The sequence below is a fragment of the Cuculus canorus genome, chromosome 5, assembly GCF_017976375.1.
Source record: "Cuculus canorus isolate bCucCan1 chromosome 5, bCucCan1.pri, whole genome shotgun sequence".
Taxonomy (NCBI): domain Eukaryota; kingdom Metazoa; phylum Chordata; class Aves; order Cuculiformes; family Cuculidae; genus Cuculus; species Cuculus canorus.
The window spans coordinates 44,556,131-44,809,242 of record NC_071405.1 but is presented as its reverse complement, the minus strand read 5'-3'; the positions used below and the strand labels follow the sequence as shown (position 1 = coordinate 44,809,242).

Here is a 253,112-nt window from a genome sequence, read left to right as displayed (position 1 = left end):
TCCTGGAGAGAAGGGTTAGTCCAGTTGGGAAAGGTCCTAGTTCAGTGGGAAGAGACAGGTGGGAGAGATATTTTATTTTATTTTATTTTATTTTATTTTATTTTATTTTATTTTATTTTATTTTATCCTGTCCAGGGTGGAAGATGCTTGTTGAGAAGAAAGAGTAGCAGAAATGCAGGCTCCCAGCAGCTGTTGAGCATTGTTACAGAATCACAGAATGGTCAAGGCTGAAAGGAACCTCTGGAGATCATCCAGTCCAAATCCCCTGTTAAAGCAGGTTCACCTGCAGCTGGTTGCACAAAAACATGTCCAGGTGGCTTTCGAATATCTCCAGAGAAGGAGTTCTAGTGCTCTGTCACCCTCACAGGAATGAAGTTTTTCCTCACGATAAGGTGGAACTTCCTGTGCTCCAATTTGTGCCCATTACCCCTTGTCCTGTTGCTGGGCACCATTGAAAAGAGTCTGATTCTATCCTCTTTGCATTTGCCTTTTAGGTATTTATAAGCATTGATCCCTCCTCAGTCTTCTCTGCTCCAGGCTAAACAGACAAAGACTGCTCAGCCTCCCCTCACAAGAGAAATGCTCCAGTCCCCTGATGATCTTTGTGGCCCTCTGCTGGATTCTCTCTAGTGGTTCCTTGTCTTTCTTGAGCTGGGGAGAGCAGAACTGGACACAGTACTCCAGAACTGGCCTACCTAGGACAGAGTAGAGAGGAAGGATAACCTCCCTTGACGTATTGGACACATTCTTCTCAATGCACCCCAGGATACCACTGAATTTCTTGACCATAAGGGCACATTTCTGGCTCATGGTTAACTTGTTATCCACTAGGACTCCCACGTCTTTCTCCACAGAGCTGCTTTCCAGCAGGTCAAGCCCCAACCTGTACTGGTACTTAGAGTTGTTTTTCCCAGGGTGCAGGACTCTACACTTGCCTTTGTTGAACTTCATTAGGTTCCAGCTTTCCAGCCTGTCCATGTCTCGCTGAATGGCCACACAGCGTTCTTGTGTATCAGTCACTTCTCCCAGTTTTGTGTCATCTGCAGACTTGCTGAGGGTACACTTTGTCTCCTCATCCAGGTCATTACTGAATATGTTGAACAAGACTGGCCAGTACTGACACCTGGGGAACACCAGTGGCCACAGGCTTCCAACTAGACTCTGTGCCGCTGATCACAACCCTCTGAGCTGTTCCATTCAGCCAGTTCCCAATCCACTTCGCTGTCCACTGATCTAACCCACACTTCCAAAGCTTACCTATGAGGATGTTTTGTAAGACAGTGTCAAAAGACTTGCTGAAGTTAGGGCGGGCACATCCACTGCTCTCCCCTCATCTAACCAGCTAGTTATGCCATCATAGAAGGCTAGCAGATATAGCCTGGATTCCCCTTGGTGAATCCTTGTTAACCACTCCCAATAACTTTCTTTTACTCCAGGTACTTAGAGATGACGTCTTGGATGCGCTGCCCTATTACCTTTCCAGGGATGGAAGTGAGGCTGATTAGCCTGTAGTTTTTGCGTCCTTCTTCTTGCCCTTTTTGAAGACTGGAGTGACACTGGCTGTTCTCCAGTCCTCAGGCACCTCTCCTGCTCTCCATGATCTTTCAAAAGATGATGGAGGGCAGCTTAGCAACATCTGCCAGCTCCCTTAGCATTTGTGGGTGCATCCCATCAGGGCCCATGGATTTGTAGTTGTCCAGTTTGCCAGATCTTCCTCGACCAAGGGACAAGCTTCCTTTCTTCAGGCTTTCTTTCTCTCTTCCAACACCTGCGATTCCTCAGAATCATCTGTAAAGATGATTACAGTCATCTGTAAAGACTAAAGCAAAGAAGGCATTCAGTAGCTCTGCCTTCCATGTATCCTCTGTCACCAGGGCACCCACCTCATTCAGCAGCAGGACCACATTTTCCCTGGTCTTCCTTTCATTACTGATGTACTTCTCATTGTCCCTGATGTCCCCTACCGGATTTAATTCCAAGTGGGCTTTAGCCTTCTTTGTTGTATCGCTGCATACTCTGACAGTGTTCCTGTATTCCTCCCTAGTGGCCAGCCCCTTTTCCCACATTCTGTAAACTTGCTTCTTCCATTTGAGTTTTTCCAGAAGCTCCTTGCTCATCCATGCAGGTCTCCTGCCTCCTTTGCTTGATTTCTTACTCCTAGGAATGCATGGATCTTGAGGTTGGAGGAGGAAGTGCTTGAGTCACTTCCAGTTCTCTCAACCCCCCATACCTTCTAGAGCCAGCCTTCCAGGCTGGTCCTTGAAGAAGCTAAAGCTAGCTCTCCTGAAGCCCAGGGCTCCCTGGAAGTCAGCTTCCCCTTACAGTAGCTCTGGTATAAAGACAGCTGCTGCCTCAGAATCACTAAGTGAGCTGGACCACACTAATGTGAACAACTTTTCTGCTGTTATGCAATAGGGGCAGAGCATGCTTGACACTACCTGTGCATCTCCTTGCCCTCCCCATGGCCCCATCACCTAAAGCAAGCTGTCACTTGTACCTCTCCTGTGAATGACAGCCTACAAGCAGACCAGACTCTAGTGCATGTATACATTTGAAACTCTGCCAGTAAGAGAAAACATCTTACCCTTCCTTTCTTTTCCCAAGCCCCTCAAAAGTGCAACCCCAGAAGGAGCTCGGCTTCCCTACTAGGGCAGCAACAGCAAGCTGGGGACATCATTGTATTTCCCTGAAAAAAAAGAAAGGATCCCCATCCCAGTTCCTCACAGGTGTCTAGCTCAACAATGGGCAACATAAACAAAAATCACAATCATGGATAAATCAGGTCCTTGGGAGCCCTGTAAGAGCATATGCATGCCAAACTGCCACCAACGTGGTTAGAGATTGTTCTGCTGTACTAGAAAAGCAAGTTACCCCCCTGCTCAGCATGACAGGAACCCATATAGAATCATAAAATCATAGAATAGTTTAGGTTTGAAGGGATCTTAAAGATCATATAGTTCCAACCCTTCTGCCATGGGCAGGGACATGTCCCACTAGATCAGGCTGCCCAAGATCTAACCTGGCCTCGAACACCTCCAGGGATGTGGCATTCGCAGCTTCCCTGAGCAGCCTGTTTCAGTGCCTCACCAGTCTCGTGGTGAAGAAATTCTTCCTTACGTTTAGCCTAAGTCTGCCCCTCTTCAGTTTATAGCCATTGCCCCTAGTCCTATCACTACAAGCCTTTTGAGAACAGTCCCTTCCCAGCTTTCTTGTAGGCCCCTTTCAGATCCTGGAAGATTGCTATAAGATCTCCTCTGAGCCTTTACTTCTCCAGAATGAACAAGCCCAACTCTCTCAGCCTGTCCTCATATGGGAGATTCTCCAGCCCTTTGATCGTCTTCGTAGCCCTCCTCTGGACCTGTTCTAACAGTTTCTTATTCTTCTTTTGTTCAGGATTCAGGAACCGGAAAAGTATTCCAGATGAGGTCTCACAAGAGAGGAACAGAGGTGCAGAATCTACTCCCTTGACCTGCTGGCCACACTTCTTTTCATGCAGCCCAGGACACGGTTGGCCTTCTGGGCTGCAAGCACGCATTGCTGGCTCATGTCACACTTCTCATCGACCAGCACCCCCAGATCCTTCTCTGCAGGGCTGCTCTCAAGCATGTAATCCCTCATCATATACTGAAATCGGGGATTGCCCTGACCCAAGTGTAGGATCTTGCACTTGGCCTTGTTGAACCTCATGAGGTTCTCAGAGGCCCACTTCTCCAGTCTGTCCAGGTCCCTCTGGATGACATCCTGTTCTTCTAATGTGGCAACTGCACCACTCAGCTTGGTGTCATCTGCAGACTTGCTGAGGGTGCAATGTTTATCTCACTATCTATATCATTGTTGAAGCTATTAAACGGCACTGGCCCTAATACAGACCCCTGATCACTTGTCACGAATCTCCATCTGGACTTGGAGCCATTGACTACTACCCTCTGAATACAATCATCCAACCAGTTTCTTATCCACCAAACAGCCCACCCATCAAATCCATATCTCTCCAATTTAGAAAGAAGGATGTTGTTGGGGACTGTGTCAAAGGCTTTACAGAATTCCAGATAGATCACATCTGTTGGTTTACCCGTGTCTACTGCTGCAGTTACCCCATCACAGAAAGCCACCAAGTTGGTCATACAGGACTTGCCCCGGTGAAGCCATGCTGGCTGCCATTAAATCACCTCCCTGACCTCTATGTGCTTTAGCATAGCTTCTAGGAGGATCTGTTCCGTGACCTTCTCAGGCACAGAGGTGAGGCTGACAGGTCGGGATGCATCTCATCAGGTCCCATAGATTTATATATGTTCAAGTTCCTCAGGTGGTCACAAACCTGATCCTCCTCTACTGTGGGAGGGGTTTACCCCCCTGGTCACCATCTTATTGTCCCATGACCCAGGAGGGATGAGGAGAGTGGTTGTCAGTGAAGACTGAAGCAAAAAAGTTGTTGAGTACCTCAGCCTTCTCCTCGTATGTTGATATGAAGTCACCATTTTCAACTGTCAGTGGATGTACATTGTCACCACAAGAAGGATGTTGAGGCTCTGGGGCATGTCCAGGGAAGAGCAACGAAGCTGGTGAAGGGGCTGGAGAACAAGTCTTAAGAGAAGCAGCTGAGAGAGCTGGGGTTGTTTAGCCTGGAGAAGAGGAGGCTGAAGGGAGACCTTATTACTCTCTACAACTACTTGAAAAGAGGTTGTGGAGAGGAGGGAGCTGACCTCTTCTCCCAAGTGTCAGAGGACAGGACAAGGGGGAATGGCCTGAAGCTCTGCCAGGGGAGGTTCAGGCTGGATATCAGAAAAAAATTCTTCACAGAAAGAGTCGTCGGGCACTGGAACAGGCTGCCCAGGTTGGTGGTCGAGTCACCTTCCCTGGAGGTGTTTAAGGAACAGGTGGATGAAGTGCTTAGGAACATGGTTTAAGGGACCACAAGAAGGATGTTGAGGCTCTGGAGCGTGTCCAGAGAAGAGCAACGAAGCTGGTGAAGGGTCTGGAGAACAAGTCTTAAGAGAAGCAGCTGAGAGAGCTGGGGTTGTTTAGCCTGGAGAAGAGGAGGCTGAAGGGAGACCTTATTACTCTCTACAACTACCTGAAAGGAGGTTGTGGAGAGGAGGGAGCTGGCCTCTTCTCCCAAGTGACAGAGGACAGGACAAGAGGGAACGGCCTGAAGCTCCGTCCGGGGAGGTTCAGGTTGGATATCAGAAAAAAATTCTTCACAGTAAGAGTCATTGGGCACTGGAACAGGCTGCCTGGGGAGGTGGTCGAGTCATCTTCCCTGGAGGTGTTTAAGGAACGGGTGGATGAAGTGCTGAGGGACATGGTTTAGGGAGTGTTAGGAATGGTTGGACTCGATGATCCAATGGGTCCTTTCCAACCTTGTGATTCTGTGTGATTCTGTGTGTGTGAATGGTTGGACTCAATGACCCAGTGGGTCCTTTCCAACCTGGTGATTCTATGATTCTATTAGTCTTCACTTCTCTTGCCAAGTTTAGCTCCAGCTGCACCTTGGCCTTCCTGGCCTCATTCCTACACAACTGGGCATCATCTCTTTACACACCCCACGTTACTTCTCCCAGTTTGCACTGCCTGTGCAGCTCCCTCTTGTTCTTCATTTTGACCAGCAGGTCTCAACTCAGCCCTGCTGGTCTCTTCCCTTCCCTGCCCGATTTCCTGTATCTGGGAACAGACTGCTCTTGTGCTTCATGGAAAGCATTCTTAAATATTTGCCAGCTCTGTTCTGCTCCGTTGTCCCCAAGGACCATATCCTAGGGGGGTTCTACTCTGTAACTCCTTGAATTGCTGTAAGTCTCCTTTCCTGAAATTTAGGGCCCTGACTATATTCCTTGTCTGTCCCATATCCCTCAGGACATTAAACTCCACCAGTGCATGATCACTGCAGCCCAGGCTACCTCCAATCCTAACGTCACTTATGAGTTCACTTGTATTAGTGACGATCAGGTCCAGTATTGCATCCCCTCGGGTGGGGGTCTCTATTAGCTGGGTTAAGAAATTATCTTCAATGCACTCTAGGAATCTCTTGGATTCCCTACAGCTTGCCATGCTACTTTTCAAGCATATGCCAGGGTGGCTGAAGTCCCCAAGTAGGATGAGAGCTTGCTAGTGTGAAGCCTCCTGTAGCTGAAGAAGACTTCATCGGTTGGCTCTCCTTTATCAGGTGGCCTGTAGTATACACCAACCACAAGCTTCCTGTTGGTTCCTCAGTCTTTTATTCTGACCCACTAGCTTTCAACCTGTTCGTGCCTACTCTTCAATGACATTCTATCCCTCTTCTGACATAGAGGGCAATGCCTCCACCCCTCCTTCCTGGTCTGTCCCTTCTGAACAGCCTGTAGCCATCAATAGCCGCACTCCAGTCATAGGATTCATCCCACCAAGTTTCAGTGATCATAGCCTTCTAGCAGCACAGTAGCTTCAATCTCCTCCTGCTTGTTGCCTACAACTATGACTATTCTTTCCATCCTCGTGACAGTTGTGGTAATACAGCTTATGTGCCGTTGCAGTCTCTGCCCTTGCTCTTATGTGGGTGCATCACACCCTACATTTTCCCCTGGTCCATCCTCCATATCAACAGCCTTGAATCTGTTGTGGAGAGACACCTGGGGAGTGTTGACAAAGAGGGGGTTGGTTTTCTGCCCTGTCAGTGGACTCGCTTCCACTCACTACTTCCTTTTGAGCCTCTGCCAGCATCCTGGGGGGGGGAAGATACCTGATCCCTTTGATCATGGGCTTTTTCCTGCAGCTGGTTCTGCTCCTGTATCCTGGATATTGATGAAACCAGCTAATAACAGGGTGTACGTGGGGAACAATGTGGTGGAGAGGTTGCTGCTTAATTAACTCCAGCAAAATTGTGGAGGGCTCTTGTTTTGGATGTCCACTTGGAAAAGCTAGCTCTCAGGGTCACAGTGAGAGCTGCTTCACACCAGCATCCCTTGCAGCTCTCAAGAGAGGCCCAGTAGGCACTGGGCAGGACACGAAGGAGAAAGACTGAGCTTCTAGTCGCTTGTAGGAGAGCATTTATAACCCCTTGCTGCTCTTTTTTTTTTTTGCAAGTATGTCCTGTGTATGTTGCTGGGGCTGTTGTAGCTGGATGCCAGTAGTGAATAGGAAATCTTTGCACACAGTACTAGAGCTAGGTCCATAGTCTTAGCTGTGGCAGTATGTGCCATCCTAAACCCTTCCATGGCTGCCAGGCACAAAATCTGGGAGTCTAAAGATGCTTTAAACACTTAAAAACAATGAGACGTGAAAAACAGGAGTGGTTCTTTCTGTTAGAAGATGGTGCTAAGTTACATGGAGAATACAGGGCCAAGAACCATGAGGGAGGCAAGAAAGGAGGTAGACCAGTGCTTTCTTTCCTCCCTGACCCGATTTTCACTCCTTACCCTACCTGGGCTTCAGTGATGTTCCCTGAGAAGCCTTGGATCAGTCCCATTCTGTGTCTCCAGCTTTGGGACCTCCACCTGCTTTCTATCAAGCTATCCAAAACCGGCTGGATTTCTTCTGGGGCATTCATTAGCTGACTCTAACCCACCTCACTGGGATTATAGCTATCTTTGATCCTGCTGTAGTTAGGAGATGTGTTGTACAACATGTCTTGTTAAGATTTGATTTGCATGTTGTGGCACAGAAGGGAGAATGGATCCTCTGGGACCCTGCTGTGAAGAAAGTAGCTTGTCCCCACTGCAGTCAGGGATGAACAAAACAGTCCTTTTTCCCCCTCTCTGTGGAAGGTGTCATGGAGAAAACGCTTTGGTGCTTTATTCCAATTATTTCCAAGTGCAGCCTCTCCACTTGATTTGTGGATACCGCACATTAGAGATGAAATGATGCATCTAACCCATATATATAAGGAGATCAATTAACTAAGCTACACCTAGAAGTCACGGCAGGCAATGCTTCCTAGATAATTACAATATGGCCTGGAGAGTATTTCTGTACCCAGAAGCAGAGGTACTTTAATCATCTGCAAAGCATAATTGCGATCTGAACTAGGCATCTAGGTGAATTGTGAAACAAGGCAAACCCAATACATACAGTGTAAAGAAGCTAGGGTGGAAAGTGTTGGATTTGCAGGATACTTTGGGTCTGTGCGCTGTCTTGATGACACATTGTGGTTTTTGGGAGGTGATAATTACCAGTGAGGTAGGAAACTGCGAGCAGTACTGGAGGATTTGCATGAGTTGCTTGTAGGGTGCACATGCAAACACCAGCTATGCTGGTGCTTTATTTCCCTCTGGAGAAACAGCAGAGCAGCCTGATTTAGGACTCTCACTTTGAGTGTTTGCTTTGGAACATCTTCAACAGCTTGAGGTACTGCCAGTAATTCACCTCTTTCACTGCATACCTGCCTTTAACTGCAAATGAGGTAGGCCGTGACACATCTTGTTAAAAGTTTCCATCCACTCAGCTAGACAGTTCCAAATCCCACATGACACTGATTTGCCATCTAGCTTGGAAAGGCTTACATCATCCATGTAGGCATCTGACCCAGTGCTTTTCTACCTCCTGCCAGGAGCTGCATTTCTTCCCTTGGTGGTGGTAGCTGGCTGTAGCTGAAAGGGGCAAGTCTAACCTCATGTACTTATAAAGCTGTCAGTTTGTAAGTCCTTGCCAACTGTGTTTGAGCGGCTAGCATTTATGTGGGTGCCAGACAAGTGGGAGAAGTGAGGAAGGAGGAGGCTGTGATACTGTGCGCCAGGAGGAGAAATGCAAGATGTCTTTCCTTCACAGCTGTAACAGATGAATAAAAACAGATGAGTTTTTAGGAATACAAATTCTTGCTTGAGTCTTGTTTACGAGCACAAGTGTCTCTTGCTACAGTGGCTTGCCCCTGGTTTCACAAGGTTATATCTGGTTTTTAGAGCCAAGCACAAGACTTCATGTAGTCCTAAAGCACATCCCATGGTCTGAGTGCACTCCATCCTGGGTGGCTCTGCCAGGCTGGCCTGGCCCTAGATGCTCTGAGCCCATTGAGATGACAGAATGCATCTCCTATGAATTTTTCTTGCTTAAGCTGGTAACTGGATAAGTGAAATGTGCTGCAGAGACCTTTCCCAATCCTGTCCATGTTTTTGCAGGGAATGCAAAATAACTCTAGGGATCACAGCAGGTGTGGGGTTTATGCTCAGGTAGGAGCATACCATCAGAGGCTGAACGCCTGCAGTGGAGCAGACCCACCTCAGTGCTCTTCTGCCTGCAATGGAGGAAGAAAAGGCATGGCAGCAGAGGCCAACAGCAGTGCTGTCCTGCGCTGCAGTGTGGGGGGAGAGTGCCACACCTTGGGTGTCCAATACATGGAACACTGCAGGGAATACATCTTGCTGATGTGCAGCTACCGGCTGAGGGCTAGTTCGGGCCAGGTTTAACTTTGGATGCAGTCCTCAGCCCATCCTACCAGCTAGATGGGGCCAAGAGAGGATTTCCCTGCTAACTATCTCACTTTCAACCTGCCTGACCACAGGCTGCTTTGGCTGCAGCCACCAGCACGACTGCTTCCCTCTCAGACATCCTTTTATATTCATCACACCAGATACTCACCAAAATTCACCTCTAATTTTGCTTATTTATTTTAGGCTTCTGTATTTACCTGCCAGATGCCTGATTTTTGTGGCTCCCCTACAAATTCCCTCTCCAGCCCTGTTTTCTTCTTCAGCTTGAAATGAGCCCATGCACAACAAGTCCAGGAGACCATAGATGTGATAACCCTATTTAAGAGCCACACAGGATGGGTAGGTTTCTGAATACAAAACCTGCTCCTGCCCTCAATAGAGCAGACCAAACAGCTCCTGAAAAGCAAAAAAGAATGCACTATTTGAGATTTGTGAAAGCTACTGTAGAAATTATGCTTAGGTCAAAGTTTTCCTTAAGCCAAAGAAAAGCCAGTTACAGCCTCTACAGTACAAACATGTAAGCATCAGAAGCTAAAGCCTGGAGGACACCTTTAACTTGGGTGCCCAGGTAGGATTCGCTAGTGAATGAAAACCACCAAGTGACTGCACTAGGAAGACAGATGTTGGGGAATGGGGCATTCCTCCTGCAAGGCCACCCACGGGCAACGCCAGGTTTATCTCCTACATTTTTAAGCTACATTTATTATTTCGTGTTTTAGGTGTGCAACAGCTACATTTTCCCACTGAATAGGTTTATTAAAACTCTAACTGGGCAGGGAAACCTGGTCAGTGTCCCCTGAAACCAGGGTAATGTCTTCTAAGCCTGCTGTTCAGCTTAACTAAGATCAGCTCCTGATGTGCTTCAGCCAGGAATTTACCCAGAGGAAACATGTGAAAGAAGGTAGTAGTAGGCTTGTAGTTCAGGAGTGATGGATTGGTCTTAAAGGAGAAATACACAGATGTATCTTCTTGTTCTTTTCATAAGTAGAAAAATGAAGCATTTAATTATTTGCAAACAGACGTTCATAAAAGTTCCTGTAGAACCACTCTTGCCAGAGCAAACGTATCAAATCATTAAATCATCTCCTGTACTAGAAAAAATGTACACAGCATCTTTCGTTTGTAGGAAAATCAGTTTCTAAGGGACACCATTTTTGAAGTCACACAGTTGAACTGCTGCTTATTTCTTTCCTCTCTAGTGCCTTGGCTACCACTGCTTTTCCAAGAATTCTTCTAGAGAAAGACTAGACTTCTCTTCTAGGGGAGAGCTCCATTTGGTTTTTTGGAGAGCCTTCCCCACAGATCTGGCAAAAGCACCACCCAGTAATACAGCAGGTAGTTCTCTTTAAAGCCTGACAAAGTTGTTAGACAGGATTATAGGATTAAAGAGCTCCTAAAGAGAAGAGACCCACTTTTAGAAGATGACCAATAATTTTTTATTACAAGGATAGTCACACAGCAGTGAAAATGTACAATGCTTCCATGGGTCTCAGAGTTAGTACCATCCAGAGATGCACAGAAGGTTGATCAGCTCCCTGAACACCGACTCAGAGAATCCACAAACATTTTTGGTACAAGCAAATTCTCTATTAAGTTAATTAGCTTTATGTATTAAAAAGTTCAGATTAAGAAAAGGACGTTGTTTTGACATTGCTCTGCAGGCAGTCACCACTCATGAAACGATCTTCAGTTCAGGCTTGGACTCTTCCAGGGCTCTCAGTTCATCATCCACTTCAGAACTCCAGAAAATGTCATACAAACTATACCCAAACAAAAAGGCAAGCTGGTTTAGTGAGCATCCTCCCATTAAGGAAAGGAAAGACATGCAAGAATCACTAGATTGGGAAAATTATATAACAGGAAGGGCCCTGTCTAGGTTGGAGAGTCTGGCCCAACAGCTACAAACATGTCCTACAACACAGGACCTTATCATTCTCTCCCCAGCCCACCACCTCTTTGCTCTAGTGCCATATTGACTAAAGCAGATTAATGCACTGTGGACACATCACTTGGAAGGGACAAGGAGTGTTTTGCAACATGCAGATGGTCACCAGTTGCCATCAGGTGCAATTTCCAGAGAGCCAGTGCTTGCAGCCCCCTCCCCACAGCCTCTCAGCTTCCTGGAGCTCGCCACCTCCCCAAGGGAATACAAGCAGAACCAGAAACATCTCTCACATTAACTGCTGCACATTGCAGCTTGGATTCCTCAAGGCTTCACAGATCTTCCTGATGCCTTCATCATCCAAAGAGTTGTAGCTTAGGTCTAGCTCAGTAAGGCATTGCTTGGTAGCCATGATGGTGGCAAGGGTTGCACAGCAGGCCGCTGTGAGATCGCAGTTACCTAGCCTACCGGGAGAGGATGGAGAGGCCAGTGAAGTAAATGACAGCTTGAGAGACCAGCCCACCAGCATGCACTTGGGCAGCAGGTGCAGACATCCCTAGCATGGACCAGAGATCCCCATTGGGGTGGCATCACCAGGGACTGGTCTGTGGTCTTCCCACAGAGACAGTTGTCCTCGTGGCAACTGTGGAACACCTAAAAGTCCTCCCTGAAGCTTGACAGCGTGTGGCTACAGGGGGAGAAGGAATCCTAAAATGAGATTTCCAACTTAAACATCATGGATAATCTTCTTTGGTTTAAACTCATAAGTCATCTCTAAAGTTTATTCCTTGAGACTTGCGACCATCTGTCTATAAAAGGGCAACCAAGGCCTCTCAGCTGAAAGCCAAATAGCTTTAACTGGTCAGCAAACAGCTTTCTGGGCAGAGACTTCAAGTCTTACTGATGTCTCCCACAACTCATCTGCTCAAGTCGATCACTGAGACTCTCAGATATTGGAGCACAGCTCCAGCTTCTGTCAAATAATGTGGAGGAGACAAGCACCATGCCCCAAGCATCACGCAGGCCACAGCCACACCAGTCCAGAGCTTGTTGTCCACCTGGGAAGGGAACAGGCAGATGGGGAGTGTGAGTCCCACCACAGGGACAGAGGTGATGCTCCATCTAGCCTCCTGTTCTACTGGTGAAGCTGGACCCTCACTTGCACTGTAGAAGGAGGAGGCAACTGGTGAATACAGGTAGGCTTTGCGCTGCAACTAGCAGGTATGGGAATTAACACACCAGACCAGGAGCAGCTGTTCCACTATCAGTGTTCCACCTGAAAAAGACCCTGCGAGTGAGTTCAGAGAAGGGCACAGGAAGCTCTACAAGAGCTGCTTGCAAAACAAAGTCCATCCAGCTTCCCCACACTTTGCTTTAGATCCTGAAGGTACACTGTACCATGAACTTTCAGTTCTGCACCCGGGAGAGTGCCTATGGATGGCTTTGAATGCACCGTCGCACGGGTCACAGCCTGTACTTTGCAAGAGACCACAAGTGACAGGGTTCATGGAAGCACTTGTGGCTTCCATCTGCTTGCTAGTGGACTAGTTAAACTATCAGTTTGTGGTGCGAGTTGTTTCACATGAGCAAAATAATATCATGTTACCATCTAGTGCTATCTTAACCTCTCTGCATGTCATTCTTGGAAGGGTAACAAAGAGAGGGGTTGACTTCTGAGGTTGTACCTTACCATAGGGACTGGATGTTGCAGTTGGGGTGCAGCAGCCCTTCACACATGAGTTCAACACCTGCATCTCCCAACTTATTCTCACCAATGTGCAGCACTTTCAAGTACTTGTTCATACTGAGAGCAGAGCTGATGGCCTTGCAGCAAGCAGTCGTGAGCCCACACTCCCTAATCCTGCAAGGCAAAGGTGACATAAGATGAGAGGAGATGAGATAGGGGATCTAGACAGTATCACACACTGTTCACTTCTTCACATTTGCTTCACAGGAGCCTGAATAGAGGAACCAAAGCCTTCTCACAATCACTACTCCTCTCAATCCCCTGCCTGCTCCTTCGATTTTAAGCAGCACCTCCCCAACTCTTTATATTTGCGATGTCTGTCTCAGAGTGCGTACCTAGGAAAGGCACCTGCCCATAAAGCATAGGAATGATCAGAGATGAAGTGTGCTGTTCTCACAGTAACTCTCAGTTCCATTGTGCACTCCTGAGGCACCTCATCAACTCCTAGGACATCAGGGCAGAGAAAGAACTCACCTGGGGGCAGAAGCTGAACTTGCAATGTAAGAAGTACTGCTTGTTCACGTTCTATGTGAAAGCAAAATTGTCCTTTCTTGGCCACATGAGACCAGACCATTCCAGCCTAAAACATTGCACTGATAGGATGCTGTGAACAGTTTATGTCATTAGAGCCTTCTCTTGGCTCATCAATGAGAGAGCTCGGATACAGAGGAGAACTTGCGATATCTGATCACAACACTCATTTTGCTATTACATGAGACCTTTCAAACTTCAAAAGCCATTTGTTGTACAATGCAATAGATTAGACAGAAGCTCTGCAAGCAATGCTTAGTCTTCTATCATTTATAACAGGATAACTATAGGGCAGATCTTCAAAGTCTATACGAGTTTAGAAATATAAATCCCTTTAGCTCTGTAAATCTAAATCCTTTCATTAATAACTAGCACTAGTTGTTCATGGAAACACTGGAACTGAAGATCTAACTGGTAGGCATTACTTCACTGACATCCTTCTCTAAAGCGGTCTCCAAAGGCGGCAGTGGGTATGTGAAACTTGACAGCAGCTCACCACAGCTCCTGGAGCTTAGATTTGGGATCCTTGAGTGCCTGACACAGCATTTCCATTCCCGGGTCTCTCAGGTTATTGTCTATCAGACTGATCTCTGTGAGCGTCTCTTTTGTACGGATGAGTCTGGAGAGATCTTTACAGCTAGCACTTGTGAGATCACAGTCCCATAACCTGCAGGGATGAATAAAACATTATTTCCCCCACAAGAATGGCTTTGATTAGAAAACAGAGTCCTATTTTAGTATTCTGAATTTCTGTTTACATGATCCGATTTTCTTCTGTCCTTTCCAAAACCCATTCATGCATCATACTACACAGCTTGCTCCTTACTTTACATCCATTGCACCAAAAGTTCTGCTTGTAACACAAAAAAGAAATAGGAACATGCAATTCTAGTAGATAGATAACTCAACAGGAAGCCAAGACAATATCATCACATATTTCCATTCACCCTCTCCCCCGAATTTGATCAAAACAATTTCAGTGCTCATTCATGGTTTCCTCCGACCAGTTTTGACAAGTAACTAATTTGCAGTAGAGACATTCTTCACCAGGGGGTGTAACTGAGAAACCTTCCACTTACGGGCACAATGTAGATAAATGTCTCTTACAGGGTCCAACACAAGAACCTCTGCCTACCCTTACCATAGCTTCTGAATTTTGCAGTTAGGATGCATCAGTCCTTGGCACAGCAGAGCCAGACCAGAGTCTCCAATCTTGTTATCCCCCACGGAGAGATCTACCAGTGACGACTTGTTACTGAGAACAGCACTAATTTCCCGACAGCTATCACTGGTTATGCCACAGTTCTCCAGGCTGCAGAAAAAACACAGTTGCTGCTTCAGTCTGGCTGTGCTAGATACACCCCAAACCACCAGTTCAGACTGTGAAGGAGCTATGGTCTGGTTCCTTGTGCAAACCAGTGCAGCTCAGCTGGGCATTGCTACACCCTGTATGGCTCAGAGAAGATACAGCTTAGACAGGCTTTGGGCAAGACAACATATCGCTCCTGCACTCCACAAGGCTGGAGGGTACTTTTACTCTGACCCATCCATGTACACCCACTAATGCAAGGATCATTTTTGCCAAACTCACCCTTAATATCAACTGCCCTTTTTAAGAGGAACTTTTAGCTGTATGACACAGTGAGTCACTGGCAGACAACAGCTGCTGAAGCACGAAGGCAAGATAAAATGAATCATGCTTCTCACCTAAACTGCTTCAGGGGCTTTGCCCCAGATATGAAGCCAAATCCAACATCTCTGTTTTGAAGCAAAAAAACAATTTGAATAAATACATTAAGTTGGCTGGTAATTTAGGAACAAGAACTGGAGCCACTGAGGGCAATTGCTCCTCTGCTCTCAGATACTGGTAAGCAGTCACGCCTTGTAAGTGCAGGCTTAAGCTGGGGTGCATGCTCACTCTGTATCAGAGGCCTAAGAGTGAGCTCAGAATCACATGTTAAAGGTCAAAAAAGCCCCAAAACTGAAAGTCCCAGACATTTGCTTGCAGTTTCCAATTACGTGCATCTGAGCCAGCAAAATATTTGGCCTAAATTTCGAGCATTCCTGACTATTTTTCCCATCTTATGGATGGTATGACTAGTAGCAGGACTAGTTGCAGTTAGAGACAACCAGCTCTTCCTTACTGTAGTAACTCTAGGTTGCAGCTTGCCTCCACCAGTCCCCGGCACAGCTGCTTTACAGCTGTATCTCCCAGCGTGTTGTTACTCAGGCTGAGCTCCTTCAGGGTGGGCTTGCTTTGCAAAGCTGCATTCAGTGCTTCCACAATATCAGCTGTGAGTTCGCAATAATCCAGCCTGAGAGAAGAAAAAAAGCACAGAGGAAAAACAACTGTCTTCACCACACCCTGCTACCCACAAGACATGAGTTGGGCAAGTGTGTGTTAGCAAGCACAAAAACCAGGCCAACATGAGTTGAGACCAGGCAATGCATTAGAGATAACTGTAACATTTTGAACAGCACCTCCCTGCTCATTTCAGGGAGCATTACTTCTTAAACTAGATCTGAGGGGACCCTAGCAAGACTAATTACCCACCCCATTTTTACACTAGTTCTCCATTAAACCAAAGCACACGCAAACCAAAGCCTTGGAACACGCAACTGAGTTTTCCCTGGGCATAAGAGAGATCCTGCAGCTAACAGCCACCACGGCCAGAAGGGTTAAACAAAGCCTGTGGGAAGAGAGATCCAAATAGACACTCTTGCAAACCCATGAGACCAACCAGCACAAATATACATGACACAATTTCAGACAAGTGGAAGGAATCCACATCTGGCAACAAAATCCCTGTTTGTCTCAAAGGAAAGGCAAGTGTGACTTGTCCCATGACCAAAAAGGCCCAGTGACTACTTACTGCAGCTTCTGCAGCTTACAGTTGGGGTTCATCATGCCTTGACACAGCACCTTCACTCCAGCAGTTCCTAGTTTGTTATCACCTACATGCAGCTCTGTCAGGGATGGCTGTGCGCTGAGGAGGGAGCGGAGAGTCCCACAGCTGGCACTGGTCAAATTGCAGTTTTGCAGCCTGAAGGAAAGAAGCAACTGGGGTGAGGGAAGGCTTGGCTCAGAGAGGTGCATCTGCTAAGTTTTGAAAGGACACCTTGGCACTGACAGTGCATAACTCTCTATAAAGCATTATGTCCAGGTTAATACTACTATTTTACAAGCATGCCATAATATTTTGTCAGCTAGTATTATACCTGTAGCACAAGGACTAGCCCCCACACTTCCTTCAGTGTAATCGCTCATATAGCACCTCTAGCAGAAGAAGGATCCACCCTACATAAACTAGCACCATAACTGCTTTACAGAAGCGTTTTAATTATCGTTTAGGCTTACCCCAGAGATAAAGTAATGATATCCTATAATTTCTTGCCTCCTCTGGAAATGTGATCCAGAGTACCTAGCAGTAAAACTCTCACCCAACTGGGATTAAATTCCTGGATATCACTTATAAGTTTAATGGTACACTACAAGAAGGATCTATGAAGCTGAACATTCAGCACGCAGGCTGGAAGAAGTAGTGCAGGAGCCATCCTGGTATCGCGATGGAGCGTTTAGAGTTTTTGGACAAGACTTTCTGGCAACGGAGAGGTGTTGTGCGTGGTACTACTAAGTTTGAATTGGGTTTGGTTGCTTTTTTTATTCCCTAAGGCACCTTATCAGAACCCCAAAACCAGACAGTTACCTTTCCACAGAACTGAAATAGTCTAATCCAGGCTGTTACTTGAGTATCTAAAGAAGTATGAAGCTTAGGACAAACTATCTGAAAAACTAAGTGTTAGCCTTCCAGTACAGAGGGACATAGTTATTTCTTGAGGCCCATGACAGAGTTGCAGTTCGATTAGACTCACAGTCCCCCACGACATCCTTCTCTCTAAATCGGAGAGATATGGATTTGATGGGTGGATGGCTCAGTGCACAAGAAATTGGCTGGACAGTCGTATTCAGAGAGTAGTGGTCAATGGCTCCAAGTCCAGATGGAGATCCGTGACAAGCAGTGTTCTTCAGGGGTCTGTACTGGGACCAGTGCTGTTTAATAGCTTCATCAATGATATAGACAGTGAGATTGAGTGCACCCTCAGCAAGTTTGCAGATGACAACAAGCTGAGTAGTGCAGTTGCCACACCAGAAGGATGGGATGTCATCCAGAAGGACCTGGAGAAGTGGGCCTGTGAGAACAAGAGGGTCAACAAGGCCAAGTGCAAGGTCCTACACTTGGGTCGGGGCAATCCCCGATTTCAGCACATGATGGGGGATGACATGATTGAGTGCAGCCCTGCAGAAAAGGACTTGGGGATGCTGGTCGATGAGAAGCTCAACATGAGCCGGCAATGTGCGCTCACAGCCCAGGAGGCCAACCGTATCCTGGGCTTCATCAAAAGAAGTGTGGCCAGCGGGTCAAGGGGGGTGATTCTGCCCCTTTATTCTTCTCTTATGAGACTTCATCTGGAGTATTGTGTCCAGTTCTGGAATCCTCAACATATGAAGGATACGGAACTGTTGGAACAGGTCCAGAGGAGGACTACAGAGATCCTCAGAGGGCTGGAGCACCTCCCTTATGAGGACAGGCTGAGAGAGTTGGGCTTGTTCCACCTGGAGAACAGAAGGCTCCGAAGAGACCCCCGGTCTCAAGGGGGCCTACAAGAAAGCTCGGGAGGGACTGTTCACAAAGACTTATAGTGATAGGACTAGAGGAAATGGCTATAAATTGGAGAGGGGAAGATTTAAACTAGACCTAAGGAGGAAATCCTTCACAATGAGAGTGGTGAGGCACTGGAACAAGTTGCCAAGGGAAGTTGTGGATACCACATCCCTGGAGGTGTTCAAGGCCAGGCTGGATGGGGCCTTGGGCAGCTTGATCTAGTGGGACATGTTCCTGCCCATGGCAGGAAGGTTGTAATGTCCCTTCCAACACAAACAGTATATACTATGATTCTATGATAGTCAACTTTCCCTCTATTTGTCAGTCTCATTGCAGGGGGCACAAAAACTTTGAAGCTGGCATATCTGATCTAAAAGGGAAATTATTTTTACAAGGTAATGTGAGAAAGATCCTAGACCCTCCTCTGGAGCCAGAGGACTCCAGTACCCCACAGAAGAGATGCTGGACAGAGAAGGCAGCATCTCTTTGAGGGTCACTGAGGACCAGGAGCAGTAGCCACTGGCTCTAACTAAAGCTTATGCACCATTGTTGCTGAGTGAAGCCCACTAATGCTATAATATAGTGCTGGTGCTGTCCTGAACCAAGCTGGCCCTGCCAAACTGAGAAGACAAGGCCCGAAGCAGAGTAGATCTGGTAGAGTGCAGAAAGACTGACAGCTCTTGAAACACCAAGGCTCATAAGAACACCTAGAGAAAGGAGTGAGCAAAACGGACCGGATGCTAAACACTGTGCTTACAACTGGCAGAAAATGCATCTATGTCAGGTATGTGCTAATGGCAGGGCGGGGCCCTCTGTGGTCATCTTTTTGTTTAAACCAGTCTAAAGAGATAATCTAGCTCCCTAGGCCAGGGGAAGATCTGCTACCTCTCCTAAAGAAAGTCTCCAGAAAGCCTTCACTTGGCTGGGAAAACTCTACCTGTTCTTCCCTCTGTGCTCAAAGACAAAGGAAGACAGACTGATGATCTGGAGTCTTCCAATGAAAATACGATTTAGGTAAAAACCTCTGGGCTTCTCCAACCATCTGAACTAGGTAACTGCCGAGATGCATTTTACTACCAGTACATAGTGTTTTGCCTCATGACTTCACCTGCAGCACACTGCAAGCATAATATTAGAGCAAGACATATCAATGGGGCTTTACCATAACTTTTGTAGGCTGCAGCTTGGCATCAGCAACCCTTTGCACAGGTATTCAATGCCTTCATCTCCCAGTTCGTTGTTGTTCAGCTTCAGCTCTGTGAGGGATGGATTCGTATTGATGATGGAGGAGATATCCTTACAGTTACTACTGGAGAGATTGCAGTCATCCAGTCTGAAAGAGAATAAGAGAATGAGCACTTTAGTCCCCAGGGTTGCTCTGCTCTCCCTGGCTGGAGCATTCCTTGTGAAATCAAAGAGGGTGATCTACTCCTCTGCAGTCTCCAAGATGACTGCGTGTGGCCTGTTGGGCAATGCATGGCCCAAGTCAAGACATGCTTTCTCTGCAGGGCTGCAGTACAGGAGGGGGTGGATAGCAATTCCCCAGGCCATGGACCTCCTCCGTGCTGCACAGAAGAAGGCACATGACTCAAGTCATCCTCCCTTGGCAGGGCTTCAGCTGGAGAATGCATCTTCACTTAATCATGGATAGCAACAATCTACCTAGTGTTTGAAGCCAAATCTAACCAGAGGCCAGCTTACAGGCTATCAGACTGGACCTGGTCCGCACTGAGACCAGCCAAGCTGGGTCTTCAGCTGGTCACAGAGACACTCATCAGCAGTTCAGTCTCATGTAGGTGAGTCATGTCAGTCTGCACAGTTTCTCTCGGGCTTGACCCTTAGTACACAAACTCTGAGTTTGCAGTGTAGCAGTGGCTTCTCCCATTGGACGTGAGCATTTTTTTAGCTGTTGCTACACTGATGTGGGGAGTTTAATTGGAAGGAGAGCCAAGGAAAGGATCAGGACCCCGGGAAAGGCAGGGAGGTTTACAGGGAGGCAGAAGAGATATGGGACAAAAGGAAGGTGTCATGAGGAACCCTACAGCTTCAGGCCCAGTATGGCCAGGACTGCCAAAGTTGCCTAGTCATTTTTCCTTAGATAACATGATGAAAACTGAAACTCTAGGAGGCTTCTCCTTCCCCTTCTCTGCCAAGGAGATTTGGGATAGTGTTCAACACCAATTAACAATCCCTGCTTGAGCCACTTTCATCCACTACGTCTTGAGCAGCCCAGCCTCTGCCCAGGAAACAACCATCCCATTGTCTTCTGCCACCCAAGACAGACCTTGGGAAGTCAAGGTCAGGTCCATGAAGCTTGCCTGGAAAAACCTCCTTCACAAAACAAAAGCAAGTCACCTTCAACCTGCCTGACCTTCTCCAAGCCATTGCTGGCTTGGTGCAGCCCATCTTCTCCAGCCCAAGCATGACAGTGCCAGCCTGTGGAGTATGAATTCCCAACCAGAAGAAGGGAAAGATTGCAGAAGCAACTCTTCTGAGGCCTACCCTACAGTCGATGCTTCAGGAGATGATTCCCTCACACTGGTTTCCTCAACACACAAGATGGGTACTTCTGAAGGCCAAGTGAAGAATTAAAAGCTGATGGCAGGTGGCTTGTGCGTGACTATTAAGTAACAGCTACTTGACTGCACCTGACCTGCAGCCCAGAGAGCATGTAACCATAATGAGCACAGAGAGACCTTCCGTCTCAAGAAGCAAACAAAGAATTACCAAACCAGTGGTCAAATGTTTAGATAACCACATTACCTAGCTGAGTTCTACAGCACGACATAGAACAAGGGCAGCATTACTTCATACTAAATGATGCTAATTTGTAGGTTAAAAAAACTTCAGAAGAAGGTGCTTTTTCCCCTCCCTTTAAATTGACTTTCTGGATAAAAATAGGTAGAAACATTCCTGTTACTGTGCAATTTCTAAGTCAACAGTTTTGCAGCTGAAAAACACAAGAAAGAAATGCAGCATTCTTACTTAGAAAAGGTGATACACAACTAGTTACTACCTGATGACTTTGCAGGATTTCATTGTGGACAGAAGTTCAGCCCATCTAGATGGGCTCATCTCCTCACACTGGACATCAAGTTCCATTTTGACAGTTGAGATAAGACCTGAAAAAAAAAAAAAACAACAAAAACCAAAACATGAACTTTTTCTTTTCATTGACTGAGAAGCAACAATCATCAAAGAAGCAAAAATCATCTGTGCAAAGAGCACAGATTGTGTTTTTCCAACATGGCCTGCTGCAAGCACCAATAAAAGACAGTAGCGTTGGAGTGGTTTTATCTGGGACTTAGCAAGGCCTTCCTCCCAGAGGCCTGAAGAGATCCTGAAGAGATATGGCAACAGCTTATTATGTGAAGGCTGCTTGTGCGAGAGTAAGATGCTCTCCTTCCATCTCCAAGGGAGCTTAACCAGAAGGAGCTTTTTTTAGGCACTGGTGCTACTCTTTAACTATCACACTATTGAGCCACACAGCTGGTGACTATTACCAGTGCAGCATCCCTCACCATCCCTTAAAATTAGGGCACTTTTGAGAGAATGAGAGTGAATGAGGAAGGTGAGCAGGAGAACTGTATGGGCTTAGATAAAAAGTGCTGCCTGCCAGGCATCTGTATGTCAGAGATGGAACCTAGGCAGACGGGAGAAGTGTTCCTCCACAATTTGATATTCAGGTTTTGAAAGGTAAGTCCAAGCAAGGACTTCTCTTTGGGCAAGTCCAAGCACAGAGAAGCTGGTGAGCAGGAATTTATTTAGCTCTGCAGTCAAACTGCATTTCTGAACTGATTTAAACACAGCACCTTGCAGACTAGCTCAAGATAAATTACACAAAAAAACATGGCAACGCAGATAGCTGAGTCTACAACAGATAATATTACAGGCAGTGCTCCGGTAGATGACAAAATGCAGTCCTGGTGTTTTGGCTTTGCTAGCATGACTCAGACTACAGCATATTTGTACAAAAAGTACCTCCTGAGCTATCACATTGGAATGCAAAGAATAAAAAAACCCCACCAGGCATTACTGACTGTTCATCTCCGTCTGCCCCATCTCAGTCACCTCCTGCTACCATCAAATCAAGCGTATCCCAATCCAGGCTTCTCACAGAGGCGAGCTCAGCACCAGACCACACAACAGGTTTCACCCACAACCAATGCCCCATCGGCTTGGGGAGAGGCCCCACCACAGAGGAGCCGAGCCCACGCTCCCGAAACGCGCCGGGAAGCAGCACGGAGTGCAGTGCCAGCAGAGCCCACGGGCGTACTCGTCCTCAGCCCTCTCCAACCAGAGCAAAGCACTGCTGGGCGCAAAGGGCCACGTCCTCGGCGGGTTCCCCTCACAGCCCCACAGGAGCCCTGCACCCCCCTGGCGGCTGAGGAGGATCCCGTTTCGGGTTCCGAGTCCCGGGAAGCGGCTGGGTCCTGCCTGACAGCTGCCCTCTCCGCTCGCAGACGCTCCCCTCCCCTCTCCTCCCCTCTCCTCTCCTCTCCTGCCTCCGCGGCCGCCGCTCCCCCAGCTCCTCTCCTACCGCCGCGCCGCCCGCCGCGCCGCGCAGCCGCACCGCCCCACGAGGAGGAGCCGGCCCGGGGCCGGATCTGCTCCTGCTTCCCACTTCCTCTCCCTATTTTCAGTGTGGTGGCATTTTTCTTCTTTTTCTCTCATATTTTCCCCTCTTTTCCTTCCCTTTTCGGCCTCTCTCCCTTTTTTCCCCCACCCTGCCACGTCTCCCGTTTCCCTTCTCTTCCACCCTTCTCACCTTTCACTTTCTTCCTTTTTTTCCTGACTTCTCCCTGCATCACCCTCTCCCCTCCTTTTTCCTCTCATCTTTCTCCTTCCCCTCTTCTTCACGTCTGTTCCCTACACGTCGTCTTCCTTCCATCATTTTTGTGTGCTTTCCTCACTTCCCTTTTTCCTTTTCCCCTTCTCACCTTCCCCTTGGTTCTTTTTCCTGTGCTTTCCCACTTCCCTCTTTTTCCTCCATTCTTTGCCCCTCTTTCCACTCTGTGTTTTCCCTCCCCTACTTCCTTCTTTCCTCTTTTTCTTTCCTTCCTCCACTCTTTCTACTTTCCTTCTCTTTTTCCTGTGCTGTCCTCATTTCCCTTGTCTCTCCCTTTCCTCCTTCTCCCTTCTTTCCCTTTCCCTCTTTTGTTCAGTTTTCACCCTTCTGCCCTCCTTTCCCCCCTTTCTTCCTCTTTCTCTGTTTCTTCCCTCTTAATTGTCTCCCCCACTTACCTCTTTCAATTCTCCTTTTTCTCCCCTTTCTCTCCCCCCCCCTTCCCCTGTTGCCTCTTTTCCCCATCCACCCCTCTCTCCCCCCAAAGCAGGAGCACTGGGATACGAAGGAAACAAAACAGGAGAGGGCGAAATCCCCGTGGTGAGGGGATGCACAAGGGATGGGAGGATTGCATGTTAAATGGGAAGATATCCCATCTGAAGTGAGAGGGTAACCTCTGCCCTGTGCTTGGACACACAGCACAATGGGGATACAGGCAAGTTACCCAGTAGAGAGGCAACATGGCGGACCTTGGCCAGGGAAGACAGGATGCTCCTTGTTCTTCCCCTGGGAAGCTGGAGCTGGGAATTGTTTGAGCTGGCAACAACAACAAAAATATCTATTCCTCAGTAGTCTCTCTGACTTCCAGCTTGCAAGGCAGCTGTGTCGGGGGGCCAGCCTGGAAGGCCTGAGATGTGCTCCATCTCTTTCACCAGTCCCATCCTTGATGGATCATATTCTGTCTCCCTCATTAGCACAACACGCTAATTAGAAGAGCTTCCCCTCACTGGCACAAAGGCTGTTTGAAATGGAGCCATGAGAGCAATGGAGGACGGGTGCATCTGAGTTTTGCTGCTCTGATGGCTGTTGCCCTCCCTGTTGCCATCCCCATGCCCCTGCACCCACCTGATCCCAGTGATCAGCAGCTTGCCCACACATCCATCCTGCAGCGGGAGCAACAGTGCCAGCGCTTGGCTGGGGCTGGAAGGTATTTGTCATCACTCGGCTTGCTTCCTCCTCTAGCTGCCAGCTACTCCCTGTCTCCCTATTGTTTCCTAGTACTTTTAGCCCCAGTAAAAGCTCATTCAGACTTTCACAAAATGGAGCAAAGAAAAGTTTTGAAGTGCTGAGGGCTTTTTTGGTGGCATACTGAGTCATCTCCCTCACCCCCAAAATCTTAGCATCTCCCACAATTTATTTTTCGTACAAACACCCCATCCCCATTCCTGCAGCACACACAACAATTGTTCAATTAAGCAAAATCAGCCATTCTCTACAAAGCAGCCTCTGTGACACTGCTTTAAAATCACTACGTGCTTCTCCCTGGTAAGGAGAAGGGAAAGTTTAGGGAGTTTAAGAGCCCATTTTTGCTGCTGATACATACCTCAATCTTCTCGGCGCTCTGCGGGAGCAAGGAGGGCAGAGCTGACGCCTTCCTGCTGTGGTTACTACGCAACCTCTGCTGTTGTACACATGGTGTCTGCTAGAGGGAGAAAAGCAGTTTTGGATTGTGATGACTTTTTTCTTTCTAGGGCAGCTCTTCATGGGCTGTACACAGTACACAATTACACCTAGCTCAGTGATGATGCAAACATCCCACAGAACCTGATAATGATAGAGGCAGCTTTAACTTCTTTCCCCTGATCATGTAGCCACTTGCCAGGGTTTAGCCCTGAGCAAGTGAGTAGTTGCCATTGAAGGATCCATCCAAAGATCAGGCCGCTACAGTGCTAAAGTATGAATAGAGACGCAGGAGTTTGCAAATAGTTCGCGAAGAGTTGCATCAGGGAGTGATACTGAGCACATTACTATCTCCCTGCTCTCTGTCCTAGGAGTTAACTCCCCTTGAAGGGGCTAGTGCAGGGGCAGCCCCCTGCTCACATACAAGCTAGATGCCTACAAAGCTTAGCAGGTTTCCCTGTCCATGCCACCCTAAAACTGCCTCTCTGCAGCAAGCAGGATCTCTGGTCCTACACCTCTTCCCAAATTCTTGCTGGCTCTTCCCCTCCCCGAGGATTACCTTGACATCACTCAAGCTTCATCGTGTGCTAACTTCAGGTTGAGATAATCTACTTTCTCCTCCTACCCTCAGTAGTGTGAAGATTAATCATAGAATCATAGAACTCCTAGGTTGGAAAAGACCTTTGAGATCATCAAGTCCAACTGTATCTGTCTACTACTAAATCATGTCCCTAACCACTTCCTCTACTCATCTTTTAAATACCTCCAGGGATGGTGACTCAACCATTTCCCTGGGCAGCCTGCTCCAGTGCTTGATAAACCTTTCAGTGAAGAAGTTATCGCTTGGGTTAAGAGACCAAAACCCACCTCTCTACAGCCTCCTTTCAGGTAGTCGTAGACAGTGATAAGGTCTCAACCCCCTCAACCTTTAGGCTAAATGACCCCAGTTCACTCAGTCATTCCTTGTAGGACTTGTTCTCCAGCCCCTTCACCAGCTTCATTGCTCTCCTCTGGACACGCTGCAGGACCTCAATGTCCTTCTTGTAGTGAGGGGACCAAAACTGAGCACAGGATTCAAGGTGCAGCCTCACCAATGCTGAGTACAGAGGCAGAATCACTTTCCTGGTGCTGCTGGCCATGCTGTTTCTGATAAAAAACAAGATGCTATTGGCCTTATTGGCCACCCGGGCACACTTTCACAGAATTGGCCAATATAAGTTTTAGTTGGGCTTTAGCCCTGCTGATTTTCTCTCTGCATAATCTCACTTCATCCTTGTAGTCCTCCAGAGATGCCTGGCCCTTCTTCCAAAGCTCCTATACTTTCCTCTCTTTGCTGATATCGACCCAGATCTCTCTGCTCAGCCAAGCTGGTTTTCTCTCCTGCTGGCTCATTTTCCGGACAGCCTGCTCTTGTGCCTCCAGGATTTCCTTCTTAAAGAGCATCCAGCCCTCTCGGGCTCCTTTGAACTTAAGAACTGTCTCCCACAGAACTTTATCAACCAGCCTTCTGAACAGTCCAAAGTCTGTCCTCTGGAAGTCCAAGGTGACAGTTCTGTTGACACCCCTCCTTACTTCTCCTAGTACTGAGAATTTTATCATCTCGTGATTGCTGTACCTGAGATGTTCTCCAACTGTCACATCTCCCACAAGGCCTCCTCTGTTTACAAACAGCAGGTCCAGCAGGGCACCTTCTCTAGTTGGCTCTCTCACCAGTTGTGTCAGGAAGTTGTCTTGTACACACTCCAGGAATCTCTTAGACTCGTTCCTCCCAGCTGTGTTATACTTCCAGTGGATATCTGGCAAGTTGAAGTCCCCACAAGGATAAGGGCTAGTGATCATGAGATTTCTTCCAGTTGCTTGTAGAATAACTTGTCAGCCTCTAATATCTCAATAGACTGCAAATGAACTGGAGGCAGAAGGCCAGCTCTGTTTTTCCCTCCCATGGCTGTTGACGCTGGTAGGGGATGCAGCTACACAGGTTGGGAAGCACAACTTTTGTTGTACCCCAGGCAGTGTACTAGTGGTTCCCTCCCAGTGGCCTCTACTATCCTTCTTCTAGACAAGATGAGAACCAGCCACCAGAAGAGCTCTAAAATTCACCTTCCTTAGTACCCAGAAAAGAGTTGAATGCCAGAGGGTGCACCTCTTCCCTATTCCCTCCCAAGGAGGACAGGGTCACCCACATGACAGTCTTGCTAGAACAGTCCTTGTGCTCCTATATCTTACCTGAAATCTGCTGAATGCCAGCCGAGAGCTTGAGGATGGTAAGAGATTCTGGCTTCAGTGCTTGCCAGGACACTCTCCCCGGCACATGGATGAGTAGGGTGCTGCTGCCAGTGAAAGACGTCTCTGCCCTCCTTGCTTAACATGATGTTCTCAGGAAGACTATTAGTGTTAGGATGTAAGTGAGTGTGGGCAAGAAGTCCACCAGGTAAATTGAAAACAGACGCCTGTCATTCAGCCCAACAACAGTCCTGTCCAGCCACTGCCGGCACCTCACAGCTTTCAGTTCCTGCTCTACCACCCATCTCAGGAGTCTCTGAAGGACAAAGCCTAATGTTTGTTAGAGGTTTCAGAGCAGATTATGTCTTGTGGACCTTCTGTATACCTCTTGACATGGACAAAGCACACACCACACACTGGTCTGTGCTAGTGAAAAACTAGGTTTACAAGCCAGGTACCCATGCCAAGATGTTATCAGCTTCTATCTCCCTCTCATCACTTTGGCTGCCCTCACTATTAGGACAACAAAAGGCGTCTCCTGAAAAATCTATTGCCCTGTTCCCCAGCAAGCAGGACCGGGCTGACCTGATCACTGAGATATAGACAAGTCCAGAGTGAAATGGGGCTGAGAAAGCCAACAGCAAACGCTGGTGAGAAATGCATGTGCACATGTCCCATGGAAACGGTGGAAGACTCCCGGTGTGGAAGATTTGGCATTTGGAAAGACCCAAGTCTGACTCCCTGAGAAGTCTGATGATAACATCTGTCATGTACTCCCTTCTTCTTTACCACTATTTCCCCATGTCTTTTTCTAGGTAACTCCCTTCTCCCTTCCTTTGTGTCTGGGATGGAGAGTGAGGTGGTGCCCTCCTATCCCCTGCTGCTTGTGGGCATGACTGGCATGGACCCAGTAAGGGCAGGATCTATGGAAATTGAGATGTGCCTCTGCATTTAAGAAAACTTAATTTAAAAAATAAATTTATGCAGATAAACCTGGAGTAAACTTACAAAAGGATACTTAAATTAAGCTCATTAGCATAAGCTGAAAGCTTTGCCTTCTCCCCCTCTAGCAGTTTCCCTTTCTGTCCTCTCTGCTCTCACAATGTCTCTGTGCATATACTTGATTGCAATAAAGACAATAAAATTTTCAGGGTAGTGACAGGGCTTTTGCTAACTTGACCATGAGATGCCTACCAGCAAATTTGCTACATAAATTCAATGATGGCAATCAAAACCGTGAGTTGTAAGCATGTACCCAACTTAATTTGTTGCACTGAGACTCTTGTTTTAACACCTACTTGATCCATTGCTGGAAACCATTTGTTACTCGAGCTTGTGTGTGACTTGAAGTAAGGCTTCATAGGAGGAGGAAATGCAAAACTTGGGTCATTCCTGAAGAGCCAGCAGGCTGATAAAGCAAAAGCATCTTGGAGCCAGAGTGGAGAAACCGACTTTGTGGCTTAGGTGATGCCTCGGGAGGAAAAAATGAAAGGGAAGTCAATAAACAGATGCTGCTAGCATGGGGCTGGGAGCTGCGAGGTAGCTTGGCAAGCTTTGTGCTCCTCAGCAAATAGAGGCAAATGCTCACCCCAACTTGCATGAGTGCATGCACACATATGGATGCTTCATACTGTGGCAACTCATTGTAGATTCCCACGAGAAAGCCATTATGGCGTAATTTTTAGCTGTCCTGATGTGGCCATCTTGTTATTGAAAAACAAAAGCTGGTGTCTTTGTTTCGCTGGGTTTTTTTTTTTTTCAGAGAGTGGAAATCATTACAATGAAATAGTGCTGTGAGTATCTGCATCACATCTCTGTGTATCCAGTCTTTCACCGTGGCCCCAGTGAAAACAGGGCTCCAAGAAAATGAGTCTTTCTAGATGTTTGCAGCAACCACTGCACAGCATTGATCTGCAGGAAAAAAATATGGTATGAGGAATTTTTCGCTCAACCCTGCTTTTCTTCTGTATCTCCTGCCTCCTCATGGCATTGGTTGCCTGCCAGCTGCAGAGGGCGATGCAGCATTAGTTTGACCAGATTTCCGGTCGTTCTTGAGTTTTCCGTCATCCCGTGCTTGTCCGTTGTCTCCAAGATATTGCAGGCCTTGAGGGCTGAAACGAAGCCAAAGCTAGAGGGGAAAATGAGAGCACCGGACCACAGACACAAATGTAATTCAAAATAAGGTCTCTTCATTCTGGCTGCATAGCCAGAAAGAAGGCTGCAATGAGATTTCACTTTCCTTATAAACCCTGCTGCATAGGAAGACTTGAATCATTTGTTGAAGCTTTGAAGACCATTGTAGCAACAGCTGGTAATTTAATGAGTTTGTTTGAGACTCAGAAGACTAAATCAGCTTTAAAAGGCAAGAATTAAATCTTCAAGATGAAAAAAACCCCCGACAACCGTACACTCATCTGTTTTCAGACTTCAGTTTGCATATTACCATTGCCATTTTCTGGAAAGGACTGGTAGATGTCCACTGCCAGTGCAGGCATCTCTCTCTAGTCCCCAGGAGACTACTCATGAGAATTCATGTGTATTTGTGCCAAATAAACACTTTGAAAAGCCACTGCATCCTCTCTTCAATCCAGTTCTTTTTGGGCTATTGGGAATTAATTGGGAATTGCCTTATTTAAACATCTGCACCTCCTGTAAAGAAAACCAGCGGGGTTAGAAGGAGTTTCAAAGACCTACAGGGGTTAAAGAGTATTATGGACAGGACTTGAACCTGGGGTACAGCATGGCTATAGATGTGCAAAACGACCATAGCTAAGTGGCATTACTGTGCAAAAATCTCTGCATGTGAGATTTATTCAGACAGAAAGAGTTCCCTCAGGAATTTTTTAAAATGAGACCCAGTAATATTAATGCTTCTTACTCTTTCTGAGGATGTGTTTTAATGGAAGGATGTTGCAGAAGAATTTGGGAGGCATCTGCTGATGTTTTCCACCATGCCCCAGGTCTTGCTTGGGGATCTCATGAGTGTTCATGAGTTCCCTGGGATTTAAGACCGTGGGCTCTGAGCCAAATACCTTCCCATGCCAGGGCTCTGGCATATGCTCAGCAGAGAGGGGATCCTACTCCAGGCCTATTGTGAAGCTTGGGGGATGGGATGTTTTGCAGTTTGTTCAGGTATAGGCCGAGGGCTGAAAGCAGCTTGAAAGCTGAATTCCACTCTTTACCACTGAAATTTGTCAGAACAGTCATTCCCTCATGCATGTAACCAGAGAAAGGGTACAGAATTGTTTTCCACGTTCGATTTCCAGTTCAGTTTGTGACTGGAATGGAAATGCCAACTGAAGGTATTCCTGTGGGGTTGGATTTTTTTATGACAGACCTTCAGTTTTTAAAATTCACTCTCTTTTTCTTTAAAGCATTTGATTATTCCTTGTCGCTTGTCACAGTAGAATAATAGCAGAATGTGAAGAATTTGAATATTTGCCTGAACTTTGCACCTGGGTAAAGTCACTGGGCAAAATCTTGCCATTTTTTTTGACTATATGGCATGTACTTCAATGCATCTTTGAGGTATCTTGATTCCTTCTCAAATTTACTAAAGGCAAATGAGTGTTTTGGCTCTATTGGAAGCTCCCGGGAGAGGGGATCTCTGAGGCTCCTGGATGAGCAGATGATGGCTGGAGGTGCTGTGGGGAACACTGGCGGGAGTGGGTGCTGCTCCCTGTTGTGGGTCTTGTCCAATATAGAATGAGAAAGCAAAGGGCCCTCTTGCATGGTGGCACATACAGCAGACAGTGCTCTGCTGGCCTTCACCACGAGTTAAACAAATGTGTCATAAAACCATAGAATCACAGAATGTTTTAGGTTGGAAAGGACCTTAAAGACCATCCAGTTCCAACCCCCTTGCCATGGGCAGGGACACCTCCCACTAGATCAGGCTGCCCAAGGCCCCATCCAAACCCCTTGAACACCTCCAGGGGTGGGGCACCCACAGCCTCCCTGGGCAACCCGTGCCAGTGCCTCACTACCCTCATCATGAAGAATTTCCTCCTACTGCCTAGTCTAGGTCTTCCCCTCTCTAACTTACAGTCATTCCCCCTTGTCCCATCACTACATGATATTTAGGAATTGTAAAGAATATTATAAGAATTTAAGGAATTTTGATGACAAAAAGAAAAATGCATTGGGGGCTCATAAAGACAGAACAGTATAGCTTGGCAGCCACGAGGAGGGAGGAAAACAAAAACATCAGAATTAAAAAAACTTGGAGGGAAACAAAAAAATCAGAATTAAAAAAATTTGGAGAATGCGGGCATCGATCCCGCTACCTCTCGCATGCTAAGCGAGCGCTCTACCATTTGAGCTAATTCCCCTGCGGTAAACGTGTCTTCGCAGAATTCTATTCTCTTCTCGCGAGATGCCGCACAGCGCCAGCACTGGAGCGGCGAACTCCCGTCCGGGGCTGCCGCTGCGCCTGCGCGGGAGCGCTCCGGCCGGGGGCTCGGCGGCGCGCGGCGGAGGATCCGCGGCGGGGCCGGGAGGTCGCGCGGAGCCAAGCGGTGAGCAGAGGGGGCGGCGGTGGGGAGAGCGGCCGAGCGCGCCGCGGGGGCCGCCGAGGGCACGGCTCCGGGAGCGAGGGTTTGCAGAGGGCCCCGCGGGCATCGCGGGGTGCGGTGCGCGGAGCCGAGAGCCCAGAGGCGCGGGGAGCGCACGAGGCTGCGCGGCGCGGCCACGGCGGGGGGGAGCCTGGAGCATCCTCGGCGAGAAAGCGTGAGCTGCGGGTTGCCCGGAGGCTGCAGGGATGGGGCCGCAGGAACCTCGGGATGTGCGTGAGGGCGTTTCGCGGGGCTCGGGGGCTGCGCGGGCTGTGGCGCGTGGCGGGGGTGCAGGATTTGTGTGCCAAGGGGGGGCTGCGTGCAAGGGGAGAGCATTGGGCTGTGCTGAAGGCACAGCCGCTGCCAGGGGCTGGGGGGGCTGCCTTGAGGTCAAAACCAAAAAACCCCAAATACTGTCCCCCCCCGCTGGATAAAGCAGCGCAGGAGCTGCCGCGATCACCTCTTGTTGCTGTTAGTGAAGGCTTCACTTTCCTGGCAGCCAGGCACGCTCCTGAGGGAGACAAGGTGATGAGCCTTTGTCCGCCCTCCCAGCCCTGCCGCTCTCTGGGGGTGGACGAGGCGACACAGGTAAAGCCCGGGTGGCCAGTGAGCCCCTAAAATACCTGTTGGCTGGGACAGAGCTGGCGGTGCTGGTGGGACAGCTGCGTTTGGTCCCTGTGGGTGGCAGAGGCAGCTGGAGATGAGGCAGCTCAAGTGCCTGAATTAGCAAACCCACTACTTGCAGTTGGTTCCCCCTTGCCTTGTGATATGTCCCTTAAAACCTATACCCAAAACAGTGAAATTTGGCACTATTGGTGAATCGTGAGGTCTTTTCCCTTAGGAAGTGGTCCCGGTTGCTCTTGTGCTTGAGTTGAAGTACAGTTAAGGTCAGGATCTTCCTGCTGGACAAGGAAGAAGATGCTGGATCTGTGAAGCAGGGATCTTCGAGGCCCTGTCAAAATAGCAGTTGAGGACATGTGCTGGGGCCTTCTGGGGAGCTGCATTGACCTGCGTGGGTTTGGTGCCCTGTTTTTGGCAGGAAAAAGGGATGCGTTCGATCAGGGTGTTTATGGCAAAGCAGCTGAGGGCGTTGGGACCTTTCTCTGCCAGTGCCACGCTCAGGAAGAGGAGGCTATTTGTGGGTTTGACACTTCAATTTAAAGCTGTGTTCAGTGGCAGTGATATCCAGAGTTTAGTTAAAAACCTGTAATTCTAGTAAATGGCTTGCCTTTTGCTTGGTCACTTTCCTCCCCCATCGATGTTTTTGAATAAGAAAAGGCACAACCAAACAGCAGTGAAGGCCGGTGCAAAATGCTTTCTAAACTGAAGGGATTACAAAATCGCTTCTGTTCTGTAACCTTGGTGGTGGCTGCTTAACACCTTGTTGTTTGCAGCAAAGTATTGGGTGTATGACAAGGCTGCAGGCAGCGATGCCTGTCCCCAAGGTATTGCAGTTTACTTAGCAGTGGGAGAAGTTGGAGAGAGTGACGGGATCTGCCACAGCTCTGTTGAGGTCCTGGTTGCTTTACACTGCTTTCGTGCAGCATTTTTGTACTTGTACCTCAGCTGACATCAAGCCATGGTTCTGTTGGATTCAGAATGACTCTGCTCAATTTTACATCCTTTCTAAGGGATTTGCCTCAGTTCTTCCTCTGATATACAAATTACTTTTTTTCCTGGATGCATTTGCTGAGTTAGCCTCCACTGGATTGTGAATGTCTGATTAAATACTCCTGTATATCAACAAGTTTACAGTTGAAAAATAGACAATTTGTTTTTATTTTCCTTGACAGGTTCAGGTTTGTGAATGGGCTCTGCCTCTTGCAGAGTTGCTTCTCTGAATACTTTGTTGAACTACTTGGAATTTTAAATTTAGTCCTCTTTAGTCCTTTTCAACATACCAGTACATTACATCTTACTTTAAAGGGCACGTGAAGCATGATCTCAGCCCTTTGGAAACTGTGCTGCTTTTCATTTATCATTTTCATGGTTGTGAGCTTCTTTCTTGGTTATTTATTTTTTCAGCAGAGGGAAAACTGGACAACAAACATGTTCTGAAAGACATGTTTATCTTTTTAAAAAACTGCAACAGCAACCAAACAGGCAGGCAGCCGCACCCATCCAGCAGTGTGATATCTTATCGTGGAGCTTGACTCATAATTCTGACAGCTCCTTACCTTTATCGTTATTTTAAAAAGAAGGTAGTTTTCTTAACTAAGCTACTCCCCTGGGTGACAGACTGAAGAGTGTTGCACGGGTGGAATTTCTTTTTCTGATGTCCTCCTGTCTCTTTTACATCACCCTGAGCTTCGGAGCCCCATCATCTTGCCCATAGGCTTCATTTTTCTCTTTTTTTTTTTTTTTTCCTCTGATATGCAGAAAATAGGGACACGCTTGAGAGTATCTCCTGCTGGTGAACCTTTGATGCAAGCGATAGCGTTTCAGCAGCTTGGTTTTGTGAAACATCACATCAATCCTGTGGAGTTGGAAATAATCTTTCAGGCTGCATTTTGCATAGATGCTCTCAGATGTGAGGTATCACTGCCTGGGTGTTACATGTGTTTTTCCTGTCACCAAGCACTGCCTCGCTGAATCGTTAAGTTGCTGAGAGCAACTGGCAGAGCAAATGCACGGGGAAGACTGCCTTCAGTCTTGCCTTTCTTTTTAGAAACACTGAAGAGTGTGTGTTAATATCAACTTTGAAGCTTAAAGCCTCTTAGTCCTTCACAGTCATGTTGGAGTAATTCCTGTTCTTTCCTTTCCTGCATTTTAATTACGAGAGAGAGTAGTTGAGCTCCCACAGCTCAAGCCGTTGTAAGGACATGTCTGTACTCTGCAAATAAGCTTTGCCCTTGCTGTCTTTTACTTGCTTTTGCAGTGCTGTGCACCTGGGTCTCCGTACCTGGGGCAAACAACATTCATGTGGTCGTGAATCTCCACTTTATCCTTGCAATCTCTCCCTACCAAGGACAGAGAAGTTCCTTTGGAGGCGACTGGAAAAAAACCCTACCCAAACAAACCTACAGCTGCTATGTGCAAAGGACAGCTCCAAGAGATGCTGAAGTTGCAGTGCTATCGGTGGAACTTTGTGGTAGGGTTGCATGGTGCATCTCCTTTACCTTTTGGTAGCCTGTGGCACTTCCAATTGCCCATTTTGTTGGGTAGTGCAGGAGAGGTTTAAGGGACTGGTCAATGCCAGTCACTCAGCATGGCAGTGCAATAGCTGCTGTGTGATGGAAAGCAGTTTTTTCACACATGCAAGATAATCTCCCATGCTGAGACTATCAATCTTGGCTATTTTGCTGTGATTCACCTCCCTATTTTATGTAGCAGTGGGTATTTCTGAAACAACTATTCAGACTCAAGTGCTTGCTCCGTGACTTTTGAGGTGGATGGGTGCTCTCCTTAGCTGAAGGAGAGCTTTGATACCTTCAGCATCAGATATTTGTGGAGGTACTGGTGCTTTGATACCTTCAGCATCAGATATTTGTGGAGGTACTGGTGCAGATTCATCTCCCTAAGCATCTACTTAAGCACTGGCCACACTTCCCAGCTCGGCATCTCACTGGACTGCTCCAGTTTGTGCCAGCACCCTCTTTGTTGCAGGAGAGCTAAATTGGAGTTGTAAGAGAGCTAGCAAGAGGCTTGGGTGTTCCTAGGAAGTTATTGATTGCCCTGCCTGATTCAGGTTTGGTTTTTCTGTTCCCCTGGCTTTTCTCACAGGGTCAGGCCCATTAGGGTAGCAGCTTGCTAGAGGATGAAGAAACAGTGCAGGCTTTGTGGGTTGAGGCTGGAGTGTGCCATCCCAGCCCACCTCTCTCAAGTGTTAAGTCTGAAGCAGCATGCCTGGTAATTCTATTAATGGGAGCCTAGTGCTGGAGAGATAAATGTAATTCTAGGGTAAAGCCAGAGAGATAAATGTAATTCCAGGGTAAAGCCGATGCTTGGGCTCAAATGGAGAGGATTTACTAGTTCTCCTGGGTGCACTGCTGTGAGTAATGTACTCCTGTATTACCCACAGACGATATTTGAAGTCAAGATGTCAGCATAAAGAACAGGCAGTGATAAAAAAATTGCTGCTAAATACGCATGTGAAGAAATCCTTAGCTCCAGAGCCTAGATGTCTGTTTGCAATGGATTTTACCAGGAATAAAAGTGTTCTGTTTAAATCCCAGCATGAAGGATGACACAGAACTAAGCAGCCATCCGATTTCAGGGTACAGTTTGCATGGGGCATAACAAGAACAAGCTTTCCGTGTATAATCAATAAAGAGCAAAAATGATAACCTGTGTATAATCACACCAGAAAGCTTGCAAGCACATCACAGCTAGGCACCACAATTGCAATTAGCACAAGCTCCTCCACGTTCTTACGTGTTGTGGTCCATGCTTGAATTCACCTATTACTGTCCTGGCAGCTGTTTCCCCAGTTAGTTTTCTTTTTTTTGCAGACCACGTCTTCCTGTTTGCAGTTGTATAATCATAGACTCATAGAATAGTTTGAGTTGGAAGGCACCTTAAAGATCAGCTAGTTCCAACTCGTCTGCCATGGGCAGGGGACATGTCCCACGAGATCAGGCTGCCCAAGGCCTTATCCAGCCCCACAATACCCTTGTGGCAAGATCAACAAGTCTTGCGTTGAAAAAGAATAGGTAGTAGGGATATTTTTAGCTCTTCTTGTGGCTCACATCCTGGAAATCCAAGACAGGAGCCAGCACCATTCAGCTCTACCCAGAGGAGCATCTTGTGCCAAGCAGTTGAGTCTGGCAGGGTGGGAACTCACAGTGCTGATGATCCCTGGTACTGTGGTACCCCAGAAATCGAGCAAACCAGGCACTTTCCCTCCAACTTTTGGAGCACAGTGCAGGATTTTCCTTGTGGGAAACTACTTGTCATCAGTCTAGGGGCTGAAAAAGGGTCTGTGAAGAGGAAGCAGGTGCTGGGGACATTCAGCCCCCCATGTGACCCCATCTGGCCAGCTTTGAGCAAATGTCCATCATAACAAATCTGATCTCCATAGGACTTGGGGCCCTGCTGGCATCCTGACAGCAGAATTAAAGCCAGTTTGCTCAGAAATGCTTGTTTGTAGGTGTATTCAGCAGCTTGCTGACATCTCTGCAGAGAGGTGTGTGGGAGATTTACTTATTCAGCAAAGTGGGATGCACACTTTGGTGGTGACCTAGCACCAGCTGGGACAGCTGTCCAAAGTCTGAAACCTGCTCATGCATCTCTTGGTTATCTTTGCATAGCTTTGCATACATGGGTAGCTTCTTTACACACATGCTTTGGGCCAGCTTGCTCATCAGGAATTACTGGGCTCTCATTGAGATTTGCCATTTGGCTCTAGTTTTTAAATATCCCGCCTTCCTTCCCCTTCATTTCTGTTCCCTCATCAGTGAGGGTCATACTTTGCATGCCTTTCCCCAGCTGCAAAAGCTGCTGCCTGCCAAGCGTGTGGTGAGTGTGCTGTGAAATCTCATCCGGTAGTTGCCTCGACCAAGCATGTGAGAGCCACATTGGCTGCTCAGTGCTGTGGTGGCAGGATGTGGGGGGATGCAGGTATTGGTCTGAACTAGTGCAGTTGATTTTATTTTTTTTTAACTTTTCTCCATTTGTGTTGAGCTGACTACTCAAGGTCTATTTCAGTAGCATGTTTTTCTCTTCGCAAAATAAAATTTTTGAGTGTCTTCCGACTTTGATAGCTCTGACTTCTGATTTGGGCTTGAGTGGAGCAAAGTTGCGCTGATAGTGAATTGTGTATCTTGGCAAACATTTCAATACAGACTAGGCAGGGAGGGAGCATGTAAGAAAATGATCTGCACATTTAGAAATTCAGTTTCTTGAAAAATTTTGTGTGTATGGTGTCTTGTTCTTACTGTTTCTCCCCTCCTCCCTTGGTTCTGTTAGTCAAAACTGATGGTGAGAGCATCGTTGTCTGAATGGGGGGACTTACAGAGGGAATGTAGTATGTTCGTTTTCTCTGGATGGTAATAAAGTGGGTCACAAGCATTGGATGTGCTGTTGCCGCTGATTACAATGCCAACCTGATAAAGGTACTGAAATTAAACCATCACTATTTTCTTTGCTCTGTAACTTGCTGCATGAGTTTCACAGGGAAACCTGTTGTATGTGTTCTGCAAGGCATCGACCTGCTTGATGGATTTTCTCGCCTAGATGCACAATTGAGTCACCTTTTCAGCCTTGGTACAGCAGTTTGGGTGGCTCAGCACTAAATTTGTTCTTTTTTAAAGTATTTTTGAGTCATGTCTGCATATAGCTGGTTTGCTGCATAACTAACCAGGCAGATGTGAACTGATGCCCATCTGCTCCCCAGGAGAAAGGGCTGTTAGGACCATTGCATGGCCTCCTGGAGACTCCAAACCTGTGTTCTCAGGGTGTCTAGAGGCTGAGCAAAGAGAGCCTGATAGCATTGTCTTTCTGACTGTCTTTAGCTTGTGGTGTAAGTCCCACAGCAGGCTCTGCAGGTCATGAACTGAGGATGCTAAGCAGTGCTAGAGATACCATGAACAGCACGTTTTCTAAGTGCTGTTGCCTCAGTGCTGGGCTCTAACAAGTTACCTGTTGAAAAGCCCACAGGCAACTGGACTTGATGTTAATTGATGTTGCAGTATCAGGGAGTCAGCTCCTCTGGGTGCTCTCTGAGTTTTTGAGGCTTGAGTCCTTCTGGTGCTGTACTTGCTCAACTTCGGGGCATTTGAGGGGTGACCTGATAGCTGTGCTTTGGTACCTCTGTGGTGAAAGATCTGAATGGGGACTGCTCAGGGTCTCCCATACTGCGAGAGAAAGATGCCATGAGATACAGTGGGTTGAATTTGAAGTTGAATTGGGAGTGGGAAAGGAGGATATATAACACATTGCTGAGAAAAACAGTTAAGCGTCAGAAGACCTTAACCATTGAAGTGGTTGAACGTGATTCCACCTGACATGTTAAAAATGTGATTAGCTGCCTCTTAAAGTGGGGTACTGTAATCCAGTTTCCATTGAAAAAATTGCATGTTGCTTGTGTCAAGACCGGGGGTGGACTCGGCTTGGCAGGTGTGTGTTGCTTCCAGACTCAGTCTGTAAATCTCCTCATTTATTCTGGCCTTTTGCATACTGATGGGAGCTTTTTTTTCCTGCAGCATTGCCCTTACCATGCCTTTAATGTCTGAGGGTCCAGGTGGAAATCGCCATTGTCCAGCCCTCTTGTGCACCAATGCTTGGTTCAATGGTAGGCTTGGTGGCAGCCAGAACTCTTCCTTCCAGCACAGACTGGAGGGAACTGAAGGGAGACAAGGTGGTCTCTGCCCCTCTTTGGCAGTGGTGGACTGTTGTCAGCGCCGTGTGTCTAAGGAAATGGTTTTCCAAGTAATCTGTTGGGATTTTACAGGGATCTCTTCCGTTACGGCTTTCCTGCTTTGGGCGTGGATGCTGGCTGGATCTCTACTGACCTCTTCTTCAGTATGTCAAAGTGGTTCATTCCTTAGGGGATTAAGCAGTTATATCATGCAGGGTGCTGGATCTGGCATAAGGGCAGCTGGATGAAAAGAGAGGTCCATTCCCAGAGAGACTGGGCAGGGGGATGATTGCCCTTCTAGCCGTTTGCTAAGAAACACATCCCTGGTATTTAGTTTGTAGCTCAAACAGTGCTGCTAGTCCATATTCTCTGACTACTGGAAGTGGCAGGCTTCAGTTAGACTGTATCCTTCTTGAGCTGACAGAGCGTGAATTTAACTCTTGTTTTGTTTTGAGACATTATTTTAAGAAATAAGCACAAGAGACTGTGCACCAGGGGCTGCTTCTGCTGCAGATATTGCTTGGAAAGTTGTGCGTCAGAGTTACTCCTTCTGGTGCTGCAAAGACAGCAAAGGAAGCAGAGCTGCAGCACAGGCCAGGAGACCTCTGGGGAGATGCAGTCGAAGGACTGGCTTGCTTGCTTGGACAGCTCAACTTTTGAGGCAGGCGTGGTCATTGCTTCCATCGGTTACCAGTGGTCACCTGTGTCTCTGAGTGCCGAGGAGCTGTGCTCTGCCCCAAGTCCCTGCTACCAAGAGGTGGCATGCAGATAACTGAAAGGTCCCCAGCATAAATGTCGCATGCATGATGGCTTTTGTGTCCTGCCTAGGGTCAGCTATATGGTTACAGCCAGTTGCAGCTGACTTTGAAGTGTGGTCTGTAAAAATTGGCCTGAATTAATCTGTTGTGATAAGGGTAAGATGAATTTCTGCAAAGGTGAAAGCTTGAGTTTTGTAACACAGTTCATGATTTTCTTAAGGATGCTTTGAAACATCTGGGATGTGCATGTGCTCTGCACAGTTAACAGTTACCAGGAAAGCAGAATGGGGCAGTTGGAGATTCATAGCTGGTTAATTGATTTTAATGCCATGGAAACTCAGTTTGAGTAGTTTTGTGCTTTTTTGGGGATGGGGGGTGGAAAGCTGCATTAAGTGGAAGAGCAGCTCTGGGTATTTCTCTGAAGAGCATTCAAAGGAAGCTTGAATGCATAGTTTTAACTATGCTTGTCTGTTTGTGTGGGAGCTGGCAGAGTTTGTGGTTTTGGTGCAAGCACAGCAGCGATCAATGCCAAGGCTTGCCATGAGGGCCCTGCAACAGCATAGTCAGGAGTCTCTGTGACTAATGCTGCATAAACTTAGAAAAGCAAGAGAGGATTAGCTCTGCCTTCCTCACCTTTGTAAGGAGCTAGGGTTTGCAGGAGTTCTGTTGGTCTGCTGCTGGGATGTTTGCATGGTACCTCTGGAGATGTTGGTTTTCACAGTTTAGCCCCTCTCCCATCTTGGTCAGCAGCTAAACTGGAGCAGTTGTGGTCCAGTCCTCCTTGTCCATCCTCATCCTCCCTCCCCCTGCCCCTGGCAAGTCGGAAATGGAAATGAGAGAGATACTTGTGGGCTGGAAACTAAAACTGAAATAGCTTTAATGAAATAATAATAATTAAAAGGAAAATAATAATAAGAAAATAATGAAATATATACAAATATAGAGAAATATACAAAACTGACCCCCCCAATGACTATATGTTACTGCTGATGCTGCAGAGCAACCCTTTTTCCCCTCTTTGACTTAGTGTTCCACCTACTCAAGAGCAACTTTGGTATCCATAGAAATAAGTATAAGTAGTGGCCTTTATGCACACCAATGCCCCGTTACTTTGGTGATAATCATTAATTTTAAGTGTTGTCACTTCTAGAGACTCACACTGTCTGAAAAACACATAGTTAGTTTTCAGAAAATGAAGTTACTTAGACAAGGCCTAGCTCAAAAGTTAGAAAATAAATTCTGCTTTAGCTCAATCCAGAACACCCGTGCATTGACCCCCTCCACTCAGCTTTGTGGCATGTACTATTTTTTACTATTTGTGGTTTTGCTGGTTTTGGAGGTGAGGTGACTGGCCAGGCTGTGAAGGCTTGTGCTGGCAGCCACTCCAGTACCCTGAGCTACACCTGGATCCATGGGAACCCCTCCATCCATCCCTATGCTGGAGCAGAAGCAGGGTGGAGACTGGAGGGGGCTTGGGCCACCTTGTGCTGGGAACTTGTCAGCCTGTGGGTACTACCCAGGGCTGTGCCATGCTCTCCCTCTGTGCTCCTGGTGGTGTTGAAGGAGGTCACATCTTGGGATGAAGGGTTTGCTTAGAGTTTAAGCCTCTGCTGATGTCCTTTCATCGTTATTTTCCAGGGTTTCTCTGCAAGAATTGGAGAATCCTTTCTGTGGGCTGCTGTGACAGCCTCATGAATGTCCAGATAGATTTAAACTTTGGTGTTGCAAAGGGCTTTGCATATTTATTTGCAGCATCCTGCTATCTGCTTTGCTTAAGAGTTTTTAGATCCTTTACATATGCTTGTCATTACTCCTCTTCTGAAAAACATTTGGGAACACCCTTCAGCTGTGGCAAAACACATGCACAAAAAAAAGTTGGCCAGACATCTTGAAGAGATTTTTTTTGTCTTACCACTATTCCTTGGTAAGCTGAGAGGCTCGCGTAGCTGTGGTGTGTTGCTGTTTGGATGCATCAGCATAGTTTGGAGATCTCGGGTAGCACTTCATGAGGCTGTTTTGGATGGGTCTTCAGAAAAGCGAGCAGCTGGATGCATTCAGCAGTGAATGAAACTGTTAGTGTGGTTTTTAAGTGACTTACCCCTGTGCAAAGACAAAGCTATGATGAGTTGAAGGAGCTTGAAAGCACAATTTAGGTTTCCCAGTGTACCACTGTGCATCTTTCTGGGGTCATGCTTCCCTTCAGCTGTTGCTGAATTCAGATTGTTCTCCTGCTGGAAATCCTTCCCCTTTATGTTCTTCTTTCTGGATTGCCTTTCAGTTAGATCAAGCAAATGGTGGTTGCTACCGCAAGTGTAGAGATGACTGGTATGTGTAGGAGGGAGAGGAGGGAAAAGTCAAGACTGTTTTGACAGCAAAGGAGAGTTTTGGATCAGTTAAGTTGATGAGCGTGTGGGAGTGGGCACAGGTTGCTGAAGGGCAGCCATGCATATAGCATATTCTGCTTCTACCCCTTTCCCACCCTGTAAAGGGGAGGGGTAAGGATTGCAAAATATGTTGAATTTTCTGGGAGGCTACAATGTTGGTAGAGCCTTTTGAGGTGCATTGCTGACTGATGGCTTCATGTGCCTGCTGAAAATATTGAGCTTCCCAGTTAACCCAGGGAGATATCCCTCCAGAACTTTGACCACAGCATTTAAATTAAACTTTCTGCTGAACACATCAAGGAGAACATCGGATTGAATATAAGGGACAAATTTAGGACAACGAGGGCGGTGATGCACTGGAACAGGTTCCCCAGAGAAGTTGTGGATGCCCCATCACTGGAAGCATTCAAGGTCTGGTTGAATGAGGCTTTAAGCAACCTGATCCAGTGCAAGATGTACTTTCCCATGACAGGGGGTTGGTTCTTTAAAAGATCTCTTCCAACAAAAAACAGCCTGTGATTTTATGATTTCTCTGCTTAAATACACTACAGAACAATGCCTCTATGGGAGGGGGAGGGACAAATCCTGCTGTCTTGTTCTCCTCTGGCCAGAGGCTGTGGGTAGGTTTGTCTTCCTGCCTGACTTGTTATAAACATTTATCTGACCCATCTCAGGCTGAAAAGCTGTTGTATTAGGTGTCTTGACAATGACTTCTCAAGGTCTGTTGACTGGGTAGCGGGCATGTCTTTGGTAGCTCTCTCAATGTGGTAGCTGTATATGAGTTCATCTTTCGTGCTTGTGTCAAAGGGGTTTATCCATCTTTCTGTTAAAAGCAGTGCAGACACTCAGCCTTGCCGTTGGTTAGGGGTTGGCAGAGCTCTCTGCTTGAGCTTGAAATTGCTGGTGTTGCAAGATCATCACAGGACAGGGGGAGAAAATTAGTATAAGCCTCTTAAAGAAAACTTAATTATGTCTCGAAGCTGGTAGGAAACACCCCTTTCTCTTATTTAGGCTTCAAAGTAGGGTTTCTTTCGTGGTGGGTGTGTCTGCTTGTGACAAGGGCATTAGTAAAACTACACAGTCAGGCTTGGGCTCTGGCAGGTCCCCTAAGGTCATGCTGTCTTGGCCAGTGCCACCCTTCTCTTTTACTGCCTGCGGTGTGGGGGACTTCTCTGGTCACTCCTGCTATACAAAGCCCTCCTGTTTCTCTGCCCCATCATTTTGCTTACAACTTTCATTCCTGATCTGTTGATGCTTCCTTCTGCCTTTGTAGGTCACCCAGTTCAGTCCTCTGCCCCTACACTCCATAACTTTTTTTTTTTTTAAAACTGTGGTGAATCTTTATTTGATGCATTAGATGAAATAAAACATTATCTTGTCTTTACAGCACTGATTCGGTCTGCGAACAAGCCCGTATCATGATGTCAGGTCCAGGATAGAAAGAGTTGCTGGGGTGGTGACACTGATAAATACATATTTTGGTGGACAAGTTGGAGCTGCAGGAAGGCAGCAGAGGAGCTTTGCTAGCCTAGGTGTGTTGTCCATGCTCTGGACTGCCCAAAGTATGGTTGTGTCTCTGGGCAAGCGGTGTCACTGGGCGCTGTGTGAAGCAAGACTGGGAACAGGGGGCTGATTCATAGAATCATAGAATAGTTAGGGTTGGAAGGGACCTTAAAGATCATCTAGTTCCAAGCTCCCTGCCATGGGCAGGGGCATCCCACTAAATCAGGCTGCCCAAGGCCTCATCCAGCCTGGCCTTGAACACCTCCAGGAATGGGGCATCCACGACTTCCCTGGGCAACGTGTTCCAGTGTCTCACCACTCTCATGGTGAAGAAATTCTTCCTAATGTCTAGTCTAAATCTGCCCCTCTCCAGCTTATACCCATTCCCCCTGGTCCTATACGCACAAGCCTTTATGAATAGCTCCTCTCCAGCTTTCCTATAGGCCCCTTCAGGTACTGGAGGGTTGCTGTAAGATCTCCTCTGAGCCTTCTCCAGGCTGAACAAGCCCAACTCTCTCAGCCTGTCCTCACAGGGAAGGTGCTCCAGCCCTCTGATCATCTTTGTAGCCCTGCTCTGGACCCGTTCCAACAGTTCCATATCTTTCTTTTGTTGAGGATTCCAGAACTGGACACAGTAATCCAGATGAGGTCTCACAAGAGAGAAATAGAGGGGCAGAATCACTTCTCTCTACCAGCTGGCCATGCATCTTTTGATGCAGCCCAGGATACGGTTGGCCTTCTTGGCTGTGAGCACACATTGCCGGCTCATGTTGAGCTTCTCATTGACCAGCACCTCCAAGTCCTTCTCTGCAGGGCTGCTCTCAAGCATGTCATCCCGCATCGTGTACTGAAAATGGGGATTGCCTTAACCCATGTGCAGGACCATACACGTGGCCTTGTTGAACCTCATGAGGTTCTCAGAGGTCCACTTCTCCAGTCTGTCCAGGTCTCTCTAGATGACATCCCGTTCTTCCAGTGTGGCAACTGCACCACTCAGCTTGGTGTCATCTGCAGACTTGCTGAGGGTGCACTCAATCTCACTGTCAATATCATTGGTAAAGATATTGAACAGCACTTGTCCCAGTACAGACCCCTGAGGTACACCAGTTGTCACGGATCTCTATCTGGACTTTGAGCCATTGACCACCACTCTTTGAATACGACTATCCAGCCGGTTTCTTATGCACCTTACCGTCCACCCATCAAATCCGTATATCTCCAATTTAGAGGGAAGGATGTAGTATGGGACTGTGTCAAAGGCTTTACAGAAATCTATATAGATCACATCCGTCGGTTTACCCGTGTCTACTGCTGCAATTACCGCATCATAGAAATCCACCAAGTTGGTCATACAGGACTTGCCCCTGGTGAAGCCATGCTGGCTGCCATTAATCACCTCCCTGACTTTAGCATAGCTTCTAGGAGGATCTGTTCCCTGACCTTCTCAGGCACAGAGGTGGGGCTGACAGGTCAGTAGTTCTCAGGGTCGTCTTTTCTACCCTTTTTAATAATGGGCACAACATTACCCTTCTTCCAGTCACCAGGGACTTTTCCTGACTGCCATGACCTTTCAAATATCATGGAGAGTGGCTTGGCAACCACATCTACCAACTCCCTCAGGACTCTGGGATGCGTTCCTTGGCACTTAGCTGTGTTTCCAGTATGTCTGGCTGCTTTGGGACAAAATGCTTTGTCTGAGAGCTGCAGTTGCTTTGGGAAGACAGTCCAGGCCATCTTCATGTGGATTTGATTAAAGCCAGCAGCACTTAGAGAAGCTACAAGCACCTCTGTTTGCCTTGCTTAGCAGTACCAGCAGGCAAGGAGTTTGAACTTAGATGATATTGCAGAAACATCACTGGCAAATAGTAGCAATCACATTGAGGAAGTTGTTAGAGGAAAAAGGAGGAGGGAGGAAGAAAAGGTTGTCTGCACAGCAGCTGTACTGTTCTCCCCAGCGTGCTGAGTCCTGGTGCAGGAGTGGGTTGATGCCAATGCAGGTGAAGTCCTACAAAGTGAATGCAGCTTCTTTAGATGTAAGCCATATGAAGCTAAGGTATGAATTTCCTTGCTGTTTCTTTCTGTACCTCTCTAAAGCTGTCACTGAAGATTATTGGCCAGTTTGGTTTTGTCATGTTATTTCTGCCTTTGTAGAGAATTTATGTTCCATTGCAGAATGGTGTTCAGTTACTGACTTCAAAAGGAAAACAGAAGTCCCTCCTCAAGGTACATAACATGAGTAAATAACACTTGTGTTTTGACTAGTGGTAATGTAAAGCAACAGGGAGAGCAGTTCTAAATGGTGATGGAAAAATTGTGCTTGAGGCTGGAGTCCAAGGCCTGTGCTGTGGTATTGTGGTCTTCAGCATTGTTTTCATCCTTAGAAATGCCTTCGCCCCTTCCGTAATGGGAAAGGAGAAAATGGGGGCCTGAATGCATTATGGTTTTTCTCAGTTCTTTAAATACCGACCGGCAATAGCTGATGTCTGTGAATCACCCAGAGAGACTAGGGAAAACAAACAAGTCTCTCAAGTCTCTTTTTCTCAGTCCAAGGTAAACCAGTGTGCTGCATGAGTAGATTTTCTTGCAGTTCATAACAAGGTCCAGTAGGCAGGAAATAGGTGAGATGTTGTTATGCTGATCCCATAGCTTTCCCTTGTTGATTTAGTCCTTTGACTGGAGAAGTTGTGTCACCTTGTTTCCTTACCTCCTCTCGCTTCCCAAGCCTCCCTCCATTACAACATGCTTGAGGATTGTTGTTCGTCCACCGTGTTCATTGCTGTCCCTGAACTGTTGCATGGATACAGTGGGAAAAGTAAAAGTCTGTTAGATGCGGTGACCTATGCTCCAGTTGCATCATCAGAAAAATATCTCCTTACATCATTTTTTTTGGTACCTCTTCTTCATCATGCAGCAGGCAGTTTGCATGCCCACAGCGAGGTGTTTGTAGCCTGTGGAGGCACCTTCTCCAACAGCTTTTGCTCAGTTGCTGTTAGATAGGTTTTGTGTGACTAATGTGCAAAAGCTTTATAAAGCAATCAGTGGGAAATATGAAACCATTTATATTATGAAACCATAGTGATGAATTATTAATAATAATGACAAAATGGAAGCAGCTTGGCTCTGACATCAGATGGAATTCATCAGCTCTGCAAACTAGAAGAAACTGCACAATTGCTGTGGAGCAGATCTTTAGCATCTCAGGGAAGGGAATAGAGGAGTTCCACAGGCGACAAATTCTGTCCCATTTATTAGTCTCTTTTCTGCCTCTACTTAGACGTTAACTTCAGTGCAGCAACTGTTCAGGAGGCTTTGCTTGGCCTTGGTTTGGGAATCCTTGTTTTGCCTTTTACTTTGGTTTTCTTCTGTGATTTTTGGAGAAATCCCTTGATAGCCTTATACTGGGTACATGGTTGTGGTGCCATGGCTAGGCAGAAGTGTGTTCAGGGAGGGATCTAACACCCTCATATCTCTTATGAATTTGCCTTGGCACCTCTCCATTTCTCCAGCCAGTTCTTACAAATGTCACTAATTACTATTCTCTCTAATGCTTACAGGATTTGCCAGTTCCCATATGCCTGTGGGGATCGGGTTCTGGCTCCTTGTCAGTGCTCAAGAGGAGCCAATGCGCCTAGCAGGTACGTTTGCCATGTTTCTGGTGAGGGAAGAGTTCTGCTGTATGTGTCCAGGAGTAAAATGTGCGCAAGGTTTGCCTTATGGTTGTTGGTTGACAGATACCATGGGAGAGACCACTCTGCAGTGTATATTTTTTTTCCATTTAGATGTGTTGTGAAAACACCCAGTCAAAAGGTAGGGTTTGCACTTAGCCTTGCTGACAGCCCTTTGTGGGAAGCATTGGAAAACACAGCATTGTTGCATTGTAGCTCCTGAGACGTCACACTCCTTGCTAATGCAGGCACAGCCTTTTCTTTCCCCTAACACCAGGTGGGGAATCCCGGTTAAGCTCACAGCTACATGTGCTGCTACTGCGCCCTCTTGCTTTGCTGGCCCTTAGTAGCTCCCATGTAGCATGTCTGCCCACGGTCCTGAGTGGTGGTAGGTGGCAGCTGTTTTCGTGTTTGTATCCAAACATGAACAAATCTGCTGTTTTCTTAATGTACAGCAAGAAGAGCCCGTAGCAGCTTATTCCTCCCTGGATAATTACTGCCTGGTGCATCCTTTTGCCCAAGTTATTTGATATATTTATTGCTGTAAAGCATCGGTGCTCAACTGAAAAATCTAGTATGTGTTCTCTGCAGCTGTTTGGCACTGCAGGAACATTGCTTGAGTTGGTTGTAGTCACTGAGATGCCAAACATACTTTCAGTGATGCCTCTTGCAGTGGTACCAGCAGGTCTGCTTGCGCCTTGATTTCAATTCCTGCTTTACTTTGAGGAGAAAATATAGGGCTAGGTAGCAGACTACTTTACTAACTGGAATTGTGTTCCCAGCTGCCTAGAAGTGTAAGACAGCTTGCTGTAAGAGCCTGCAGAGCAAAAAAAGCTGCTTCTGCATGTCTCATCCCAAAATGGCATGGCCTTGCATTTGGCCTGCCTGCATGGTCTGTTTGATTGTAGGAAGACGTAACTGTAAACTCACTGCATGAAGGTTTCTTAATACCTAAAAGAGTGAAATGGATTAATTCTGGAAAGTGGTCTTTCTTGAAAACCTGGTTCATCTGGGACTGTATGGGTGGTGCAGAGAACATGCTGAAGGAGTAGAAATCAGGGCGGATCTCTTTCCACCTAATTCCCATGTATTTCCTGGGATTTATTGTATGATGTAAGCAGGCGTGCTCTCCATTTCAGAGTTTAAAGCAGAACTGGTTAGTTGAGCACTGCCGGTGCTTTCCACACTAGCCCTCTTGTGTACTTTCCTTTTCTTAAATTAATTTTTTAGTTTGAAAGGCCCTTTAAAGGGACAACCACAAAGAGAAGGGGAACAGCAAAGGTAGGATTGCCTCCATTTGCTAGCAAGCTGTGACAGGTGCATCTGAGTCAGAGGGACACAGCACTGAGTCAGTGCCCCACACTACTGGTGACTCAGGTGGCAGAAGCCCAAGTCTCTCTCTTACATGCCTGAATTGCAAGTGCATTTCCTGTAATAGGGTTTTGCCTCCTGCAGGGGCCATGTAGGGAATGGTGTGTCATCCTCTTCCTTCTGTATGGGTTATGAGCGGCTCGGTTCACAGGGGATACAGACAAATTATGGTGGTGGTGGCACTTCTCTTCCTGCCAAAACAGATGGAAACTTGATTTACCCCAGCAGCCTCAACCTATCTCTTCCTCAACCCTACCCCTCTCCCTTTTTAAGATGGAACAAGTCACAGCAGTTGCAGCTGCCTGTCCATTCAGTTTGATGAGATACTTATGCAAATCTGAAGGTTGTGTTCTCCTGGCAGATCTGCTTGCATGCATTATTCGCTACTTCATTGTACTGGGAAGGGATCTGCTTTCTGAAATGTAGTTTATTTTTAGACAAGGATTTCCCTGTCTTAACTGGCAATTTGTAGAAAAAGTGATTTCATCAAATACTTGGGCTGGGGGAAGGGAGAGGAAATGTTGTATTAGCTAGCGAAAAAGCTAAATGCTGACTTGAAAAAATGTTGAAAGAACATACGGACGGGTAATGCAAGTTGAGAACAGAATCACAGAATCACCAGGTTGGAAAGGACCCACTGGATCATCGAGTCCAACCATTCCTAACACTCCCTAAACCATGTCCCTCAGCACTTCATCCACCCGTTCCTTAAACACCTCCAGGGAAGATGACTCGACCACCTCCCCAGGCAGCCTGTTCCAGTGCCCAATGACTCTTTCTGTGAAGAATTTTTTTCTGATATCCAACCTGAACGTCCCCTGGCAGAGCTTCAGGCCATTCCCTCTTGTCCTGTCCCCTGTCACTTGGGAGAACAGCCCAGCTCCCTCCTCTCCACAACCTCCTTTTAGGTAGTTGTAGAGAGTAATAAGGTCTCCCCTCAGCCTCCTCTTCTCCAGGCTAAACAACCCCAGCTCTCTCAGCCGCTCCTCGTAAGACTTGTTCTCCAGCCCCTTCACCAGCTTCGTTGCTCTTCTCTGGACACGCTCCAGAGCCTCAACATCCTTCTTGTGGTGAGGGGTCCAGAACTGAACACAGTATTCGAGGTGCGGTATCACCAGTGCCAAGTACAGAGGGAGAAAAACCTCCCTGGACCTGCTGGTGACCCCATTTCTGATACAAGCCAAGATGCCGTTGGCCTTCTTGGCCACCTGGGCACACTGCTGGCTCATGTTCAGTTGGCTGTCAACCATTACCCCCAGGTCCTTCTCTTCCGTGCAGCTCTCCAGCCACTCTTCCCCCAGTCTGTAGCACTGCATAGGGTTGTTGTGCCCCAAGTGCAGGACTCGGTACTTGGCCTTGTTGAACCTCATGCCATTGGTCTCGGCCCAGTGGTCCAGCCTGTTCAGATCCCTTTGCAGAGCCTCCCTACCCTCCAGCAGATCCACACTTCCTCCCAGCTTAGTGTCATCTGCAAACTTGCTGAGGGTGCACTCAATGCCTTCATCCAGGTCATTGATAAAGACATTGAACAGAGCTGGACCCAGTACTGAGCCCTGAGGAACTCCACTTGTAACTGGCCTCCAGCTGGCCTGCAGCATTACGTTTGCTGCAGTGGATGATTCAGTGTGGTTTGATCTTCTTTTTCCTCATGATGACTGCCAACAATGGATGGATAGGAACTGCTGTTCAGGTTTGGGTGATCACTGTAGCCAACCTATTGGTCTGACCCATGAGTTAGCAAACTCACCAGAACAACAGCATCCGTGGAAGGAGTATGTCCATGCAGTGCATTGCACTGTCCTGTTGCGCCCATGCTTGGGCTGAGGATCAGGCTTTGTGATGATATGGCATTATCATCTCCATGTGTTGAGTACCCTTGTCAGATACCCTGAAAAAAATAGGATGGCACATGGGATGTCCTGGGCCATTGCTGCAGCTGTTTCCTCCTCTCATCCTCACCTGCTGCTCCAGGGACAAGCTGTCTTCATATGCCTCATTGCTTTCACCAAGTGCTCCTAACCGTTCTAGGAGTAGAAACTGGCTTCTCCTGTGAGCAACTGCCTATCAGAGATGCAAAGATCTTTTCTTTTTGTTCTGGCATCTCCTCTGACATTCCTACCACTCCTTTTACAGAGGCATCTTTTTAACCTTAGCTGTTAATGCTGCAAACAGAAGACGTCTGAGGATGACACCAGGGAGTGTATGACTGTGTTGAAAGCCTTTGATACTTACTCCTCTGACAAAAGACGCTCCAAGTGTGAGAACATAAATTTGTAGGTTAACTCCTGCAGCTTGCTTTATCCTGTTCCCACTGCCCCATCCCCATATCAGACAATTGCACAGCAGCTTTGTCATAGTTTGTTTAAGAAAACTAGGAGAAATTGTTAAATTTCAAGTTTCTTCTAAATGTTTGGAAACCAGGAGAAAGAGGGGAAGTAGCACTGGGATTTTAGGTGTATTCTACAGTCGATTTGAGTACATGTATGTTGTCTGCAGGTAATGGAGCCGTATCTTCATGAAATAACAGGGGATGAAACTTTTATGTGCTGTCTTATCCACTGGGGTAGAAGCACCCTGAGAATCAAGGTGAGAGTACCTACCTATCAGCTGTCTGGAGCAGTAATCTTCCCCAGGGGAATTAATCTAATTTAACCTGTTAAAAGAATTTATGCGATGGGGGAAGTCTCTGCCATTTCCTGCTTAGCTTCCCGGGGAGAAAAATAAGTGCTGAAATGACCCTCTTCTCTCTGGGGGTAGGGGATGGGGTGCTTATGTTTTCCTATGACCTGTTACTATCTTCCTGTTAAAAAAACATCTGTATCACCTGGCAAATTAGGATTGGTTTAACTACTCAGTTTTCCCTGTTCTGTGGGGACTTGCTCATTGCAAACCTATGTGCAGATCCCCTGTCTGTGTGGGATACAAAACATTTTGCCTGTGTCCCTGTATTACTGCAGTGGTTGGCTCCATGCTTGCCATGTCTCATGTTGTGTCATGAGTTTGAAGCTTTTCCTTAGGTAAAGTTTGTGAGTGGTTCTTGTAGGGCTTTTTTTCACTTGCTTTACCTCCACCCCTGGCTTTTCCTTTCCTTCCCCCCTTTTCTTCGCCCTCTCCTGTTTCCTCCAGCCCAGGTAGCCTGGCAGGTGAGTAGTGGCCACATCTGTGGCTGAAGGCTGAAACCAAGGTCTGCACGTGTGGCTGCAGTGGTGGGGAGGCTGTCACTGGGTTGTCAGCACGGAAGGGCAGGGCTGAATTCACAGTTCAGATCACCATTTTTAATATCTTTGTTTAGAGTGGATGAGCAGTTGTGACATGCAGATCTGTTCCTTGGGCACTTCACAGTTTGTGCTTACCCAATCCTCTGAGCATGACAGAGCAAATTTACATGTCCTTCTGTTTGCTTTCACATGCAGAGATCTCAAGTAGCCCTCATAGAGTATAGGCATTTGGTTCCTGTTTAAATTGCTACTTATGCCTTGAGGTTGTTCTGCTCTGTAATTGCGCACTATGAATTTCATGCTTCCCAGCAGCTTTCACCGTAGTTTTCAACAGCGAAGATAAGGAACAGTGAACAGACAGGCATCTGGGAGGCCTGCTGGTAGTGCACAGGGGGAATAGTCTTAGCCCTGATATGAAGCATACTCTTGAGGCAGATCCCACTGTGACTTTTGATGAAGTTTCCCTTCTCTCCTTTCCTTGGCTGACGTGTTGGAAAATGCTTTTCACTCCAACTTTGGTTTGGAAAGAGAAACAACCACACAGGTGGCTGCTCTTCAGTTGTCATTCATGGTGGGACTTTTCTGTGTTGCTTTTTGCTTTACCCTCAAGTGAAACCCAGGTTTGGTGCCAAAAACCATATCCCAGAATTAGAAAGAGACTAAACACTCAGGATATTATGTTTTTCCTCTCCAAGCTAGAAATGTAAGAAGCTATCAAATATTTTATCAGTTCAGAAGGGATTGTGTTGCTTTTTCTTTTTGAGTGAATTTCCACGTAGTTCACTTGTTTGTTTTTCTGAGATAAAAGGTACAGCTTTCATTAAGACTTATTGTGGCTATGTTTTTCCTCCTTACTTGAGACTGTCTGAATGGTGCCACTTTTTCTGGACAAATGCCGGTGCTCTGCTTTGAAGGCCTGTTAGTCTCATATGATAAGGAGTTTTTTTTTTCATTCCTGGAAGACTTGGGTTCAGTGTGCTGGCGATTTATGAAACTGAAATTATGGCTTCTTGCTTGGATCGTTTATTGGGATCCAGGATGGTATGGATGGTGCAATCCATGTGAACTCCATCTTTCTGGCCATACAGTGTCTTCTTAAGTCACGGCTGGCTGGCACACAGCTGTGGTTGGACTTCACTCACTAAGTGCCCTTGAAAGGATGCTGGAGGGTCCTGCACTGGGGTGCCGCTGTGCAAGAAGATGAGGCTGAGGAAGAAAGTGAAAATGGCAACCTGAAGGCAAATGTTTCTGGTAGATTTCTAGAGTTGCAGCTTGCTGTCCACTCCTCTGTTTATGTTCTCTAGCCCTGCAAAACTGCTGTGGCAGGGTGCATGGAAGGCTTTGGTAGACTGGAAAGATGCCAGCACCAAGGAGACAGCTGGTATTTCCAGGTGTATTAACTTATCACTGAAATACCCCTTTAAAAAAAATTGTTTTGTCTAGGGTAGCTGGTTTTGGGGCCCTGCCAGCCATACCTTGAATAGAAATAGGAATGTGCGAAGGCTGCTTTAGGAGGACAGAGAGTGGTATGTGCCTGTTGTGCTGTGATGCTGATAGTACTGCTGTCGGCCTCCACGTGTTTCCATACATCTGTGTGCATGGTGAGGACCACACAGAAGAGAAGCATAGTCTCCCAGTGATTTAGCAGTTTACATTTAAATATGCTGAGATCTATTGCTGCAAGATAGGTGATGGCTTGAAAGATGTCCCTACTGTCTCTCTTCTGCAATGAGGATTTTTTAAAGGAGGGATTTGTGGAAGAAGGAGACAAAGCAGCATACACAAATGTTCTTTAAGCAATGGGAGGGTGAGTGAGACATTTGCTGCTGTTCCTGTCTGCAGCCCTCTATTTATTCCACATGTGTCTTGTTCCATCTTTGTTGGGGGGGGGGGCTGACCCTTTACATTAGGAGCTGTTGGAGGACTGGGATAGGGAGGACTGCGGGCTGCTTCCCTGCGTGCTGAGAGTTCTAGGAGCTGCTGAAACCCCCATGCCAGCTTTCTGTTAATCGTACTCCCGGGTTAAACAGGGTGAAAAACAGGCTTGTGGGAGCTGGAATAAATGGCTCAGCCACAGTGGTTATCTTTTTGGTCCTTATTTCCTAGTGTGCAACTGTTGTAATTCTTCTATGTTACTTCTTTCATCTGCGATTTCTGAGAGTATGTTTTTCCTTTTCTTTCTTTCCTGAGGGTTTTGGGCAGTGTTTTCCATATCTATTGTGGCGGGCATTTCCCCTTCCCTCCCAGCAGAAGCTTTCATTTTTGAATGAATAGCTCAGCATTGTTCACATTGTCTTCCAATTTTATGGTTTTGTTTTTTTTTTATTTGACTTCAAGTAAAGCAGTCTCCTAAGTGCTTCTGGAGTCCTTCAGGTCACTTGGCAGAAAATATTTTTTTCCTGTTACACAAGGTCTCATATTCAAAGCTCCAGGCAAGAAAACTGCTTTTGTAGTGCTCACATTTGATAGTGGGATTCTTGTGGGCTTTTTGTTTATTTTTTGAACAGGTTTCAGTTAAGATCGTGCTGTATTCATCTTTAAGCAGAACTTCGTAAGCTTGATGGAACTGACTTTTGTTGAAACATTTCTAATGACGTGACAAACTGTGCTACTTCTGGTTCCTATATAGCATCCCACGTGTTAAATCTGTTCTACTCTTCCAACCCAATGCCCATTTCCCCCCCACCCTGCCATTTCCTCCAGAAATAACAGCTTATTATTAGGATCTGTATGCATATGTGTTTACCAGGCTTGACATAGCTTTGTACTGAAGATCTTTATCTCCTTACCTGCAGTGAACTTGGAAGCTGAACACTATGGTCAGCATGATGTACATCTGCAAACCTCCTTTGGATTGTTCAGAGTTTGAGCTGGCAGAGACTTAGGTTTGCTTCCCTAATTTAAAATAAGCTGCAATAATGAATGTCTCCACTCTGATTTTTTTTTTTTTTTAACTATGTGTCTTTTAAGTGTGAGGTGGGCTTTATTTGTATTTATTGGGTTTTCCTCCTCCCCTTTGCGCACTGAGTACCAGTGAAAGGCTTAGGGTTTTATGAGTCCAGGTACATGGTATCTGTAGCATAGCAGTGGTGTCTCCTAGGATGTGTCTAACAACTTCTCTCTGCTAATGAACATTCATCTTGTCAAGGAGGATGAGAGCTCCTCACCCACAGGGTACCAGGCATCTACTGATCAGGCTGTGGGAGGACTGCAATGACCAGCTGAGCTGGATGCTCTCTAACAAACAACATGCTCCTTAACTATCTTGTCCCTTCAGACCCTTAAGACAGAAAGAAAAAAAGGGTGGAGGAGGAGATTGGGACCTTAATATATATATTGTACAGTGGTACGTCTTCTAGTCAAAACACAGCCTCCATGCCATCTGATACTTAAATGGTCATAGAGAAATATATGGATTTGCCAACCAGAGGCCAAATGCATATTGAATGAAGAGTTCCTCCCTTTTGTACTAATGGTGATGACGTTAGAGAAACCATGAGAAGAACATTTCTCACACCATCTCTTCTGAGTTCATGTGTTTAAAACTGTTTGCTCTGATACTTGTAAAAACACTAAACCTTTCTGTTCTTTTGAGGGGGTTGCTTTTCCTTGGTTAGATTTTGGTGATGATGATGGCTTGGTCTCGGAGCAGAGAAGGTTATGTCCTTCTGTTTCAGCCATTGACCTCTTTTCGGGTCATACCTCGCTGTTTCAGCCCCTCTGAGGAGCTGGTGTTGGATGTGGAGGGATATTAATTATTTTTCTTCAAAATTATGCAGTGCTTGCTTATATTGATCTGGAGTAATACTCCAAGCGTGGTAATGACTTTTGTTTTTATAGGAAAAGATGTACTTTCTTTCCTTCTTTTACCTCATTACACTTGAGGTTGTTCTAAGCAGTTAGTTTTTTGGCTATTTTCTGTTACTGGCAAAAAACACTGGTGTTCAGCCTTCAGAAGTATTCATGTATAAGCTAAATGAAGGAATAATTTAATGAAGGACATAACTGTGTCACTGCAACATCCCTTAGGTAGTTTTAGTCATGATTACCTGAAAATGTCAAAGGTATAAGAAGTTGATGCTCCTTGAAAAACCTGGTTAGAATTAGAGATCAATTCAAGAAAAGTAATTTTCAGAAGATATTTTAATTAACAGTTGCCTGAATCCTGAATGCAGACAATTGTCTAAATATTTCTGAGTAAAACATTATTTCCTTCTTTCTGCCACCAGAACTGGAGATGGCCTTCAGGCCTCCAAGATGAGATGAATAGTAGTCATCTCCATGCTGCAGCAGTTTCTTTCTTTGTCTTTTCTATCCTGGTGTATTAAAAGCCCTCCAGATAGGCTGTGTTGTGTTTATGTTAGGTGGTCATCTACCTCAATTAAGAGGTTCTTTTGAATGAATGTTTAGTGTTAGTGTTGAGAGAGAATGTTTCTATTAGTAGCCTGGTGCCAAGGCTGTTGGTATGCTACTTGGGGAAAAATATTGGAAAAAAAAAAAAAAAAAAAAAAAGGAAAAAAAATATCCTTGGACTACACAGCTCACTTGAGCTTTCTAGCCTTAGAAGTTTGACAGGTATATTGTGAAACAGACTTCTGCTTTCCTGATGGAAACCCTTTGGATTCAACTTTTTTTGAGTCGAGGGACTTAGTATGTCTGATACGGAAAAGCCTGCAAGCGTACTCAGCTCACAGCATCTGTGGAAAAAACAGCCAGTGTCTCCTTGTGAGTGGTTGTCCTCGGGATCTGCTTGTAAGTCTGTTTTTTCCATTGTTCAAACACAGTATTGGGCTTGACACGCTTTGTCACACAAAATGATACAGACAAGCTTTGCAGCTGGCACGTCTTTTAAAGAGCCTATTATTGTAGCCTTGCCATAACACATTAATCATGCTGTTGAGGTAATGATAGTGGTATACTAGGAGCCACTTTAGCTATACTATACCTATACTACCAAGGATTGCTTTGGTTCTGTCCTTCCAAGTTGGCATGCTGCACGGGTACAAGGTAGTTTTGTTCTGCTGCACTTACTCCCTCATTATGTTTCTATTGATATGGTAAAATAATCCTCTGCTGTCCCTAATAAGATTGCAAAAGCTGCAGGGATGAGGTGTGAGAAAACAGACTTGTTGCTAATAATTTCAAAGCTAGATGCCTAATGCTTTTTTAATAGTTGCAGTCACACACGTGAAAATATGATTTCTGTATTCGCGATACACTTTGCAAAATGCATACAGTGTGATTATTTTTACCAATGTAAAACTGTACTTGTAGAAAGAACTATTCATGTTATGCTTAAGTACTAATGGTTCTACTGAAGCATTGCCCTGGATATTGGACTGAACCTGATAAGCTGTGACAGTTGTGCTTATTGAGTACTTCATAAGCCATATTGTTCTGCAGACTGGGCAATCACCTCCTTTTTGGTGGGAAATGTGCCTCTAATGAACAGATTAATTTCAGTTATGTTATTTTCCTTACAGATCTAGAATTACAATTTATGAAAGTAGCAGGGAGATGGATGCTTATTGGATGCTCTTGAGTTCTTGAGATGATTGTTGGGACACTCTGAAGCAAAGACAGGAGATGCCGTCAGCCTTCTTATTTTGGTAAGCTTGTCCCTAGGTGTGCTCTGTCTACAAGCAGATGCTGGAGGGCACCAACTCATTGTGTGTTTTGCAAGCTCTGCACTGAAGTACTCTGCTTTGTTTGAGGTATAGGAAATTGCTGTATCTGTTCCCTGGAGGCTGAGCTATTTGCTTGCCCTGGAATTGAAGAGGAAAAAAACCCAGCTGTTATTAGGAGATTAAAAAGAGCAGTCTGCTAGCCTGACTGATGCATGAGTTATGCTGCAGCCTGGAGCTGGGCTTTTTGTTAAGAGCAACTTGTATAAGAAAAGCAAGCAAACCTCTGAGCAGAAAAAACCAAAACTAACAAAGGAAGCATCTGCTATTCAGATGAACTGGTGTAGGTGAAGAGGGAAAGAAACAAGTCACAAAGAGACCTCCAAAGGCTTGCTACTTTGGCCAGAAACATGCAGTTTAGAGATGGTGGGAATTTTGTAGTCCAATGATGGTGATGCAGATATTCCCATTGTGAAATCCTAGGCAAAAGCGGGCTGGGTGGTGATGAGTGATGGAAGATGCTGAGCTAGGATGGAGGAAAGCCATGTTTCAGATCTTGCTCTGTTTAGAAAAGTTGAAATGCTCTTCCCCAGTTCTGTTCTTCACCATGGTTTTGATGCAATGAGAAGTACAGTGTGGAGGAACTGTACTTTCTCCATTTTTGGCTTGTGTGGTAAAGTAGAGCACAGCACCTGTGTGTGACAGCATAGAGGGATTTGCTTTGCAGCTCTGCACAAGCATCTCCTCGTGGCAGTATGGTAGGAGTCCAGGTCTGCAGGAAACTTCATACCGAGGTGGGTTGGTCTACTTGAAAGTCCAGCACAAGGCAGAGATGCTTAGGTTACTCTTTTTATTACTATAGAACATGGACTGTACTGGAAACCAGGACTGTTTTGATGACAGGGGTTGGTTTGGGCCTCTTTCTTCTGACAACATTACTATCAGAAGGGGGAGAACAATTTGATCTTAATGTGATAGCGTTCTGTTAGCCATTGCATAGTGAAGTGCTGTAGGTGTGAAGCCTGTTTAAAGAGCGCTGGTGACTGACTGGTGTTGTGCCTGTTGGCTGATGTCCCATGTTACAATCAATCTGTCCCTAAAGGCTAACAAACCTCAAATGCATTAAGAACATGAGAACGGTTGTTCTGGGTCAGCTACAGGTGCTTTCCCTAGTGCTCTCCTTGCCAGTGAGACTTACTTGCTACAGCAAAGAGAAGGGAGCACAGCTTGGTATTGCAGTGTTGGAGCAGAGAGTGTTACATTTTTATAAAGCACTAGCAACTAGACAGCTGCCTGGACAATAGCACCATCTACTCCTGCACCCACATGGTTGTGTGATAGAAGTGCCTGTGGCATCCGTGAGTTTCCTTCCTTATGTGCACTAAGGTCCCTCGATGGCAGAAACCCATTCTGCCTGTCCCTACGCGACCTGCAGAACAGTAGCCTCTGGAACACACATCGTGATTGGGAGCTGCAGAACAAATGCTGACCTGCAGTTCTCACCCGTAGGTGCCGATAAAGGAATGTCAGGGAAACGGTAGGAATGACCTAGCTAAGTTCTTGACACCTGATGTTTCTCCCTTTGGAGTGCATAGGGATTTTCTTTTCCCCAAAAAAAATGCTTTAGAGATGTTATTTCCCCAGTCCTCTTGGTTTTGCTCTGGTGCAGAGCTCCTAGCAGTTGGGCACGTAGTTCCTTAGGCATTGATTGCTGAGGGTATCAAGTGAGCCTTTGCCCATACAGAAGACGTGCATTGCCTCTGTAACACTTGAGATGCCAGCTAGGAGAGTTGTCTCTGCATTACCATGTGCTGGTGACTTGTGCAGGATGATTGCCAGACCTGCAGATCAGCTGTACAATTTCTTTCCCCTGTCCTGGCTGCCTCTTGTGTTTTTCCTTCTGAAAAGAGCTCGACCAGGGCTCAAGCGTCCAAGGAACTGAGGCTGCTGAAGTATTTGGAGTTTTGGGAAAATCTTGTTTCCAGAGCCCTGGTCTGACTCACTGACAGAAAGAGGTGTGTTTGCATCACTCCAGAGAGGGCTGATTTGCAGGAGAAGGAGTAAGAAAGGAATTGTTGATGGATCTGATGTGCTCAAAGAATGGGAAAAGGCTATTTTGTAAATCGCAAGACCACTATGCAAGACTTGTCATTGTGTCGCTATTGGCTGAAGGAGATGAGAGGGAGCTGAGACACTACCTTTGCAGATGATACTGATGAAGCGTATCCAGAAACGTGTAAAGCATCCGCAACGGTTTATTTTTAAAAGATATACAGGATTGTGGGGATTGCAGGGTATGGGCTTATTGGGATATGTGGGCTAGAAGGGAAAAGGGCAGTTTGAAGCATCAACGGGTATCAGCTCTATACACAGTTCCAGTGGATCTGAAGGGAACTTAGGATCAGCTGCTTTTGGTCTCTTTCTTCTGCTTCAGCTCTGCCAGTGGGAAGATGGTTTCACCCCACGGATGGCTGCTGTGATTTCTACAGCACTTCCCTTTAGGCTGCAGTTCAGGGCTGCATTCCCGAGTTTGCCCAGGCTCTGGTGTCACTCCTTGGAGCTCTATTTACAGCCTTCTCCTTTTGGTGCCTGCTTGCCTGTTGCTCCCCTCTTCACGGGCTGCTTTTTGCTTTCTGTTGCCTTGTGAGGAGCCTGGCAGGCTTTACATTCAAGAGTATTGTTAGACAGATAAAGGCACAATCAACATGAACCAGTTCTGCTCTTAATGAAAGCTTGCTCTTGTTATGTTCTCTCCCCAGAGGAGCTCTTTAGGAGTTGGTTCTCCGGAGCAACAGGAAGCACCTGCAATGGAAATGTGGAATTTAACAGGTGGCAAGGGCCTACATGCCCAATCGTTACCTTAGCTCTGAAAGGCAAATCCCTTGGATGGGTTTGCTCAGCTTAGCCGAGCCAGTTCTGCTGAGATGACCGCACAAATTGCGGTGGCCGTTGTGCATCAGCCTTCTCCTGCACTTGTGCCGAGCTGCTGGCCAGTGGATGGCCTTGTTTATCCCTGTGGTAGCAGCAGTCCCACCTTCTGAGGGAGGAGGCTTTTGTTGTCATGCTCTTTGTGGCCCTTGCATACTTCTGCTTTTTCTGCTCTTTCTGCCCCTGGTGTTGGTGAGTCCTTAGATGATGTACTGTTGAGGCCACTCACCTCCTCTGGTACTGGTGACTCCTTGTCTGATGTCCTGTCATGCTGGGCCAGCTGCTCTGGTGTTGACGACTCCTCGTCTGATTCACTGTCAAGGTCAGGCAACTCCTCTGTTGCAGGTGACTCCTCAGACCTTTCACTGTTGAGACCAGTTGACACCTGCAGTGCTAGTGACTTTCCAGATGATGTGCCTTCAAGCCTTTTCACCTCCTCCTCAAAGATTTCCTCCCAGCGTTCAGTGAGGACGTCCACCAGCTGTGTCACCTGCGCAGAATAAACCATTGGTTTCCACCTAGGTGGCTGAGAATGGGTCGACCATCCTTTCCCACTGCTATGCCTGGGGTGGGTGAGAGCGGTGGCCTGGAGGTGAGGGACGTGGGGATGAGCCAGCTTTGTCTCCGAGCCCCACGTGGGCTCTTGTTGCTTGGGACATGGCCACTCTGCAGGGGCCAGTGGGTTGGGGATTTTCTGGCCACACTTGCTTACCTGAATGGGCTAGGGCAGTGTTGTGTCCTGAGTGCAAAGACCTGCCGGTGGTGGGCCAGAGAGAGCCTCCCTACCATCAGAGCATGATGGCCCAGGCCCCTGTGCAGCAGCTGAGATCCCTTGCAGTGCAAAGGGCCAAGGCAGCCATCTCCACCTCTTGCCTGTCCTGATTGCTGCCAAGGCAAAGAGAGCAAAGAGCAATGGAGGAGAAGTCAACACTCCCGAACGCTGTCTGTGTTGTACCCAGCGCTGAGCGCGTGGGAGAGATGTTTTTTGGGAGTGAGGGGGTTTGGGGCTCAGCTCTATCCTGCCGCAGAGTGAGGGGGGTGGACGTGTCCTGTGGCAAAGGCAGCAGCCCCAGTGCACCACAAGCGCTGTGCTGCGATGATAGGAGAGAAAGGACATCCCACAGTCGTCTTCTCCCAACTTACCAGCTGAGTGGCCGCGTCCATCTTTGCTGCCAGAGGAGCCGGGAGGTGGCTGCTACGGAGGACCAGCCTGCAAGAAATGTGTTTCACTCACTGAGCAGTCCAAGAGCAGAAGGGGCCTCCAGCAAGCTGCAGCATGCCCTGGCCATGTGTGAGAGGTGGGAGACTGCCCCCAGCACAACCCTCACCGCTGCCTGGTCCTCAATGAACCTCTGCAGATTCCTGGCGCTCAGTGGTGTTTCCTGGGCAAGGGGAAAAGAACAGAAGGTGAGAAGCGATGTGCAAGATGTTGGGCTGGAGCTGGTTTTCTGAGGGCAAGGGAGGGACACTCACGGCTTTGCGGCCCCTCAGGTCCTGTAGCAGGAGGTTGAAGGAGGACAGCTGCATCACACGGGCTCCCTGCAGTCCCTCTGATGGCCTGTGAGCAGGGAAGGGGCAGAGAAGGAGTTGTGTGAGACCCATGCCACCTTTTCCTTCTCATGCCAGCAACTACAAGCTTCCCTGAAAGAGCCAAGTAGTGCCCAGCAGTTGGGTGGAGAGCAGCAGCGATGTTGGGGACAGGGTTGGTCAGGTGTTGGCTGGACACAGATGAGCAAGTAGCTGGGCTGGTTCTGCCCACTGAAAAGCTACCCGCAGCATGAGGGCACCTCTCCCCGGCTGGGGAGTGGTATTTCCACATCATGCAGTTGTGCATGGAGCATCCCGCCGTGATTTGAGCCCGACCTCCCAGGCTGCAGTGCCAGACAGGGCTTACCCAAGGAGTGCGCTGACCCAGAGCACTGTTCAGCCCTATAACACAGCACCATCTTCTTATTCCATGTGTGTGTGTACCAGTTTTCACAGTCTTCCAGCATCATCCACCAATTAATGGTTTTGGTAAGTTTTTGCTGTGGAAAAGCTTTGCTCTAGAGAGGTGATCTTGGCCTGTCCTCCTGGAAGCTCATCCTGTCTGGTGGCACAAGAGTTTTATAAGCATGATCTGCTCATTGCAAAATCCAAGATTGCGGTGGCTGATGTGGCAGGGATGTCCAGGCAGATGGAGATGCCTTTTGCCCGCAGATTTCTTCTGTCAAGCTTGTGACCTGTTAATTGTGAGAGCAGATGTCTTTTGTAATGGTCTGATGGTTGTGGATGCTAAATAGATTTTGTGCAAATTATTGGGGATCTCTGTCCTGGCATCTGAGGTGCCTTTGGGTTGATGAAGGGTTGCTGTGCTTATTCTTATCCATTCAAACACTTGCAGTTTTTGTTTCAGTTGGAGAAGACAGCACGTGCTGTGTCTCACTGCCTAGGTCTCTGGAGCAGATAATTTTTTTCCTCTCTGAATCCTCTGCACAAGAAAGATCAAGTGGTTGTTGTTCTCTGCAAGGACAGCTAGAAGTACCTGTGATCCTTTCTTGGTCTGTTCATATTGCAGAGCTCTGGCAGAGATGAGCTTTAAGAAGCCAGGACAGAGGGCTTAAATGCTGGAACCCAGACCTCTCCCAGCTTCACTGTAATGCCGATGTATGGTAGCTGAAGAGTGGAAGACCTGCCACATTGGCTCCAGCCGAGTCCAACTATGCCAGTATCCCCTCCCCTAGTGATGACCAGAGTGGATCCTCAGGGAAGGAGAATGAGTCTCTGGGTTTAACAGCTGCAGACAGTTTTGTTCTCCTGCAGTTAGCATGTTACTTTGCAGACACTTTCTGTAATCTGCTTCATGTCACAGAACTTGCTACAGCCCAATTGTGAGTTACTTGGAAGAAGTATTTTGTCATTCTGTTTGACTTCTTAAAATCTGCTGTCTCATGGTCTTTCACTGTATAAACAGTTATTCTTTGTTCCTAGTATGGTTTGCATGACAACAGTGGCTCCTGTAGGTTGTTTTGTTTCTTGCCTTGGTGTCCTTTTTGTGATGCCCAAGACTTAAGATTTCATGGTGATATACTATCTGCCTTCTCTGTGCTGCTCTGGATTCTGCACTTAGGGAAACACTTCGTGAATGCTTTGAAGAGAATTAGAACTGACCTTCTAATTGGAGAGAACATAGGGTAATTGCAGACTTAGTTGAAAAAGCGTTCTGTGTTGCATTTCATTGACTTTCTTGCTGGAGGAGATGTTGAGCATACTGAAGAAAAGGAATTTGAAAACATGCACCCATGACCCCACATCTGTTACTCAGAAGGCATTTTTCTTGCACGTCTTGCGTTTATTCTCTTGCTGTAACATTATGCAATTTATCAGTCTTTCAGTTCTGTAGCTAGACACCCATTTGCACTGTCAGTATTTCCATATATAAATGAAGTGAGGGTGATGCTCACGAACAGCATGATCTCAGTAATTCATCTAGAGGAAGACAGAAGTTGACTGCTCTGTCTGTTTAATCACTCAGTTAAAAGTACTGAAAGCTGCAAACAAACTAGTTTGTTTTCCAAGTGCCGTGCTAAGAAAATCACCAGCCTGTTTTCCTCAAAATTGCTGGAGTTTATGTCCATACATGTGAAAAAACAACAAATCCAAAGCCCACTCACAGGTGCAAGAGCAGTACTGCTTGAGATAGCTTGGTGGAAATAATAAGGCATCTAGTGAACTGATCATCATGCTTCCCAATAAATAGTATTTAGCACTTTCCAGCAGCTTAATGTACTGTGGCGTGTGTGGAGGACAGATCTGTGTTAGCTGCAGGTTTTTCTGGTCTTCACTCTAAAGATTTTTCTTCTCGTGTGTGGATTTCTGCTTTATGCATATGAGGTATTACTTGGTATGGCCTTTGGAGGCAAAGAGGAAGCTATGCCAGTTACCATGAACAGTGAGGGCTCTTGATTGATGTAACTGATGAAAGGAGCAGGCTAGAAGTTAAGCCTACACATCTCTGCTTCCGTGCCAAGCCTTGTGTTTTCTCTGTGCTGGCCCATGTTGAGAGGATTGGCGATCCCTCAACAGCAATAGAGTAGAAAGTGTGTGGTGACTAGCTTTAGTGAAACTTTTCCTGTGTGTCTTGGTTTCTCTTTTGAATGAGGTTTCCTTAAAACTCTCCTCCCTTCCCCATCTTCTGGTGGCTGGTGCTAGATTACACTGAGAAGGGCCTTTGTCCATGGCAAGGGCTCCCAGACACTAGGATGACATTTAATTGATGATGGATCTGTGCAGAGAAAATAGCTGTATGACTGGCTGAGCACTGAGCACTCCTCTTGCTTTTTGAGTCAACCCACAGTACTTGTCATGGTTTCCGTGAGGCTTTTATTCACTATGCATGTGGGATTTATTCTTTGCTTGGGACCAAAACATGACTGATGTTACTTTAGGAATAGCAGCAGCAAAACGAGGCTACTCTTATCTACTCTCCAAAAAGCATTTGGTTGCTGGTTTTCCCCATGCCGTAACAAGAGTACTGCAGACTTCCATCTCTTGCTCTAAATAGAAGTAGCTTTCTTTGGTCTTTTGTGTTTCTGAGGAAATCCGTGGCAACGCAAACCCAAAATTCTGCTGTTCGGGTTGAGGTATGCCATAGATGTGCCCTTCCCCTGAGGGGAGGAGTGTGGACCAACAATGACATGTTATGAATTAAACAATGTGACTTGTCACAGTGTAGTTGGCTTAAGTGGTCGCAGAAGCTAAACTTCTGTGGGCCTTGGTGATGAGAGAGTGATGAGAGAGTGCCCATGTGTCCTTTCTACTGTGAGGTGGAACTCGGCACAGTCTGGCTTTGCAGAGCAGCGTCAAATGCAGTTGGAGAGCTTTCTCTTGACTGTCTGCCTTTCTGCTGGAGCAGAGCTTGTGAAGTGCCAGCCTTTGCCAATCCAAAGTCAAGGAGATGGTGTCCCATGAGGTGCGTGGTGCAGAGCATGGGGAATCCTTGTGGCAGGTTGGGAGTAGTGAGCATCTACAGTTGTGCTGAGCATGTTGTGTACCCACATGCCAGAGAGTGTCTGTCAAGACTTGGGTTTACAAACAGGATCTCATTAGTTAGGGTAATGGGATGGTGTAGCAGGGAGCCCAGGTTTGGATAAGGTTTTGGTCAGCTGCTTGAAGGAGGAGACAGTTGTCAAAGCATCCATGAACTTGACTGAGAGCAGACTTCTGAGTTGCCTCATCCATGATGGAGGTGATGAGAGATCAAGAGCCAAGAGCCTGTATTCATCCCAGGGGAGGCAGCAGGGAGCAGCCTCGGGATCCTGCTGCTCCCTGACGTACTCCTCTGCATTAGTTTTCGTCATTAATCCCCATAATAAATTCCTGCTTTCAGGACCCTAAATGACAGGGGTCTGCCAAAGAAATGCCAGGAGTGGTAGATTTTTCTATTGTTATTTCTTTTTCCTCTTGTAAGGTTCATATGAAGGACAGTGCTCTTATAGTCTTAAGAAAAACAGCAACAAAGCAATGCTAAATAATGGCTGTTAAAAACGTTCTTAATTGCTTCATGTATGTTGCAGTAGCAGTGTTGGCATCTCACTTGTTATTTTAGTTTTTTTTCTTCATTGCTTACATAAGTTTAAGATGCTTTTAGTATTTATTAGTATTATTCTCGTGTCTTTAGAAGTAAGGGTACCATAGTTCAGCCTCTGAACACCTTCAGTCTGTGCGTCTCACAAGATGACTAGGAGGAATGCTGGTACCTGGTTTTGTGGCCACATGTCCCCCATGAACTAGCCTGACCCATCTGTTTGTAACATTTCCCCAAATTGTTCTTGTTGTCTTGTTTTCTTTTATAAGCTTTCTCCTGACAAATAACACAATAGGTGGCACAAGGAGCAGAGTCCTCAGTTCACCCCCTCTTGCCACCTCTCTTGCCACCATAGCCTCCATTAGCGAAGATGACATGTTAGCTGGAAGAAATACATTCTCATTATGTGCCTCAGTTTCCCCACTTAAGTATGTGTTCTTTAAATCTTTTAAACTGTCTATCTTCTCCCAAACTTGCATCTCTGTTGAGCAGGCATGAATTTTAGTGTCAAATCCTCTGCAGCAGTGCCATCATTAATCCAATGCTACTTTCTACAGGCAGGCACAAAGTGTTGTTCTGCACATCATTTGGGAATAGCCTCCGTAACAGCATAGGGATAGGAGTCTCAAGTTTTCCTCTTTTTTTTTTTTTTTCTTTTTTTTTTTTCCCAAGGGGAGGTGTTTTTGCAGGCACTGTGGTTTAAAGGCTTCTGTTCTTAAAATCTTAAGTCTTGGAATGTGGCTCCATAACAGTTTGTAGTGGCATTTGGGAAAAAGTCTGCTAAAATTGTATATAAGGGATAGTACAGCAGTTAAATCAATTTAAAGTAGGTAGACTTTCTGCTGCTGATGCATGTGATTTCTTTTTTTAAAAAAAATTTTGTTTTAATGAATGCAGAGCTATGAATGTTTTTTCTTAAAAAAACCAAAAACAAATAATGGACTTTCCATCTTAGACAAATGTCCCTTTTGTATGATGGTGTTTTTCCTCCCAGCTAATGGCTTTTTTTAGTGGGAGCTGCTCTGTTCTTTCCATCTGATCTCTGTGTACACACCTCTAAATATTTCCATTTTGGAAAGGAGGAGAACTCCAGTGCCAGCAGACAAGCTTCAAAAGCTGCTGTGCAGGAAAGTGTCACAATTCTGAGGCATCACAGATGAGCAAGGGACAAAAAAAAAAATGTTTTACCTGTTGAACCCTGCAGTTGTACCGTCATGTTTCATGACTTAAAATGGGGCTTTTGAGTGCTGCTTCACTGCACCTTAGAACACAAGTAAAGGCTCTCTTTCTCCATAGGCCATCATATTGCTGGTGTTTTTCAGACCATAGACCCAAGTCATGCTACCCAGTAGTCATGCTCGCCTCCATCACTAGTGCCTGACTCCAGCCGTCCTGGTGGAGTAGAGTTTGAATTAGGCAGTGTTTGTCCCAGCCTCCTAAGAGGCTAGTGAAGGGGAAGGAGAATGGCTTTTTTTTTCAAGAGCAGCTGAATGCAATGTCCTAGTACTATGTTTTTTTAAATGAAGTACTTCAAAGCGTGTAAAAAAGCATCTTTAGCACTTGCTGAACAAGGAGAATAAAAGGACCTAGATTATGTCAGCGTTCCAGTGAAGGCTTAAATGAGTGTCATTCATTTATTGTTAGTAGGTGGACAAATTTGTATTGTATTTGTGGAGTGGGAGGGGAGAGTGGACCTATTTCATGTGACACTTGAGCCTTAAACGTACTTATAGGCTTTGTGTAGGGATTGCATTGGCTTGTGCTCAGTAAACAGAGCCTTCTGGAAGGTGTTCGCTGTGTACTGGCATGGTGACATGTCCTGCCCTTCTTGGCTAGACTGCTGCCAAAATGGTTTGAAATGGCTTGATTCATGCCTCGTCTCTCCATGCGGCATCATGGGGAAAAAAATGAGTTGTCAGACACAACCTGCCTAGCTGATTTTTATTTATTTTATTGCATTTTCTTGAAGGCTTTTAAAGACTCCAGTTATTGTACAATTTGCATACTGGTTCCAGTGAAGGAAATGCTTGGCTGAAGGCTATGACCCTGCAAAGGACTGGTGAAGGCAGTAAGTCTAGTCTGCATGCAGTGGGATATTTGTCTTTTTACCTTTTTTCACCCTTCCTGTAAAATGATGACTGGTCTGTTTTAGATATTACCTGTGTCATTGCCTGCTGCCTCCTTTTCTTCTGGCTGAGATGGCAATGGAGAACTTCCTTTTCATCTTAAAGGGCTTTGAGAATTGGGCATTAGGGTCTGTTTCCACTGTCGGGTCTCCTTCTGTAAGGCTCTTACCTGTCTTTTAAACAATTTTGGTCCTGCTCAAAGGAGTACACCATCTGGGGGAATGGCCTCAAGCTCTGCCAGGGGAGGTTCAGGCTGGACATCAGGAAAAAATTTTTCACAGAAAGGGTCATTGGGCACTGGAATAGGCTGCCCAGGGAGGTGATTGAGTCAACTTCCCTGGAGGTGTTTAAGGGACGGGTGGACGAGGTGCTGAGGGGCATGGTTTAGGGAGTGTTAGGAATGGTTGGACTCGATAACCCAGTGAGTCCCTTCCAACCTAGTGATTCTTTGATTCTATGAACTGCAGATCCTGTGAAGGATCTTTTTTTATACCTCACAAGGGTTCATGTAGTTATCACAGCAAGCTCAACCTTGATGATGCAAACTGCTTTGAGAAGTGTCCAGAGCATAAGCTGCCATGGGCTTAAACCTGTCCGGACAGGCCGGATTGATTGGCCAAGGCCAAGCATATGAGGTTTAACAAGGCCAAATGCCAAGTCCTGCACTTGGGTCAATACAGCCCCATGCAACGCTACAGGCTTGGGGAAGAGAGGCTAGAAAGCTGCCTGGTGGAAAAGGACCTCGAGTAGCTGGTTGACAGCTGGGTGAACATGATCCAGCAGTGTGCCCAGGTAGCCAAGAAGGCCAATGGCATCTTGGCTTGTATCGGAAACAGTGTGGCCAGCAGGAGTAGGGAAGCGATCGTCCACCTGTACTTGGTGCTGGTGAGACTGCAGCTCAAATACTGTGTTTGATTTTGGGCCTCTCTGTACAAGAAACACATCGAGGCCTTGGAGCATGCCCAGAGAAGGAGAGCGAGGCTGGTGAAGGGGCTGGAGCACAAGTCTTACAAAGAACATCTGAGGGAACTGGGGTTGTTCCATCTGGAGAAGAGAAGGCTGAGGGGAGACCTTATCCCTGTCTACCACTACCTGAAAAGAGGTTGTGGTGATGCAGGTGTTGGTCTCTTCTCCCAACTAACAAGTGGTGGGACAAGAGGAAATGGCCTCAAGTTGCACCAGGGGAGGTTTATACTGGATATTAGAAAAAATTTCTTTACTGAAAGAGTGGTGAAACATTGGAACAGGCTGCCCAGGGAAGTGGTGGAGTCGCCATCCCTGGAAGTGTTCAAAAAACATGTAGACATGACAGTTGAGGACATGGTTTAGTAGGCATGGTCATGGTAGGCGTGACAGTTGGACTGGGGGAGTCTTAGAGGTCTTTTCCAACCTTAATGACTATGATTCTATGATCTGCAAATTTGAGAGGGGGAAAGAAGACAATAACCAGGGAAAACTTATGAGAAACTGGTGCTCGGTAAAGCTCATCCTTTCCAGCAAGCACTCCTTTCTGGTTCAGGTAGGCCCTATGTGAAGACTAGTGGAAATCCTGAGTTTCATTCCAAGTTCTTCAGCAGCATTCCCATTCATTTAGGTGGAGCCAAGGTTGTGTGCTCCAGCTAACCAGTGCTGTAAGCTCGTGCTTCTTCCTCTGGGGAGGCATGTCTGCCTTTCATCTTCCACAGTCTGCTTTTTTGAAAGGAGCCTTTTCCTCATGAAGAGGAGGAGAAAGGCATCTATGCTTCCCAGTAGCTGTCCCAGCAAACCTCAAGCTGGTCTGCTCCAGGGTGCTGCACTCCAGCTCCAGTGGGGTTCAGCAGAGTGGTCACCGGAGCACTTGGCAGAGTAAGACAAGTCTGCAAGCTCTTGGAGGGACTATCTGGATTTGTTCCATCAACCACAAAGCATCCAAGCCCAGGCTGCGCTGGCACCAGCTAACTTCTGCATTAAGGGAGGTTGTTGCTCTGTAGAAATCGGTATGTGTGTCTTTTAGGTCTGCAGAGAACCTACTGTCTGGGAAAGCTTTCTTGTTCATGGGCGAAAGTATCAAAACTATTTTAAATGCAGGTGTACTGCACAGCTGGAGGTGAGGGTGGGTGGATAATCTTGTCAAGCAGGAGGGTCCTTGGGGTCTTCCAACACACCAAGGTCAGAGCAGCATCAAGTCACCTGCAACAGTTGCATAGTTGAGTGTGTTGGCACAAACTGGCATTTCCTCATTTCCCTGGCTTTCCCTGGGGTATGAATGGCATTTTTTGATAACTAAAGGCTTCATACAGAGAGGTGTCTCTGGCGCAGGAGACGTGAACCTGAGTTCTGGCTTAGATGTGTCTCTTCTGACAGCAGGGGCTTCAGGGTGGTTATTTTGTTGAGTTCATATTTCTACCTGATTTTTAAATCAAATTTGATAATGCTGGTCCAAGTAAAGGATAATTAATGAAGTAACTTGCTCTACCCGTTGCACAGCCACTGCTGTGTGTAGTTACTAGTTTAAAGAGAAATGAGGCAAGGCGGAGATCATTTTGCTTTCCTCTGACCAAACCATCTCTGCACGACTTAGAAGTCAGACGGGATAGTAATCGGGTGTGATATTGTGGTGTTTAGGGCAAGACTACAGGAAATTCATTGTATTCATTTGAACAGGATGGAGCCTTTCACATGATGATTTTTTTTAAAAAACTTTAATCCTTTAATCTCAATCCATCATCTAATAGCAGGAAGACTCCCTAAACTTGGAAACATATTTCATCTGCTCGGGGAGCATAAGACTCCACCTTGGCCTGCCTGGAGAGTTCTGACTGTCCCTCTGGTGTCAGGCACCTTATTTAGCAACCACTGTGTCATTGAATCGCCTTTTAACTTGCCTTAGGGCTATAGAAGTTTTCTTTGTTGCATCCATGTGCTGCTGTTGAGAGACTTCTGCTTCACCTCCAAGGTATGTTCTGGACTACGTAGAGCTTGCTGACATGGACCTCGCCCAAATCTTCTCTCCACTGTGTCTCTTGTACCTGAGAAGTCACTCCAGAGCAGCTTTTATTGCATCTTCCGACTTGCTGAACCTTGTCTGTAGGGTTGGTCTGTCATTCACCTGTCCTGACTGGTAAGCTTACTCCTTCCAGAGCTCACTCGGATTTCAGAAGGAATAAAGAAATATGTCAGTGGCTTTGCATCAGGAGGATTGACAACTACTTTGTTTCCTTCATCCTAATAGCTTTTCTCATAGACATTTTAGGCATGTGCAGACTGTCAGTTATCTTCTTGAATTTAACAGCTTTAAAAGGACTAAAATCAGCAGCTGGTTGTAGTTGTGATTGTGGATGCAGAAACTTTCATGTCTCTTCTTTTCTACAGCAGATAGTGCTTCTGGTGCAAACGAGAGCTGAGAGCTGTCCTGTTTCAAGCTCTATGGAGTAATGTTTTGGGATACTCTTTTAATCTCATGCATAACCCTCAGCTTTTAAAGAGCTGAATCTACGTTGTTACCTTGCCAAGTCACACATGCTGTGGTCTACAAGCCCGAAGAGTGGCTTTTCTGCCACTGTGCTTCCCCCTGATGCTTTTAACCTCTTTTCAGTACAACACCCCTGCCTGCTTTTTCATAATAACCTGTCACCCTGTTTCAGATAGATTTTCATGGAGGAGAAGCCCTACAGAGTTCATTTTCGACTTGATGGAGAGGTGCCATCCTGAATTAACAGCTCACCTTGAGGGAAAACAGATAGGACTGACAGCCCTGCCAGCTTCTCATACACAGCAGCCCATCAAGGGCAGGAACAGTACATCTGGTGGCTCATCAGTGGAGGTGATGGAGATGTGGTTACTTGCCACAGGGTGGTAAGACTCAGGGGATGCAGGGAATGACTCCTTAGAAAGCTCTTTTCTCTGAGACTCCTGCAAGATGAAAGGCGAAGTGCTAGAAACCACAACAGCTTCCACTCCAGAAGTACCATAAAAGGCTGTGTCCTTAAAAACTGGGCATGGGAGCAGTTCTCCCACACGCATTACTGCAGCATTACTCACTAGGCTATTGCAACTGCTCCTACATGTGGATGCAGCAAGGAGCAGAGGGAAGAATGGGAACTGCTTCATAAACCTGTGGAAGTGATGAAGAGTTATGAAGAAGAGGATGACACACAAACACACATGAACTCGACCAAACTGCCAGATGGTTTTGCTTTCATTAGTTTTTTTGAGTTTTGTTGTGGGTTTTTTTGAGCAATTGTTGCTTGCTGCTGATTTGAGCTTTGAGGTGTTTGCAGCCAAGGGTCTTCTGAATATGCAGAAAGCCCGAGCTGCTTTTAGGAAGCACTGTAATTGCCACATGAATAATATGAAGTTGGAAAATCCCTCTGTTGTGGAAGTAGTTTTTTTTTTTTTACTCTCTTTAAGCAAAGTTTTTCTCTCCCTATCCTCACTCCTCGTCTTTATCTTTCTCTTCCCTACCCTGGTGCAGAAATAGGTTGTGTTTTCCTTGTGGCTGGTGCTGTAAAAACATATCTCCCTTACGTTACATGCTGCTCTTATCTGTGCTTTATCCAGCATGCAGGTATTGGGGAACAAATTGGTATTTGTTTTGGTTTCTTTCCTGAGACACCACCCACCTACCCTGGCTGCCCTAGCAGTGTTAGTGTTATTGTTTTCCCTTTTCCTTCCCTTCTGCTTGACAAAGTCTTAGCTATTGGGGTTTACTGGGTTAAGTTTGTCAGTGGGAAATTCTATAAAAAGCTTCCTTTATTTAGACGCCAACCCAGTAATGACATCATGCAGGCATGTCTTCCAAGTTCCTCTGGGCTGAGCGGATGCAGGGAGGTGGTGGCCGTGAAACTGAGCCCTACCTCTTTCCTAGTGCATATCTCTGATCTTCCTTGGTGGCTGTCCTTCAAAATAACCACAGTCCTCTGGGGAGAGCTCAGGGAGGTCCCCCAGCAGACTGGTGAATCTCCTTTAGCAAACTTTTTAACAGTATAGCTGTGGTTGTGGTTGTCTTCCTGCTCATCATTCTCAGGTTAGTCCTTTGAAGTGCTTTTTGGTGCATATTCAGCCTGAGTTATCAGGGGAGCTGGAGGCTTACACACTCCATATCGTCAACGCTTCTAAATTTTGTATTAGGCCAGTTTCAAATAACTTCGACAGTATTAAGGTGCACACTGCATTGCAGAGAGCAGTGGAAATGGGCATATAGGAGATGTGCTGCTTCTTTTGTGGTGGAAGGAAAGGAGCAGCTGGGTGGGACAGCAGGGTCAGAATTAGCCACAATAGTAAGGCACTGGCAAAATTATTTTGTTGGGTGTGGTTTCTTAAAGTATTCATTTGAGTGTTTCTGAATCAGGGAGAAGTGTATGTTTTTTAAGGGCTAGAAAGTAAAGGATATGACCTGGACAAGTTTTATGGCCCTTCTGGTGAAGTTATTCCTGGGTTCATTTACATCTTTAGAAGAAAAAGCATGCCGTGGTGTGATAACCTTCTCCTTATGTCCTGATTTTGTTAAAAATGTAAGCACAGACGTTCCCTTACCTGCCTGCAGTATTCTTAAGTATGTTCTAAGTGATCAATAAACCAGAGTTTATTTAAGCAGTGAAATCGTACAAAACTGTCTACTGGGGGCCATTTAAATTGACTTGCTTTATTCTACTCATCCTGTTGTTGAAGGAAGCCATTAAGTTCCCATACATCATGACTAGTTTTTCTTTCCACTAAACATTGATTACACCCGTTAGATCTGAGTAACCAGTTCAGTCTGTCCATAATGCAGATTCTTCTAGTCCTACCTAGGATTTTGATCAGACGAGAGGTGGTTTCCAGCCCTGCACCAATGTTTGCTTTCACTGCTGCTCCGCCTGTTGACATTATGTCTTTCCACATACTCCACCTCTATACTCTGAGTTATTAAAAATAAATTTATATTCCACAAGCACTCTACAACTTGGTATGGGTGGCGAAAATACATTGTTCTCTTTAGAAAGTTGTTTTGCAAAGTTAGGTTGTGCTAGAAAAAAATACAGATTTGCAGGTGCCAGTTTCAGACAGTATCTCACCATCAAACTGCACAGAAAAGTGGGATCTTTGAGGCAGCAAACAAGGTATTTTCCCAAGGTCTCTAGTTGTGTCCCCTGGCAAGAAAATCCAGTGTTCACCACCATAATTAAAAAACCAAACAAACATGTTTTTACCATTGGGAAGTGACATATGATGTTTTCTCTAAAGAAGAGGTTTGGGTATTGAGTATTTTTAGCTGCAGCTATTCTGAAGTTGTTGTTCTTTTATGACCTTCTCTTAGGAATACATTTCTCTAATACTTTCCTTAAAGTTTTTGTAGTTCCAGAAGCTTTTTCAGCCAAAGGCGTGTTGCTGGAGGGAGAAGAAGAGGGAGGAGCAACTAACAGGCAGGAGAAGCATTGCAACTGCATTTTTCTGTTGGATTTTAGTGCCTAAGAGGGCAAGTTAGTTGGGTGCAGCTTGTGAGGGACCTTTCCTAGGTCAGAGGTGTGGCTTGTGCCTCAGCTTTTCCCCAGCTGCAGCAACTATAAGATTGCCAACACCTGCTTCTTAGAAAGTGTTGAGAATGGGATCAAAAAACTGAATTTGGACAGCAAGTCTAAGACATTGAGAGAGGAACAGAGGAATGACTTGCTTACGGACATGCTGAAGTGCAAAAGTCCCATTGGAGGGCGGGCGTAAAGTTGGCCGCTTGAATTTCAGGTCTTTGTATAGTTATTTAGGCTGTGGCTGACTGTCTGGAGACACTTTGGAATTACCTGCAAATGTTATTGTCTCTGATACAATAAGAGAGCCAACAAATTCCTGTGTAAAACCTGAAGACCATCTTCATTGTTCCACAAGCTGCTAGACTGCTTCTCACCTGGGGTCTGTGAACCGAAAAGCCAGTGTAGATCCTGGGCATCAGGTGGGCTGGTCCTGGGCTTTTGCAAACATCAAAGTGGCCATGAAAAAGCTTCTCAAAGAGCGGTAATATAAAAAGCAAGAGAGTAAAAGCATTTTCAGGTTAGGTTGCTAATACTGTTTGTCTCCTGGTAGTTACCAGCAGAGGCAGTCGGATTTTCCAAAGTGAACAGCACTGTTCGGTGATTCTCCACGCTTGCTTGTAATGAAATTGGGTGAGGAAAGCAATTAAGGTAAATAATTAAGGTAAATAATAAACACATGACACATGAACACAGGTGGGAGGAAGGAAAAGCAAGAGATGTCTGTGCTGCATCTACAGCATGCTGCTGCGTCATGGTGGGCATCAGGGAATCTAAGCCCAGTGGTGTCTTTGGAGAGGTGTCTGGCTTAGGCTGAGCCTGGGGAAGGGGCAAGGAAGGTGTTTAAGTGGCTGTTTACTTGTTTTTATATATATTTTTTTCTCAATACCCAAATCTGTGATGGTGAATTTCTGCTAATGGGCAATAAATGAGATGAAGGAAACAACCCCTGAGCTGAGACTGTTTTTCATACCAACAAGTCCTTTTATGCTGTGGTGCCTTTTTAATACCACAAGCAGAAACAACAGCCCTGCCTGCTGAAGGTGTTGACACTGCATGCAGTCACTGGTACAGCCCTGAGTCAGGAAAAAAAGGGATACTGCTCCTCAAATCACCGAACAGCTGACAGTGGGGGAGAGCAGGGCTGTGGGGGCAAGGGGATGCTTGCAAGCCCTGTGCTACTCCAGGGCTAGGCAGGACTTGCCACGGTAAAGAGGATCTTGTTTTGGAAGAGTTTATGGATCATTTAATACCAGAAATATGCCAAAGTGGTCTTCTTATTTTCCCCTGTGCTCTTGGACTGAAAATTTAATTATTTGTTTATTTGAGGTTCTGTTCAGTTTTCATGAGTTGAGTCTCATGCCGAAATGATTGCCAGAGTTAAGACCTGACCTTTCCACTTCTGGATGAGACCTCGGGCAACTTTCACCAGCAGATAATGCAGGGCTCGTGCTGAGCTCCTGCAGGAGCTTGGGGCATAGAGTTGCTGTCTGGAGTATGCTTTCATTCCAGGGAACTGCCATATGTATTGCAGTGGACAGATTTTGGTTAAGAGTTTGCAATATGTTAGCTTGGGTTACTGTAGTTGGGTAGTCCATATCCTGAATAGTAGTTGGACTTCTGGTGCTGTTATTTGTTTCAAGACCTGGCACTTGATAACTCTTGTTGCTTAAAAAAAAATAAAAATAAAAAGTGACTGAGTGTGCGCGTGCTTTTTGGGGGATCTGTAAGCTTGGCACCATCTTTTTTCATGTGAGATGTGTGTTTAATTCTGCATCACTCTTTGTCAGAAACACTGTAGGCTTAATGCCTTATGCAAGTGTGTTTCCTTTGGTTGCTGAATAAAAGCAGCATCAGCAAGAGTGGAGGTTTCATCTGGGTGATTTTGGGGTGAAACATGGTGATAAGGAATCTATTAATAACGTAGCGCAGTGCGTGGTGAGAAGAGAGAAACAGCAGGTTCTCCAAGTGTGATGCTTAATATGATACAGCAGATATTCAGAGTGGGCAGAGTATCTTCTGGGAATGGTTTGCAGGTACAAAACAGGGGCAGCCACTTGAAGCCAGGTCGGTGGTGCAGAGGCTGGTACTGTCTCTTCAGGCCACGCAGATGGAGCATCATCTGCAGGACCTGTAAGGTGCTGGAGGAGGTGCTGGAGTGTGTGGTCTCCAAGAGGGTTGGGAAGAGCAGCCTGGGTCCAGGCTGGATTTGGAGAGTGGACTATGAAGGGCCTGTGTCCCAAATCACCCCCTGCTACTTTTTATTGGGAGTGAGCCGGTTAGTCTACTGAAAACCCTTCCAAAACAAGGAGGAGAGAAACAGTTTGGGAAACCAAATAATTTTTTATAATGGCAAGCAAAAATACTAGCTTTTGTTTTCTATCAATGAAAGGAAGTGGGAAAAACATGTAGTAGTTTTAGTGCAGCACAGGCCTTACTGCTGCAAATGAGGTATAGTGCTCGCTCTCCAGAGGTGGGTCCTAGGAGAGGGTCCAATGGGAAAATATCCATAAGGAGAGGATGGGCTGCTTGGAGCAGGTGGGAAAAGTGCAGCTTTTGTTTTGCTGCAGCCTTGCATCTGTCTGAAGCAGGTGATAAAGGAAGGTCTGTGACCAGTGAGCTGAGATGGGAATCCATGTCCAGTCTTAGATGGGAAATGGGAACATAGAAGATGAAGTCTTTGATTTGTACTCAACCAGGATAAGACTTAAGCAATCATGCTTTAAATTAAAGGGTGGGCTCATAGAGGCTCCTCTTTACCCAGCTAATGGTGATGAGAAGGAGCGAACCTGCTCTCTGGAAAAATCCTTCCTACTGAAGGACGTAATGTTTTGTTAAAAAATAAAATGCAAAAAACTTCTCTGTGATTGCTCTTCTATTTTGAAGTCTTGTCAGAAGGCCAGCAGGAATGTTCTAGCTCAAGCCTGGAACTTATTCTTCATGTTGGCCTCACTCTTTTCTTTAGGGAAGAATGTGATTTCTTAGTGTCATAGAATCCCTAGGCTGGAAAAGACCTTTGAGATCATTTAGTCCAGACGTACCTGTCCACTACTAAATCATATCCCTAAGCACTGCATCTACCTGTTTTTTAAATACCTCCAGGGATGGTGACTCAATCACCTCCCTGGGCAGCCTGTTCCAGTGCCTTATAACCCTTTCTCTGAAGTTTTTCCTAATGTCCAATCTGAAGCTCCCTGGCACAGCTTGAGACCATTCCCTCTTGTCCTATCACCTGGGAGAAGAGACCAACAACCACCTCTCTACAACCTCCTTTCAGGTAGTTGTAGACAGTGATAAGGACTCCCCTCAGCATCCTCTTCTCTAGGCTAAACAATCCCAGTTCTCTCAGCTACTCCTCATAAGACTTGTTCTCCAAGTTCTTTGTGCTTTTCCTATCAGAACACTCTGCTGCCCTCAGATGCTTATTTATTGACAACTTGAATTTTCCAAGCCTTCTTGCATGCTGCCAAGTCTAGCTGCAATTTAATAGGATGCATTCAGCTCTCCTAGGTTTTGATCTTGGAAGAGGAAGATTCCTATTTCCCAAGCTGCCAAGGAAATCATCATCCTGCTTGCAAATGTCATTTGTAGCAATTAACTGAAATTTTGTGTTTATAAGAGAACTGTTTTAAGTGAAGGTGTTTTAAGTGAACTGTCTAGTTTTTGCTTTGTTGAGTGAATGTTAAAGCATTTTTAAGATAAATGCATCTTTCAAGTTCAAATTATCTTTTTTTTTTTTTTCTTTAGCTGATCATACCTTCAGCTAACAAGACTGCATCTTGAAAGTCAGGTGATAACTTTTGTTCTTTTCTTTCATGGTGAGAACAGTATCTGCTGCTGCTTTTATGGGTGGCTTTGCATGAGTCTCCACCATACCAAACACTTGTCTTTTGCTGCCACAGGCTCTCCAAAACCAGGGTTGGTAATTTTTTTTTAGTTCCTCCATGCATACTGTCACCTTCACCTTCTCCAACTTTCACTGCAAAAACCCTTTTCAAACATTTTCATTAATAGACTTGAGCTTGCTGTGGTCGCCTTTGACTTGCCTTTATCCCACTTCCGTTGCTGTCCATTATTCATGTCAGCAATGCTGAGGACATGGAAAATATTAATTGTAGGTAGTAGATCCACTGCAGTTCTAAGTATTGTTTTTTCTGAAGTTCCCTGTGTTGCTTTCTCAAGCATGTTTGATTGAACGTGCTGCCTGAATGCCTCAAAAAAACTAGAAATGGAAAGATAACATCTAGTTTGATGTCTGCCTGTGTTTCCTGGCTCACTCGGTTGTACATCCCCATGTGTGCTGGGCTCTGTGGTGATGTCTGCAGGTTTGAGTCCCAGCCAGACCTGCTCAGGAGTCTCCATGCATCACGTGTAGCAGGCCTCGAAATGTGAGGCCAGCTCAGGCCATTCATTGTGCCACTCTCCCACCTTTTAGTGTCTCTTTTATGTGGGATAAAATGAGCGATGAACCAGATGATATGCTTGGGCATAGCATTGCTCCCCCAAGAAACCAAGCTGAGTTTGTGCCTCCTTCTAATATTGCAGTCATCACAGGAGGTTTCCAAACCAGGGGTGAGGAAGACGCTGAGTCGGCAAACCTGAATTTCTCGTTCACACTGGTTTGAGGTGGACTAGCGATGCTGGGGCCATATGTCATTACATGGTGGTACATGCCATGAAGTGTGGCAGTTCTCTGGCATCTCCCTGATGGAGAGTTGTGTGCTGAGGGCTCGGCCTGGCTGCTGTAGGTCAGGGGACGGCACTGCCATTGTGGTAAAGCCTGTGAGACAGCAGTGTGGTGACATGAACAATCCTTGCTGAGCCATTGAGAGGACGGTGTTTAGCTAGTTAGGAAACTACCCCAAATGCTGAAATGCAAAAGAGGATGCGCTTGCAAGGAAAAAGGTGTCGTTGGGGACTTTGGGGTTAACATAGGGCGGGTGCAGGCAGGAGAAGGACTCATCCCCCAAGCACATGCGCAAAGTCACCAGCTATTTACCCCCACTGCACTGGGGACTGATGTGGCTTTGCTCTGGGGCTGGGGACTCCCCACTGCAGTGATAGGGAGATGCGCTCCATGGTTGCACAGGTTTATGATTTGCAGGTTGGGCTTGGACCGCAGTTTCAGGAGCACGGATTCAGCTACTGTTGTTGGCTGGGACCTGATGGTGCTTGCCACTGGTCACTGCCTGGTGTGGCATCTCACCAGGTTCCTGCTACCAGCACTAGGGCTTTGCCAGTGATGGGGAGATTTGCATCCTCTTCCACACATAGCTATTACCAGCATCCAGCACCAACCCACCTGGCTGCATTTCCACCACTGCCCTGAGCATCATTTCGTTCCACTTCTATCTAAAGTACAGAAGCTGTTATTGCAGTAATAAGGCTTATTCCGAAACGTTAGTACCATTTCATTTTCCCTGGCTGGAAAGTTGTGTGTTTGTTTTTCAACCTGAGCAGCGTCAGTGGATCCAGTTTTAGTGCCAGGGTTAGTTTTACATTAACCACAGTAAAGTGGTAACAGCCAAATACATGGTGAATTGTAAGATGTATTTTGAAGCCCTGACCAAATGGCACAGATGCTGATGTCAACACTATTACAAAAATTTTTTTTCTAAGCTGGCGAACTGCTTAAAGGGTGTTTTACATGACCATTGCTGTTTCATAAGCTGAAGCATTACATCTGCCTTAAGTCTCTGCCTCTAGCTTGGTTTTATAAACATGTTTTGCATAGAAGTAAGAGGGGAGGACTTCTTGTGTGAACACTTTCCTCTAAGGGAATACAACTATTGAATGTTCTTGTTTATATAAAATGTTGCTTTTGCACAAAAAAATCTCCCGAACTGCGACTGTCCAGTTGGGGTAGAGGAGTTATCAACAACAAAATAGGAAGGGAAAGGTTATGTTGTAATTTACAAGCAGACAGATTTCATACTCCTTAAAAAAATTGCGTATTTTAATGCTGTTCTGCATATGGCTCAAGGCTGTAGAAGAGCTTTAGGAGACATTTTCTCAGTACTGCACAGTATTGAGTCAAATACTGCTTGTTTCCCTGAAGTTTTCTGTTGCTGAATGTGCTTGCCTGGGGCTTTGGTCGAAGAAAAGGAGTTAACAACAGCTCACCCATTATCGTCCAGAGATGCAGTTTGAAGATGCAAGTCCGGGGTACTGGCAGCAAAACGGTCAGGGAGTGTCCTCTGCAGAGGCTGCCAAATACGAATGATTTACTGCGTGGGGTTCTGTATTTGGAGGCAGTGTGAGCTGATTAAACATATAAAAGCAATTGAAGGAATGAGGGTGGTACGCAAAGAACCTTATTTAAAATACTTATTTTCCTAGGGGATGGGCATTAGTCTGGGTCAGGGTCAGGCTAATGGCTCAAGCTGCCTCCCCTGCTGAAAATGGGGAACAGCCAGGAGCTCTGGCAAGTGATGCAAAACCCAAATGGTCAGCGTAGGTCTCACTTTAACTCAACGTATATATCTATAACTTATAAGTCATTTGTCTCAATGATTATTTTGGGCAAGTTTTCCATGGACGTGCTGCTCTGCTTGTTGATAGTGGATTTTTAACTCCCTACCCATTTATTTCATTGGCTGTCCCAGTGACTTTATGTAATGCTGTGTTTGTTATTTCCTTATTTGTGTTTTAAAAAAGATTGTGCCCTTCTGTGCCAAGGAGAGTACAGGCTGCTGGCAGCGTGATAGCTTATTTTTGCATCCTTGTTCCTTTGGTTTTGGCTAGTGATCATCACTAGCTCCACAGTGCCCAGGGTGACGTCTGAAGTATCAGCCAGGTTGCGTGTCTTTACCCTGCTGCTTCAGGCATGTGTTAGATGTGGGTGGCCTCTGGCTGGCACTGGCCACCAAGCTGGAAAGCGCAAGAAGTTTTAAATAGCAAAAGTAGATGCAATAACAGCTTCTAGCTCACCCAAAATTGCAGTGTGTAGATGGAGGCAAGAATGAACATGGGCACGGTAAAAGGGAAAAGTGACATATCCCTTGGTATTGCTACATGGACCGAAATGAATAAAATACAGTATTTTGAGAGGAATGCATGTTCAAGTGAAGAATGACCATCATTGTAGCATCCTTTACTTTATGGTTAGAGAAATGTAAAGTGCTCTTCCAGTCTTAAGCAAACAGAAGACAAGAGTTCCCAAGCTCTGTGTTTGTATAGTTCCTTTCTAGGTCAGTGCATCACCTGAAGAGAGGGGATTTGTCTAGTGGCAAAGTATTATCGATGTTGTGACCATGGCTTGCCATCGTATTTGAACAGCTAGGTGCAAACGGGGAGAACAGAGGGAAATGTGTGTAATCTGTATTATAACTCCCAATCATAAAGTTGTCTTGTAGAAATAGTTGTGTTGCTTTTCTGGGTGAGAATCAAAAACTCGTTTTAAAAAAAGCTGTATGTTGGGCTCTGGTGTCCTTTGAGCTGTGTTAGCTGTTTGGATATGTCAGGTACAATCTGCAAATGCTGTGATGCTGCTCAGGTGGCATTGCTGGTGCAAGCTCTTCCACTGCATGAGTTGGTGATGTTGTATTACTGGTCTTAATCTGACCAAAGTCCCATATGATGCTTCTCCCTTTCCCCCCTGCTTGTTGCTGGAGGAGTGGCCTGGAGCCCCCCATTGCGTTCCTTCTTGGCAGCAATGTGCTCTTAGATAAGCTGAAGTCAGATGTAACACCGTGCCTTTGGCTTCGGCCAGGGGCGTATTCTGCCTGCTGAGTTACCAGCAGCATGTGTGTGCTGGTACGGAGATGTGATGGACTCTGAGATCTGCATGGGAAGTCTTTCCATCCCCTGGCACTCAACCAGGTCAGAAAATGGGCTAATGCAGCCCCCAGCTGCAAACCGGTTGCTGGGTTGTGTCTGTGCTAAGCATCCCTGGATAAACACTCCAGACAAGATGATTTGTGCAGCTGGAGGCATGCAGGCTAGTTTTCCAGTACCTGGCATACGTGGTTGGATAGTTGTAAAATTCCTGCTCAGCCCCAAACAAAATCGCTATAATGATTACTTTCTGTTAGTGCAAGTCAGTGCTGGGCCAGGCTGATGCTTTGAGCTGGGTGGGGAGGAAACTCCTGAATACATCCTGCAAACCCAATTAATCAACAAAGTCTGATCGTAGCCTACACCAGGGGTTTTCTTGCAGCACAGGTGAGTATAATTTACTTTCCATCATTGGCTACCTTCCTGTTACAGCCTGTTCCTTTGCCTCCAGGCTGAGACACTGCCTGATCCAATGGAACTTGCCTTTCCTCTGTGTGCAAAGACCCCCTGCACTGGTAAAGGACAGTGCCTCTGTGGTACCAGAACTGGAAAGCTTACCAATTTCTCATTTCTTTTGCAGTGAGCTGTGGAGAAGAGAGACCCCACCTACGGGATTGCCTTCTGACTTGCCCTTTCTCCCAGCTGTTGGTGGTGAGCATTCCTGTGCCACAGGAGCGGAGGGGAGAGCTGCTGCACAGAGCTGGAGCGGTGCAAATGAGGTCAAAGGGCATTTGACCAACAGCTGAGGGTTCTCCCTTCTCTGCGGAACAGAAAACCAACTCCTGCCAGGTAGATGAACATAGGGGAGAGGACAACTCCAGCTGAACTGATGCATCTTGGCACCTGATATCAGGCTCAGGTAAGGGCTTGGAGCCAGGTTGCACTTCCATGCTCCATTCTTTGAACTGGCAAACTGGCTCTGGAGCAGGTGAGAAGTACCCCGACAGCCGTCATGTACTGTCGATACACAAGCTAATAAATTGTCAGGATTGTGTCAGCGATGATACTCGATGCTCTGGTTTGTTTGGAAATACTGGTGGCATCAAAATGAGTTGCAGTAGGGCTTCTCACATGAGTGTTCCCAGTACCTTTGCTAAGGGAAGTGAGTGTGTTTTTATCCAGCACAGCATCCAGTGCGGTTTCAGATACAAGGCAAGTTTACTGGGTCTTCTGAATTTCTGACATCTCTGCCACTCATATAAAGTGATCTGTGGGTACTCAAAGACCTTGAGACAGTTAAAATATAATTCTCCTTGCAATTTGGCTGGCTTAGTGCTCCTTGTACTTCTTTTTTTTTTAAAAAAAAAAAACAACAAAATCTTTCTTATCTGCTCTTGAGTTTGTGTCATAGTCAAGGAAATAAACATGCAAACAGGATCTCCTGTATTCTTAGCTCATCCTGCTTGAGAGCAGTTTCATCTTTGCGGTCATAATTCACTTTGCAAGTCCAAGTCTGATGTCCTTTTTGGTAGTAGGGTTGTGAATGAATGCTGTATTTGGACTAAGACTGGTGATGTGCAGTCCAGTGAGGTGGTGTTATGAAGCTGGTGCCTGGCCAGGGTGTTTCCAGTCTGGTTTTGTTAATGAGAGAGGAGCTGTGGATGGAGATCAACAGAAGTCCTCAAGTCCCTGATGCGAGTGCATTGAGTGTGTTGTCCATTTTGGAATTGAATTCTGTGTTTCTAGTAAAAATACTGCAGTGGCTGTGATGCCGGAAGTTGCTGGTCTTGTAGCAAGACCTTGCCAGCAGCTTGACTTCCGTGTGGGGAGCCAGATCTCACAAAGCAGAAGCTGTGCCTGCAGCCGGTGGTGTGTGGCCGTCACTTCCTCCTGCAGCCCATCACCTCCTGAACATGCAACCCTGTGTATTGATGCCCTTCTGCAAAAGCCTGCAGCTTCTTCTGGATGTCTTGGGAGTCTTTGAGGTTTCCAGGGAGCGGTGACCATGCCATTGAAGCAAATGCAAAGCTGTGCTTGTTTGGGCTGTGCTCAGTAGGTATGTGCTGTGGTGTAACCCTACGGCTTTGCTTAAGCGCCTGAGAGAAGAGGCTCTGATGACAGCTCCCCTTGGCTCACAGCTGCTGACTGTGCCCCCAGCATGACAACAGGCAACCAGGACAGGGAGTTTGCTGGATTCGAAACATGCTGAGGTGCATATTTCATGCACTTAAGAAAAAACATGATAGATTTTGTTCAACTTTTCACAGCTTGCTTTAGCTGTTTTGTAAGCAGACGCTTGCACTGCTTTGTGTGGTTGGGTTTATTCCAGGGCATGCAAGCACACAAGTTGCTGTTAAAACTTTACAAGAGAGAGCAGTGCTTTACTGAGAAGTGGTGCAGGCTGCCGTTGTGCCTTATGCGAGGTTCTCCCCTCTTAGCAGTTGTTGTATAAGCATTCCCACTTGCATCAGTGTATAAACATTTCCTTTAAGCTTATTCTTCTTAAAGGAAAAATTGTAGGCTTATACCATAGATGGGTAAAGGTACTAAAAGCTTCGTTAATGTGTGCTTTTAAAATAGAATGTGAAACAGGAACAGCAGCTAATTGAGTTTCAGCAGTAGTGGATGTTATTGTAGTAAGTAAGTACCTTTTTGACTTTATTCCACAGCTTAGTTTCAGTTTCAGCTACAGGCCGGCGTGATGTTTATGTGTGTCAAAATTTGTTGTCCCCCTCCTCCTTTTTTTCCCCTCCTGACAGCAGCCTCTATAAGTAGATAGTTGGGCACATTCAGGACTCCAATGCACCTTCACTTAAACTCCTTTCTCCTTTTTCATTGACCTTCTGTTTGCAATAGCATGCTGAAAAAAAAAAAAACAGGTATGTTTCCATCTGCTTGGGTGCAGCTGGACAGAAGAAATTTACAGTGCTGTGAGAGGTCATTGAGGCAAAAGTGCTAAGTTTTGCCCTGGAGATGGATTTGCCTTTGGTTCAGATGGGTTGCTTGGTAAGATCACCACAGCTACTCTGTTCCAAAACTGGGAAACTGCCTTCTTGCCAAGGTCCCAACAGCAAAATCACTTTTGCGAAGAGGGCTTGGAGGAGTCAAATCTAGAATCGAGGTTGCAGTGAATTTCTGGAAGGACGTGTCAAGACATGCTGATGTGCAACCACCTGCAACACTCTGCACCACCTGTCAGCTGAGCCTTTAATGTCTCAGCTCTAGTCCTCAGACCACATTCATTTGCATTTTTGATAGACTAAATTCTTTGTACAGGTCTCACATGCTGGTGAAGTTTAATGGAAGTTTGTCCTGTTTCCTATAAATTGAGCAGTGGGCAGAGGAGGACCTGGTGGTTAGCAAAAGGCTGCAGATGTGGCCTTGGCAAGCAACATCTGTGCAAAGAGATGGCAGTGCCTGTGTCTTCTGCAGGTACCAGCACGGAGTGAGCAAACTAGTCAGGGTTATTGCTAATGGGTTTATAAGTGGGAGACATCACGTTGTGGTTGGGAGCAGCAGGAGATGTGTATGCGGTTCCTCTTCTGGGCAGTGAACAAGGGTTGCAACATGCAGGCTGGGTGACTGGTGGCCAGAGGTTCCCATGCTCTGAGCCAGGCTGGTCCTGGTGGGTACCAGCCTGCATGGGCTGGCAGGAGCTAAGCAGATCTTACTGGAAAAATGTGGGACTTTTGGGGGAAGTTTATAACAGTAAATATGATTTATGGATAACAATTTTGCGCCACATCTTGGATGTTTGACACAAGAACCTTCTTTCCACTTCCAATAATATAGATTCCACCTTGCAAATTAATTTCAGGAATGTTATCCTCATCCAAAATGTGGATATTTTATTTCAGGCTTGCTAATGGCCAGACAGTGCTCAAAGCACATGGGCAGTAGCATGCATTGTCATTAAGCATCTTTAGGCTTACTATTGCTGGGAATAATTTTTACTTCCTTAAATTGTAAACTGGAAGCTTCAAATTCTAGTGTAAGATGACAGATTGTGGAGTTTTTCAACTTGTTCTTTTTGAAAGGAATTAGTTAATAGCTTTGTTTTCCAGTTAGATTTAAATGTGCATGGCTTGGGGGTTTCTGTTGCTTATATAGGAGTAAATGTATCTAATACTGTCCTCATGTTGTTTACATTTTCTTACCATTTTGGTTCATAGCTGCTTCACCTTGTGTGTTTGTCATAAGGAAAAAAAAATCTGTTCGCTGCAAAAATGCAGTACTCACAGGAGAAGATTGCGTGGCAGGTTTGAGAAAGTCATTTGAGTAGGGTATTACAAAAAAAGAAAAAGGTATGTGGAGAAGCGTGGTGGGTACGTGTTGTGCCTATTTATAATAGCCTATTTATGTCATGGCAGAATAATGTGTTTTGTCAAACTCTCCCGAAAATTAATATCTTGGTAGTTTTCACGTACACGAGGTGTCATTTCCCTCCAGCAAATGTTGTAAATTCATGGTGTCCAACTACTCTGGAGTTTGAGTATGCTCAGAATTAAATATTAGAAATACGCATATTCAATATCTATACTTAACATAGGCTTTTACAGAGCAAAACTGTATTCTGTTCCCTCTCCAGAGTACTTTGAAAATCACCTAGTCAAGCACAGCATTGCTTTTATACTCCAAAACACAGCAGCAATGCAGTCAGATGCTGAGGCTGGTGCAGCCGCTTGCCATCTCTACCCCTCTCACTGCCATCAACCTTTTTCTCTGCTTTCAAGATTTTTCCTAAATTTGGTCTTTTGTGCTCTTATAGTAGAAAGAGAAAACATATGTGCACATTCCAGACATGGGAAACAAAACTGGCTGCTTTGCACCAGTTTCTGGCTTTAGAGAGGCTTTCGCAGAGGTGGATGCCAAAATATATGTGGTCTTGCTGCTCTCTTCTGCTATGTAAAACCCCCTGTGTTACCAAGTCACTCTACCTCTGGTTATGCTGTTACAGAGTGTGGTCAGAGATGTTCAGAATAACTTCCACTACATAAATGTCTTGAAAATTTGTCCATTTAATTTGATGTACAGTTTATTTTTTCTCCCCAGTCTGCAGAATATTTTATTTTTAGCAGCATGTAAAGGACCTCATTTGAATTCTTTAGCCCCATAACAACCAAAAAACATCAAAAGTGAGGGAGTGAATTTGCCTTTGAGTTAAACTTCACAGAAGAAAGATGTGGGAAGGAAAAGATGCAGATATATTAAATGACACCATGAAGCAGTCACTCAGATCTTGCTACTTTGAAAAATGAAGCTGCGATTAACGTGTATTGAGCAAAATTAATGGGAACATTTAAAATAGGAGCCACAGCTTATAAAAATTAGAGAACAGAATACACAAAGTATTTCTATCCTTGCTATGTTTTGATTAGGGAGTCAGTAACAGGGAAAGATGCACCCATTCCTGCCATGAGTTTGAAGAGTTTGTTTTTTTCCAGGGCCTGTATAGATGAGCATAAAGCAGTGACATGCCTATGCAGTTGATTGATAACATCTTGGAAGAGCTGCCCTGGTAGCCCTGATTATTGTGTATGGTTTAATGTTTCTGTCACTGGTGGCAACTGTGTGTGTTGGCTGATTTCCCTCATTCTTCATTGCAAAAGATAGGTCTCCCAGCGTCTCCATCCACACCTGAAAGACACCGTGGCAGCAAACAGGTTGCATTAAGGAGTTGATAAGAAGAGGCAAATAATCACTTATAGACATCCAAAGGTGCAGAGAAATGAGCTGAGCCTTGGAAAGTGCTGATGCTCATCAAATCTCTGTTACAGCTTGACAGGGAGGATGCTCCTTGGAGCTTCTATAAGACCACACTCGGGTCATATTTGATGTGGGAAGTTACCTTGCTCATATGTATGTAGGGGGGATAAGCAGAGCAGTGGGCACAGACCTCACAGAGCTGGACTGGGTCTTGTTTAGACCAAGAATGGGCCATCTCAGAGTATATGAGGATCATCTTGCTGCTGCGTTGTTTTTCTTTTGAGGGCATTTGTAGAAGGTAATCATCTGGACAGCAGTTTACTTGTTGCTTGCACACTTCAGTAGGCAAAAACTTGTTTCTCATTTGATGTTAAACCAGCCTTCAGATGGCTCTACAGAGCCTCTCATGGCTTCACATCCATAGCTGAAGGCAAGAGCATGTCAGTTTGCTGTCTTCCACACGAATGCTGTGCAGCATCCAGCTGGTGTGCAACCTGTGCAATACAAAGGCTCTGTATCTAGTTGCCATGTCTTGATTTATAAGCACAGTGTGTTTTGTACCAGCATGTGTGTGCCTAAGAACAAAGGCGTGATGTCTTCCAGCAGACAAGATTCCCCCTTGCTCAATTTCAGTTGTGTCCCCATATAGAGAGTGGAGAGCTGGGAGTCATGCTGTGTGCAGTAATCTCTGTGCACACTTTGTACTGGGACTTTTGAGCCTCAGCCGATTTTAGCTGTGGGATACAGCTGGAAGCTACAGTTGTCAGCAAAGGTTTTTCCTATTAGCACTTTCCTAAAACATTTCCCACATTGTGTGCACATTAACTTTTCTCTTTTCCCTCTCTTTTTTTTTTTTCTCTTTTTTTTTTTTGCCTTACAGCTTTTGACATGAAGAAAGATATAGAGTCTTTAATAGCCCAGGAAAAAGCAGAGATCGTTGCCAAGTATGAGAAGGTACCAACCTCCTGTTTCTCCCCAACATGCTGACTAAGGCCAAAGCTATTTAATTGATTAGGAATGCTTCAAATAAGAGCTTTTGCCTCCTTGCAGGCATTGTCCCAATAACCCCTAAGCCATTAGGCTTGATGCCAGCTCTCCCTGCTTGCTTCTGCCTGCATATCCCCTCTCACCACATCCCCAGAGTTTCTTGTGGATCCTGTGTAGGCTCAGCAGAGATACCAAAAGGCTCTGTTAACACCACGGTGACTTATGCCTTACAGCACTTATTTCTCTGATGTACAGCCCTCCCCAGCCCATGGCAGAGGCACACCAGGGATGTTGGGTAGGCTGAACTTGTGCATTTTTTTCATGCCTGTGATTTTGCCTCTTTAGAACAGGTTTTGGGCTCCTGGTTCTATGCCTTCTAGAATACAGGGAAGGAGGGATGCAGGCACTGGAGGGTGGGCTGTGGGCACTGGGGTATTCCTAATGCTGGGCACTGGGGTATTCCTAATGCTGGGGCTGATGCATGCCCTTTCTGCTTTCAGGGCAGGCAGGAAGGAGCTCAGATTGATCTGTGGGAAGATGCCAATTTCACGCTGTACAAAGTTACAGACCGCTTTGGATTCCTGCAGTAAGTCCTCCTGCCCTCTCCTGTCTTCTATGACCCATGTGTCTGTGCAGACCATACATCTGCTCTGAGCATGGCAGACTCAGTATCTTTCCTATAAGCTGCTCTGTGGCTTGGCTTGATCAGTTCCAAATGCAAGAGGAAATACTAGATGTGTCTCCTCCCTCAACTACACATGTTCGAACACTCTGATGCTTTGAATATGCAGCAAGGTAAGGCTTATAAATGGTTTCCCACCACAAGCCTGGTGTCAGAGGATGCAGGCTGGTGCTCCTGTGCCTCTGTGGAGACCCTCAGTGTGTCACAGAGGGAGAGACGTCTCATGTTGCATTTGCACCTAATGAGTCAGGGAGGAGGAGGAAGAGGTGAGACAAGCTATCTGATTGTTCTTGGTTCCCTTAGGAAATCCCCATCTTAAGCAAGGTGCAGATGAATTAGGTACACACCCTGTGCCTGGGAAGAATACTTAAATATTTTTATTCCAAATCCAAACATAAAGTTATAATATTAGGTGTTTGTGTGCAGGAGCAGGGTTTGAAGCAATTGCTGTCCAGAAATCCCTGATCATTTGTATATTGAAGAGGAACTTTATACCCAGGATTTCCAGCAGTGTCCAGTGCTTGATTACCCCCCAGCAGCTTCCATAGAGTGGTGGGGTTCTGCATGGCACTTCCTCTACCTGTTCCTCATTGGGGACAGCTGTAGGAAAGGCAGGAAGACCCCAAGCCAGATTTCCTCAGCTGCCTGAGGCGGTCCCCGAGCTGCAGCACCCTGCACTCTTCTGCACCCTTTCTTGCCCATAGAGTAACTGGTGACGCCTTGCTTTTCCAGCGAGCAGGAGCTGCCGACCTGCACAGCCTTGGAGGAGAAGGTGAGAGTTGCCAGCTCTGTCATCATGGGTATCGGATCCTTATCACACCAACTGAGAAGGGAACGGTTTTTGAGGAAACAAATGTGCAAGCAAGAGCAAAGCAGGCATCCAGCGCCCACTGGTCACTGCTACTCGTGCAGAGGTGGGAACTCTGCACAATGCCCAGCTGTTGGAGATTTTATTTTGCTGGGTCAGGCACCTCCCCTCTTCCATGCTGCACTGAGATTGCACCTTTTAAAGTGATTTTGGACTTTTCCCTCTGCTTTGACACAGTGTACAGTGGCTGCAGCTTGAAAAGGGGATTGCATGTGCAGGGGAAAGCAGTGGAGCATCTCCATCCTCATCTCCCCTGAGCTGGGAGCATGTCCTCTGTTAGGACCCTGCTTACTGAGGCTACCTAGCATCTCATTTCTGTTAATCTGACGGAACGATATGATTTGAGGCTGACTGAAGATTTTTGTTGTGATGAAATACTTTTTTGAAAATGCTTTCTCTATATTAAGCCTGGGTGTCTCATTGTTTTCACTAATGCTGCTTTAATTACCGTGGGATAAAATTACCAGTTCCTGTAAGCACCCGGGGGTTATTCCGATCCCAAATATGAGGTCTTTGCATAGACATTTAAGTCTAAAAAGGAGGAAGTTTTGTGTTTTCGGGAGTTTTTTTCTTAAAAAGACTGGGGCTTTTATTTTAAATTTGTCTTGTCTTTGTCCCTGTTGCACCAGCAAAAACAGCAGGAAATCGAACGTGTGGACAAGTGGCTAAAGATGCTGAGGAAGTGGAACAAATACAGGAATAGTGACAAGGTAAGGAGGAAAAAAAAGAGTGCGTGTCCAGAGGAATGGGAACAGTATATCTTTCCAATGAGTCAGGCTTTCAAATACTTGGTAGAGAAACTGTAGACCACTGGAAAATATTGCCTAATTCTACATATTAGTCTTTAATATTTTAAATCTTCCCTTGAAGTTGCTGGGTTACCAGATGAGGGATAAATTCTGTTCTGACTAGCATAGTTTGGACTAGAACTGCTAACATAGCAATTCTGACTGTTTCCCTGTGCAAGCAGGAGCACAGCAGAGATATTTGAGTGTCCAGCTGGATCTCTGTTCTGAGAGCAGGGGAGGTTCCATGCCACAGGTCACTTCTGTGTCTCCACCACCTGGGACTGGCATGGGAAATGTCACTGATATGGCCCAGCTATGTTTCTCATAGTTTTTTTTTTGAAGGAGAGTTATTGGTCTAGGACACCACCCAGATTGTATATTTTGCTCCTAGCTGTACCTGTGAGAAGCCCTTCAGGTGCTTAGGCATTATGATTGTATGCACCCATCTGTGGAAATCAGGGATAGAGACACGGACCTTGTGTCTTGCCTTTAGTGTTCAAAATTAACTCTGCACGAAATGCCACTGCAAAACTGAGGTGTTTTTAATAGATAATATTTGTAATGTGTTCCTATTACAAAATTATTTAAACAACCCCCTTTAAACCTAATGACAGGACCATTGCTGGGTAAGCAGAGGAGCATCATGCCTGACCTGCTTTGCTTACAGTACTCTGCACACAAGAGGACTGAAGCCCAACATCACCTTGTTGCCATACACTCTCCAGCCTCCTTATTTGAAGGAGAAGGGTGTTTGGCTGTATTGCTTCTAGTTCCTGCTAACAGACCTTGGGAGAAACTTGAGCTTGGGTTAAAAGGATGGTCAGAGGATATCTGCATAGCTACAGGAGAAGACTGAGCAGAGCATCCCCCCACCTGGCCATCCAGAGTGATGTCAAGTTCACCCAGACAAAAGCCAGCTATAGTCTTCTCTTTAAAATAAAGAACAGAACCAAAATCTTATATTTGTTACAGCGAGGATGGGGTGGAGATGTGCTTGGGGTTTTATAAGCCTTCTATTTTCTTCAGGGTGTTTCTAGTTATTTTGTTCATCAGTGCTGCTCCACGGGCAAAAATGGAGGCTCTCCTGTGGCTTTGGTTTTTCTAATTAGAAGTTAGCACTAATTGGTTAGTGGTCTTCTGGGTAAAACACTAAATTCCAGTATAGTGCAGAGAATTCTTTGAGATCCTGAAGGATGTTTGGGATGGGTAATGATGAATGTTTTTGGCACACCTTGACTTCCCTGGGTCAGCTGGTTGGGACAGACAGGATCCTCGGGGAGGGGTGTGTGGAGTCGTAGTGACTCCCATCTGTCTTGGATTTACCCTGATAATTAGCAGGTGTATTAAGCACACTGCAGACAATGTTGCTTAGGTCTGCTGGATAGCAAGGGGCTAGACTGGCGAGCAGGTTTTGAGGGTCTTTGGGTCAGAAGATCACGGAGCTCTTGTAATGGAATAAATGGTGGTATTCATAGAAGCCTGTAAATGGATGATGACTCTTGAGCACAGACATGGCATTGTCCCTGTATTGAGGGACTAGAAATAGGCATCCCTGCTCCCAGCAAACAGGGGAGCGGGGCTTGGCCCCAAGCAGGAAAAGGAGCAGTCTGGTGACACTGAGGAGTAGAAAGGAACTTTGGTTTCAGTCCCATCCAGCCTAACACCCTGCTGCCTTGTGCTAGTACAAGTGCAGGCAGGAAGGTCTGCACATCAGAGCAGCCACGCAACGTTAAGTGCAAAGACCCTGGGAGGCACAAAAAAGTGCATTTTAAAAACAAAAAATTAGGTTGTATCATTGACCTGGATATGCAACCCCATGCTCTTGTGTTGGGAGTGTGGAAGGTGCTTGGAGATTCCTGCTGCAACAGCTGGGTGCAGCTCAGGTTTCAAGGACCTTATGCTGGGATCAGTCATCCTCTTCAGATGGTTACGATTGTTTTTCTAGCTAAAGCGAATGTGACAAGCCCTTGATCTGATTTTTCTAAAGTGGAGTGGGTTGGTTTTGTTCTCTCTCTGAGCACTCTGGCTGTCACATCTGCATTTGCACTTTTCCTTCAAGTTTCTTTTTGGCCCTTTGCTGATGTGATGGAAGCCTGAGCGTCAAAAGACAGCAGCTCTGTGTTATTTTAATAAAGTCTAGGATGTCATCTTTGAAAAAAAGACTCTTACTGAAGACAGGAGCCTTACCTTTGATGTTCAGTTTGATAGACTCTGCTTTGTTAGAGGGAAAAAAATCTTGTTGCAGGAACCCCAGGCAGTTTTACAGGGAAGCTGCCCTGACTTTGGCTCTGCTGAAGTGATGTAGAAAACCTGTCTTTTTTTCCAGGCTGAGGCTTAATGGACATGAGGGTCAAACTTCTGGGTCCCAGTTTTCATGTGCTGGAGTTGGCAGACAGCTGACCCTATGAAGGGCTTATCAAGTAGGCTGTCATGTTTTGAAGCATCTTAGTACCTGATTGGGGTTGAAGTTCTTGTCCTAGCTTCTGTGTTAGGAAATCTCAGCAGGAGGAGGGAGGTTGTGTACCCATCCAGGGTACTGGCCCTAAAGCAAACACCCATCACCATTCAGTGGGCAAGAAAGCAGCTTTTTCAGACCTTCAGGATGAGCCATTGCTAGAGTGTGGCATGTTTGGCTTTCTGTTCCCTCACCTGCTGCCAGTGTGTATCCATATGTGCTTCTGATTACAGTATGGCTGTTGTGGCTGTCACAAATTATAGGAAATAAGGCTGGAAAAAACCCTCAAGAGGACAGCCTCTTACAGTCCCTAGCCCAGGTCTAGTTATGCCTTAAAACATTCCTAGCACAACCTGTTTCAGGATGAGCAACAAATAGGATTATCTTAATTAAAGTCGTGTCCCTGGGGTTCCTTGTGCTCATCACCACATCAGATCTGCCTCTGTTCTAGACATATTTTTTAGTGATCTGATTTAATTTCAGTAGCAATATCAACGAAAAGTGATACCAGCACAATTCCTGATGGATTAGGTTAGACTGATGCAGTAGTACCTTTTTCTGGCTGTACTCCCACAAGGGAAAGGATATGAAAATAAAGGAGTCCATGTAAGGACCACACTGCTTTGCAGTATTAAGGTATATCAAGCATGCAAAGAAGTGTGATACTGTGTAGTTCAGGGTTCAGCACAGGAAGGCTCAGGTGGTGTCTGTCCTCTTCACTGCCATTTTAAACCCAAGTTTGAATTCCAGTGTGACTCTGCTTGGGAATGTTAGGAAGTGGTTGGTGTCATGTAAGAATATACACAGTTGAGTCAGCACAGTTTTGCAGAGAAAAAAAGAGACTGTTCTGCGTGTACTCTATAGCTGGATAATTTATTAATCATAGCCCTGAAATAAGTGGATTTCAGCCAGAAGTATCAGTCCTTGAAAGAGGACATGACCTCTGCGTCAAGGCTGCTTCTTGCTCCTGACCATGTGGGATGGGACCTTTAGAGAGGGATGTCTTCTGCCAGGGATATGTGTCTTGTAGGCAAAGCCTGTCTTTGTGCACAGGGGTAGCCTTGTCTCTGCTAAGGTCATAGGAGTGCAGGGTGCTTAATCCAGTGCATGCCAACAAAGCAGTTAAGGCTTGAATCAGGGCTCTGTGTGGCCTGACACAGACTTCCAAGAGCAAATAATCTGCTAATGCTGGGGAGAGCCAGGAGATGTTTGTTGTGGCAGGGTCGGCTGAAGTCAGGCCTCCTGCCAACAAATGCCATGGAAAAAAAAGGGAGTTGTGCCTGGGAGATGCAGGGTGACATCTGCTGCTAGATTTTGCCATTTTGGAAAGGCAAGTAGCATTATTTTCTCTTCCAAAAGTCTGCTTTGTTAATAAATGTAAATGCCCACTCACAACTCATCAGCTTTAAATTTTCAATTTGCCTGTGCTTTACTTCTGAAACTGCCGCAGAGCTTCTGGCACCCCATATCGCACCGCCAAGGCTCCAGCTGCAGGGACAACATGCGAGTTTGGAGCAACCATTATCCATACAGAAAGAAAACCATGCACAGCGAAGTCCATCCTACCAAGTGCATTGCACAGCCACATTATCAATCAAAAAGAAGTCCTCTGGGGTGGTGGTGGTCATGGCAGTGGGTTCACCCACCGCTATAGTTGAAGATTTTCACAGCCTAGCTCCCCTGGGTCATCGCTGCTGGAGCAAGTGAAGGATTCCTTCCTCTCCAGAGGGATCACTCTTTGAGCGCTGAAGGAACTGAGGAAGGAGGGCTGCCCCCCAGTTTAGGGTGTTGGAAACATATGTTGAGTATATGGATAGATTTTAAAGTGAAATTGCCATGCACACTCAAAATTTGGGCATTACTCCTGCAGACTCTCCTGAGTTGACCACGTACATGTTTGAGAAGCTAACTTCTTCAAAATGTGAAAGTGGGCCGAAATATGTATATTCTGCTTTACAAACCCAACTCACCCCTCTCAGACCTCTTTTAACTTCAGCATTAAAGAACTTTACAGTTACTGCAAAAAGACTTCCTGTATTTAAAGGCAGTGAGTCCACCCCTCTAATTAAAGACCTGAAACACTTGGTTGTGTACTTCTCAGAGGAGATCTCTGATGCAGGAAGATGGAGCTCAGGTCTGTACTTCTATAGTCTTCCCCATCCTATCTACTGAAAAGAATGTACATGGGAGATCAAAGGTGGGGATGGGGTGACAGTGGCCTCTGTGCCACAGGCTTTATATGTTAAAGCCGAGAGAGGGAAGATGATCCTATGGCAAAAACCGGAGGAAGTTTTAGACACTGTGGGTTCAGTCCTTGGCTTAAACATGACCATTCTTAACAGCACCTTGAGCTGTTGCTTTGACCACCAGCATTGCCACTTGTGAAATGGAATAATGTCTGTTCTTCCTGCTGTGTGTTGTTCTGTCTGTCAGTCTGCATGGTGCATGGTCTAGGTGCTCTCTTCCCGTCCATAAGGGCTGAGTGATTTATAAGAGAGAAAAGGAGATGGTGATCTTGAGGGTTGTTTTTTCTTCTCTCATGGAGCAGGAGTTGCCATCACCTGCTGCCTTCTCTCCATCAGTTCATCCCAGCATAAATGCTGCTCTTAATGATGTTTTCCCTGTTTTCCTTTAAGTTGAAGGAAGCAGTGGAGGAAAATTGCTCATTTTTCCTTCATGTGAGTCACAGTTGGAATCCCACTACTGTCACATCTGGAGGTGGTGGGAGGAGAAGAACCCTTGGTTAAATAACAGGGAGGCATTTCAGTTCAGTTCCACCATGTTTTGTAACTCCTCTGTTCCTGCCACTGTCTTGCAGAGAAAATAATTAGAGATATTTACTATATGCCAGTCAGGGTTGCAGTTATTAAAGTACAATACCAGCTCTGGTAATTCAAAACAAAATCATAGTCTTTGTACGAAGCTGAGCATCATTTCCTACCTCAGCAGCTCTCAGTCTAATCCCTTGGAAATAAATAATTTTTTCTGAACTGGTGATTTTAACTGAACTGGTACATACTCCAGTTTCTTGATCCTATGCCAGCTTTTGCTTCATGAAATCACAGATGCTCACAGGAGCCAAGCTTTTATGGGTACCTTACCAGTACCACTTTGGGGACATGGCTCATCTAAACACATTGCTTTGTGTCTCTTGATGCATTGCACTTTTTTCGTCCTGATTTAATGACTCTTGAGAGATGGGAATCTCTTCTTTGGCTCCTTGGTCTATCAGCCATTGGGATGAAGCTGGTCAGCACGGCGGGAAGGTTTGCTGTCCTCCAGAAGCACTTCCTCATGTGAAGATGGGCAGGAGTGGCTTCCCTGGGGCTGCAGCCAGTGAGTTAGTGGTGTCCCACTTAAAACATAGGGTGCTGTTGAATAGAGTGGTGGCCTTATGTAGGTATATCTCGGTAGTGAGATGCTTTTTAGGGGGCAGCTTTCATTTGGTGTGTACAGTGGGGAGGGCAGGATCTTGGAAAGATTTCTGTGGTGTATGGTCCTGGCTATGCTTTGCACCTTCAGAGCTGGTGCTGAGCAACACCTGGGGCAGAGCAAGTGTTTGTCAAGTGCTGAGAATGTGGTTTTAAGTGTTGAATGTCCATTACACTTAGAGAATCAGGATACGTTACACAGACATTTGTTGTGTCAGCAGAAATACTGAAATATTTAACATAATGTGATGGAAAAGTGTTCTAGCGCACATCTAGCTCTCCTAGTAGTACGTGCATTGGTCTTGGCATTTATTGAATAGCTATTTTATATGCTCATTTTGTCTGGGATAGTGGTATTTCTTTGCTGTCCCGTAGCCTGTCTACTTGTACCCTGTCTCCTGGTACCCTGTCTCCTATCTCATCTCATACAGACTCTTTGGGGCAGGAACCATCGTTGCTGTGTTTTGCACTCAGTTGGCACAGTGCTGCCATTCAGAAGGTGATGAAATGAGGAGCATGGGTCTGTGGTCTTGGTAGCTGCGAGCCCAGGTGGGTTGCCAATGCAGTGCCATGATTTTGTCCTTTATAGCCTTATGCAAAGGCTGGCATTAAAAAGTCAAGCTAGAATAGAAAAAGCTGATGCAAGATGTGTCAGAATAGAAAGGTAACAGGAGCAAATGTTCAGTTTGGTGTAAGGGATACAAGGGCTACGTGGCAGGACGACAACCAGAAAAACTTCTGCTAGGATCTGGATGCTGCTCCGTGAATTGCACTTTTCTCTTGCATCAGTTTGAAATCTGTGAAGCAGAACACCTATGAAAGGAGAGCAGAAATTTTGAAGGAGGTCGGATGCTGGTAGATCCAATTTATTGCGTGGTTGGGCGCTGCCCCGCTCAGGCCCAACTCATTGCCATGACTGGAAATCCAGCACCTTTGTCCCCTCCGAAGGAATTGCACAATGCTTAGGGACCATCATGCCACAATGTAAATCCACGCTGTGGCTGGAGCTTGGACAGGTGCAGCAGATCCTTCAGCATAACCCAGGGTCCTTAGAAACCAGGAGGAGTGCTGTGGTTGGCTTTGTAGTGCAGGTGCAATGCATTTCACAGCTGGGATGAATGAAAGGGAGCAAAATACTCAGAAATGAGGCCTTTTACATTTTAATGAAACTTTTTCTTTAATGAGAGAAGTCAGGGATGGAGCAAAAGCTTCTATGTTATGTTTTGTTTTCCATTTAGTTTCATGGTCTTTTTAGAGAGGGAGGGCTTTATGACAGGAAAAAGGGGAAGAGACACCTGTGAGATTAAGTGAACATGTGAAGGCAGGAGGAAGGACACATGCAGTCTTTGTCCCCTGTCCTCTCCTTGCTTAAGGAGTACCCTGTACGTTCAGGGAAGAGCCCTTAGTGTACCCCCCAGTCTCTTTTGCTGCTTGTCAAGCCGTGAGACTTGCTGTGGACATGTCCCTGTGGCTCTCAGAGTAAGGGTTCTCCTCTCCAAGGTGAAGTGTATTTTTCTCCCAGTCCCTGAGGAACCAGGTGATAGACAGGCTGGCATACATGCTGTGTGACTGCTGGGAAGCATCTGGGATGTCTCCACATACAAAGGGAATGGTCTTTGTTCAGCTCATCCAGTAAGACTTGATTTTGACTGAGTAGGTGTCTTTGATGGATGCAGGTGCTCAACTCATCCATCAGATTGGACATGTCCTCTCTCCACCAGCACAGGCAGATAAATGATCAGTTGAGCTGCTGCTTATATGGCTGGTGGTCTGTAGCAGCAAATCATGGAGCAAATATATTTTGCCACCAGGAGGACCAGCTAACCTTGCACACGGTTCCCTCCCCATAGATGTGCCGGCGAGTGTACAAAGGGATCCCACTTCAGGTGCGAGGCCAGGTCTGGGCGCTTCTGCTGGATGTTGAGAAGATGAAGAAGGAGAATGAAGGAAAATATGAGGTATGTGCTCTTCCTGGCAAAGACAATGGGGGGGGAAAGGTGTTGGGGAGGCTGTTTGATGGGGCTTCATTGACTAGGTCAGGTGTCTCCATCTCCACCCATATGGGCAGAGTTCCTACAGGGATGCCTTAAGAGGAGGTGTGGACACACTCAGCCCTTGCATCCTCCCTTGCAGGGTAATGGTGTACTGAACACACTACAGTGTGTGCTGGTGATGGGGACCAATCCTGTCTCTGAACTGCTGCAGCCTCTAAGAAGGAAAGGCTTAAAATTAGTGAGAACAGAAAATGCAGAGCAGATAAACTCTCTATCTGTGCATATAGACTAGGGGCTTTTAGCAATTAGCCGGCTGATTTCACTAACACAATGCTTCCATTTATTCTGCTGTAAGCCACAAGCAAAGATGCTGTTTCCTTAGGGAAAGATGCAGGGAAGAGGAAATGGAAGCTTAGCAAATGTACCTCTTGCAGTTCCTTGAACTCTCTGGAATGATGCGGAGTAGCCATGAGTACCTGAAGTGGGTAGGTGCTGGATCAGGGTACCTGAAACCTCTCTGTGTGCTTAAAAATGTTGCTTGGGGTATTTTGAAATGTGCAGCAAGGTCAGAAGCCTTAAACCAGCCAACAGTGGGTCCTTAGTTGAAAAACACAATTAAGGGTGGGGTGAAGGCAGGTCTTGAAAGCTTAGGTGGGAAGATTTCTGAGGACGGGATCCTGGCTTACATCTTAGATGTGCAGCTGGAAGTTGTCTAGCAGTGTTGAAAGAGCTTGGATTGAAATAGCTTCTTTTATCTTCCATATTCAATCTTTTTATAACTCTCTTGAAAGTTTGTATTTTTTTTTTCTGTTAAAAATGACTTGGTTTCTCTGCAGATAGGAGAAAAGTGTGCCTTACTTTGCTTTTTATCAAAGCACTGCATGCTGCATGCTTGGATTCCGTAGTATAAAATAAGCAATCTTTGTAGCATGTGTTGAACAAGAACTTGAATTACAGGGCTCGCTGTGTTTTGTTATTTTTTATTTCAGGCAGCTTGGCTCCTTTACACTTCCTCTTCGCATAGGCAGCATGTGGAAGTCCTTAGCTGATAACTAACTTAGTTTCCAAACTTATATTATGATTTAGCTTCTATCACTTACCTAGGCAAGGATCAGGGTGTTGTGGAGTCAGTAGACAGTTATGTTTTGGAGACAGGAGGCTGTGTGCTGCCTTCAGCAGGTGTTTCTAAAAATCCCTGCCTATTAAGCATGATGATGCTACCACTTATTATAGTTAGTCAAGTGTAGATGTTAATAGCGAGATGCCACTGGGGTGGAGTCACATGCAGGAGCTTAGGAAAGGCTGGCTGGGCTCACAGCAATGAACAGAAGTAACAAAGCTCTCCCAGTATGCAGGTTCTTATCACGCTCCCTTCTTTGAGCAGGCAAGGAAGTAATCCAAACAAATGAAAGTCACAAGTTTATCTGTGCTCTAGAGGGGTCTGCAGTAAACAGGAGCTTCAGGGCTAATAGATTTTGCTGGATGCAAACGCTCTAGTAGCTCATCTTAATCCTCCTCTTCTTTGGTGCCACCTGCTGCCAGGAATTAGCTCTCTCCTCATTTCCTTCAAAAGAAGCCCAATACAAGTCCTGGATGAGGGGCTTTGCTTTCAAGAAGGGACCAAGCCTCTGTCCCACCACTGTGTCCTGGAGGAGCTGGTCCCAGAGCCACTCTGTTTCTCCTTGGGGCATGAACCATAGCACAAAAGCCTGGCTTTTGCATGTGCCTTGAGTTTTGAGCATGCCACCTGGAATGTGATAAGTGATTTATCTTTTTTATACCCATTGCACCCTCTGTAGAGGGTTGTCCTCTGTGCTTGGGCTGGCAGAGTTGCTGCTTTTCTAGCCAAGTGTGATACCTTTCTCTCTCTGTCTGTGTCACCTCTGGAGTGATGCAGTTAAAAAGCTTGGTCCAGTTGCCTCCAGAGTGTTTTATCTTATCCTGGCTGTCCTCCACACAGGTCTCCAAGTCTTCCTCGAGGCTGTGGCAGCTCAGTTGCCCCTGATGCTGCAGGAGCCCAGAGGCTACCATGGGACGAGCCACACTTGGTTTCAGTGTGGGTGTGATGCTCCCTAGGCTTTTATAGCTACCACCAAGAGGGTTTCAGGAAAGCTGAGAAGCTGGCGGGAGAAATGTGCTGCCCGTGGAGCATCCTGGCTTTGTAAAAGGACTCTGGGATGGGACCTCCAGCTTTGCAGCCTCTGCTCTGCTGCCAGCTTGCAGGGCTAGCAGAGCTAGTGAGCTTGGCAGAGCATCTGTGGAGCCTCTAGGTAACTTAAGGGAAAAAACACAGAACGACCTGTCCTAGGCATCTTGTTCACCATCTGCAGGATTAATAAAGCCCCCTGGGTGCATGGAAGTGACAAAGTGCTGTGCAACCTACCTACTATTCAGGTGCAGTGATTTTTTTTTAAAAAAAAAGTAGTTTTTTTTTTTTCTCTTACAGTCTTTGGGAGAGTTCTTTGTTGTTCTGGCAAGGAAGATGAGGGTATTTAGCAGGGAAATTTGAACTAAAGTGACTTGGTGCATATGAGTCTTGTCTTGAGTTGTCTATCAAGCAGGCAGAGGAGGGCAAGGATCCATAGCACCCAGACAGCACAGGACTTAGAGCAGGAAAATTATGTTGTTCATCAGATCTTAGTTCTTTTGTCACTTTTATCCTCCCTTGTCTTGTGCAGGCAATAATTCAAAATAACCCCGCACTGTTGTTCTTCTGTTCAGCTGCTTTGAAAGTTAATATTTCCCAGATTCTGTGACTGCCATGAGCATAGGCTGTAATGGACACATTTGGGTGCTACTGATCTTTTGATGTTCCCCAGAGCTGACCTGGCCACCTCAGGAGGTCAACAGCAGCCTGGAGGTGCCTTGTATCAGACTGAGAAGCATTCATAAGATGGCAGTTGCTGGAGCAGATGATTAACTATTTGTACAGATGAGCTATTTTCTGTCTTCTATGTGAGCAAGGAGGGGTCGTGACCCTGAACTCCAGGCAAGCTGGGCTTGCTGCTCATCTCCACTGTCCCTAACCTGCCAGTGGATCTCAGGCTGCCTGAAGACAGTCACAAAATGTTTTGCATTCATGCAGTTAGCCCTGGAGGTATTAAAGAAGGAAGGCAGTTGCATTATCATCAGTGGTATTTAAAGCTTGTGAGGTAAGATGCTTGACTACAGCATTGATCCTTGCCTGCATGCGGAGCTCTAGACAGTGGGTTATGAATGGGGTTGCAATGGGATTCATCCATGGAACATTTTAAGCTTGGCACTTTGAGGGCACTATTTGTTGACATGGGCTTAGCTTTGGTTTGAATTTCCTTTTTCCGCAGTGGACTCAATCCTTTATCTGTGTGATCCTGCCTTAAATGATTAGCCAGCATGGGGGGAACTTGGTTTTGAGTTTAGCTGCTGTTCTGGACTCTGCCAGTTCCTTAAAATTTGCATCAGTCCAAGGGAATACCCCAGAACTGCTTTTCTAGTGGAAACTCCTTAAACCTAAGATGATTCCTTTCTGCAGGGGAAGTAGTAGTTGGAGATCACTTCACAGAGTCCATAGTAACAGTCTGGACTTTATTATGACCAAGTCTCTGAAGAGCTCAGGGACTTGGTAATTTACATCTGCATGTTTGCTGTAGAAGTATTTAATTCCTTAAGCACCAACAGAGGTCTCGGATGTTTTATGACAGCCAGTCTGGGTACCACAAGGAAATCAAAAGAAGTCAGAGTGGAATTTAATTGTAGTGGTTTTAGATGCTGAAAACTCGGAATCAGCATTGGAAGATGGGGGAAGGCTAGGTTGGCAGTTGCCCCTGTTGTAGTGTTTAAGTGTGGGGTCATCTCCTTCTCCCTGGGCCAGCAGCACATAGCCAAGGGGCAGGGGATTCACCTCTGGCCTGCAGATTGTTGCTCACTGCAAGATGGCAGTGTTCCCCAGTTGCTCTGAGATAGCTCCTTGCAGCTCACACACTGCTACTGCTGCTACTCCAGTTGTGTAGGAAGCAGCCTTCTTGCTGTGTGGAGAGCAGTGTGGCTTGAGATGGTGTCTGACTCTTTCCTGTTTGCCCCTCTCCCTTGCAGCAAATGAAAGAACAAGCAAAGAGTTTTTCTACGGAAATCAAGCAGATAGATTTGGACGTTAATCGCACCTTCCGAAACCACATCATGTTTCGGGATCGTTATGGAGTGAAGTGAGTACAGGAGGCTTTGTGTGGCTGTATGGGCATCTGTGACCATAGGTGTGTGTGCGATGAGCTGGATGAAGTGGCCAGCAGCGCCCTGACTTGGAGTGGCCACAAGGCCTCTGGGTCAGAGCAGCTCACAGGAGAGCAAAGCCATCTCTGCCTGCTCCACAAATGCACATGCTACAACCCACAGATGCTGGGCTTCCGATTCTCACTTCGGGCAGGTCCACAGTGGACCAGGTTCAGTTCTTGAGCCAAAATCCTATTGTGATGCCTCGTCCCTTGAGGTTCTAGGGGTTGCAGTTGCAGAGTGCTTGGTTTGGGATGGCTGGGATGATGGGGTGGCTCTGTTGGGAGCTGGGTGGGATGGGGCATATGGGGCCTCCACAACAGACAGAGTTGGAGAGATCTGACAAAGGGGCTTTGTCAGTTTCACACCTGGCTGCCCTACACAGATGTACAGTCTGTTGAGGAAGCCTACACTGCATATCTATATGGATATGCATATCTTTAGCAAGGAGGGAAGGGAGAAAAGAACCTACTAATAAATGGTGGCAGTACTTTCCCCCAGAATGTAGAACACTTGGTGCCTGGATGGTTGCAAGTCTATTAAAAACCCAGCACCACTCCAAACCTGAAGAACACTTTAGCTGAACACAGTGTATGTGCGTACATGAATGTCTCTCCCAGAGACCTGCTGATGGAGCAAGCTAGTTCAGTCCTGCTCCACAGGGCTGCTGGAGACTCGCCCCTGAAGGAAGAGGCCCCATCCCACATGCTCATCAAGATGCTTTCAAGGGTGTGAGCCATGCTCCTTGCAAAAGGCATAAGTAACAGTTGGCTGGGTGTTTGTAGAGCCTTTGCTCTCTTTGCATACCTGTTGGTGTGTACATAAAGCCAGAGACTTCATACACAGGTGTTTTAATATCCTTCTTTCTCCCCAGGCAACAGGCACTCTTCCATGTCCTGTCAGCATACTCTGTTTATAACACCGTAAGTAGTAAGTTAGTCCAGTTAAAGTGAATAGCATTATGCTTCATATATATATTTTAATAGCTTTATATATATTTATATATGTGTATACATATATGTGTGTGTGTATATATATATATACATGCACACATTTAGCCAGTGGTAATTCCAATTCTAAGTAGTAATACTGGTTTGTACAGACAGCTGCAGGATTTGCAGGCAGCACAGACTTTGCAGACTTGTTTCATTGCTTTCTTCATTTTGTCACTTAGTAAATGACATTTGGCAGATGTGGTTTGGGCAAGTGTCAGCAAAGAGCAAGGGACTGCCCTTTGGCTTTCAAGCAAGACTAGCCTCCTGGCTGAAGGTCTGTCATGTTTCTGACTTCTTGTCATACACTGAAAGGCATCCTTGTTGAAAACACTGATTTATTATATTGAGTCAGTCATTTTTAGCTGAAAGGAATGGGCAGAATAAGACTAAATTAGCAGCTGAACCTAGTGCCTCCATCTCCAGGAGGGGACAGTTACCCCAGAAGATGCTGAGGGGGAATAGTTAAGGAAACAAAGACCCTGCCTTCCCTTGCACCAGATAAATGCTTACCAGATTTATTTATTAATTACTTTAGTTCTCACATGACTGAAGGGATTTGAAACAGTATGGAAGGCATGCGCTGTTTATCATCCTATCCTCTATTCCCTGAAGTAACTGCAGGCACCTCTTTTGTCCCCTGCCCTCCAGGCCTGAACAGGGCTGGTGGGGGGAGCAGCATGGTAGGGGGCATTGTCTGTAAGCCACTTACCTCCCACTGGAGGATCTGCTAGAGTGAATCTGGAGGAGAGCCACAAAAATGGTTAGAGGGCCATAAAACCTTTCCCATGAAGAAAGGCTGAGAGTTGGGGACGTTCAGCCTGGATGAGAGAAAGCTCTGGGTAGACATTATTATGACCTTTCAATATATAAAGGGAGCTTATAAGAAAGATGGAAAGTCTTTTTACCAAGGCCTGTACTTGCAGAACAAGGGGCAATGTTTTTAAACTGAAAGAGGGAAGGTTTAGATTGGACATAACAAAGACATTTTTTTACAATGAGGATGTGAAATACTGGAACAGGTTGCCCAGAGAAGTTGTGGTTGCCTCATCACTGGAAGTGTTCACAGTCGGGTTGTATGGATTGTATGGGGCTTTGAGCAACCTGATCTAGTGGAAGGTGTCCCTGCCCATGGCAGGGGGACAGTGGATGAGATAATCTTCAAAGGTGCCTTCCAACCCAAACTACTCTGAGTCATTGACATGGTAGATACTGTAGACATATGAAAGCTGTGAATTTGGGCATAAACAAACAATATAAGAACTTGAAACAGGACAGACCTTGAAAGAAGAGAGGGAAGCATAGACAGTCTGACCTGTTTCTGCACCTCTAGCATCATGGTGGGGGTCTGATGGCATGGCAGCATGTGTGCCCCTCTTGGCTTTTGCAGGAAGTGAGCTACTGCCAAGGGATGAGCCAGATTGCAGCCATCCTCCTGATGTACTTAAATGAAGAGGATGCATTTTGGGCACTGGCACAGCTGCTGACCAACCAGCGGCATGCCATGCATGGTAAGGCTCTGGTGGGATGTGGATGAGGGGCTCTTGCAATGGGACAGAAGGCTGTTTAGGTTGGGTGCTAAAGCCTCATTTTTTTTATGTCACATACTTGTTTAAAGCAGGTAGGGCTTAATTATGTGCTGATGTAACTCAGCTACGGACCTGAACTTTATTGTTGGAGGCAGACAAATTCATCAGAGAAAAATGGGGTTTATCGGCACTGAGCTTTAGCGCTCAGTAATTAATGCTTCCACAGAGGTGCTATCTTCCCTCCGGAGTGCCTTGCCCTTGGCAGTCAATTAACTCAAGGTTATGAGTTTTTAAGAAGTCCTACAGAAGCACATCCAAGAGCATCAATGTAATGTTCCATTTTCATATGTGTGCCTTTGCAGTTTTATGAAGATGTAATCTCACTAAATGTGCTGTATTATTTTACTTAAAACACATTAAAGATCATTTCGTTTTACTTGTGGTTAGCAGTAATCTATGGACAGAGGGGGTTTTTTTATGAGCGGACAGTTAAGCCTTATGGCTTTATAACTGGACAGTCTTAAACATGTGCCTTTCTAGATGATGGAGCTCTGCACAAGCTTTTATGGTGTTTAAACATCTTCAGCTTTTCTCTGTACCTTGGTAAGCACTGAGATGTGTTCGGAGAGGTCTTGGCCAAGCCAAGTCTCAAGTGGGCAAGTGATGAGGAGGGGAGCAGATCTGCTCTGTGGGGCTGGGGTGAGAAGGACCAGCTGGGGTTGGTGCTGAGGGTTCTGTCGTTCATGTAGATGGAGTGAAGGGCAGGCTCTGGGAATGTTGCCAAGGGAGGTAGCTGGGCACACAGTTGTCCAGCTGACTTCAACAGGCAATGCCGGGGATGAGTTTCTAGAAAATCAGGCTGCTTCTGTGACTGCTACAGAGCTTTTCTGCTTATTTTTTATTTCTCTCATCTTTTAAGGTTTTTTCATTCCTGGGTTCCCGAAACTGCAGCGATTTCAAGCTCACCACGAGCAGATTTTAAGCAAGCTGTTTCCCAAACTGAAGAAGCACATGGTATCTCTTTACTCTCGGTCTCCCCGTACTAATGTCACGTTTTAACGCTAAAGCAATTAGTGTAATGTTCTCCAAAATAGATGCACAACTGCACATATTTCTAACCATGTAGGACTGCTTCATCCACAAAGAAGCAGGTGCCTCTTGCTGAGGGAAACGGTTATCATTTGTTTGCTGGTCATCATTATTTCAACGACTACTAAAATCTAAAAGCCAGGCAGAATGGCTTGTGGACCCTGCACTAAAAGGAGCTGTTATATACAGTAGCGAGGCAGGGCTTTGTTCTTACACCAACTGCAAAGCCTGAAGGGTGATGCTGGACTACCTGGCATCATAATTCAATAATTATTAGCCCCAAGCATTTAATGGCTTTGCTGTTGTTTAAAGACAGGAGGAATATAAGATTTGTTGTCTTGTTGCTGGGGCACGTCCAGTGGCTTTTCTCTCTAGCAGGTGGTACAAGCCCATTTCGTGGTTGGAGGAGCATCTGCAGGACACATCGGCTGCAGTCTAATGTCCGGACAGCTGTTTTGCAACACACTTCTTTTTTCCTTCCTTTATTCCCCTTTGCATTTGCCTGTAGACAGTTGGTATTCAGTGACCAGACTCCTGGAGGTTTTGTTTGCTCCCAGGGTGCTTGGTGGCCTGGCTGTAGGAAAAGCTGTTTATATTGCCATCATCTGCAACAGCCAGCTTTGGCCATGTAAGTGAGACAGAGCCAGGACAGGTTTCAGTTAATGACAGCAATAAGAGTAGGGAAATACGGGCAGGGAGGATGGCAGGAACTCTGTGAAAGCTGCTCATGTCCTGGCTCCCAAAGGCAACTCCCCACACTTACGGGTGCCAAGCACCAGCCAAAAGCAAAGACCAGAGCTGGACGTTAATCCGATGAGCTTCTTTCTCTTCCCATCCCTGCCGCTTAGCTGGCTTTGCACCAGCAGTCATATCAACTTTGTGCATGTGCACGGCACTGTGCATCCCAGCATAGGCCATGCCACACTAGCAGATGTGCCAGAGAAAGCAAAGCTGTGTGCGCATGCTGTGCTGGGCACCAGACAGGGATGGAGAAGTGATAGACTGATGTGATGCTGGTGTGATTTTTAAGAGTTTTTCTTAGCCTGTCCTGCTCCTGCAGCAGCCATGTCATGCAAATAAAGTAGTGCTAGCAAAGCTGGCTCGACCGTGCAGGTCTGGATTTACCTCTGGAATACTTGGGATTAATCACTTTTGTGGTGTTCTGAGAGGCTTGCATGGGAATTGCTATGGAACCAAAAATGGTAGTCTGCAGAGGGTGTGTGGTTTGGGTTCCTGGAGTAGACACTAGGCCAGAAAAGCTTCTCCTAGAAATCCCTCCCAAAGTTATGGTTGAAGTCTGGCCATGTTGAAGATCAGTTTCAATTAGTATCTTGGGCAAAAGGCAAAGAAGGGCTTCAACATTGGTATTTAAACCAGGGGCCTTGCTGGGAGACAAACTACAGCCAAATCCTGAACCCAGACCCCAGCATTAATGAATAAACCAACCAGCACCCCCAGAAGCCCTCTAAATCGCTTTAAACTCCAGCAGCCAGCCCCGTGAAATGCCTGTCTCTCTTTGCTGTCTCTTCCTAGGACAAGGAGCAGATGACTGCAGGGATTTACACAACCAAGTGGTTCCTGCAGTGCTTCATTGACCGGGTGAGGATGCTCAGCGAGTTGCTTGCTGCTCTGCTGCTTGCATGCACAGTTAATCTGCCTCTTTTTTGAAAAAGTATCATAATTTGAAGAAGGTGTTAATATTGTATAAGGTGGGTTACTATGTACACTCTTATAAAGCAAAAAATATAATAAGGGAGAAGCTAAAAATAACTGCAAATCACTGATGACATGCAAGTTCCTGCTGCCTTATCGCAGGTGGTCACTGGGACATGGCTTGGCAGCAGTGTGAGCTTCAAAGTAAGGAGAGATCTTTTGCCCACTGGCATTGCTGCAATTAAACTCACTTTGGCTCTGTAAACAACATAGGGAGAAGAAGAGTGGGGGCACAAACCTGAACAAATAGCACTGCAGCAGCTGTGGGCAAACGAGTGGGCTGGGCACTGGAGACACATGAAAGCACAAGAAAATTCCCCTGATTTTGTCCAGAGCTCATTTGCCAGTCCCAAACCAAGACGTCTTTATTTTTAGGGACAGCATTTTGCTTGTACACTTGAACGCAAAATCCGGACTTCCTAATATTTAGGACATCTGTGTCCCTTTAGTCTTGACTTTCTGCTGTCCTGTAACCTATAAACCAGCAGATGACCTCTTCCCCTTGAGAGGGAACTCTCTGCTTTGCAATCTGTCACTAAAAGCTGTATAAGATGCAAAATCCATTTAACTGGTAATATGAGGTAATAAGAGCTGCAACAGACAGTCGTGCCAGACTTTGGAGAGCAAGTGCAGCATCCTAAATTTGAACTTAAATGTCACAGTAGGACTAGTATTAATTTATGTTTTGGTGAGATGGTAGGAAATTATGGACACTCCATCATTTTGGATCAGTTCACTCCTGTTTTTTCAGATTGGGTCTGGGTGCAAATGAAAACCTCATTTAGAGGTTTTTCTAGCAGGCAAAAATAATCCTATGTATAAGGTGCTTAGTGAAGCACTGCTGGGCCTTCAAACCTTTCCCATAATTAGCCCTTAACCTTAACTTGGGCAATTTGGGTGGATACTGGAGTGGTTTTGTGCACCCACAAGGCTGAAAGATGCTGATGCTCTCTCCAGGCTAGGGGAATGCATTTGCTAGTATGCCTGTGCGGAAAGTTTCTCCTTTTTGTGCATTCACAAATGAATTCGCAGTACTTTCCTGGCCACCCACAGGTGTTAGCTTTAAGGCAAAACCATAGGTGATCAAATAGATTTTTGTGTTATAGATAAATCTCTGACATCCAGTGCCTCGCCTCTGTTGTGTGTTTTGGTTTTAGGGGACATAGTGATGCCACCAATCTCTGTGTCATCATCCCATCAATCAGTGTTAACAAGGTTGTTTGTTGTTTGTGTGTTTGATACAGACCCCATTCACCCTCACCTTGCGGCTGTGGGATATCTACATCCTGGAAGGAGAGCGTGTGCTGACGGCCATGGCTTACACCATCCTCAAACTCCACAAAAGTAAGGTCCCAGTAGGGTGCATCTCATATGGCAGAGGTGGCACGGTGCTAAGCCACCCCGTGCTGCTGACCTGGAAAGCCTTGCTTGGCCACTACCAGCCCGCTTGGTGCCCTGCACTGGCCCCAAAAAGCACAGTACGGTGCTTATGCTCTGGGAAGGAAATGAGATGCTGCAGGGATTTAAATCCTGCACTTGGCGCACAGCAAATCCCACCTGAAATGCTCCCAGCTCCTTCTTTCTGTGTGCTGTGCCTCACATCTTTTATCAGCACACTTTTAGGAGCAATATAGGCAGCGACCCATCTGTCTGGAAAGCTCTATGTGGCAGTTAAGCTGAAAAGGATATAGAGGAAGAAATAAGTCCAATACTATACTTCTAAAATAACCAAAAACTGGTTTTCACACATATAAGACTAAAGCAGTGATGTTTCCACCTCAAGATCTTTGGGACTTCAAACCCCTCCACTGCCATAATGTAGCGGCCTTGCTTTGTCGCCACAGTTAGGTCTCTAATCAGGGACCAGAGCAATGAAGATATTGCATGCTGGGAGCCTTTGGGCCAGTGGGATTTATGGGACTGTGTGTGTTGGCTTCTGCAAACAACTATCCTGTTCTTCCTTCAGCTGACTGAAGAACAGGCTATCTAGAAATAAATACATCTTCAAGTATACTGTTTGTTTGGAAAGAGTGGGAAATTGGCAGGCAGGCAGTTCAGTCTGACTCTTCAGGTCTATCTTATGGAGCTTTTCCACCTCCTAGAGGTATTGGTGAGAATTTCCAGAACAGCCTAAAACGTGCATCCTGATCAGCATGGGTCTCAGCCCCACCATCGTCAAGCCATTGCTGAGCTATGCCCAGAGTACAGATATGTAAATGTATTGGCAACGCTCAGCAACAGCAGGAAGGTGGGGGAGAGGCAAAAATATTCAGGCTGTCCCACCCGGAGTGGGAACAGCAGCAGACAAAACTAAAGCAATGCAATCCACACTTGTGCTACCCTGCAATTTGGCCACGCTGTTGCTCTTGCTCTTTTTTGCCATCCCCTAGAGCGCCTGCTGAAGATGACACTGGAAGATTTACGGGAATTTCTGCAGGAGAAAATTGCCGCTTCCCTGCAGTATGAAGACGATACTGTTATTGAGCAACTGCAGGTGTCAATGACTGAACTGCGCAAGATGAAATTTGACCTCCCCCCTCCAGGTGAGTAGAGGGGAAGGTGGTCAGCCCAGCAGGAACAGCCGGTGGTACCACTGTCCCTGGGGACTAGACCATCCCTCTGGCATGGCTGGGAGCTGGGGCAGCCCAGAAGGGCCGGCATGTGCTGGGTGCAGCATCTGCCTTCCCTGTGGTCAGGGCATACCAGATGGAAACACGAACCAACAGTCTGGGTTTTGTTTTTTCTCTGCTTCCAATGCAGCAAAGCCTGAGGAGTTCCCACGGAAACCCCTGGGCCTGGAGCTCTCCCTCAACCCGGTAGCTGTGAAGGGCAATGTGGAAGCCAACAGCCAGAATGGCCGGCTAGGTGAGCACCCCCTGGACAGGGAGCCTCATCACCACAGAGGTCCCGGGGTGCCAGAAGGAACGGCAGAGGCCAGGACTCCTACCCTCCAGGGCAGTGCAGCAACTGAAGAGACAGACATCCACCTGCATCCTTCTGGCAGGGAGCCGCTGGGAGAGGAGGGTCAGGTGGATGGGCAGCTGCTGCCTCTTCTGAAGGCAAGCGAGTCGCAGGCCCATCATCACCTCCCGCCCATGGCCCTGCCTCTAGAGCAGCCTCTTCCCATTCCTGGCCTTGCCATAGTGGACCACTCCCTTCCCAGCCCAGCTGAGCATGGCTCCTCAGACTCCTCTTTCCAAAACACACCAAGTCTTCCTGACTCAACCACCGCTGAGCTTTCCATTACAGACCATGTTGTATGGCAGCCGAATCCTGCTGCCCTGCTCGCAGGAGAACAAGCATCTTCCCTCTGCAAAGAGAAAGTCCTCGAGGTACCCTCTCATCCTCTGCCGGGCAGCTGGCAGCAGCTCTCCAGCGTGTCACAGCACAACAGCTCCCCGGAGAGCAAACACAGGCAGGAGACAGCTGAGAAATGCTGCAGAGCAGCACTGCTGGACAAAAAGGGCTTGAAGCGCTTGGCATCCAAAGCTGCATCCACAGGGGAGCTTGCCAGCCTGCAGCAGAATGGGCCAAGGTGTACCATTGGCACTGTGTGTGGGCTGGAGGGCTTGGGCAAGCTGGCAGGTGGCAGCGGGCCTGTCTTATCCTGCAGCAAGTCAGAGGCAGTGGGACTGGACAAGGACTGCCCCTTCCAGGAAGCGCCTTCCCCCACAGTGGAGGGTAACAGCCCCTACACCATTATCAAAACTACCACTCCCCTCCACCTAACCCATGCAACAGAGCAGGACTTCTCGAACAGAAAGCAGGTGGCATTGCCTCTGCCAGAGACTGGACGTCCCCTGCCAGCCACCCCCATGCCACCACCTCTTGTACTGGACCTGGAGGAGGCAGATGCTCAAAAAAGCCTCCAGAAACCATTAAATGCACTGAAAGCCCCATGGCCCACCCTGAACCCCAAACCAAAAATACCACTGCAGGTTGCCAAATCCCACTCAGAAAACAGCTTCCTTTCTAGCTCTCCTCCCATTGCAAAACTGCCCAAATCGGTGACCTTTTAATGGGGATGGCGGGAAGCGAAGTACAGGAAAGGGGTGCTGGAGCAGCACCCTCACCCTGGGTTTGGGACCTTCTCTTCAGCAGGCTTGTGTCAGGGTGACAGCACAGCAGCCATTGCCTGTCGAGCTGTGCTTTGGTACGAGTGCCTGGCAAGAGATGGAGTGAGGGCCGCTGGCACCAGGAGCTACCAGCAAATGAGGTTTCATTTTTAATTCCTTGAAGCTTCCCAAGCCTTGTCACCATGTCAGGAGAGAGGCAAAGCTGGTGAATGTTTTGTTTTCTTCTGCTTCTACCTGCCATGGGTACCCATGGTCATGAAAATGGGTGCAAGGCATAGGACTCCAAAATTTTTTTCTAAAACACCTGATCAGTGCAGCCAAGAGCATTGCTTTCAAAGGCCTTTTGTAGCAATAGATCTTTGTTTCTTTTCCCAGACCTGTGGCTGCAGGCAGCAGCATTTTTAGGCAGGGCCATGGTGTCCCGGCAAGGCACAGGCAACCTGCTGCCTACTCTGTGCAATTCCACCTGAGCAGTGCCCGGCTGTGCCCAGCTCCTGGCACAGTGGTAGATGGTGTCCTGGAGGGGAGGTTTAACAGCTGGCGAGTCCCTGGTCGGGGGGCCACCTTGGCATGACCCTGGTCAAAAGGTTGTTTCTTTCCCAAGTTCTCAAGATGACATGGACAGTGATGAAGATTGAGCCTGTTCTCTTTGGTGTTGCCTTTGCCTTGCAAGCCCAGGGAGCTCACTGCCTTTCTGTTGGCTGAACAGGAAAAGGGGCTGCTGCCTTAGGGTACCTCCTGCCTACTAGCAAGCTGCTGGAGGTGTGATGGTGTCAAACCACAGGGCCCAAGCTGAAGCACTTTTACTTGAAGCAAGTTAAGTGTCAGGGTGGAAATAGCATAGGAGTTGGGGGAAGGGGAACACATTGCCCAGAATAGGATCTCAGCCCTTCTGGTTTAGTCCACCCAGAAATCATCAACCAAAGGAAGGAAATGTGGGCACAGAGGTTTAGAGCGTCAACATCAGCACAGTCTACTGTTGAGGAGATAACGTGATCAGTGTCTGTGTGTGCTCTTCATGTATCAAGTCCTGGTGGCCTGTCCATCCCTGTCCCAGTGTGTTGCTGCACAGCCCAAACTGATGGCAGATGGTGGTGCAGTGACAGTTCACCCCCACTGAAAGAGCCGCTCCAAACTCCTGTTCTCAGTATTTACTTCACCCCTACAGGTGAAAGGACTTCATCAGGAAGGAAACTCAATGGCGGCAGCAGGAAACAAACTAGTCTATGTGCTGTATTTGACTTAGCTGTCCAGAAGGGGTGGCTGCAAATGCCACCTTAGGTGGGACTGCAGGTAGGATTCCCATACTGTTGATGGAGATCTTGGGCAAAAGGTCCTTTAAGTTCTAAGGAGACTTTGAAAACTTTCATCTCACAGGCTGTGTCAGTAACATAACCTGAGCTGAAGCCTATTTGGAAGCCTAGCAGAAAATTTTCACTAAGTTACTTTGTGGAGTTATCAGGGTGTTTGGTTTGGGTTTTTTTTTTTGCCTTGTGTACAAGTGGTGGTTTATATTAGCAGGGAGAGCATCAAGGGGAGCACCCCACCTTTGTTTGGATGTAGCCAACCACACCACAGCACCCTCAGCTTCTGTAGCAACCCTTGCTCTGTCAGACACCCCATCTTCTGCTGAGTCTCCAATATTGCCCATCCTCTTTCCCTCTGCAAAGCAGGGATAACCCTGTTAGCTACCTCACAGGAGCGTTGTGAGGAGTCGAGAGTTGCCCTTGGATAAGTGCTGTATGACTGTTCAGTGTGCTTTGAGAAAGAACTGGTGCTTAAATTGGTTTTAATTTAGAGTATGTTTTTCAGTAACTGTGCAGTAGTTACTTAAACCTATTTGTGTACCTGGGCAGTATTTCAGGACAAGTGTAGGTGGCCTTTTGCTGTCAGCTGGAGCTCAGTGGGAAGCAACAAGGAGCATCTGAGGGCTGGTGGGCACCTCTTGGCTTGGTTTCCATTGCTGGGGTTCTTTCCTCCCCTTGAAGCACACACAGGACTCCTGCTAAGACATCTGAGCATTTGGCTCATGTGTGCCAGAGCTGAGACTATTTCCCCTCATTTTCATGTTCTCCTCCTGATTTTGGGCCTTTGAACATCATGTTCAACATCCTCCTGGCTCCTCAACACATATGTGTCTGGGATGTTTTGCAGTATGCACATTTAGAAATGCCCCAGCCTTAGCTCTTTTGCTGGGGATAGGAAAAGAAGGACAAGGGCGAGGGTGGCAGCTCAGTAGGACAAATAACTGGCCCAAGCCGCTTGTACCCTTGCCCCAGCTTTCTTCAACAGCCTCAGACCCATAGTAAAAGCCACTCTTACTGTGAGCAGCTCAGGAAAGCAGCTCCCCTTAGCCTTGCCCTCACAGTCCTGGAACAGCTCTCACCTTGCTGCCCTCCATGTAGTTTTGGTTGGTGGTGTTTGGTTCATAATTAAGCATTTTGAGTGGCTGCGGTGCCAGCAAGCAGCAGGAGCCATGTGGACCAATGATGGGGACCAGCTGCAGTGTGGAATGGCAGTCAAGGTCAGGGGCTGTCAGCCATACCCTTTGAGAGCATGGCTACGATCCGCTTTTCTTTTTAATTGCTATCCTTGTTTACAGCGTGGAATGCTTCCTCTGTGACTCTTTGTAATGTATTGTAATTATTACTTTAAGAAATATTTTTTATGTCTGTGCTTTTCTTGTGTGTGTGGTTTATTTGTAGGGAAGGGTTTTTTTGGTGGGGGGTGAGGGGAGCAAGAAATCATTCCTTTTTATGCAGATCCAAACAAACTGTACAGAATATTTGATGCTGCATTTTACACAGTTGTAATGATAACTGTTAAAGTTTAGCATAATGTGACTCCAGGAGGTTTCTTATGGTGACTGCAGCATGATTAGTTGCCTTCTCCTCCTGGCATTTAGCTTGGGTCACTGGGTGTGCTTCCACAGCAGTAGGTCCAACCCATTCCCTCTCTGCCTTCCTCCCACCTTTCCTACTGGGGTTAAATCCAGGCATCCTCAGTAGCGGTGGAAAGAAAACTGCTCCTTTCTATGTACCACCATCCTGTCGGCTCACTGAGCCAAGGGCAGCAGCCTGCCTCCAGCCCCAGCGCATCCCTCCCAACAGATGGCTGGTGACCAGCAGCCCTGCTACAGCTTTCTTTTTCAGTCAAGATTTCGGGTTTGGACCTCCTGCTCCAGAGGCAGTGCTGGGAGGGTTGGACAGGACAGAGAGCAGATAGACACCTGGACACAGCTCTGTGCATGGTGGGTGAGTGAGTGCCATTCACTGTAACGCTATGAGTCAGGACTGAGTCACACTTACGCCAGTCAGCAGGAGTGTAACGTGGTGCCACTTACAGCTGAAAACAGATTTCAAAAAGCTGTGTGTGAGCAGCACCTCTGACACACCCCGGACTTCATGGCCAGTGTTTCCTGATCTTACATGGCCATGGTGCTGTTGGCTTTGGAGTGTTAAATTTTGATAGCATTATGGTTTCCCCTAAGAGAAAGCTGCTATTTGGTCCTTAAGCAATGTGGTTACAGTAAATGCAGGGGGCATCTGTCCCTACCAGAGCAGCAGAGAGAATGCAAAGACTAAGAGCAAAATGGAGGGGACAGGATTAGCCAAACATTGCCCTATGATATAAGGCCAGTGCAGGAAATGTGGCATGTCTGTGCATCACCTGGTGGGTGCTGTAGGCTAGATACTCCTGCTTCTAGGAGGAGTCTGCCTCAGCTGAAAGAGGTTGAACAGAAACAAAAAAAGCTCCTACCTTGTTCTCCAGTGTCCTTAAGTTAGCTCATTTATATTAACTGGTTAAAACCTGGTTTGCATCCCTGTGAGAAAAAAAAGCCAGCACCAGTAAGGACCACAGTGGAGCAGCAGTGCAGTGAGGATGCAGCTCTCAACACATCTCCCATATAATTTCACAGATGCCAGTCCAGGGATGGTCTACCACAAGCACAAGTGGGATATCCACAGGCTGTTCAGAGGCAAACTACCCTGTTTCAAGAAGCTGCAAGCAGCCCAGTTGCTCAAGCTGCTTTGTGTCACCCAGCCAACAGTCCTGGTGAACCTGTTGCCTTTCAAGTGCATGCAGAAAGTGGCCAGTTGGGACTGGGTTTGACCAGCTGCAGCAGTTACCTACATGACAGGCACTGCAAGGTTTAGGATATGGCATCCGACAGGTGGGACAGCTTCCACTCCATGTTGCTGGGGAAGGAAGGAGAGGTGTCCAGAAGGGCAGCATTTCCCCCAGGAAAAGTGAATCACGCTGGGTTTGAGGGATACGTGCCTGGTTGTGGCTTCCTGGCTGTGGCAGGATGCTTTCACCCTGCTCCCATGGGGACTGGGGACAGGCAGGGCCTTGGCACATCCCCTGACAGTACCTTTCCAGCTCATGCCGGAGCCACAACGGTATCCAGCCTTGACTGGGTAGGGCTTGGGGCTGGGCTTGTAGAGGACATGCCAAGCACTCACTGCAGAGTCCTCTGCAAAGTATCAAGGCTGCTGCTTAAATTCGAGCCAGTCAGGGACTGGTCCTCCTGCTACCTTTCCCTACACACTTGGCATTTGCCAGTATTGCCTTAAATCCTCCCTTCCCTGCTGAAGCCACTGCTCTCATCATGGCTCTCAGACATCACCAGCTCTCCAGCTCCAAGGGACCTGCCCAGAAAACACTCCAACACAGACCCACAAACCCTGCAAGCTGCAAGTTGGTGTGCCCTACAGCTCCTGTCCATCCCGGCTTATGAGCAGCCAAAACCAGCAGCAACAGGGACAGGTTCACTGAGCCACATCTTGCCCTGCCGCTTGTTGGCTTTCTGCCGAGTCACTGCTGTGCTCCTCAGCCTCCCTGCCCACCACCACTAAAAGCTTGGCAACTCTGCTGTGTGCCTCCACAATACATCAGCGAGACAGCACTGAATAATTGATGCTAAGTGGAGCCCGGAGCACAGCCAAGCTGCATGAGCGAGTAAGGCTTTTGGCTCTTTTAGGCTCTGGTCCCAGGATGCAGTGTGGGGAGAGATGGGTGTGCTGTGTCTGGGAGCTTCACGCCCTGGCCTGTTTGGCAGAGACAGTGCCACAGTTCAGCCGGGCCTGGGAGTCTTCCTCCTCTCAGCCTGCTGTGTTGCTTGCCCCAGCGTGCTGCTGTGCTGGCTGGGTGCTGTTCATGTGCTCCTCTCATGCTGCAAAGGGGCCACAGCAGCAGATGCTGGGAGGTGCAGAACAGTGAGGGCACATGGAGCACGAGTTGTGCAGCCCCCCAGCCTCAGCAGCCTTGACGAGGGTGGGTCCTTGGCTCTGTTCAACCACAGGCTGTACTCAACCCACAGAGAGAGCAAGGCTCACCTGCCCTAGGTGGAACAAAGCTGTTCATGGGGCCAGTGTTATCCGTCTGTTCCAGTTCCCACTAGCTGCTGGTGGTCAGGATGTTTGCTGTCGCACCATCCTCTGAGCAATGCCACCCCCTTCCTACAGCATATCACTGGATATAAACCAGCACACGGAGAAAATAACAGCATGGCATCTGAAAAAAAAAAAAGGAAGGCTGAGCCCTTCCCAAACCATCTCCCAAATCCTACAACCTCAGCAGCCGAGGAAGCCCACAGGGGGTGCACCAGCATCCTCCTGGTAGCAAGGCAATCACCCTCACCTGACCCAATGTGAGCACCATGACAGTGCAGGAAATAAGCAAAACAAAGCTGAAACAACTTGACCAACATCTCATTAGGAGACAAAGCAGCTGGTCCCACACCATGAGCAGCCCTACTTACTGGCAGCAGTTACAAAGGAACCCAAGATGGAGAAGGCACCCACACAAATCTAAGGGACTAGAGCCCCTAAAGCCTGGCTTATTTAGCCCTATTCTTCCCCACTATAAAACAGGCTCTTTCTAAGACCTAGAGAAAGGTTAGCTGTAAGAAACTTCCATCCATGCTCCAAAATTGGTATGAGGAACCTGGAGGTATCTGCAGATAGATAAGGTGCAACACTACAAGCCTCCTCTTCCAACATCCCCAGAGTCTGGGTGACTCTGGTGACCTGGAGGCTACCAAGCCCATCCCCACACCAGAGCTCTGCTCCTGGGATATCTAAGCCTGCAGCTTATTCGTGCAGGCAGTTGCTTTGGAAGGCTGGTTCTTGGGTGGCTTTACTTACCTTTGTGGCTCCTGGTGGAGCCAAGGAAAAGCGATATGAAAGTACTGCTCAGGCTGGAAAGGTCTGTAGCAGTGGACTGTAGTCCAGAAGGGAAACCTGGTCTGGTCCCCTTTACCCAAGCACACTGTACATAAGAAGGGTGAAGCCAGCATTTAAGCAGTGTTGCTCCATAAAACTCAGCCTTTCATTCAGCTGCTCCTGGGCCCCTGCCTCTGAGGTCTCTCTCCAGCAACGAATCATTGCTGCCAGCTCCTACAAATTCAACCCAGACGCCTGCCAAAGCCTTCAGCATGCACCACGTGCTCATCCGTTTTGAGTCACCATCTCTGCTTGCTTAGTAAAAGGCTTCTGTGGAAGCCCACACAGACAAAAGGCTGTTCTAGTACTTAAAGAGCAGCTTTAAGGACTTGCTTGACAACTGACAATTTTGTCAGTTGACCCAGCTGTGATGTCTCTGGAGCCCCAACACCTCTGTAAACAGGATGCAGGGCGCTTGAATGATGTGGGAGAGAAAAGCTTATACATCAGTCCCGAGACATCTGAACCCGATCAGATCAAACCAGGCTATTCCATCATCTAAGTACAGGTTCAAAGCTGGCACTTCATCATAGGAGATGCAGCCTCAACAGCTAAACAGCATGATGCTGCCTGAAGCCTTCTCAGAGGTGGTGTTCACACTTGCCCAGGATCCACAGCACAGCACCAAGTTTAGCCCAGCTGAAGAGATCATAGCAGCCATACATGACCTGATATGCCCAAATATAATAGAAAGCTTACATCTAAGGACTTTCGCAGCTTCCAGCTATGCAACTGGAATGGCTCTTCAGAATAACTGCACGTTATGCTCACCTAAGCTTGGGCTACAGAAGTAGAACTGAGATGGGCAACAAACTCTTTGTTGCAGAAGAAATTACTGCAGTATCTGAAAACCACATCTTCCAGTCCAAGTACTCCTAGAATAATGCACCCTACGTAGTTATGGGAAAAAATAACTAAACTGACTCCAAACTCAGCAATTCCTTCTCCAGATCTACATTCGCTCTAATGAAGCATCATGATAACAGGCCCTGGTTCTCATGAGGAACTTCAACCACTCTGACATTTGCTGGAAAGACAACACAGCCAGGAATAAGTGTCCAAGAGATTCCTGCAGAGCATTGATGAAAACTTTTTCACAAGGGTGGTAAAGGAGTCAACAAGAAGAGATGTGCTTCTGGACATTGTACTAAAACACAAAGAAGAACTTGGCTGGGGATCTGAAAGGCTGGAGCAGCCTTGGCTGCAATGACCACAATACGGTAGAGTTCAGGACCCTGTGTGAAAGAAGCAGAGCTATAAATAGGATTACAACATAGGACTTCAGGAGAGCTAACTTTAGCATCTTCAAAGACTGACTTGGAAGAATCTCATAGCTCTAGAAGGTACAGGGATTCGAGAGAGCTGGACGTAATTCAAGCATTCCCTCCTCCAACCTCAAGATCGATGCATCCCTCGGAATAAGAAATCAAGCAAAGGAGGCAGGAGACCTGTATGGATGAGCAAGGAGCTTCTAGAAAAACTCAAATGGAAGAAGGAAGTTTACAGAGTGTGGAAAAAGTGACTGGCCTCTTGAGAGGAACACAGGAAGACTGTCAGAGTATGCAAGGATGCAATGAGGAAGGCTAAGGCTCACTTAGAATTACATCTAGCAAAGGACATCAAGGACAATGAGAAGGGCTTCTTCAAGTACATCAGTAGCGAAAGGAAGACTAGGGAAAATGTGGTCCTGCTGCTGAATGAGGTGGGTGCCCTGGTGACAGAGGATACAGGGAAGGTGGACCTACTGAATGCCTTCTTTGCTTCAGTCTTTACTGCTAAATCCAGCCCTCTTCCAGTTCTTGACTGTGGTTTCTGGCTCCCCAACCAAAAATGAAAGGATACTCTCAATGGTTAGAGCCACCAGAGTCCAGTCCTTGAGAAAGCCACAAACACAGCATTACTTCTCATTTGAAGGCCTCCAGATGGAGATAGGCCTCCATCCTTCACCAAAAGCCTGGTGAGGATAGTGTAAGTTCTATTGCATAAAATAGCATCAGGTTCCTAGTGCAGTACCACCAAGCAAGGACCCCATGTCAACCCATCCGTTAACCATTAAGGCTTTTAGTCATCTTCTAGAAGGGCAAAGTAGCCCTGCCCTCCACCTTGCCTGCAGTTGCACACAAGCTGCCAACTTAGGAACAAAATCCATACTTTCAGGCTTCACACTTGAAACAGCTTAGGTTCGAGGTTTCCTGGGAGCCTCTGGTTCTACCTTACTGTGTAACACCAGACTCAGCATCTTCAGTACTCCTCCAGCATGTGGATACGTGTTGCTGCAAACAGCTACAGGCAGGGTAACTCTTCCCCTGGGTAACTTCTCCCACTCGAGCTTGGATCAGCCTTTCTTCTGCAGGAAGTGGGTGCCAGGCAGCTGTAGCCAGGGTGGGGTCTGTGCCCCACAGCAGTTCAGAGCAGGCAGGTACAAAAAGTAAGCTGTTAGCACACGCCCTCTCTTGCCCAGGCCGAAAGCAAAGGCAACAACTCCAAACAGCACTGGAGTTTCATTCTGCTACTTTAAATCTGGTGCTCCCTGGCATGATGGAAGACAAGGAGCAGGAAACTGCCTGTAGGGATGCTGAGAACCCCTGAGGTGGGCTGTAGATCTGTGCCAGGGGCAACCAGGGTTTCTGAACCAGTTTTGCTGCAAGGCACGTAACTCACGCACTGCCCTCACCTCTCCCAACCTCTGCCAGCCTCTCCAGGCCTGGGCTAGTCTGTACAGAACGGTTCCCTGCCACACTAGGCTGGATCAACTTCCCCCTTTGATGCTCTTAATCCTAGATGCCAGCTAAATTAACCTGTGCAATAGCTTAAGAGAGGGAAAGGCAGTGAGGACCGAGCCACCTGCTGCACTCAGTGTAATGCCTCATCTTTGCTCTGCAAGCGAAAGGCGCACTTCCCCAGGCAAAAATCGCAAAAGAGCAGGGCTGAGCAAAGACAGGCTTCCCCAAATGGCCCTCTTAACACTCTAAATCCAAGGACTGGAAGCCTGAATCCTTCAGTCTTAGTTGTTGAGCAGCCAGACAGTTGCCTGCAGCACAGGAGAGTCCTTCTATGTGCTCACCAGAAATTAAGCCATGCACAAGGCAGATGAGGATTTGCATACCATTACATACTGCTAACAGACAGGAGCAGCCCAAGACATAAATGCTATGCAGGTGTTAGCGTCAGCTGGGTGCTGGAAGGGAGCAGAAAGGCCCAATTCTACCTCTAGAGCACATAAACATTTGGTAGCTGCTGTCCCAGAAAGAGCTGCCTGGGGGGAAAAAAAAAAAAAAAAAAAAAAAAAATCAAGGAAGCAACAAACTGGCACCAGCCAGGGTGAACCCAGCTCTCAGATCTCCTCCCCAATGCTCCTTCCCTTCCAGGCATTGCAACTGAGGCCATAAAAGAATCCCACAAGGATTAGGTTGAAGGCAAACCAAGCAGGGGAGTGCTGAGGACAGGCTTGGACTAGTTGTGTTCTTCCACTCCACCAAAACTTGAGACCTGCGAAGAGTTTCAGGTGGGCTGGGGGGGATATGATAACACGATGATAATTTGCTGGAGACAGACAGCTTTTTCCTTGAAGGATACACCCCTCTCCCTCCCTTCATGACCCTGGTGCACGGAAAGCAAACCTCAGCTTCATTCCTTTCCCACTATCCCACTACAGCAATCATCCCAGAGCACAAGCAGCAGTACCCTCTGGAAGGAGGACACAGCCATCAAGACAGTTTGTCAAGCCCATCAAATAATAATTTACTGTGATTCAATCTGTGGCTTTGTACAGTTGCCAGGAGGAGGCGGCCAAAGAAGGAGGGAATGAGGAAAGAAAAAAAAGAAAAAAAGTTGTTTGCTGCAGGCTTGGGTGAAGTGCGAGATAGTCCTTGGAGGGGCTCATGCTCCCCCCCATCCTCTTCCTCCTCCTCTCCTCTCCCCCTCCCCCTATACTTCTCCCTTGAATCCATCTGCTTCGTTTGTCCTCCGCTTCACCTCTTTCCTTGCGCTCTGCACAGTGGAAACCTCTCCAAAACACAGTCCAGTTACCTGAAACCAGAAGAGAACACTCATTAGCACCTATTTGCCATCAGAACCAGTGGTGGTGTTTCCATTACTTACCCCTCGCATTTTGGGACAACCCTGCTAGTGCCCACAGGGGGAAAGCAAAGGGCTACATAAGTCTTGGGAGGTCTGGACCTGACTCAGCAAAGTATCTGCAGGTGTGATGAAAGGAACAAGCAAATAGTCTATGAAGTGATAGGTGAGCCCCAGGCATCTCATCAGACCTTACGCCTCTGCCCAAACATTATTGTGGGAAAGGGCACTGTTTGGTGAAATCTTTTTTCCCCCCCTCCAGGGATGATAGGAACCACAAAGTAAATCCAGGGCAAACACAGCCACGTCTCCCTGCCTGCCTGGCCACACACTCACCTTCCTCCCCAAAACCCAGTTGTCCTTGCCTTGCCTCTCCTTCTGTGCCCTGATGTTCTTCCCTCTCTGCTCTTGGCCACTCTAACTAGAATAAGCTGGGATGTCTGATCTCCTGTTCCTACCTGAGCAGAAAAAGATGTGGGCAACTCATAAAGCACACTGTCTTAACAGAGGGCAGTGTTTCCAAGAGACAACTCCTCACTTCTTTTTGCCCCTCTTTTTGAAGACGCTGCCCATGCCAGTCTGGCCACCAGGCTGCAAGAGGGACCTGGCAGTCAGTGTAGGGGAGCAGCAGCACCCACCAAGTCCATGTCATCAGCTGTGAGCCAGACCAGGAAACAGACCCAAACCTCACATCCCCATCCAGAGTTAAGTGCTCTGGAACATCTGGAGGAACCAAATATCTGGAAAGCCTCCCTTTGCAGTGATAGTTGTGCTGGGCTCAGCATTGGGCTCAGACCCCAGGAGGCCTTGTGCGCCTTGGCTGGAAGGGGTGGGGTGCTCAGGTAGTTTTTTTGCTCATAGGAAACAAATGCTGCCAGAGTGTGGGGTTTGTGGTTTGTTTGGTTTTTTTTTTCCCAAGGAGGAACTCTGCTGTGCTCATGGCCTTTGGCTCAAAAAGCAACAAAGGATGAACAGCTGCCCACCCCCAACTTCAGCGAGACCCTCTTAGCACTATAACTGGACATGACGTGCTTCTCTTTAGGACTCCAGCAGTTGTATAAAGCGGTGAAGGGCCAGTCCGGATGCTTGGGAGATTCCCAGAAAAGGCATTAAGGGCAATGTTGTGCAGGCTTTTCTCCTGCACCCCAATCATCATCCCCATTGCACTCATCCCCAATTGCCTCTCTCTCAACTTCTGCCACAGAAGGAGCTGGTTCCACAGCCAGATGTTCCCAGGCACTGGGTTTAAGGCCACCCAGCTCACACAGGGACACCAACAGGAGTTCTTCTTCACTGCTGTCCAGCAGGAGTGGAATGATTTAAATAAATTAATCATTAAAAAAAACCAACCCACCAACAAGGAAAGAAAAAGAAGAAAAACACGGACAATCTGAAAATCATTGTTTCTGGCTAGAAGTACATTAGGAGGCAATGGGCTCACTCAGCTCTTCATGTGAAATCTTCTAGGGTCAGTCTGATCAACACATAGCAAGTCTCACACCTTCAACACCACATTAACTACTCTTTCAGAGGGGCAGCATGGGAAAGAGCTTTTCCAGGAATAGCTCTTTTTTTTAATTAAGTTCTGTAGACTCTTGTTCCACAAAATTATTGGGAAAAAAATAAACAACCTTGTCCTTGTACACACTTCCTCAGGGAAGTGGGAATTTTGACTCACTTGTTTGGAAAGAAAAAACACTATTTCAGTCAAAAAGGTGTTTCCATAATACCTTTTGCTGAAATTGTTTCTGCTGCATTTGTACGCAGACAAGTGCATCTGCAGTTTCCTTCTGCCCTACTTCCCACATACCCTTGCTGCCTCTCCTCTCCTGCTTCCAAAACTCACCATAGTCATGATATCACACATTTACAATTCATACAGCCAGGGCCGCTCTCATCTGGGGGATTCAGCTTGCGCAGCTTGTGCTGACGAATCTCTCGCACCAAGGTATAGAAGGCATCTTCAACGCCCTGGAAGAAAAGCATTGCTCGAAACATCTCTTCACTTTGAGAGGAGACAGTGGAGAGAAGACAGTGGACATCTGCTACCCAGCTAGATGTCCCTAGCACTGTCTTCCAGCAGTACAGATTGCAGACTTAAAAGGCATGAAACCAAGCTGGGAATAATAACAGGGATCTACCGTGGCACCCGAACAGAAAGCAAGATTTAATGAACAAATATGAGCCCAAGGAGCTCCGAAGTCCTTGAGATTCATCAGCTTTCAGCAGCCTGAATGGGTTCTACTACCCAAGAGAAAAGCCATCAATAGAGCACTGAAGGTATCAGCTGCTTCATTCCCAGCTTTGTGCTCTGAGAGCCCCACATGGTCCTTCCAGCACTGGTATATTCTGCCTACAGATCAGCCAAAACAGATCATGGATGAGGTTAGCCAAGTCCTCTAAGCTTAGTTGATTTGAAGTATCAAGGGTTGGACAGGGGTATTCCAGAGCCTTGGATGCCCTGAGAAGGCATCTTCCCTTCACTGCTGCCACAGCAAAAATTATGCAATTCTCTGGGCTGGAGGCTCAAGCCTGGACAGAGAGGGACCATCCTGATGAAGCATTTAGCCTTAAGAAAGCAATTAACCACAGCCCTCACACCTATCTGTTTGCAAGGTGGTGTCTGCCCATTCCTGTCTCTCCAGGACAGCACTGGAGAAAGAGAGAAGAAAAAAAAAAAAAAGGAAAAAAAAATTTTGTGTAAAACTTCCTACCTGTCTGGTTTTGGCAGAAGTTTCTATGTAGGGGATCCCGTAACTCCGGGCCAGGTCCTGCGCTTGCCTCGTCTCTACTGTCCGGGCTGGTAGGTCACATTTATTTCCCACCAGCACCATGGGAACATCATCTGAGTCTTTCACCCTCTTGATCTGTTCCCTGCAAACGTAAGAAGTGCCAAAGTGAATGGAGAAAATGCATGAGAGGGCAGACCCAGGACCCTCCCCCCACCAGCTTCTTCATCAAGAATTAACAGCTATGCCTCCTTCCTGCCAAGTGCTTTGCATTGGGCTTTCAGGAGAACATAAACGACCATGGCGCATAAGTAAGTAAACAGCAAAACAGCTCAGGCATTGTGCTGGTTTGTGCTAAAGCAGAACATTTTTCTCTGACTTTTCAGTCTGATATGCCCAAAGTAATGGGCCGCTGGTGTGCAAAGGCCACTGCTCACACCTATTCCTGTGGAAATTAAGGCCGTCCCAGAGCTGCTGGTGAACCAGGTCTAGCTTCCTAGAAGGGGCAAACAGGACAGGTGACTCAGCCTGGTCAGTAAAGTATACCATGCTGTATACACCATACTCAGTTTAAGAGCTCCTCTTCTTCACAGCTCCTCTTCTTCAGTGTCTGGAGTTCAGAGGGAACCTCGTCTGCCTGTTTGCCCTGAACCCACCCACACTTTCCTGAATCCAGCTCCCAGATCCAGTTCCCGAGTGCAGCTCCCACCTGCTGGTCCAGTCTGGGACCTTCCCTGTGCCTGTCCTGCAGCTTCAGTGGTGACTGGTGAGTGTGGTTATGGGGGAATTTGAGGGGGGTTGGATACTTGCATATATTTCATTATTTTCTTATCAATACTGTCATATTCCTTTATTATTGTTGCATTTAAGCTGTTTTAGTACTAAGTTGCCAACCTGCAAGTCTCTCTTTTCTTTTTTCCCTTTCCTGTTGGGGGAAATTGGGACTAAAAGCTGCCCAGTTTAGCTACTGACCTGGCCAGGGAGGGGCTAAACCAGGACAGGCACATTTGGAAACAAAAACTAAACATACTCCTGATCTTTAAATGCAACTGTTTACAAAACACACCTGAAATGAGGACAAGCTGTATTAAGACATGAGCTTAAGATAGTTTCAGCTAAATAAAAATAAATACTCAAGCAGTTACCTGCATTATTTAAAACATTTTAGATCTATTAACCCCCCTGAATGGGAATTTAAAAAAAAAAAAAAAAATTCACTTGCAACCAGAATTTACAGAGCTGATAAAGCACCTTTTGGCAGCCATAACCCTTTCTGCAGATGCACAGGCAGTGTTTGCTTCCTTTCAGTTTAATTCGGGTCACTCAAAGTTGAGAAACCAACTGGGAAGCAAAATAGCTGTAATGTTTGCTTCTTCATTCCAACCTCAGATTTAAAACTAGGTGGACAAGGATGAGATCTTCCAGTTCGGAAAAAAAACTTAAAAGCCATTACAAATACAAACAATCCATTCAATTCCCTCCTGAAAGATAATAACTTTCTTTGCCTAATAAATAATTTAATTCCAGGTGCAAAGCAGCTTTTTTTTTTTTATTTGCTCATGCATCCTGAACATTTAACGTGGTTTTACTTAACTAATAAAAGCATTATTTAAAATGCCAATTTCTACATCCAAAAGCAGCTGAAAATACACACAAAGAAAGAAAAAATCAGTAATTTTTTAATGTACCAGAACATAGAAATGAAGTCTAACTATACGCGTATGTCATAAGGCCACTTACATGTTCCATGTAACATCCTGACTAGCAAATGCAAGTACTAACTTGAGTGCACAGGCTACACTTAGCTGGAGAGATACCTCCTAATGGTTAGTAACCAGAGAGAGACAGCATTTCTCTGGAGAATACTTTTTTTTTTTAAAGTGCAAACACAAAGTGCACAGGCAAAACAAGATTAAAGTCAGTGATTTATATGATGATTAAAACCAGGGCTTGAAACAGAGCCATCCTGTGAGTGATTCGCAGGCACCAGCCCTGGCACAAGGATGAATGCTGCTGAATCCCTCAGGTGATTTAGGAAAATCCCATCCTTTGTCCTCTGGTTCAACTAAACCAAACCAAATTAGTTCAACCGTACAGTTATTCCACTGAGCACACCTGCTAGCCAAAGACTGAGACATCTCAAAACCTTGGAGCAGCGCCTTTGACTATGGAGCAAGGAATGGCTGTGCCTGCACTTGGAGCTACAGGATTAGCTGGGAACCAAGTTTATGATGAGGCGCTAGGGTATGTGGTCCCTCGGTAGGCACTGGACAGAGTAGGGACAGGCAAAGTCATCTCTTGCATTCTCTGCAAGTGCCTCCTTTCACACCCAAGCCCCCAAAAAAGGCACAAAGCAAAGAGATCCCTACCTAACCTAGCATCAGGGTAACCAACGGAAGACTCCCTCTGCATTTATATTATCATCTCCTTGGCCCTCCACCTCTGCAAGGGTGGTGGCAGCAGGAGGGAGAAGCAGGATAGGTAACCTGGGTGCAACCAAAGCCGGACCACACCAGGATGGGGCCCCTGCTCTGCCACTGCCACCCCAGTACATCGTCCCGGGCAATTCACCTCACTGGGGCTCTGCCTCTCCTCCTGCTCAGTCTTTGCCCTTGGTTGAAACCAAGCCTAAACAGGCCAGGACTGCCTTTCCTCACATGAGTGCAGCCAACACACCATGGCCTCACCACAACAGCTGACAGCAGGGAAGCAGCCCTCCCTGCTCTTCCCTACTTCCTCTCCCAGCTCCAGGTCCCAGCTGAAGTCACTAAGATTGATTACACTAACAAAGCGATTCCATTAATTAGGGAGGGGATCACAGAAGACCATCTCTCTCTCTAGTCACCATAAACACTTAAACATTACATTACCGAGTCCCCAAAGGCCAAAGCAATCCCTTCATATAGGTTTTATTGGAGTCACTGACATTAGCTGTCTGCTCCATCTTTTCCCTGGGGAATGGCCACTTCAGCTAATTGTCCTTGCTGGCAGTCAGTGCTTCCGCCACAGGGCCTGATCTAAAAGGGAGGGCAGGAGGGTGCAATGGCAAGGTCTCCCCTTTACACAAGGCAAGACGGAAGGGGCCCTTCCTATGATACCAACCTATATTGGTGAATGTCTTCAAAGGACTTGGTGTTGTTGATGGCGAAGACACAAAGGAATCCTTCTCCCGTTCTCATGTACTGGTCTCTCATGGCACTGTACTCCTCTTGCCCTGCAGTATCCAAAATATCTAACAAGCAGGTCTCTCCATCGATGACAACTTGCTTTCTGTAAGAATCCTGCAGGCCAGGAGAAGGAGAGAAAGGAAGGAGAATGTGTTAAGGGAGGGCTCAAGTTTTGGCCAAGCAAAGGGATGCAGTGAGTGCATACCTAGGAAGACATCAGGTCACGCTCAGCTTGTGTTTAGCTCCCATTAAATAACCAACTCAAACCATTTCAAAAATGGGAGGGGAGGGAAAGGAAAAGAGAAAAAAAAAAGAAAAAAGAAAAGGAAACAAAAAAAGGAAAAAGGGAGCATCTGAGCAGGTATGGTAGGGGTTGGAAGGGACCTCTAGACATCACCAAGCCCTACTCCCTGCTAAAGGGAGCTTGATACGAACCTCTTCTTTAAACATGAGAAAAAAAATATCATGCTGTGAAGAGAGTGTTTCCCACAACCAATCTGTGCCCAGAGGCTTCAAGAGAGGCAAGAACTACCCAGGCAAGTCCTTTGAAGTCGGTGTTTTTCCCTGCAGCAGAGGCAACCACAACTTATCATAGCGATGAGAAGGCCTGGAAATCACCCAAGGCATCCCTCACAAAGTTTCATTTTTAAGGCAGGCTCCTCAAAGCACCGCTGCTCCCCACCATGCCTCTTCCCCATGCCTGGTCTCATCAGCAGGGATGCTGCTGGGGTAGCCCCTGCACAGAGGAACAGCCTTGCCTCTCTCTGACTACCATCCCCTAGGTATGGCACAGCCTCTCCTCGACTCTCAGCAAGAGAAGTAAGCTAAAACCAAAAGGTACAAGTCAGCAATATGACCATGACAGCGCTTTGCAGCCACTCGTAGAGGCTACTGCTGCAGTTCAAAATGAATTCAAATGTCGGCAGCTCTTCCAACAACAACGTTATCAGATGAGTTTTGCAGGTCTGCAAACAAAGAGCTGACACAGCAAAGGTCACTGACAGGACCAGCAGCAGCATGGAAAGCAAAAGGGCTAACATAGCCTCTACCCTTTGCTTCATCACTACAACGTTGTCATCTTCTGGGGCTAATTAAAGCCTTTACCCACCTTGCGGAGAGGGCTGTGAAATCAGAGGAGATGAGATCTGCTCTGCCACAACCTTCTCAGCTGTGCCTTCCCCAGAAGGAGACTGCTGACCTACTGGGAATAAGTGTGGAGTGATGGGCTGGCTTCCAGCCAAGCACTCTGAAGGCAACTGGCAGGCTGCCCTATAGGGATGTACTCCAATCAATAATGTATCTAGAGCCTCCTTGGTGCAAGGTAGAAGAGCACTGGTTCCACTTCCAGGGTCTCCGTGCCTGACAGCAACCAGCAAAGGCGACCCCAGTACCTGCTCTACCTAGTAGAGCATCCTCCCATCTATGCCCTTGTGTGCTGAGAGGCTGATTCTCTGAACACAAACATCTTCACAATTAATTGTCAAGTCTCCATTTACAGGAGGTCTCACCAGCAGACAGCATGCCTACGGAGAAGCAATCCCATGACCTTAGCTGAGGTCATGAACAGGCTCTAAGGCCAGCCAGCATTACGTCTTAGAGAGGATGCTTTGCACTCTACTGCCCAAAGGGAGGCGACAAGCTCTCCCCATCCTTGCTTTGTGTCCAGCTTCAAAACCCTCTGGGACACTTGCGATGGCAGCTCAGCCATCCCTGCCATGCTGCCGGGTAGGTGCCATCAGTCCACACATCCAGACACCAGCAGCCTGTAGCCTCAATGCTCTTCTGCAGCACCTACGTCCTACCCCCACCTTCTTCCAGAAGGGAAAATGGCCGGACCCAGCTGTGAAGTGCCAGGGAGCAAAACCAACATTCACTTGGGGCTCAGATTCATGATCCCAAGTGGGTATCAGGAGTACCTCAGGTGTGCTGAGGCACAAGGCCAAGATGTCCATTTGTTAAGCACTATGGTCAGGACACAACCAGAGGTTTGGGAAACCCATTGCTAGTGGACTGCTAAAAGCTAGAAGATGAATCAAGGAATTTCTCAGTCTGACTCTACTGCTCACAGTATCTATGCCAGCAGCATAGATTTCCTTAGTGCTCTGGCCCTCTCGTTCCCAAAATAAGGGTCTTAAGATTCCTCTGCAGTCCAAGAGCCAGCATATGTGAGCTTGTGTTGTAGCAAATTGGCTAGCATGGAGTTACACACATTTGCACTAGTGAATCAGGAGGGAAGGAAGGGAGCAGGCATTCAGTCTCTGCCCCAGTGAGGGGACAAACTTAGTTCTCCACCTCTCCTACCCTGGGAGCGTCTTCTCAGTTCACCTTGACCTGCTCACACCCGCCCTGGCAGCACAGCCCACAGCCAATTCCTTTAAGCGATGGGTAAAGCATTTGCTCCATGCACACAGACTCTTTTTTCCCCCTTTTATCCTGCTCATTTCAACAATGATGTTATTCGTTAGCTGACTGAACAGTCGGAGTCAGCTCCTGGGCATGATCCAAAGCAGCTTAGTCACAGGAGGGTTGTCTGTTGGTCCCATTTGGCAGGTAACTGTGTGTCCTGAATCCCCACAAAATTAAGCACAATTTAAAGGATTTACTCTGGAATGAGTGAGAAGATGGCTGGGATGGGGAGAACGCAGGGCACAACTGAGGAACCTACAAAGGCATCAGCACTGGTGGGACCTGCAGGTGGAAAAGCACCAGAGGCAATTGTGGTGAAGAGCAGCTCGTGGCTGCTTGTGGTACAGACTTGCCCAACCTGTCAAGGCTGATCTTGGCAATCACTGAAGTCACTGTGATTTTACAAAAGGGAGCAGTTCAACTTGGTAAGACGGATCAGGTGGTGGCCTCTCAAATCAGCTTCAGTTAACACCTCCAAAAGCAGGTACTGAGCTCTGTGCACAAAAAAAAAAAAATTTTGCACAAAAAGCACAAAATTAGCACCTGAAAACCCTTTTTGTTGGCAGAAGGAGTCAAACACCTCACCTGACCAATGAGTCGATGGCCCTGCACCTATTTTTCTCCCTCAAGAAGGGACACCTTTTTGGTAAGAGTCGTGCACCCCTTGACTTTGTTGGATGTTCATCCCAGGAAAATAACTACTAACTTCAGTTTCAATTGTTACTTCTTTTATATATATATATATATATATATATATATAATATATATATATATAATATATATATATATATATACACACACACCTGATTGTTAAACAGTTGTAATCATCTAGCAAATGAATTTATCAATAGCAATCCTGAAGTCTTTTTATCTGTCACTTTAAATAAATCACCTACTGTTTCAGCATTGCAAAATTGTTCCAGAGTCCTGTGAGGGTCTGACAGACATTTTGAAACTGTTTAACTGCTCCAGTGACAGAGATTTGGCTCATTGGCAGCAAATATTAACCCTGTGGGTGACAGCCTCTGAGGAGGCTCTCACAGGTAACTAACTCTGACTGGTGACAGTCTGATATACATATTTCCACATAATCCTGTTGTCCAAGTCTGACACAACAGATGGTTTCAGCCTAGGCTTCTCCTCCAAGAAGCTTAGAAAGCAATGGGGGCCATCTTGAACTTTGTGACTCAACAGGAACAAATTCCTCAGCTACATATCAGAATTTTATCTATTTAATGTGACACCGCTTTAGGAAGAACAGAGGAAGAGTCTTCCTAAAGAAGAGCGGAGTGGGGTGGGGCTAGGGGAAGAGAGCAGGTGTCTCCCAGGACATGGCAGGAGTGGGCAGGGTGAGGAGGGCATGCTGGGAAATGCCATGCAAGGTTTACATTCCCCACTGCTTGTTTACAAGGAGAGAATTCCCTGCAGGGTACATACAAGGGGCAAGCAGCTAGAGACGAACAAAAAAAAAAAAATCAGTTGCCAAACGCCAACACATTGCTCAGTGAGAGTCACCTCTGCCCACTGTAAGGTCCAAAAAAAGGACCCACCCTTGCAGATGTTTCCACAGGAAGGCTGCTCTCCCACAGCTGCTCTTTTACCTAAAACAACCTGGAATGGGGAGAGGGGAGAGCTGCAGGAGAAGGCAACTGCATCCGCAAGTAAGGTGCAGCACTGAGACTTAGGAGCTCTTAAATTAAATTCCAGTGTTTGCTGCTGACTTTCTAGGTGACCTTGGCCAAATTACATAATAGCACGTGCTTTTAAGTGCTTTCACTCCTTCCCATCTGTAGGATTCTAAGATTATTTCTGCGTTTCTACTATGCCTTGTCTTGCTTATTTAAGTTGTAAACTCTTCAGGGTGGGGACTACACATGCAACACCTACCAGAACATATTTCTGATCCCACCTGGGGCCTTTTAGCCATTCTAATTACAAAAATAATAACTCGGCAACCACAGCTGCATTTATACTCATCTGGCAGAGGATTCTTTAGGACTACAGACAAAGAGGTTATTGTCCAAAAGGCAAGACAGGGCTGCTATTTTCCTTCCTAGGGTAGATTTCTTGTGCAGAGCAGCAGCTGCTGCCCACAGCTCCCTCAAATGAAGGTGTAAGTCATACAAGCATAGTTAGCATCTCACCAGCAACCGTGAAAGCAGTTGGAGAATGGAATTTTTTTAAAGTTTTTTTTTAAAAAAAAAAAGTGTAAGGGGTATTAAAGACCATACCCGCCTGCTCTGCACAGCCTCAAGGACCGCAGGGCCCTTGCCTGCTTCTTCAGGCTGGGTGCTGAGAGCTAGACAGGGAAGCCCTACCAGCCCTGCTGACTATGAGACGGAATACTTCAAAACTTTAACTGTCCACACTGGAGCACAGGCAGCACTCTGGGAATTACAATGGTTCAGGTACTCGGCACATCTTTCTCAAACTGCAAAACATACATAATACAACCGAGCTCTAATAAAACCCATTTCATGAGTAAATCTCAAAACATCCTGTACAAGATGACAATATATTTCATCTGATTTCACAGGAGGAGAAATGGAAGCAGAGGCATAAGATGGCTCTTCATCTCCAAATGTTTAACCCCTTCCCACACTTATCTCATCAGAAAGCAGGACTTTTGTGCTGCCTCTCAGTCCCTGCCTGCTTCTGCTGCCCTTCTGCAGGAGGCGCAAGTCAGTCACTGCAACCTCCAAACATACGTGTAGCAACTTGGAACATCTCCGTTAAGGAGATGCTCAAGTTCAGACTCGATACCAAGCCAAGCACCTTCTCAGCTGGAGGTAAGGTGAAGAAGAGCAAGAGGAAAATATAGAGACAGACATCATGTCCAGTGCTGCTTACCTCAATTGTAGGATCATATTCATCAACAAAATGATTCTGAATGAGCTGTATCGTCAAAGCACTCTTCCCAACACCACCAGCTCCCACCACCACCAGCTTATATTCAGTCATCTTCCAGCCGACCCCAGCTCAGGAATTCCAGAAGCACCACCACCTGCAAGAAGAAATACAGCCAACACATTAAGAGAGGGTCCCATCCGACCACTGCCAGCTCTGCCGTGGGGCTGAGCAGTCAGCTCCCCTTTTCTGCCAGGAAAGGCAGATATCTGCAAAGCACAGCCCTATTCCTTAGGTACTGGGCATTCCCAGTGTTTTCTGTATAACCCAGGAATACCTAAATGCTGCGAGGCAGAGACACTGAGGTCTGGGATCCAGCACATTGTAATGCAGAGACACTGAATTCTGCAAGGCAGAGGTGAAGGGATGCACCTCTCAAGGTTTTAAAGGCTCTTTTAAATTGCTTGACTTTGGTAGGGATTGAAGATGCGACAAGGTAAACCCACTTCACTGCTATTCTGGACGGCAAATTGCCACTTCTCACTCCTTGGGGTGAAAACCAACAAGCCACCACCAGCAATGCAACATGTTTATGAAATTGTCAATGAAATTGCCACTGCAGGGTATTCTTCTCCAGGACCACTCCAATGCCTCATCTCAAGCTCGCAGACATACCACCCTGGCAGACCTGGCCTGGGAACTGGGAGATGGTGGGACGGCCCACGTGTCCCAGGGGTCAAGGGCTTACTTAGCTTCTTCTCACCTGGCACACTGGCTATCCTGGGAATCTAACCAGAGAAAATTACACTTATTTCAGTCTGTCACCCTGTGCCATGCCCCTAGGATCCACTGTCTTTCTTTTGCTTTTACGGTCCGATGCTCTGGGGTCTCAAACATAAGATAGCCTCACCTAAAACCACAAAACTTGGGTCTAGACATTCTGCACGCAACTGCAGCATGCAGAGTTATTTAACCTGATACTCTCTGCTAGTAATGAAGCTAACTTTAAAACGTGCAAAATAATTCATCAAACTGAACACAAAACTTTGTTTATCCTGGGACAAGCTGCAGTCCTTTAGCCTGTTGGTCTGAATGCAAACTTGGCAAATTCTGAGCAAACCTCAAGAGGCAAGCAAGTGTTTCTGATGAGAAAACAGAGGTACAGGCTGTGCAAATAAAAAGTAAACCCTAAAGCAACCGATTTGAGAGGTCTGGTTTCCCAGAAGTGCTCAGCACTTCCTCCAATTTGCCTTTTCTCAAGCTGGTGATCCAAAGTCATTAGATTTGAAAGCTTTGGCCAGTGTAGTTTGGCTACCAATGACCATGGGATCTGAGTTGTCCCATCCCTCCAAATATGCTGTTAGTTCCATGTCTTCACCTTCAAGGCTGCATTAAACCTCAAACCAGGTTTGAGGTGGTGGCACATCCACATCCTTTGCCCATCCTCCGGCTAACTATGCCTCCCAGCGCTGGCCACTGAAGAGGGAGGATGACTATGGAAGCAGCACCTCTGCTCCCACAAAATGAAGTTAGTGTGCCCCACAGGGGAGCAAGAGACGCTATCATGGGAAATTCTAATTCGGAATGATGATTAGGGTCAGGATGAACAAACCACACTTCTGCAGCACCCTGTGCTTGCCATGGTGCCTCAGCAGGAGAAAATTCATCTTTCCACACCACCCTTAAATTTCTGCTCAACTCCACTGAGAAAGAGGAACTTCAGTCAGGAAGATTACAAAACCCTGAAAGTCTAAATAGAAATCTACACTCATTGCACTGCAACCCCCGGGTCAGATACTCATCTGCAGCCATTGTCTTCAAGCTCTGGGGAAGCCGCCCAAAATGCAGTGGGTAGTGGGAAGATGAGCTCACAGTTCCCCTGGCCAGTTGCCATTTGACAGAGCCTGCAACATCATCACACAAGGACTAGACAAACCTCACTAGCACATTTAAATCACTCCACTCTCATCCCTGGCCTCACCAGCCCTGCTCCTGAAACCCTGGAAGCTGGTACAAACAATGCCAGCAAGGGCCCCTTTACATCCAGTCTGCAACTGATGCATTTGCTAATGCAGCAAAGAATTAATGGAAAGGAGGCCAGAACTTTCTGCTTTCAATCCCCACCTGACTGCAACCTTAAACCACTCAGACAGTTCAATCACCCACTCAAGCTGGGAGCAGTCAGACACAACCACCACCTGCCAAAGCCCTTTTCTCAGCTGCCGCCTCTGTAGCCAGAATGTAAATAAAGCTCATGCCCTTCTCAGCAAGCAGGATCCTGAAAGAAGGGCAGGGTAGGAGCTGCAAGAGAGGAATCAGAGCACAAACACAATGCCAAAAAGGACCTCAGGTTGCCATGCCATTCTTCATTCCTGGAGAAGTTGAAGGTTGTTAAACACAGAGGAAAAGTAAGGGAAATAAGGTGCAAATAATGCAATACCCTAGGTCCATACCCCAAAGCGCTACTGCTTCCCAGAAAAGTCCAGTGTTCCTCTGTTCTGGCTGCAAGGAAGAGATGCAGGTCGAAAGCAAGGCTATAAGAGACAATTTAAGCGATCATATTAATTGACCGTACACACATTGCTCTGCACCATTAATGCGCACCCTCACACATATGAACTTCTCACATATACTGCTTCTCAGAGATAAGAGAAATCCCCGCCCCTGGACTCTTATCTCTCTCAGATGGGAAGAGAATTACCATGAGGGACAACAACAGACTAAAATAGGGACTGAGGAGCAAATGCCAACTGCCCCTTTCCATCAACACTGCTGGCCAGGAGGGGATGGCTCCTGCAGCAGAACAGCTTCACAGCTGAACACAGAGGGGTCTTGAGGGTCTGAAGAAACTGCACCCAGCTCTCATCTCAAGGAGGGGGTCCCTTCATGAAAATCACACCAGTGGAAGTCACTGCTTGGCCTATTCCTTCAGAATAGGCCCCCAGTCCACACAGCTCCCCATCCTGGTCCACACTGCAACAGGAGGTGGGGGCTGAGGTGGTCAGACATGAGTCTTCCCCTGCTTTGGACCTCAGCTGAGCTAATAAGCTCCACTGCACAGCAGAGTGGCAACCACATATCAGCAAGCCCTGCACATCACCATCCCATCCCAGAGGTTTGAGTTCTGGCTCCGCTGGAAAAACACACATCCACAGCTCCCTCCCTGCCCTACACCCACCCAAGAGGTGGGGAAAAAGAGAGGCGTGAAAAAACTATTGCTCCCCACCACTCACAGCCAGTATATGGACAATTTACATTAAAAAAAACCCACAACTCTGTAGTGTTGGCATTTGCTCACTCACACTGTAACTAGAAGGTGCAGAAGCCTCAGCTTTCTCTTCACTACTCTGCATGCCATCCTCACCCTGGCAATGGCAGGAAAGATTCTGCCACTTGTAGAGAATGCCGAGTCAGTCCAGCTCACTAATCACTGCAAAATGTGTCCTAATGTAGAGCAAGAATGTAGAGAACGATGGACAATTCTGGGCACAGCTGCCTGAATTAATGTGTGCCAAAATCAGTGTTTAGATGGTGTCTCTTCCTTTCCCAAAGGATCCACGAGGCAAGCTTGTCACAGTGCACATGCAGACCCAACTGCTCATCAGAGCACATGCACATACCACAGAGAAAGAAGCCTGGCCAAAGGCTGCAGGGAAAGCAGAGATTTCCTACAGCCAAGCTTTGTTACAGTTGGGCAGTTAGTCTCTTCCCTAAGTTGACCTTACCAACACCATCTCACAGCTCCCCACAGTGTTCTTTGCTCCCCAACCCTGGAAGAGCATGGATGCTCATCGGTGCACTCAAGTTTCAGTGCAGGGGTGGCTATTCGTCAACGCCATGTGAGCATCAGCACCACTACAGGGACTCGTTCAAGAAATAGTCATCCCAGGGACCATGTTTTTGGCTCTCCTAAACAACAAAGTCAGGGAAGAGAGAGTGGGGAACCTGACTAAGAGATGACAAGATACCACAAGTTTTCATGTTCAGTCTGGGGAAACACCGAACAGAGGTTTACAGTCTGTTCATTGTTGTGAAAGCTGCTCCTGATGTGAGGCTTTCTAGAGGAGGATAAACAAGAGTTTCTATTTCTCAGCAGCTAACAGAAAGCCTAGATAGAGCTGACCACAAAATAACAGAGGGAAACACAAAAGCTCCTCAGTCCCATGCTGAGCAGAAACGGCACTTCTTCCATCCTCTGCAAGCTCTTCAGGATCTGAAAGCCTGGCCCAGATCACTGTCTGTTGTGCTCCCTCCTTATCCAAATTTATCACCTCTGTAGTACTCAAATGTTGCACCCCCCAGCAAAAGCTGCACAGGGTTGTCAGACAAATAGCTAAGTTAGACAGCAAGGAGGAGAGCTACTAAGGAGCACTGTCTGGAAAAAGAAGGTTTGGGATCCATGTGCCAAACCAACAGCCCCAGTATGGAGCCAGAACTACTGCTATTGTATTTCCTGACCTCGTGGATTTTCTCCCATTGCAAGAGGACCCTGGCTCCCAAGCTGTCTAGGAAAGCCTCAACCAAGTGCCTTCACCTGGCAGCAGCAGCCACTCCCAGCCCAGCAGCCAGAGCCATGCAGCTCTGGCAAACAAGAAACATTTGCCAGCCTTGTGCAGGAAACTTGGAGAGCAAGCGCTCAGCCCTAGTGCACACCAGCATCCTACATTTGTCTTGCAGGGAGGGAATGAAGGTATAGGTGAGAGCAGAAGGCACATCTCTATCTTTTCCCCTGCCAGCATGGAGGCTTTGCCCGCAGAAGCAAGGGCTGAGACATTTGGCGCAAGCTTTCATGGGGCTAACACCTAAAGCAGGTGTAGGCATCGAGGTTACAGGTGCTACCTAGAGATCCAACTCCTTCCTGCAAAGAACAACCCAACATTCTTCAGTCTCTCTTCTCCAGCACAGAGCCTCCTCTGCAGGAGGAAAGGTGGTTTTGGGCACCTGACTGTGAAATCTCCAGAAACTCACTCAGCAGAAGCAGAGGTGAGGAACTCAAGGGTTTTGGCCTCATCAGTACATTCCATCACACCACCAGTTACAAGAAAAGCTCAGGTATCAAGTGATCAAATACAACAATCTCCTCTTACAAATCTGTCTATCCAATCCTTCACTTTAATTTACTTGCTGTTTTTTAAATTAACAAGTCGGCTGCAAATCTAACCCAAAGTGCTTGGCTGTTGGCTTGCTTGCTGTATACCTGCAAACTCAGACAGTATAGCCACAGACGAAAAAAAGAGAGGGATGCCAAAGACAGAAATAACAACCACTAACGGTGGCCCTGCTTTGGAGAAATGACTTGGAGATAATGTCTTCTATTAGGAAAAAAAAAAGAAAAAAAGTCTAAGAGGAACAGAATGACTTCTTCCATCTTCTCCAAGCTCTTCAACATCTGAAGGAAGAGGCAGCCTGTCCCAAAAGACTGAGCACAAAAGGTATTGTTCCAGAGGTAAAAAAGAAAAGATCTAAGGAATGACATCATGCAGGAAGATCAAAACACAGGCATGCATTCAAGGAGAAACCTGGGAGGAAGAAAGCTGCAGGCAGGTTTGAAGCACAGGCAGATCTGGAAGAGAGGGATTGCCTCTCCATAGCAGCCATAAATATGTTCCAGCAACAAGGTTCAAGTTATGTGCTTTGCACAGGGTCTTGAACGGACATGGACAGGTCCTCGCACCAGGCCCAGCCCTTGCAGTTTCTAGCTGAAAGACCTTTGGCAACACAACCCCTTTGCCAGAGACTACGCAACCACAAACGACTTACGAAGTCCCTACTCGTCTTCCCTCTTCAGAACAGATAGAAGGACAAATGAAAGCAAGAAAGCATCATCACCTCACCAAAGCTGCTGCCTGGTTTCTGTTCCCTCGTTTCTGCTTCAGCTGTCTGATAGTTGAGTAATAGACAAAGCTGTAGAATTACTGGCTGTTAGCAGTAAGCAGGTCCAGCTACGCTATTCTTGCTCTCCCTCCCAAATAATAAATATTCTTAAGAAAGTTCTTTGTTGTCAGCTTAGTCTAAGAAAAATAAGTGGTAGCCAGCTTTACCTACCCTACCCAAAACAGCAACCAAACTACACAAGTCAATAACACCATAAAACCAAAGAACAGATCAACTACCTGAGAGCTTTCCCTCTAGATGAAGAGATTTTCTCCCCAGACAATGCAGGCCACCAAAATTACTACATTCCAAAGAAAGATTAGCAGGCCCCTTACTTCACGAGCTTATAAACCAGAACTGCTCATGCCCACATCTCTAGCACCACGAACGTGGCATAGGGAGTAGCACACCATCACAAAACTCTGGCAGGTGCTGCGATGTGCCTGTGAATCGCAGAGAGATCTTTACTTCCCACCACCGCCACTCTTTCCTTCTCCCCGACAGCAAGGAGCCCGTCCCACCATAGTCTCTGCAGAAAAAACAATCTTCCAAGTTAACTTCCACAGAAAGAAAGCATGCTGTTCTGCAGGTTACTTGCTGCCAGTCCATGGAAAGGTTTGAAGGAGACAGGCAAGCAAGTGACACATCCCACCCCACTGCTGAACACAGACAAAATCACAAGCAGGTTGAAGACACCATCTGGGCTAGCACCCAAGTTGCTAGCTGAAAACACCAGTTGTCTCCATCTGGCAGGGCCAGTGGTTTAAAGAAATCAAAGACAGTTTTCAAATGATGCTCGTGAATTGTGATCTAACACGCAAGTGCTGTTTGAGACTCTAGATGAGCAACAGTAGCTTGCATAAGGAAAGAGGAGACTGGAATTTTGTTTGAAAGCCTGGTAAACGTGGATGCACAAAGGCATAAATGTACCACAAAGCAGGCTGGAACAACAGCAGACAATTAAATGAAATAAATAAAAACTGAACTCTTATGATGCAGTCAGGACTTACGACCTAGTGTTGATTCTGCCAACACATATGAGAAAGCGTTATTGGGGAGGAAAAGCTCTAACTGCTGAGATGCAGAACACTGCAAACTGTGAGGGCTCCTCCACTTTCATCTTCTCTTCAGCCTCCCAGGAAGGAGCACATGGCTCAGAAGCAGATGCTTCCCTGCTTGGGCTGGCAGCTCTCCACCTCACCCTGGAAAAGACTAGGCCTCCCAGCCTTTTTCATAAAAACAAAAAAAGAACATACTCTGTGCAATGGAGAGACCAAAGTGGAGCTCAAGAGAAGAGGCAGCTCTTAACCTTCTTTTGCATCAAGATACCTTCTATAAACATAAATGGGATGGATGAAAGGTAGAGTGATGCACCTTAAGTAAATGAAAAGATGGGCAGGTGCTGAGGACAGTTTAAAACACACACGTATTACAGACAATAACACCTGTAACAGCTAAAATTAGTGGTAGGCAACCAGAAACCCAGGCTCTGAGTAATCTCTTGACTTGCAAATTGTATTAATGTTCCTACAAGATATAAAGTGCAATGAAATAGAAACTTGGACCAGAAGAATAAGTAGCACCAGTCTAAGTACATCTCCAATAACAGCTATTAACAGGGACAGAGAACATCAGACTTTGGGCCAAAGGCTGGGGTGTTGGCCATGCATGAACAGAAACACCATCCTCCGCATTGTGAAGACAGGAAGGGGGATGGATACAAGCCAAGGGACTGGCCCAGAGTTATCAATGCATGATAAAGCTAGGAACTAAATTCAGGCAATGTGATTTCCCATCTGGGGTCTTCACAGGAGACAAAATTATCCCAATAGAGGTTTTGGATAGGAAAGCTGCTGGTCTCCCACTGGGTCTTAGTGTCAGGCTGTCAGAGCTGCCAGCTCCCCCTCAGCCCAGCTTCCCTGCTTTCCCCATGAGATTTCCATTCTTCTCTCCTTCCCCATCCTTCTCCCTGTTCCTCCCAAACAACTGCTGACAGGGAAAAATTAGGAAGTTGGTGTCAGGAAACACATCCAAGCCATTTTCACTGAGAATTTGCAATGGAAATAGGTCTGGCTGTTTAGCTTCCTGCTTCCTTTAAATCCTAACACATATGTATTTTTATAGCAAATAAATAAAGAAATAGGGCATTTGCAGCTGGGAGTTTCAAGAACTGTTTTGATAATGATTTTTTAAAAATTTTCTTTGAACATTTAATGGATAAGAGACTTTTTAAAGGCCAGGCTTTGAAGCAAAATATTATTACAAAAGTACTGGTGAGCACTGGTCTCCAGGAATTAAATGGTGCATGCAGCTCATGTCCTATCCCACTATAATCAATGCAGACAGTCCAGACAGTGAGCCAGGGCCATTAGGATCAGGTGGCTGTTGGCCAGAAGCAGAAAAGCAGACAAGTATCCTGGGACACAAGGAGTCTCTGTAGCACTCATCTTCTGGACAGCTAACCAGCCCCATAGGGAAATAGGATCCTCTTGTCTGGGGATGGCTCAAGTCCCACTAGAATGAGAAGAGACACAGAGGAGGAGTGAGAGGGATTCCTCTCTGCAGGGATAGCCAGCTCTGGCTGAGTTGGACTCAGACAGGTGTATCTTGGGGTACCCTTTGGTTAGTACCCAACCTGGCTGCCTCAGCTTCTCCAGACAGCACCTAGGACCTCGTACTGGGAGGGGAAAAGCAGAGCCAATCCCTACCATCCTCTCCCACACATGGTCTATCACAGGCCACTAATCATATCCTCCAAAGTTTTACCTTTTCCAGGCAAAGGTGGTACAGCATCTTTTTCGTTTCCCTCTCATTTTTCAAGACAGAGGGTAGAGCAGCACAGGTGCAATAGTGTCATCTGCAGGCTAGTTGTGGGTGAGGGACAATCCATCTTGGGATGAGGGAAGAAGACTGAATTTTCTTCTTGCCTTTCCATTCCTCACAGGATACAGATAAAAAGCTGCTCATATAGCTCGTTCAAAGGAACGGCTTGAGTAACCCCAAACAGCCAAAATCAAATACTGGCAGAGTGTCTCTTTGAGTAGTAAACCATTTAATTTACGTGATCAAATATAACAATCATCCTTCCACATTCATTTCATCCTTGCAGTACCTTTGCAGGCACACACTTTTACTAGCAGAGGAGGTACCAAGGGGAAGAAGGCACACAGCAAAAAAAGCAAACCTGCAGGGCTCACTTTGGTAAACCTAGGAGGAGCTGGGAGACTACGCATTAGAAAAGTCAAGAGGCAAGACAACTTAGGGAGCCAACAACAAGGGGGCAGCGGGAAGAGGAGATAAAAGGAAGCAAGCAGACACCTGCTGCTGGGACCTTGTCCCTGTCTCCTTCTCATCAGGACCCATTATTAGCAGGGTGACACAATGCTACTGCAAGCATGAACGTGCATCGGTCACTATGCAGCAGATATTCACAGGCATGCTGCTGATTTATTGACCCAGCAGCTGCAGCATCAGCCAGCTGCAACCTAGAGCAACGGCAACACCGAGCATGGCTGGCAGAGAGGTCTGAAAAGATCTCCAAACGCAGCCCTTCGATAGCCAAGGTGAGTGAATCTGTCATGACCGCGTCTGAAGCCAGGCAGAGATCCCCAATGCGCTGTGTGCGCAATACTGAGCAACCATCACACAACGGTGACAGAAAGAGAGAAGTCCAAAGGTTAAGGTGCAAGATTTAAGTCTAGATCAGCAGACTTTGTGAAGTCTGGGTCCTGGATTACCCAAACCTCACTTTGCTGCTCATGGTAAACAGCACAATAGGCTCGATAATGTAATGCTCATGTCCCTTTCCTCTGCAGCACTCTAGATTTGAAAAAAAATAAATCCAAGCAATATTGCTGTGGGTGGGTTATTTAAATATATCACTGCCACAGCACAGATCTGCTGCAAATAATACTGAAGATGTAGAGATTACAGCTCTCCATACTGAAAAGAGAGGACTCTCCCTCTTTTGGCTCTGGAGCAACAAAGGAACATTGCACAGTCTCATCCTGCCTATCTTGCAAGCACCACAGCACAGACAAAGAGGACATGCTCCTTTAACTCTAAGTAGCCTCCATGCATGTTCAAACATTCCACCCCTGAGGAACACTGCGTAGCAGATCAAGGAACTAGTAACTCCACACTGCAATGAGGAACCCACAGCAATTAAGTGACTCGCTGATGGTCACACAGGAAACTTATGGTAAAGCTGGGAATTTCTGTTCCCCCACATTTAAGCTTTTGCCACAGAACTGTGCTTCTCATCAATGGCTGTGGTTGGTTATGCAGAGGACAGGAGCACAACGCCTATTCCATCATTCCATTGCAGCCTCCAGCATCTGCTGGCAGACCTACACAATCAGCAGAAGGGGGCGGGGTGTTTCCTTACAGAGCTTCCTCAGGAGCCTGCAGCAATGACAATATGCAGGATTTGGGTGAGCTCACAGCCAGCATCCACAGGCACATTAGAGCTGAAAAGAAATCACAGAAAAACAAGACACCAAGCCTGCATGAGATCTACCTCAACACTGAAATCCGACAAACTCATTACAAATAAGGAAAGCCTCCTAGAGCAGTGGAGTGGTTGAGTTCCCTCTGAAAACACCTAGAAGTTAGGTGTACCTACATCTTCTTGAAATCCCTCAACTGATCCTCATTCCCTCAAGAGGTCCCTGGTAAAGGCAATGAGATGATCCAGATCTAGCCGTGGCACTGCAGTTGACACAACAACCAAGCTCCAGAACCCTGCCCTATCTCGTTGACTTAACTCAGGTGTTCCTCTACACAGACCAAAAATCGATGATCCTCACTTGGACCAGCATAACAGCACTGGCAAATGCTCCTTCCAGACACATTAACCAAATTTGCTTGTTTCAAAGGGGCACAGATAGGAAGCATACCATGCCCTGAGTTTCAGGGATAACAACTTACTGTGGAAAAGAATCACTTTTCCAACTTACTGTGGAAAAGTGTAATGCAAGGGAGCTGGAACATGAGCTCCCAACTGCAAAAAGAAAGAAGAAAACCTTCAAGTCTTTGCAGGGAGAAAGCCTTTATTAGGAGAAGGCAGCCACAGACCAGCATCTGTCCACAGATCATACCACCTTGGCAGGTAGCTGGCAACCAGACACTGCTGGTACTTAAAACACCTACAGGTGTTCTTCAGCACCCGGTTTCCCCTGAGAGTATACTGAGATCACACAAAGTACAGCCAAAATATCTGCAACTTGGGCTGGAAGAGTCATGGCTTGGGGAGAAGAAAACAAGGTAACGTGACCCTGCAGGTGCTCTTCTAGACAAAGCATCCTTTTGTTAGGCATGACAATGCACCTCCATCACAGACCAATCCCTGCACAGCAAACTCTCCAGACAAACCCCACACAATAGCAAGAAAAGGTCATGCAAATGGAAAGACAGACAGACAGAAAGAATTTTCGAACTTTGACCTGTAATGCACTATCATTACTGTAATATAACTTCATCACAGCAGCGTAAGCGACAGCCAGGCATGAAAGACGTAGGGAATTCTCACATCACCCCAAATCCTCTTTTACTCTTTCTAGTGAAAATCATCTTTGTTCTCATCCTGCCAGATCTACAAGAAAAAAAAAAGGGGGGGGGTGTCCTATGCCAAAGTTTCCACTTTACAGAACTTCTTTCTTTTCAACTTTGGTTGTCCCTGCTGTCTGTAAAACAGTCAAATATTTATCTTCTGAAGCCACTGTCTTCCCTTTACACCTCACAGCAATGAGGTCTCCAAGCTATCAACATGACTTCTTTTTTTACCAGGCTTGTATATACAGCTTCCCATTTTCTTTCCCAGCATCCAGCCATCTCCCAACGAGCCTCTCAGACTTTCTGATCCTGCTGCCCAGAGACAACTTTGCAATGCTGGGGAAACACACACTGCAGATGTTTTAAAAAGAAACACAGCAGCATTCATTGGATTTATTCTCGAACTTCATGAGGCTCATGCAAACAGTTCTAGCTTTAAAAAACATAGTCACAAAAGACAAACTTCTAGCTTGAAAGCTGACTTCTCCTGACGCTTCTCCTAAGCCACCGTGCATGTGTAGTACGGACAAAGTATAAGATTTTTTGTTTTAAGTTTCCCTAAGGAAGGAAGACAATAGCCCAAGCTAAGAAGTCAGAACCAAACACATGAGTCCCAAAACCGAGATCTGACCTCAAAGGATTACCCTAAGGAAAAAGTAAAAAGTAGTGCAGTGAAATGACTAAAGCAAAGACAGTCAACATGGACTGAGGACCTCTCTTGGTCTGTTTTAATTTTCAGCCGTAGCCCACTTGAAACATTCATCCCTCTACGTATCCTGAGACAGTACCAAGGTAGATGGACACCTCCTAGGAAAGAAAGGATTAAGTATACACCTTCGTTCAGCCAGGGAGGCACAGAAAGTGCCTACAGAGCAGCTATAAAAGTTAGCAATCAACAAGTAGAAGGAAGGAGGTGACTGAGTTGTTTCCTCCTCCCCAGGGATTTTGCTGTCATGAGGAAATGCACACGGTGCTATTGGGCACTGGCAAAGAGGACTTGCTCATGGGATCAGCAGCTGAGTGTCTTCCCAGGACCTTCTGTGAAGAAGCACAAAGCAAGCCCTTGCTCGCTCCCTATCACTGAGGCCTAAGGATGAACACAGCCTCTCTAAGGAATTTCTGCAAGGGGAGTGACAAAGATAAGCCTGCACATGTTACACAGTAGCCTCCGGGTTCATCCACCCTAGCGGAGGTGCAGGCACCTGTTAGACAATGCCTGGGGACCAAAACAGAGGAACTACTGCAGCAAAGATCAAGCCGATACATGGTTCTTTGGTTTAAAATGTGAATAAATAAATAAATATACCAAAACCTGAACCTCCCACTGGGAAAAATCCAAGCATCTGCCTTCAGTTCCCCAGCATATAATAAAATACAACTGTAAGTAAAATTTATTATATTTTCTATGTGCTATTACATTTGAGGGGCATAGAATGATTTGTTACATGACCTACACCTACTCTGTAAATCGCTGAGAGCATTTCATGCTATCACACTTTGCCATCAGCGCCCAGCCACCAGCAAACAATTCCTAACCTTTTATTCTATTGGTTACCACCATGTTCTGCATCTGCCTTCACAAACACCAACAAAGACAGAAGAACTGAAACTCTGATAATTTGAGACACGCTTTCTGGAAAAGGGATTGAGAACTGGACCTCAGGGCACCAAAACCTTCATACTACTATCTCTCGGACTACAGCAAATACCACTAAAGAATATCAGCGGCAGGGCACAGCTGGTGGAACAGAGATGGGATGTGTACCAAGAGATCACAGTCTACACGCTTATTCAGACAGGTGGCTGCACCCCTTTTCAGACCTTCAAGTGGGTTTGGTTTTTTGTTTGGTGGTTTTGGTTGTTTTTGTTTTTGTTTTTTTTTCTTTCAGTCTGCTACTATAAATATGAATTGGAACAGCTATGAAGTTGTTGTTCAAGTGGAAGGAGCCTGGTCCTATGCATGGTCTGGGGTTCCTGGCCAGTTCTGCTCATCCACAAAATTTGTCCATGGTGCCTTTGTTGACCATCCAAGACTGCAAGAGTTTGAGTAATGATAAAATGTCACACAGCTGTTTGGGGCTTTTTCTTTTCCCCAGTGATTAGAAAAACAGACAGATGAAATGAATTGGCACTGTTAAAGATGATGATCCAGTCTAATCAGATGATGCAAAATCCTAGCTCTTGTCACCATACAGTCTGTTTTGTGAGTTTGGAGTTGGACTCAGAAATTACTCAAAACATATGAAAATGATCTCCCTGAGGAGACAACCACTAGGAACAACTTCAGAAAGTCTTCACTTTTGATCAAGCAGCTCTTTCAGAGTTTTGCTGTGTATTTCTTTTTCCTTAAAGGACAGAGAACTAAAGTGTCTGCAGTCAGGGGCTCTACTTCATGGATCTGTTTCACCTCAAATCCTCAGCAGGACAAAATCCTCCTTCCTTAGAAGAATAAATTCAGAGATTATGCATGTCTGGTTTTTATTTTCTTACAGTCTTGCCAGCATTGTGAGATCTCAAACACGACCACATGCTTTCACAGAAGCCTGGCAGAGAAATAAGCCACCACTGATATTTCAGAAAGAAGTGATGTGCTGATAAAGCCTCATTGCTTCATTTGACAGCAATAGAGCTCACTAATGCCAGTTCTCAGGGCTCCTAGGCACACACAGCAGTTTCTCACTCTTGGACATCGTTCACACCTAACCAGAAATAAACTGCTGCTTGGTTTCCCACTTAAATCCTCTTATTTTCAGAAAGCAACTCCCTGAAGACCAGATGTGTCCCTACAATGAACCTTCAAGGCCACAGCGTGGTCTAGTGGATACAGTTCCTACACAGCTCTCATTGTTCCCACAGAGGAACTTCAACAGAAAAAATAAAATATAGGAAAAAAAATGGATCAAATGTTTGTAAGAAAACTTTTTTTAAAGCAGAAAAATCACATGGAAAACCACCAACCCACAAGTAAAAACAGCCAATTTTAACCTGAAACTTACACAAAAAAAGATGCCGCAGTGTTTTGTAGAGAGAGTATATTAACACAAGAGGAAAAATCATATTCCAACAGCAAAGCAAGCACTGAGCTCCGAAAGCTGGGGTTTGTCAATGTACCCCCACAAGTCCTTAAAAACCTGGGGTAAAAAGTTGTCTCATTCTTAACGAAATCCCTCCATCAGAGGCCAATTAGGACTTGGGGTCTGGTCTCAAACCCCTACCAATCACAAATATTTTATCACCTCATATAACGACTTTTGCCTTTCACATGTGCATCTAACATAGGACATAGAAGATGAAACACTTGCAGTGAAGAAAAGTATATCTGAAGCTACTATTTCTCACCCAAACAGAGATCTACCACAAAGAAGCTGTTCCAAGTTGTGGCTGCCATTCCATAGGCTTCATTTGCCCTTACTTCCACAACTTTTTGATCAAACTCAGGATGTACTATGCCAACTCAAACATAGCTTAAGCTAACAGTTAGAACTCTGACCAGATAAGAAAATTCATGTAGTTGGCCTTCCCTCATACCCTCCCACTCCCCCTAAAAAAATTCCACATGACTGCAAGACCTGAAGACAACACTGACATGATGAGCCAAAATCACTGTGAAACACAGTCAATGGCCCAGGCTGAGTTTCATAGGGAAGCAACTCCTCCACAACACTTTAAACAAGGGCTTCTTTTATTCTACAGCACCAATCACTGCTCTTGAAGAGTTAAAAAAAAATCAGTTCAGAGAGTACTCTGAAAAATATGATGTACCACAGGCTTCATGAGGTTTCAAAGTTTTCTCACTGTACCTAAAGATGAAGTGCGCTCTCCAGGTCTAAACTACATACCTTTTTTTGAACCTGTATGGAAATGGAGGGAATTCGCCCTCTAAAGGAGTCAATTTTCATCCAGTAGCTCAGGACATAACATGCATTAATATCTCCATAAGCTGCATCAGTGCCTGGCACGCTTCACACAGTCCTCTTGAAATAACGCTGCCTTAGCTGAAGGAGGTAGAGAGACCTATTTGCAACGCACCAGGTTCAGATTCCTTTAACAACATCCCACGGTGTGAACTTCACTCAGATCACGCAAAAGCAGCGATGACAAGAAAGAGCAACGCAGGCCTAGCATCTACCAGTTGCCGCTGAGCACGTGTGGGAATGCATCAGGGATGGAGGACCATGCCTGGGCTGGCATCCACTTCAACCTTGCAGGCTGAGTACTCCCAGCACTACACATTGTCTGTACCTTGCCTGCAGCAGCTGCCACAACACTGGACAAAAGCTCCCACAACCTCTCCGAAACCGACTTTGCAGCAACATGTTGCTTCGTAAGTAAAAAAACCACAATGAGCTCATTTCAAAGTAGCCAGCTGGTGAGGAACAACAGGGAGAGGGAAAAATCACATAGCACCACTTCCCTTTCTCTCTCTCACGCAGAGTTGAGAATCTTATATTAATTGCAAGCTTATATTAATTGCAAAGCATAAGAATCTGAACAAACACCCTCCTTGGGCAACCCGGGCCAACCCCGGGAAAATATCTGCATCTACAGGACATGCAAGTTGTGCAACCAGTAAAATATCAAGCCAGATAAGGCAGTGACCTTTCACTAGGCTCTACAGAGACATGCTTGCAACTCCGCAATGCTGACTCAGGCCGAGACATGTTCCTTCAATCTTCTCTCCTTCGCGTTAGCCTTCACAGGGGCAATAATATCAGCCAACTTCATATCCAGTTTGAGGTTACTAGACAGTACTTGCAGAGCTGAATCAGAAAGCATAACAGCCTTTGGTGGAGTACAGAAGAAAACTGGTGTTCCTTGAGATGGGAGTTGTCTTCCCACCCTAAAGGTAAAATCTTAAGGAAGTCCTTGGTGCAACAAGGTTAGCTCTGCACTGGACATGACACACAACTTCATAGTCTTGCACTATTTCCCATGCCAAAGGTTCCATATAGCTTTGTCTGCCTAGATTTAGTTACACATACGTGATATTAGTCAACTATAGAAATTAATCACAAGGTCATATAGTTACAAAACCTTCCTGAAAAAGACTGATGGATCCTGGTTTCTCTCACCAGCTTTGCAACATGCATACAAGTGCCTGCTTCAAGCAGGAAAGCAAACAGCCAAATGACATCACTGCACATCTCCCAGAGTTCTGTGAACTGTCTCCTGTTGACAAGGTAGCAAGTGTACTGTCAGTAGCAAAAATTAACAGGTAAAAGCACTATTTTGCCCAAGAACATCCAACCAGCAGCAGGCTGATTATAGCAAAAACCTGGTACTAGCACAATACTGTTCCTGCAGATGGGGCTCAGGGTTTTGCACATGAGCAACAAAGCACAGCAAGGCACTGTAGGTATTTTGCAAACCAAATCCCTGTGCTAACATCTCTCCCTTTCCGACTTGTTTTTGCAACCTGGAAAGAGTAACAGAAGGAATTCCTTTGGGTGAGCAGGCAAAACAGGCAGGCAGACACTCGCTGTTCAGTACCACTGATGAACTTGTTCACCAGGCAAGAGTCTACATGCAGCAGAAATGTCGAGAAGCTGTGCCAGATGCCTCTCTACTGGGATGCTCTTCAAACATGGACACTATTTATTGTGCCAAAATTCAGAAGGGAACGGCAACAAAGAGAGTATCAGAGCAAAATGTACACTGTGGGTCTTAACTACAAGGCCCTGATATACGCTCCTTCCTGAATGAAAGCCTCTTGAAGGTTTTCATATGCTCTGCCTTGCCTTCTGTTGCCTAGATGCACGAGCAGTAGTAGAAAAGCTTGTGGTGGACATGTATAGCTGAGAAAGTGAGGAGGGAGAGGAAAAGTGAGGAAAATATACTGTATAATGGAATATAAGGTACATTGCAGCATAGTATATGCTCTTCCCACCTACAGTCAGCCAGAGATTTTTCCCTTAATAAATTCCCTGCTATTGCAAAATTTGAAGCGTCTGTGGTGCACACAATAGACTTCCAGAGAATCTCCAGAGCTAACCACGATTTTATGGGTGTCTGAACTGATGGGAATTATAGCATGAGTTTCCATAACAAACTAAAAGTGAGGTACAAAACTGACTGTGGTTTCCATCAGGATTCTGGGATTTAATACTGACCACACAGGCATGAGACAGAGGGCAGAGCCTGGCACAGTATTGTCCCTTGACAAGCAGGTCTGCAATCAGCTGCCAGCAAATAGACTCAAAGCCCAAGTTCAAGCTCCACGGGCTCTTGCTGCAGACAGGTTTTTTGGTTCTGAAACACCCACTGCGCCACATTTCTGCCAGTGGGCTAGTTCTTCCCCAGCAAAAGACAGGATGGAACAAGTGCTCCAAAACAAACTGGAAACTCAGCCAGTAAAGAAAATCCTCCCCAGGCTACCAGGCTTTATTCCTTTCAGTGGGCTCAGATGTGTTTTTCCAGTTATTTCAAGAACAGCTCTGGCTCCCCTCTAACCTGCTCCCTGTAGACCACACCAGGGTCTTCAAAGCAACCATGAAGGTTCAGCTTAAGTAGGATACAAAACTACAGAAACTGACCCCATCATCCCCAAGGCCTCATTATAGCATTTAACTTCAGTGTTAGGGACAAAAAGCTCTTTTTTCCCCTAACACAAAGAGTTTCATGTATCAAGCCTAACACCTAGATGCACAGCCCTTGCAGAGGGCTCTTGCCAGCTATCACCTGTTAATTCATGATATGAAGTCCCCAGGCCCTTGTCTCAGCTCCATATTTAGAGGTCTCATGCCTTTCCCCACTGCAATATAACAAGACTGCTGTTTGGGCACACATATGAGGGCAGAAGCTCTTGAGTAGTATCCAAACAACCCCTGACCTATGCTGGCAGCTGTTAGTATGAAAGAATGAAACGGGCAAAACTACCCCATTCCTACCTAAGCTTTCTGCCCTCGCTTAGTTAAAAAAGCCCTTTGGTCCAGAGATGGGACAGACTTGAAGCTCTGTCCTAGCACCTTTGCTGTGAGCATCTCTGAGAGGTATTTAACTCTTGCCTTCAAGCTGCTGTCTAGATGATATCCCTTCAGCTCTTGGTCAGCAAGGAACAAAAATGAAGGGTAGCTTCTTGAGCAAAGGAAGAGGCATAGGTTTAGCAAATGAGACAGCACACCATTAAAACATGGATAGACTACATTCAATGCTGTCTTGCTCTCTTTTCACACTACCCTAAACCTGCTCAATGTCAAGATGGGATTCATCTCACCACACAGACATCTCCATGACAGCCTATCATCGAGAGCCTCTCGATCAATGACAAGACACAAGCACAATCTGTCTAACCTGGTTCAGATATCTATCTGCATCAGGATGAGATGGAAGTGCTGCCTATGCAGGGGGGCTGAGGATAAGCAACTGGGATATTAGATATCAACATCTGGATAGGTGAATTGCATTCTGATGTTCCTCATCTTGCACTTAGCTTGTAAGCTTTTCAGAGAGGGACTGACTCACACTGCACCTAACACAAAAGCACTTCCAGTCCCGAAGGCCCAAAGGTAACACTACATTTCAAGTAATAAGCAAGAAGCCCATGCCCTGAAGTATACAGCACCAAGAAAGCTTCACAGTGTTTTTACTGTAACAATATTCCAAGTGGATCCAAGTCATTTTGGAGGGCTAGCTGAAGAGAAGGCAGAGCTGTAAGCCTTGACCCACCTCTGTGTCAGGAGGCAAAGAAAGAGAAACGTCCCAGCCACCAAACACTTTGTGCTGCAAGAATGTCATTGTCTGGAGAGCCTGGAAGGCTCTTCATGCCAGTTTTCATGCCCACCAAGAGATGGACCAGGAGAGGCAGGGAGGGATGCACATATGCACACAGCAGGGCTGGGGCAAGAACATGGGAGAGGAAAGGATAGAGCACCCAGACTACACATTTATTCTAGCAGAGGGGCTTAGGATTTACAGACCAACCTTGAGGATTCTTCTCTCTTTCATGACTTCTGATATACAATCCTTCGGGACAGGCAACACTAGAGCTTAATGCAAACAAATGTGAAATAATGAGTCTAGGGTCAGGAAGCCAAAGCAGACAGCACAAATTAAATGGAGCTGTCATGCTGCTGGGCTGGCCAGGGTAGAGACTGAGCAGTTATTTTAAGATTTGTGAAGCTATCAGCCCCCATGCTACAGAAAATAAGAAAATTAAGCTCAGACAGGGATGGCAGGCAGAATAACTTTCCTGTCAACACAATGAATGAGGAATAAGCTGTCAAAAAGGGCCCTCAAATCAAATAGAAAAAAAAAAAAAAAAGAAATCATGGAAGAGACTGTATGACATTTATCCACAGCAGGACTAAACTCAATGGTTCAGAAGAAAACAAGTAGTTCAAATTAGCTCCCTTAAAGGGTGACTTACTGGTGGCAGAGCTGTTTTGTCCAGCCCAGTGTAAAATTGTCACCAAATTTGCAGGCTCCTGATTCAGATTTTAAGCATTATCTCTTTGCATCCTAATCCCAACAAGTGCTTGTTCCCATTGCCCCTGCAGAGTAAGCCACACTGAGGAAGTATGACTGTTGTCTACCTCCAAGCATCAGCTGCCAGTCACATCCCAGTTCCATAGCATAAGCTGTTTGATTTTTTTATCTGTTTTTTTGGTGGTGGCTTTTTTTTTAGCTTTTTCTCCTCCCCAGGACTTATTCTGAAGTTGCTCTAAGCTGTGAATTGAATAAACTCATTCAAGATGCAGACTTCGAAATAAAGGAGATGAAAACCTGAACTGACCTGAGAGATGATGTACCACCTGCCAGGCCATGGTCACTGCAGTCAACACAGTTCAATCAACTTCAGTAGAATTTGAAGGAGACCGTGTAACCCTGTTGCAATGTAACTGCAGGGCTTGCCAAAAAACATGTAGTTAGCATTCTCTAAAAAGGCCCAGCCCTCTGCTGGGCTCTCCACTTCCTACTTCATCACAAAGAGCATGCTCTTCATAAGGACCCTAAATAGGGCCTACAGAAGCAACTCCACACCTACCTTTTCAAATTGTACCTCAAAGTTCCTCAAACTTGGGCAGGCTTTCCTTCACCTTCTCAAGAGTGTCCTGTAACTGCTTTGTTTTCTCTTCAAAATGGTACAGATTGCAGGCCAGCTTTACACATTTCCATTTACACACATGGATTAGCAACTACACTATCTAGCAAGCTGGTCTGGGCTTGTAGTCAGGGACTAGAAGGCATTGAGACCTGTGCTATGATACTCCACCTTTTCTTCTGCATCCATTTCATCCCTCAGGATGGCCAGTATCAGAGGGTCTTCCCCCTCACCTGCCTTGGAAAACCACCACCACCTTCCTTGCCAACACACGAAAGGACTCGGCAACAACTACCCTGTTCAGACGATATGAACAGGCTACAGCTCCATTACAGTCGAAGGAAAAAAGATGAACCTGAATTCCAGGAATTATACTCCTGCCTCGGCATTAGCAGTTTCATCTGAGCAGCCTCCCTTTACTCACTTCCCATCCTGAACAGGTTTATAATGTACTCCTTGGTTGCTCTGAGTTACCCCAGAGGTGACCATATTTCAGCAACAAATTAAACTGTCACAACACATTCCCTTCTATGCTGTTTTTTAAAATATGTGAGCCCTGACTGCCAGAGAATTGTTTTGGAAAAATTAGATTAGGAGCCTCTGAAACTGCTTTGAGAAAAAGTAAAGGTTTTTTTTCCCTTAGGAAGTTTTTTTTATACTCAAAGACTTGGTCAATTAACTGCAACTTGTTTTTCACATCTTTCCCCAAAACGTGCCTCAGCACGGGTGACCAAATGGAGATGGCTTGTTTTGCAATCATCTGTCACCAACACAAATCAAGACCCTAAAGCCCTCTGTTTTTTAAATCAATCCTTATCCAGAGGACTACAACATCTCTTTGCAATTGCCCCAATTTTCTTACTGTTTTTTTCAACCCACACCAAGACAAGACACTCAGTCTTAACACAGGATATCCACCCATTTCTGCAGACACAAGCCCCACAGCATCAAAGGCTTACACGGGAAAGACTGCTACTCCAGCCCTCCACTCACATCATGTTCAAGACTAGACACCTAAAACATTAGAATAGACAGGACAACCTTTTTGAAATTATGAAAGGAAACAAAATCCCACCTTCTCAGGGTTCACTGTGATGAGAAAGTATTTCACTCATCACAAAATCACACTAGCCACAGGTCAACAGAACCTTTAGACACTCGGTTACCAAATGGTTGGAGAAACTGATCTTGCAATCAAAGCATCAGACTAGGATAACAATTTCTGTTCTTAAGTCTCCTCAGGCTCCTTCTGTTAACATTTCTCAGTTCCCCAGATGTAAACCAAAAGGTCATAATAACACCTCTCCTTTCCTTATCCAGTTTCTGCCCTGGCTATAGGCTCTGGTAGATAAATTGGAATAGGGACACGTTATCCATGAGCAGAAAGTGTGATTATACCTACCAGCAAAATGCTGGGAAGGAGCAAGAAAATAAAGAAAAACTCACGGGTTAACTCACTTTCCACAGCCAGAATATGGCCTTTAGAGTGCAGTTTTTCACTTTCTAGCAGATATGAGGAGTAGCCAGGCCTGGACACTTCATAGGCTGGAAGGTGGCTGTTTGTGACATAACTCACAGAAGAAGAGCTAAAGTTTACACAGATGCAGAGGAAGCATTCTCTCTTACTCATACAGATTCATGCATTCATCGTGGAAGGAACATGGAGGAAAGGATGCCTTGTCTGGCCCCTGATTATCCGGTGCAGTAGTTGTGGGGATCAGCTAACCAATTATTAAGCAAACGTCATTCAAGGTCTAATAGTCTTCAGGGTCTTTAACTTTCTTCCTTGCAGGACAACTGCCCAAATTCTTGCCTGGGATGGCAGATAGGAAATGAAAGAAAACCATGACAGTAGTTGCTGCAATCAGACAAGAAAGGCCGTTTTCCTCCTGCCTGTATCCTCCTTGTGCCTGCTACAAAACAGGGAGAGAACTACTCTCACTCCACTGAGGCATTGTCCTGTTAGACCCACAATGAAGGGCTGCTGGCATGGTCTATAGCCCCATAGCAGGGCGACTGAGGTGGGCTTAAGAAAACACTCTGCCTAGGATCAGCCCTAAGATCCTGTGGTTTGTGGTGGGAAGCTGCAGTGGTATGCCCACAAAAACCACTTTGCTGCCGCTCTAAATAACCACTGTCAATGATTTTTAAAAAACTGTGTGCTCCAAAGCACCCTTCATCCCCATCCACCTATGACAAGTCAGCACAGTCAACAAGGAAACAGCAACATTGACAAGGCAGCCAGCTGGCGGACCTCCAGTCCAAAGTCAACCAATTGTCTCTGTTGCTGCACGTGCTCAACAGCCCCTTGCAGATCATCATCTGCACATCAAATCCAGGCTGAGCTCTACACACTCCTACCTCCCTGCACAGTTTACAGTTCTGTCTTCTTGCTTTCCTTGAGTCTTGGTCAATGTTACCAGAGTTCATGGAATAACTTCAGTCTCTGAATGACCAACTGAGATACATAAAGGGATAGTATTTTCAGAACACAATGCTTTTCACTCTTGAAAACATCTCTAATAAGGCGTCTGATGTCTTCAGTCACTCATCCTTCAATATCTGGGTGTATTGCAGGGAAAAGAACACAGAACTGATCTAGCACTGGATGTGTCTGTGTCACCTCTGCCAACCACTCTCAAATATGTCCTGATGCTGCCTCTGTGGTGGCATTCTGGGATGAATGCTGTGCCTTTTGTCCCTTCTGTACAAGAAACAGGTACAATTGTACCTGATGCATCTTGCACAGGGATCAGCCAAGAGACTTCCACTCTGCTCTGCATCAAACCCAGTGAGATCCTGCATGGCCCCTGTGACCACAAGCCACACTAGCATACAGCCTCCTTGCTTCTGTGGAAAAGCAGGAGCAGAAGTACTTTTCCAGATCTAGGTCTGACTCTCATACTTCTGTTTCCCACCTTTCAGCAGAGTCATGGTGGTCATCTCTCTCCAGCACGTGTGTGTTTGAGAATGAGTACCTTTATATTTGGAAATTCATGAGGGTCACCAGGATAGCCACAGAGTTGTCAACCGAAACTGAGTACAACAGGGTGGAAGACGTACATCTGTACTTGTAGGAGCAGAGAGAGATTTGATCAGACTCGAGTACAAGTCACAGTCACTGTGTCCCCCAGCATAACAATAAGGCAGAAAGCAAAGCACAGATTTGTGTGTGCTTCCTCATCCATCAGCACGTACACTGACTACCAGATGGGAGGTCATACCACCAACCAGCACAGTTATGTTCTCCTCCTGCCCAGTCCTCAACATTTGTCCTCAATACTCCCTCCTACACCAGCAGAGCAAGAAGCCAGCACACACCTGCTGAAGCAGGTCAGGAAGCAGACCACTTGCCCAAGGCTGCCTGCATGTGAAGCTGGACAAGCTCTCCATAAAAAGTGCACTGGCCTCATACAGTATCACGCAAATCAGAAAAAGGCCAGGGGAAATAAGATTGGGAGAAACCTTGCATGACAAAGGCTACCTTATAAAGTCATATATTCAGCCTTTGCACACAAGCCAGGCTGTACACATGCAAACAGGCAAGAATTACCTACTGCTTTCACCACGTTTGCTAGGTCTGCATGCTACAAAAGAGCTGTGCCATTCACAGCAAGAGCCTAACACTGTGGGACCCGAAACGAGTCACTGCATTAACAGACCCAGATCTAAGGGGAGACAATGGAAAAGTTAGTTACAGATTAGCGCACACACACAAGCCAGGGTCTGTCCCACATCTACCTCGAAGAAACAGAGATGTTTTCTTTCCTTATAAAACTCAATTACTGTTTTATCTATTTGTCATACCAACCAAAGCCTTGTTTCTCAAGTCCAGCCTTCTGTTTTTTCTGAAGGATGAATTCCAGCCCCACATGGAACACTACACTCCCTGACATCTCATTCTTGCTCCAGCAAAGCAAGCAGCAGGGAAAAAGCACGGATGCTACAGTCACTACAGAAACACAGGAGGTAGTGCCACATCAAGAAAACCACTCTGGCTGCTGCAGGGGCTAGCAGGAGTAGGACAAGGGACAAAATGAATAATTTGCAGACTCCAGTTTTGTAAATTCAAGCTTATACTATACGCATGATTCAGAGCAGACTGAAAAGAGCTGGATGCAAGCCACAGAACAGCTGAAGACAGCGTAGAGTGTCAGAGTAGACTCAACACTGGTACTGAGGCAAGCCTGCATGACAGCAGGCTGTTACCCCAACAAACAGCTGATGGAGTACACTTCTCAGCAAGCCTCTAAACAAGATCCTGACTTGTCTAAAACACAAGGACTTGCTAGTAAGACTCTCTGAAGTTTTTTCACCAGTCTGCTTTTCTCAGTGAACTCCAGCACCCCTGCTGCTGGCTGGCCATGCTCCGATTCCGCCTGCACAATGCTCGACCTTGCACAAATGCCTCCACAATGCCTTTTTCCACCAGTCTCCTCTTCACTTCTCTTCTTGCAGAGTCTTAGCCAAGGCAGCCTGGAGCAGACCTCACTGTGAACACTTGCATCCCTTACTTCGCTCCAACTGTTAAGAGACTGGAAGAGTTTATGTAAACATCTCGAACATTGTTGCAAAGCTGCATAGTAATGCTGGAGGCAGATACTGTTAAATCATAAGCAGGATGTGTTTGGGGAAGAGAACCTTAGAGGAGTCAGGGTGGCCTTGCCCAAAGCCTCCCCTTCGATGGTGACCTCGAAATGACCTCTACCTCATTATCAGCCAAACGCATGTAACAGGTGACACCATAGGTATGCAAACGAAGATTACCGAGTAAGTGCTGGTTGCAACATCCAATGCAGTTGCCTACTGTTCTGCTATGGTCCCATGTAGAGACATATCTCACTGACCGACTGGGGAGGGGGGTAGGTGCAGGGGCATAAAAAGTGTCTCCCCAAGGAGTCTGTGCCCATGCTTGCCATAGAAGGACCCTCATCATGACCATCGCATCATCATCACAGCTATCATCACAGAGATCCCACACAAGTGATATCTATTTCTCTCCCTTTCCTTTCCTTCTGATAAATGCTGTGATAGAACCCAAGCCAATCGTCTCTATGCTTTCACAGTTCAGGTTATTGCTACCATAAATAACACTTTTAATCAATCATTTGGTGTCATTTCACCTTGATTTAGACTGAGGGGGATCATGGAACCACTCTGATCCCCTCATTCTCCCTGTACATAACACCTACTCCTTCGCTTTTTAGATCTCACTCCTCCCCTTCTCCCAGTAGCAGGAGGACATCCTCTTCATATCACATGCCACAGCTTCACCCTCACATCTGTTGTTTCCCCAAGGATGCGACACAAGCAGAAGACATACAGGTGCCTTCGCAGAGACATCACAGCCATGTCTTTTTGTATTCAGTAAAGTTACTGCTCCTACACACACATCCAAACTCAGCTCCACCAGCTCTTGGATTTAACTTACACAAGAACATTCTGATCTATAATGGTTCAGCTACGCAGAAGGAAAAATATGCAAGTAATATGCAAGTACCTGGGCCGCCACTGCCTCTGCATTATCAGTGGCCCTACCTTTTTAGCAGATAGGCTAGATATCTCCTATGTCGGCATCACTCCTGAAGAGATCCTGATGAGATAAGGCAACCAGCTCATCTAAGATCAGAGAGGGGGTCAGGACTGCTAAGTTCATAGTCCTGCATTTTAACCACAAAATCACCTTTCAGCACAGAGAAAAGCTGTTCCAAGAGCCCACACTGCTGTCAGATAGGCATCACGGGCAGGTCATGCATTAAGACAGCAAGTACAGAAAGAATATTCCCTCTGCAGGCATTCAGGCCATTTTACACCATACATAGCAAGCTGCAAAAACTGTATTCCAACAGCAAGAAGTTGATAATGAAGTTTTGCTTTTACCGAAATGGTCATTAAACAGTGTTGGTCTCACATTAGAAAGGATAAGGAAAAGGTGGCGGCACACAGAAAAGGGATCACCTTGAAGCATTTTCCTCTGGATATCTGTAATTAAAAACCAAACAGCATGAGCTTCCCCCTCTTTCTCTGCAGTAAATAATTAACTGCAGATAATATTTGTCTTGGCCCTATCCTCCCCAATCAATTTTGCTTCACAACGGTGTGCTGTCTGGATTGCCTGTTCTGTCAGCGCACCTGAGTGTTATCCAGAACATTTCACAAGACATAAAGGAGCACTGTAGCTGTTAAATTCAGTACAGCAAAGACCTTTCCTGATGGGTATGAGAGGGAATCAACACACAAGTCCCAGTACTTAAAGGAGACAGCTATGCTCCTTCACTGCAGCAGCATCACTGCAACCATCAGAGGAGGTGAATCATACATTCTTAGCACCGCTATCACACTCCTCTGGATCGCCTGAGCTTTACTGCCAAGGCAAAGCAAATTTCCTCCACGGAAACACAAGGTTTTCTATTCCCTTCTTTATGAGAATAGCCCCACACAGATTTCACCCAGGTGGGGGAGGGAGAGTCTTCTCCATAACAGCATTCCCATGTTTAAGAGACTTTAATCCTTGAATACTAGATCCAAGTTGAATATTGTGACTGCTCAGTCATGCACAATAACCTGTTTGCTTCTTGCTACTTACCCTCATCAACCTGACACTCAGTCTCCAAAAGTAATAGGAAAGCCAGAAAACCTTCAAAGCACTCCTTTCTTTTGTCCTCCTGAAAGATACCTTCTGGATCTAACTCCAGACAGAGAAAGGACAATGCCAGGAGGAAAGCAGGACTGCCTGGTGAGAGGCTGGGCCTGATCACGCAGCAGGTAGAAGCAGGCTCCATACAGCTACACAAACTATGCTAGGTCTGCCATTTGATCCTAGTTTTCTTGGTATATAAAGTCAAATTCACTTTAAAAAAAAGGCATAAGGAGAGCATAAGGGAAAATGGGAGCTAGGAAAAAACTCCAGAATTGCTGGAACACCCTTCCTACAACAGCCAAAAAACCCAAGGAGAGACAGAAAAACATTGCCACCAAGCAAACATCTTCATACTCACACACAGTTTTGGTTTAGTTTCATGGGCTAAAACGCACACCAGGTTTAGTTGAGCTGGCTACAAAGAGTTCAATAAAAAACTCTTTTCCTCTACGGTAGAGGAAAAGAGGGAAATTGCCTAATTTATACTCAAAAAGCACAGAAAGAGAAATCAAAAAAAGAGGTAGAAGAAAAAATGAATGGAAAATCGCAGTACGAAAGTGATAAAGAATAATACAGGGAAAGGAAAGTCAATTGAAACAGATACCGAGGACAGTTCAGGAAAAGCTAAACCATGAAAAAGTGGAATGAAAACTGGAAGGGAAAGATAAGAGAAAGAGGAACATGCCATGGCAGAGCAGTTGAGTGGCAGTTGGCAAAGAGATCACTTGTTTAACCCCATCCATATTTGTCAAATAATTTATTTTATTCATACTCTTTTGACATCTTCAACCAGCTACAGAGCCGCTCAAACAATTTCAGAAATACATTATTAGATTAATGCAGGTAAAATTCAAATACATTCAACATTTTTAGCTGCTACTTAATAAGCTCTTATAAGTTCACACAACAAAATTTAAAAGAGAAAACTGATAATAAATTACAATTAGATAAAAGAGTGCTCGGAGAACAATCATTTTGCTTTTCTTACACTCACAAAAAGTACAGCAGCAAAACACGTCCTGAAAGACAAGTGGCAAGATATCTCCAGCTCTTCCCTTCACCACCCACCCACAAGTAATACCTCTCTACAGGTGGTACTTCGTCTCGCATTTTATTCTGTTGAATATTCCTCCATATTCAATTTCTTTGCTCCATAAAGCTCTTTTACCTCAAGAAAACCTGGGGATCTCCAAGGGCAGCCTAGCATGAACGTAAACTTGGGGTGAAGCAGCAGCAGGAGGGGCAGTGGCAGGTGCCTGGAAGCAAGTGTTTATGTTTCTGAGCTAAGCTCTGCTCCTTTTAAAGGAAAGGGAAGTGAGGTAAAAGATGGCTACATGAACAAGTACGCCTCGGGACCTTCACTCTCCCAGGGAAAGCTTCTCAAGTACCAGCAGCCTTTTCTAAACCTCCCTAGGAGAACCAGGGCAGGGGGAAAAAAGTCAACTGGCTATTTTTTCAGCCTGTTTCCCCCTCCCCCTCTCTGGCCAAACATACAGCAAGGGAGTGCCCTTGAGAGTCCTCAGACCCCAGGATGAAAGCCACCAAGACAGACCAACTCCGTGCATGTGGTGACAGGTCTGCCAGGGAGCCCTGTGAAATGACACCAGACTTGATGAAGAAACTGTGGCCATTGCTTTCTAAGCCAGCACCAGAGAAAAACTTGAGGTTTTTCTCCCACCACTGTCCTACCTTCACCACCAACCATGGCAGCCAAGAGCCAAATGTGCTACAGGAGAGATCCACATCAAGGGTAACTCGAGGCCAGAAACGTGTCCCTCAGGTCTAAAGTTCTGTTTAAATACACTGTGGTATCCCAAACTGAGATAATTATTGCTAACTACAAAATCATTTTTATGTAAACATGGAGGGTGTTGCCATGCATATTTCTTTTAATTAAAAAGAGATCAAGTAAGAGGTTTACTCAGACGAAAGAAAAAGACACACTGACAGCTCCCACCCCAAAACAAACTCTTCTGCAGTGATAACACCCATCAGCCTCCAGACCCACCAAAGAACAGGAAATTCAATCAGCAATGGCCTCTTCAGAGGTGAAATTCAGTTGTTGGTATATTATTAGTCATACAGGCAAAACATTTAAGGAGAAGGAAAGGACCAAATACACGTGGATTCGAAGTCATGGCCGTGTTGCAAACACTTGGGAAAAATCAAATAAATCACCAACTGCAAAATCAAAACACTTTGGAGCTCTGCAAGGATAAACAAATTAGCAATTCTGATCAGAAGAAACCAACAACCACCAGCATCCACCATACAGCCCTCTAGCAACTCTTCAGTTGATCCCACACAAAGCCTTATATGCTTTTCTCCACTCAAAACCAGTTCCTGCTCCAACCAGCACAACCTACCCACCAACCAGACTGGGGTACATTGTGACAAAGCTCAGTTTGTACCCCTTTCTGCATCTCAAAGACCTACCTAGGAGCAACTTTGCATGGCACAGACATGACTTAGGTCACTGAAATAGTCAATTACTTAGGTCATTCCTGCTGCACCATCCTCCTGCTTCTAGCAGTCTTAAGCACTTCTGAAGCCACCCCAGAGTCTGCCAGCCCTCTTCTATTTCTCATTGGCTCTTTTGTCTCCAGGCGTGCTCAAGGCAATTAAGACACATCCCCAGCCAGGACCCACACAGGCCTAGCGAGCCACCAGATGCAACTGCTCCCACCTGGAGTGAAGGGGCTGCACCCCTGGCATCCATGACATGACATGGACAGGCAGGGCACAAGCAGCCTCTGCACACTGCAGAGCCCTGGCGGTGAGCATCCCTGGGAGGAAGGGAGGTGCTGTCAGCTCCACAGAGCTGCACACACATAGGCGGGGAGGGGGGGGGGGAAGGAGGAAGGCCAGACCTAGCTCATAGATGCATGTACCTACACCTCTGTCACCTGTGCCCTCCGCACCTCAATCCTGGCCTGGGCACTGCCGGGAAGCTGGCCTCTCCTGGGGGTGCTGCTCCGATGAAGGCAGCTGGAGCCGCTTCAGCAGCAGGCACTTGCTTCAGCAAAGAGAGGGGGGGCGGGGGGCGGTGCTCCCCTGGGGAACATCACAGGGGTGGGGGTGCAAGGGGACCAGGGAAGCAGGTGCAGATGACTGCGAACTGGAGGTGCAAGAAAGAACAGAGAGAGAAAGGGGGCGGAGATGGCTGCAGCTTGGGGACATGGAGGGGGGGAAGGAGGACAAGGGGGCAAAGGAAAGGGGACTGTAGGTTGCGGAGGGCAAGAGGGGTAGGAGCGCAAAGGGGGTGCCGGAGGAGGAGGGCAGGGATGGAGGGCAGAGGGGGTGCCGGCGGAGGAGGGGCAGAGGCCGGGAGCGCAGCCCGCCCATCCGAAGAGGCAGCGGCCGTCCCGCGGGCAGGTGGGTCCGCGCCACCGCCCCCAGGGCGGGGCCCCTCCCACCGCCCCCCGGGGCCGCCCCGCTAACAGGTGGCGGCAGGCGCCCCCCCCGCGGCCCCGGCGGTCGCTCACCAGCTCGTCCGCCCCGCCGAGCGGGATGCGCGTCCTGGGAAGCGGGGCGCGGAAGTTCAGAGCGGAATAACGAGATTGTTTTCCTTCCAATGGAGGAAAACCGAAGGCGACGAGGCGCGCCGCCGCTCCCCGCCCGGGGCCTCAGCCGCGCGCCGGCCCGGCGGCGAGGTGCAGTTCCCACCGCGGTGGTGGAGGCGCCCCCGGCGTGACGCGCCCGCCCCGCATTGGCACCGGGCGCCAGAGCGCTGCCCGCCGCGCCCCGACAATGTGCGTGCGGGGGTGCGCTCTCGGGAACGCGCCCTGACGGCCCCGCCCCCGGCCCCGATTGGCCGCCGCCCCGCCCCGCCCCGCCCGCCGGGGGCGCCGCGGCCGCTGCCGGGCAGGGCCGGGCCCGGGGCGGGGCGTCTCGGCGGGCAGCACCCGAGCCCCCGAGCCCCAGAGCAGCTGCGACCTGCAGGCTCTCCGCTTCCCGCCCCGCCGTGCCCCCCCCCCCCCCCCCCAGCGGAGCACGGAGGCCGCTGCGCTCGGAGCCACCGCCCACTCTGTCCCCTCTGCCCGCAGGGGCGCTCGGAGCCGCCGCCTCCCTCTGCCCGCCCCTCATGCCGGTGGGGGCGCTCGGAACCACCGACCGCTCTGCCCGCCCCTCATGTCCGTGGGGGCGCTCGGAACCACCGACCGCTCTGCCCGCCCCTCCTGTCCGTGGGGGCGCTCGGAACCACCGACCGCTCTGCCCGCCCCTCCTGTCCGTGGGGGCGCTTGGAGCCGCCGCCCTCTCTGCCCGACCCCCCTGGCCGCGGGGCGCTTGGAGCCGGGACGCGGGAGGGCGCGGCCCCGCAGGTATAGCGGCGGGGGCGCCCTGGGCTGCCCCGGCAGGCGGAGAGCGGAGACCGCGGTCCCCAGCGGATAACCCGCTGGCAGAACTTAGTTCGCATGGTGATTTGTTTGGCTCCTGGAAATTCCTTGAAAAAATAGGTGACTCCAGATTATTCAGGAGCGATTTAGACAGGCAACAAAAGTAAAGACACTTGAACTGGCTCTGTATAAGACAGCTGGGGTCCAGTTAGGCTTAGCAGCAGAGATGCACAGGGCATGAAGAGAATCGCTCTGGTCATAGACAAAGGTGCGAGCACGGTGAGAGACTCGTCTATTTGGGCCCTTCACAAGGAGCCCCACTAAACCCGGGTTAGTAACCTGGATGGACTCAAGCTTTGTACCATGAATTCAGGTCTGTTAAGGTAGCCGTTGCCATCCTGTCACAGTATGCCTATTTTATGAGACATTTTCTACTGTTAGGCACTGTGATTCCCCTGTTACCTTGGAAGTTGATAGTGGATTGCTTAGTCACCTTGTTACTCTGGAGCATGCAGAAGTGATCAAGCCCTGGTGCAAAATATGATGCCAAATAAAGTATGCATTCCTGTTACTGGAAAAGCACTGTTTGCGCTGACGTACATTCCAAGCACACTGCCACAATTTATTGTTTATATTAGAGATATTAGAGAAGTATCTAATAATCTGAAAATGGATCTAGAAGCCATTGTTTGATATATAAAGAAAGCCCTGCAGAGCTTGTAGCAAAAGTAGATTAAGTGAGTTCTAAGTATACCTGTTGAGATAGTAGTGCAGGTTTTTTCAGGTGCCACAGACGTGTTGCACCAGCACAGACAAACCTGCCAGAGCCCTCGCTAAAAGCCAGCATGCAAACATACAAGTCCAAACAAAAAGGCTGAAGCTTTAACCTATCTCATGTAGGTTTTAACAAACCATGTCCCCCTTCCGTTTGCGGGGGGGGGGTGGGGGGGTGTCAGATGGTAACACCTTGAAACTCTTTGCTTGCTTCTAACAAGCCTTCTTGATTCTGAATGACTTCTCAGTTCTCCACAGAAACAAGGACCACAGCTCGCAGAAAGACAGCATCTCTCCTGAGCAAGCCAACAGCAGGAGCAGCAGCAGCACACACAAAGGTAATGGGTTTCTTCGCAGGCAGATACACGTACTCAGCGCACCGCCTCTCTGCACTACCTGTCTCATCTTGTTTTAGCTGTTTCTGTCAAGCAGGAAAGGGTATTAGAACATGCAGAAGTCTTGCTTTTTTAAGAAACCTGAAAGCGGGCTCGTATTTTTGAGTGCCTAGGTGGCCCAGAAGAACTAGGCAGGGAGGAAGAACAAAGTAGGTAGTGTAATAGACACAACTATGGGTGAATCTCAGTTTCAGGGTTTCCTTTGGGGATTTTCAGAAGGCTACTAGAACCAAGAAACATCAGAAAATGTGCCTAAAAGTGTCTCTTTCTTGCTCATTCTTCAGTGCCGGATCACATCAGGATATAAGGTGCCTGAGGACTACTTGTTGTTTGCAGACTGCTAGAAGACAGAGGCATAATCACCTATTGGTGAGTCATAACCACACAATTGCATAGGGGTGACGACACAAACTTGTGAGGGCACAGAGAGCGATATAGCTTAAAAATGTCTACTCCCCCTTTCTATTTATGGATAAAAAATGCAAAATATTGGGACAAGATCCTCATGCAAAGCAGCATGGCTCCATTGCTTTTGGCAAAGCTGGGCAGATTTAGGTTATAGCCCATTCTGTTTGTAAAAAGTCATTCTGCCTGGACAGATTCTTCCTTCCTTCCTTTCTCTACACTTAAATTTAATTCTAGGAAAATGTCTGGCCTGTCTGAGGCCTCTGGAAGACAGAACCCTCTTTTTTAAAAATGGGACATGCACTGCCATAGCAACAGCCATGCAAATGCTGCTGCAAGAATGTGGTTCAATGTGCTAACTACTCTGCTAACTCATCTCAGGGTATCTCCAGCTGGACTGGCAACAAACTCTTCCAGCTACACACCAGGCATCACTGCAGCCCCTGTGTTCTACAGCAAACATGAAGGTGGGCAAAGAGAAATGTGCAGGTCTCCAGAAATCCTGCAATGCTACTTGCTTGAGAGGAGAGGAAGGCTAGTCAACTACTGGGCCCAGTGGCATGAGGAGCAATAAAAAGGAATGGAGAGAGTCTCCTAAGATCCTTACTGCCGCAGTAATACTGCCAAAACAAAATCTGCAGTGGAGTTGAAAAGATATTCTGTCATTCCCATACCTGATTGTCTTCATCAAACTGTATGTAGCTTGCAGGTGGCATGCGTATCCCATCATGAGTTTTTGTAATGGCACTCCAAATTCAGTCTGATAAGGTATGTCGCTGATTTTTTTAGGTGCTGTGAACGAAAAAAAGAACTCCTGGATATTGTCCCCTCTGCAAGGGGAGTCATAGACGGGGTTAGCTTTTCTCTGTGTGACATACAAGCTAATGCCAAGAGCTTGGTTAGCAATTGAATTTGTTCGTTAGCTATAGATCAAGGCTGTCCCTGACATTTTTGAACCATTAATCTTCTTTAGAGTTATATCTACTAGAAACACACAGGCAATGGCCAAGTTGAACTATTCTTTCTTTCCTCCTAAGAAAAACCAGAACCCATGAAAACTTATTCTTGTGATCATCAAAATCATCAGCAAAGTAAATAACAGTAATCATTTAGCTTCACAAGGCTGTGTACTTGAATACGCCCTGATAAACATCATATATATTTTTATATAATGAAGGATATATGAATTCTCAGCAGACAGAGTAGATCAGGGTAGATTGGTGATATCAGTTGCTTTTGTTGTTATAAGTCCCTCATTACTTTGCCATATCTACAAGTTCACCTGGCTTTTAATTATGTAGACTACTTCTTGGTCTTTCCATGGCTTTTGAGCTCTCTCTGCACTCAGCTAGTCCATTTTCCTGAATGCATACTATATCTATGTAACTGAAATTTCCTTGAACTGTTCAGAATCAGGAATCACTGTACTCTCCTTGACATTGTCTCTGTGAGCACACTGAGAAAGGCAGAGATCCCTGTGAATTTTACTTCCTCACAGCACCACATTCTTCATTATTTTTTCATTTATTCCTCCTGTGGGTAGACCAGACTCAAGAACCCTTTAAGTACATTTTCCATACTGGGATGTTTTTCTTGCTTATCTCTCCTTACCTTAGAGGATGAGCATGGTTGTGACAGAAAGCAAACCAATACCCAACTGACTTCTAAAATTTTGAGTTTTCTAGGGAATGCAAATTGTTTCCTTGTAATACCTGACAATGCAACACAAGTAACTTGTCATGGCAACCAGCTTATGAAACAGAAGTAAAATTATCATCATAAGGTGCCTTGTTGCTATAGCAAGGGAAGAAGCTGAGGCCTTATCATTTTTGTTCGCTGGTTGGCCATGCATCATCTAGGTCGCAGAACTTGTCAGTAGAAGTTTATTTTAGATTCAGTGCAAGTCAGCTGTCTCATAGGCCGGTCTGACGCTTGGATCAAAACTGAAGCGCAGTCAGAAGAAAATAAGGAAGTGATCAGAAGGATTGAAACAAGGCTGGATTCTCAGAAACACAAGGTCAATTCCATTTTTGCAGCAACCTGACGTGACTCTGCAGATGCCAGTAAAGGATGGATGAACCAGTTTCTTCTGAAATTAATTTGGCTTCCTTTCTCTGACAATCTCCATTCTTAGACACTCCCTGCCTTTTGGGTTTTTTGGGGTTTTTTTTTGGTGTTTTTTTTTTTTTAAATGGAATAAATCTCTGGGGATGTCACAGTTTAGCCTTGGCCTGGCTAAATTTCAGCAGCTAAGACTGTGCAGTTGGACTCCCAAATATCTTTCCTTCCCCACCCCCAGGGAAGGGGGAGAGGGAAATGAGAGGAAAAAGACTAGTGGGTTAGGAACTAAAACTACAGCTTTGATGAAATTATGGTAATAATAATGATGAAAATAATTACAAAGTAATAATATACATGAGATCACACCACCACCACTTGGTGACCAGACATCACCACAAATACTGTAGAGTAGACACAAGGGAGGGGCAAGCTAGGGGGGAGCTGAGCTCTGGAACTGGATTAAGGAACACATGAATTGGGGCTTAGGAGCAATCAGACAGACGAGGTCCTTACTGGATGTCAGCCATCGAAGAAGAGAGTGAGACCCTTGTGATCTCTCAATTTCATACCAAGTAGGACAGATATGGGATAGAATACTGTGTTGGTCAGTTTAGGGTCAACTGCACCTCCTTCCAGGTACGAGCCTTTTCTGCCAGCTCAAGGATGGCCTCGATTGCTCTAGGAATAAGCATTGGCCTTTTTGGATACCAGTGCCCTGCGTTATCACTTTTAGAGAAGAACACTTTCTCAAAAACATGCAGTTAACTTTCAGAGAATGAAGTTACTTACAGCAACTGAGTTAGTCACAGAAATGGACTCTAATTTAGCTCAAACAACAATAGTGGGTCTCAGAGTATTTGGAGTTACTTAAGGCAGAGCATGCAATAGGCTCACAGAGACTGTCTTCAAATCCATTGTCTTCACAGGGATACTTCTGGGAAGGCAGATTCACTGTTATGCAGCTTCTGTTAGCGAGAATTTACAAATGGCAAGGGGAATTGGCTAAAGGCTGAGAGGGAAAACCCTCATAATTATTGCTGTGGGAGGAAATCAAAACTGAGCTTTGTTAGCTCAAAGGAGGACAATTTTGAAAACTGTCCTATATGTAAGTCATTGCAAAAGCCAGTGGAACTACCCTGTGCTTAAGATAGGCTCATTTGTAAATCTGGAGTGAGTCTAGGGTATACACAAAATGATTGTTTTACTCCTGAGCTGGAAAGAGTACTGTGAAGACTGACTTCTTCACTTGCATTTGTTTTGCCTCAAACATTGTCTGCATTCCGGGCTGTGTGCATGTGAGGGGCTTTTCTCTGTCTCCTGAGGAAGGTGTAGAAGCAGGCACCACTCTTCCCTTCCCACCCCTCACCTGCTAACAGGGTATGGACTTGCCCTATAAATAGTGCCTGCCAAGTGCCTGCACACACTCACCACCCCATGGAATCAGCCTGAAGAAGTGCTGCTGTTCAGCTTGCCTGAAGAACTACCAGACCATGTGTTCCTGAAGAAGCTACACTCAACTGTTGTGCTCCACTGGAGTGGTGATAACTTTTCTTTTTCCCCTACTTCTTTTTCTCACTTTCTCTGACTTATCTTACTCTACCTTCTTTTTTCTTGGTATATCGGATCAAATCTGAATTGTGTTGCAGTTTGTTTAGCGACCTTGGCTGTGTATCAAGGTATCAGATTGGGATCTATTTTTGCAACTTTGAGAAGTTGTGACTCCATTGCACTCGTTTTATGATCTTGGCTGTGACCAAAACAAATACTGCATTTGAACTTACCCTGGAAGATTTGTTGGTCTCCAATTTGCTGGGCAGATATTAAAAGAACCCTTTTCACCCTTGCTGTTCTGCGCAAGTCAGGGTGGGCCCTAACACTACTGGTGCAAGGAGCAGGCATAACAGATGCCTTCTGCAGGATGGTCTTGAAAAGTGGAAGAAAAATTCTGAGTTTCTTAATTCCCTAAGCTATTGATACAAGCCACAAGTAACACAGCTCCAACTGTGGGGTGGAATGAAGTGTGTGCTCTCCCTTTCCATGTTAAAAACTGTCTCCAGTTAAAGTATAGACTGTTGGTAGAGTGGTATCAGGATTGAGAAACAGCGGCCGGCCTTCTGAGCTGCCTGGGGCCTTAACTGTATTTACAGGTAAAGTTACTGTGACTCATTGACAATGCTGTTGTAGCTTCTTGGTGAGGCTGTAGAGAAAATACTGCTAGATCACAAGCCCTAACAATAGCAGGACTTGGAAAGCAGCCTTTGGTAGAAGCTCTTAATGTATCAGATAGATCTATCTGGAGATGGAAGGCTACAGTTTACTCCCAGCAATGAATTGCTATACTGTGAGCGACTGACTATGAAAAGACTACAGGGAAAATCTGAGTTTTCTGCAGCACAAAGAAACCATGAGATAAATGAAAGTCATTGATTAAAAAGAAACTGTAGTAAAACTATTCAACACAATTCAATACAGTCTCCTAGAGACTAGAAAAAGTCTGTGAGTTAGTCCTTCCTGATCATACCAACAGAGACATTGCCACAAGACACATCACAGCTGTAAAAATCTGCAAGCATGTACCTTTAGCCCAAGGGCCTGGGACTCTCAGAGATACCTAAGATTTGGAAGCAGAAATCCAACTGAGAAACCACACAGAGGAAAAAAAGAAGACTGGTCAGTCCTGTTTTCACAGTGTTTTTTAAGATGGACGCTGAACTGAACTAGAGAGATCTCCTGCAATAATCACTTAACAAAAAAAAACCCTCTGAATTAATCAATCCACAAAATCTTCATCTATATCATCCCCCAAAACATCACATTGCTTCAGATGACCCAAGCAGTGAGTGATCTCCACCAGTGAGTGGGACCACTTCATTTTTGATCCTTAAAATAATGGCATTAAGATTGGATTAAATTCTACTAAACAGAGTGCTTAGGCCTCTAAACCAAACCGTTTGAAACATTGCAGAAGATATAGGTGGGCAGAGCAAAAGCATCAGTTAGGAGGGTTAGAGGGTTATCTGATCCAGGACAGGATCTTTCTCATCATGGATTTCCTTTTAGAAATAGGCAAGGAAAGCAAGCAGCACCTTGCCAGGTGCCTGACCCAAGCTCCACCAAACTTAGAGGAAGGAAGATTCCTGTTAATGAATTCTGCTGCCAACGGATTTGGTCAGTTATGAACTAAAACCAGAAGCTTGTACAGATGATATGCTCAGGAATCACAGAAGGGAAAGGCTTTGTAATCAGAGCTTGGAAGTGAAAGGAGGTCTGTGTTCCACAGTTTAAAAATACAGATCACTGCTCATTCCTTTTTTCTATTAAAAAGAAAACAACCCAAACGCAGGCAAAAAAAAAAAAAAAAAAAAAAAGGATGTAATTCAAAGACTGGCCATTTCCACTGAGTCTGTCTCCTTATAGAGGCACCATAGGAATGAACAACAATCATATATCCCTGCACATGATATGCAGTAGTAGTAACATGAAACCTTCACATGAGTGGATGGTGGGATGTTTGCACTTCAGATTCTGCTGGTCGGAGGGAGAGATGAGATCTAGGTTAGACCTCTGAGACTGTATTCACAAGCAGTGTTGCTTTCTACTACTGCCTGCTAGTTTTGGTCTGATCTGAAGCATACTATCCTCTACAGAAATCGTCTTGTTTGTTTCTGGGTGTGTTTGCTTAAGTCCCCAACAAATGTTCTTTTTGACTTGTGCTTTTTCCTGGGAGTTATAGCTGATCATGTGGTGGGTCTAGAGCCTGAGCTACTTAGAAATGACACTGATTCCTTCATGAAATGTGCCCACCTGACCAAGAGTGACCAGGGTTGGTGAGGTCCCATGTCTCCTGCTCTCTGCTGAACTTGTCAGTGTAGATCAGCAAGGGTCACATAGGGTGGGAGGTCTGGTAATGCAGAAATATGCAAGTTGAGAGCCGCACTGACTTTCCTGGCAGTGGTTTGCTGGCAAATGTACAGGAGCTTTTGTTAACTGTCAGCTTGAATTGAACATCAGTCATTCCCTTGGAGCCTGATCCTTAGATCACTGCACTCTGAGGAAGGTTTTTGCCTTTGTCTTCATACAGCAGTGACTCAGGTCTTTCGAAGCTGAAAGCCTTATTTTTTTGTTAACAAAGCTTCACAATATTTAGGCCCTGTTTGATTTTCATATTCAGATTCTACAGAAAAGTTTGAACATTTTACAGCTTGCATACTACCAGTTTCTTTATTGGACAGTTTGGATCACTTACCATGCTCTGGGTCATCTGTCAGTTTTGCTGGCAGAAGCCAGATTTCCAGGAGTGGAAATCAGAGGAGTTGCTAAGGGATGTCTTGCAGTCTCTGTCATTTCTGCATTCACTGATGTGCAACAGATTTATCTGTATAGTTTAAAACCTCTCTGTACCACATGAGTTTGTACTGAAATCTCAGATCATCAAAAATGTTCTGGAGGAGACAATTAGGTTATTCTGATTCTTTTTGAAAGAATCGTCTTATTTCTTCATCAGCTAATGCTTATTTTCTTTCCCTCAGCACTGAGGAACAATTGCTAAATAAATCTATTTCTCACTAAAAGTTCAAAGCAGTCCTGTGCAGCATGATTCAGAAATGTGCATGTGATAGAACTGGACAGAATTAAAGACACTTGTGTTCACCCAGTTAAACTACTTGTTTCTTTTCCTTTGATTCCTTTTTAATGTAGTAGCTACACATTATCCTTGCCATGCGGCCCTACTCCTCAAACTCAAGCCACTGAGCCTTTTCTTCTCTTCTGTCAAGCCCTTCATAAAATTTTGAGTTTCCTCTGTAAGTAGCTGCCGTACACCTTGGTTCACATCTTTGTGAGCAAGTAAAGTTGATGCAAAGCAGTGTTCACATAAAATGCAGCTACCCTGCAGACTGAACAGGAGGATGGAATCAAGCCTTCCCACCACCTCTCTGCTTCTTGATGTCTCCAGTGCTCTACTGTATGCAGCTTTAGTGAATCTTGCTTATCTAGTCCCTTTCCATTATGGACAGCTGTTTTCCTCTGTGTCAGCCTCTTTTTGATGCTCTTGTGGAACATTTCCAGCTCTTCCTTCATCGCTTTCAGTGAGCACCTAAAATACACACTGCTATCTGTAGTAATGAAGTCCATTGGTGACCTCAGCCTTCATGTTATTTATAGCAAAGGTAGACTTTCCTGCAGTGCAGCCACATGCCGTCAGAGCTAGACATCCTGAATTATACAGCTCCCTGTGAGCTTATGATGATAGTGGTATGCCCACATCAAGTAAGATTCATGACAGATATGGGAAGATCTCCCTAACATTTAGGCTATGCTTTTGTGTCATTATACTGTCTAGGCTCTCCCGAGAGACCCTTAGTAATGGTGAGGGCATGGTCCTCCAATGCAAATGCATTCAAGAGCACCACTGCAGGGAAGAAACTATATCTTCAATCAGAGAGGTGGCATAGTTTATCCCTCCAGGTTACTTCTACACCTATTTCACACAAAATCTCTTTTTTTCTGGCAGTTCCCCCTTCCTCATTAAAGAAATTTCCTGCACTGAAAGTGTAAAGTGGACCACCAGCATCATTTTTTGTCTGCAGTTCCAATTATCCCCTTTCTTCTGCTGCTTCTCTACCAGGGGAGGTGAAATGCAGAAGAGGGCCTGCAGTCACTTGCATCTTGCAGGACTGGTACAGGGTCATTGCATGTTTCCAGGTAACTTTTCAGGCAGGTGCTCATGAGTTCAGCAGTGATTTAAGTGTCTCTCTGTGTGTTCAAATGAGTCAGATGCTGTCTGATGGCTTCCAGAATGCTAGCACTAAACATTTCTGAAGTCTGACATCCTGCAAGATTCCTGAGCTGAGATGCCCAAATCAACACATTGTAAATTTCTTCTCTGGCCTCAGACTCTTAACTTTGTCTTTTCTACCCCCAGTAAGCAGGCTTCAGCTGGGGAAACACTAGTCAGAAAAGTTACATGAGTCCAGGTGATTGATGGAATTTTAGCCACTGGCTATGAAAATATGAGTAAGTTAATGTTAATCTGCAGATGGATTTAACACTGAGTGATTTCCCAGCCTCATTAGCAATACACTTTGATAAGGGTAGAAGCTGTTAGCTATAGTTTCCCTTTAGTAAACTGTTTAATCATCAGAGTTTACTGGCAGTGGGATTTGGGAGACTTATATGATCACAAAGTGAATTAAGAGTAATACATTACTCTCCTTTTTGCTTCTCTGGAATAGCAGACAAGGGAGAGAATGGTTTCAGAACTGCTTTGTTCCCTCATTTAAGCAGCACTGGTGTGCTCCAGCGAGGACTAAACTGGAAGTTGCTGCCTCTTTAGTCAAGGTCTTCCTTATTTTCAGGATCAGACTTAGGAGTATACCAGCTTCCCTGCAGTGATCAGCACATGCTGAAGAACTTACAGCATGTTCAACACAGTCTCACTGGCTTACCAAGGTCTGATCTGAGCGTTACCTCAGAGACTTCTTCAGTGGCCTTTGGACTACTCTGTGGAGGCAAAAATACAATGGTGATGAGTGAGAGGACTCTACCACCACATTTCACTCTGAAGAGATGGCAAAATAGATTCTGCAGCCCAGCTCTTTGCAATTCAGAGCACTAAAATAAACATGAATCCTACTTAATAAGTAATTCAAAAGAATTTCTGGTTTGTCAGTCATCTGTATCCCAACCTTTCTGAGGATCTTGGGCAATGAGATGAGAACATTACAGCTTCTGTGTCATCTCTACCTGCTCATGGATCAGCCAGCCTGCTCTGGTGTTAATTTCCAGCACTTCTGTAAAATGTTTTCTGCCACTGAGCAGTTCTCATGTAGAGATCTCAGACATGAAGTAATCCTCCTAGATTTGCTAGACAAAATGCTGACTATCATTAAACCTGTTTTACAGTGGGTAATTCAGTCTGCCTGAGATCACAAAGCATTATTTAGGACCAAATTGCCTGGGCTGACACATTTCTGCAGCAGGGATGACCGCCTAGGAGGAATATTAACCTCCTTCATTAGAGGATAAGAGTTCCCAGGTAAAGGGGAAGGCTGGCCATACAAACTCTGATTATGTACATGCTTTGCATATGACTGCAAAGCAAATAAACCTCGCTGGCCACATGGCTTGAATCCAGGTGTCGCTGAGATGAAGATGCAAGCATAGGGTAAAATGCCATGCTTGGCCCTTTGTGTTGAGCTATCCACCAGGTGGGAATGTAAAACTCTGCCTGATTGCTTATTCACGACTCACCTCTTTTAGCATTTGTTATTGCCTAGCATGTTAGCATGCTGCCTGCTGGATAATAAATGACTTCATTTGCTGTGGCAGTGAGGACACTGTTAAAAATTAACCCTGGCAAATGTTCCTGCATATTTTTTTCTGTCAGAGCCAGACATGGGGGAAGATGAGAGGAGTGCTGTTGAAATCTGATTTGCAGAACAGGCAAGTGGTGAGTTTTTATTAATGGGGATGGCTCAGGCTTCAGTTTAATCACTGCAGTTGTTGGAACTGATGATCAAAATTCAGAGGGCTTAAGGCACTTGGTGAAGTTAAAAGCAGTGCAGGTACAGAAGACATATTGCAGAGAACGTCAAAGACTGGGATAAATGGGGATTACTATGCTGACATGCAATTTATTACCTGTTTGCAGAAATAAATGAATTTATCACATGGATGTTATTACCACATATTTTAGTTCATGTACTGCACCCTTTTCTCACAGTATCACACTTATAACCATACATTATCTATAGCAGCATGCAGAGTATATTTACAGAAATGAAGGGTTTGCATTAAAAATCTGAGGAGATAGTTTAGCTGACAGATCCCTTGGTTTTGGCTTCTCTTTCCTCCAGCATCCACACAGTATCCACCAAATCATCTCAAGTCAAACCCTTACAGGCAGCTTTTGAAGCTAAGGAAAGGAGCCAGGCAGACGTAAAGAGCAGAGACCTCTTTGTCTGCGTATGTTTCACACCATCTGTAGGTCATAGTCCAGGGAAGGGGAGCTTAGCTTCAGGCTCAACATAAAATACCTTCTTACTCCTATTGCCTCTCTCCAAGAAAGATATTTGATCTGAAGCCTGCTGGAGCTTGTATTAGTGACCCCGTTGTTGACACAATAGTTGCATCTTGCTGTGAGACATCAACCAGCTGGCTTTGGTGCAGCAGTGCGCACAAGCCCCATACTGAGCCCACGGTTCCTTAGGTCTGTCCCAGACCCTTGTGCAGCTCAATCTGTAGGCAGGTTGATACACATCTAGATGGTAACATAAACTGTAATGCTAGGTGCAGTGACTGTGCAAGCAGATCTACCCTCGTAGCTGTTGATTTCACAAGCTGTACTGCAACCTGATGGCACCCATCAAAGGGCCAAGCTGAGGTCTGCATGTTTGTACAGAGTCACCTGCCTATGTCCATGTGGCAGATGTATTTTTAAATGTCAGGCTTAAGCAAATATTATGCTGCAGCAGGGAAGATGATACAAAGTTCCTGCATAAACAGCATTACAAATTGGCTGGATGAAAGGTACTTAGATATTGCTATACTCAAGTTGGAGACATTTCCTGCTCTAAGATCTTTCCTTATCTGTGGTATTTTAGGGACCATAGTTGAAATATTCCTCAGATTAGTTCCTGCGTTTTATTTATTTTCTCTCCTCTATCTCTCCATACAGACAGAGCTTTGCCATTAGTGCTAGTCCCCAGCTATCCTGATCAACTATCCAAGTCCCCAAGTGCCATTTCCCTCCTGCTCCCTGGTCCTGCTCATTGCAGTGACAGGGAGTACACCTCCAGAACAAGCAGCCCTGGATCCCATATATCTGCAACTTGGCTGTGCACCATGCCAAGCAGCAGGAAGGTTTCCAGACTTATCAGCAGGGTATGGTGGTCCCAGGGACCTCTGTTTCTCAGCAGATAAAATGTTTGCTTAACGTCCTTGTTAAAAAATGGGCATATCAGAAAGTTGTGCTTGCAAATACGAGGATACTCCCTGAACATATTTCCTAGACAGCTGCTATATGAATGATGAGGAAACAATTCAAGCAGACGATCACAAAAAATAGGTGTGTGGTATGGTACAGGATCTGCCCTTGCTGGAATGTTGACTTTGTGACAAACAAGGTTTTTAACTCTCCGTTTTAGGATGCTGTACTCTTTGCATGCAGCGGGCAGGAGTTTCACTGAACTCTCACTGCAGCTAAACATGCTTCTGTAACAAGGATTTTATTTTAATGATCACTGACCAGGAGTTATTACAACAGTTGTCAGTCAACACATTTTATAAATATGGTCTTTGTGGAGGTAGTAGTTTTGGAAAGGCCAATACCTTAAAGTTAGTTTGACACCTCTGTAGTCTCGATGGTGGATGTAATCTGAAATCACTTCCTTTAACTTCATTAGGTTTAAGATCACACCCATGGTTTATTTATTTATTTGTCTGTCTATCTATCTATCTATCTATCTATCTATCTATCTATCTATCTATCTATTTCTGCCTAGTCTTTAATATTTCAGCCTCCAGGTTGCCAAGGGCTGGACATATTTTTAGGCAACTATCTCAAAGGAGAAAGCAATGTCCTCTGCAAACAACCACAGGCACACATCCAGCTGCTCAATTCTCTAGAAAAGAAAGTTGTGAGCCACACCTGGAAAATCTGCCTTCCACAAACCAGGAGCTAGTCAGTAAATACTGAATACATAGTTGAGTGCAGCACATTTGTGTTTCCACTGACTTTTAAGGAGAAATAGAATGAAATGTGTTTTTAACACTAGTTTAACTTGTACACTGTGTGGGGACTAACCAATTGATAACTGAGAAATGAGCCAGCTGCCAGTGTCTGGTACTCAGGATTACTGTGAATGGTCTGTTAGTAAATGTCCCTGTGTTAGCGCATCCACAGTATGGTTTAGGGAGTGACCAGTGTGGGACAGAACAGAGGAGGCTTGTGTGCACTCCAAGAAGAAGTTCTGGCAGTGGTGATGTGTTGGGAGTTGTTGGTTACACACATATTTCATCACACTGCTTGGAAGTATTTTAGACCTGTCTGTCTACAATGGCCTCAAGTGCAAAACAGTAAGAGCCAAACACTCACAAACAAGAGTTGTGTTAGCGGAACGCTAATGCAATGTGTGAACTTCTGCTCACCTCATTACAGCAATACTTTTAAATTAATGAAAACTGCACAGAAATTGAAGTTATGAGGGAGAAAGCAAAGTTCCAGGAGTTTAATACACTTTACTTGGGGACTGAATAGTTTTTACTGTTCTGTACTGAACAAACATCTTAAACAAGATTGTTACATTTGGGATGATGCTACAGCAATAGAAGAGTGCAATGCACGGCAATTCTGAAGAAGCTGAGGCAAGAGAGAGGAGATATAGGCTAGCACACACCCATCAGTCTGATCCCTAACAGTATGTAACATTTTAAAACAAATTTTAACTGCAAGCATAATGAAAAGCAAGGGGAAATGTGTCAAGAGTTTGCCAAAAGTGCATTATATCTCCCTCTGGTAAAAGGACTAGTCTTCTAGATGAAAAAAATACTACTAGTTTGGGACTTTAGGACAGCCTTCAGAACTATGTCCCAAAGGAAATTGGAAGTTACGCTGAAAAAAGGATACACACAAGGCAAAAAGGTGATCCAGGGCTGGCTAATGGGGATAAGAGACCATATTGCAAGGGGGACTATGAGACTGGCAGATAGTTTGTAGTGAAAGTTCTTATGGACAATGCTAATCCTAATTTCTGTTAGTCCCCCTTGGAAAAGACAGAAGCATGCTAATGACATATGGTAATGATTAATGGGTATCATCAGAGGAAGAATGGGATGGGGTAGTAGGAACAGAATAAAACGGAGTGGTACAAAGGGCAGGGTCACGTACCTACCAAACCTTTTACAACAGTGGGGATTTCCATTCCACTTGTCTTTGCAACTCAAGAGGACAAAGGAAGAGAAGAACCACATCTTAATAGTCGACGATTATGAGTGATAAATTTGATAATGTGACCCCAGGATATACCAGATGTTTATAGCACAGAAAGGAGAAACTGGAGTAAATGGCACTGTTCTAGTGACCTATCTTCAAGAAAGAAAAGCTGGAAAAGAAAAGCCAGGATAATAAAAAGAGTTGCAAGTCTGTCTGTAATGAGGTTGGCTTGTATGACTTAGCAAAATAAATATTCAGTGGAGATGACAGTAGGCCCTGTAAATATATCAGGAATGCAAACATCAGAGGAGAAGAGTTATTTTAAGCTGAAAACTAATTTGGCAAAAGAACAATTAGTTATAACTTGACAATAAATTATTTCAGCCTATAAATTAGGAGATCTATAATCTTCTGAGAGATGCTTTGGACCAATATTTCAGGAGAAGAACTTACAGGTATCTAAATGACTCTGATGTGGTCACTTGCAACAGATTCCTCTGACCAGAAAACCCCTTCTGCTCCTCTGTTACGAAGTTGTTGTACAGTGGAATTTGTAAATGGTACAAATAATGCAAGCAACAACAGCAATTAGCTATTGGTCAATAATATTAATTTGTGACTGGGATGACTGGGTCTTTGTTGGGACTCGATAAAACCAGGACAGACATACCTCCTCTTTGTAAGATAAGACCCCAAGGGAAAAGCATGTCTATCCATTGATTTTCAGAGAAAATTTCACCTGATTACTATTCATTTGGGTAGCACCAATGTAATTAACCCAGACTAATGTGTTTCATGGAGTTCCTGTGATGCTGAGATCAGAATCGGGTCCAATATCTATGAATAGGTCCAGGTTATGCCAATTATCAATATTAAGATTTAAAAATTTTAAACATTTCTTGGCAAAACTGAAACATAACTTTTCTGTCCTGTAAAGCTTTACAAATGTACAATGTGGTTCCTGGATAGAGATCACATCAGCTCCACAGTCATTAATTTACAGGCTTCTCCCTTAGCTCAGCTCTGGGAATGGTGCCAGCACAGTTACAGTATCTCTGAACAGGGCAGACATAGAGCTCCTGTATTTACCCTGAAATTATGTCAGATTTTGTTCTTGCTCAGTGATAGAAAGATGCATTTCTTCTTTGATTGGTTTCCAATAGTACAGGCTGGGTTGGCTACAACAAGAATATTTCCAGCAGAAGAAGGAAAAGTAGTAAACCACCACACAGATGTGTGCATACGTGACACACTAAATCCATAGATAACTTTGGGAAGTGTGCCCCAAGAAGAGGTGTGGGGGTGAACTGAGTTAAGGTGACTCGAGCTAGTTACCTGGAAGATAAACAACAGAGTAGGAAATAAAATTCAGGGAGGCAGATGCTTGATTTGATGTTTTCACTGAATCACACTACCTTCTGGAGGACATCAAGGTCCGTTGCCTTCTTTCCTGTGAGGATGGGCAGCTGGACTGCAATGACATCAGGTGGAGCTAAATGTGCTCATCACCTTGGAAAATCAGGCCCCTGGTCATCTCTGACATTAACCAACCATCAGACCCTGCAAGAGGGGAGTCAACACATTTCCTGACCTGTGGTCCAAGATAGCATTTTCCAAACCCTAGAGTAAATTTAACATTGTTGCAGCTGATGGAAATGCTGATGCAATCCCCCAGCAGTGCTGCTCTCCAACATCCTTGCAAAGGATATTGGAGGTGTAAGGGGATGAGCGCATGCAAGTTGAGTATTCAAAACTCAAGCCTCTTCTAAATGGCAGGCAGGAGACTGCACCTTCCCTGCAGACCTCCTACCTTCCTGCCCCAAAAGAAACACTGAGAAGGGTTGCGCCCAAGAAAACACTAGGTACCATTCTGAAAGTAAATGCCTGAAAAAGCAGGCTTTTCATGTGGGACCACCGAGAGCATGATCACATTTTCCTAGGTGTCTGATTTATGAATCCTATATCCAACAAAGTGTGAAAATGTCAATTTCTCCTAAATGCAACTGAGAATAAGAGCAATGTCTGAATTAATACATAGTGATGAATCTAAAAGATCAGGTAACGTGTGGTCGAAGAGGCAAATTTAATTTATGGAGTCTGGATGACTGAATTAACCTGGTTTAATGAATTACTGCCTTTCAGCAGAGCTGTGAAAACTGACTGCATTGTGCTTTAGTCCCTTGCTCTTTTGTATCAATCATTTTAAGAGAAAGTAAACACGTTTGGTTTAGAGAGTGTAGGGACCATTTACATGGTCAGTTAAGATGGTTCTGCACATGCATGATAACCATTAAACCACAGGAAGTTAACCCCATATGCTGGCCAGGCATGCACTTGGCACTGACAGCACTGTGAGTTTCTGATGTCCCGGAGAATCCCCTCCAGAAATTGGTGAGTATTCTTTATTCATATCAGGGTTGAATAATGAAAAAGGAATATAATGATGCCATGGCAATCTCTAGCCAGGAGATGGTGAATGTGGAAAGAACATCTCACAGAGCTGCACTTGCATCAAACGAGATGTTTGATCTTATCACCAACAGAAGTTGAACCACATCCATTGGATCCAGATTATGACAAACTTTATTCTGCCATGTTTAATATTTGACCACTCCAGCCTGGAAATTTAGCCCTTTAATGTTTGTTTCTTGGTTTTTTTTTTTTTTTTTTTGTGAATTGGCCCTATTAGGCATCACAAGTTTCAGTATTTTTTGGTCTTCCAGACTTGACTCATTCTTGAGTTAATGGAGTAACTGCCTCAGGGAAGGTGTTCTCTGTCTGCAGGCAGTGTGAGTTATCCATCAGCCCACAAGAGAAGTTGGGAGGTGCCCCCAACCTCCCTTCTCTACCGTCACCCTGACTCTTTCAGCTGTGTGGTAACCCACCACTCGGTCCTGCTGCATTTCCCATCCGGGTCCGGTTCTCAATGCCTTTCCCACTCCTGCTCTCCCCACTTTGCTCCTGCTGTTTACATTCCCACTCTTCTCCCTGCAAGCATTCTCGTTCTGCTCTTTCCAGCCAGGATTCCTTCCTGCCTCGGATCCCCAGTCTATATTCCTCCTGCTCTTCTTCCTCCTTCTTCTCCTCCTTTTCCTCCTCCTCCTTCTCTGGGCAGTGGGAAGACTATGTCTCCTCTCAGTGCCCGCAGCACTCTCCGGTACGTCGCTCCGTCCGTTCCAGGTACCGCCCTAACCCGGGGCCAGTGGAAGCAGGGGAACGGGACCACCTGCCGGCGCGACGGGGGGCGGGGCCTCGTAGAGGGGCGGAGCCTCATGGTGGGGGTCGAGCCTCGTGGTTGGGGCGGGACCTCACGGGCCGGAGGCGGGGCCTTGTGTACCGAGGCGGAGCCTCGTGGTTAGGGGGCGTGGTCTCGTTGTGATGAGGGCGGGGCCTCGGTCTGGCGGCGCGGTTGCCAGGCGACGGTCGCTGCAGCGGGCGCAGTGCTCGCTCGCGCCCGCAGTACGGGTGTCCCCGGCAGCCGGGCCAGAGGCGAGGGGCGGTGGAGCCCGGAGGGAGTTTGTGCTCGTAGGGCACAGAGCGACCCCCGCCGTTACCCTGTGCCCGTTCCCCGGCGGGCTCGGCCCCGCGCCCGATTCCGCACCTTGGTACCTGGCGCTAGCACCTCTCCGTGTCGCGGCTCTGGGGCCGCCTGGGCAGGAGCCGCTGCCCGGCAGAGGTTCCCCGGCACCACCGGTGGCCTTGGGTGGGCGGGAGCGGGGCCGCGGGGCTCTGAGGTGACCGCCCCGCCCCAGCCTCCCGCAGGCACTATTTGCCGATGGAAGTGTTGCTGCTCACCTGTGATTTTTCCACTCTGACTGCTTCCACAAGGCAAAACTTTCTGATGAGTGATACAGTGAAAATGTATTAAAATATTGACTCCAGTCTTTTACCCCTCGCTAGCCCGATGGCGGTGTTTTCTCTGCGTAGGTTCAACTCAAACCTGCAGCCCAGGAAATTACTGTTCTTTGAGCAAATGACTGTTCAGTAAATAGCTTTTTTTCAAATACATACATTTTTCTGTACCAAATCCTTCACCTTCTTGTGATCTATTTGGGAAACTGTTTTCAGCTACACTTTCATTAAGCTCCTTGGCTGTACTGCTTTGTGTCCTGTTACGCTTTTAATATCTGTTGAGCATGAACTGCAGCTGCTGGAGTGGATAAAGTGCTCTTATTACCAGTTGTGGAATGCTTAGAGTCTCTGGGTTTGTTTGGGGTTTGTTTTTTTTTCTCATGAGGATTGTGTTCTTAATGTTGTTTTAGCAGGATATGGAGCCATCAAACAAGAAATTGCACTATGAGTATCTGCATCATTTGAGATAAATTGAGATGAACAGCTCTGAGTAGTAAATGAAAATCTCTGTAGGAGGGGGATAGGAAACAGAAGACACAGAACAGCAATGGCATTGGAAGAAAAGGTAAAATAATTTCAAATGTACAAAAGACTGATAATGTTTCAGAACTTTTTAATATTACTCTCTCATTTCATTGTATTTCTCTGCTTTGTGTTATTTTGTCTGATTTGAATTTGCCTGGAAGAACTTGGATTAGAAATGCAATGTTCAGGCATGTGGAATCTCAGAGTTGATGTTATCAACAGGTTTTTTTAGGAGGAAGGGGTTCTTTGGGATATTTTTCTGGCCTTGTGTTTTATCTTTTGGCTTTGACACTGAAAATTACTACGCTCCTCTAGGTCTGACCTCTCACAAGATTGATATGTGGATACATCTGCCTACAGGCAGTTCAATTCATTAGTTTAATCATACACTACTGTCAGCAGAAAAGAGAACAAGCTGTTCCCATGGCCTGGGATGCCATCAGCCTGTAACACAACTCGAGGGACCTGTGCATGTATAAAAGTAGGATTTGGATTCAAGGTGAGACCAAATGCGAGTTTAGCACTGGACTGGAGTGATATTTATTATGATGATAACACATGTGCTTATCTAACTGAAGCTCCTTAGGGGACATAATTAAATAAACCCAAGTTTATTCTTTAAGTTTGAAGTAGTAAAAATGTAGTGCTGCAAAATAGTAGCATTATGTAATATACCATAACATGGTGATTGCTGTGTTTGCCACTAATGGGGATGGCTTAATGTTTATTCAGGAAGCATTATGAAGAGGTTATTTTTTAAATCAGAAAATTAATGAGCTTTCACAGAAATTAATTTACATATATCTTATAATTTAAATTTGCTAGTAAGATAGCTAGGGTTTTATATACCTCCTGTAGATTCTTATGTTGGTTTGAAAAACAGTTGGGAGCAAAACCTATTCTATTTTACATCAGTAGGGCCACAAGTACTTTCTGTAATACAATTCAGAAGACCAGATTTGCCATGGCAGACGTAATGAAGGCTAGTGTATCTATGTTACAAGGAAAAGATTGTGGACCCTGGCCATTTTTTTTTAAATTATTATTATTTAATAAAATGGACTGAAACTTGGGGACAACAGAGAGCAGAGAGATGTTCAACCTGGTTGTGAACCACCTTGCAGAGGTGTTGAGAGGAAAGAATACACATTTGCAGGAGGCTGGTGGGAATGCTTTCATTAATACTTTAAATGATAGTGGTGGATGCTGTTGTTTTGGGTTAGCCAGGTGATGAACTTTGTGCTTGGGTCATGCCCCTACTCGCTCTATGTGAAGTTGTTCATGCGGATGAGTCTTTTCAGGATTGGAACCTGAAACTATAGCTGAGTTAGATTTCCTCTTTGAGCTTGGAGGGTATGGATGAGTGTCCATGACATGAAAAGGGGTTTACATACATTGAAACTTCTCTTGTTTTCCAAACTGCATCTGTCGATTTTAAAAAAATGCTGACTCTGCAAAACCTTGCTTTGTTTGTGTCCTTTCTTGGTATGTCCAATAACATTCCTAGCATCTGCAATTTAAGTCATTGCTGAATTAGGCCTGTTGAAAAGAATAACATTATAGTTGAATACTTTTTAATTTAACAGAGCCAAAACTGTAGTGTTAGAATTACCCAAACTAATTATATTCCCCAGTATTCTGCTCCAGTGAAATATGCATTTAAGGCACAATCTGTGTGCGTGACAAGTGCAGATATGATGGTTCCTGTGTACCTCAGTATTAGCTATCCATGACAGGACTCCTGCATAAGGACAGGAGGATTTTAAATAGAGCAGCCTTGTTTCTCCCTTATTTAACATCTGGACACTGTTGGGTAAAAACTTATGGCCATGAAGAGCTAAATGCAGCTTCCCTGGCTATTAAAATGGTGAGGGACTTACTCTTGTCTCCTCCACTAACTGAAATGATGGTAAGATTATCTGTCAGCCTTCTGGCAGCAAAGCCTTGAGCACCTTGGAGCGTAGTTTTTCCATAACCTCTGTTGCTCACTCACCACTACCCCACCCACATCTGAGCCCCTACTTCGCTTTTCTTAGCCTGATTGTGGGTGGGAGTGAGGACAGATAGCAGAAGAACCTCTTAAGATATTTTCTCAACCTAAATGATTCTGTGATATTTCAGCATTCTTGTGAAAGCTTTTCTTCTTTAGTGGGGCACACAAGTAGAATATTTATGAATACTCTTTATAGTCTTTACTTAATCCCTTGATATTAAAGTAGCATTACTGAAGTAGTCATTACCTCCTTCTGCTTAACAAAAACAGATTCAAACAAGTTCATTTAGTCCTATAAGGAAAAGAAAGATTCCCATTAATATCAGGTCTTATTTTTTATTTTTCAACTTTTTAGAAGTTGCAGCTGCTAAAATAAGGTGGTGTGTTGCAGGATGTTTTATATTTCATAAATGTAGCAGGAACTGTTTTTACCATTAGAGGTGGATTATTGTAACAGTAGTTTCCTGATTACATCATAGTAAATTCCAGCTGCCCAAACAGTTATTTTCCAGAGAGGTTATCTGTAGTGCTCCTGCACAAAATTACTTAAAGGGCACTCATAGTTCCCTTGGGACTTATAAACCAAACCTTTTGTCAAATCCTTGGCAAACACAGATATTTTTTTTGTTTTGTTTTCATTCTGTGGCAGTGGTACAGTACAGGCATTACTGTAATTTGTGATTCTGGATTAAACAAAAATTATTGTAAGCTATGCAGGGCAAGGGAAATAGAAGTCTGCAGTGCAATCTTCCAGTCATGAAAGGATAGATAGCATGATGGTTCTGAAATGTTTTTTATTCTAGGCAATTTTTAGACTGGTGACGTAAAGATAATAGCATACAGATTGCAGTGCCTTACATTAAATGGTTCTTCTCCCTGTCCAGTGGAGCCTTCTGAAGGCATGGGTGGTCACAGAGCTGGTCACAGATGCTGGTGAGAGGCTGGCCTAAAGGACTAGAGATTCATTGTTATATGGGATATCAATATGTACCAGGATTGGTTTTTAGATGGTAGCCTAACTGCTTGGACAAGCTCTTTAGGTAGTGTCTTGAAGGACGCATTAGAAATTATCATGCCTAGTTACACAGTTCAGAGGGTCTTTCCCATTTTAAGTCTTTCCCACACTTAAGAAGCCATAATTAATATGGAGTCAAACATTTCTGGCAATTGCTGTATTTGAATGCGTATTAATGTATATTTAATGAAGAATATATGATCCTCTCATTGACTCTCCAGTACATCTTGTTGCAGGAAAATCAGATCTTGGAGTTTTACCAGTTTGTTGGACCCTAAGATCATCAAATAAATATTGTCTGCCAATTTCTTTCTAGCAAATTACAGTATTCTGCAGGGATTTTGAATAGCATGTTGTTCCAAGGATCATCTAGTTTTAATAATGATCTTTATTAGCTATATTATTCTACGTATGTGGAAAATGTCATGCAGTTTTTAATGATATTGCACAACAGGTCTGTGGATTGAATAGCTTACTATCATCATACTCATTTTGGAAAGGAGAGTGGCAGCAGTGGGGAAAGTTTGCAGATCAACTGTTTGTAGAATTCAAGATCTTGCATCTCACTGCTCTGGCCATTGATTTATCCTGCACTCACTGGTTATCTGCTTCTATTTTTCTGTGCATGTAAGAGTCTACCAAGCCAAAACCTGTGACCCAAGCCTTGTAAAACCAATTCCTTCATTTCTTTCATTTTTTTATTGTTCTCAGTGTTCACATGGACAAGCCCTTATTTTTCAGCCTTTTTCTTTTTCCATTATACTCTCACATGCTTACCGGTATTGTTTTGCTCTCTCATTGCTCTCTCATTGTTGAAGGTTTGTGTTAGGTGCGATTAGCTTCCATCCTTGTTGGTCTCAAAGTCTTGCAGGAGTGATCTGCATTACCATTCAGCATATAGATCCAACATATATCCAATGTGACCATCTTCTCTGTGGAGTAAATATTCATGTTCGTGACTTCTCAGAACTCTTCAAAGAGAGTGAAGTCTTTCCAGTCCCTTTACACTGTCCCACTATTGTAAACACTGATTTGGGTCAGTGGCTGCTTGTCCTATGCATTTGGCAGAGCCATAGATTTCCTGTTTTTTAGCATTTTAAATGAGTGAGTGAGGTGGCTTTACTGGAATGATTTTACCTGTCTCAAAAAGGAAGGTGAACCTAATGAAAATGGGCAATCTGACTCCTGTATCTGCAGAGGTACAAGTATGCCAGGCCCCCTTCTTGCTCCTACACACTGCTGGAGATTTTAGAGGTTTATGGATTTTTTTTTTTTTTTTTTTTTTTTGTAAGATTAGTGCCTCGCCACTAGAATTCCTGCATTCTTAGCTTTTATATATTCCTTATGTGGAGAATGCTATTTTGATCCATGTTCAGAAGATTCTTTCTTCTCTGGAGAAAGTTTTGAAGTGATGAAAGCATGTAAAAAAAAAAATTACTTTTGTTTACTGACAGTAACTCAATTTGATCCCAGACAGTTTGTAACAAAAATAATTTTCTCCTTGCTAATCCAATGTTACAATAATTCCAAGAGCAGATCAATAGTGGTAAGTATAGAGTTGGAAGTGTTACGTCAGATCGATCTCCATTTCAAACCTTAAGTAAATGCTTTATCAACATATGTTTCAAAGATTGGAGGACGTTCTGAAATGTAATAGTGAGGACTGAAGAAAGGAAAACAATAATTTGTTTTTTGCAAGTTTAACTCTTTACATCCCAAATCTACACAATCCTGCTATTATCTCACCATGTTTTGCCCTCACACGTCACAGCAGTGATTTCTTGTGTCACTTGGCTCCAATATCAAATAGGATGATCTCTGGATAATAACAATCCTTGCTTGAATTAGAAGGAACCACCAGTACTTGCACATGGTCCAACAGAAGTCTTGTGCAACTGTCAAGTATTCCAGCAGTTATATAGCAGATGTTCTAATCCAAGTCAGTTATTATCCAAAATCATTATTTCTTAGGAAAATAAAGATAATGCCAGGATACCTTCCATATCACATACAATTCTTGAATTTCCTTGGACAAGTGATGGCTGTTTGTTCTGGTTTGAGCTAAAGCAGACCAAATTTTCTAACTTCTTCTAAGTAATTTTCTGTAAGTTAACGTTTTTCAGACAGTGTCTGTGTCTAGAAATGCTAACACTTAATATTTGTTGTTATCACCAAGATGAAAAAAGTCACACCTACAGGGAGATGCGGACAGGGCAGGTGACCCAAAACTGACCAACAGAGTATTCGATGCCATACAGATCATCCTTAGTATAAAGCTTAGGGATCATGTGAGGGTCAAGCTCTTTTCTTCGATGGCTGATGTTCAGTGAGGACCTTGCCCATCTGTCTGTTCCTTATCCCCATCTGTTTTCCTGAATCCGGTTCCTGAACCTAGTTCCCAAATCCAGCTCTACCCTGTTCACATTTCTCAAGAGTGGGTGAATAGATAGGAGGCCCATGTGGATAGGAAGTTCATTGCCATCAGAGAAGGGCGAGTGGATTAGTGAGAAGACTGGAGAGGAATGGTGTCCCAAGCTGTTTGTTGTTGATTGCCTTCTTTGTACAGAGCCATAGATACACCTGGGGTTTTGTGTAACTGCATGCAATAGTTTGCTGTAAAACCTTACACTCAAAACTGAATGAGGTGTGGGACTGGGATAACTCTTGAGGTTGAAGAAAAGGAAGAATATATATTACATGATGCATTGCTTTGTGTTCTTTCTGATTAGGGAAACCTGTGTCTGCATAGGCACTAGCTGACTTACAATGGGAGTCAAAATAAATTTTGCTAAAGGGTAAATTAAAAAAAATAGAAAGAAATCATATCTTTTGTTATCCTTTTTTCAAAGCATATTGAAATGGAGCTGAGGTCGAATCCTGGCACAGTTTCTCATTCAGCTTCAGCTGCAGTCCGAGTGACTGATTTGAGTTGGCGAGGTAACCTAAATCCCAGTCCGCTCATTAAAGATGATGGAGAGCTACTTCTGGATGAATACCTTTCCCCCAGGAAACTAGTGAGTAGACTTCCAACTTTTTTATAAAGTAAGAGAGGCAAAATGGCATATAAGAGCTGTAATAACTTAACCTTAATAGTCTTGTGATGACTGCAGGTTGTTGCCTGTCTGACAGTTAAACTTCTCCATAAAGTAGAGTCTGTCTTATGGAAATTTATCAAATATTTGTTCTCTTTGCACCTTGTTTCATATAAAAAATGTTCCAAGCATGAATGCTGCTGTCTTTATTGCCAGGCTTCTTGAAGCAGTGTGAAGAAAAGTAGAGGTAGCATAATTAGAATTTAAACAGATCTCATTAATGCCATCTGGAGTACCTTGAATCGTAGCATTAGAAAAAGCCTTCTTCATTAACCTTTTTCTAGAGATTGGAAATATAACTTTAAAAGCACAACTTTTTTTCTGAATTAGTGAAATCCTCTGTCCTGCTAAAGAGCCAATTAAAATACTCTGCAAGTGCTGTAAGTACTTTATATATATATCAAATCGTGTGAAATTTCAAAGCACATTTGAAAGCCGCGTTCCTTTATTACCAGAGAGAATGATTTTGGCTTGCAGCCTGTTGGAAAAAGAGTAACATGCTGCAATCTCTCATGAAAGAATACTTGGTTGCATATTGTGCTGTATTTGCTCAGGACTAATTAAGGGTGAACTCCTTTGGGATGTGTAGGAACTGAGAAAATAACCTCACTTACCCCTGCTAGAGGAAGGGAGAGCTGAGAGCAGAAGATAACAGGAGAAACTGCTGCTTTGTGTGTTGCAGACCTGGGTAGAAATTAATGAAAGACAGATGGGGCGAGGGCTGTGCTTCAGACACGCCCAGTGGGCAGGTTGGTGATCACAATGTCTGTAATCTTCTGTGTATCCACTGCACGGATGAAAAGACACTAGCTTGTGTAGAGGGTGAATTCCAGCTGCAGGTTTGTGCCACTCCCTATGTATCAGTCACAGTTTTGACTGTGCACTTGTTTTCAGAAGTATCAGGTCCAACACAAAAAAAAAACCAAAAGAAAATCAAGACTCTGCCTTTTAGTTTTTTATCTAACAAATGAAGAAAATCAACTGTGATCACCTTCAAAACAGTTCCCTTCTGAGTTGACACACAGCTGCATGTGACGCTAGCAATGTTCGAAGCAATTCCACAGATAATTTTTTGAAAGTCTGTTGAAGTTCTCTGTCATTTTTGCTTTCACATCTTCTACAGGCAAACAATGGTTCCTTTGAGCACTGACTTGATCTTTTGGATCTCTTCACTGTAAGCCTCAGTCAATAATTGAAAACTTTTCATAGTGAACTTCTTAATTTTCACCAGAAACTTGATGTTAACTCACTGTTCACTCTTGCACACCAGTATTTTCCAACCAAGGGTAAGAAAATGTCTGTATTTGTACATGCATCCACTCACACTGGGTGAAGCGATTGAGTTGAGCCTTGTGTCACTGTGACAGGTTAGAACATGTTCTATAACCATCTCTTTGTCTCTCTCCCTCCACTCTTAGTTCTTTATTAGTCTTGTTATTTTTGTGTTGGGCCTCTAATCTTCCCTTATTAGCTAAGTCTTTTAGTATTTATAAAATGTTTGTAGATGCAAAAGTCACTTTCTGCAGAGGTTATATTTTAAGTGTTCTGGAGGATAATTGATATATATGATCTTATGACCTATGCCATTCACTTTCTTTTGGCTCATGTGAATCTCTGACAACTTCTTGGTCTTTTTTGTTTTAAAATCTAGCATAGAACCTGACCAGTATAAATACCTATAATACCCTGTATAAATCCAATGGGAAGCTCTCAGATTAGTATGTTTTCCTATGGCATGAACCAAAGCCCATTAGCCCTTTGACTTCAAAAAACTGAATTAAACCCTTAGGAAGTTCTTTTGTCAACATGAAATTCTTCTCTTTCTGAAGCTCCACTGCTTTTAGTTCATAGTAAACTGCAAGCAATTTATATAAGTTTAATAAGTTTATATAAGTTTATATAAGGCAATGCTACCTAGATCCCATGAAAGTGCAGTTCATAATTTTGTAGTATTTTTTAAACACAGATAAGAAGTTAAATTCTCCCACAATTCTAGACTATTTTTAAAAAGAGGGAGAAAACCTTTATTGTTCATGTGTACCCTCTTGAACTTAATTGAATCTCACCTCATTAAGATTGTGTGTATCAAAATTTGTAAGGAATTCCACTTCAAAGGCTCTTTTAAATAGATGCATAGTGTTCTCATTTTTCTGGAACCTAAGATTTGTGCTAGCATAGCTGGGATTCTTCCTACTCAGAGGAAAAAAAATATGCTATTGACAAGGAAACATTAACATTTACAGCTTGTTTTAATAACATATCAAACATGCCTATTCTTTGTACTTTGTATTGATCAAATGAAAACCACTGCTTCCATAAATTTACTTCTTCTGAATTTGCAGATGTAAAAATAGAGACACTGTTCAAATGTTTAATCCAAAACATGTTTTCATGTGCATATTTTTTACAGAAACGCATACCACTGATAACCAAATTATTTGAAAGACTGTTTTCTTTAGATCAATACTCTTGCAATATCTGCTTGATTGTCTTTTAGTTGTGACTCTTCAAGGAGCTTTTGATTGCATTCGCTGAAGTGCTCTGAGAAGGATGCTAGTAGATTTTTAAAATACACACTTGTTAAAGTAAAATTATTTTACTTTCAAATAAGGACATAGGCACCAATTCTGCCGTGTTGTGTAGGCAGATTTCTGGGCACCTGCTGGAGGTTCTTGAGGAAGGTTTTTATTCTGAGATATATATACTCAGTTTTATTCCTTGACCTTGCAATGTTCTATCTTGCACCAGTTCAGCTTGAGCTCAGGAAGGCTGGAAGGTCTAGCTGTGAAGATCTGTGAAGATTTGGCACCTTGGATTGCAGCCCGTGGCTTCATCTCTACCTGCACATTTTACTCATTTTGTCCTTTGTCCAGGAGAATAGCAGACTGTTTAGTAGTGGAAGCGTTAGTGGTCTCCATCAACAGTCCTCATTATTAAGGACTCTCTAAAAGGCATGATACTTGTAGTCCTTCACTTTTTGTTTCCAGTTGCTGGATTGTTTTCCTCCAAAGAGGAAAGTTTGGCTTAAACTGATTATTGTCATGGGGGTTTTTTGGTTGTTTTTTTTTTCTTTTTGCTTTCCCAGACCCTAAAGCATGTAAGGCAACTTCTACAAAACCACTGTTCCCTTCTCTGTTCTCTTCCTCTCCATAGCAGATCCTCACTTCACTTATATCTTATGTTCATTCACTGCAGAGTTTGTGGTCTTCTGCAGCCTCATTTCAGCACAGGGTTCACTTTCAAATCCCATGTGATTTCATATCCCCATTAATCACATCTTCTGTAGTTTCTGCTTATTACCATCTCTCTTGCTGTGATGTCATGTAGTGCCCTTTTATGTTTGTATACTCTTCATCCAAGCTACAGGTCAAAAGCTTTTGATGCAAGGGGTGGTAACATTAGATGTTCTTTTTATTCTTTCTTCTAGTATCAACATCAATTTTCTGTTGTACTCTTTAATCTTCATCTATATGAACGAATGTTCTTGCTTTTCCATTTGTACTTGTCCTATTAATATTTCCAGGTATTTGCTCTGCCTTGTATTTGTGCTGTGTCTATGTGTTGGTGGTGGAAGTTATAGAGTACCAGGCAAATTCCCCTTTCTCCCTTTGTTCTGAAAATTGGCTATTAATGGACAATACATTACATTTGATTTTTAATTTTATTTGGGCTGTGGCACAGATTGTTCATCAGGGCTGGAGGAACTGAAATTAAAGACTCCACCTCTCTTGATTCTCATTTTTATTTTGTTCAATTAACAGCCATCTCCTCCCCACTGTCTGTAAAGAAAGCATCTTTTCATGGCTTCCACAGAAAGCACTGCACTTCTCAGAAGATGCGTGAACTTATTTTAGAAGATCAAATAATCTTCCAGATATTGTCACATTATCAAAACTTCTCATATTTGTGCATGATCTTTAGAGAAGAAAGGAAATATTCTTATTTTGCTATTTATTGATCCTACTGAAATTAACTATGTTTTCCAAACTTAGGAACATGTGTTGAGAAATGGCATTTAGTTTTGTTGCTCACTTGTTTCTCAGTGTGTTTCATATCCTGTGTACTTATCCTTATGGGCAGAAGAATATCCTGGATGGGTACTGGAACAACAGATTTGATTCTTGCTGGAATGACTCAATCGTTCGCTTTTTTAACTTGGCAGGAAGGTTTCCTCTCTGTTTTAAGCTAAATGGATTTGAGAAAAAAAATGGAGGCAAGGAAGCAAGTGCAAAATCTTGATAAGTGGAGTCAAGGAGATAGAAGTAACTGAATTTTGATCTGCTGAATCCTTCATTGGAATTGTATAATCATTTAAAAAATAATAACTTAAAGAAAGGCTTGAAGTGGCCTCTGGACATCTTCCAGGTCAACTTTCTGCTGAAAGCACAGCTAGTTTCAAAGTTAGATCAAATTGCTCAAGGTAAGAGATAGTATTAACCATACTACAATGAATAGGGAAAATATTACAAAGCCTTATTTAGTTTTAGAGTTTTCCTTTTATGTGTTCTCATCCTAAAACTAATGCCTTTATTGCAGTGAAGGCTTGTAGTTGTTATATTAGTGGTCTTCCTGCTACTTAAGCATCTGATGTCTTACATTTAAATTGTCATCAAGAATCTTTATATTTATATGTATACACGTGCATGTGTGTGCCTTTATATGGAAAAAAACCAGATTTTCAATTGCGTACACTCACAGCTGCTTAGCAAATATAAAATTGCAGATTAGTTTTGAATTTTGCATGCTCAGCAACAGAACACAGAGCAACAATTGTTGCTACTTACACCTAATTGCTAGATAAGGAAGAGGATTAAGAGTGGGGAATGACTACTTTTTATATCTATGTTAGGGAAAGCAAATCCTAAAATCAAATCCTTAAAACAGCTTGTTTATCCTTATATTGTTGTTGTAGTTATTGTTTTTCTCTTCCTTTCCTATCGTGTTTAACTGGTTTTGTCCCAGCCCATGAGTTTTACCTCCTTTGTTTCCAGTTCTCCTCTCCATTACACCAGGGATGCAGGATAGAGGAGTGATCGAGGTTCTTTCTTGCCAGGAGGGTCTAAACCGCAACAATCTGTTGGTGTGACTTGGAGGCTTCAGCACAGGAATAAAGACATCTTTTCTTTACATCCACTTAAATTTCATAATTATTGTTCTTACCCACACTTTTCATGCAAGCCAAGAAGATCTGTCTTTATCACACAACGCCTACCTAATCTCTTCATCTGAGCTGAGAGAAGATTCTGTTTGTACATATATACAGAAATTAGTGAAATGCAGCTAAATATTGTAATTATGGGTACCTGCAGCATGTAGCCATTTTGAAAGAAAGATTGCATATGGAAACACAGGGAAGTGCTGTTCCCTCTCATTGAAAATCCCCTGACTTAGAATCACTTAAAACTGCATTAATGTTTTAGTAAGTTTATTCTTAGAAGAAATATTTTGTTACACTTGTAGCGACATTATTTTTTTTATGCAGGGAGAGATTATACTTGAGTTGGGAATTTGGAATAAAATCCCTGCGAAAAGCAAGTAACACATGAATGGAAATGAATCCAGTATTTGCTTACAAGAGTAGTGTTAAGAGTGTATAGAGGGCAGACTTCGGACTGTTCAAAAGATTGGTTGGCAAAGTCCCATGGGAGACAGTCCTTCAGGGCAAGGGAGCCATGAGGGCTGGGCGCTCTTAAAAAATGAAATCCCAGCAGCTCAGGAACAAGCCATCCCTATGTTCCAGAAAAGGGGCCGTCGGGGGAAAAAGCCAGCTTGGTTGAGCAGAGAGATTTTGGGATGCATCAAAAAGAAGAAGAAGGTCTATGAGCTCTGGAGGAAGGGGCAGGCGTCTTGGGTGGACTACAGGGAGGAAGTGAGATTGTGCAGGGAAAAAATCAGGAGGGCTAAGGCCCAACTAGAAATCAAATTGGCTAAGTCTGTGAAAGATAATAAAAAATCTTTCTACAAATACATCAACAAGAAAAGGAGGACTAGGGAGAATATTCAGTCCCTATTGGATGCAGAAGGAACAACAGTGACAGGGGATAAGGACAAGGCTGAGGTACTTAATGCCTTCTTTGCCTCAGTCTTTAATAGCAAGGAAAGTTGTTCCCTCTGTGTACAAACCCAGGAGTCAGAGGAGCAGAATGAGGCTCCTGTGACCCAAGAGGAGGTGATTAGAGACTTGCTTGCCCAGCTAGACACCCACAAGTCTATGGGGCCGGATCGGATCCACCCAAGAGTATTGAAGGAGTCGGTGGATGTGCTTTCCAAACCCGTTTCCATCATCTTCCAGTGGTCCTGGCTGACTGGGGAAGTTCCACTGGACCAGAGGCTGGCTGATGTTGTGCCCATCTACAAGAAGGGCTGCAGGGAGGATCCACGGAACTACAGGCCTGTCAGTCTGACCTCAGTGCCAGGGAAAGTCATGGAAGAGGTGATCTTGAGTGCTATCATGAAGCACATGCAAGAGAACTGGGTTATCAGGCCTAGTCAACATGGGTTTACAAAAGGCAGGTCTTGCCAAACTAACCTGATCGCCTTCTATGACAAAATGACTCGACTACTGGATGAGGGAAAGGCTGTGGATGTAGTCTTCTGGGACTTCAGTAAAGCCTTTGACACAGATTCTCACAGCATTCTGGTTAAGAAACTGTCTGCCTCTGGCCTGGACAGGCGCACACTCTCCTGGGTTGAAAACTGGTTGGATGGCCGGGCCCAGAGAGTGGTGGTAAATGGAGTTAACTCCAGCTGGAGGCCATTCACAAGTGGGGTTCCTCAGGGCTTGGTACTGGGTCTGGCCCTGTTCAATGTCTTTATCAATGACCTGGATGAAGGGATCAAATGCACCCTAAGTAAGTTTGTGGACGACACTAAGCTGGGTGGAAGCGTGGATCTGCTGGAGGGTAGGGAGGCTCTGCAAAGGGATCTGAACAGACTGGACTGCTGGGCTGAGGCCAATGGCATGAGGTTCAACAAGGCCAAATGCCGGGTCCTGCACTTGGGGCACAACAACCCTGTGCAGTGCTACAGACTAGGGGAAGAGTGGCTAGAAAGCTGCCTGGGGGAGAAGGACCTGGGGGTGCTGGTTGACAGCAACTGAACATGAACCAGCAGTGTGCCCAGGTGGCCAAGAAGGCCAATGGCACCTTGGCTTGTATCAGAAATGGTGTGACCAGCAGGTCCAGGGAGGTTATTCTCCCTCTGTACTCGGCACCGGTGAGACCGCATCTTGAGTACTGTGTTCAGTTCTGGGCCCCTCACCACAAGAAGGATGTTGAGGCTCTGGAGCATGTCCAGAGAAGAGCAACGAAGCTGGTGAGGGGGCTGGAGAACAAGTCTTATGAGGAGCGGCTGAGAGAGCTGGGGTTGTTTAGCCTGGAGAAGAGGAGGCTGAGGGGAGACCTTATTACTCTCTACAACTACCTGAAAGGAGGTTGTGGAAAGGAGGGAGCTGGCCTCTTCTGCCAAGTGACAGGGGACAGGACAAGGGTGAATGGCCTGAAGCTCCGCCAGGGGAGGTTCAGGCTGAATACCAGAAAAAAATTCTTCACAGAAAGAGTCATTGGGCACTGGAACAGGCTGCCCAGGAAGGTGGTCGAGTCACCTTCCCTAGAGGTGTTTAAGGAACCGGTTGATGAAGTGCTTAGGGACATGGTTTAAGGGAGTGTTAGGAATGGTTGGACTCGATGATCCGGTGGGTCCTTTCCAACCTGGTGATTCTGTGATTCTATGATTAAAAGAAAATAAGCTCAGCACTCAGGAATTCCTGTCTTAGCCAGATTAACGAGGATCAGCTCAATGAACGCTCAGCTGGAAGTGCTCTGACAACTGCACACAACTCTGTATGATCTTCAGCAACATACCTGCTTTTCTTAGAGTATGTGAAAAGTGTAAGGAAAAGAGAAAAAATCAGTTGTATACACCGGCTTTAATTGAACAGATATTATTTGCTAATTAAAGAAATTACAGAATGTTGCAAATGGGACTTAAGCTAGGTTTGCCAGCATGCCCAGGTGACTGTTCTGCCAGCTGGGAAGCTGTGCAACCACAGAGGGATTTCACTTGCAATTTTTACAGAATACTTGCTGGCTTTTCTTGTCAGTCAGAGGAAAAACTTTCCAAACTGCTGCACGCTCTCCAGTTAGATGTTGGCCAGACATTTTGCATGATGGGAATGGTTTGTGAGCCATCACGGAGTTGCTTCTTAAAATACTAGCTAAATTATTTACCAATAGCTTCTGCATAATCTCATGGAGAATAGTTTTACTCCGATTTTGAAGGAAGTGCAAAAATGTAAAGTGAACTTTTATTCATCTTTGTTTTACTTATTTTTTCATCTTCAAAGAATTATCCAGTGCTTTACCATGGAAGCTTATCCTTTCAAATAAACAATTTCAGGGTGGAATATAACACTTGCTGCGCAAAATCAAGGTGTCAGGCTACCTTCTTGAACATCACATGCCAGAAGGATTTTAATGTTTGATTCTTCTGAAAACGTTTACCTTCTCTATCTAAAAGCAACTTGCCTTTCTGGACAGTAGGTGAGTGACAAACAGAATCCTCTCTGGACACCAAAAATCAGCCTGGAATTATAGTTAGTTTCTTCAAGGTATCTTTTTGAGGTAGAATAACTCTTACTGTATCCAACTCTTTGCCTAAAACAGATTCTTGGTCCCTTTTTGTCTGCTCTGCAATGAAGCTGAGTAGCTGTAAGCAGCCAAAGAGATCCCTAGATGGCACAGCACAGTCGTGTCTGTAAGCGTTCCTGGGAACTAGGCAGAGACCTTCTGTCTCTGGCTGTCAGAACAGCCCTTTGACCTGTGAGCAGGCAATCATTACCTGAAGCCACAGAGGGACCCACCTCTGAATTAGGGCAGGAGCCTGCCCTAGACCTGACATGGTCCTACAAATGAAGAGATGCAGGGTCATTTAGCATCACTTCTACCCATGTGGTGCCAGACATCTCTCTGCCCAAGCTGATGATTCTTTCAATGTGTTTGGCCATGATCTTTTTCCACTTTTGCTGCCCAATAGCAGCAAATCTCTTCCTAAATATCCCTCCTTTCAAATTTTTAGGAAGGAACCTATGCTTTGATATTAAACAATATCATAAAAGGGAGGTCCCACTAAGTATGTTAGTTATTTTAAATGTTTCCATGCCCTTCCCTAAATGTCCCCCATCCTACTGCCAGAATTTTAGCTGTGACTCATGAGACATATCACGCTTAAATCTGCACCAGTATGCCAGGAAAGGTGTCTGGGGAGTAGGAGTGTACTAACTATCTTCCACAGGAACCGTTCTCCACATAACCTTCTCTCAGACTGCTGCCCCGGCCTTTTACTTGCTGACTAGCTTGCAATGAACACCTGTGGTTTCTGTGTTTCTAGTGCCTTTAAATGAGCTCATATCCTCAACTCAGGAGCTTTTCTCTTTTCCTTCATGTAGCGTGATAGCTTTTGCATCTCACAGCTAATTGGTTCCAAACTCTCAAAGCATCTCCTTAGCATCAGTCATCTGAAGGACAGCAATTTCTAGAGACTCTTGGAAAAGTGAAATGGGGAAGTAGAGACGGAGAACGCATGGAGTCTGATTCATATTGTTAGCACATGCTTCAAGGCAGCTATTTATAGTTCAAAGAGCTGGTTCTGGCAGCCAGTTAATGCTTTCAGCACTGTAACCACAGCTCTGGCTGTTGCTGTTACAAAATACCAATGCGCTAAGCAGCTTGTCTCTGACAGGGGAAAAAGTACAAATTGTGAAACTGAAAGAGGAAAAGGAGGGCAAAGAAGCACATTGATAATCCCTGGTATGAGGAAAAGGAATAGGGAACCCCAGAAGAGGAGAGAGTATAGTGTTATGCCTGGATTTTGAAAGAAGAGAACAAGGAGCAGAACTGTGAAAGGAAGCTGTCTAGAATACAGCAAGGGGAAGGACAGTGCGCAGGGAACTTGCAGATAGCAAAGGAGAAAGACAAAGGCCCCTTGTAGTGCCAGGACCTTCTGCTACTTTTCTGACAAAGTGTATGGTTGTGAGCTTATTTCATGTTCTGAGACCTCTTCCTATTCTGTTTTCTAATGATGTAGTCTCTTCAAACTATTTTCATGGGGAGTGGGGAGGTATATTTCAGGAGAAGCTTTCTTTAATCATAAGCTTGTGTCCAAGTCCAGTGATCTTATTGCATGATTGTGTGCCAGGACATTAGCTAGCTTTTGTTTCTCGTGTACTCTCATGTCGTATATGACAGACAGTGTCATTGGCTGCAAAAGATTACTGCAAAATGTGTCTTGCAATAAAAGACCATGTGTTTACTTGAGGGGAGAAAGCAGTCTGTAATTGGCAAACTTGCCTTCTTTGCAGGGGCAAAACTATTTTTGTGGTACCTGCATCTGAGGATAAAAAGTAAATTTCATTCCTAGATGCCCTTGGGGACTCTCTAGTTTTTGTCTTAGACCTTTGTTTCTTATACTCAAGTAGGGAGACAAGAAAATCTAGAAGCTTTCTTAGGCTCAGCCTGCTTAAAATCAAAGTTTAAGAAAATAATGCTTTAAAGACAATTCAAAAGCAATGAAGATTTTGGATAATTCTGTTACTTAAGAGTCCGAGTCAAAACCTTACAGAGGGAGACAGTTTTTCAAGGATGGGTGCTCAGCCTTTTCAGGAAGCCATTCCCTTCTGAACTGTCATCTCAGTTAGACTCGGACTGCATTTGGTCTTTTGTTTCTAAGAGGATGTGGAAGCATCACAGTGAATGAAGTTGCAGTCACTTGTGCGCAATACAAATTTTAATTAATAGGCAAAAATGTTACAACTGCTGTTTTTCCCTGCAAAATGACCTGGATGTTCTTGTGGTTCCAAAACTCGTCAACAGAGGTGGTCCTACACGTACCCTTCTGATGAATAATTTCCCCCTTATTAAACAAAAGACTGTTGTAACTTTTTAATGGTAAGAAAACTTGTCTCTTGCACATGGAGGTGATTGAAAAACTTCCTGCTTTCATCTTAAATAGATGGGCAAAAGGTAGGTGACAATATTTTTTTCAACCCATGCTGTTGATTGCATCATTGGGGAGGAGACACTGATGCTGGAGTCAGATATTTCTTTGAAGTGGACCTGTTTAGCCCCATGTTGTAACTCTTGGCACAGAAAGGTGAAAATTTAGCAGCTGTATCACTATGCAGAGCATCAGCTCTTTCAGCATATTACTGTGATACAAAAGCCTTCTGTCTCATCTCTCAAGTGTTTCAGACTCCTCCATGAACCACTAACCCATTGGGAAAAAAAGGGATACAGATCCCTCATGGTCCTTTACTGAATTCATGCATGGAAGGATCCACTGAGCACCTAAAGGTGTTGCAAAGGAGGGCTGGGACATGTAGTTTCAATGAGAGAAGCTAGGGAAAGAGGAGCTGGGTCATAGCAGGAAGTATGAGGGTATGAGAGCAGTGGTAAAGTGAGATTGCTTCAGCTGTTTGTGGAATTGCAGCCTGGCATCTTAGGACTTTATAACCTTGCTGCAGTTTTCGGTAACTGTCCTAGAGCTTCCCTCTCTCCTCTGTGTATAGCTTCTGCTTGTTTCTGTCCTGCTTATCTCAGCCAAGGCAAAACCTATATGTAAGTATCAACAGACGTTAGGATATTAGAGAAGACCCTGCATTCACACACACACCCTTGCCCAATGATCTTGCAGAAATAATGAAATATTGTGGAGCTTTCTATTTCTTTTCAAAGGAATTTTTAATTCTTACATTAGTGTTGTCTCCTTTCAGAGGAGCTGAAATCATGTTTCCTTCTCATAAGTTAGGGTTGAAAGCCTAAACAGTGTGTTATGTTGAGTTCTGCTACCTCATGCCTTTTTGATTACAGGTAACACTTAAGGGTAATGCTTCCTGTCTCCTGAGGATTATTACAAGACTTATGAAAAGCTTAAAGCATGGACATACTGTTTAAATGAAATTAATTGGCATGTAGGTCTGTTGTTCATTTGCAGCTTGAATATGACACTCAGCCTTGACTCTTTAAACAATATAGAAGTTATACGAGACTAGAATAATTCAGAGCTACAAGCAAGAAATTTCTTTGAATAATAAACTTATTTCAATGTGATAGGATCTAGTAATTTTGACCTGGAGTGTATGTTGACAAAGAACTGGTTGAAAGTCTTTCTACACCCTTTTGCACCTGTTTCATCTGGTTTATTACACATATATCTCTGCTTATCTTTACAGAAAGTTTTGACAGGGGCAGATGATCTACAGCAAGTAAAGGCCCTAGAGATGCGAGTAGATACAAGAGAGAACAGCTTGGGCAACTTTGGTAAGAAAATATTTTGTCTTCTGCTCAACGTCTCAAATTTTCTTTTATCATGTTGTGAAGCAGGACTGGGGACTCAGAAACCACTAGCCAGTGTGAAGTACTGTCCTACTCAAGAGCTCTTGAAACATAATCCCCTTGGTGCCTCTCACTCCTTAATCTCCGTTTTCTTCTGTGAGGCTCTAAATAGGTCTGCGAACTGTGTCAATGAGTTGACTGACATCACTTCAGTCTAAAGCAAATTAGTTTCGACAAATTCCTCTGGAGTAGCATGTCTCTAAGCCCTAAATGAGCATTTACTGATTACCTTACACTGTAGAGTGCTTCACACTACTTTAGCAAACATGCAGTAGCCAAAGTTCAGTTTCCCTCCACTGTGAGATTCCCCTGTGGCTGAGAAATCACTAGTGGTATCAGGCTGCTCATGCTACCAGAGGCCTGTCTTTGTGTCCTGTACTGTCTCATCAAGCTGTGCTGGATGATGTGCTTGAGGAAGGTCCCGAAGATGCATAATTTCTTATGAGCCCCAGACAGCCTTAATGCTCGTGCTTCATTTCTGTCATCATCACTGTACTAGGGAAGTAGGGAAGTACCAAAAGAATTCCCTCTGTAGCAGAGTTAACACTGAGAATAAGAAACCTTCTTTTTTTTCCAGTATTGGCAGTCATTTCTGCCAGCAATATGTGGATTTCCTTCACAGTCAAGTTTGTCTTTTTCTACATTGAAGCTGAGTAACTACTGCAGGGTAATATTTTCTGTGCTGAAAGATGTCACGTCCCCAAAAGTGGGTGATGGTATTTAAGGTAAATTACATCCATTTCTTTCAGAGATCATAATTCAATCAGTCCTGTTCCCTCCAATTGGTAAGAAAATCTCAAAATGCCATTTCTACAACGCTCAAATGTGGTGCTCCCATTCCTATGCCATTTCACATAGCTATGACAAGCTTTTTCACTCTCTGTTTCCCTTCCCTTTCCTTTCCATTACTGGTATAGATCCTTTTCTTTCTGCTCCCTGTGGTTAGGCTTTTGCAACTTTTACATAATACAGAGCATGATTCCCATGTTGCAAACAATTTACATCTCGTATATATCCCACTGTTTGCACCATGAGTTGGCCCTTGAGGGCTGTAGCATCCAGCAGTTGCAGGTCCCCACTGCTTTTAAGAATGACAGAGCATCAAGACCATTCTGAATTTCTTTCTGTCTTTATTTTTTAAAGTGAATTTCCTCCCTGTGATTATCTCTTTGCAAATGTCAGCAGGTGGCTAGGGCAGAATGCTTGCTGCTTAATGCTGCCAGTGATCATTGGTTCACTGCATTTTTTATGTTTTTTACGTGACAGCTGATCTTTAGGTGCCCGGAATAAGGCCTAGATTTTTAAGGCATAGCAAGGCAGTTTGCACCTTCAATGCAAATAGTGTAAGCAAGTCTTCTGTTGAAGGTGCTGGGTTCATTAAGTGTTCCTCATTGGTTGCCTGCCTCTGAAACTGTGTGCTGCTTACCTGGTCTCTGGTCACAGGGGTCTGGATAAGGGAAGGAGTAGGGTAAGAACCAGACCAGATGGAATGACTGAAGTTCCCGTGTGACTGAAGAAAAGCTTTCCTATCTCTAGGACAGTTGAGCAATAGGGTATCCAGGGAGGTTTAGAGTCTCCGTCCTTGGACGTTTTCATGCCCTGAATACGTTGGTCTGATCTCATAGAAGACCTGCCTCTGAGCAGAGGCTGGGCTCAAGACCTCTAGCTGTCCCTTCCAGCCTGGACTGCTCTGCAATTTGGTGTTTCTGTTTGAATTCCAAACCTGGCTAATTAGTTTTCTTTATAGCCATGTTAAATCACTTAAACTTGCTCTCACTGTGTTCCTCAGTTGCAGAAGCTGGCTAAGAGCATCTTTAGCATCAAGGAATTATTTATTTGGATGATCAGTTAGCACTCAGTAAACAATATTGTTTTAATTTGTTTTATGTATAAAGATAAAATAGGCAGTGCAAGCTCTTAAACGGCCAGGTAAAAGACTTGCAAGTTACTAGATTGCACATAACTCTGGGTCACTTGGAACCTTGCAGCACTTGCATCCCAAATTTACACTGCAATTTCCTCTTGAGAAACATTTCAGTGTTTTCAGCCATACACAGACTGTAAGACAAGTACTGAGGGCCTACATCTCCTTTAGCAAGAGTTCTGAAGTGATTTAAAACACATTGCTTGACTTTTTCTTACAAGCATTCTACTTTGAGATGTGCTGAACTCTGTCATCCTGCTAGCCTTCCCCAGTTTGTCAGGTCAACCTCTACACAATGGTGGGGCATGGTAGGGAGGAGCAGTTCTGTTTCTTAGGGACCAGGTGTGGGCTAAAAGACAAAAAGAGTGATATTAAAATATTTTCATGTAGTTAGATTGAAAATTAAGGAAAAGCTTTGTGGCAGAACTTGAATCTGACTCTTAGCAGGGCTTGAGGTAATTGCTGAAATCTCTAGCTCTTTGTTTTCAGTGTACCTTGCTGAACAACAGGCAAAACAGTGAATCTTCCTGGCAAGTCTCGTATCCCATTTTGCAGATGTTGGACTTGACTGTTATGTTCTTCAGCTGCATGTAGGCTTCAGTTCATACTCAAACAGATGGACTATTTCGTTCTTATTAGCTTATTTCTTCAGTTTTGATTGCTGAGAGATCTGGGACTACATTCACAACCAGCTCATAGAAATCCCTGCCGAAAGTAATGACAGGATAGAGTAATTTAAGACACTATATAGTTCTCCTATTTCTAAGTGATTTTAGTAGCTACAAATCAACTTACCCACAGTGCTGTTCACTGTTACTTATTGAATTGTTGCCTGCTGGTGGCCAGGCTAAGTTGATTATGTGTCTGCAGACTGCACTTCCCTTGCATGTGTTTTATCAAGGAAAAGCTCTCCTCTAAGTGTTCAGAAGTAGGCACTCATTATGCACGATCATTGCCTCTCTTTCCTCTTGCTCTGTTTGTTGGTATTCTGGATGAGAATCCAGGAGACATTTGTTGGCAGCCAGTGTTGCAGTGGCAGGTGCTTTCATGGTCAGGAAGCCAGTGTGGAGGCTGGAGGCACAAGTCTGGCACATGCGTCCTTGCCCACACTAGCCTTGGTTTAGCTGGTACTGACAAGCCTTGCTTGAGAAGGTTCCACAGGACCTGCTGCAACAGGGCTTAGGCAGGCTCTCCAAGAGTCCCAGAACGCACTGGGGCAGGAGTTTGTGTTAAACCCTTCACTGATGCGTTCTTTTTGAGTTTCTCATCTCAGGTAGCTAGATTGCAGCTAGCTTGGGTTTGCCTGCAAGTGCTGCAGTCTTATCCTCAGCCATGTTGCCCAGTTCACTCCAGAAATGTGCAAAAAATGCACATTTAGAACATGTGTGGAAATAACATCAAGGTGAAGTATCTCACTTGATAAAATACAGCTGAAGTGAATTAAATAGCCTGTTTCATGTACCCTTCAGGTTGCTCTTGCTACAAGAGTGCAGCCTGTGTTCACACACGCATTTTGTACTGTAGGATCAACAAAATACGTAGGTTGCCTGCTGCCAATGCAAGCGTTTGTCAGTCATTTCTTTTGTGTATGTTTTTCACTAATCCGTATTCCAGGAGATGTAATATGTCAAGCCACGATGATCTTTTGTTAACAATAGAAAAACAAGATATATGATGCTACCTAAAGAATTCATCATAATGTAAAAAACAAGTGTTATAAATATAAGTGTTGTAGCTTATAATAAAACCAACATCTAGCCTGTTTTCTCCTTACTCCTAGTCAGTTATCTAAATGTCACTTGGCCTACCAAGACAGCTTAGAAAGACATCTGCATTGCTGCCCTCCTTGTGATGTACAGCAGTTAAGGCAATGTTGTTGAATGTGCATGTATCACTTTTATTCAGCAGTGGAGTTGTTAATCTGGAAAATTCGGTCTCTGGCTCTAAATATAGTAGCTGCAAGGAAGTTGTCTTCAGGGAAAGATTTGTTTTTGTAGCATAATTAGCCTTTTCTTCTGGAATACACATTGCATTGGAGGACCAAACTAAAACATTTATGAAAAAATTCTGAGTGGTACTTTGATTTTAGGACTGTTTTTAAAGAAAAGGTATCAAACACCTACCTTACACTTCGATTTCTTTCTCTCTTCATTTAGTTTTGTTCCCCTGGGATAGTACAGTACAATAGTTTAACACTAGTATGTTGTTAGTTGTTAGTAATTTCAGAGCCATATAGCAAAAAGACTATTCAGTGAAAGGGAGTTGTAGACAGGTGAGATAGCATTGCTCACTATTCTGAATTCTCAGCCTTGTACTGTGGTCATCAGCATTTTTCTGGACCATTCTCCTCCTTAAAAATTGAAATTACACAGTATGAAGGCAGTTTCAGGATGAGGATTTTCTGTTTGTACTTTAAAAACTAGTATTAGAAATTACTGTTGTTGATATTTCAGAGTATTTTTATGTTAGTATAAGAATAAATTGTGTCCTTGATGACACAATGCCATGAGGCTTAAAATTAAGAAAATTAGGTGTATGTTGTTACATTTGAATACGTCTCTTATTTCATCATCTTCGTTTTGAAATTTTCTCTTCTTAACTTAATATTCCAATCTCTAATCGATATGTAAGGAATTAGGACTATAAAACCCAGCAAAATAAAGTGGATAATGAATTCTTAGAACCAAACAAAGATTGCATGTCAAATATAAAACTTAAAGAGGGAAGAACCTGCAGAATTGGAGAAATGTATTGCTAAGGTCTTGTTGGCAGAGTTTTGCACCACTGCACATGGTGTACTTTTATTTCAGTCTAGTAAACAGCACATTAGAGTGCAACGCTCTACAAGTTCCCAGGGACAGATTGTGTCAAAATACAATAAAATGTCTGAGATAGAGGATTGTGTTACAATAATGAAATAACCAAGTGTGAAAATAGTTATCTTCAACCTGTCACTCTGCCTCTTTCAATCCTTTAATATTTGGTTTTTTCCTGAACCATCTCTAAATGCATTGAATGGAAAGCATTTTCTTGAGCAAGTCTCTCCATTTCTCTTGAGCTAGACATCAACTCCTCATTCAAATCTTCGGCTTAATGCTAGTTTTTAAAACCCAGTACCTTTGTAATGCGTTGCAACAGTGTTACATTTTTGCTTAGTAAACATTTAGCCTCTCTGGCCGAATCCCTGGCAAGGCTATTACCCACTTCTGGAGAGGATACTGCATCCTCCTTGTTCTTTCCTTTAACACCTTGGAGGAAGTCACTTCATCTCTCTGTGCTTTAAGTTTTTAATCAGAAACATTATATCGGGGTTTTTTTCAATGTAGATTTTGATTTTTTTTCTGTGGGGATTTTCTTAGTGCATGGATAATATCTGTGGAAGTCTTTGCTCAGTAGCTAGTATGACTGCTGTGAATAATTAACAGAGATCCTAGTATGTCCTTATTCAGGACTCCAAATTATTTTGTTGCCATACATGAGAAGGTATACCCTGCAGGGTGAGGATAGTGTGTTATAATTCATACTAGATTTTGTGAGTTATGGAGAATGATTCAAAAATAAGGCTAAAAAATTGCACAATTGTTCAGAATTTTCAATATTTTAAGGAGCTTTGCAATGACATTTCTTTACAGCATGAAGATCAATATGTGGGTTATAATCATTCCCAGATGTCATTAGATATAGATAATGCTTCTAATAAACCATAATTTATTAAAATGGTTTTGCCATAGATGCAGATGTTCTACTTGAGGAAATGGGATGAACAACATGACCTCCTTTGTTTACTTTTGAGATCCCACTCCCTTTTTCTCTCTTTTAATTTTTTTTGTTTGTTTTTTTCTTTTGATCCTTTGCAAAGGGCTGAAATAATGTTCTTCTGGACACTGCTACATCACACTTGCCAAAGAGAGATTACTCAGAGGATTCAGAAAAATATTTACCGAGAGCAGATTTTAATGTCTTAGCAATGATTCAGTCTGTCTAAAATTATTACATTACCTCTACTTTGTTGTATGTTATACTGAAGGATGCTTGCCAGCTGTAGGTAAACTCTGCTTGTGGAATGGGTAAAAGTTTGCTTTTGTCAATAGCGAATGTTTCCTGGGACCTTAGCTTATATCCAAATAAGCGTGGAGGGATTTGGCCTATGATTTTGGTTCACAGATATCTGTATAAGACACTAAAGAGGAAAATGTCTCTTGGAAACAGAAAGAAAGCTGTAACATCAAAGTAATAGAAACAGAATATTAGGAGTTTTGTAGATATGAAACTCGTACAATTGAATAGTGAACAATGGATCACATCCATAAAATCAAACAGAGAAGGCAATGCTTTGCGAAACATAATTAGCATTTTGGGAACATCAGAGCTATAAAAGATGATGTTGTGACATGGGAAATTATGCTTTTGTTGTTTGACTCAAAATAACATTTTGAAGAATTGTTACTTAGCTATGTATCCAGTAAACCCATCACTACTTGCCATTAAACAGGCAGAAAAAAAATTTGGGGGGAGAGAGACAAGAGCATTATGTAGAAATCAGAGATCATGGATTGCTATACTCTGAAACACCCTTTACCTCTTCAGTTAACAGTCATAAAGGTTGGGAATCAGACCAAAGAAAACAGTCACCAGTCAAGCCAGTTTTTGGTGTTGTCTGTGTGGAAAGATGCTCTGCCAGAATTGTCAGAAAGAGATTCCTAAAATAATGATTGAGTTGTACTTCAGACAGTACATTTATAGTTCAAAAATGCAAAGGATGACATTTTTTTTTGAGTGAAATAATCTCGTTAATTCTCTTAGAAAAGGTCCAGCACAGACCTGGCATAAACAGGTAAGAAATGCAAGTAAAATCAGATGCTTCACCTTTTAATTGTCAGTAGTTTCATGTATTCACATGCAGTCCCAGGACTGCAAAGTGATTCTTCATTCTGTTTCCATAGGTGCCTATGTACCTAATCTGAGAGAACTGAAGTTGAACAATAGCTTGCTTGTGTCTGTGAGGTAAGAAATGAATGATAATTGAAATAACATAAAGAATAACAGCCCTCAATTTTATTTAAGTGATAAAATCTTGATTTGTTGCTTTCACTTCTTCCATTTCACCATACCATGATAATGGATTAGGTCGTGCATATGTACACCACAACCACTTAATTTTATGAACAGTACCCAAGCTGAAATAAATCAATGTAGTTACAATGATGCCTGTGAATTAGCCCCAGTCTGCCACCAGGGAAGTTCCTGCGATGCTGAAATCCATGAAAATTTGTTGCAAATTTGAAAGCACCTAGAAATTAACCTCTTATCTATGTCTAGGTGCTTGATTTCAGAGCATTTCGGCTTTGGGGCTTTTATTGTGCACAGTAGTCTCTTCTGTACAGGTCAGACCAGTTCCTCAGCTGATGAAAATCACTTTGGCTTTATTGAAGTCAATGAAGTTAGGTTTATGAGAGCTGCTATGAAGATTGCATGTCTCTGGCTTCCATGAAAGCATTACCTGTTTTCTCCCAGAGAACTGAGGACTTGGCAGGCTGGGAAGATAGAAGTGAAAACCATCGCAACGAGGAGGCAGAGCCATCTTCTCTCTACTGTGTTGATAGCTTTATTACCCTTAGCAATTAATGCATAATGGAAAAGTACAGTTCATATCAGTAAATGGCTGTGTTGAAGTCCATCTTTATCTTAAACAAGATTGCTCTCTGGCTTTGTATGTTATCTGCTAAAGGTGTGGGGAAAAAATAGTGATTTTTCTAATTCTTGTTAAAGAGAGCATGTTCCCTAATAGGAAATGGCAATATTTCTTCTTGGTCTCATGCATTGTCACTGAAGCAGCTAACAAACTTCAGTCGTCGCACTTTAATCTTATTTTCCCTTGTTCTACCGGTGAGATGAAGTATTTGCAGTCTAAACTTTTTTTCCACTTTCTAGTCCGTAACATGGAAAAGTGGTGATTCTACATTTCTGCAATTATTTTAATGGCAACCAGCCACTGTCATAAACATGAAATTACTCCATTATTTTAATGGAGGAGTAAGGAGTGGGTGAAAAAAAAAAATTATATTATCAAAAGACATTATATCATGTGAAAAAGAAAAAAAACTAAAAAGACCTTTTTTTGTTTGCAAAAAATCCATATTCTCCTAAAATGTGTCAGTGAAAAATGTTTTGACCAGTTCTTTTGTTACTGAATACAGGATGCAGTTCAGGAAAACTAAACATTTAGTTTATTTGACTTAGGGCTTTAGCGGAATTTTGCACATCCCATTGTATTCTGAGGCTCTAACTTCTGTCATGAAAAGTTTTGGGAAACCATTTTCTGTGACCTGACATTCTTTATGGTTCTGGATGCAGGTAACATTTGATGTCAAGTTGAGTTTTGATTTGATCAACTATAGCATAAATATATTTTGGCTTGAATATCAAGTCTAATGTCGTGACGCTTCCCAGGCACACAAAGCCCAGGAGAAGCTACCCACTCCTCCTTTAAATAAGCATGCTTTTTGTGTGCCAATTAAATGCATGTGTCAGGGAATAGGTAAAGGAAGGAGAAAACTGTTAGCTCTCCCAGACCAGACCTCAGTCGGTACAGTACAATAGCTTTCCTTTATTAATTCCCATCTTTAACAATCTGTCATTGATAAACGCAGGTCATTGAAGGGCATAGACCATGAAGGCACAGCTTGGGTACTTGAACTTTATTTTAGGATGTCTGCATCATGTCAATTTAATGCCCATTAAGCAACATTGCTGTCACAGCAATGGCGATGTCTGCTATGGCTAATGTAACATAGCTGCTGTTGCCTTTTACTCAAAAATATTTAGAAATCCTATTTCTGAATGAAACTTGTTAATGTTTGAATTCTGTCCAAAAAGTGGTTATTTTGTCATATTTCACCAAACCCTTGCAACTGAAGTTTTTGAGGATGATAGAAAAAAATTCTTCTTTCTCACTGAAAGTAATTCCCTCAGACTTTCTCAGCCATAAGGCCAGAGTCATTGTAGTTGTAATTTGAAAACAGGCAGCAGGTAACAGGAAATATTTTGTAAGGATAGACTGGAAAATTGGTTTGTTTACTGAAAAGAAGATAAGGATGTAAAAGCAGGCAAAAGATAGAGGATGTTTCATATATATTTGGCACATTAAAAGCAGCCATTCTTTTCATGCTATGTTATGTGAAAAAAAATTTATTATGGTTAATCATTATGAACAAGAGACTGTCAGTATGCATGCGTGAATGAGTAATAAAATAGGAAATTTTTTTGTTTCATTCTGTCTTGCAGGGTAGAATTTTCTAATTATTTTAGGGTGAAGTGGAATTAAAACTTTTTTTTCAGTTTGAAAATGAGGAAAGAATTCTCTTGATAGCAAACCACATATAAGGAGGTGTCAAAATAAAGATTTATGGTCTTGAATTTAGTCACTGATTTTTTTTTAAACATTTACTCCTGACAACATCACAGAGGAACCTAAATTGTGAGGATACTGAGATGTGTGTTGCCATTTGCCATTGGATAGAAATCAAAGGAGGGATGTTCTGGCAGTGAGGAATCAAGGTACTCGCGTGTTACAGTTTTCTATGAGAAAGCAAGGCTTGCTGGGCTGGTGATTTTGAATATTGGCTTTTCCTGGTAGTTCCTGAAGGAGTTCTGATTCCTTTGATGGGGAATGTGGTTGAACTACATTAGCTGTAAATTCGTGGTATGTATCCCCCTCCCTCCCCGCCCCCAAAACTTGTGTTACTTTTGAATACGTGAAACTTCAAAAGGCTATACAAAAGTGCAGGATATCATTATCAATTATCTAATTTAATCTGTAAGGAAAATATATCCAAGATTATTTGCAGATAATCCATTTGGTGGTTGAAAGGGAATTTATTTTTTGGCTGTTTTGGGGTTTTAGTTTTCTACTGGCCTTTTGCTAAGGCAAACAGCTCTGAAAATCCAGTGTACTGTGGAAAGAGATTAGTTGAGAATGTTGTTAATTTTCTGAATCACCCAGTTTTATGAGGTCCTCTTTTAGTGACCTTCACCCATCTGCCAGCAGCCAAGACATTCTAGATCTATGGACTGATAATTGAGGATGAAACGTGGAGCCTATTCTGAAGAGTGCTTATTAAAAACTGCCTCTTTGTGTTGACACACAGTTCTTGTTTTTGTAATATTTCCAGTAAAAGAACTATATTTCAAGGCCAGTGAGTTACTACTTCTGCTTTGGCATGTAGCCTATGTATTTTTTATCGGATTGCTTTTATTCTCAATTCAGAGATGAATGAAAAGATCTGTTTGAGAATGTTAGACATATCTTATGAAGGGCTTTTAAATCAGATAGTGGAATCTTAGGAACTGTTTCCCATAAGTTTATAGCAGGAGCTGTTTCACCAGCTGAAGTTCATATCCTCCCATTCAGCTGTATGCATTGTAGGGAGCAGAAGACTGGTTTGCTCCCAGGGCTACTTAAGCAACTGCTTGTAACAGAGAGAGGTTATTTTATTTTAAGTGAGATTAAATGGGAGGGCAAAGTAAGTATGGAGGACACAGCAAAAGGAAAGCCATTTTCCTTCATCCAGATAGAGTTAATATTTCTTCACTGCAGCCTTCATTGCATGCTGTTCTCAGATTTCTCTTTCTCTATTGCAGAAGGGCTCTATTGTGCCCCAGAACAAGAGTAATCCTAGTCCCTTTGGGTCAGTAAAGTTGTCATGGGAGAGTGGAAGTAAAACGGTTGTCGGTAAAGTTCAAATGAGCAAGGAACAGAGTACATTCAAATAGTTTTAGTGCTTTTGTGAGTCTTAGGATAATGGTTTATGGGTTTTTTGGTTGGGTTTTTCTTTTATTTTTTTTACTCTGTATTCGCTTTTTGAAAAGTTTTGAGCCCTCTTGACTGTGAAAAAAATAACTGCAAATGTGAGCCAAGTGATTTGAGTAAAGATTTTGCTGGTCATTTCATGACTAAGAAAGAATTAGTCTGGACCTGGTTTCTTAATTGAGGGCAAGAGCTTTAAACAAATGTTTAAAAATATTTTTGAGACCTGAATCAGGATTTTAGGAATTTGAACTTAGCAATAGTACTCCTTGGTACTTGTCCAACAAAGAGTTCAAGCAAATGCTTGCCACTTAAAGTCACAAGAAGTTCGAATTCAGTGGAACGGTTTACAAGCTGAAAATTAAATGTTAGTTCAAGTGCTTTGTGGGATCTGGATCGAGTTACACCATCTTGTATAAGACTGAGCTGTGTCACTGATCAGCCCAAAATTTGATGTATTGTTTATTGTATCTAAGTACCCACTATTTGCTGTATCATTTTCCCTCAAACAGGAGAGCTTTAGGGGCATCATTACCCTAAATTCATTTTTTGCCTTGTTGTTTTTACTTATCTTTTTCCTTGCTCTTTTTTTTTTCTGTAGTTTGCTTTTTCTCTTCTTGTTGTTTTATTTTTTCACAATTACTGGATTTCTGTGTCTGATTCATGTAACATAGATACTACACATAAATGTAGCAAGTTTTGTGTGACAAAGATTGTCATTGCTTTTATGACAGGTAAAATCCCAAAGTATTTTCTAAAATTAATTCAGTTGCTTACTTTGTATTAAAAATGCAGATATCTGTGAATAGGTGATTTATGTGTATTACAGTAGTTGCTCATTGTTTCATGAGGGATCAGGGTGCTCTTGCTCTAGGTTGTACTTACACATGCAGTCAGAGAACCAGTGCTCTGATTTCGTTTCAGCAATTCTCTTCATGTCCATATTTCAATGCCCAGAATGTCACTGTTTGCTTTTCTGTATGGGAAAAGCTTGTAATTTCAAATGCAATCTAGATTCTTTAGGAAGTGTTTTTGTTGTTTCTTTTGTGTAGCCAGCCTGGAAGTCCTTCAGCAGTTAAGGTTGCTGTGAAGAACATGTTCTTGAGAACTTTGGGTGCTTCCAGCACCTAGGAAAGCTTTTGAGTTGAATGCTAATCTCTCTATTAATCAGTCTTCTCTGCATTAACATCTGCAGATTCCTAGGAATATTACAAACCTTGGCAAAATTGCTGTGACCTCAGGTTTTATTTAGCATTGACAGTTTTAAGGACATTCAAGTTATTGATAAAAAGTAATGACTTTGGGACAGAAATAGAGAAGTTTTTGTGAGAGAAATTCAGAAATACAACTAATTTTAGTTGAATGGATTGTTTTCAGTAAAGCACAGTCTGTCTGCATTAGGCCTTGTGGAAATCTGATTGCTTTGATCATTTATCACTTCTGGGGACCTCTCTGAGATGCCTAGCTCTCCCTTTTCTAGGAACATGGTGTAATGCTGCTACCTTTTCTTGCTTTAACTTCATAGGGTCAGGTGCCCTAAGTAGAGACAGTGTGAATGTTTTTATGACCTTAGATATCAGGGAGTCTGACAAGCTGATTGACCAGCAAGGGAAGCTGCACTTGTTTTCTGTACAAATGAGCTATTGTGGTTCTGGAGCTCAGTCTCCATTCTGCAGCAAGCACAGAGGACATCAAAATAAGTTCATGGCCTTTCAGTGTCTTTCCATAATTCTTACTGTCAGCACTATGTTTTGTGCAGCCTATCCATAGCTGAAGCTCCTCTGTCACCTTTCAGACTATCAGGTGCAGACTGTACCTGTATGGAACAAGGTTATGAGGCAGAGCCTACCATTGTGGCTCCAAGTTTAAAAGTCTCCTTGTCATGGCGAGGGAGGGTTTAGTGCATTCATCTCATCTTAGACAGAGCACAGACAATCTACTCTCTTTGTCACCTGAGCGGTTCCACAGAGGTAGGTTTCTTTCCTCAGGAGTATGGCTATCATGTTTCTGTTTTGTGATACAAGCTCTGGTACAATACAGGGCATGAAAACCACAGGAGGATGATCAGATACCACAACACTTTTTGCAGTGTGAATGTGAATAGTGAAATAGCAAAGTAAATAAATAATAGATAATGCGTGCCGCAAGTCTGCCTGTAAACACTTGCAAGGTAAGGTAAGCCCATCATTTAGTAAATAGTTGTGTCCCTTCTTTGCCCACCATCTGAATAGACATACCACGTTGAGTATATTGGGTAAGAGTGGCCCTTTCTTTCAGGATGTCGTCTCATGTCACGCACCCATCCAAAATGAGAGTTCAGCTTCTCTTTACTGTTGCCTCAGCCATTACCTTGTTAGCATAGCTCTGTTGAGTATTTGAGCAGTAAATACTTCTGCTGGAGCCTAGGCTTGTTGACATGACGCCCTCAAACCTTTTCCATGTACAATTTTCTCTAGGGTCTGGCTTTACTTGGTGTTACACAGCCAAGACATGTGGCTAATGTCAAAGTAAGCACTCCCTGAGCTGCAGATGTACTGATAGTACCGTGTGTTCCAGGGGGTTAGGGGACTAGAGGGCAGAGGGTTGACATTTCTCAGCTTTTCCCTTCTTGTGAGAAGGTCTGAGGATAGAGGCGTCCTGCCTTCCTTCTTTTGTATTTGAGCATGGATTGTTTGGTCCCATCTAGCCTTTAATCTTTTAAGGTCAGCAGTCAGAAACAAGTGCAGATACACCTGCAAAAGCCGTCTCTGTGGCTCTCATCCTCTGTACCTCATTTCTCCTTTCCTTCATCAAGAAAACATACAGATAAAAAGCTTTTGTCATTTACAATGAGAACCTCTGAAGTTCTATATTATGTGTCTTGGTCTTACTAATAATGTTTGCTTACAAGTAGCAACTACTTAAGATGCACCAATTGCTTTTAGTGAATGAGGAACCTTTCAGGGGTCCACAAGCTCACGTGATTCCAATCTCTGGGATTACAGGAGGACCTTTCTCTTTGAACTAGCTGGCAATAGCAATGACATTGACTAGAAGCTTTGTGGCTGACTAGGCTTTGGCTAGACTAGGCTGTAGCAAGACTAGGCTTTCTGGCTAGGCCACAGGACCGGGAATCCGAAAATACGTCTCGGGTCCTAGTTTAGCTGATGTTTCTACAGCATCCTGGGTTAGCTGAAGAAACTTGCCATATTTTCAGTCTCAAGTATTTGCTTTTTATTACTCTGGGGCAGACATAGTCTTTTGAATGAGTTATGTACAAGGCTTTGCCTAATAGGATCATACATGTTCTGGATGGCTACTATAATATGAAATAGAAGTATAGCTGTTTTCTGCCAGCAAATAAATACTTACATGCCTGGCTATTAGGGTTTGCAGCTGCTCTATTTCGACTGTAAATGTCAGGGATCACTTATGAAAATTTACACCTAAATGTTCATTTTAGTCAGCAGTGAGACAGAATGATTATAATTCTCATCCAAGAAGATCCAAAGAACTAGGCTGGGAAGCAGTACTAATTAGCCCATTGCCACTGGAGCTATCCAGCTGTGGAAGGGTGGTCTTCATGAAATAAGTAGGAAAAAAATCTTGGCATTAGTTTAATAGGCATTTGTAGGTTGGTTTGATTCTTTCCTGGAAGAGAGTTGCTGTCTGCAGCTTGTGGAGGTTTTTATTGAAAATAATCATATTCAGTAGGAAACTGTGTTATTGGAATGCAAAGTAGATGCTGATTCTTAAAAGGTAGGAGGTCAGATTGAATAATTGAAGAAATAAATAGGATTTCAGGGTATGAACAGTTTTTATAATCTAATTTCTGTAAAATAATCTCCAAGCAGGAGTTGATTTAGATGTTCTTATTTTCTATGGACACATTCCTGCACACAAAAGACCTGGTGCTATTTTTCCCCTAAGAACATGCACACTTCTTTTTCTCTAGATTGATTTCTGATTTGCTGTTTGGTAGATTTTTATCCTTCTGAGATCCTTACAGGCCTCATCAGGTCTCTCAGGATAGATCAACACCTGCAAAAAGAAATAGATATATGTTTTAGGACATGAAGTTTGTGATTCCATCAGCAGGTAAAATGCATGCACATTCTTCGCCCTTTGCTTTAAGCTGCAGTGTATGTTCTTGTGGAGGTGAGAACCTGAACGCAAAGGTACTACCTACTTCTGATAACAGAAGTTTTATGAAGGATTGGGTGTTTGAAAGACCATTTGTGGCATGTCCTCATTTGAACTTCATCAGCCTCACACTTCTACCATTCCACTTTCTACTTTATCTCACCATAGGCAAGAAGTTACAAAGGTCTGGTGTACTCTGCTTATTGTTGTTTAATTTCCCTTGCCCTTATTTATAATTATAATAATCATCTTTATTAAGGTCCTACAAAGATTTTTTTTTTTTTAAGTTCTTGCTCTCAGCATCCTAATTTAAACTCAGTTTTAAAACGTAACATTTGTTCCATAAAAAACTTCTTAAACTTCTTAAATTAAAGGCAAAAAAGTTTTATTGTCATTTGTTGTTTTATTTTTTAGCAAAAATTTTATCCTTTGTAAAATAAACATATTAAAATATGGTTGCTAAATCATACTGGAGAATTTTAAAAATATTTGAAAATATTTGTAATATTTGTGTTCATTTGTATAAGGAGTCTTATTTTGTTACTCATGTACTCATACGTGTTTAGACAATACCGCCAGCATTGTCGAAAGGACCTTCTACAAAGTTCGACTATGTGAATAAACAAATCTTGTATATTTTGAGTAATTGCTCTAATGTGCGATATGCAATGGTTCTTCCTCCTCCTTTAAGGTAAATGTGCAGGTTTTTTCTGAGAGGAATGGGGGTTTTAGTTTTCAAGAATTCATTATTTTTTTATTAAATAGTTTAGGTTAACTGGTATTTACTTTTATACTCACAAACCATGATAATTAGGGGGTGTCATCTCTGTACTTTATACACTCAGTAATCTAAATACCCCTTATAACCATCTTCATTGAGGCTTTTTTTTTCCTTTTTGTGTTTCCAAGATTACTTAATGGTGCCGAAGAAACGTTAGTCTCAATTAAGAGACTAGAAAGAAAACTGTATATCTATATATTTGCATCTTGTGAAATAGTTATTTCCTACTGTCTGTACTTAAGAGTGATACCAGATTGTACAATGTGTTTGAGTTAGCTTATGAAATGTTGATTTGGAAACCTTTGTTTTCACTGGAGAGATATAGAGAGCCACTTAAATTCATGGTGTGAGTGTTCAGTTTTGAATAATGTGGCAGGTGGAGGGTTACGTGACTCTTCTACAGTTTTTTGGGGGAATATTTTCCCTAACATCACAGCTAAAAGCCAGCCAGCTCAAATGAATAGAATTGCTTTTGTCAAGATTAATATAGATCATAGCCAATGAAGAATTTTATCCCAACTCATGAACTAGTTGGAAGTCTACATGATATGAATTTCTCTTGCACAAAGAGTATGTACCATTTTGGTGAGACTGTTGGTAGTCTGTGAAGGAACCATTCTAATTAGTTATTCCTGCAAAGGAACCATGCAAATTAGCATATAAAAGACTATTACTTGTGAGTGGCAACAACTGTGAAACAAATGCTGAGGTTCTCTCTTGTAGTAACTCCCACAGTATGGAAATATATAAGGTCTTGTCTGCCTCAGTAGTCAGGTTGGTGGGCTCTGAGGTCTCTCAAGTTTCTCTTCTACATCTTGTTTCCTTGTTGAAAAAGAACATCTGGAGGCCAGTACTAGCAGAGCAAGTCTCCCTTGATGCTATTATTTAAGGAAAAAGATTTAACCCAGGACATATTTGGAGACAAGTCTGTCATGTCAAGTCTGGGGTGAACATGAAAGGCTGAAAGAAATTTGGAGGAAATCAGCTGGCATTTGCCAGCCTTTCACAGGCCTGCCCAGGTTGTACCTGTACCTGTTCCTTGCGTGCTCCTGTATTTTTTCCCGCTTTCTTATTGAATATATGCACAGATCAAAAAAGAAAGAAAGGAAGAGGTACAATGAAGAAATGACCATCAGCAACAGGAGAAAATCATGTCATACAAAGTACTGCATTCCTGCCACTATACATTCAGACTAAATCACTTTAAACTACATTTTCTCTCTAGGTTTTCATATGAATCCATTTTTACAGCATCCTAGGTATTTTTTCCAGTGGAAACTCTATATCCATTACCATGGCAAAAGTTGAATAGCGACTTAAAGCTGATCCAATTCTTTAGTTCTGTCTGGTCAATTAATCTAGAATTCCAGTTTCTCTGGTAATCAGGAAAAAGGGGTTGGGTGGGCTTTTTTGTCGTGTATATCTTAACAGCACTGAATCTATCAACTGATTTAGATCTTTTGCAGAATATTCCTTTGCTTACCCTGCAGCATCAACAGTTTCAAGTGTTAATTTGGGAGGATGAGATCTATATTAAATCAAAGTTGCAATATATCTTGTCATGGTATGTTTTACTCTGCCAAAGCTCAGACCTGGAGCATACTGTGAAACAGGCACACGACATGTGGGAGACTAAGTTATTCATGCAGGAAATTTTAAAGTGCTGTGGGATTCATTCCTTCAATGTAAATAACTTATTCTATAACCACAGTTTCATTATCCTTTTAGTATGTAAAATTTCAACAGTGAGAATGAACAATTGCAAAAGCCATAGGAGCTGTCAGTAGCTCTGGAGCTAAATTGAGGGGCAATGGCTATGTGGGTGTAGGAATTTCATTTACTGTGTGTCTCAACTTTATCCTATTGAAAATTCATTTGCTCTTGTGGAGGACGTAATGCATTCAGGGAGATGCAGGACAGTATGCCGGGTTTCTACAGCGTCTCTGGAGCGCAGCTTCACGCTGAGGTTGGGAGCTGGAGTAGGATGAAAAAAAAAAGATCATTGGGGTAGGTCTTGGCCCGCAGAACTGTACTTTGGCAACCCCTGACTCCTTTCAAACTGTGGGATCTGAGTTAATGTAACTGATCTTTCATTGTTAAAATGCTACTGGTAACTAAGCTGACAGGCACTTCTAATGATCAAAATGAAATTAACACAGAATTATGTTATCCTTCCCACACCTGCTGTATATTCATGTGTTGGGGAACTGCTGTTCCTGACATCAACATTGATCAAGCCCCCTCTAGGTTTTTTGACAGTATCTCAAATTGAGAGCACTTGAAACTAAAGCTACATTTCATGTGTATTAACTTCAACAAAATTAACCATCTGAGTTAACTTAAGTACGATTATGGCTAGTTACAGAGGTGTGTGTATCAGCACAATTTCATTTACAAATACTTCTCTTGATCTCAGCAAGGACTTTTGGTTTAAATGAGGTATAATCTGGTATGGTAAATGAAGTAGCATAGCACTTAGCGTAATATTGCAGCTGCTACAGTTAGTTTAATAAGGCAATGAGAAGCAACAATGATGAGTGAAAATGTTATGAATCGGAAAGGACCCAGAGATGTATCTTTTTGGGCTTGGGTTCTTCATTTATTGTCATCTCCTGACGCCAGATGTCATCCTTGCCTGCTGGCACTGGAGGTGGGGATCTTGGCCCTACTGAAGGTTGGTGGAGGTTTGGCACTCTTGGTAGTGGAACAAGGATTTTTATGCAACGTCTCTGTTTGAAGCATTGGTCCAGATTGTCCACAGCAGTTCTCAAGTACTCTACCAGGACCGCTAGCATGGTCTCTGGCTCCAGTCCCAGACAACAACCAAGCTGCCTTAAACCATTTGTGGGTTTGCCTGCTATGGCCAGATAGTCTCCTGTCCTTGTTTTCAGGCTTTTGCTTTGGCGAAAATGCTGGCCAAAAGCACATGGTTCCTTCATAATCATAATGTACTCTAGCAAGCCCATGAAAGCCGTGGCAGCTGGCTCTCACTTTGACATTATGAAGCTGAGAAGGCAGTGTCGTGAGCTGGACAAAGTGTGAAACCCTGAGTGAGTGCTCTCCTTGAGTGAGTCCTTTACCCTTTGTACAGCACCAGAGGAGTTGCATTTCCTTCACAGAGATCTGTTTTGCTGGCAGCAAAGTGTGCAGCAGAGATCAAGAGGTAAGAAAAGCAATATGCCAGACCTTTGACCCTTCCAAACTTGAGACTTAAAACAAAAGCAACCAACCAACAAAACTGCCCCAACTTGGAATAAAATCGTGAAATACTTTTGTTGGGAGAAATAGTGCCAGTGGCATCAGCACTGCAGCCCATTTGGAAAACAACTTATTATTCACTCAAACGTTGCCTTAAAATATGAGACAACAGAGACATCCTACTGCAAAGACCTTTGGCAGCAATAACTTTTTTGTTCACACACAAATTCTTCATTTGCCTGTAAAAGGGATTTATGAAAACAGAATTTCATAGACATAGTTGTTATTTAAAAAGACCTTTGGTAGATGCATGCTTTCTGTACAGCCTGAAACACCCTTGCCCTCCTCTGGTGTATTTAAGCTTACAAGTTGAGAATTGCCTAGCAAAGTCTCTTTTTGCCTAGTTTTAGAAGTCTCCAACAGCGGGTCTCAACATAATTAGGAGCCCTTACTGGAAAAATCTGCACAGTTCAGAAGGAAAAATGAGACCAGAATATTAGGTGCTACATTTCCATCGCATTTGAACCTTAAAGAAGGCTTTTGGTAGCAAAAGATGGGACCTGATCCTTGTTATATTACACCCTAATGGGTGGTTCACATTCAACCTTCCAGTATCTGAAGGGGGCCTACAGGAAAGCTGGGGAGGGGCTATTCACAAAGACTTGTGGTGATAGGATGAAGGGGAACAAGTACAAACTGGAGAGGAGCAGATTTAGACTAGACATTAGGAAGAATTTCTTCACCATGAGGGTGGTAAGACACTGGAACAGGTTGCCGAGGGACGTTGTGGATGCCCTATTCCTGCAGGTGTTCAAGGCCAAGTTGGATGGAGCCTTGTGCAACCTGATTTAGTGGAATGTCCCTGCCCGTGGCAGGGAGGGATGGAACTAGATGATCTTTAAGGTCTCTTCCAGCCCTAACTATTCTGTGATTCTATGTGTACTTTAACAGAAGTTACGTTTCCTCTACAGTGTACTCTGGTTCCTTCTATATGCTCGTTGTTATTTGCACATCACTAGGGTGCTCTTGTGCTGCATCATACAACCAGGTACCACCAGCTTTGTACAATGTCTCATCTTTTTACTATTTCAGCTGTCAAACTTCTCGATTATATTCTCTACCCTATTCTGGGAATTGATGTTGTCATTTTCAATACATTTATATCATGCCAAATACAGGAGAGTTCTGGTTTCTGACATATATCTTGTCAGTGATTGTTGGAGTGGTGAGAGGGCAGCTTGGTATACTATATGTATAATTATAGTATACCAAGAGTGTATTTTCTCTCCTACTACCCTGGTAAATTGTTATTAAGAGTTTGTTATTACATTTAAATAATTTACCCTGGTAAGCTATTATTAGACTGCAGATTCCAGTTAATTCCACTTCTTGTTAAAAAGTCACAAGATTCATCTCCCTGGTTTGGGCTGATCTGACCCTCTGCACTTAAGGTAAATGAAAACTTATTCATGTGCACGCTTGTGCACACGCAGAAGTCATGTGTGCTCGCACAACTTCTCGCTTTGCTCTGACCTCCTCCATGGTGGACATGACAGATGCAGAAGAGCTGAAAGTGCTCCCATTTCTTGCAAGCTCTTAAGTTCTCTTTTCACCATCTAGAATATTGCAGAAATATTTTCAGAAATGCAGGTGCATGCAGTTGTCAGCAGCTTGCTTTGAATTATATTGCTGTTCCACCTTAACAGCAGCCCTGCTCTCAGGAACAATTATCTGTGTAGTAGTTAAGGATGCAGTTTTCTCTGATGCTACAGAGTGATACACACAGCTTTCAAAAGATTAGTTTGTTAGTTACTCAATAAAATATTTGCAGATGTACTTCATTGTGATAACTTCTCTGACTGGAGTTGACTCATTATGAACACAAAAGTAAAGATTTTCAGGGCCAAAATATGACTACATGGCCCAGAATTTTAGGTTCATGGCTACAAGGAACCACTGGCGAGAGTCCTGTGGAGGGCCACAAAGATGATTAGGGGACTGTAGCATCTCTGTTATGAGGAAAGGCCTGGGTCTGTTTAGCCTGGAGGAGAAAAGACTGAGAGGAGATCATATCAATGCTTATAAATACCTAAAGGGTGGGTGTCAATAAGATGGGGCCAGACTTGTTTCAATGCTCAGCAACAGGACAGTGGGCACAAACTGGAGCATAAGAAGTTCCACCCGAACATGAGGAAGAACTTCTTTACTGTGAAGGTGACAGAGCACTGGAACATACTGCCCAGAGAGGCTGTGGATCTCCTTCTCTGGAGATATTCAGACACCAGCTGAGTGTCTTCCTATACAACCTGCTAGAGGTCAACCTGCTTTAGCAGGGGGATTGAACTTGATGATCTCCAGAGGTCCGTTCTAAATCCTACCATTCTGTGATTCTGTAATGTGTTGGCTTTGGTTGATTATAGGTTCAGCTTTTGTAATTTAATTCAGTTTCTTTCTTATTGTAGGCATGCAGCTTGCAAATCTAATAATAAATTACTGTAAATATTACTTTGGGAGGCATCTGTTCCTTAAGGAAGCAATAGAACTGGTGTTTGTTTTATTTATAAAATATGCACAATGTAAATAGTCTCTGGAAGATCTTCTGCAAGGCTGGGGATGTGATGATATACAGGGACATCACAATCCTTCAGGTCAGTTGAATCTGAATGAATACTCAGAAAGAAATGTAACAAAATTCCATCTTTTTAGGGGTTTATCTGGTCACAGGTACAGTGACACAATGGCAAGTGTTCCTTGTTGTACTGATAGCTACGTGATAAGCTAAAGTAAGTTTGCAGCAACTTTGCAGAAGGAACCATATTGTCTGTAAATGAAGGGAGTTTCTGTGTGTGCATAGCTTTCCTTATTCTTGTATCTCTGTGCTAGAGGTCAACATGCAGTGCCAGTATGGGAAAATTGCCTAGATGCACAAAGTTCAGTGAAGGTGTTGTGATTTATGTCAGTTGAGGGTTTTCTGCTGTGAGGAGGAGTAGCCATGGACAGAAAAAGATGTGTCGTGTGACTGAGATTTTTCTTATTAGCTTTATTCTGGTCATTAGATCAGCTGCACTGTTTGTACTTCAAAGGCTATAAAACATTTCATCGACACATTGTATGGTGTATCCATTGTGAGCTTACTTATATCTACAGCATCCCGGGAAGAGGCTGTCAGGGGCACTCAGTGTCTGAGGTCCCTGCAGTGGTAGAGGATTGATGAAGCGAGACAGGTCAAATGGAGGCTTGATGAAGTGAGACAGGTCAAATGAGGCCTGTGGACAAGCCAAGAAGGCAGAGGAGTGAAAAATCCCCAGTTTAACCCTAGAAACTCCTATTCAACCCTGTAGTTGCAAAATTGCAGAGAAGCATCTAGAGATATTTTTCTGTGCATCCATCCTTTGTTCAGCCTTAGGCATTCTCCTTTCTCCCACCACGGCCCTTCCCAAGTGTTCAGATGGTGGAGAAACAACAAAAACCAGATATCCCCATTTGTAAAAGTACTCCTTCCTGACTTCTTGGACTGGCTGGCTTGCTGTATCCCTGACGCAGGCAATGTGACTGTAGGGCTTTGTGTTGCGAAGCTGCATTGAAACTGCGAGACAATCTCAAAGAGCAATCAACGCAAAGCTGCTCTTTTTCCCCATGGTCCATAAGGAGAAGACACGAGTAAAGTACTTGCACCTTTATCTCAAGATCAGAAAGGACCCCATAACCATTTTCTTTTATCTTCTGGAGTTTTCCCTAGACAGTGCATTGAAGTATATATTATTTATTATAATGTATATTATAAAAATTGATATTACGTAAGATATCTAATCCACAATTTTGAAGTCCAAGAATTTATATTTAAGAACTATTTCAGCTATTTGGATGTGGTCCTGGGCAACTGGCCCTACGTGAGCATGGGGGTTGGACAAGATGATCTCCAGGGGTTCCTTCCAACCTCAACTATTGCTGTGATTCTGTGAACTCCATGCTAGTCTCTGCTTCCTCTGATAAACTGTCCTTGTATTTAAAAATTTAAAAATAAAGAACTCTCTAGTTCTTTATTATTCAGATAGTCTGATATCATGGCTATGGTAAAGAATTCTGAGCTTTTGATTGGTTTGGAATTTGATAAAGTGTTGTATTTTGTTTACATTTGAGTAGTGACTTTATGCAACTTAATGTTACCAACATGGAAGGTGGCTAAGCCCCCCATTTGATTTGCCACAATTCTTGCATTTTGCATTATCTTTGTTTTACACACGGCTGCAGCTTCAGTAGGACATTATATATGCATGGACACAAGCAGGTCAGTATGTGCTTTTCTGGGTTAGGACCAGAAAGTTTGGAATTCATACAAATGATCCCTTATTTATATTTTGCTAAACCTAAAGGGTAGGAAAATAGGTAGGAAAGGATTATAATTTTCTCCTGTTTCCAAAAATATTATTTGGCAAGAATGCTATTCCTTTCAACTGCAAAATCAGAGGAAGGTTACAACCATAAGGGGACAGCGTGAAATGACGGTGCAAACAGCTCAGTATGTTAATTTGGGTTATGTGTCTAGAGCAGATGATGCCAGCATAAGCAAACCTCACTCAATTCTTAGCAATTACCTGCAGTTTATGATGGAATTAATATGATGTATCTCTTGGAAGAATCTTAATCAAACTGAACTGGTGTGACATTTTGTCATCAAGAACAAAGATGTATGTAAGAGAGAGAGAAGTAGAGAGCAGTATAGTTTTATTCTACCCCTTTGAAGGTGAACATATTTAATGACATTTCTTGCCATAACATAAGCAATGTGACATTTGAGGGAAGTAGCAGTGGCCTTGTCTTAGGAAAAAGAAAGCAAGTCTTGAGTTTCTTCATCCGTTCAAGTAGAGCTTGAATTGTTTCTGTTATAAGGGATCTTGGAACTACATTGTCCCATCTCCATGTCCTGTGGATGACTCGCTGTGGACTCTCAGATTTAGATGGTATCTCCTCCTGCAGTTCTCTAAGAGTAAGTATAGATGTGTCCTGCCAAATGACAATCTCAAAACTCTCTTCAGTTTACACCCTTCTCTTTACTTGTAGGCTTCATTCTCTTCTCACACTTTGCATATGTTAGTTTAAAGGATGCTGCAGTATTTATTTTTAAATTAAGTTTAATATTCAGGTCTGATCTGAAAAATGCCTTCTGCATCATAGCATTCATTGCCATATTAGCATTAGTTATTTAAGATGGCAACAGTCTCACTTGAAAAACGTTCACTGCTCTGCTAATTTCATGCTGTGCCACATAATGTTTCAAATATTAGAAAATATTTTGCAAAACTGGAGTGTTATTTGTGCAAGCCTGTGGTTTACGTATTTATTCTGTTTACTCCTGCTGAGGAACTTTATATAGCCTATAACAATATCTCTGACCTGAGTCAGCTGACCTGGTTGGATCATCTTGAGGTTTTGGATCTGGAAGGGAACAATATCGAGGACATCAACCAAATGCAGTACTTGAAACTTTGTTGCAAGCTGAGCCACCTGACAGTGGAGGGCAACCCTATTTGTCTGAAGCCAAACGCAGAATCAGCAGAGGTGAGGACTCTCAGAAAAATTATACATGAGATAACTAGGAAAAACTATATTGTAGGAACTGCTTGTTATCCTTGTTATCCTGAAATGTTAAAATGAAATAACCAAAAAGACCTTCTGCAAAAGCTGAAAAAAAAGATGTAGTGATTCACCTCTTATTGAAATGATAAAATAACTTTTGCTGACGTATTTTGTTGAGGGCATGAGATCCTCTGTGTCACAAAGATGAAAACACAGTAATACATGATCTGCTTTGGGTTTCAAGGCACTCAGCAAGAACAGCAAGTGAGATCTAGTTCTACATGAACAGTCTCACAGCTGTATTACTCTCTTTCACTTTCCCCTGCTTCAAAAAGAAAAGCATTGTTGGGATATAAAAACAGATAACTTGGCATTTACTGAAAAGGTACCTGGAGAAAAAACAGAGTTTATAAAACTTGGTCAAATAAGACTGTTCTTCATTTTGCTCACTTAATGTCTAACACATAATGACAGTTCATGGCCAGCACACAATATATTGTCATCCAGGTCTTTTGGAAGGTCACAGGCTTATGCACACACACATAGGTATGCAATATACACCAGTTCACAAGGATGGCGCAATCACCAGTGGCATAGTAAAGAGTTGATAATGCAGGGGTTTGAAAGCAGGGTAGGAGCTGGCACTGTGACTCTACTGTGCGATGTTCCATAGCTTCATTATGCTTTTCAAAGTGATCATGCCCCTGCCATTCATTTGCATAGAAGATTTGGTTTAATATTTGTCCTGGATTTAGACTTGAAAACTGAGGTGATATCACTAAAACTCAATCATCTAGTAAGTATGCACATGTTTTAAGTCTTTGCACTTTTTAGATTCATGAGTTATTAGCATTTTTCTGATGTAATTGTTGGCTTGATAATATCCTGCAGCAAAAGGAGCCAGAGAAGGTAATGTTTCAGCTATCATGTTTTTGCTCTCTGGAATTCAAAAGAAAATATTATAGACTTGCCTTTCTGTTTTGAACTGGTAGAAGTAAACTTCAGTAGACCACACTGGTAACTACTTATAACCAATATGACATCTTCTTAACAGAAGATGCAATCATGAGAAGAAAAAACATATTCCTACAGTAAGAAAGCACTGCCTGTTTCTGATGGACAAAGAACACCTGCTTATTCTTTTACTCTCACGGAAAAAAATACAACTTCTGTCACTTCCTTATGATAGCTTCCTACCTTGAAAATGGTGTGGTATATCCTGACAGTCTGGAAAGTCTGTTTCTACTCCCTTGTCATTCCTGCTCAACCAAAGCGGTAGTTTGGAGGACATTGTTTCACTTGACATCACTTGACATCTTCAGTCCTTAAAGGTACTTGTAATAGGGAAATGCCAGATTGCCCTTGGTTTGTTTAGCTGAGGAAGTCAGTCCTTGGGTTGCTGCTGCATGTTGTCACGTAACGGGAGTTCGAAGAGTATATGTGGTGATGTGCCCTACTGCTCTTCTCCACACTAAATGGCTGTCTCTACACCTGTGCAAATAGTTGCATTCAAATGCCAGCCAAAATCTGGTGAGAGAGTCTGCATGCTGGTGTGTTTTACACTGAGCTGTAAGTTTACTGTAGTCTCCCAGCCAGTCTCTGTGTTGATAAGATGGGGTGGTTACATAGCCAGCCCTGCCCTCAGCTTCTGAGAGCTTCTCCATGGGTTTTGTTGCTTTTTTGGTTTCAACTGATGTTATTTGCATTTCTTCAGCATATAGAAAATTCACCTGAAACATAGAAAAGAATAGATGTGGGCTTACTTTGGTGTGCCCTAGATGGCCAGCTCCAATTCCTCAAACTCCTTGTAATCTGGTCCTTGCTACAGCTCTGTAAAAGCTCTCCTATTTATTTACTTTTAATCCACAGAATGGGTCAGCTAAATTTACTGTTCTTTCTTCATACGGCCTGTTTGCTCTCTGTAATTTGATTTTCAGATGAGCTCATCCGCCTACTATCTAAACCAAGAGCAATAACCTGATGATAAATTCTGCAGCCCCTGTTGCAGTAATGTAGCATGAGCATAACATGATGTTTCTCTCCAACAGTACATTACCGAGCCGTAGCCCAGGCACTCTTCAGAGTATATGTGGTACAGGGTAGTGTGATGATTGATTGACTCATTTTCTAATTTAAGATTAAAGGATTATTTAGAGAAATTTAGTTCTGCCTCCTAACAACAACAAACACATGCTAATTTGGTGAGTTCCCTCTGCCAGACTTGGCGCTGCATTGTGCGAAGGGAGGGAGTGTACAGATATCCAGGTCCCACAGAAAGGTTTTTGTGACAACTCCATAGTGAATGAGGACTTGGCTTTGTGGCGTTTTCTAATGCTACATGCAATGTCTTGAAGAGCGTAACATTTATCTGAATGAAGCAATTGGGTTACGTAGCTGTCTGCTCATGTTCTGCCACTGTCAGTGCATTGTTGCCTTATTCTTTCTTTAACTTGAAGAGATGACCACCACCATTTGCTGCCTTTTGTAATATGAGACTTTTAACCAAAAATATTCCCATTGCAAATCAACATGACCCAGTCAGCCCTGAGGTATTGGTAATTTTTCCCAAAGACAAGGGTGCCATATGAAGCTGTCTTTCAACTGTAGGAATCCACCAAAACAGCCCAATTCACAGTGGTGCTCTAAGCACATTTGTAACTGCTGAATTAGACATGCTGCTCAGAGGTCCCCAGACATCAGTTTGTGTTAGTGAACCGTTTTATATGATGACAGCTCTACCCACACATACAGAAGGGGGCTGCTCCAGCAGCTTTCCCCATGGGCACTGGGAGTAATCATGTTGTTTTTCCAGCACACAAAAAAGAAATTTAAATGCAGTCCTTTTTAGCCATCTGTGCACCTACTGTTGGCATGCAACCTCTTGCAGAAGGAAACATACTTTGAAGCAAGCCATCACTTCTGACTGTATAAAAGCACACGCTGAACCCCTGAAGACTGCCCCAGAGAATCAGTGCAGTTCATTCACTGTAGCTGGTTTAGAGGTGTCCCTAAAAACACAATGCATGGAAATTCTCTTTCTTTTTCCATCAGTAGGTATAGCAACACTCACAGAACAATAGAATTGTTTGGGTTGGAAGGGACCTCCAGGATCATCCCTTCCATGGGCAGGGACACCAGCCTGGCCTTGAACACCTTCAGGGATGAGGCAGCCATGACTTCTCTGGGTAACTTGTTCCAGTGCCTCACCACCCTCATAGTAAAATATTTCCTCCTAATATCTAATCTAAATCTCCCCTCTTTCAGCTTAAAACCTTCACCCCTCATCCTGTCACTGCACTCTCTGATAAAGAGCCCCTCCCCAGCTTTCCTCTAGGCCCCCTTTAAGTACTGGGAGGCTCCTATAAGGTTTCCCTAGAGCCTTCTCTTCTCCAAACTAAACAAGCCAGACTCTTTCAGCCTGCCCTCATATGGGAGATGCTCCAGCCCTCTGATCATCTTTGTGGCCCCGCTCTGGACTTGTTCTAGCAGATCCAAGTCCTTCCTGTGCTGAGGACTCCAGACCTGAACACAGCGCCCCAGGTGGGGTCTCACAAGAGCAGAGCAGAGGGAAAGAATCGCCTCCCTTGCTCTGCTGGTCACACTTCTTTTGATGCAGCCCAGGATATGGTTGGCTTTCTGGGCTGCAAGCGCACTTTGATGTCTTGTGTTGAGATTCTCATCTACTGACAGCCCAAAGTTCTTCTCCTCAGGGCTAGTCTCAACCCATTCTCCACTCAGCTTGTATTTCTGCTTGGGATGTATGGGACCTGGCAAGATGCATCCCAGAGTCCTGAGAGAACTGGTTGATGTGGTGGCCAAGCCACTCTCCCTGATATTTGAAAAGTCATGGCAGTCAGGAGAAGCTCCTGGTGATTGAAAGAAGGGCAACATTGTGCCCATTATTAAAAAGCCTCACCTCTGTGCCTGGGAAGATCATGGAACAGATCATCCAAGAAGCTATGCTAAAGCTCATGGAAGACAGGGAAGTAATTAGAGGTAGCCAGTATGGCTTTACTAAGGGCAAGTCCTGTCTGACCAGCCTAGTGGCTTCCTGTGGTGGGGTAACCACAGCGGACATGGGAAATGCAATGGGTGTGATCTGTCTGGACTTCTGTAAAACCTTTGACACTGTCCCCCACAACATTCTTCTCTCGAAATTGGAGAGATATGGATTTGATGAGAAGCCTGTTCAGTGGATAATAAATTGTTTGGATGGTCACATTCAGGGAATAGTGGTCAACAGCTCGATGTCCAGATGGAGATCCATGACAAATGGTGTCCCTCAGGGGTCCATACTGGGACCAGTCCTGTTTAATATCTTCATCAATGATATAGACAGGGAGATTGAGTGCACCCTCAGCAAGTTTGCAGATGACACCAAGCTGAGTGGTGCAATTGTCACAGCAGAAGGACAGGATGTCATCCATAGAAACCTGGACAAGCTGGAGGAGTGGGCCTGTGAGAATCTCAAGTGGTTCAAGAAGGCCAAGTGCAAGGTCTTGCATTTGGGTCAGGGCAATCCGCGGTTTCAATGCAGGATGGTGGATGATGTGATTGAGAGCATCCCTGCAGAGAAGGATTTGGGGATGCTGGTTGATGAGAAGCTCAACATGAGCCAGCAGTGGGCTCACAGCCCAGAAGGCCAACCGTATCCTGGGCTGCATCAAAAGAAGTGTGGCCAGCAGGTTGAGGGAGGGGATTCTGCCTCTCTGTTCCTCTCTTGTGAGACCTCATCTGGAGTATTGTTTCCAGTTCTGGAATCCTCAACATAACAAGGACATGAAGCTGTTGGAACAGGTCCAGAAGAGGGCTACGAAGATGATCCAAGGGCTGGAGCACCTCTGCTATGAGGACAGGCTGAGAAAGTTGGAGTTGTTCAGCCTGGAGAAGAGAGGGCTCCAAGGAGACCTTATAATGGCCTTCCAGTACCTGAAGGGGACATAGAAGAAGGCTGGGGAAGGACTTTGTACTAGGGCATGTAGTGATAGGACAAGGAGAAATGACTTTAAATTGGAGGGGGGATGATTTAGACTAGACATTAGGAAGAATTTCTTCATTATGAGAGTGGTGAGGCACTGGCACAGGTTGCCCAGGAACATTGTGGCTGTCACCTCCCTGGGAGAGTTGAATGCCAGGTTGGATGGGGCTTTGAGCAGCCCGGTCTAGTGGGGGCGTCCTTGCCCAGAGGAGTAGATAATCTTTAACGTCCCTTCCATCCCATAGATTCTATGAATCTATGATTGCCCCGACCCATGGCATGCTTTCAAATCTTCCTATCACCTGCGTATTGAAGTAGAAGAAGATTCTAGAGAAGAAGATTCTAGAAGATTCTAGAGATTCACAGAAGCAGGGAGAGGGGCTGGCTAAATGCTGAGGGTTCCCAGTCTTCCCATGGACATCCGTGGCCTTCTACACTTTTGTACATTATACATAATATAACAAAGACAAATGCCTGAGTCATCAGAGGGCAAACAGCAAAGGAGCCTTCAGCTGGGGGGCATGTGTTGTCAGTGCTCAGGACATGTTCACAATCAATTTGAGTAGAAATTATGTGAAGAAAAAGCACAGCAAAATGAAATTCCTGACTCTATTAATTTCTGTTGGATGAGGTGAATAGGTTTGCCTGGAAGAAGGCATTTCAAGTTATATGGCGATCATATTAATCGAACCCTGCTGTGCTGCTGGTGGAAGTCTACAAACTGTTAAATACACTCTTCATGTGACCACTTTCTCAATTTCTCTAGGAACCAGATTATAATTACAGAGCTGAAGTAAAAAATCTCATTTCTCAGCTGGAGTATTTGGACAAAGTACCAGCAAGCCAGACTGCTCTCCTTCCTTCCAAGAAGATGCATGAGGATTGGCTATTAATCAAAGAATCCATCAAGGAAGGTGGTTTAGCTGGAGACATTTCATGGTTAGGTATGTTAGGTTTTCTATTGGGGTTCATTTTTCAGCTTATGATGTGTGAGAAAGACGAAGATCAAGCTGGACTCTTCAAAGCCAATATTTAGTTATAGCAAAGGGAGAAAGGACATTGGGAAGTAAGGAAGCTGGAATTCAGCACAGTGCAGATTTAAATGAAAACTATCCTAAGCTGGGCATCAAGATCAGAAAAATGCAGATGATTCTAGAACATCAAGCAAATCCAGCTGTAGCTGGGAGTCTGTGCTAGACTCTGTAATAGTGTTCATTCTGCATGATGGGAAGAAGCAAAACTTGGAAAGGCAACAACAGCTTCAACAACAGCTTCAACAACAGCTGTTCACCATCCTTTCCATGGTAAACAGTTGATCTCATGTAGCATGGATCTAGCAGAATTTCCTACTCCAATCTCATAGCAGGAGAGGCAATTTGATCACCACCCCTCAATGGCAGCAATATCCTAGCAACAGAAATTGCATGGCCTCATAACAGAAATGTTCCATTTTCTTTGCCTCTGTAATTAAGTCCATTACAGAATCACAGAATCACTAGATTGGAAAAGACCTCCAGGATCATCGAGTCAAACCATTCCTATCAACCATTAAACCATGCCCCTGAGCATCTCATCCACTTGTCTTTTAAAGGGGTCGTGACTCAACCACCTCCCTGGGCAGCCTCTGCCAGTGCCCAATGACCCTTTCTGTGAAAAATTTTTTCCTGATGTCCAGCCTGAACCACCCCTAGCGGAGCTTCAGGCCATTCACCCTTGTCCTGTCCCCTGTCACTTGGCAGAAGAGGCCAGCTCCATCCTCTCCACAACCTCCTTTCAGGTAGTTGCAGAGAGCAATAAGGTCTCCCCTCAGCCTCCTCTTCTCCAGGCTAAACAACCCCAGCTCTCTCAGCCGCTCCTCATAAGACTTGTTCTCCAGCCCCCTCACCAGCTTCGTTGCTCTTCTCTGGACATGCTTCTCTGGACATTTTCCAGAGGAAATGACCATATTATTGCAGAGCTGATTGCTCCACTGTGGAGCTGGTAGATGCTCAACACTTTACAAAGCACACTACTGATTTGGGCACTGAAATTAAATTCACTTTCTTGTGGGTTGTGGCTGCACATGCTGCTCTAACAGCTCCCTGTGCTCCCAGGACAGCCGATGTTTGGGCAGGTAAGAAGGCATGGCTCTGCCTGACTTCACTAGCTTTTTGTATAATCCATTCTGCCTTGTAGCATTACAAAAAAATAGTTTTCAGCTTTCTTTCTGTGATAGAGAAGCATCTGTCTCTGAGCCAGTACTGGAAAAGTCTCCCACTGACATTCCCAGATTTCCCTGATTTCTGGTGCGTGGCCTGCCCAAATTGACTAATAGCTCTGGTAAGGTGACCATCACCAGCTGTGTTGTGCCTGGGCATTTAAGCAATATATTTTAAGACCCAAGGGTTGGACGGTGCCCACGACAAACCTGCAGCAGTTCCCCCACAGGCAGGTGGGGAGCAGATGAGAGGCAGCTTACTGTCACCCTAGGCTTGCAGGTAGGGGAAGTAGCAGAGCCCTAGACACGACCAAGCTCATTCATAGGGCAGTCAGAAGTTGATGTTGAGCACAGAGCAGTTCGTGACTCCATCCTCAGCCAGAAGCCTCTCCCTGGTGCCCAGGAGCAGCAGGGTGGGAAAGGATTTAAGTTTAGCTCGTGGTCCCCAGGTTCTGCCATCTGCAGAGGAGCTGCAGGGTGCTGCATGCAGCACCAGGAAGCCCACTGTCTCCAGGCTTGGCACGTTCCATCATGTTTCTTGTAGTTGCAGTGGCAGATTTTTCTGTCCCCTACAGCTCCAAGTGCAGCAGATGTCACTGTATTGACAGTGTACAGTGAGAGTGTGGTTTGAAGCCTTGCACAACTGTGTTTACACTAGCAAAACCTCTTTCTCAGATCTGTATCTTGGGGCAGCAGCAAGGCAGCCTGGATGCAGCCCAAGACCCTTGACAACTTCCAGACTTGGAATTGCACAGTGGTCTGCTGAAGCAGGGAGAACTAGCAATGCCCACCTGTTGTATGGCGGCAGTCCTCTTCCAGTTCCCATTGTTTCCAATGAGCTGTTCCCAGAAGATGGCTGCAGTGATTTGACACATGGTAATGTATGTTTTTTAATCCTGTTCTTTCCTATACCACCATCTCCTTCTGAATGGTGTTATTGCTGATGAAGGCCCGGGTGCTTTGAATACCACCCACCCATGGCACAGCTACATCAGGTTCAGCATGTTTTCATCCATGAGACTCACCTCCTCTAGCTTGGGTTTTCTTTTATTCCCACCTGTAGCAGAAGGTGCAAGTAATCTGGGCTTCCCCCTTCTCAGCCCCTCACCCCTTGCATTATATGCTGCTGTTCCTCTTGACAGGCCTGGACTGCAATGATATTCCGTCGCTGAAGTTGCCTTTCACACCTTGACAAGGAAGTCCTGCCAAGTTAGCTTCTTCTGGAGAGAGCTGGAGGGAAAGAGAGTTCACTTCTAATACAATATTTGGCGCTTCCCAAGATGTCCTGCCCTAGCTCCTAGGGAACCCCACTAGCCGAGTGCAAATAGAAAGGAAGATAGTGTTTGTTTTACCAGGGTTGTGGGCTGCTTCTCTCAGGTGCCAGTCCCACCTCCATTCCTTGCTGTAGGTAGGATTCAGGATGACCAACTAGATTAAGCAATGTAGCATCAAAAGCTGAGTGAGCATTCAGAAATGTACGTGGAAACTGAGTACAGCTTGGCAGGGAATTGGACCATACTGTCACATACACTTTTAGGTAGCCAGACCACTGGTAGAGACAGTTTCATCCAATGCTCCCTGCTTCTCTTGTTCCTTTGCTGCCTTGTCTCTTGTTCTGGCAAGAGCATCTGCATAGCGATATGGAGAACCTAATTCTGATCAAGATCCAACTGAAAAATAACCCAGTAAGACAAAACAACAACAACAAAAAAAACCCTCAAAAATCATATTTAGTTTTAATCTGGATCTGTTCCCTGATCTGACGCATTGTGTGGTCACATAAATGTTCGCACAGCACAGTGGAGGAGGCAGGGCAGGAGCAGAAGGAGATGGATTCTGGGAGAAACAGAGAAACTCCGTCTTAGCAGCAGTGTTAGGCCTAAATCATGAAATATTACATCCTCCTGTCTGTGGGAAATTATTTTGACTAGTTTCAAAGACAGCAGAATTTGTTAAATACTGTAGTAAAATGTTTTCCTTTTTCCTTAGGACTCAGTCAAGTTATATGTGGGAACCCCACCAAGGCCCTTCGTGCAAGGAGACAAAAGCTAGGTGTATGTTTTTCTTGTATGCTTAATATTACTGGCTGCTGACTCCCGTAAATCCTGGGATAAATTGAACTCCCACTGTGGCTTGTGGTGGCTCACTGTCTTCCATAGCCCAAAAGCCCCTCAACATGCAGTTGGTCTCGAGGAGGACACAGAGTCTCTTGCCCTGATATTACAACAGTGTCTATGGGCTATGAGCAATTAATCATCATCTGTAAATGAATATGTGAAAATCACACATGGGCTGCTGGAGGCCATTTCCTGTCATCTGACTGGGAAAAGCGCAAGGCGGGATTGCAAAATTTGATGGTCATTCCTGTTGACTAAACAAACACAAAGCCACATTTTGTTCCTCTTGGAAGTGGGGTGATACCGCAGCCCCGTGGGTCAGCCTGCTCATTTTGGCAGTAACTTTGTGAGAGGATACCCATGTGTGGAAGGAGATGCAGTCTGGCTCATCATGCTTAGCTTTTGTGGACCCTGAGGTTTGACGCAGCAGGGGTGCACATGTATGCGCTTAAACAGGCTATTCTAAATCAGGGAAACCATATGCGCAGAACACCTGCATCACTGTGCTGTCAGCAGCCTCACTTAGCGCTGACAACACATGTTAAAGAACCACTGGAAAAAAAATGTGTCCCCCTCCCAGCATGGGAAGCTTTTCTGAAACAAATTTGAACATCTGAGTAAATTACTATGTGTTATAAACTAGGATGTGGAAGGAGACTGCAGTCATATGCTGAATGATGTGGTTTCTATGGTACTGGTCTTAATATGCTTATTGGCATAGATGCTACAGGGTTACATACCAGTGAGATATAAACCAACATCTTTGTTACTGCCACTCTGGGTTCCTCAAGCTGTAACAGTTCACATAAATGAGGTATGGGGCTTCTTAAAACTGAAGAGCAAGAAAATGATGAGAGGTGACCTGAAAACCCAGGAGTAACAGCAGACTTTGATGCCTTCCAAAATCCACAAACTAGAAATAGAGCTGAGGAGAACACCTGAGGTTATCAAGATAACTTCTGTCATTTTTGCAGCCACTTGCAATGAGCCCTTTGAAGTTCTGTGGTCTGAGGACAGAAAACCTTTACAGATATGGAGGAGGAAATCTGCACCAGGAATCTGCGTTCTCTGAACTGGAAGCAAAGAGAGAGCAGCGCGAGCAGTGACACCACGAGAGAAGTCTTGTCGTACAGTAAAAACGGGCATTCACTTTCTGCATTAATAAACTCTTTAGCCACCTGGTGGTGGTTTCAGGGGATAGTCGGCCTCCTGCCTTCCTGTCCTTTCGGGGGCAATCCTTCCATCAGTCCTCTCCGCAGGAGCATCTGCAAGGTGATAAAGAGAGAGGAAACCTGTGGGAAGTTTGATGTGCGAAAACAGACAAGGGGGGCTGGCAGCGTTCGTTAGAGCTTGGCATTGTTCGCCTTGAAGACCTTGGAAGCTGATAATGAAGGAGCCAGCTAGCAGCAGTTTACTGATAGGTAGGCATTGGAATGCAGAAAGCTGGCTGCATTTGGTTCAGGAGTTTGAAAACAGCCAGAGGAGACTGAGTCTGCGCAAAGTTCAAAAAGAAATATATTCATCCCGAGGAAGACTTCCTACTTCATCCCTAAGACCCCGGCCAACGACCATCAGGAGGCACTACGCAGGCGCAAGATTGGGGCGAACTTTCCAGATCTAATTATAATACGAAGCGGGGATAGGGTATGAATATGTAGTAGGCGCTTATACCTATGCATGTCTTTACACTGTAAGTAGCTGCTTATTAAGCTATACGGTGTGCAAGCTAGGAGGAGAACCCCCTTGCACCTCAGTGCTGGAAATAAACATACCTGCTTTATTAACTCATTTTGGGTTATAGGGTTTGATTCCGCAAAACAAGCTCTGACCTCTCTCTAGAGCTGGCTGAAGACCAGCATAGGCAAGGTGGGCTTGCTTGCTTAGTGGACCAAGGAAATGACTTTTCATGACTGGTAAGACATTCTTGGCCCTGACAGTATCTACCTTCGGACAGTGTAAGAAGTGCAAGTGGATGAGGTTTCCTGCAAGCATTACATTGGCCTAACCAAATGAAAGGTTGAAAGGAAAATAACTCCATGCTGAAATTCCCCCATCTCATAGTTGGTTTGGAAGTAAAAATAGATTCATTTTTCTGAGCTTACTTTACTGTGTAGCATTTTAGAGCTGTCCCATTTCACTTTTTTAACTTTAGGATACATTCAGACAATCAGACACAGGCAGCTTAGATGGCTGATCCATTTAGAATGATTTTCCATATCTCCAGGAAAGTGAGAGATCACGGTGGGTGACTAAATCCACTGCACAGGTATTTGGCGGTGTGGCCATGCTAAGCTGCACTTGGTTGGCTGCATATTCACAGCACAAAGGCTAACTAAAGGTGTGATACCTGATGTTGTCCAGGTACCTGCAAACAGATCTGCAAGAAAAAGCTGCCCAAGCACTCTTAGTGATGAGGAAGAGGGAGAAGACTGCAGCCTGACTGACAGATGTGAAGATGAGTTGAGGGAGACTTGTGATGAGGACTTCATTGACAGGATTTCTCTTGATTCTTCTTGCCACTTCCATCTCTCCTAGTCTTCCTCAGGTACTGAACCTAAACGTCTGGGGATGGGTTCGTATTGAGTAGTGACACATGACACATGACACATGACCATGTGTAGATAGGTGTGTTAGTAACTGCAGTGTTTTATGAGATCTGGCTTCTGTGCACCAGAGCAGCAATTTGGAAATAGCATTGCAGAGCCAGACCCTAAGTTATCCATTCCAGTTTTTAAGCATGACAAGGTGGCCAGCTGTGTTGACCGTCATTTGATGTATTTAAGCATGGATCTGTGGATTTAAGAGGAATAAAGTTGTTCTTATACCAGCTTAGCATCAAGTCTAGAGGAAGTATGTGCCTATGTCTTTTACTTTGTGCCATTAATTTATGGCAGTGCCAGGTGAGTCTAAAACCCTACTGTTACAACTGAGCTATATTTTACCCCAGCTGGCACAGATGGAAATAAGGGGCTGAGCCTGATTAAAGGTTTAAAAAAAAAAAAACTGATTAAGGTTTAATTGGGCAACTGGGAATTCTGGAAAGATATGCAACCAAAGGGATGCATTCATTAAAGAGTTTAAAAATGAAATGTGGTCTTCTACGCAGGAACAAAGCTAAAAATATTTCCGGAATTGCATTTACATGAATGAAAGCAGAATTCCCAATCGACTACTTGTTGGATATCATATTTAATAATATTAGAAACATTGATAATGGTTATCCCAAAGACATATTAAGTAGAGGAGCTTACAAAAGTACAACTTAAATGTATTTCTATTGTTAATAATTTTTTTTCTTTAGTATATATTAGCATGTAAGTTTTCATTTTACATTTCTTTCAAGAGCAAAAATGGATCTATTAAAATTTGGAAAAATATAATAATTGTTGGAAAAAAAAGAAGTATCATCAAACTATTCATAGCCTCTGTATATTGACAGTAATATAAACATTATCTCCTTAACAAGAACAGAAGGTGTTAGGAAAAATCTGAAGGAATGGCCTATTGTTGAGTGACCACAGAAGTCTTAGATTATGATCTCATGGTTTCTTTAAATTTAACCTGATCTTTTTTAGTTTTCATATGATTTCTTGAGATTGATTATGATTTATTATGAACTTGTCATCTTTTTAGATTGAGTAGACAATGCCCCAAACATCTCACGGTATACCACTGTCATGTCCTGTATGACTATAAAAGTGAATGGTTGGTCACAGATCTGCCCGTCTTGTAACCAAATCTGTTAGGATTCGGTTACAGGACTGATAGAGTGGTTTGAAATATAATATTACCTGAGGGTAGGGGGACGGATCATGCAGATCCCAAATCACAATCAGCTGGCCAGGATGCAAATAATCACAAAGACAGTAGCCTTTGCCCGCTGTCACTAACAGACAAATACCTGATAAAACTTTAGGAAGGTAGTCTTTATTCAGCATGGCAGTTGAAAATACACTTCACCTCTGTGACTCGAGACTGTGTCAGGAATTGGAGAGGTATTTAAATGCCTCAACACTTAACTTCAGAAGTGCATCCTACCCACTGTGATTTTCTCACAGAAGAACTTTGCTAGAAATAATCCTTCTGACCAGGAAAAGACAAGTAATCTGAGCAACATAGCTTTTATGTAAAAGTGTTTGCAGCATCAGATCAATGTAATCTGCACTCCTTCAAAGTTGTTGAGTGTTATTTTGGGCTCTTGAGTCAGGCATATCAAGCCTTCGATGTGTCTTTATTTAAAAATAAATTAAAAACCCCATGAAATTTAGAAATTTTTAAAGCATATAGTATGATGTTCAGTAAAAATTTTATATGTCATCTTTATATGTTTACCTAAGCAGTGAAATACATCCCCATCAATTAGGTGCCATAAAGCTAACTTCCTGGGCCTGGGTTTTGTTTAGATTGTGTTCCTCTCCTGGTTCTTGCACATCAGGTACTTAGATACAGTTGAATCTTTTAATAGACAATAGCAATCATATCTCCATAGAATGGTTTTAAGAGTATATGCATGCACATTATACTCAGCAACGAGATTTTTCTTCTCTGTATGTTGCACCTGAGGATTACGTGGGTTAAAATATGAACAGCCTGATAGTAGCCCTGCATGTAGTGCAATATTTTGCATAGCAGTCAGGCACTTCCCCTAATTTTAAGGCTAATCTCAAGATCTTATTCTTATACCTCTGCCTCTGATTAAAAAAAAAAAAAAAAGTGTATCCACTTATCTGTGATTATTCCTGTGCCTTGAATTTCAAGTCGGGTATCTAAAACAAGTCAGTGCAAACACTAGCTAGGAATTATGTACATATGATTCTGCCTGAGAACAGGAAGATGGATGATCTGCCCATGGCTCGTGAGCAGTTCCAGTGCTTGGCATACAATCAGTAGTAGTGACAGGGAGTCTGCTGAGTAACCCAACCCCCCAACTATCAGAGGAAGCAGTTCAACAAGGCCAACAGTTGCTCTGTGTCCTGGGACACATGTGCCCACCCAGCTCCATCATACAGCATCCTCCAAAACCGTTTCCTCACTGAGTCAGTCATTTATGGGTAAGATGAGCTGCTAAATCACTGCTCTTCCCCGCTGTGCCCCCCACCACCACCATTTCAGGTTCGTCACAGGCCAGGAATGCGTAGTGTTCTCCAACACGAACTGTTGTCTAATTCTGACCCCTCCAAAAAGCACTTCACCTGCATCTGTAATGAGTGTTGCTGGGAAATGAAAAACCACAGGGTAAGACTCCTAAAAATACTCAGCCAAGAGGACAGGCAGTGAACACAACAATACCGGTCAAGGGCTCATCAAGAAACTTCAGCTCAGCCTCGAGGCAGGGAACTTGCTCTCCTGAGCCAGCACAGCATTTGGGCTGCCCCTAGATCCCAAGGGCGGTGCCAGCCAGCTGCGAGCACCGGCTGCCAAAGGCCTATTTCAAGACTAGCAGCTGCTGGATCAACAAGCATCAGGTATGTGTGCTGCTGCAGCGTTGCCTGCAGCATGTCTGGGGAAAACAGAAGGGACTTCATGGCAGGAAAAAGCGGACTTCTGTGTTGTCTCTGGAGTCTCCTGCCTGTTCTGTCAAAAGAGCTCCTTTTATTTGTGCTGACATTTACCTTTGTCTGTCTAATGCTAAATGAAACATTTTCTCATGTTCCTTATAGCTTGGGCATTGGAAATCTTTTATTTTCTTGAATAATAACCCAGAATTTTCCTGGGTTCTTACTGTTCCATTCCCACATTCCCCACAAAGGTCTGATGCCCATGTCTGTTGCAGAGCTCTTTTCGTGGCACTTGTTCAAGACTGTTCTTGGGTAAACCCCAGGACAAGTTCCTGACATCGCCCTTCATTCTTTTCCCCTGAAACTTGCAGTAATTCATTTTAGAAAGAGATTTGGAAAATAAAGTAGGCATTAGATAAGTGTCACATGCACCAAAACATGGTTATTTCTGAATCTGCTTACTGTAAAATTAGCATTTTGTTGCTTCTTTGAAGAAATAAAACTGAGGAGTTGTGACATGATGCCTTGATTCTGAAGTTAACATAATCATTATAGAGCAGTATAGGCAGAGATCACATGCTTTATGAGGGAAACCGGTGTGCCTTGTGACGCTTCTAGGCCTGACAGCTTTTGGTTCAGTTTTCTGGGTGGGAGATGGCAGAGCTGGTGGAGATAATACAGATATTCAGACCCAGAGTGCAATTTTACCACAGTGTCTGTCTCTTTTTCTCAAGCCTGTCGTGGATGAGAGACCTTCTGGAGAGATCAACTATCACTAGGCAGCTGTCTGCTCATCCACAAAAGCCACAGAGAGGTTTGAGCTGATGAACACTGCTTGGTCTCTGACTGCCAGGACCACGCTGCAGCCGTTGCCAGAGAGACCCACTGCCTCAACAACATCTCAGAACAGAAGTCCTTGGTCCTAGAAGATACCCACGTGGCAGCATGCATTGGAGCCGTGTACACAGCATGATCTTGAAGAATCAATACTATCTTTCAGCTTCTTCTGCAAGCTAAATGCAGAGCTGTGCAAGTAGAACAGTTCAAATAGGTGACATGATTTGACTCAATTAAGGCTATGGCTAGTCCAGAAATGCTTTCTTTAAAGAGCACTCACTGATCAACAGAAAAGCTAATTGACCTCTTTATACAGAAAACCATGGCTGGTTTTGCAGCCTTCATGCACTAGAACAGAAGAAGTCCTGATGTATTTCTTCTTATTCACACTATGTCCTGCTCTGCAAGCTAGGCAGGGACGCTGAACCAAGCAGAGCATGGAGCCTGCAGTTTGTGGAGTGGGCTGTAGAAGGTGAGGGATACAAGACGTTCCCTCTCACACTCAACCACCTGATCCAGCAGCAGCCACATGGTGTATCTTTTGCAGTCCTGGATGTTTAACATGCAAGGGATAAGAGCTTCAGAGGAAGTGTTGACCAGAATGGATTGCAAGGGTGGGCAGGGAAAGCAGGGGAGCAGTGCACTGCTGAAAGAAGAGCCCAGGTGGTTTCAGAGCTGATGCACTCATAGGAGCTCACCCCATTCACAGGCATCACAGATTCTTGTTGCCAGCATTGCTATGGGAGCAAATATTAACCAAGTGGCTCATCCCAATATTGGCATGCTTGTTTACTTTGTAGCTACTTGGAAGGATATCTCTCAATTCCTATGGATAGACTGGAATTTCTTTAGCAGAACTAACCTCTGTAAGCAGGTGTCAGAGCACCCCCTCCATGTGCTTTTAGAGTGAGGCTTCCCGCCTCTACGTTTCTTATACCAAATAGACTTTCCAATTTCATATGACTGAATAATTTTAAGTAATGCTGCAGCAAAGACAAGAGAAGTAAGGGAATAATTTCTTTTCAATAGGGCATTTGCTTTGTATTTGGGTGAGATTCAAAACATCCGTTTTAGTGACTGCAGACTGTGAGATGATAATACAAATGACTGTGCCTTGCAACTTTATTGATGTTGCAGTCTGAAACCAAGCATCGTAGAATCATAGAATCGTAGAATCACTAAGTTGGAAAGGACCTCCAGGATCATTAAGTCTAACCATTCCTATCAATCCCTAAAACATGGCCCTCAGCTCCTCATCCACCCATCCTTTAAACACCTCCAGGGAAGGTGACTCAACGACCTCCCTGGGCAGCTTCTGCCAGTGCCCAATGACCCTTTCCGTGAAATATTTTTTCCTGATATCCAGCCTGAACCTCCCCTGGCGGAGCTTGAGGCCATTCCCTCTTGTCCTGTCCCCTGTCACTTGGGAGAAGAGGCCAGCTCCCTCTTCTCCACAACCTCCTTTCACATAGTTGTGGAGAGCACTAAGGTCTCCCCTCAGCCTCCCCTTCTCCAGGCTAAACAACCCCAGCTCTCTCAGCTGCTCCTCATAAGACTTGTTCTCCAGCCCCCTCACCAGCTTTGTTGCTCTTCTCTGGACACACTCCAGAGCCTCAACATCCTTCTTGTGGTGAGGGGCCCAGAACTGAACGCAGTATTCGAGGTGCGGTCTCACCAGTGCCGAGTACAGAGGGAGAATAACCTCCCTGGACCTGCTGGTCACACCATTTCTGATACAAGCCAAGGTGCCATTGGCCTTCTTGGCCACCTGAGCACACTGCTGGTTCATGTTCAGTTGCTGTCAACCAGCACCCCCAGGTCCTTCTCCTCCAGGCAGCTTTCTAGCCAGACTTCTCCTAGTCTGTAGAATCGCAAAGGGTTGTTGTGCCCCAAGTGCGGGACTCAGCATTTGGCCTTGTTAAACCTCATGCCATTGGCCTCAGCCCAGCAGTCCAGTCTGTTCAGATCCCTTTGCAGAGCCTCCCTACCCTCCAGCAGATCCACGCTTCCACCCAGCTTAGTGTCATCCACAAACTTACTTAGGGTGCATTTTATCCCTTCATTCAGGTCATTGATAAAGACATTGAACAGAGCTGGACCCAGTACCGAGCCCTGAGGAACCCCACTTGTGAATGGCCTCCAGCTGGAGTTAACTCCATTTACCACCACTCTCTGGGCCCGGCCATCCAACCAGTTTTCAACCCAGGAGAGTGTGCGCCTGTCCAGGCCAGAGGCAGACAGTTTCTTAACCAGAATGCTATGAGGAACTGTGTCAAAGGCTTTACTGAAGTCCCAGAAGACTTCATCCACAGCCTTTCCCTCATCCAGTAGTCAAGTCATCTTGTCATATAAGGCGATCAGGTTAGTTTGGCAAGACCTGTCTTTCGTGAACCCATGTTGACTCGGCCTGACCACCCAGTTCTCTTGCATGTGCTTCATGATAGCACTCAAGATCACCTCTTCCATGACTTTCCCTGGCACTGAGGTCAGACTGACAGGCCTGTAGTTCCGTGGATCCTCCCTGCAGCCCTTCTTGTAGATGGGCACAACATCAGCCAGCCTCTGGTCCAGTGGAACTTCCCCAGTCAGCCAGGACCACTGGAGGATGATGGAAAGGGGTTTGGAAAGGACATCCACCAGCTCCTTTAACACTCTTGGGTGGATCTGATCCGGCCCCGTAGACTTGTGGGTGTCTAGCTGGGCAAGCAAGTCTCTAATCACCTCCTCTTGGATCATGGGAGCCTCATTCTGCTCCTCTGACTCCTGGGTTTGTACACAGAGGGAACAACTTTCCTTGCTATTAAAGACTGAGGCAAAGAAGGCATTAAGTACCTCAGCCTTGTCCTTATTCCCTGTCACTGTTGTTCCTTCTGCATCCAATAGGGACTGAATATTCTCCCTAGTCCTCCGTTTATTGTTAATGTATTTATAGAAAGATTTTTTATTATCTTGCACAGACTTAGCCAATTTGATTTCTAGTTGGGCCTTAGCCCTCCTGATTTTTTCCCTGCACAATCTCACTTCCTCCCTGTAGTCCACCCAAGACGCCTGTCCCTTCTTCCAAAGCTCATAGACCTTCTTCTTCTTTTTGATGCATCCCAAAATCTCCCTGCTCAACCAAGCTGGTTTTTTCCCCTACTTGGCTCCTTTTCTGGAACATGGGGATGGCTTGCTCCTGAGCTGCTAGGATTTCATTTTTGCAGGGCGCCCAGCACTCATCGGCTCCCTTGCCCTGAAGGACTGTCTCCCATGGCACTTTGCCAACCAGCCTTCTGAACAGTCCAAAGTCTGCCCTCTGGAAGTTTAATGTGAATATTTTGCTAATCCCCCTCTTCATCTCACCTCATACTGAAAACCCTATCATCTCATGATCGCTTTGTCCCAGGCGACCTCCAACCGTCACATCCCCCACAAGGCCTTCTCTGTTCACAAACAGTAGGTCCAGGAAGGCACCCTCCCTTGTTGACTCACTCACCAGTTGTGTGAGGAAGTTTCTTCCACGCACTTCCATGCATCATCGCGTTATTTCCAGTTTAAGTTACTATGTAAGATCTATGTTTTTAAATCAATTGATAAAACAGTAATTACATGATAGGTTAATTGGTTTATGTATTCTGGTTGGCTCAATGTAGAAGAGCAGAATAATAGAGAAAGCCCCAAAACTTTGGCTAGTCATGGTAATATTTGCACCACTTTCTCCTACAAACCAGTCTGGAGCTTGAAGCTCATTTGCCCAGCTTTGGTGGGCCGTAGAGGAAATCATACATCAGAAATCATTAAAAATTATATGGCATGTGATTCTGTGCAATACTATGGATGCAGGCCAGTAATAGTTCCTGTGTCCTTGAGTGGGCTCCTAAAATTGACTTTTTGCCAGTCACCGACAATGACCATCACCAAAAGAAACCCAAACTATTTAAAATAAGGAAGAAAGTGGGAGTATAATTTTCAGAAATGCAGTGCACCCTCCCCGTCTGCTTGAAATCTGCAGCCCTCGCTGGCAGTCAGCACTGTTGCTGATCAGGCCCTTCTCTATAGCCATTCATATCAGCAGATGATGGGTAGAACTGTCTTCTCCAAATATGCAAAGCCTCCTTCTCAATTTGCATCTTTGATTTCAAAGGGGCAGAGAGAAAAAAAGCATATGTGAATTTTTGTCATGGAAACTGGAGCAGCGGAACAGGTGTGCACATGTGCATCTGCAGATGTAAAGCTCTGTGTATACATCTGGAAAGTACTCTCAAAACCACATGTGAGCTTGTCTTGCAGCAGACACAACTTGGCTCTGTACATACATGAGACAAGGAGCTTCTCTATGGTGTTGGAGAGCTTGAAGAAATAGAAAAAACCCTCCGCCCTCACAAGTGGGAAGTAGTAGTCACTGAGGGCTTCATTAAAATCATTTCACTCAGGGTTTCCTACTTCCCTTCAGATACCCTAGGGGTAACTCTCAGGGGTACAGGCAGTGTGTAACCTTCAAAACAGCCACCTGAACCCTTAGTAACTGACTTTGCCTCCCGATGGCCTAACCAAGGCAGACATACGACGCGTAGTGGTGTGGCATGTGACAGGAGAAGCTGTCCACTCTACCTTTTGATCACTGCATTGGCTGATGGTCCAGCACATTCTCAGGTACATATCTGTAGGGATGGGCATGTAAGATGGGCTTGAAGCCACGTGCTTTTGTGTCCTGGAAGTATCACCATGAGGATTTAGTGTCTGATTTGACGGGCTGAGGAGTGAAGCAGTTGGTGTGAGCACTGTGACTTTAGTGGCACTGTCCTGTGGCAGAAAGAGGAGACGCCAGGAGCTGGGGGCCTGGGGCACTTTCAGGGCAGCATCTTGATGCCACTCTCCACATTTGAACCTCTGAGTTATGTACAGGAAAGCAAAAGCTCTTCTCTCAGATGGACCTTGTGGATAGGACACCCCACACTTATCTCGGAAGTGTGCTTGGTCTTGAGCAGCACTGCTGACAGCATTCCCAGAACACAGAGCAGGAGGAAGTATATAGGGAGTTCCATTGTGGATTTTCTTGTCACTGTTTCCTCTGTTAAAAACCTGTGTTGGTCTCTTGAATATGGACAAAGTCCATGAGTTCATTCCCAACCCTGCCTTTACAGACTCTATTAATATTTATCTTGATAGGTCCCTTGCATTCAACTGATGCAACCAATTTCAGATGTACATTACAAGAATCCATCCCCTTGTTCTTGTAATGGGCCAGGAGCTGTTGATGACCTTAGATATCTCACTGCCTTAATGGGATTTGCTGCTGACTGCTAAATTGATACCTGACATGTAAGCATGTTAGTATGTAAGCAGACCAACCTGGTGTGTAAGCGAGAACTTCTCCCCCCTCACCCATTAATCAATCAACACCACAAGGAAGAGTTTTCTGCCAGGAGCTAAGTCTCTTCAACAAACACAGCTAAGGGAGGGGGTGGTTAGTTGGGGGCAGTTGCCCTGCAGGGAGTAGGGAATGGAGCAAAGGGATTTGGCCCAAAGCAATGATGCTTCAGTATTAGCAAAAGCACAACTCCATTCAGGAGGCCTCTCGCTCATCACTTACCTGATGTCTCACCAGCAGCTGGAGTGGCTGGTGCTCCTCCGCATACTGAAAGGCTCTGCTCAGCCAGAGCTTTAAAAAATATTCAGAGAAAGAAGCTGGGAGATGTGTGTCAGCCAGCCAGGTATTTCAGTGTCTAAAAGTCCGGAAGGGAGCATCTGGGACAGCATCCCGCCCAAACAAATAGGCCCTGACAGGTGAAGGCGGCTCCTGCTCAAACTGGGATTGTGTTCTCACCTCCCAGCTCTGCAGGCTCTGTTGTGGAGACCTTAGCGTCCCATTTGGGGACAAGCCAAAGGGCATGCTAAACGCATCCAGTGTCCCCATCACAACTGTGTGCACAGTTTACCTCCTGCACAGAGCTCATGGCCGTTATGCTTATTACTAAGGCTGTTACTCACACTGAAGGCTTGGGGTTGCTCTGCACTTGGAACAAATTCATCTTCATTGCTAGAGGAAGAGGAGGTACTTTCTTTGGCTGCCACGGAGGAGAAAGTCCAGGAGACATTCAGGAGGGAAAGTCTTGTACACGACTCCTTTTCAAATACATGCAAAAGACAGATTAGTTCAGGATAATTTCAGGATAAGTTCCTTAGCTCACTACCATGTTCAGAACCTAGCATGCTCAGGCTTATTGCCATGGGCAGTTTCTGCACCCACGGTGGGACACAGACACTTCTGGGTATGATTAGTCAGATGGTTCACGCTCTGTAGTGCCAGTCTCTACATTGACAAAACAGGGTTTGAGACAGTTTAAATGTTTGCTTGATACTATCCAATGTCAAGTGGGATGAATCCTGTCCTGCAATAGCTTTCTCAGTACGCCAGGGTATCCTGGCTTTGTTTTTATCATTGGCAGCATCTTGCATCTCTAAAGTTCCCCTGGGGGATACTGGAAATGTGAACAGCTTTCTTCTCCTGGCTGAGGCAAAGGACCAGCCTTAAAGAGTGGAGATGGTACAGGAGTGTGTGACCACTGGAGACGGCACCAGTGTACATGGCTCCTTGAACAGGCCTGTGAATCTTTTGGACCTTCCAGGGACGCACACGCAGGAAGGTAGGAAAGGCAGGGCAGCTCTGGGACAGCAAGGAGGGCTTGTCCTCTACTGAATTTAAGGTGCCACTGCTGCTGTGAGCTGGTGCTGCAGGCAGATTGCTGGCCTGCTGTAGATTCATCTGGGAGGTCAGGTCTGCTGCCCAGTCCGCAGAAGAGTGGGATGTCTGTTTTCTCTGTTCCCAAAGAGGGAAGTGCTGGCCAGACTTCAAGAAACCAGTCCAGCTAGCTGGGAGGTGACCCAAGTAGTGGAGAACCTGTCTGGGAGGTCTCTTGCTCTCACTAGAAGGAAGACAGCCTTCCAGTGGCACCCTTGATCAAGCCTTGGGGGCAGTGGACACATTTTTCAGTCTGCACTGGTTTTTCTATGGCCCAAGGAAAAACTGTGTGATCTGAGAGGAGATGTAGTGTGGTCTTACCCAGGCAACAAGAGGAGGGCCTTGTTCTGCCCCATCCCTCAGCCAAGGCATCTGCCACAGGCATATCCTCTCCCCGTTGCCATCAAAAACCTTGTTGCCCCTGCACATCCCCAGTTGGAGCTCAGCATCATTGTGCTAAAATTAAGGGAGTAATTGAGATAAATTTTTAAGCATGTCAGGGGATGATGGCCTTGCCACGGGATCCTCCCACACTGCACAGCATAAACCAGAAAAACAGTGTTAGATTCCTGGATGGAGAGTTGCAGTATCATTTATAAATTTAAACCTGCACCCGAGGAAGTAAGTGACTGCACATGCAATCAGACAAGCCACAACTTTAGTGGAATTTGAAGAGCAAGAGAAACACATTGAAATTGACGCTAGAGGGAAGAAGAGAGTCTCCAAAGCATAACTTTTAAAAGTAAAAAAAAAAAAACAGAAACCAAACCCAAGAGGCTCAAGAGCATGGAGGAGGCATTCAGCACACAGTGGGCTCAACATTTTCTTCTTTACCTTATGCAGCATCCAGTGTGCTGGCCTCATGTGATGCCCTTAAATGTGCTGTACTGGTAGTGGCTTGCTGCACCACATATGAATTTGATTTATTTGGAAATATTTCCTTAAAAATCTTGCAATGCCCACAAAATGTAATGGAGAACATCCCCAACCTCTGCCTCAGCACTGGAAGGCTGTGGTGCTACAGAGCTTTGGTGGTGCCTTAGGGCATCTGATGATTCTGTATGTAGTGCCAGCAGATCTCAAAGAGATGGTCTTTGTCACAGGCCATAGCTGTAAGCTGCAAACACTGACTCTAGGCTGTGCATGGCTTGAGTTCCTGTTTCTCCTCCTTTGTTGACCATGGACTTCTCATCTCTGGAGCCTAGCAGAGCATGCAAAGCTTCCTGGGGGCTGTGCTCCCCAACACAGTGAGGCAAAACGCTGCTGCCAGGTCTACCAGTCTGAAACCAGTCCTCTTCCAACCCAGCTGTGTTAGAGCTCTCTGCTACTTCTCTTCCCTTTTATCCCCGCTCTTGTTATTTCCATTCTGCTTCCCCTGCCCTGCTCCTGGTTCTCCTCCAGCTCAGCTCACCGCTTGAGAGCATTGCCTGGCCTCCTGTTGCCTCCTGCACAGGATCTTGCTAGAAGAGCAGTGCAAGTTGGACAGGGTTTGCATATATTCCTGCTCTTCTCTCTTCCACGGCTTTCCCCCCACAGAGATCTTGGCCCTCCTCCTGATGGCAGGACAGTGTAGGGAGACCCTGGAAGGTTGCAAGGGGCTTCACAGCAGTGGCCATGATGTATGATCCCAAGGACTCAATGTCTGCCACCATCCAACCTATGCCAGTTCTGCCTCAGCCCTTTCCCAGTGTAAGTTCTGGCAAAATCAATGCCCAAATTCTTACTGCTGCTCTGTGGGCAGGATCAGACACATCTTCCCCAACAGCAAGCATTGACTCAGTCCGGCTGTTCTCCATCCCTGGGCCACCTTGCTGCTGTAGGCTCCAGTCACCAGTATCATCCACACCCCAGTGGACATCTAGAGCCGTGACAGGGGCTTGAAGGTGAGTACAACAGTACCTGCTCTCTCCTCACCGGCCAAAACACATCAGCCCTGTGAGGATGGTGCTGGTGCATGCTGTCTTTTGCTCATTCCCTGGGCTGATCAAGCCCACATGGACCAGGGCTGTGCCTCAGCATGCACTAACCAAGCGTACAAGTCATTGTGGCTGCACTATCCGCCACATAAAGGACCTACATTGTTGGCAGGTTCAGGGAGAGAGTAACCAAAGGTGAAACTGAGAGCAAGAGATGGAAACCTCTGGGAGACCTGCCCCAGGAGGAAGACACTCAGAAGAGGAAGACGCATGCTGCAGTGGGCAGCATGGGGGGAGATGGACATGCTGGCAGCAGCAGTCAGTTTGGTAGCACCAAGCCATGCTGCCACAGGAGGAGAAGCACAGGCTGCTGCTTGAGACACGGAGCTAGTAATAACGCAGGGGTATGGATCCCCCTCTGATGCAACGCCCCTTCAAGAGCAGAGGGATTAGAGATCTGGTGTTTCCAGATCTCACAAATGACTCTGATAATGTTGCACAGTCTTGCCCAGGCGAGCGTCTTTCAGAGTCACAGTATGGACCTGTCAGCCCTTGCAAGAAAAATGCTGTATGCCAGGAACAACACAGAGGATCAGGACAGGGTCATCTTCTCCAGGAGGAGATTTCCTGGATTAGTCACCAAATCTTCCCCCGTTCAAAAGCTCAGTCCCAAGAGCTGCTGGGAGCCTCCAGGGGATGGTTCCTGCTCCCCAGATGGGGCTTCACAGGAACAGACAGGAATTAAAAATATTCACTGGTCCTGTGGGGTCAAAACAACAAATATATTTTTCTTCTCGACAATCACTAATTAATTACTTTTTAAGGGGGGGGGGGGGGGGGGGGATGTGTGAAGAACCTGAACTAAAAAGCTCTTTTCCTTGATTTGCCCTATCCCTTTTATTTCATTCATTGTAGTTTTGGTGGTTTTGAAGAACAAAAAGAGAGGTGTTGCCTTCTGCTTTCAACTGCTATTGCCCAATTTTGGATTATGGACAGTCCAGGGGGAGCAGGAATCCAAATACAAACCTTTGGATTAGACTAGTGAATGGAAAAAAAAACAAAAAGAGGCTCTTGCTGCTGCAGAAAGAGTGGAAATTTTACCTTAAAGTTCAAACAACTTTGTGAGTGATTTACAAGGGAAGATGAGTAGAAGGAGGGATCAGCTTTGGGATCAGCTGCAGCTAAATCACATTGGATTTTATTACCACCTTATCAGTAGGTATCTCCATTACTGTGCACCTCAGCTGAAGCACACAGATGGGTGAGCAGAGGCCTCCAAGGTGTAATCCTGCAGTATGAAGGCCTATCTGCACTAATAGAAAGCCAAGCTACTGGCGTCCAGTCTGGGGTCAGCTTCCAGAAAACCACAGTGACTTGTGGGTGGCTGAAGTTTGGGTCAAGGCCTTCTCCCTTGTTTGTCCCCAGAAGAAAGCTTGGGCACTGGTGATGGTGCTA

General features: G+C 45.0%; 4 protein-coding genes and 1 non-coding gene across 17 annotated transcripts; 2 read left to right on the top strand and 3 right to left on the bottom strand.

The window, feature by feature from the left end:
* Nucleotides 1-10,791: 10,791 nt before the first annotated feature.
* RNH1 (ribonuclease/angiogenin inhibitor 1) lies at nt 10,792-24,657 on the bottom strand. 4 transcript variants are annotated; one of them, XM_054068876.1, is made up of 10 exons: nt 22,246-22,269; nt 21,236-21,341; nt 19,382-19,552; nt 16,429-16,599; nt 15,700-15,870; nt 14,697-14,867; nt 14,052-14,222; nt 12,968-13,138; nt 11,571-11,741; nt 10,792-11,155 (listed from the first exon to the last, which is right to left on the bottom strand). In XM_054068876.1, exons 1-10 carry the CDS (start codon nt 22,250-22,252, stop codon nt 11,068-11,070), a joined length of 1,398 nt encoding a protein of 465 aa, XP_053924851.1. In that variant the 5' UTR covers nt 22,253-22,269; the 3' UTR covers nt 10,792-11,067. The 4 variants fall into 4 exon arrangements, with proteins under 4 accessions (XP_053924851.1, XP_053924854.1, XP_053924853.1 ...); XM_054068879.1 differs by lacking the exon at nt 22,246-22,269 and adding an exon at nt 24,609-24,657 and having other exon boundaries at nt 10,794-11,155; XM_054068878.1 differs by lacking the exon at nt 22,246-22,269 and adding an exon at nt 22,760-22,800 and having other exon boundaries at nt 10,794-11,155.
* A 6,509-nt stretch (nt 24,658-31,166) lies between these two features.
* Nucleotides 31,167-31,239, bottom strand: TRNAA-AGC (transfer RNA alanine (anticodon AGC)). Its single transcript has one exon. It is a non-coding gene; the product is annotated as a tRNA-Ala (tRNA).
* A 66-nt stretch (nt 31,240-31,305) lies between these two features.
* LOC104068987 (USP6 N-terminal-like protein) lies at nt 31,306-115,345 on the top strand. Of its 8 annotated transcripts, XM_054068253.1 has the most exons (19): nt 31,306-31,425; nt 46,958-47,038; nt 50,936-51,025; nt 57,141-57,266; nt 82,740-82,810; nt 82,931-83,018; nt 88,686-88,759; nt 89,293-89,378; nt 90,207-90,246; nt 90,972-91,052; nt 98,867-98,974; nt 103,082-103,191; nt 104,130-104,178; nt 105,638-105,758; nt 106,696-106,790; nt 108,399-108,464; nt 109,823-109,922; nt 110,969-111,121; nt 111,339-115,345. In XM_054068253.1, the coding sequence occupies exons 7-19, from the start codon at nt 88,694-88,696 to the stop codon at nt 112,595-112,597; spliced, it is 2,334 nt and encodes a 777-aa protein (XP_053924228.1). In that variant the 5' UTR covers nt 31,306-31,425; nt 46,958-47,038; nt 50,936-51,025; nt 57,141-57,266; nt 82,740-82,810; nt 82,931-83,018; nt 88,686-88,693; the 3' UTR covers nt 112,598-115,345. The 8 variants fall into 8 exon arrangements, with proteins under 8 accessions (XP_053924228.1, XP_053924227.1, XP_053924229.1 ...); XM_054068252.1 differs by lacking the exon at nt 57,141-57,266; XM_054068254.1 differs by lacking the exons at nt 50,936-51,025; nt 57,141-57,266.
* A 7,252-nt stretch (nt 115,346-122,597) lies between these two features.
* On the bottom strand, nt 122,598-165,011 carry HRAS (HRas proto-oncogene, GTPase). 2 transcript variants are annotated; one of them, XM_054068258.1, is made up of 6 exons: nt 164,700-165,011; nt 134,111-134,264; nt 128,790-128,968; nt 125,673-125,832; nt 124,805-124,929; nt 122,598-122,910 (listed from the first exon to the last, which is right to left on the bottom strand). In XM_054068258.1, exons 2-5 carry the CDS (start codon nt 134,219-134,221, stop codon nt 124,810-124,812), a joined length of 570 nt encoding a protein of 189 aa, XP_053924233.1. In that variant the 5' UTR covers nt 134,222-134,264; nt 164,700-165,011; the 3' UTR covers nt 122,598-122,910; nt 124,805-124,809. The 2 variants fall into 2 exon arrangements, with proteins under 2 accessions (XP_053924233.1, XP_053924234.1); XM_054068259.1 differs by lacking the exon at nt 164,700-165,011 and adding an exon at nt 136,561-136,698.
* LRRC56 (leucine rich repeat containing 56) lies at nt 163,857-239,017 on the top strand. Of its 2 annotated transcripts, XM_009571943.2 has the most exons (13): nt 163,857-163,990; nt 166,574-166,663; nt 167,005-167,089; nt 184,382-184,536; nt 190,354-190,518; nt 202,823-202,910; nt 209,853-209,913; nt 226,707-226,803; nt 227,178-227,375; nt 233,138-233,315; nt 235,244-235,444; nt 236,558-236,622; nt 237,660-239,017. In XM_009571943.2, the coding sequence occupies exons 4-13, from the start codon at nt 184,519-184,521 to the stop codon at nt 237,789-237,791; spliced, it is 1,203 nt and encodes a 400-aa protein (XP_009570238.2). In that variant the 5' UTR covers nt 163,857-163,990; nt 166,574-166,663; nt 167,005-167,089; nt 184,382-184,518; the 3' UTR covers nt 237,792-239,017. The 2 variants fall into 2 exon arrangements, with proteins under 2 accessions (XP_009570238.2, XP_053924231.1); XM_054068256.1 differs by lacking the exon at nt 190,354-190,518.
* Nucleotides 239,018-253,112: the final 14,095 nt, after the last annotated feature.

What these genes read in the sequence shown, in the direction of transcription:
- LOC104068987 (XM_009571944.2), top strand. Translation starts at nt 84,065, where the DNA reads ATGTCTTGGGAGTCTTTGAGGTTTCCAGGGAGCGGTGACCATGCCATT. An exon ending in TGCAGTGCTTCATTGACCGG is followed by an intron (nt 108,465 to 109,822) that starts GTGAGGATGCTC and finishes TGTTTGATACAG; the next exon opens with ACCCCATTCACCCTCACCTT. An exon ending in CATCCTCAAACTCCACAAAA is followed by an intron (nt 109,923 to 110,968) that starts GTAAGGTCCCAG and finishes GCCATCCCCTAG; the next exon opens with AGCGCCTGCTGAAGATGACA.
- LRRC56 (XM_009571943.2), top strand. An exon ending in AGCTTGCTTGTGTCTGTGAG is followed by an intron (nt 209,914 to 226,706) that starts GTAAGAAATGAA and finishes TTCTGTTATAAG; the next exon opens with GGATCTTGGAACTACATTGT. An exon ending in TGGAGACATTTCATGGTTAG is followed by an intron (nt 233,316 to 235,243) that starts GTATGTTAGGTT and finishes CCTCTTTCTCAG; the next exon opens with ATCTGTATCTTGGGGCAGCA.
- HRAS (XM_054068258.1), bottom strand. Translation starts at nt 134,221, where the DNA reads ATGACTGAATATAAGCTGGTGGTGGTGGGAGCTGGTGGTGTTGGGAAG. An exon ending in AATATGATCCTACAATTGAG is followed by an intron (nt 128,969 to 134,110) that starts GTAAGCAGCACT and finishes CCTGGCCTGCAG; the next exon opens with GATTCTTACAGAAAGCAAGT. An exon ending in GAAGACATTCACCAATATAG is followed by an intron (nt 125,833 to 128,789) that starts GTTGGTATCATA and finishes TTACGTTTGCAG; the next exon opens with GGAACAGATCAAGAGGGTGA.
- RNH1 (XM_054068876.1), bottom strand. An exon ending in TGCAGCCTACAAAAGTTATG is followed by an intron (nt 16,600 to 19,381) that starts GTAAAGCCCCAT and finishes TCTTTCCTTCAG; the next exon opens with GCTGCAAAACTGCAATTTGA. An exon ending in TGTAAGCTGCAGAAGCTGCA is followed by an intron (nt 15,871 to 16,428) that starts GTAAGTAGTCAC and finishes TTCTTCTCTCAG; the next exon opens with GCTGGATTATTGCGAACTCA.